Here is a 288,358-nt window from a genome sequence, read left to right as displayed (position 1 = left end):
AACCAAATGGTAGGAACTGGAGCTCATCTTTCTGAGTAAAAGAAACCAGACACAGAAAGATCACACATGTTTTCTTTCATATGTGAAAGTTTTATATAAAATATACACATATATATTGTAAAAACTCTGTGGATGCTGCATTATTTGGTATACAAATATTTATAAATGTTGACTGCACTGAATCATGCCATTTACATAATAATACAGCCTTCTCTCCTCACTTTATGATCCCGGTCATGGATCCCATAGTATGTAACATTACTTTACATACTTTCAATAAAAAACAGTACTTATGTATTTGAATATAATATTTACATATTAATTGAATATGCACAATGTTAAAGATTGCTAAATTTATGTGTGCTAATTGAACTCTTTTTTTCCTTACATTTCTGGATTGTTTGAAATATTTCAAAATATAAAAAACTGGGGGCCAACATTGTGTCATAGAGGATAAAGCTGCCGCCTCAGAAGCCAGCATCCCATATAGGTGCTTGTCTATGTCCCAGCTGAAGCAGTTCCAATACAGCTCCCTCTCATGGCTTGGGAAAATCAACAGAAGATGGTCCAAATGTTTGGACCCAGATAAACTCCTGGCTCCTGGCTATGTTCTGGTTTTCAGGCCTGTCTGTCTGCCATGTGGGGAGTGAACCAGTTAATGGAAAATTTCTTTTTCTCTCTCTCTGTAAGTCTTTCAAATGCATAAATAAATCTCTAAAATACATATGTACATATATGTGTGTGTGTGTATAAAACCAAACAAAATATAAAAATAAAAGAAAATCTCAGTTTGAAATTTGAGTTTGTTAACTTCACTGACATTGTTCACTTACTACCAATAGGATCTGGGGGATTACTCAAGCTGCAGTGGCAACCACTCCTATATTGACAGTTGTTTCTCCAAAGATTTTAAACTACTAACAACTGATATATACAACATGAATAAATATCAAAATTATATATGAACAAAAAAGGCAGACACAAAGAATGCATACTGCATGATGCAATTTATAAGAAGGTAAAGAACAGATGGCAGCAATCCATGGTAATAGAACTTAGAAGAGCGTTACCAAGGGTTGGGGTGCACAAGGTGAGGGCAGAGTTGAGAATGACTGAGAAAGGATGTGACGAAATCTGGTAGTGCTATGTGTAATATCTTGGTCTTGGTGTGTTCACATGGTATACATGTTAAAAATCATCATGCAGTACTTAGGTAAAGAACAGATGGCAGCAATCCATGGTAATAGAACTTAGAAGAGCGTTACCAAGGGTTGGGGTGCACAAGGTGAGGGCAGAGTTGAGAATGACTGAGAAAGGATGTGACGAAATCTGGTAGTGCTATGTGTAATATCTTGGTCTTGGTGTGTTCACATGGTATACATGTTAAAAATCATCATGCAGTACTTACGTTCTGTGCATTTTACTTTAAATAAATTTTATCCTAACAAAATCCTATTAAAATCATGGAAAAGAGGAGGAAAGAAAAATGCAGAAAAGGCTAAAAATAACATTATAAGACCCACATTTCCAAGAAGACAGAACAGCAAAACTGCATTTCCAAGTCTTTCGGTCCCTCAGCCCATGAAAAATGTTGAACTACAAGCTAAGCCCATGAGATCGAGTAGAAAGAGTATCCCCATTGACATGCTGTGTCCGGGGCATGAGCCAGCTCCCCATTCTGGGAATGGAAATAAAATTTTGGTAGCTCCAGAATATCCTCATCAGAAAGGATTCCTTCTTGAAAATGATGAATCCAAGTTCTTTCCAATTGTTTTCATGACTCTTTAAAAGGCTAAATTCCTATGGAAGGCATCCTAGAAATTCATCAAACAGATAAACACATGCTCTTTTTGAAGACAGTCATTCTATGAATCTATGAGCATAGTTTACAAAAACAATTCACAATTTCTAATTTCTATTTCAAGTCCTTGAAATATGCTAATCTGTAATTGTCCATATTTATCATATAATGTATTATATGTTATTCTATATTATTTTGTATTCAAATTCTGAAAGACCTCAATCTCTTCTGCCTCAGGCATACACATAGACGGTGTTACTGGAAAATACCTCACTAGAGAAAGGGCATGCCAAATGCAAGTATTTGGGGAGATTAAGTTCTGAACTGGAATATAATTATTCATTAATAATCACGTGAAATGAATATGAGGTGTCCAGGACATCTCTATGTCATTTCAGGATTTTTCTCTCCATTAAGATACTCATATAGTAATATAAACAAGGATATTGTATTTTATTAGTTTGCATTTTAATATGACATTTATATTCCATTTTCTATTTCACTAGTTGTCATGTATATTCCTATTGTTTTTCACATTCCACTTTTGCCAACAGTGTTTTCCTTAATAAGGTTTTTTTCATAAAGTCAATTCTAAAATGTTTTGATGTTCTATATAATCAATTTTCCACAGCTCTGTAACGATTGCTTCATAACCTTCTATCGTTGGTTTTATTGCCTTTGTTTTCATTTATAAAACTATTAACAGAATTGAAAATATAAATGAAAGTGTGGAGTTTTCCATAACACTGCAAGGATTTAAAATTTTTGAAGTATAGTTTATAAAAGCATTACAGTAGAAAGTTAAAGAATGGCAACTTTCTGATGGAGTATTTTTTTGGTAATACAAAGTTGTAAATGGTTTCTTGAATCACCTGAGTGATCACAATTTGGGTTATAGGCAAGTTACTAACTCTCCCAGCATTGGCATTGTCCACTGTTATTAAGGCAATATACCTATGTGTTTAAATGGATTCTAAATTATCTATGCATTGAGGGAGAACAAATCAAGAAATAACACTGATGCTTGGTATTTTAATTAGTTTATTTTACTAAAAGACCACAAATACAAAAAAAGTGGTGTATACAGTTCATTATTCAAATTTTTTTTACTAATGTCCTCAGCGATAGGTCATCACTGAACAACCCCCCCATCCCACCCCCCACACAAATGAGATATAGGTACAATAAAAGCCTGGAACCTATTATGCTATGAGAAAAATATATATTAAGGGCAAAACTATTCCTTGAACACTCAGTACCCAGAATTATACCTTTGTGTGTAAGAGCTCAAGCCATTGGTCATCAATCCTGTTATTCTCTATATATGTTTTATATAACAAATATTTTCATGATGTCACTTTCATTCCCCTAACATAAAATTCATAGATATCATGACTTAACAGTACACAGTATTAAAAAATACATAGGATGTCTTACCTATAATATGAAGAACAAAATTAATTTATTTATAATTCTATGCATGTATATATAAATGTCTAGGTATTACTGTGCTAGTAACCATGATCTAAGAGGTATTTGCTTATACTGTAAGCTTCATCACTGTGAATGTTACAGACTCAAGACAGTAAATTGTTTCATCTTGTGGTATTGTTGCTTCAAAACCCAATAAATACAGTGTCAATGTTAACATTGTTTTAGAAATGAGAAACACCTCTTGATAAAATTCTTTACAAAATCAAATAAAATATTTCTTCAGTTTGCATTTTATTTGCATTTCTGGTAAAAATCAGTGGATCTGAAATGAGTTACAAAAGTGAGTGACTTTTATTAAACTCGGTTATTTATTATTGATTTTTCACTCACATAGATACTCAGTGGAGCATTAGAAAGTCAGGCAGTGATTGTATAGAGCTTTCCTACACAACTTGAGCTTGTAGCCCTGCGTCAGTTGCCTGCTGAATGACCACAGTGCCTCTCCACTTGTCCTGACAGCCAACCACCCCCACACATTACCCAATTGGGGTCTAAGGGGTAATACAGCCAGTTGAGAATGATTCCTCTAAAACAACTGCACTTTATCATTTTATCTCTGTATTAGTCTTTTCTCCATTGCTGTAACTAAATGCCACGGTCCAAGTAATTTATAGAGAATAGATGTTTCTTTCCCACACTTCCAGAGGCTGGGAGGTGCTAGGCCAAGTGGCTATGTCTGGGGAGAGCCTTCTTTCTGGTGATGATTCTTTGCAGTCCCAAGGCCACACAGGGAGACATGGGGAGACAGAGCAGTGGATGAAAGACATCATCTAATTATAACTACCTCCCTAAACCCTCTATCCAAGGGCCACTGACATATTACTTGCAGGATTTCATTCTTAATACATGAAATCTGACAGACACATTTACACCACAGCAGTAACTATGGCCAAAACATTGTTCTAAACAACTGCCACACTGAGCTTCACTTCCTGTAGAAGAGAATCCATATACTTCTCTTTTCTCCCTTGCTTTAGACTGAGAACCTTGGGGACTCTGGAGCAAAGAGGTTCCCATAGTGCTGACTATTGCTAAGCACACACTCTGGGGCCAATCATGGCTTGTGTTTTCATTTCTTCAGACGACAACTAGCCATGTAGGGAGTTTCTGGGTTTAGGTTTAATCACAAAGCATGAATCTTGATATATTCTTACTCCCATTAACTATGTAACTTCAATAAAAAGAGCTAATGTTAAAAGGGGTGATAGACTAGTGTGTCAGACCCTGCTGTTGCTCTCAGCCCTCTAAGGATCATAATAGTATCATTCCCATTTTATACATTAGAAAATTGAGGCATGCCTTAATCTTAATGGACAGTGGTAACACAGGATTGGAAACTCAGCAGTCTGGTGCCACAGCTCATGTGTTTGATGCTTTCTCTTTCTAGTACACGTGAGGAAAAGGACTGAAAAGGATAGTTATAAACTGGTCATTTGTCTAAAACTTTGCATTAGATGGTTTAGTCACTCCCTTCTTCACAACAGCTTCCTCCTCAAATTACTATTGTCCTAACATAATAACGGCATATCTGGATCTCTGAGCACATGCATCCTATGGAGATCACCCTCAGCTTGCTGGTCCTAGGAACAGCCCTGACTTACGCTTATGGGGAATTCTGGAGTATGCATTGGCACATCGTATTTCCACTCATAAATCTTGTCCTGATGTTTTTCGAGCTTTACTTAAATTGGCCAAGGAAAACTTTCATTTTCCTATTGTACTCCAGCATGGTGAATTTAAAGGTATATGGGAAGTATAGAAATATCATGTATCAGAAATTATAATGGTCTAGTTATAAGTTCTATACACATAGTGTATTTATATTAGGTATTTCTTTACTTCTGTATGAGTCCTAGCAAATGCTCACTACTACTATTTTTATTGTTAAAATTAATGGATAACTGAATTATATGCAATAATTTATTTTAAAAAATAATTTGAATGTACTCATCCTGGCACTAGTACTCTGTTCACATTTTGAGGACAAATTCTTTTCACTACTAGCATTGTCAGATTTCTATGCTGGTCAAATCCTGTGGTTCTCTGGCAGATATGATCCAGTTTATCATGCCCCAAAGCTCTTTGAATTAATCTTTTAAATATTTATTTTGATTTATTCAAAAGTTAGAGTTACAGAGAGAGGAGGAGAGACAGACACACACAGAGAGAGATCTTCCATCCTCTGGTTCACTCCCCAAATGGCCACAATGGCTGGAGGTTGGCCTATCCAAACCCAGAAGCCAGGAGCTTCTTCTGGGTCTCCCTTGTGGGTGCAGGGCCATCATCTGCTGCTTTCTCAGGCCATAGCAGGGAACTGTCTTGGAAGTGGAACAGCCAGGACTTGAACCAGTGGCCATATGGGATGCCGGCACTGCAGGTGGCAGCTTTAGTTGCTACATAACAGTGCCAGCCCTCACAACATCAGATTTTAATGGGACTGATTCCTTTAAATTCCAAAGCTTTTTTTCATCATATTGAATAAGTATTAACTTATTACATACTACAGCAGAAATCAAACTATTTAATAATCATGCTGCATTTAAAACACGGTATTCCCATGACAATAAAATTCTTCTTTTGGATAACAAAGCATTCTCCTAGTTTGAAAAAAAAAATGAGGGGCTGGTACTGTGGCACAGTGGGTTAAGGCCCTGGCTTGAAACACTGGCATCCAATATGGGTGCCGGTTCAAGACCCGGCTGCTCCACTTGTGATCCAGCTCTCTGCTATGGCCTGGGAGAGCAGTAGAAGATGGCCCAGGGGCCCAAGTGGGAGTGGGAGACCTGGAAGAAGTTCCTTGCTCCTGGCTTCAGATCAGCACAACTCTGACCATTGTGGCCAATTGGGGAGTGAACCAGTGGATGGAAGACCTCTCTCTCTCTCTCTCTCTCTCTCTCTGCCTCTCCTCTCTCTAATTCTTTCAAAAAAATCTACAAAAATGAAAGAAGATGACAGAGTCTACAAAACATTCATTGTGCAATGATTTGAAATGACAAGTCCTTTCTAATACAAAATATGTATATATTACAGTAAAATGATGTGAATTAAGTATGTATATATTTATTATAAAGAGCATTTTCCTAGAAAATATGAAACAAACATAGAAGTGTTATGTTTTAAATACTATCATGCAGTGTATGAACAAATTGGACTACATCTTTAAGTGTAACTCCAAAGCAGTATTTCCTCTACTTCTAGCTGTTACAAAGAACATGAAAAGGTATTTTTCTTTTTTCCTTTTTAAAGATTTTATTTATTTATTTGAGAAGTAGAGTTACAGACAGTGAGAGGGAGAAACAAGGAGTAAGGTCTTCCTTTCGTTGGTTCACACCCCAGTTGGCTGCAATGGCCGGAGCTGCACCCATTTGAAGCCAGGAGCCAGGTGCTTCCTCCTTGTCTCCCACACAGGTGCAGGGGCCAAGGACTTGGGCCATTTTCTACAGCTTTCCCAGACTGTAGCAGGGAGCTGGAATGGAAGAGGGGCAGTCGGGACTAGAACCAGCACCCATATGTGATGCCAGCACCACAGGTGGAGGACTAAGCTACTGCGCCAGGGCACCAGCCCCATGAAGAGGCATTTTTCAAAGGATGAATTCAAATGGCCAACAGACACAGGGAAAAATACTCAGGATCACTAGCCATCATGGAAATGTAAATCAAAACTATGATGAGGTTTCACCTCACTCCAGTTAGGATGGCTATCATTTAGAAACCAAAAACTATAAATGCTGGCAAGGATATGCGGGAAACGGTACCATAATACACTATTGGGAATGTAAACTAGTACAACCATTATGGAAGACTGTGTGGAGCTCCCTCAGAGATCTGAAAATAGACCTCCCATATGATCCAGCCATCCCACTCCCGGGAATTTACCAAAGAAAATGAAATCAACATACAAAAGAGTTACCTGCATCTCTATGTTTATTGCAGCTCAATTCACAATAGCTAAGATATGGAATCAACCCAGATGCCCATCAGTTGAACACTGGATAAAGAAAATGTGGTATATATACACAATGGAATGCTACTCAGCTATAAAAAAGAATGAAATTCTGTCTTTTGCAACAAAATTAATGCAACTAGAAACCACATGCTCAGTGAAATAATCCAGTCCCAAAAAGACAAATATCATATTTTTCTCTGATATGTGACAGTTAATGTTGACTACAAAAAAATGTATAGAAATGAAATGGACATTTGGTCACATTATTGCCATTTTTAGCCCTTATTTATGCTCCTTTGGAACTGTGATCTTTCAACATTTTACTTATTAAATATTTTGATTATTGGCATATTAAGATTGTGAATACAGAGCACATTAAAATTATGTGTTTGCAAAACTAATTAAGAGAGGGTTGGGAGAGAGGATATTAGGGGGCATCAGGGAAGTGAGGGAAGTTGATTGTCTTCTTGGAAATGTACCTATGGAAGGCATGAAATCTGTTCTGCTTATATTAACAAACAAAATTTTAAGAAATAAAGATACAGCCAAACTTTATAAGAAAAATAAATACATCAAATCAACTATAAAGAACAATAAAAAAAATTTACTTAGGAACACATCCTAAAATAATTTACCGATAATAATTAATAAAAGTAAAAATGTAATATAATCTCCAAAATTAGTGAAATGAAAAATCATAACCCTATCCAAGAAAATAATGTAAAACCAAAAAATGACTCTGATATAGATAATCTTAGAATAACATTCATAATAAAAGATCAGAATACCTAAACTGTTAGGAGATACTAGTGATTATTTACAATGAAAAACAAATAAATACTATTTATGAGTTTTAGATATCTGAAACAATATTTTAAAAGATTTCATGATTATGAAAATAATAGACACATGGATTATTGATCATTGTTAAGTCAGAATTATTGCCTCTGGCAAATTCAAAATTATAACAAAACATATTTTGAACTGTATCCTGGCATGCTGATTTGAAGAGACTGCTACACAAGACCATTTTGCTGATACTGACTAAAATTTCTCAACATTTTCCTTGCCATATTGTAAGCCACTTGCCATTTATTATTTTTCTTTGAAAGCACTTTTATCTGCTCTCCTAACCATTTATTTTCTCTTTGCTTCCAAAATTAAACCCCAAAACTCTATTCATAATATCTTATATTATAAATTATTTTTTAAATGATTTATTTATTTTACTTGAAAGTCAGAGTTATACAGAGAGAGGAGAAGCAGAGAGAGAGAGAGAGAGAGAGGTCTTCCATCCACTGGTTCACTCCCCAATTGGCCTCAATGGCCAGTGCTGCGCTGATCTGAAGCCAAGAGCCAGGAACTTCTTCCAGGTCTCCCACGCAGGTGCAGGGGCCAATGACTTGGGCCATCTTCTACTGCTTTCCCAGGCCATAGCAGAGAGCTGGATCAGAAGTGGAGCAGCCAGGTCCCCAACTGGTGCCCATTTGGGATGCCAGCAGTTCAGGCCAGGGTGTTAACCTGCTGCACCACAGCGCTGGCCCCATTATAAATTATTGTATAAGTGTTGCTATGTCCATAAAATGTTTCCAGTCTCTTGAAGGGATATTTTCCATTAGTTGATGGTACATCTTCTAGTAAACTTGTGGATTAATCAATGCCTGAGTGTTTAGTACTTTGTTCATGAGTTTATGGAAGATGAAGTGAGTCATTACATGTAAAACAGAAAGTACTCTGTCAACAGATAGTCCAGATGTCCGAAAATTCAATAAAATCCCTAATCTCTATTTTTAAGTAATTTGGGAAAAATTTAAAACTTTGGCAAGCTGTCTTCAAAATACATTAAACTAGGAAGGTGACAATTACATACATTTTCAAATTCTCCCCAAATTAGAACTATCCAGTCTTCCAATATTGCCAAACACCTGTTATATCAAAAGAAAAATAAATTTTCTGAGAATAGCGTTCTATCAGGGAAATTATAAGTATGCTCTCCTAATGTTTTTTTCTTTCAATTTCAAAAATTTAAAAAACTTTATGGAAAGGTTTACGATCTTGGAGAATAACTATAAACATGGAACAGGATCAATATGAGTTTAATGACCTTGAAGGAACTATTTAACTTCTCTGTGTCAGGTGAGTTTTCATTCATAAGGAGATGAAACTAAGAGTTTCATCCAAAGGATTGGAAAGATAAGCAAATGAATTAATATGTGTAAAGTGGTTTCTAAAATTTATTTCAGTTATTTTAAAGACAGGTGTATGTGTGTGTGTGTGTGTGTGTGAATCGAGAGAGAGAGAGAGAGACTTGCAACTACTGGTTTACTCTCCAAATGTAGACAGCTAAGAATGAGCCAGGCTGAAGCAATCTGTATCTCCTCTCCTGTTTGGGTGGCCAGCGATCAAGTACATGAATTATCAATGACTGCCTCCCAGGGTATGCATTAGTAGGAAACTTGAATCAGGAGCAGAATTGAGGGTAGAATCCAGAAATTCTGGTATGGGATGTGGGCATCCCATGCAGTATCTTAATCACTGTGCCAAACACCAGCTGAAGGGCTTTTTATGTTAAGTGTCTCATAAAAATATGCCATACAAACATTTACTTTTATGAAGATTCTGATACTGATTATCAAACCCAAAAATAAATGATGCAGTTTTGGGAGCCATTCTAACATAACAAGTGTGAACACATAGAAAATCGTTGATTGGTGTTTGTAGGAAATGGGTTCCAGGATCGCCAAATTTATCCAAACATGTAGATGCCCAAGTCTCGTATTTAAAATGGCACAGTGTTGGGACAGGCACTATGGCACAGTAGGTTAAGCCTCCTTCTGCATTGCCAGCATCCTATAGAGGCACTAACTGAGTCCCAGATGCTTCACTTCTGACCCAGGATCCCCACTAGTCACCTGGGAAAGCAGTGGAGGTTGACCCAGTGTTTTGGCTGCTGCACCCAAGTGGGAGTCACTAAAGAAGCTCCTGCTTCCTGACTTCAGATCAGCCCAGGTCTGGCTGTTGTGGCCATTTGTGGAGTGAACCAGCAGATAGAAAACCTCTCTCTATATCTCTCCTTCTTTCTGTAACTCTTCTGTCAAATAAATAAATAAATCTTTTAAAAAATGGCATAGTGTTTGCATGCAGCCTTAATACACATCCTAAATTACTTGTAATGTCCAAAGCAATGCAACTGATATGTAAACATTCATTAGACTATATTGTCTAGGGAAAAGGATTTTTTTTAAAGTCAGCATGTGTTGCAGACACAATTTCTTGAATATTTTTGATCCAGGTTTGCTTGAATCTGCTGATATAGAAATTGTGCACATGGAGCACCAAGTGTATAATTTATGTATCTATATAAAATGAAGCTTTTTGAAAGATTGCCTATGGAGATTACACATAATGCACCACATATGTGTACTTTTTTTCTAATATAACAGTATCTCTTACTATCTTCATTTCTTCTTTTGCTCTCTACACTGGACAATCTGAGGACATATCTCAACTTTATGAAATAGGGGTCACCATTGGGAGAACCTTGATGGAGTGCATCTGTGTAGATGGCCTCATCTAGCTGAGGGCAAAGTTCCGATGTCCACAACTGATTTCCCTTGGGAGGACTTACTGGATATGAAGTTTCACTGAAATTCACACCCAATAGCAAAGTGCAGGGAAGGTCACCATTAACCAAAATGCCTTCAATTCTTCAGGTGAGCTCTTTATAGAGACAGCTATATTTAACCTGGATGCTCCTTTCACATCCACCAGGGGTTCATATTAGTTGAAAATAGAAACCAGGGAGCTCTTGGATATAACTTAATAACTGAAGAAATTTCATACTTCTTTGTATTGTTTGCTTATATAGCCGCAGCCAGGAAAGGACTGCACATGGGAATCAAGACACAATTCCTAATCACCAAAACACATTTAAAGGTATGCCTATTCCAGCGAGGGAACGAAGAAAATGAATACGGGATTGCTGCTCAGAAGTGAAATTTTGAGCAGGATTAAAATGAAAAGACTGCTTTCTCTTACTTAATCATTTGGTAGAATTTTAAGTCTATGTTTCCAAAAACTTAATTTAAACAGAAAAAATACATCTGGTAAAAGTTTTCTTATAGTTTGTTTATTTTTTTAAGATTTATTTTCTTTTTTTTGAAAGGCAGAATGACAAGGAGAGAGAGAGACACAGAGAGAAAGAGATTTTTCATCTTCTGGTTCACTTCTTAATTGGCCACAGCAGCCAGGAATGAGGGTGCCACAACACCTGCCCATATAGCTAGTTTTTACAGGCTTTCTGTTGGGTTTTTGGCAAGTAGGAGATCTATTTATTGATCAAGTACATTTTGTGCTATGATAAGTAAATCACATATATATTCTTACTTAATAATTATAAATTCTATTCTATTTTCTTTTTTTTAACTTTTATTTAATGAATATAAATTTCCAGTGTACAGCTTATGGATTACAATGGCTCCCCCCCCCCATAACTTCCCTCCCACCCGTTCTATTTTCTGACTTCACAGATGAGGAAACTGGAGGCCTATAAGTAATGTCAAATCTAAGTTATGCCAGTAGTGAATCAGGAATTTAAACCTAATTTTGTTCTTCCCCAAAATGTATGCACTTGACCATACACTATAAGTTGATTTATCTGAGCTGAATATTTTGAGTGAGTTATGTTTGCTTGCTTATTTGTTTGCTTTCCAACTGGCAGGGTAGTCAGTGAAAATAGGTGTTTTTTCAACCTCTCTTTCAGGAACGTTGCTATTACATTTTCGTTTCTTAAGCTTCCATTTTGTTGGAGTACCATTTCTCTGGATTAGAGGATGCTGTTGCTTAATCAAATACACTAATTGAATCCTAAGTAGAAGAGACTTAAATGGCCAGAACCACAGATACTAACTGCTGATCATAACATCAGGATACCTAAAATGATACTTTCAAGAAATCCATCTTGGAACATTCCCTTCCTTGTTCTTATATGAAGTGAAGCCTATTGAGAAATTTTAGCAAAATAACCCAAAGTTTATGAAGAGCCACTTCAATAGTAAGTCCCTGCCTCTTATAGAAGAGGGAGCACCTCCACAACGTTCTAGGTAAAACATGCTGCTTTCAAATCTTGCCCTGGTAGATTCCAAGATCTTATTCCCAGTAGCAGAGCCTAAGACATCTGGTACTCAGGGGCTAAGAGAAGCATGGTGTCCAGTTCTATTGTTACTGAGATTGGGAGAGGATTTTAAACGCTAAAAACAGTATTCTTGGTTTGCAGAGCTATTGAGTTCAAACACTATTATTTGAAATGATATTAATAAATGGCATTCTACAAAATCTAAAAACCTCTACACAATATTTGTAAAATCTGGAGCTAAAGGCCAAAACAACATTTCCCAACCATGAAGCTCATTCAAAACCCAAGAGTCATCAGTTTTCAAGTTTCTGGATGAATGGAAAGCATAATTACTTTGGAAATAAGAGAGAGAGAGACTATTTCATGACATTAAAATTAATCCTGACTTTAATTAATTAATTAAAATTAATCCTGTCTCTGAGTTTATGACAGCAGGGACTTCATAGCATAAATCATTCTACCTCTAGTATCCATTATTATATCTGAATGATGTAGATGCTTAAAATATATTGGGGAAGGATGCAGTGAAATAATAAATGAATAAATTGATAGTAGAAAATATCACAGGAGTCCAACATAGTATAGTATATTGTGTCAGAAACTGAGAAAAAAGGTGAGTAGAATACATAATAAAATGGTATTTCCCTGATGGTGTGCAAACCCAAGTGAAGGTGGTAGTGAAAGCTTTATTAGTTCTCCCCCCTTATTTTGAAACTGTAGAATTGATTGGTGTCTGCCAGCTTGTGGTTTTTTCTTTTGTCTTCCCCCTGTAGCTCACTCTCCCGTTCTTTTAATGTCACACTGATTGCAGAGAATACCTAGAAATATTCTGAAGTTCTCCTTCCTTAACGATCTTGTATTAACTTAATCTACAGAAGTGAAATTGACACTTTGATGTCTTTGATAACTTTGAACAACCCTTGTCTCCACTGTTGAGGAACAGTTTATACACACACACACACACACACAAACTATTTTTAGTACTCTTAGTATAAAGTTAATCATATGTTTATAAAATTAATTGAAAATAGATCTTAATATCAAGAATGGGAATAGGAGAGGGAGGAGAAAGAGGGATTCAGGGCGGGTATAGTGGGAAGAATCACTATGTTCCTAAAGTTGTACTTATGAAATGCATTAAGTTTGTATTCCTTAAATAAGAGGTTTTTGGGGAAAAAAAAGAAACATTAAAAAGAGAAGACAACTGAACATTATCAAGGTTATACTAAGGCAAAGAACATTAGTTATGTTAAGGTATATCCCCACAATATGCTCCTAAATTCTGTAATCAATAAGCCCAAGTCACCAATTGCCATTAAGTAGCTTTATTTTGAGGGTAGGGAGGAGCTGTGAAATTGATGGGTTACATAATTCATCAGCTTCTTCACATAAATTCCACCGAACCCTACCTCAATAATTCATTATGTAAATTTATTGTTCATGTTCAGAAAAACGATATTCACTCAGAGTAGCATAGTAAAACTCTATATAATTTTTCTTCATATAAATAATGTAGCTAAAACTAAAGGATATAGCAGAACATCCAACCCACAAATCATCAACCAAACTTAGTGACATGATTACACCAGTCTCCTATCAGTTAGCCTATAAAGAAATACAAACTTTGAAATCAGAAGAAAAAATAGCAAACCTAAAAAATGTGATTAACAGCTTATGAAGTCCTAACAATTCTAATATTTTATTGAATAAAATGTATAATTCTATTCAAAACAGTTTTAAAATGAACATTTCTTCAGTGAAAATCTTTTATTTCGGGATTCAAAAATGCATAAGAAATAATTTCTTTACTCTAAGAGCTAATCAATTTGGGAATAAAATTAGCATGCAAATAGCATTCACTTGGAGCATAATGTACATTTTAGAAAGAAAGTATTAAATATTACAGGAGTAAAATGAGGTAAAGCTTACATTTAGTTGGTCAGATTATTAGTTATGTCTGGATTATCATTAGATTTTGAATAGGCAGAGATACAGAGCACAAGAGAACCTAATTTCATCCTGGTAGAAATTTTGGATAAAGAAGCAGATGAATTTGTTATATAAAATAAATGCTGTTTTCTACCATGATCACTATGCATCACACATTATTGTTTAGAACTGTGTAAAAGATTTAATGCATATAATAACATCAAGAGGTTAAGGTATTGAAATATTTTTCTATTCTAATGACAGAAATGAGTTGGAACAGGCAGCTTTCCTCCATAAAACTTGCTCCTAAATACTGGAGCAGTCCTCTGACTTCTGATAAATGTGACGGGGGGATGGTATGTAATCTATAATCATTAACAGAATCCTGAATCATGATGGTTCTATGATGCTTCTGTGATAGTCATAGAAGATGATGAGTTCATATTTCTGTATTCAAAATGTAAAATCTTGCACAATATTCGTGGTAGTGTTAGAGAAAACCCTACCTTCAGTTTAGAAATCACCTCCATACAGTTGAGTCTGGAATAAATAAGGCCATCAGAGTAGAGGAAAATTGAGGGAGTAAGACAAAGAACAAATCTTTTTCTTTATTTAGGAGAGAAAGAGATATCAGAGGAAGACAAGATACAGTTACTAATGCTTCTTAAGAGCCTGGGATACTGTCCTGCAGGAATGTTGAACAGGCTGCTCTGCATTGAACTTCTCACCCATCCAATGCTCACTGCAAAGATTTGGGTCTGGCACATGTAGAAGACTTTTGAAAATATTTTCAAATTAATATGGAAAGAAAAACTACATTCTCTGTATGCCTACAAGTTGTGTCATGGGTTTTACTAACTTTATTGATTGACTACATGTATTTTTGTTTTTATTTTTTGCTTTAGAAATGAGCTACCAGTGGCCAGCTAAGCCTATGCCTGAAGCACTGGCATCCATATGGATGCAGATTCAAGTCCCAGCTGCTCCACTTCCCATCCAGCTCTCTGTTAATTGACTGTGCAAGCAGTGGAGAATGGCCCAAGGCCTGGACCCCTGCACCCATGTGGGAGACCCAGAAGGAACTCCTGTCTCCTTGCTTCGTATTGGCGTAGCTCCGGCAGTTGCAGCCATTTGGGAAGTGAACTAGAGGATGGAAGACCTTTCTCTTTGTCTCTCCCTCTTCTCTGTGTAACTCTGCCTCTCAAATAAACAATCTTTAAAAAAATGATGTACCTTATATATAGAAAAGATGGAAAAACTACTAGTCAGTTTCAAATTTGTGTAATTCCAAGTTTGTAAATTTTTAAAACTATGTATCAGAGACACCTGCCTTTTGTTAAAGGAATTACTTTTAGAGGAGTTTTTATTACTATTATTGTGGCGGGATAGTTTTGTTTGAAGGCATGAGAAGGTTTTATTGAACAGAAACAACGAGCTGTCACTCTTTACAATTATATTTATTTTATCGTGAAACAACGCTTACGTGGGAAACAAAACCAACATTTTTACTAGAATTTATGTTTCAACTGTTACCTCAGTTAAACAAAATGAACCAACTAGGTGGAAACTTATGTGGTTGCTGAAAAGAGTTTTGAAATACCACTGTGGTAAGTTTTCCTAGATAAATACCATCTGTCCATCAAAAGATAGAAAGCAATCAAGACACACACACACACACACAGAGAGACTTGTTTTGTCTTTGTGATTGTACAAAAATTCATTCATTTCCCCAAGACTTTTTTTTTTCTTTTCATTGTGTCTGAAGAATTTCCTTTTTCTCATTTGGGACTTCAAAATTTATTCCAGACAAAAATCACCTGACTTGGACTCTGAGGAAGTTGATTTAAATACTCCCGTATGGGTTATCAGTGAGGTCAAGAAGCATGTTAATGTAGGTGTGTAAAGCGCTGTGTTCTGATAGATGCACTGACTGTTCTGCCCTCTAGCTTCTCACAAATACCCAGGACCAGACAAGCAGGTCATGCAGTTTCAGAGGAAGGGGTGGGTAAGTGGTATTTCCTCTTTTGTAAGAGAAAAAGGAAATCCACGCACTTAGGGTGTTTGGGTTTGATCTCCATCCTTCTGATCTAGAGCTGTCATTTGTTTGTTAGAGAGGAAAGAAAGTTGTGCACTGACCCAAAGGAAAGCCTACCATCTGAATTATGACCCCACTTCCTCCCACTGGTAGCCACATAAAAGAAACTTCTGCATTAGTAAGTATTCCAGTGGACAGGGAAATTTTGAAGAGGAATGTGATATTGCACTACAATACAAAAGACAGAGGAAGAGACAAAAAATAGATGGCACCTTATGCTCTGTTAAAAGTTCTCACTCAGAGGAGAGGTTAAGGAAGGAATAATAATATAAAGTGCAGTATCATGAACATACTCATTTCTGAATTTTATTCCAGGCTTTTATCCATTACACCATGTTTCAATCTTTTAAAGGTGTATTTTGTAATTTTCACAAACAATTTGATGCATTCAGAAATCAAGAGAGAGAAACTAAAATTTAAGATTTCCCTTTCCTAACAGTTATTTTGGTGTTAATTCCTCACAAGAGATAGGACTATTACCCACTCAAGTTGGAATTGATTTTGATAGAAATATATTTCATTCTGTTCTTTTCAATAGTATCAATCCATTATAATGTAAAGATAAGGTTAATAATGTATGATTGTGCAAAACAAATAGGCAAAGGACATTATATAATTTATTTTTAAGTAAAACTCTTATTTTCTATAGTGTGGCCTCTGTCTATATGAACTAACCTATCTATTCATGCTTCGTAGTGAAAATCAATAGCCTATGAAAGCGCAGTTATGTTATGTAATATGTTTGCAACAGATGTGACACTCCATGTGATTGAGTGTGGTGAGTTTGGCTGTTTCCTTCAAGCTTGACTGACATGGTAGATTAAATGCTACAAAAGAAGATATTTTTCAGAAAGCATTTAGTACTCTAGCCTCATTGTTTAAATCTTGTATAATTTTATATTTCAATTTAAAAACACTATGTTAGCATTTTAGGCCTTTAAAACAATATGCAACACTATTATTGTGACAATAGGAGAAAATATTAAGTGCATATTGTCATTGCTTGGAGATATTAATTTTATGCTATTTAAATGAATACACATTTGTAATTTTTTTGATCATATGTTTCACTTTTATGTAATTTACATTGTAGATGATATGAAAATATTATCCTAGCTGTATATGGGCTAGGGAATCTCACTTGAGGCACATACAAATTTTTAGTGTATTTCAATTATGGAATTTCTCCAGTTTTACAATTCTACAAACACTGAATATCTGAACAATTTTTTAAGATTACCTATAGTTTTTAAGGTTATTATTTTAGTTTTATAATATTTTTATTTTAAGTTAAAGGGGTAGTTTAGATGAAGAAAGTACTAATAACAACATAATTTTAAGGATGTTCCTTTACAAATGATAGTTCTATCTGAAAAAATCACGTACACTGTCTAAATAATCCAATCAGTTTTACTTAATAAATGACATTGGTGCTAACAAAGGGATGAGTAGTTTTTCTAAGAGTAGAGGAAATGTTTTTATCATACACAGTGACTTGTCCATTCTCTCATAAGTTGCTCATCCGTGCAGGACACCTGGTTAGTCAGGTTTAGATATGCCATCTGTGATCGCTGTGCAGAAAAAAGCTAATTGGCCTATGCAGAGACCAAACCCCTGACCTTAGCCTCATTATGTGCAGATCCAAATCAACTGTGCATACCAGCCAAAGACGTGCACGAGTGTCATAAAGTGTCCCGAATTTCCTGACATGGAAACCTTCCCAAACAAGTCACAACAGAGCTTCGGGAGCCCCAAGCTGATGACTCATCCAGAGGCAGCCATGCACATCTTGGCTTCCTGAGGAAGGAACCAGAGCAGCAGGCCAGTCAACCATTGGAAGCTGATAAGGTCTAAAGCAGCACCTTCTCCATCACTCCTTTTAGTCCCCTCTGATCATTTCTCTGAGGCACACATCTATACAAAAATTATGTAATTCTTCCAGGAATGGAGCCAAGAACCACCAGATGCTTTCTGAAGAATTAGCCTGGGGCTACTATTGTTGATGTTGCTACTAACCTGAGATTTTCTTTAAAAAAAAAAAAAAAGTTATTTTCTTGTTAAGGATATTACATTTAACTAAATACCTCTCTAGCATCAGTGATACCAGGACTTAAATCTCCACATCTAGATTTCATCCTTACATAACATCACTTGAACACATGTGAAAATGTTCACTGTTTGATATTCTATAAATCAGGTAGCAAAGTATGGTGAGGGTGTTCAGTATTTAATGAACATGTCCCATCATTTCCATTATCATAGCTGTTAGTTTCTTCCTAAATGGAGGTTGTTTCTCATCCTTGATTATGTGATTAAAGATAAATATTTCATATTATTCCATATTTAAGAGACACTGACGATTTACATTTATAATATTTACTTACAATGAAAATATCTGAAAAGAATTTGTAGCAGTGAATTTCTAGTTCATGAGGCCTACCATTATATTCACTCTGAATCATGACTTAGGAAGTGTCTTTGATAAGAAGAATCATGATCAAAATAGATTTATCATCATTATAACATATGCATGTTAGTTTATAGGCCTTGATACTAAAACTTTATTCTTTCATTACTTGTATTCCTAGATGACAGTGAGGTTCAAATTTTCTGAAAATTGATTAGATGCCACCAGAAAATAGCTGTATTTCATTTCCAGATATGTGGATAAATGGACCTAATCTAAAGAATATAGAGTCCATTTTAGTAACTGTTATTTTAAGATATGAAGGAATATAGCAAGAAAAAAAGGAAACAGATAAGAGAATAGGGAAGGAAGGGAAAAATGAGACAAGAAATTGCTTGTGGATCTTCTGCATTCTGTTTAAAGTAGGATTATATATGCTATTTAAGTTCCTCTTAAAATATAAAATTCAAAAAAGAATAGGATATTCATAATATAAAACAAATTTAAATAAAATTACTGTGATATGAAAATATACAAATATGAATATTTGTTAAGAAATTCAGGTAAAATTGCTATTATTCTCTGTCACTCTCGCTCTTTTTCTCTCTTCATCCTTCCCTCTCTCATTCACCAAGGAATAAGGAAAGCATGAGTCCATAAAAAATGGGAAAGAAAGTGACTGTTATTTGAAAAGATTTTTGAAGTCATTTTCCTCCTGGTGTTTGGAGAACTTGTTATGTGAACTCCAAAAACCTGTAAAAATATTCGATATTTTACAATTGAAAACATTATGGACATCTTGAAAAAGTGAAATACAATGTGATTTCAATCACCAAAAGTTAAACATAAGGATTTATAATAACATAACTTATAAACATATAATTCTAGACATATATAGGAGCAGATATAAAATACTGTAATTAAAATGTCCATTAAAGCACATATGGACTTAAGAGTCTCACTGAAATTCCACTATTAACTTTTAAAGGGTCTTAAAGCTGCCAGTTCAGCTGTTTAAATAATAGGAAGACTTGTAATAGGAACATATTAGGTCATTGTATTACAAAAGCCTACATTTTACACCTCTCTAATGTTAGTCTTTCTGGAATATTCCTTACCTAGTTTATTAAGAGCCCTTGCCTGGGTGTTATTTCAGCTACAGAAAGATTTTCTAGGACACATGATAAATGGAGTTGGTTGGGTAGGCAGCATCAATGAAAGTATCCTAAATATCCTTTTTCTTATTAGCATGAAGTGTGCTTATGAAGGCGATTTTACCTTTCAATCAGAATTGCACAAAGGTTTGTCATTCCACAGTGTCAGTGTTAGGAAAGCCTCTTGCAAGTGGAAAAGTTGATTGTAATGGATTTAAAGAAAATAGATGAATTCTCAAGTACTTGTTACAATAGAAGAGTGGAATCCTAGGACATTTTGTTAGATGGATTAATTGCATTCAGAAGATTACTGCTCAAAATTATTTCAGTAGGTGCTCAGGTATAGCCATGTTATCTATGGGTTTGTGGGCATAAAAATTTTGAAGTAAATGCAGAAGAAAAGTCTCCACAAAAACTTTACATTAAAATGAATCCACATGTATCTAACTCTACATTGATTCCATCTGGCCTCTTGAGTATCCGTGGTCAATTTGAGGTCATATTCTCCATCTTACTACTTCTCTATCCTGGAATATTCTCTCTGTTGTCCATTGCCTACTCCACTCATGTCTCTCCACTACTCAAGGATTCAACTGGAAGAATACTGGCCTCTGCAGAAGCTTCTCCTACCGGCTTCCTACCTCCCTGCTTTCCTCTCCATTTCCTTTTCACCTCCCTACCCTCTAGGAAGGCGCTGTTAGACATAGAACTGTTATAAATCTCGGATGGTTTAGGGGTTATACTCTTACTTACGTACTTTCTCTGTGACAACGCTTTACAGATGTAAAGTAAGATGTAAAATATTGAAATCCAATTTTAATCCTCCTATTCCATATATCTGTATGTTCCCTCAACACAATGTTTTTGTTTTTTTTTTAAATAAGGGATTATAAATAAATGGAGAACAAAGTCTTGCCTCTTAAACTCCTCCTAAAATACAGACTATTCCAGACACTTTTACAAGATTTATCTTGGAATATTTGCAAGAATTGACTCTCTTCTAATGCTGCTGGTCCTAGATTACGTGGGAGAAAGATCGCTGAGCCAGAAGTCATGAGGCCTACACTTCTGCCACTGCTGATTCTTCTCCATCAGCTGTTCCATCACAGCATCTCTTTAAACCTCACTCTTGCAATTAACTGAAGAAAATAGAGACCAACATTCAGACATGGAAAGGCTTGAGAAAATTGTCTCTCTGTTTCAAAATGCTATTTAGATATCAGTTATTAGAGTCTCACAAATGTTCCTAAAAGACAACCTTCAATTTTTCACATCATTAACTTTGTAAAATGTAAATTAGAGTCACTTGAGATGTGTTTCTATAACAAGGTCACTATCACTTTTCCATTTGTTCTCACGTGGAGAAAAATGGATTGAGATAAAGATTAAAAAAAAAATAAGATTGAAATTTCCCAAGCCCCTGAAGAGTGCTTTGAATGAAAAGGTCAGATATCATCAGGCCCCAGTCTCTTAGCCTCCCGACCTTAGCTTCAGGATTCTTTGCCTGTGGCAGGTGCATCTTATGTAAGTGTTGGTTTGCATCCCGTTGGCTCCACTTCCAATCCAGCTGACTACTAATGCACCTGGAACAGCAGTGGAAGATGGTCCAAGTACTCGGATCCCAGCACCTATAAATGACTTCTGGATAAAGTTCCAGGTTCTTGGCTTTGGTTTGTCATTCGGGGAGTGAATCAGTAAATGGAAGATTTGTCTGCCTCTCTGTATTTCCTCCCCTCTGTAACTGTGCTGCTCATAAAATGAATAAATCATTTTTTAAAAGTCTCTGTGCCCTGCATTTCGATAGCTCTAAAACTAACTCATTGAATTGAGAGAGAGGTACATCTGTTTCTGCAGGGTCTGAATCACTGGACTCATGAATTAATTTGCTTCTCCCATAAATACCACTTTGAGGGCTGGTATGGTCTTGAGAAATTCTACCATTTCTTTTTCCATCCCATGTCAGTTGATTGGCTTTCTGTGCTTTGGGGTAGCAGGTAGTTTCAGGGTTTATTTTCTATCATAACAATACATTATCTCTGTTTTCATAAGCAGATATCCAGTACATGTTTTATCACACGAACATGACACTACTAATACCAGTTTTTTCAATTGTTCACTATCGTTTCTCAGAAAAATTGATAGCACAAGAGTTTTTTCTTATTATTTTCACCACTTTATTTTGTTTCATATCACATTGTTAGTACTGTGATGATTAATTTTAGGTGTCAACTTGACTTGATTAAGATATACCTAGAAGGGGCCGGCACTGTGGCGCAGTGGGTTAAAGCCCTGGCCTGAAGTGCCGGTTCAGGGTTCATATGGGCACTGGTTCTAGTCCTGGCTGCTCCTCTTCCAATCCAGCTCTCTGTTTTTGCCTGAGAAAGCAGTGAGCTTTTAGAAGATGGCTCAAGTCCTTGGGCCCCTGCACCCATGTGGCAGACCCAGAGGAAGCTTCAGGCTTCTAGACTCGGATTGGCGCAGCTCTGGCCATTGAGGCCATCTGGAAAGTGAACCTGTCTCTACCTCTCTCTTTAACTCTGTCTTTCCAATAAACATCTTTTTAAAAAAAAAGTTATACATAGAATGGTAATACAGCATTATTTTTACTGTGTCTATAAAAGTGTTTCTTTTAAAAAAAAAAGTTTATTTATCTGTTTATTTGAAAGAGTTACAGAGAGATAGAGGCAAAGAGCGAAAGAGCACTAGAGAGGTCTTCCATCCACTGATTCACTCCCCAAATGGCTGCAGTAGCAGGAGCTGGGCTGATCCCAAGTCAGGAGCCAGATGCTTCTTCCACGTCTCCCACGTGGGTTCATGGGTCCAAGGACTTGGGCTATTCTTCACTGTTTCCCAGCCATAGCAAGAAGCTGGATTGGAAGTAGAGCAGCCAGGACTTGAACCGGTACCCATTTGGGATGCTGACACTGCAGGCAACGTCTTTACCTGCTTTGCCACAGTACCAGCCTCTATGAGAGTGTTTCTAGAGAAGTGGAAGAGATGGACTGAGCAGAGCAAGGTCCCTTTCAATATAAGGAGGAACAACCCAATTGGCTATGGGCAAAAACACAACAAAAAGACAGATAAGAGTCTAATAACTCTGGCTCTCTCTCCTGGACTGCAACACAGTTCTGCTCCTTCACTTTGGATTTGGAAGCCTTTACATTTCAGTACTTACTCCAGTGGACCCTGGGTCCTGAGGCTTTTGACCTTGGAATTAGAATTATATCACTGACTTCTATGGTCCTCAGACCTTTGTAATTGGACTGAGGCATGCCACCAGCTTCCCTGGTTCTCCACTTTGCAGAGAGCCTGTCATGACCTGTTTATTTGAAGAGTCCATGATCATATGAGACAGTAATCCTAAAATTACCCCTCATTTCAACATCTATGTATCAAAAGATAGACAGATAACAGATAGATTGATCAATCAATTGGTCGATCCTCTTTATTCTATCTCTGGAGAACACTAAGTACCAACTAGACATTTTCTTATGTGCATAAAAACCATTAAACTCTAATTGTCCACAATAGCCTCCTTATCATTCCACAAAATCCTCATGAGAATTTTTATCTATACAACAACTGTCTCCCTAATTATCTATTCAGTCACCTAGAGAATCACTCTGTACTGCCTCCTTCTCTCCCCTCACTCATCCATTGTTAACAGGTTCTGTGGATTCTGTTTCATAATGGTTTCCTCCTCCTGTCTGAATTTTACTCACAAATTCCAATCTATCTTGAAATATTTTTAGAACTCATCCTCTTTGTCTCCAATGTGCCCTGTTTCTCCAATGCGCTTTTTTTGTTTTGTTTTGTTTTGTTTGCTTTTTTTCTAAAACAGTTGGTCAAGTTAATTTTTCTGCTGAATGCCCTTAAAGGCACTATTTGTCTGCGAAAGATGGTCTCATGTCATAACCCCCACATTCGCTGACTTGTAGCTGTGCTACACAATCTTCAATTCATTACAACTAACATTTCCATGTTGCAGTTTTTTTTTTTTTTTTTCCTGCTTAGATTACTTGGCCCACTTTAGGAGCGTCACTCACTCCCATCAATCTTTAAGATCTCCTGTCAGTTCCTCCAAAAAGGAATTTTCCTACTTATTCTGGTCCCTTACTATATTCTCCAGGGTCTCATGCTTTTATGCTACCACATAATCAAATACAAAATGTTCATATTGTATTTTATTGTTTATTAGTATTGAAAAAGGAAAGATCAGATACAGTTACAACAATTCCAAACTATAAATTGGTTGGGAAGAATCAAAGTTTCCATTGTTTACATTCCTGTTTTGTATTCAATATTTCATTCCTGTTCCAATTTCAGTTTGAAAGAAAATCCAGGCACTCCAATAGTCAACTCAGAGTTCTGATTTTGTTTCAGTTTCATAATGAAACATTTGTAATGAAACCTTTGCAATGGAAAAATATAGCCTACAGGAACTGTAAAATCAGTTTCCCAAGACTGCTATTTTTTAAGCTTTAAATTGTTGATGTTTGAAATAAAAGATCTGAAAGTTTTAGAAATTATTTTGGTCACACCTTACTTTTTTTAACTGCCCAGACAATAGACCAATTTAACTAGTGATTTTTTTTTTCTGTTGCAGGAACCTCAAAGGAATCTCCACAGAAGTGAGCTTTCATTTGTGAGAGACGCCAAACCTGCCACCTTGTTCTTTCATAGAAATCATGTGGTGATTTCAATGAATTGGCATCCTTTTCTTTTTTATATTACTCTCTCATGTTAGAAACTGAAAGGGAGATGGAGATACAGCTAGGCATTGATACAACATTTTTTATTTATTCTCTATATTTCATGGTTTATAAGTGCTATTAATACATTCATACCTTATTTCACAAATAGTATTTATTTTTATGAATATGACACAATTATGGCAAATGTTAAAAATTACTGTTATTAAAAAGTACATATTATATCCTTTAATGCACTGTGTCCAACTAACTCAGATAGAGTTGCACAAATATAAAGACAAATGATGTGTTATGCATTGGTAATAAGGAGAAATTGAAATAATATCCATTATTAATGGATTAGAAAATAAATCATGGTACAGACATAAAAAATGACAATGGTGTCTCAATTTGCTTATTTTTTCAAAAAATCTTTTCATTTCTCTGCTTTTTTGTAATATTTTGGTTTCAATTTTGTTTATTCTCTAATTTTAATTATTTCCTTTCTCTTACTAATTTTGCATTTGGTTTGCTGTTGTTTTTATATGTCCTTGAGATGCATTGATAGCTTATTTATTTCATGCCTTTCAAATTTCTTGATGTAGGCACAATTACTATAAACTTTCCTCTTAACACTGCTTTTGCTGTATCCTATAAGTGTTGATATGTTGTATTATATCGTCATCTTTATTCATTTCCAGATATTTTTTATTTCTCTTTTGATTTCTTCCAGAGCCCACTGTTCATTCAGGAGCATGTTGTTCAGTTTTCATGTATTGGCATATGTTCTAGAGATTCTTGAGTTGTTGATTTCCAGCTTCATTCCATTATAGTCAGTGAAGATGCATGGGGTGATTTCAATTTTTTTTTTTAATTTGCTGTGACTTCCTTTATATTCTAGAATACGATCTAAAATAATATTCCATGCACTGGTGAGAAGAATGTATGTTCTGCATCTGTAGGTTGAAAAGTTCTGTAAGTATCTATTCAGTCTATTTGGTCTATAATATTGATTAACTCTGTTGTTTCTTTGCTGCTTTTCTGTCTGGTTGATCTGTCCATTGCTGAAAGTGGAGTATTGAAGTCCCCCATTATTATTTAATTAGAGTCTATGTATCCCATTAGATCTATTAACATTTCTTTAAAATAACCATGTGATCTGTAATTAGGTACATGTACATTTGTAGTAGTTACATCTTCTTGTTGAAATGATCCCTTAATCATTACATAATGCCCTTCTTTGTCTCTTTCAACAGTTTTTGTATCAAAGTCTGTTTTGTAAGGATGGCTGTACCAGCTTCTTTTTTGTTTTGTTTTCTATAGGAAGGGAATATATTTTGCCATGCTTTCACTTTCAATCTACATGTATCTTTGTTGATGAGATGTGTTTTTTGTAGACAGCATATAGATGGGTTTTATTTTTTAACCCAATCAGCCAGTCTGTATCTTAACTGAAAAGTTGAGGCCATTTACATTCAATGTGACTATTAATAAATAACAACTTGGATCTGCCATTTTTCCATAAATATTCCTATTGTTTACTTTGGATTTCCTTTGTAATTATACTGGGAGATTTTCTGTCTTCACCTTCCTTCATAGTGATGACCATGTGTCTGTGTTTCTGTGTGTAGCACATCCTTAAGCATCTTTTCTAAGGCTGGACGAATGCTGACAAATTCCTTCAATTTGTGTTTATTCTGGCAGATTTTTATTTCACCTTCATTCATAAATGAGAGCTTTGCAGGGTAGAATATTTTGAGTTGACAGATTTTAGCTCTGAAAGCTTGGAATATATCTGACCATTCTCTCCTAGCCTGTATGGTTTCTGATAAGAAGCCAGCTGTGAGTCTAATTGGAGGTCTTCTGAAAGTAATCTTGCACTTGTGCACATTTTAGAATCTTTATATTTTCCTGTGGAAAGTTTGACTACAGTGTGCCATCATGAAGATCTTTTTTTGGTCATGTCTATCAGGAGTTCTGTGTGTTTCCTTTACTTGGATATCCCTTTCTTTCTCCAAATTATCAAAGTATTCTGTAATTATTTCACTAAAAAGTCTTCTAAACTATTCTCTCTTTCCACACCTTCAGGAGCTCCTAAGACCAGTTATATTAGTCATTTGATAGTATCAGAAAAATCTCTGACAGTGTTTTTTAGTTTTCTAATTTCTTCCTTCTCCTCCTACACCTTTTTTTCTTTCTTTTCTTCTTCTTCTTCTTCTTCTTCTTCTTCTTCTTCTTCTTCTTCTTCTTCTTCTTCTTCTTCTTCTTCTTCGTCTTCTTCTTCTTCTTCTTCGTCTTCTTCTTCTTCTTCTTCCTCTTCTTCGTCTTCTTCTTCTTCTTCTTCTTCTTCTTCTTCTTCTTCTTCCTCTTCCTCTTCCTCTTCCTCTTCTTCTTCTCTTCTTCTCTTCTTCTTCTTCTTCTTCTTCTTCTTCTTCTTCTTCTTCTTCTTCTTCTTCTTCTTCTTCCTATTCTTCTTCTTCCTATTCTTCTTCTTCCTCTTCTCCTTTTTTTCAGCCTAACTGTAAAATTCGGAGATTTGTCTTCTAAATCAGATATTCTTTCTTCTGCCTCATCAAGTCTGTTCTTAAGGGTTTTCACTGTATTTTTTATTTGTTCTATTGAATTATTCATTTCCAATATTATGTTGTGATTTCTTTTTAAAATCTCAATTTCATGGGAAAAATTTTCATTCATGTCATGCATGGATTTCTTTAGTTCATGAATTTGCTTCTGATTACTTCTAAGTAATCATATGATCAATTTTTTGAATTCTGTTTCTGACATTTCATCAATCTCTTTATCTTCACATTCTAGTAGTGAAGTGTTGTATTCTTTTGGAGCATCATTTTGCCTTCCTTATTCTTGTTTCTTGATTGATGCATTTATTATTAGGCATTTGTGGTGATACTTGTTTGTTTGTTTTTTTTTCCCTGTGATGGCATTTATCTTTGGACCTGTCTCTGTGGCTTAGTGAAGTGTCTGCTCTTTCAGTGAATACCCAGAGGTGTGTGCTGGATATGGTCAGGGAGTTCTGTTTAGTGCTCCAGGGTGAAACCCAGTTGGGTTTGGTAAATCTCTTTTTTTAAGGGGAAGTTTGTTCTGATCTCTTGACATATTCTCCTGCTCATCTCTTCTCCTCAAACGATACCAATGCCTGGGCATAGCCCCAGTGGGTACAATTTTCATCCTTGCTACCACAAGAACCACACAAAAGATCAGTGCAGTCTTCGGTGTGAATAAAGATCCTGCAACAATGACCCTCACCAGGGAATCATGGAGCCCCAAGCATATGGAGCCACCCATAGTCACTGGCCAAAGTCCTAACCACACCCTGTGCCCTCCCACCCAGCCACAGTGTTTGCACAGTCCTGACACACAAGGGTACCTCAGTTATGAGCACTCAGCCCCTGCCAATTCTCCCAGCCAGACTCAGGCATCTCCTCTAGGCTGGTTGCTAGGGAAGAGGACACAAGCTGGCCCAGTTTTTTTTTTTTTTTTTTTACAGGCAGAGTGGACAGTGAGAGAGAGAGACAGAGAGAAAGGTCTTCCTTTTCCGTTGGTTCACCCCCTAATGGTTGCTGCAGCCGGCATACCACACTGATCTGAAGCCAGGAGCCAGGTGCTTCTCCTGGTTTCCCATGCGGGTTCAGGGCCCAAGCACTTGGGCCATCCTCCACTGCACTCCCGAACTGGCCAAGCTTTTACTTAACATCCAAAATGGCACCACCCTCTCTTGGCTAGTTATAGGACACTGGTGCCGGCTAGTTGAAGAGAGAGAAATGTGCCCCCTTCTTTGCCCCTCTAGGTTGGCAGATACATTGTCCCCCCCAGGGCTCAAGCTAGGCCCATGCCAGGCTTTTCCTGCAGCTTTATCGCCAGTGGCTTGGGCTGCTGGAGTCTGGTCTCACCTCACTCCAAAGCTGGTGCTGAGGCCCTCGGCTGCTGGGGTCCCCAGATGTGTGTGTCCTCACCCTCCATATAGGTCCACAATGTCCCCTCAATTTGTGTGGAGTTTCCTCAGCCATATTCTCACTAATCCTTCCCTGCCATTGCATTCTCTCCACTTTTTTTCAATACTCTTCCCCTAAACTAGAGCAGTAAGCTCCCTTCCTAGTCTGCCACCTTCATGAATCCTAATCTATAGTATTTTTGCAAATCCTTTGTAAGTGTAAATTCACAGCAAAATAAACTGTTTTAAAAGTTTTCTTTTATTAATTTGAAATCAGAGTGACAGAGAGAGAAGGAGAGACAGATTCAGTGAGAGCAAGGAAAAGAGACAGAGAGACATCATCCATCTGACAGTTTACTCCCCAAATACTTGCAAGAGCTGGGCCTAGGCCAGGGCAGAAGTTGAGAGCCTGGAACTCATTCTGTGTCCCCCACATGTGTGGCATTGGCCCAAATACTGGAGCCATCTTCTGCTGGCACCCCAAGCCCATTCCTGGAGCTCTGGATCAGAAGCAGAGCAGTAGGGACTCAAATCAGTGCTCCAATATGGGACACTGGCATTGCAGGCAGCAGTTTAACCTACATGTGCCATGCCACAGCACCAGCCCCAGTGGGTTAATTTTTAAAAATAAGGTGTCCTATATTTTTACTATTAGAATCGATTACATGAAACATTAAAGTTCTTTTCATCTTTAATAATACTCCCTTACCCAATAAGTCACTTTCATCTCATTTTTAACTGTACACTATCTTTTGTCTTCTGTACCATGTTGTTTGTACTTCAGCCATCTTTCAGGTTCTCAGTCCCATTTGAATAATTGCAGTGGCCATTACATTAGCTCCCAATTTCTATGCCCAAAAACAACAGCTAATGTAACTGTTGATATCAGTGATCTAGCTAGAAAGAACTCATCTCATCACTTGTCATCAACTTAACTCTTGGATCACATTTTTGTACTCAATTGTAAAATGGAATAATGGCAGCTTAATTATTTACTTTGCAGAGTGACAGGGAAACAATGTATGAATTTAAAGTAATCATCAAAATAAACAGCTTTTAATTCCGTTCTCTACTAACTTTTTGAAGACCCTTTTATTAAATATAGTGAAATATAAGCAGTTGTATTTTTCTTAAAGTGTTATTTATTTACTTGAAAGGCAGAGTTACAGAAAGAGAGAGAGAGAGATCTTTTATCTGCTAGTTCACTCCCTAAATGGAAGCCAAAACTGGTCTGATCCGCAGCCAAGAATTTTTTCCAGGTCTCCCATGTGGTAAGGAGGGGCCTATGCACTTCAGCAATCTTTCTCTGCTTTTTCCAGGCACATTAGCAGGGTTCTAGATCAGAAATGGAGCAGCCAGGACTTCAACCATCATCCATGTTGGATGCCGGCACCACAGGTGGCGGCTTTACCTGCTATACCACCGCACTGGCCCCTAAGCACTTGTATTTTTAAAATGATTGGAGCTCATTGCTTGCTATATGCAAAGATGCAACAATAATTGCTTCCAGAAGATTATTTTACACATGTGTTTTAGGTTCACATATTTCCTGTGATCTGGTTAATTAAAAATGCCCTGTAGGAGTGATACTGAAATCCAAAGCATGAGACAAACTAAAATAATAAATGTACTTAAAATTTTGCAAATTTTATTGTGAGAAACAATAGCATATGTTTCTACAATTATTCAAATTATAATTTTTATAATTTTCTCCTATTTTAGTGTTATTTAAGAGAATGAGCACAAATATTAGCATGGGTTAGAGGCTTTTAAAATAAGTAATGTTTCTTCAAAGGTTTTTGCTTTATAAAGAACTGATTCAGCAACCTGCCCACATCTCTGACTCTTTCTTTTTATTTTTTTTTCTTTTTTAATCTCTTTCTTTTTTTAACTTTTATTTAATAAATATAAATTTCCAAAGTATAGCTTATGGATTACAATGGCTTCCCCCCCCCCATAACTTCCCTCCCACCCGCAACCCTCCCATCTCCTGCTCCCTCTCCCATTCCATTCACATCAAGATTTATTTTCAATTATCTTTATATACAGAAGATCAATTTAGTATATATTAAGTAAAGATTTCAACAGTTTGCACCCACACAGAAACACAAAGTGTAAAAATACTTTTTGAGTACTAGTTATAGCATTAATTCACAATGTACAACACATTAAGGATAGAGATCCTACATGAGGAGTAAGTGCACAGTGACTCCTGTTGTTGAGTTAACAAATTGACACTCTTGTTTATGGCATCAGTAATCACCCAAGGCTCTTGTCATGAGTTGCCAAGGCTATGGAAGCCTTTTGAGTTCGCCGACTCTGATCATATTTAGACAAGCTCATGGTCAAAGTGGAATTTCTCTCCTCCCTTCATAGAATGGTACATCCTTCTTTGATGGCCTGTTCTTTCCGCTGGGATCTCACTCACAGAGATCTTTCATTTAGGGTTTTTTTTTGTTTTGTTTTTTATTTATTTATTTTTTTTTCCCCAGAGTGTCTTGGCTTTCCATGCCTAAAATACTCTCATGGGCTCTTCAGCCAGATCTGAATGCCTCAAGGGCTGATTCTGAGGCAAGAGTGCTATTTAGGACATCTGCCATTCTATGAGTCTGCTGTGTATCCTGCTTCCCATGTTGGAGATAGATGCCATAAGAAATCACCCCAAATTCCTTAATAGTGATGAGAAATCCTAAACTTTTGATTTTGAACCAACCATCTTTTTTTAATTTAGTTTAATTATTTGTGAAGCTTAAAAGCAACAGGAAGCATAGTATTTTTAGTAGAATTTACCAATTTACAATAAAATCATCACCAATATAACCCACACATCAGCTGAGGAAAGGGCCAAAAGTTAATGAATAATTTGGAATTATGGAAGAACCTCAACATCACCATGGTTTTCATATTGCTTGGTTATTTCTTGCTGAACTCACTTAACTGGTTTAGTCCACATTTCCACAGAGCTTCTACTCACTGAAGAAAATCTGTACTGAGACCCTAAGCCTAAACAAATTGCCAAAGGATAAAACTAGAGATGACTGAGGATCTCTACATATTTAAATATTCAAGACCCAAACCTGATAAATACAGAGAGTAAGGCAGATATTTAAGCAAAAAGAAAGGTTCCTATTTGCATCCCAGGTAGTTTGCCAATTGGCTCTCTGTGCTGTTAAATAAGACCCTTGGCTTTAAATATTGACAGATGAATGATCTGACTCTTAAGGAAGAGTTATTATGCGGTAAAAGCTCTGTGTTATCCAAGCACTTCTGTTTTGGTTCTGGGGGCACTTGGCATAAGGGCTCTCCACTATTATCTGCAGCTTAAGGATGCACAGCTGGAATAGCAATGGATTTGTTATTTGCAAAACATCCATGAATTTCACCACAGGCCTTCTACCAACGTGGAAGCATCTGTGAATCAAACTGTTCCCCAGCTGTTCATTCATTACCTGCAGGTTCTTGTAGTATAACGTCCCTATTAATACTGCTGGTTATACTACACCCCTATTGGGTCTGTACAAAATCGTTCCTCTTATGCGACATAACTCATGAAATCCCCCAAAGATAAATCCCTTAAGATACTCTTTAAAAAGGAATATCTTTCTGGAGTTACTGCCAGTGTTTCTGGGGCAACTTTCCACATTTTCACTTGAACCCTTTTTAGTTTCCAAAGTTTTTTTTTTTTTTTTTTCCAAAAGTCCCTCCCTTTCAGGGAGATACACTCTTGGTTCTTTCTCACATCAAGAATGGAAAAAATTTCTGTGAAAGCAAGATTCAAACACTAAATAGAATAAAAACAAATGCCAGACTGAAGTTGTTTTAGGCCTTATCTTCAAAAGCACAATTGCTTCAGGTCCTCTTAACAAATAGCTTTTCTTATTAAAGCTCTGGAAATTTTCATTTTTTAACAGCGAAACAGTGACACACATATTTTTGGTTTTAATTAAAAGCTTTGAGTGATAATAATTTGTATCATTGTACCACTGTACTTTTATTTAAAAACAAATTGCATTTATAAATCATTTGGTAAAGTGTATTTAACAGCTTTACTGCAGGAAATGGAAAGAGTAGACTTTTATATTAAAAGCAAAACCATAAAATGTAATGTTTAAGTTTGCAAAGAATATGTATTTTAACTTAGATGCCACGTAATAGTTATAATAAATGAATGACTACAATATTTGGTAATTCAACAACGTTTTACAAATGTTAATGAAAAACATACAATGGTTTCCTTTAAAATTCAGACATCATCAATGATTATACTTTGTTTTATGAATCCAAAATTTCATTGAGATCATGCGAACAGCTGTAATCCATGAAAATCTGTCAGCATAATTTTCTATTTCTTCCACATCAACAGATCTAGAATTTCAAGACATCAAATTTAACATTCTGTGTATTACACAGGCATGTTTTTCTCTGGTTTACATATCTTTGAACTTAAAGAATATAGACTCGATTCAGTAAGAATATGGTCACTTAAGTGTAATGTGTAATAGCTTAAATCTGATATTACAACACTCATTAACAAAGCTTTAACAATAGAGCCTCACTTCTGTTTAGATATCTAGATTTTATTGAGATTTGGGTATGCTTTTGAATTTTCAGATATTGAGTCTAATTTTTAGATTATGGATATTAGATGTGTTTGCATTTATAAGAGAACACATAAGTAAATATAATTTAGAGTTTATTTTATTTCATTTTTGGAAACTATTTGGAATGCAGAGATGCACACAGAGAGCCTCTATTTGCTTGCTCACTCCCTAAATGTCCTCAAAACCACCTGAGCGGGGGCCAGGCTGACCAGCAGCTGGGAAGTCAGTCCAGGTCTCCCACATGGGTGACAGGAACCTTAACCACTTGAGCCATCACCACTGCTCTCCAGAGTCTCAAACAGCCAGAAGCTGGAATACATAGTGGAGCTGGGAATCAAACCCAAGTACTGCAAGGTGGGACACAGTCATCTTAACTATTAGACCAAAGGCTTGACCCCATGATGTGCTTTTTAAGATGATACCTGCAGTCTGTAATATGCCTGCAAATGGGAAACACTGGTTTTGGTCCCGTACTTGGAGAAAGAGACACAGGCATGTTGTCCGGTGTGATTACTCAGGCCATTTCGACATTCCTTCCAGGACCAGGAAGTAAATGGCAGGAAAGGAGGCACCTCTGTCTTCTCACATTTTATTATTCAGAATTGTGTCACATGGCGATCAATTAAATATACATCAATTAGAAATGTAATTTTTTGTCACCTTGAACATTAGTGATATTCTACTAACAATAAATTAAGGATAATCAATTGTTTGAAGCATTGATCAAACGCCCAAATGCACCTTTTGTTTAATTTTCCGTGTTGTCATTAATAATTAATTCATCTGTTTATATGTTAAATGTCTTTTCTTCCTCTTACTAGGAGGTGAGCTCCAGGAGAGCAGAAACCTCATCTGTCTTGATCACTGCTATGTTCTTACAATCCAGGAAACTCTGTCCCCCGTTATGTGCTTTATAAAAGTTTTCTTAGAGAAACTATATTGACTTAATTGAAGTTCAATTAAATAGCAACCAGCTTATGGAACTCAAACTTACTAAACAAATACTTCTTATCTTAAATTGCCACCGAAAATGTCCTTACTATTTTCAGTTAATTGTGTCAGAGATTACCTAAAATTTTTCTTCCAAAGAATTACCATGTAGAACGAGAAATTGCAAAATTGTGACGAGTCACTGCCTTGTTTTGGTTCAAAAGAAGTATAACACTTGATGTCCAGCACATTCTTCTCCAGAGAGTCAATTCCATTCCTATTCTCCACCCCCACCCATCCACCAATAATAGAAGTAGGAAGTAACATAACCTAGAACAAATACTCTATGATTAAAAACTTTGACAGATGTCATATATATATATATATATATATATTATACATATTTTTAAAAAGTTGTTTCTTTAATCATGTTCCATAATGCTATAAGTATGTGAAAGATTATGTTTGTTGACTTCATAAGGACTCAATTTAATTTCCAGAATGCAAAATTTCATAAATGGTAAATCTATTGTAAGTGAATTAAAAGGACTAGCATACTTCTCTCTTTTGCTTTAAAATGAAATAGTTACCTGGGGCCGGTGCTGTGGTGCGGTGGGTTAATCCTCTGCCTGTGGTGCCAGCACCCCATATGGGTTCTAGTCCCAGCTGCTCTTAGTCCAATCCATCTCTCTACTATGGCCTGAGAAAGCAGTACAAAGTGGCCCAAGCGTTTGGACTCCTGCACCCTCGTGGGAGACCCAGAAGAAGCTCCTGGCTTCAGATCAACCCAGCTCCAGCCATTGCAGCCATTTGGGGAGAGAACCAGGGAATGGAAGACCTTTCTCTCTGTCTATTCCTCTCACTGTCTGTAACTCTACCTCCAAAATAAATAAATGGAAACTTTAAAATAAATAAATAAAATAAAATAGTTACATAAACACCTGCTAACTACAGTTTTTATATAAATAGTTTACTTAAAAGGTGCTCAATTACTTTTAAAAAACTCCGTCTTAACAAATATAGCTGGAGAGTTTAGTAACTCTTATAGAATATATGAATCTGTAGACAGAATAGGAAAGTTTTTGGGCGAATATCACCCATCATCAGAGTCCATCCTTCTGGGAATATGCTGCCTGGAAAATAGTTACATTTCTATCCTATGATCTTTATTCTTCTTTCATTGAAAGCAAAGGAGTATCATTTGTCCTTTGCCTCTTTTTCAGTGTGAGCCCTGGATGATTTGCCAAAGCCATTTATACAAATCTTACTACTTGGGAAAGAAATTTCAAAACAATAAAAAAACTACAATTTTCATTGATTTGCAGAGAATTCCGTGGTAGTTTCTTTACTGAAAATCATAGAAAACTGATGTCACTGTTTTTTCTTTTCCTATTATTGTACAATAATTATTGAAGGATATTATTCAATTATGTTCCCAGTGAGAAGACAGAGAAATTAGGAACTATCATGTAGCCAGTTACCAAGCTTCACAGAATTGACTTCAAAGTGGTGTTAATACCATAAATCGAGATTCTTGACTCCCAAGCTTGCCGTGAGAACATTCTTTCCCTAGGGTGCCTAATAAATGGAAAACTGAAAAAGATCATTAATTCTTCAGGACACTAGGGTATCATTTAAACGCCCCAGAAAAAACAGTTTACCAAGTGTTATACTGATTCTTCGAAAGAGCTAAAAAGATTGAGAGTTTACACCCAGAAAATTTCTAACAGAATTTGGTTCATTCGAGAGTCAGGGTTATCTTTAATTTTTCAAAATAATAGTAACTTCAATTGAATTTATGTATTTGTTTATTAATTGTTGAAAGACCAGGTTGCCACTGTAATCTGGTGTGCTCCACTGACCCACCTTCTCTTTTTTTGTAAGATCTTATTTATTTATTTAAAAGAGTTACAGAGAGAAAGAGAGAGAAGCAGAGAGAGAGAGAGATTTTCCATCTGTTGTTTCTCTCCCAAATGGTTATGAGTGCAGAGGTCCAAAACTTGAGCCATCCTCTGCTGATTTTCCTAGGAAAATTAGCAGGGAGCTGGATCCGAAGTAGAGTATCCAGGATTCGAAACAGCGCCCATATGGGACGTCCACACTGCAGACGACAGCTTAACCCACTGCACCATGGTGCCAGCCCCATCACCAGATATGAATTTTCTCTGGTGGAGTAACATGGAAATGAAAGCAATCACAAATAAAAGTATAATCCTCCAATTTCAAGTTTTTTACTTGAGGTATTATAAGGAATCTATTAATGAATACTAAGAAGCTTATTTTAATATATAAAACTTCTTTGTAATTGAAATTGGAATCCCTGATAATAAAACTAATAAAAATTTAGTAAATATTATTTTGCATCCTTGCATTTACTGTTTCTAAATCAAACTGGATATCTTAATTAAATTTTAGAATCACATGTTTCAGTTGCAACCATCTAAAATATCGAAGATAAATTTTATTTGAACCAATATACACTTTACTCTTTGTTGCCAAGATTCTGAAAAAGTTTTTTCACATATATGACAAGTTTAAAAATAAAAATATCTAATATCTTTTCTTTTTTTAAACCTGAGAAAGAATCCCTACTGGCAATATTGTTAATAATACAGAACCTTTTATACTTACATGCTAGTTCCAAAATGCAGTTTGTCTTCTAGTCTTTCATTGGCCAATTGCATACCTCTACTCTTAAGGAATATCCAAGAGAAAAGATGAGGAAAATGAGCAGGATAAAAGGAGGGAGAGGCTAAGAGAAAAAATGAGAAATTATATAAAGAAAGAGCGAGGGAGGAAAATGTCACCAGGGAAATGCAACATCTCTTCCTACTGCATTTAGTTCCTGGTAAAAGAAGGCACACTGAGCCAAGTACAATTATGTAATTTTTTTTTTTTTTTTGACAGGCAGAGTGGACAGTGAGAGAGAGAGACAGAGAGAGAAAGGTCTTCCTTTTTGCCATTGGTTCACCCTCCAATGGCCGCTGCGGCCAGCGCACCGCGCTGATCCGATGGCAGGAGCCAGGTGCTTCTCCTGGTCTCCCATGGGGTGCAGAGCCCAAGCACTTGGGCCATCCTCCACTGCACTCCCTCCCCATAGCAGAGAGCTGGCCTGGAAGAGGGGCAACTGGGACAGAATCCGGCACCCCAACTAGAACCTGGTGTGCTGGCGCCACAAGGCGGAGGATTAGCCTAGTGAGCTGCGGCTCCAGACCAATTATGTAATTTTAAAGACTCTATTTCTAATGAACTCTGAACATGATACATATACATGCCTGAATACTGTTGGTAGAGCCTCTTCCTTCACTCCCTGTCTTACCTCAAGTTCTTTCTTACTGCTGGTTTTCTCCTTTCTGTTCTTAAATATTTCTATTTTCTCCTAAATGCGGACTATTCACCTGAAGCAGTCTCATGCTGATTTCAGTCTTTCCACTTCAAAGCAATAACAAAAAAGCTGTGGATCAAAAAGCCAAATCACAATAAGAATACACAAGACAAGACATTACTGATTTTCATCACCAATACTTGGTACTGTCATTAAACATGAATCAACTGTTGAGGAACAGTAAAACATTTGTCTTAAAGTTAGATTGATAATAGTAGACAGTAAAGAGGATACTCAGCGATGAAACAGTTTTTTTTTTTTAAGATTTTTTTTTTTTTATTTCAAGCTCAGAGTTACAGAAATAGAGGAAGCAACACATATAAAGAAAGAGAGACCATTTGCCTTGTTTCATTCCCTCAAAGGGGCCTTAAAAACAGGGCTGGCCCGGTGGAAGCCAGGAGCTTTGGCTTACCTCTGGGTCTCCCATGTGGGTGGGAGGGATCATATACGGTGGCATCTTTTGCTGGCATAAGAGCACTCTACAATTAAATTTGGTTCTTAAATTTATAGATGACATGGGGAATATTTATTTCTTGTTCAAAGAGTTGTAGGGGCCGGCATTGTGGCACAGCGGGTTAAAGCCCTGGCCGGAAGCACCAGCATCTTATATGGGTGCCTGTTAGAGTCTGGGCTGCTCCTCTTCAGATCCAGCTCTCTGCTATGGCCTGGGGTAGCAGTAGAGATGGCCCAAGTCCTTGGGCCCCTGCACCCATGTGGGAGACCCAGAAGAAGCTCCTGCCTCTTGGCTTTGGATCCGTGCAGCTCCGGCTGTTTGGGCCATCTGGGGAGTGAACCAGGGATGGAAGACCTCTCTCTTTGTCTCTACCTCTCTCGTAACTCTATCTTTCAAATAAATAAAATAAATCTTTAAAAGAGTTGTAGCATGTTAAAGCTAAATTTTGGGAAATGTTTGATATATCTAACTTTAGGAATCTTTTTTTTTTAATATAAAATGCTTCAGGGTTCCAACACTCTTAGACATCTATTTTTTAGCCTATAATATATATCAACTGTATCTGCTGAGTTTTAAGTATTGAAATAGTTTAACATTGCAAGAACTTTGTGGCCCATCCTTCACGTGAATTTAGAGCTTTTACTTTCTACAAATATTTGGACCCATTATCAAGTGTAAGTGTTTAGTCAATTATCAAAATTATATATATAAATAAAATTAGTACTTTCTATAAATGCAAATGATATATTTTATCTTTATGTTTTTAAATTTACAATTTCAAGATATATTTCACCTTTTATATACAAATCACATTTAAAAGTCATTCCATATTATTTATTTTCATTGGTAGAAGATAGTTAAAGAGAAAAGTCAACAATTTATCTGATGCTTCTGTTCTAATTTTGGAAACAAAAATGCTTAAAATTATTCTCTTGACATATTGTTGCTAAATTCTTCAACTTCTTGATTTTAGTTTGCTAACATTGAGGGAAAGTGTCCATAAATATTCAGCTACTTGAATAAATTAAGATCAAATACACTTAAGGAAAGATGATTTAATTACATTCCTTTTGGGATGGTGTTCTCATCAATTTACATGCAAACGTGAATCTACTTCTTTTAAACAGATTTTCAAAATATTTGACAAAGAGCGGGATTGTCTCCTCAACTAAAGTTTCTAGTCTACAAGCATTCATGTTGTTCATGGAACCAAGCTTCTGTGTTTTTGCTTTTGCTCCTTTTACAGCTTTTAATCCTTTTCTGGAATAAGATTTTGTTTTGTATAAATTGTTAGACAAAAGCCATGAATATTAAGCCATTATTTTTACATTAGCAAGTTTTCCCAAGGTGGGTTTTTATCATTTTAAGAAATTTGTTTTGTGTGTTACTCCCTCTTTGTCTAATCACCTCTAAAATTATGAACGCTCCAAGAATAATACATACAGAATAACAAAACAGCTTGAAATATTCATAACCAAGAAAGCAACTGTTAAATGTTCATAAACAAAGTTGTTTGGAGACTCCTTTATTAATTTTTAATTTATTTTCAGTCAATTCCTTATTACTTCCAAATTCCTGTAGGGGATTCTGTTAATTAGTCATATGTAAAATATTCATTAAAACCAGCTTCCTATTTTCTTCTTTTATTGCAAATTTACATTTCTAATCTTATAACCAAAATAAATGCCATTGGGTGGAGAAGCCATATTAATTATGATCAGGTCTTTAAAATATGAGCTCATATAATGAAATATTAGGTAATATAAGCTAGACTAATATTGAAGTACTGTGTTGCCGTATCCTGATAGTGAAGTAGCACCTCGTTATCCAGTTCATGTTTGAAAAATTAATATCAACACCACATAAAGTACAAAGTTTGAAAGCTAAAATTAAGTAATAGTGACTTTGTAACCTTATACTTTTGTACATTAAGAATATTTCAAAAAGAACAGATAATTTAATGATTCAAGGATAGTCAACAGTGACTTTTGAAATTAAACTTTCATTTTTGGATTCTACAAGGTTTAATAAATCAGTTAACTTCAGTTAACTTTTCCAATGACTTCCTTTAGTTTCTATGTATTTCTTTAAAAATATTTAGTATTGATTACATTGCTTTGATTCCATACTTAAAATAGCAGAAGTATAAGAAATGAGATATTTATGGGAGCTTAGCATTATTAATATAGGTATTTACTTTCCCCCTCACATAAGATTATGTTAGTAAAACCTTCACACAAACATTTCTAAAAGAAACGATACATTACTTGATACAGTATTGTGAGAGCAAAATATTTTTTTTTAAGATTTATTTATTTATTTTGAATGGCAGAGTTACAGGGAGAGACAGGAAGAGAGAAAGAAAGATTTTCTATCTTCTGGTTCACTCCCCAGGAGGCCTCAAAGACCAGGGCTGAGCCCAGCCAAAGCCATGAGCCAGAAGCTTCATCTGGGTATCCCACATGTGGCAGAAATCCAAGGCTGGATTGGAAGTGGAGCAGCCAGGTCACAAACTGGCACCCCTATGGGATGCCAGCATTGTAGGTGGCAGCTTTACCCACTATGCCACCATGCAAGCCTCAGAGAGTGAAAGTCTTGATCCAACTTAAAAATTTGCTTTCAAATGCATCTTATGTTGCTTTTCTAAAACACTCCAGATAATGTAAATTATATATATATATATATACATACATATGTAATATATACATATATTGCATCTTTTCGGGAACTCTATGTGCGAATCTTAAATCTTCAGTTATATAATTAACATGTTAAAAAAAAAAAAAACTACTTGTGTCCTAAAAAGTCCACCCAACCTACTTTTTATCCAGCCTGAATTGATGCCTCCATCTTCACAAGAATATCAAGAAAATTACTTAATAGTAAACTACATAGATCAAATAATCTAGTTTAGTATTATAATGAAATTTGTCAAAAGCTAATTTAGCAAGTTTTGCCGGTATAGAGTCCATGCTTGAACCAATTCAAGAGATTTGAAAGAATTATCAGTAATTATAATTTCACATCCCTGTGATCTTTCAGAGATATCTTGAGCAACATATTTCTTTCTGTTTAAAGATTTATTTATTTGAAATTTAAAGTTCAAGAGAGAGACAGAGAGAGAGAGAGAGAGAGCGAGCACTCTTCCATCCACTGGTTCACTCCACAATTATCCACAAGTTCCCAGAGCTGGGGCAGGCCAAAGCCAGGTGCTTCATCAGGGTCTCCCACATGAGTGGCAGAGGCCAAAACACTTGGGCCATCTTTTGCTCCTTTCTCAGGCCATTACCTGGGACCTTAATGGGAAGCAGAGCAGCCAAGGCATGAACTGGTGCCCACACTGGATGGCAGTGTCACAGGAAGCAGCTTCACACACTATGCCAGAACACCAGACCCAATATAACTTTTTAAGACCAGAATTCCTTACCATAAATTGAAAGCCCTTTAAAAGCTCTTACAGTCTCATTTTACTTTGAATCTGAAACTTCCGTTAATCATATATGCTCTGTGCTTTCAAACTTGAGAAAAATTTTACATTTTAGGTGGTGTTGTGGAAGTGACTTCAGAAGAACATGAAATTCCCCTTTTACAGAAGAGAACTCTGAGGTCAGCACGAAGGCACTCACTGAACAGAGGGCCAGCTGGACCAGGGGCCACTCTACCTGCTTGTCCCCCATGAAGAGACATTAAGAAGAAAACAGGAGAAGAATAATTTTGGTATGTGAAAGTGTGCCATAAGAAAAATAAAAACATTCAGGCCTGATTTAAGTTCTGATTCAAAATTTAGCCATAGACAAATGTTTGAAGATAGTTTCCTCCTTAGTAAAAAAGGAAAACATTTCCTGTTTTGTTTTGATATGTTTGTGAGGGTCCAATAATATATATACCAGCATACACCACTATCTAAGCTAAAGTAACAATATAGTACACTGCATCACCTGTTCTTTGTTCTGGTTATGACATGTTCTCAAGACAGCCTGCTTCTCAAAGTGGGTTAGCATTGGGTAGTTCCTATAGTTCCAGAGTATTCAGAGAAAACTGTGATGAACTTTTGTATAACTAACATCTTTTTCTGTAGCATATCTTTCAATGAAACCCAATACTTTTAGTGTTGTTGTTTTTTTTTTGACAGAAACAGAGACAGAGACACAAAAACAAAGAGAGGAACTGTCATAGACAAAGGGAAAGACATAAAGAGAGCACCTATCTACTAATTTACTTCTTAATTCTAGAAATGGCCGCAACAGGGCTAGGCCAAAGATGGAAACCTGCAACTCATTTTAGATATTTGACAAGGATGACAGGAACCCAGTGGAACCCAGTCGCTGGAGCCATCAGTTATGCCTCCCATGATCTGCATCAGCAGGAAACTAGATTCAGGAGCAGAAGTAGGACTGGAACACAGGTGCTCTGATTGGACATGGGCGTTCCAACAAATGCCTTAACCGCCAGGCTGGATACCCACTCCAATATTCTGTGTTTTTAGATTTTTTTTTTTTAATGTTGGATGTGTCTCTTCTACAAGAATAGAGTTTGAGAAGTATAATTCCATTTAGAGTTGAGGTAGTAGGTATCCCAAAGAGCCAATTATTTCTCCAAATTTTTAATAGGAATAAAATATTCTCAAAACCTTTCTCAAAATTTTGATAATCTCAGTTGGTTTGAGGAAATTTTCAAAAGCAAGCTGGGGCTCCTCCTGAGACAGATCTCGCCACCACAAAGTGTCCCATCTGAGGTGCTACCACACGCAGTATTTCTTCCTCACTCAGAGACTGTTTTTCATCTCCACAAAATGTATTGTGATACTTTCTTTTGAAAGTAGTGCAACTCTCAGTGAAAAATAGCGTGTTTTCATTAAAGATACTTATTTTTTTATTATTCTTTTTTTTAACTTTTATTTAATGAATATAAATTTCCAGTGTACAGCTTATGGATTACAATGGCTTCCCCCTCCCATAACTTCCCTCCCACCCACAACCCTCCCCTCTCCCACTCCCTCTCCCCCTCCATTTGCATCAAGATTCATTTTCAATTCTCTTTATATACAGAAGATCAATTTAGTATAAAGATTGCAACAGTTTGCACCCACATAGCAACACAAAGTGAAACATACTGTTTGAGTACTAGTTATAGCATTAAATCAAAATGTACAGCACATTAAGGACAGAGATCCCACATGAGGAGCAAGTGCACAGTGGCTCCTGTTGTTGACCCAACAAATTGACACTCTAGTTTATGGCGCCAGTAACCACCCTAGGCTGTCGTCATGAGTTGCCAAGGCTATGGAAGCCTTCCAAGTTTGCCGACTCTGATCATATTTAGACAAGGTCATAAAAGACAGAGTGAGGATAGTAACCAATGATCCTAAGAGTGGCATTTACCAGGTTTGAACAATTATACAGCATTCAGTGGGGAAGAGGACCATCAGTACACACAGGTTGGGAGTAAAGCCATTGGTGGTAGAGTAGAGGTTATGATTACAAAGGAATGAGGCCCAAGTACGCTAGACAGGGTCTAGAAAAAAGGACAGAGTCATTATTAGAGGAGCTAAGAAAGGTGCTATCTAAGCTACAATTAAGTTTTCTGATATTATTCTTAATTTTTTCTGTTTCATTCTCCAATGGCTATATAAGAAGCTGAGTATTAGAAAAGCAAACATTCAAAATAACACCATATAACCTGGACAAGGCATAAAAGTACATTTCATTTTTACTGCATCCCCTATGAAAGTCAGTTAAAGAAAACCACACTATAACTAGGAAGATATTTGTCTCTTCCATAAATTAATTGCTCTTAAAGTTATCCTATTCAATTTTTAAAATGTCTACTCTCTCCAATACCTTTCTAAGATGATTAGTGATAAAATTCATAAAAGATTATAAAAGGGCTCTTTCATTAAGAAGATAGTTGGTTTGCTTCTATTTTTATAGTTTAAAGAATTTACAAAGCAATTATCTTCCCCATTACCCAAATAGTATTTACAATGTAGCAAAACAATTAAATATAATTTAATATTATTAAGTTATACAGCTAAGATTTTTGTCATAGAAAATAATCTTACTTTACTATGCAGTAAAAAAAGAGAAAACTATTTTCTGCCATAATTTTAAATACTAATACAGTTTATGGCTTATGCCCAAAAATTACCTGTAAAACTTAGAGCTGTGATAAAAAAAAATTGAGTACATTTTTATTCATACTCAAAATCTCTTAACGTTAAGATTCAGGTTGAAAAGGGAGGGACTGAGAAGGGAGTCAAAGATTAAGTCTTCATCATCACAGCACGACATTTCTTTTGACAACATAACTCAACTGCTACTAAAAACAAATCATTTATGATTCAAAATTTATTTAGTGTCATTCATACCCGTCATTTATTTGGTACTTTCCCCCAGGGATAGAGAAGAACACTGTACACTTCTTAGTACATGGCCAAAATAATTCCTAGGAACAGGAAACCACAAACGATGTAAAGCATAAAACGAGCTGCAGAATTTTTCAGTTGTCCTAAAAATCGTAAGAGGAATGAATAGAATTTTCCTAAAACCATTTCACTCACTTGGAAATATAAAATATTATTCAAATGCAACATTGGAAACATCTACCCAGCTTATTTTAAATGAGGTCCATATCACCATGCCCAGGCCAATATTTTCTCTAAGAGCTTTCCATAATACTGGTTCAGAATCTAGAATGGCCCTCTGGAACTGAGAATAGGCCAGAATTCAGATAATGTATAAGAAATTTAGTTGAACGCAACACAACTGGATTCAGGACAGGAATTAGTCATATTTTAATTAGAATCGAATTTACCTATAAATTAACATCCCATCATTTTGAAGTATTTTAAATTAACTCACCTCTGAATTTTGACAGCTTCTATTTTATAAAGTTGTTGAAGATCAGTTTTAACATAGAAAGCACTGTGCAGGATGATTTTTGATGATGCATTAACACTCTTTAAAAATGCAATTATGATTTCTATCTTATACTATTTTTGCTAAGCTTAACTGAAGTTCTGCATGTAATCATACTGTCAAATAAAGATCTACAGTAATATAATGGATTATTATGCTGATAGTAACGATTACTACTTTTGACTAAATTAACCAAATCTATTCTCAGCCAACTATAATCCATTCTTTGGTATTTAAACCACTCTGGTAAACGAGATAAAAATGCATGTTTCTGAGCAAACTGAATCTTTAGGGAACTCTATGGAAAAAAATAATTAATTAGCATACAAGTAAAGGCATCAAGACAAGGTCGAGTGAACATTGAAGTGACTCAGGAACTTTGAGACACCTTCACTTAACCAACCTTATACCTGATTTTTCTTTGTATGTGTAATATAGGGATTGGACTAAAATTAGATCCCTCAATATTCTATCCAGTGAAAATTTCCCTGCTTATGGGCAGAATTGAAATAAATATGGTTATACAGATCATTTATAGCATAACAATATATCAATATTAAATTGCATCTTAATGTGTCAAACATTATGTCATCCATTAAGTCAAATGACCTTCAAAACCCCTTATCTTACCTACCCCAATCTGCCAAAAAAAACGTATGTGGGAAGCAGGATAAAGATGACATTTTACAGATTATAAAAAAAAAATACAGTGCTAATGGAGGCTATGTAATATATCGTGAATAAATATATAAGATGCACATCTGGGGCTGGAGTGCAGATTACTTTTTAATCCAAGCTCTTTTTAAATTTGAGAGGTACAGATAAAAGAGGAGAAAGTTGGGAGGGCACCATTTCTCTGGTTCACTGTCCAAATGTCTACAACAGTCCCTAGGTGGGACCAAAGCTGAGAGGCTTGTACTTAACCTGGACTCTCACCGGGCTCATCCCTAGCCCATCACTGATGCCTCCCAGGAAATTTATAATGGCAGGAACCTGTTAATGGCAGGAGCCGAGGTTGGGAATTGAACCGAAACACGCCAATGTGGGATGTGGGCATCCTAAACACTAGGCCAAATGTCCACCTCTATATTTTATTTTTTAACTCTCCAGATAATAAAAGAATTTAAAGATTTTTGAAATACTATGTCATCAATGAAAAAAAAAACCTATCATACAGCATGTTGATTTCTACTAATAATAAAATTCCCTATACATTAAAGGTTGTAATAAAATATAGACTTACATATTTTATTCTACATATTAATATACAAAAGCATGAAGATGAAAACTAAACATCATGTACAAAATATTTATCAAAAGTTGGAGAAATGTTTATTCATTAAGTTTTTAGATATTAGACACTTACTTTAGCAAGTTGTATTTGTGTTTCAAGCACTATATTAAAACTGAAAAATACATGTAATTATAATTTTCTTGCTGGGATAAAACATGAGCAAGTAAATCTATCCATAATACCGCTAACATTGATTAGATTAAGTTTACTTATATTCATGTGTTATTTTAAAGCCAATTAATTCATTTAACAAAACATATTCATACAATTAACATCAATTTCTTTTAGATATCTCATAATCATATTTCAAAAGAACATTTTCTGAGGCTACTATAAGATGCTATCTAAATATTTTAGAAAAATTATCTATCAGCATTCCTATTCATGAATTTCCAAGTTATATAACATGGTATGTCACCAGTCTTGATATAGTTCATAAAATTTAAAATATGGTGATACAGGCGGTTTATCATTTATATGTCTGAGACATTTGAATATTAGCTCTTGAAAGTTTTCTAGTTCTGATTTCCTGGTGAAAAAATAATACATTGGAATGAACTTCTGGTAGCTGAGATGATATCACAAATTAAGACATGGCAGAGTCTATTTACTTCTTTCAGTAAACGCAGATAGAAAGTTTTTGACAACTTGTGGATTTTCTTTTTTTGGTTGAGTGACAGCAAGTAGCAGTGTATAGCTGTCACAAGGTTATTAGCATACAGACTAGGAAGACTATTTTTGATTTGCTGAAAAATAAATAAATTTTCTCATGCAACTTTAAAACTTATTCCTGGATGGACTCTACTCCTCATGTTAGTAAACTGAAATTACCATTTAATTCAGAACATCCTGAACATATCTATTGCATTTTAATACCTAATTTTTGCAAGACTTATGAAAATTAAATGTCATGATGATACATTTTGAAAGCTTTCTAATGTTTAAAATGACAAAGTGAACTGAAAACAAGAAAGTAAAGGAAAGAAGGAAAGAGAGAGGGGAGAGAGGAAGAGCAAGAAAAAGGAGCAAAGGGGAGCAAAGAAGAAAAGGAACAAACTCCTGTCACCCTAACAAGCAAACTTACCTTCCACTGGCTTGCATTCCCTCATACTGAACAGTGTGTCAGTTGGCAGGAAGAAGAAGTAATTCACAGAACCTATAGATTCTGGGCTTACTCACAGGAATGGATTCTGGACATCCTAAGAACTCACTGAGAAGATGAAATCTGACAGAACCCACATGGAAATTCATTTAATCTGTTTTCGTTTAATACTGTCTATCATGTATTTTTGATGGCTAAATGGAAAAGAAAAAATGAAATTCTACCACATAAATTTCTATTAAATATCATTTTAGCTATCAGTTGTCACACCTGCTATTTGATGCTTTCCAGTGAATTGACACAATTATATATTTTTGCAACCTATATCATTCTCAGAAGCCCTATTTATTTTCTAGTAAATCCAATTTATTGAAACTTTATTAGAATATTTTAACATATGCCAAATATTCATTTCCAATCAATATATTAAATATTATTCAATCTGAATCTGTGAGGTATTGGCTAATGCGCCTGTTTTTAACCTAAAATGATTCACTGTTTTCCATGAAAATGCCAAGGCAGCTCTGCAGGTTCTGTTTGAAAAATTGCAGCTTAGCAGATGCAATTAGATGTTACATATAATTTTAGAAGCTTTGAGGCTTTCTGTTATCTCTGTAAAAGCTCCCCCCAATTTTTAAAGTTTCATTAAACTTCTGTAGTATATCAGTTGCCTCCAAACTTATCATTAGACTCACAAATCCATTACGAGTTTAGTATGCTCAAGTTTATCTGTATTTATACATGATCCCACACAACATTAATCTCTAAAAATGAGCACAAACATATGCAAAAGCTGAATTTATAAGATGAAATACAGATGTACTTCCTTATTGAGGTGACTTTGGAGCGACATTCCTTGTATTCTTGAATGAGACTCACCAGTGATATAGTTTATTACATAGAACTTTGTTTCTAAAAGGACTTTTAAGTAATTTGGGAGTTTTAGGATCAATTTTTTGGCAGATCTAATTATGGAGTTTTTAATCTCCCCAAATAACTCACATGGGAGATACCAGACTATCAGCATTCCGCCTTCAAAACCAAGAGTCTAATATACAAATGTACTCATTCTTAGTGTGTGTTTTGTAAAGACAGTTTATCAGCCAAATTTATGACAAGGTAAAACTTAATGCAAACAGAATTTTTTTTCAGTGAGATGTTGAAAATTAAAATACCCATAATACATGTAGGCTTGAGTTCACATATATTTCAATTTTTTAAATCAGAACCTCAAATAATGTTTAGATATTTCCCTCATAGTTTATTTAAGTATTTTCTGTTAAGTGTTTCAAACACTCAATATATTAAAATTATTTAAGATGATTTTCCGGACTCATGCTTTTATACCTACATGACCTATTATTCAGATCTCTTTCTTTGGTTGTATCATTTGAAAGAACGAACGAAAAATATTTTTAAAAATGCAATCTGGAGCAGTGTTTAGTGCAATGGTTAAGACAGCACTTGGGATGCTCACATCCCACTCAGAATGCTAGAGTCCAAATCCCAACTGTGCTCCTGATTCTAGTTTTCTGTGAATGCATACCATTGGAGGCAGCAGGCTATGACTCAAGTACATAGATCACTGCCACATACATGGGAGACCTGAATTAAGTTCTAGTCTCCTGGGTTTGACCTGTCCCACCTGGAGCTGTTATGGGTGGAAGGGAGATTTTTCTCTATCTCTTCCTCTTTTCTCTTTCTTTATCTCTCTGCTTTTAAATAAATTAACATTTTAAAAGAATAAATTCTATGACAAAAGACTTATTCCTGGATTTTTCATGCCAAATATTTTTAATAATATGGAAAAGTTTTCTCTTACAAAAAATTTATATCATCCATTTCTCAAAATTCACTTAAGTGTATGTTTGCGTGTATATTATTTTTGAGCACTGTGTTGGGTAATGTAGATGTCTATTCAACAACTGATATCTTCTTCCTTCCTTTATATAACTCAGTGTTAAATTAATTGAATTGACAGAGTACCACCCACATTTCCTTTGATAATTTTTGTTTTTTTATCTACTGCAAATTCTCTTTTCCCATCAGTGGAAAATAAGCAGCCCTTATCAAGGACATGGAATTACTCAACTGTCTATGAATGGACACATAAAAATCGGTACCACCCTCCCCATCTTAATTTAGAATAAATCCAAGAATATAGTGCTCATTTTATCAAGGAATCTGAAAGTTGACATTTTTATACTTAGCAGGCTTAGTCCTTGGTAGTTATAGGGATTTAAAGAGAAAAAGAAAAAAGGCTGAATCACTCATTCCAATGTTCCAACATCAATAGAGACCCTTAAAATGAAGACATACTTCATAGACCTGCTCTGTAGAGTTGATTTTCTGTACTAGGACAAAGTATTTGAGGAATGAAAATGACATATGTGAGGTACATTAGTGAAATGAATAGTTACTTCTCCCCATCTGATGAAGCACTTTTATCACAGCACTTTATCATGAGCTAAATGGAGATTTAAGAGGAAACATTTATATTATTGTAAGGGAAGTTAGCAAATAAAAACTAATGACTACAAAACTCATATACAGAAGCTTTTAACCTACTGGCACTGGCAAAGCAGCTTTTGACTGATTTTAATATTTTGAAATTAATCTGCATCTCTTAAGAGATGAAGAAGTAAAAAAATATACAATTTGCTGAATACTTTAGGTAAAATTAGGGAGGAAAGAAGCTTAAACTGTGACTTCATAATCAACTTAGAATTTTTCACTCTGTATTTGTACCTTAAAAATTTTGGGGCTCAGTCTGGTTTTGTGGCAAGAACTGAGTCTTTCATTATCTCGATAACAGGTAAACATAGTAAATGTTTCCATTCAAATATTTTGGAAATAAATATCCATCTGAGTTCAAAACCAAATGTTTAAGACACACAGAGGTTTTAATTAATTTTATTTTGTTACTTCATGTTTCTTGTTAATAGCAATGGCCTCAATCAGTGAAAAATCCTCAGGGGATGTTGGCCAGAGCAGGAAATCTGAAATTGAGAGGCTGGCAAGACGTAAAGGCTTCCCACAAAATGCTGCCACTGTACTCTGCATGCCTTGGAAGTGCGACTGTAATCAGCCAGAATAGCTTCCATTCTGAGTAGTCATCGCCTTAGGAATAAGGGACATCTCTAGGCACTAAGGGTACTGCAAGAGTTCAGGAAAAACCTAAAAGTGCACACACTGGGACTGACATTGACTTTTTAAGTGTTTGCGCGTTACAGTGACGCTAATAGCTGTCACAATGTTTGTTACCACTCTAAGAAGAAAGAGGCAGGACAAATTTGAGGATGTCACTTCAACTGAACACAGTTCAAAGCTGACTGAGAGTTGCATTTCAAATTTAACTGAAAATAATTAGCTTCAATAACTGATCAGGATCATATATGCATGTGTGTCCTAGCCACCTCCCCATCAGCTCTACCAAAGCCAGGCAAAGGAACAAATGCAAGGAAACAAAAGAGGCAACTCAAAATGAAAACTTGTCTTTTACGCATCTGTTTAGTCCTAACATGTTGAACTAAGAGCTTTATTCCACTGTGCCTTGACAGCAAAATTCAAATGTCTTTACCAGGATTCAGCCATCCTTAGCCAATATGATAATGCAAATTACCTACTTTATGTGGTTGGCACTCGAAATAAGCTAGACACGGTAAAATTAGTCAAGGCTACAAGTCGATTGAATGGCAAAAATAGATGTGAAGTTAGAACAGAGACCCACAAATTTCACCTACTTCATAATTTTGTCTAGCTCCAATCTTGGAACACAATCTTTAGGCTAACTTCTATTTCTTTACAAAATGGTAAACTTAATATCTAAAATTTCAATTTCTTTATTAATCAAGTCTGTTGCCAATGAGGCATCAGTGTTCCATATTAGTGCTTTCAGCTCTGCTATGAAAATGGGTACTGTTATTGATAATTTCTACATGCAGAAATTGTGCTTGATATGTATTATCTCATTTAATGCTTAAAACAGATCAATGGATCTGTTGTAGTCTACTGGGAAGATATATCCCCAGTGAAATCAAGACTCAGTTGCCCAAGGTCAAAGAACTTTTGAGTAGTAAAAGGAAGATTCACACTGAAGCTTTCTGAATGCAAAATCTTTACTTCTTCTTAACCACTAGGTGTGTACATATGGCTTCCAGTAATTAGCCATAGTATGGCACCTCTATGCCCTAGAAGCGTTTATTGGTGATGTAGTTTATGGTGATGTTGCTATATTTTCTTTTGTTTCCATTTCAATTTTCCTTGTCAAGAAATGGTATCACTACTTTTTAATAGACTGAATGCACACTAAGAATTCCCAAGGGTAGTTCATTCAAAAAACACTTGAAAATACTCTTATAGCAACTTCCCACTAAATTACTTCCAGTTATATAATTTTATAAATTTAATATTTCCAAATTTATATTAGGATAGAAGTATTAGCAGAACCAATGAGTTAATATTCATAAAATACATTGTAATTCCTGTTTTAAATGTGTTTAATTTAAAGAATATGAGGATTCTAATAAAAAGATCATGTGTAAAACTTATTGAGCTGAAAAGAAGTTGCTATATATGTGTCATGGTACTTACATTGACAAGAACTAGAAGCAAGTTGTTCCTTGCAAGTCCCAACCTTTCTTGAATAGTCATGAATAGTCAGAGTTGAACAAGCTGTCCAAGTAACATCAGTCTAAAGAATACAAAAGAAATTAACATAGCATAAATGTCATAATTGCCATCACTTAATATTCACTGGCTGCCTCCTGGGATATAATTGACAAAGAACGGGAAAAGATAGAATAGGAAAAAAGTTACATGGTATGATTTTAATCTTTGTAGAATACCGGCCCTCTTTATAGCAAGCATTATATACACATAACTAAATTGTTGGTAATATTTCATTATTTTTGTTGAAATATTTTCTACAAATGAAAGAACTTGTCTAAGTAACTATGAGTTACAATGCATAATAAACCAAATTCCAAAAGATGCAGTCTCTCCCTTCTGTATCTTTAAATGTTGTCTCACAAGCGGAAATAACCTTATCCTGATTTTTGTATGTGTAATGCCATAACTTTTTACAGTTTTTGCACATATTTCTATCCCTGAGCAATGTTAGTGTATTTGTTTTATAAACATGCCATCATACAATATATCATCTTCTGTAACTTGTTTTTCTTTCTTTTTTTTTTTTGTTTTTATTTTTTTGGTTTTCAAATTGATCCTTTTTAAAATAAAGATTATTTATTTGAAATTCACACTAAAGAGAGAGAGAGAGGGAGAGACAGAGAGGTCTTTCATCTGGTAGTTCATGCCCCAAATGGCAGCCAGCATGGGCGAAGCCAGGAGCCAGGAGCAGCATTCTGGTCTTCCTCAGGATGCCATCTTCCACTGCCTTTCCTAGGCAGTCAGCTGGGAGCTGAATTGGAAGTGGAGCACTCTAGATACCAACCAGTGTCTATAAGGGATGCCAGTGTTGCAAGCAAGGGCTTTACCTGCTACACCACAATGTGGGCCCCTCTCCTTGATATTAAGATTTAAACGTTTCTGGGGTCTGTACTGTGGCATAGCAGGTAAAACCACCAACTGCAATGCTGACATCCCATATGGATGCCAGTTTAAGTCCTGGCTGCTTCTTTTCCTGTCCAGCTCCCTACTGTGGCCTGGGAAAGCAATATAAGATGGTCCAAGTGCTTGGGCCCCTGCACCCACGTGGCAGACCTGGCTCCTGGCTCCTGGCTTCAGATCAGCTGAGCTCCAGCCATTGCAACCATTTGGGGTGTGAACCAGTGTATGGAAGACCTTTCACTCTCTCCCTCTCTCTCTTGGTCTCTCCCTCTCTCTGTCTGTAACTCTACCTCTCAAACAAATGAAATCTTAAATAAAAAAAAAAAGAATTAAACCTTTCTGTCATTTTTGTTTCATCCTTTACTGAGAAATATTACCCTGGATGGGTATTTCACTTTATTTTTTAGTTCTCCTTATATTCATGTATGTAATTCCAGTTTTTTGCTATTTTTATGGTATGTATGGCTGTGGAGTTGTAGTGGAGCTGCTATTAATGGTTTTAGGCTTGTCTCCAGGAGCATAGTTGCAAGAGTTTCTCAAGTGTTAAGAGTGGAGTTCAAAATGTTCATGGAAAAAAATGATTTAACAGTTAATTCATATTTTCCATGAATTTTAAAGGTCCCGTATACATCTAGAAATAGAGTTGCTGCATGGCAGATAGTATACTTTTTTGGTTAGTGAAAATACAAAAATATAAAATTTCATTTGATCTATATCCCGATCAATACTTCGTATTATCAGGTTCCTTCCTTGTTGCTACCCAGAGGAACAACTTTATTGTTGCTTCTATAAAACTCTATTAAAACTTTGTTTGCATTTTATTGAGCATTTATATCATTTTGCAGAGAAAAGACAAGCTTAAACTAATATGTCTCTCCATTCATTTAAATTTTATTTAAAGCTTTTCACTGAAATTTTATATTCTCCACGCAGATCTTACAAATTTCTCCTCTATCTTCTCCCTCCTCCTCCTACCTCTCCTCCCCTTCCTCCTCTCCTCCTTCACCTCCTTTTCCTTCTCCTCCTCTTCTTCTTCTCAAATAAAATAATCATGCAAATTTATCTTATAAATCTAAAGTTGTTTTATTGCATTACACATTTTTTTTTAGATTTGGAATGAGTATTGAGTTTGATCCTGTGAGTAAATTCTTTGTCTATTTATTGTATTATTTTGTTCTCCTTTAGTTACTTAATGTGATAAATTAATGTAAAATGCTTCAAAAATTAATATCACTCTAAAGTTACATTCTTGTGATAAACCCAAACTGTTCTTTTATTACACATCAGTGGATTTTTCTTTTCTTTTGCATTTGATTATTATCATTTTGGTGCTATCATTGCTTAATTTTGGTTCCAATGTTTTATAGGACTTTAAGACTAAGATTGCTTTATGCTTCCATTTATTTCAAAATGTTTATATATGGATAATTTAAACTATGGGTTCCAAAAATTTAGTTCAACTCACCTGTAAAATTACCTGACTTTGATGCTTTGTTGGTGGGAAAACTAAATACTAAACGCTTAGTAAATATTTAGTACTTAGTACTTAAAGATCTTGTATTTAGTATCTAAATACTAAAAAAAGTTGTTATAAGACTACATTACCTTTATATTTCTTTAATCAGTTAAGACCAATTATTTTTATGGTGGAATGTATGCTTCTGGGAAAATATTAAAAATCTGAATTACAAGGATGTATAGTAATATCTTTATTTTCCTTCATGAAAACACACTTTTCCTGGCAACAGCAGAAAGAATCAACACAAAGTGCTAACTGATGTAATCCATGCAGCAATCTGAGGGCAATAAAGATCAAGAAACTGAGGCACAGAAAAGATTGATAAGCTTGTAACTGGTGCAGTCAGAATCACTTTAGGATGCCTGTGTCCATTAAAAACAGGTACTCAGTAGAAAATACTCTGTTTCATAGCTTTTGTCTTGCACCAGAAAGGGTCTCTTCCCTTTTTTATCAATTCTGAAAATCCTATGAAGGTTTTCAGTTGAATTGGATTACTTTCCACTCAAGTATGAGCAGAACGGCAGGGTGTATAGAAACCTTACTTCCAGTCCCATTATGTAGTTGGAGTGAAATTAGGGCATGTTCCCCAAACAGAGAGCCTTGTATTGGTGGAAATTGATTGAGGTTCTGAGCAGCTAAAAGCATTGGACTGGAAAAATTATCTGAATACCAAGAATAATGCTTCACTTGGCAGGAGTCTTTTCCTTTTACAAATGGTGCTTTCAACATGGTAAAGATTTAACCTTGCCCCCAAACAAGACAGGTTTATGCCTTTGGGTCCTGAGAGATAATTCCTAAATTCTTAGAATTTTCTTCCTGATACTGTCTTATTTCAACGAAGGACCTTGAATCACATGGTAACCCTGTGGTTTTATGGTGGAATTTTAATAATCATACACTATTCACTCGACCTTTGGAGATGAAGAGAGTGAGTTCAGCCACATAAAAAGGGAACCGCGTCTCAGTGTCTCTGTGAATTAGTTCCAGTGAAATCTCTGGACGTCAGGCTCTGGGGGATTTTCCTTAGTTGAGACTATCTCAACCATATTTTTGCATCAATACCACAAGGAGTTAACATTATCCATATTTCCACTAGGATTGGACAGCAAGAAATTCCATTTACAGTTTCTTAATTAGTTCAGCATATGCAGACAGTCACATGTTTCTCTTCCCTTGGTTAGTTTTAATCTGTATTATTTCATAGTAACTAACTATCACCATGAGTTTAACAGCTTTCAGTGAGTTCTGTGGGACAGTTTAGAGAAGTACACACCTGGAAGTGATTTGAGGAGTCCTTGAACCCTGTAGGCAATGTCAGAAAGGAGGGTGGTCTAGAGGACTGATCTTAGCTTTGAAGTTGGTCATGATAAATCATTTGTTTTCCTGATGTTCCATTTTCTTAGAGTTGGCACCTCTCAGGAAGTGCCTTCGTCCCTTAGAGTAATGTATGGAGGACAGCCCCATCATGGAAAATAACATAATCAACGTTCTACAATGGATCCAATTCATAGTTCTTTACACACACACACACACACATATCAAGAAAATGGAATTAAAGGATAAAAATAAATTTGTCAGTATAATCTCTCTCAAGATGCTTTTCTAGATAATAGCCATTCTTTTTTTTTTATTTAATGAATATAAATTTCCAAAGTACAGCTTATGGATTACAATGGCTCCCCCACACACAACTCCCCCCCACCCGCAACCCTCCCCTTTCCCACTCGCTCTCCCCTTCCATTCCCATCAAGATTCATTTTCAATTCTCTTTATATACAGAAAATCAGTTTAGTATATATAAAGATTTCAACAGTTTGCCCTCACATAGCAACACAAAGTGAAAAAATACTGTTGGAGTACTAGTTATAGCATTAAATAACAGTGTACAGCACATTAATGACGGAGATCCTGCATGATATTTTTAAAAAAAGAAAGATTGATTACTTTTTATGTAATTTCCAATTTAACACCAAGGGTTTTTTTTTTTTTTCATTTTCAATTATCTTTATATACAGAAGATCGCTTCAGTATATACTAAGTAAAGATTTCATCAGTTTGCACCCACACATAACCATAAAGTGTAAAAATACTGTTTCAGTACTAGCTATATCATTACTTCACCTTGGACAACCTATTAAGGACAGATCCCACATGGGATGCAAGTACACAGTGACTCCTGATGTTGATTTAACAATTTAACACTCTTGTTTATGGCATCAGTAATCTCCCTAGGCTCTAGCCATGAGTTGCCGAATAGCCATTCTTTCACCCCTAAAATACTGACAGTCCTAGAAAGTTAACTATGTTAATGAAGTCTTTTTTTTTTTACAATAATTGAAGAAAAATGAGTCCCATCAATGATGTTTTAGGATTAGAGAACAAACAGAAGTCAGAAGGAGTTAAATGTAATGCAGGTGCCTAGTGATTTCCCACAGAAACTCTTGCAAATGAACAAGGTGCATTGTCATAGTGGAAATTCACTTTATGATTGTTCCCCCAGAAGAATTTCTGCTAAAGCTTTGACTATGTTTCCCAAGACACTTGCAAAGAAGCAGATGTTATTGCTCTTTGGCCCTCCAGAAAATCAACAAGCAAAATACCTTGAGCATCCAAAAAATTATTACCATTACCTTTGCTCTTGACCAGTCTACTTAAGCTTTGGGTGGACTACTTTCTCCTCTTTGTAGCCATTTCTTTGATCATGCTTTGTCTTTGGAAATCTATTGTTGTGCTTTTTTTTTTTTTTTTTTTTTTTTTTTACAGGCAGAGTGGACAGTGAGAGAGAGAGAGAGAGAGAGAGAAAGATCTTCCTTTTCCATTGGTTCACTCCCCAATAGCCACGGCGCACCATGCCAATCCGAAGGCAAGAGCCAGGTGCTTCTCTTAGTCTCCCATGTGGGTGCAGGACCCAAAGACCTGGGCCATCCTCCACTGCACTCCGGGCCACAGCAGAGAGCTGGACTGGAAGAGGAGCAACCAGGACAGAACTGGTGCCCCGATTGGGACTAGAACCTTGTGGGCCGGCGCCGCAGGCGGAGGATTAGCCCATTGAGCTGCGGTGCCAGCCTGGAAATCTATTGTTAAAGCCATGTTTCATCTCTTGTTCCAACTATTTGAAAAAGTGCTTTCAGATATTGATCCTGCATATTAAAACTTTGCAATGAAACTTCTGCTCCTGCATATGGCTTATCTGAGCACACTATTTTTGGCACCCATGGAACAGAGTTTGTTGCATTTTAATTTTTTAACCAGAATTGTGTAAAATGAACCGATTGAGATATGTATGCGGTTATGGCTATGGCTTCTGCCATTAGTCATGGGTACTCCTCAAGTAGATCATGAGTAACGTTAGTTTCATCCTCAAAAGCTGACACAAATGGCCTGTTGCTGTGAGCTTCATCTTCAGCATCATGTTGCCCCTACCTAGAACAAGTTATCCATTTGGAAATTGCTTGATTCTCTGGGGCGTTGTCCCCATAAACTTTTCGTAAGGAATCAGTAATTTTACCATTCTTCCATCAAGGCATCATCATAAATTGGATGCTTGTTCTTGTTTCAATGTTAGCAGAATTAGTATAGTACTAATATGAACTCTTACCTTTTGTTTTTTTTTTTAAGATTTATTTACTTATTTGAGAGTAAGAATTACACACAGAGAGAGGGAGAGACAGAGTCTTCCACCAGCTGGTTCACTTCCCAGTTGGCCGCAACTGCCAGAGCTGCAGTAATCTGAATCCAGGAGCCAGGAGATTCTTCCTAGTCTCCCACATAGGTTCAGGGGCCCAAGGACTTGGACCATCTTCTACTGCTTTCCCAGGCCATAACAGAGAGCTGGATTGGAAGTGGAGCAGTGGGGTCTTGAACCAACACCCATGTGGGATGCCGACACTGCAGTTTGTGTCCTTACCTGCTACGCCACAGCGTGGGCCCCGGGGCTCTTTCAAATTGATGTCCTACTCTTCATAAGGCCTCTAGCTACGTTTTGTTCAGATACATTATAGTAGATACCAGTTTATAATGGCACAAACAAGTGAAATCCATGCATAATTTTATAGTATTATTTTCCATGGACTTTCTGAAGATCCCTGTGTGTGTGTGTGTGCACATGTGAAGATATACGTGTGTCTATATAATTTATTATTTTACGTTTAGATTTCTAAATCCAGAAGCCAACAATCTTGTTTTGTTTGTCAGTTTACACGGTGTTTGTCGAGCCACCCAAAAGTGATAACTTTATTGATCGAGCCACTGATTTAATCAACCAGTTCATGTTTGTTGAATTTTTGCTATACTTACAAGGTGACATTTAAGAATATCCTAAAGTGCAAAGGGAATGTGTCAGTGCTGAGCAGGTGACTGAGCTAGACAAAGAATGTGAAAATCAGAAAGGCAACATTTTAAGATGTGGACCTGCAAATATAAATTCCTCAGAGACCAGCACTGTCACACCCAGAGTGAATTTTGGTTGAGAGTAGGGCTTGAGGAATCACAGGAGGTGAAATTAGAGAGGTAAAGATGAGTCTGGGTAATGTAGAATTCTGTGGGTCAGAGGACAAGTTCAATTTCAGTTCTTAATATATGTCAATGGTTTGGAGCAGAGGACTGTCATAAGAAAGCTGAGGATCACTCTGCAGTGAACATTCGGCATAGTGGTTAAGACACGGTTTGAGCTGCCTATAACTTATATTTGAGTGCCCTGGTTTGAGGCCTGGCCCTGATCTCAATTTCAGTCTTCTGATTCACACCCTGGAAGGCAGCACATGATGGTTCATATACTTGGATCCCTGGCACCTCCATGGGAAAACTGGATTGTGTCCTAGGCTACAAGCTATGGCCTGGCCCTAACCCAGACTTCATAGCCATTTGGAGAGTGAACCAACAGATGAGTGATTGCTGCTGTCTGTCTCTCCCTTTCTTTCTCCTCACTCCATTTCAAATAAATACACATTTTTTTAAGCTTTTATTTAATGAATATAAATTTCCAAAGTACAGCTTATGGATTACAATGGCTCCCCCCCATAACTTCCCTCCCACCCACAACCCTCCCCTTTCCTGCTCCCTCTCCCCTTCCATTCACATCAAGATTCATTTTCAATTCTCTTTATATACAGAAGATCAGTTTAGTATATATTAAGTAAAGATTTCAACAGTTTGCCCCCACATAGCAACACAAAGTGAAAAAATACTGTTGGAGTACTAGTTATTGCATTAAATAACAGTGTACAGCACATTAAGGACAGAGATCTTTCATGATATTTTTTTAAAAATTAATTTATTTTCTATGCAATTTCCAATTTAACACCAGTTTTTTTTTCATTTTCAATTATCTTTATATACAGAAGATCGCTTCAGTATATACTAAGTAAAGATTTCATCAGTTTGCACCCACACAGAAACACAAAGTGTAAAAATACTGTTTTACTACTAGTTATAGCATCACTTCACATTGGACAACACATTAAGGATCACACAAACAAGACTAGTGTCTGCTAATACTAACTGATAGAATCAAAAAGGGAAAAAAACGATCCAACATGGGAAGCGGGATACACAGCAGACTCATAGAATGGCAGATGTCCTAAATAGCACTCTGGCCTCAGAATCAGCCCTTAAGGCATTCGGATCTGGCTCAAGAGCCCATGAGACTATTGTAGGCATGGAAAGCCAAGACACTCTGGCAAAAAAAAAAAAGCCTAACTGAAAGATCTCTGCGAGTGAGATCCCAGTGGAAAGAACAGGGCCATCAAAGAAGGAGGTACCTTTCTCTGAAGGGAAGAGAGAACTTCCACTTTGACTATGACCCTATCGGAATAAGATCAAAGTCGGCAAACCCTAAAGGCTTCCATAGCCTTGGAAACTCATGACTAGAGCCTAGGGAGATGACTGACACCATAAACAAGAGTGTCAAATTGTTAAGTCAACAACAGGAGTCACTGTGTACTTATGTCTCATGTGGGATCTGTCCTTAATGTGTTGTCCAATGTGAAGTGGTGCTATAACTAGTATTAAAACAAATAAATATTTTTAAAAACATTAGTCTGACTACCATATAGTGCATAAACCATAGTAGGCCTAAAGGTGGGAGGAGAAAGTTCAGTTAAGAAAGTGATGGAGAGGGGGCAACATAGTGGTATAGCTGGTAAAGCCTCAACCTGCAGTACTGGCATTCCATATGGGCACTGGTTCGAGTCTCAGCTGCTCCACTTCCAATCCAGCTCTCTGCTATGGCCTGGGAAAGCAGTGGAAGATGGCTCAAGTCCTGCACCCACATGGAAGACCAGGATGAAGCTCTGGCTGGGGAGTGAACCAGCAGATGGAAGACCTCTCTCTCTCTCTCTCTCTCTCTCTCTCTTTCTGTCGTCTCTCTGCCTCTGCCTATCAAATACTGAATAAATAAATTGTTTAAAAAAAGAAAAGAAAATGATGGAGAAATCCAGGAGAGTGACAATATGGTTTGGACCAAGGTCATGACAGATGATATGATTCTGAACAGATTATGAAGATAGAGTTCACAGAACTCACTGATGAGTTAAACTGAGTGCGAAAGAAGTCAAGGGTCATTTGAAAAACTGTGTCTCAAGGAACAGGATGGAATTGCATGTAACTTAAATGGAGACATAGATACATTTCGGTTTCAGGTTTTCTGTTTGGGATGGGGGAGGGTTGTTCAGTTGGGTTCTATTTGATTGTTCAGTTTAGAGAGAGTAATTGAGGAAGAGGCAAAGAAATAAAGTTTTGGAAAATATTTTAGACATTTAAATGGAAAAGCAAAGTAAGTAATTGTAGGTGCTAGGGAGGTTGTTTAAACATGAATAGATAAATAGAGCATAAACTTGTCCAGGTTCCCAACAACCTTGTTCACAGTGGCGTAACTATAACCGGGCACTGCGCATTGCTCTTAGGTGCTCATTGCAGATTAAAGATGAGAAGGAACAAAGGTTTGATTGTGAACATTTAAACACTGCCGTGTTCTCTGCCTCCCTGGAAGCTGTGTGGCAGGATTAACAGGCCTACGGAAGGACAGAGCCATGCGTTTCCTCAGAACACAACCCCAGGTCTATTCATTTCTGACCTCGACCCATCAGGCAACCCATTTCCTGCTACATACTTGATTTGAGACTTGATATCCATGTGAGTTGGCTGGGATGTTACCCAGAAAGCTAACTCCAGGTAAATATATTGGAGTTGAACAGCACAGCTTACTGCTATATACTAGAATAGCGTCTGATTTTATATTTAAAAATAACTGTTTGTGTCCACAATTAATATTCAGATGCTTTACTGACAATAATTGGCTGAGATATTTGGCTACTTCTTACAGCCCCTCCTGGAAAGAGGAAGTTTGTTTTCCTGTTTTTCTGACAGGAAGAGGTGAGTCGATTTTATCAAAACACAGAACCAAAGTGTTAGAACACAAACTAAAAAGGAGGAATACATTATCTATGGCATCTCTAAAGTTATATATCTCCATGCAAAGATGTGCCTTCACATATCTGTGTTTTCTACAGAGTTTGTAACACTAAACAAATATTTTATTATAGGTTGCAGGAAAACAAATTTTTTTAAAAGATTTGTTTATTTGTTTGAAAGGCAAAATTAGAGAGAAAGATAGAAGTATCTTCCATGTGCTGTTTTGCTCTCAAGATGGCTGCAACAGCCAGGGCTGGGCCAAAGCAAAGCCAGGAGCTTCATTTGGGTCTCCCATATGAATGGCAGGGGCCCAGGCAATTGAACCATCTTCCACGGTTTCCCCAGGCACATTATCAGGGAGCTAGATTAGAAGTAGAGCAGACAAGACTTGAACCACCGCTCTATGGGTTGCCATCATCTCAGGCAGTGGCTTTACCTGCTGTACCACCATGCTGACTCCTGACAAGCCAATTTTAAAATGCTGATGTGACAAGTGATGTCACACACAGGCTTTGAATGGGATCCAGACACCACTATTCAGTAGTACATAACACTGGACACGTTACTATGGTTAAAACTTAGATGCTAATTTCTTTCCTTTTTTCCCTGCTTCATTAAGGTACAACTGACAAACAGAAATTGCGTGTATTTAAATTTAAACTGTACCACATGATGTTTTGATATACAGTCAGCCTTCTGTTTTCATGATTATTTTCATCTGCAAATTCAATCAATCACAGATGCAAAATCTTGGGGAAAATAAATGTGTACTAAACGCCTATAAAGGGACTTCAAAAAGCATGTGGAAAACAGAATTAATGGTTAAAATATTTTGATACAAAAATTGAAATCCATATATACAAGGGGTCTTCAAAGATTCATGAAAAATGCTTATCATTTAAAACAAACTGCACATACATTTCAATAAATTTTGCAGCAAATAAAACATCTTTAAAAATGTGTCTATCTGAAAACCAGAATGACACAGAGAGAGGGGTAAATGGCCCCAACATCCAGGGCTGGTCCAGGCCCAAATCAGGAGCCTGGAATTCTAGCTGGGCAGGCCCAAGCACTTGCCTAAGTGGTGGTTCAGCTGGCTGTACCACAACAGCTGCCTCCAAACTTTTCATTTCATTTTGCCCTGATCTTGTTGAGGTGTCCCCCACCTCATTATTCCTGAAACAATACAATGTAACTACTGTCTATATTGTATTAGGTATTATAAGTCATCTAGAGGTGACTTAAAGTATACAGGAGAATGCACATAGTTTATATACAAATGCAATGCCACAACAGACCTGAGCAGATTATTTTATCAGTGAGTGTGTTGGGGGAATCCCTCGTGCCAATCCCTCATGGAATCTGAGGGATGACAGTACAAACTCATCATGAAATGATTACCACAGACAAGTCAATTAGCATATGGGTCACCCGAAGTTATTTACTTCTTGTACTGAGAACACTTTAGATCTACCCTCTTCATTAATTTCAAGCATACGATAGGGTGTGACTAGCCACAGTCACAATGCTCTAAGTTAGATATCCAGAATTTATGAATTCTGTATGATTGAAAGTCGTTCTCTTGACCACCATCTCCACATTTCCCCCCGTCACCTAGCGAACACCATTTCACTCTGTCCTGTGAGTTCTACAGAATCTATAGATTCTACTCGTAACATACAACGGCACTTGTCTTTCTATATTTGGCTTATTTCAGCTAGCATGATGTCCTCCAGATTCATCCACAATTTGCAGGATTTCCTTCTTATTTATGGTTGAAAAATATTGCAATATATACTTCTATGCATATACAACATTTTCTTTATCCACTCATGCCTTGACATATACTTAAGTAGGTTCCAAACCCAGATCTTCATTTATTAAAAGATTTATGTATTTTATTTGAAAGTCAGAGAGGCAGAGACAAACAAGAATCTTCTATCTTCTAATTCACTTCCCAAAAACTTGTAATAGCTGTCGCTGGGCTAGGCCGAAGCAAGGAGACCAGAACTCAGTCTGGGTCTCCCATCTGTGTGGCAGTAACCCAAGTCCTGAGCCCTCACCAGCTCTTTCTCTGAGTGTGCATTAGTTGGAAGCTGAATTATCAACAATGAAGGGACTTGAACCCGGGCACTGTAATATGATATGCGGGTGTCTTAAGTGCTGCACAAAACACCTGTACACAGATCTCCATCTCGAAAATGGTGGCATATATTTATGTCATGGATATATAAATAATATATAAATAGTCATACGTTTTTATTTTAAAGTAGATGGTGCATAACAAACACCGTACTACATAGTGGTTATGTTTGTTAAATATTTTACATGAAATTATCTTTCTATTCTTAGAATTATACCTAATAATTTTCCATATCACTGAATAGACTTTCTAAGAAACATGTAAAAGAGTGTTTAAAGGGGGCCGGTGCTGCGGCACAGTGGGATAAAGCCTTTACCTACAGTGCCTGCATCCTCCATGGGTGCCAGTTCGAGTCCAGGCTGCCCCAATTCTGATTCAGCTCTCTGCCATGGCCTGGGAAAGCAGAGAAGATGGCCCAAATCCTTGGGCCCCTGTACCCGTGTGAGAGACCTGGAAGAAGCTCCTGGCTCCTGGCTTTGGATCAGCACAGCTCCAGCCGTTTCAGCCATCTGGGGAGGGAGCCAGTGGATGAAAGATCAACTTCTCTGCTTCTGCCCCTGCCTCTCTGTGATGTTGCATTTCAAATAAATAAATAAATCTCTAAAAAAATAGTGCTTGTAATATTTATTGTGTGCTGATATTCCAGTATCCAAGGTTATTTTTAAGAATCAAAAATTTTTGCTAACACTGTTTCCTCTTATTGACATTTAAAAAATCTGAAATCTTCACCATAATTTTAGTCACAAAAATTAGCAATGTTATTACATAATTAATGTAAAAAGATAAATCTATTACTATTCTCTATATTTAGCCAGTTCTAAGCCATTGTGTCTAATGTTGTATAGCACATCTTTTTCAAGAATGAGTCCTTATCTACTACAAAAACATTATAAATGAATGGAATATGATAAAAACAATACTTAAACTGATACAGGTAAGCCTGCTTCAACACTTCCTTTTATCCACACTAAACTATTAAAAAAGAACAAACCAGCAAAGTGTTCCTTGTAATAAAAACAAAATATATGGTTGGCCATCAATAAAAAGTTTGAAGAGTCAGAAAAACACCTAAAATCTTATTTTGAAAGATTTCTTCCAGGTTATCAACTTTGGGGCATATTATTTGGGCATGAAGGATTTAGAGTAAAGTATTGGGAGCTGTTTTATAACCTGTCTCTGCACCATTCTCTTGATGAAGGTTGACTCAAAAAGGGTTTCTTCACAGCAGGGTATAATCTGCACATAAATACACTCATGAGTTCACATTGGCAATATTAACATTTTTGTGTTAGTGCTTTTCCCAAAAGCAAATATTATCATATTTCAAGTATTTTGTAAGTAAATATATATTTAACTTTATGTTGTTTTTAGTTCACTGAAAGTATTTCATTATCTTAATATGCATTATAATGAAAAAATAAATCTATAATTTGTTCCATGTTTTACTAGGCATATATAATTTACTATATCTAAAATGTATCATATGTTTTCTTTCATTTTTTTATTTTATGAACTGGACATTATTTTTAAATAAATAAACGGGGCCAGCTCTGTGGTGTAGCGGATTAAAGCCCTGGCCTGAAGCGCTGGCATCCCATATGGGTGCCAGTTCTAGTCCCAGCTGCTTCTCTTCCCATCCAGCTCTCTGCTATGGCCTGGGCAGGAAGTAGAAGATGGCCCAAGTCCTTGGGCCCCTGCATCTGCATGGGAGACCCAGAAGAAGCTCTTGGCTCCTGGCTTCATATTGGCGCAGCACTGGCTGTTGTGGCCAAACGGGGAGTGAACCAGCAGATGGAAGACCTCGCTCTCTGTCTCTACCTCTCTTTGTAACTTTCAAATAAATAAAATAAATCTTTAAAAATAAATAAATAATTGGCTGGCGCCGTGGCTCAATAGCCTAATCCTCCGCCTAGCGGCGCCAGCACACCAGAATCTAGTCTTGATCGGGGCGCCGGATTCTGTCCTGGTTGCCCCTCTTCCAGGCCAGCTCTCTGCTATGGCCCGGGAAGGCAGTGGAGGATGGCCCAAGTCCTTGGGCCCTGCACCCCATGGGAGACCAGGAGAAGCACCTGGCTCCTTCCTTCCGATCAGCGCGGTGCGCTGGCCGCAGCATGCAGGCCGCGGCGGCCATTGGAGGGTGAACCAACGGCAAAGGAAGACCTTTTTCTCTGTCTCTCTCTCTCACTGTCCACTCTGCCTGTAAAAAAATAAATAAATAAATAAATAAATAAATAAATAAAAAATAAATAAGCAGAACTAATACAGCATTTTGAAATAAAAGAAATATCTATATTCTCATTTTGCTCCTGTACTAATATCACTATTTTTTAAACATTTTATTGAAATACAGTGTATATACCAAGAAAAGCACAAAACTTATACAGATAAATGAGTTTTTATGTCCTTTGGTTACACTCACAATCAACATCCAAATTAAGGACAAAACATTTTTTGCACCCCAAGAGTCTTTACTATTCCCCTATCTTCCATTTCTTTTTCTTTTGTTTTTCCACTTGGAAAAGAATATATTGTTTTATGTTGTATGATTCAGTGAAACAATATCTATAATTAAATGCCAAATAATATGAGATCCACACAACTTTTATACTCCAAATATTAACTACCGCAAATAAGAGAGAATATGACATTTGTCATTTGGGGTCTGGCTTATTTCACTTAGCATAATGATCTCCAGTTGCATCCCTTTTATTGCGCATGTCAGGATTTCATTCTTTTTGTGGCTGAGTAATATTCAATTATGTGAATATATCACATTTCTTTACATAGTCATTAGTTGATGGACATCTAGTTTGATGCCATATCTTAGCTATTGTGAATTGAGCTGCTAGAAGCATGGGAGGACAGCATTGATTTCATACGCTGTTTTCTTTTCCTTTGCATATAGTCCCAGGTGTAGGATAGCTGGGTCTTATGGTGGATCTGCTTTTAGTTTTCTAAGGAATCTCCATGCTATTTTCCACAATGGTTGTTCCAAGTTGCCTTCCCATGAACAGTATATGACTGTGCCTTTTGCATCCTTGACATCGTTTGTTATTTTTTGATTTGTGGATAACATCCATTCTAACTGGAGTGAGGTGAAAGCTCATTAAGGTTTTCATTTGCATTTCCCTGAAGACTAGTGACCATGAGCTGTTTTCCATTTGTCTGTTGATCATTTGTATATCATCCTCTGAAAAATGCCTGTTCATATCCTTTGCCCATTTCTTAAGTGATTGCTTTGTTGTTGAGTTTCTTGAATTACTCGTATTCTGGCTATAAATCCTTTATTGCATGCATAGTTCACAAATATTTTCTCCCATTTTATCAGTTGCCTCTTTGTTAATTGTTTTCTTTGCTGTGCAAAAGCTTCTTAGCTTGATGTAATCCCATTTGTCTACTTCTGCTTTTATTGTCTATGCTTCTGGGGCCTTATCCAGTCACACCAATGTATTACTGTATTTCCCAACATTTTCCTGTAGTAGTTTGATGGTTTCAGATCTTATATTTAGATGATTGATCCACTGTCAGTTGATATTTATATAGGGTATAAGGTAGAGATCTTGTTTCAAACTTCTGCATTTGGAAATCCAATTCTCCCAACACATCTGTCAAAGAGACTATCCTTTCTCCAGGAATTGATTTTAGTTCATTTGTGAAAGATTAGTTGGATGTAGATCTGTGGATTATATTCTGGTGTTTCTATTCTGTTATATTGGTCTATGTATCAGTACCAGGCTATTTGGATTGTAATAGCTCTGTAGTTTATCTTGAAATCTGGTATTGTGATGCTCTGATTGCTCTGAGTCTTACGTGTTTCCATATGAATTTTAGGATTATTTATTCTAGGTCTGTGGAAAATATCCTTCGTATTTTGAATGGGGTCACATTGAATCTGTAAATTGCTTTGTTTCGTATTTTATTTTATATATATGTTCGATTATATATATATATAGTACTTAAATATATCACACATTTTCTTTCATTTTATTTTATTAACTCAAGATTTATAAATAAATAAACACCACTGATATAGAATTTTTTAATAATCTGAAAGAAATATTAATATACTCATTTTGCCCTAGTACTGATATCACTAATTTTATATGAACATATAACACTGGCTTGTTATAGCATAATTTTTGATTATTTACGTTTATTGAATAGCTTTAAAGGATATTTGGCATTCAGATATTCAGATATTATAACTGAAGTGACTATAAATATATTGGTGCAGAAAACTTGTCAAAATTTGGTTTTGTTTTGTGTTTCATTTGTTAAGAATGTTTGTAAAAACTAGTAATTATTGATTCAAAAGAATAATTTTAAGGTCCTAGAAAAACAGAGAAATTTCTCTCTCAATCAGTTTGACTGTTTTATTTGGTTTGCTTAATTAATTAGCTAAACTGCAGAGAATTTTCAGTAGGAGGCTATTGGTGCCAAATCATTCTTAGGCATTGTTGTTTCAACACCAGCCACAGGATGGATTTTCACATTGGGCAGCTGAGTGAGGCTGGGTTTTTGCCCTGAGACATTGTTCTGTCAGTATGGGATAGTCTAGTGACGTACAAGGAGCAGTTCTGAGGCAGGCTATGGGAAGAATCAAGCAAAATACCAAAATAAAGTCAGAGGTCCACGGACAGTGAAGAGACTGAATGCCAGAGAATTACAAATCACAGAACAAAAGGTGTTCCTCATTAGTTACGTGTCTTCAGGATGTGAAAAGACTTTTAGATTAGTCTTAATTTACTCATTAATAGACTGGAAGGTTGAACTTATTTCATTTCTCACTGAAAATGTACTTTCAATTAATATTTCCCTCAAAATTATTTTTCAATGAATCTTAACAAATCAATATTTTCTAAAATAATGTGAATTGTTAATGACAGGTTCACTGTCACACAAAATAAATTTTGGTATGTAGCAAAAGATTTAGTGAGCTTGACTAATAAAAAAACTATCAAAAGACTACTTATAATGATTAAAATGTTATCCTTTTTCCCTTGTATGAAAATCCAACAATATCTGTAAGCTAGCATTATCTGATAATTGCATTTCAGGAGAAAACAAGAATTGACAATTTTACTAGTAAAGCTATTAGTTCTAAGTACTTCACTAAGGATGTCAACTACATAGAAAGCAAAAGACTTTATCAATAAGTCACATTTGCTTTACTCAAAGCCCAGGATTGTGTTACTGAAACACCATGTCATAGGCATAAATTAATAAAGATTTCCATTATCAGTCACAGCATGCTGGGATGCTTTTTCATGTCACTCTGATAAATACTATCTTATTTTTTAATGACTGTCTTCATAATCTATAAAAGCCACCATATCAACTCTGAAAACAGTACAGTAACCTTTTGAGCAAAATCCTTATGGATTTCTTTGAAATCATGAAGGTCTGTGATTATTTTTAACAGATGAAGATGAGCACTCAGAGGACATAGCCATGGACTTTGAGTCACTTGGTATCTGTGCTTGTCACATGGAGATACTTTCATGAAGAATTTATATTTTAATCAGGGGTAATCTCTTTAATTCATAAATTAAAAGAACTATTATAAGCTTAATATGTGCAAAGAATTTGCATTAAGTGGATATATTAATTAACATATATTAAATATTGGGAAAATAATATTTGCTCTAACTTCACTTTAATCCCTAAATTCAATAAATGAGTTAAGTAACATAAAATAAAAGATTCTAATTTTAGATGTTTTTGTTGTACTTATATTTGGAAAGGAGTCATACTTTCTTTTTTTAAAAGATTTTATTTTATTTATTTGAAAGACAGTCACAGAGAGAGGTAGACAGAGAGCGAGGTCTTCTATTTGCTGGTTCACTCCCCAGATGGCTGCAACTGCCAGAGCTGTGCCTATCCAAAGCCAGGAGCCAGGAGCTTTTGGGTGCAGGGGCCCAAAGCCTTGGGCCATCTTCCACTGCTTTCCCAGGACGTAGCAGAGAGTTGGATTGGAAGAAGAGCAGCCAGGACTAGAATCAGTGCCCATATGGGATGCCAGAGCCCCAGGCCTGGGCCTTAACCCGCTGTGCCACAGCACCGGCCCCAAGAAGTCATGCTTTCTGAAACTTTCCATGTGCCTGTCTAGAACTGTAATTGAAGCAAAAATTTCAACAGGACTTTAGAGAGACAACAACATAGTCAAACCAATGCAGCTTGGAAATTTACCTGGGCAGGTACTTTGCAGGACACCTTGGCTCAGTTTAGATTCCTAGGAAAGGGAATCAGCCCTCTGATCTCAATTATTGCAGGTTAAGTCTAAGAAAGTGAGATTTTTATGTGTTAGTGTAGCCTGAAGACAAGAAATCTGGCTTTACATCCTAACTCCCTGGTAACAGAGTCTGTGGGGCCCTTGGGAGATGTTAACCCTTCCTATGGGTAGTTTGCCTGGAAGAAGCTGTCTCTTGATGGGAAAAGAAGAATCCTTTATCCAAGCTGTATTACTAGATAATCTAGAATGAATGTGTATATATACATACACATACATATTCATACTCATATATAAACAGATAAACACCCTTACATAACATATATATATATATACATATATATATATATAGACATATACATATACATGTGTATATATATTTAATTTCCTGAACTGTTCTCTGCCAGGTATTTGCGTTACCTTATCTTGATTTTCTTAATTTGTGCCTTAGCCTCTACTTTCTTTGCTTGTAGAGTCTGATCATTATCTACTAAAAATGAAGAGTGAACTAGGTTGAGGCTGAGCCTTACACTGCCGCAGAGGTAACTGTCATCTCAATGAACAAAGACTCTTGCAAACTACTATGAGAACCATCTTTTTTGTCCTGATGTGCCACAGCTCTGAACTCATTTCTAGCACTCTCAGATCCAAAGTACTGATAGTTCTGAAAACATTATTAGTTGGGATTACTTGTATTTACACTTAAGCACAGATCGCAAAATAACAATGGTTCAGACAAGAAAGGAGGTCATTTTTCTGGCATTAAAAAAGATTGGAGTTGGTCAGTTCCGGGAGGCTGCAACAGCCAAGAGTCCTCATGGACAACTGCAGCATCACAACCAGTTGGCTTTATCTTCTAGTCCAGGATCACTGAGAGTTCCACATTACCAGTGTCATAAGCAGCATAATATAGGAGGCAAGGTGAAAAGATTTTTAGTGTAAGGATAGATCTAAAAGTAAAATCTAAAGCTTGTGCTTATACTTCAGTGACCAAAACATGATCTCAGACACCTCAGCTTCAAAATACAGTGGGAAATGCAACCTTTTCTTTGTACACCAAGTTTACACATTCAAGTATAGGGAACCATTACTAGGAAGGATGGATATGATATTTGTTACAGAAGCAACATACAGTTTTTATGAAAATCTCACAATAGACTACTTTTTGTATCTTTATTAAGAATTATTTATTTGAGTTATAATATAAGGGCTATCTTTGTTGTACCCAGGGACATGTCTCACCAAATTTTTGGTATAAGGAGCAGGACCACCTAAAAGTTAGCCCATGGACTCATTCTGTGTTAATCCAAGATAACTTGTATTAAGGATTCCTCTTTTCCCATCAAGAAGCAGCTTCTTCTACCAATCAAACAACCCACAGGAAGACTTACCACCTCCCAAGGGCCCTACATTCTCTGCTGCCAGGGAGCTGGGACCTAAAATCAGATTTTGTCACTCCTGGGATTCTGCTACACCCTAAAGCATTGAGGCCAAAGTATGCTTCTGCTTCCCAGGAGTCCAAATCCACAACATAGTGTCCTGCATACTACTTGCCCAGCTATGGTTTTAATAGGCATGGGTCCTAGAAAATTCATGTTGAAATTTAATTTCCATTATAAGATATTGAGGGGTGAGACCTTCAAGAGGTAATTGGGGCTCTGCCCACATGCATAGATTAACATTCATGTGACTGATAAATTAATGGATTCGTGGATTAATGGGATATCTCAAGAATAGGTCTATTACAAAAGTCAATTTGTATCTTGTATGTCCCCTGTCTCTTGCCATGTGACGTCTTCTGCTGCCTTGAGACACTGCCAGAAGAAGGGCTGCATCAGATGTGAGCCCTTGACCTTGGAGCAGAACCATGAACCAAACATTTTTTGTAACTTCAACAGTCATTGATTTGTGTTATTAGCAACTTGAAATAGGCTAGCATACAAGCTATGGGTCAACAATAGAAGGCACAGGTAGTCCAGTTTTTTCATCATCTTCAAAAAATGACTGGCCTCTGAGCTACGCATGAAATGGAGATGGGCCTTCCAGTGGAGAGGGTCCTGCTTTCTCTTTCTGTGGGATAAATAGGATCTTCATTTTTTCGATTGTAGAGGAAGGATTTATCAGTCAATTTGGGAGTCAGGATGCCTGGACTTCAATAACAGTTGTTGATAATAGTTCTCTAGGAAAGGAACTGGGAACCTTGGACCCTATAGCAAGGAAACCCTCCTAACAAAGAAAGCAAAGAGAGATCTCCAACTTCCAGCTGGCTCACTCTTCAGGCAACCCACAGTGTCCCTAGGATGATTTGGGGATACTTCTGCCTGCACAATTACAGCTTTGAATTTCAGAATATCACACATGCAGTAAAAACTTAGTAATATTGACTGGCGACTTAATGAATAAAAAGATGACATCTGATGATATACCTGAATTAACATTGAACAATATATGAATATATCAATTATTTGCTTCTTTATTTGGATGTAAAAAAGTCACTTCGCCATGAATTGCTAACCTATTGCACTTTCTCATGTAAACAAACCCTTCTACTACTCAGCCAAGGGAAATACAGACTGAGAGTCACTGAAGTCATGCTTAGGAATCACTGGTCAGAGTGGAAGATTGCCTGTGTTGTTCTTTTACCCTTGCTATAGGATCAGTCTGACTTCAATTGCCTAACAAAAAAACTTTCCCTAAGTTGTGAAAGAAAAAATACTCATTTTGTATTTTTCAGTGAGAACTAAAGAGATAAACAGGCCTTTGCCACTGATTTGAAGGTACCTGGAAGATCAACCAGGTGTGGACACTGCATTGGGTTTCCAGTTCTGGATCAATTAGGTAGATTAATGTCTTTGGTTTTAGAAGACAAAGAAGTTTTGAGCATCTGGAGTCACCGGAAGTCAATGCAGATGTGATTACAGCATGATAAATATTAACTAGGACACTTATTTTCAGATCAAATAATAATATCCAGTTATATTTTATAATTTATTCTTCATAGTATCTTAGTTAATAGACACAATATATGTGACACAATATATGTGCTACTTTTGTCTGGATGATAATCCTTGCAGAGATTCAATGTTACAATGATTTGATACTCTAATAACGGAGCAGTTGAGAGTTGGATGATATACACTTAAAGGTGCATCTGAAAAAGGTGTTTAATTAAATACATACTTTTCAGCGCTATGCAGCATTAAACACAAACCATGAAGTTACAACTAAACAGTCTGATAAGAACAGATTCATTTTATTTGCCATCTTACCTCTGAGTAAAAGTTTTTGCACAGAGTGTGAGTACACTTTAAATTCAACCATAACTCTTTGTTAGGGTCAAACATTTTATGATGACAAAGGTACAAAATTAATCCATACTGTTGACAGGCTTATAAGTCTTTCAGAAACAAAACAAAACCATAAAGAACAGAATGAGATTTAGTTGTTCCAATGACAAGGACAGTAGGGAAATGGAACAAAATTAGTATATTTACAAGGCAACCTCTAAGACCATAATCATATGGTTCTTTTCAAATGCTCTGGTAATAGCCCACAAGAAAAAAACAATCAAAAAACACATGGCATAAATATTGTACACATCAACTTTATCAATCTTAGCACTGAAAGTAGAAACAATGGACAAAATTAATTTCAGCCTTCAAAAAAGAAGACAGTTAACAAGAGATTTACAATTTTGGGGATACATATTATTATAAAGTTTTCAACAGTACTTTCAAGTTTGAGTAAACATCTTTTATTCTAAAAGTATATGAGGATGGTAAGGAACTTATTTAGAAGGTACATGGCTAATAGTGAAAAATTCAAATTAGAAAAGGTAAAATGAAGATGATAATAAGAATAAATATATTCAATAGTATAAAACAATATATTAGAAATCAAGAACTATTTATAAAGTATGTTGCTCAATTTTTAAAATGATACGTTCTTAGATTAACAAAAATGTTGACTTGCTTATATAGGAATCTTATTTATTTATTTTTTTTTTGACAGGCAGAGTTAGACAGTGAGAGAGAGAGACAGAGAGAAAGGTCTTCCTTCCATTGGATCACCCCCCAAGTGGCCACTACGGCCGGCACACGGCGCCGATTGGAAGCCAGGAGCCAGGTGCTTCCTCCTGGTGTCCCATGCTGGTGCAGGGCCCAAGCACTTGGGCCATCCTCCACTGCCTTCCCAGGCCACAGCAGAGAGCTGGACTGGAAGAGGAGCAACCGGGACAGAACCCGGCGCCCCAACCGGGACTGGAACCCGGAGTACCAGCACCACAGGCGGAGGATTAGCCAAGTGAGCTGTAGCGCCGGCTGGGAATCTTATTTTTATCTTCTAATTTAATTATTCTAAGTGAGAAACTTACTGTAAAAATCAAACCTCTACCTCAGGTGTAAAAGGTCAATTATGTTGACAGTAATTTAACTGTAACTATAGTCCTTTGCAATAAAACATTTTCACAGCTAATTATTATTATTGTAGTTTAGAATTCCTTTCATTTTAAACATATGGTTTTTTTTATCTAAATAATTACTTGTAAATACCTGAATATCTACTCATAAAAAGCTGTTCATTTGTCTAATGTCTGGGCTCAATGATCACGTTTGTCACAAAACAAAATAACATTATATTTTTCTATATTATTATTTTTATACCATGAATAATTCTGTTTACTTTTCATAAACAAGATGCATTTTCAATAGATTTTTTTAAATACTTCTTTCCTCTATAGAAGTCCATTCATAGAAATGTTATTGGCATTATCACTAAATCTGATCAGCATCCAGATTCCCATAGCTCTCTTATATGTTAGTGAAGGAAACAAATGTGCTTATGTATTTGCACATCACAAAAGAATCTAATTTTATTCACAGAATTAAAAATTACTTTGTCTTTTATGTTACATGTAGGTAACTACAATCCAGTATTAGGATTATTTGTTACAATTAGTTTTTAACAACTATAGAACAATTCTGAAAGAAAAAGCAAGTGCAACTGACTTGTGAATAATTTTTAGGCCATTCATAAGTAAAATAATTAAACTTGCATCTGTAACATCATTCCTTGTTTAAAATGTTAATTTAAAAGTTGTATGTCAATAATGCTTTATAGCATTACGGCTTTTGGAAGAGTAAATAGTTACCTTTAAATTTTGTTTAGTTATTTCAATAGAGGCAAAATATTATAGCAAATGGCCAGAGATAGTAATAGCACGTGTGTGTTTATGGATGGTTATAAACAGAGATATGGGGAAACTCAGAGCCTGGTTCCATCCTTTAAAGAAATGTGTTAAAATCCCTTCAAAATGATTATGTTAATGTACTTTACACTTCCAAATAGCTTTCTATTTTTAAGTCAATTCCTCCTCACTGAAGACTATTAATAACACAATACAAATGTAAAGCTTCTCTGAAATTAAAGATTTTTACAGAGTAGAAAGTAGAGTAAAAATAAAAATACAATTCTCAAAGTGATAGGAAGTTAATATGATGTTCCTGGGAGAGCTAAAGTAGACACATTTTTTACATTCAATATATGTTAATAACAATGAATGATAGTGAATACCAAAACAGCTGCAATATGCTCTTAGTACATAATTGCAATATTTAATTTTCCTAAAATATCTGCAATTGTGGGAATTGTAAGGAGATATAATAAACTAGTGATTGAAGAACACAAAGGCAGATGAAGTGTGACATTAAGGACAATGCATTAAAAACTTAAATCACTTAAAGTCCTTCTACATCCACATGAATTATGTAACCTCTCAGAATATTATATTGGACAATGCAATAAAAAGCAATCTACTAACACTACCACATGTTGAAAGCATAGCTGAAATTTGTAACAATAGCAAACAGAAGGCGATTTTAATTGTTCTTGTTTGAAAGTATCTCCCTTTAAAAAAAAATGACAGCAGGCTAATATTTTAATAACATAGAAAAGATCCGCCAAAAAAAGAAAAAAAAAAAAACAATGAATGTCAGTTACAGGGAAACAACAAATTCTCTCTCTCTCTCTCTCTCTCTCTCTCTCTCAAATAAATGTTTGGCTCAAAAAAAGTGGTTCCTAAATGTGAGTGTCAATTTATCAGTCTTTATGAACAGGATCTGTAGGAAAGAAGAAACCATACAAAACATTGGCAAATGTTAAACAGAATAGTGGAAAGATTTAGTGATTTTTCTGAAGGTCACAAAACAATTGAATGACCTGGCTGGGAAGGAACTTGGGTCTCCTCCCTTCCAGTAAGCACTCTGAAAATTACCAGATGCTTTTTGCACCCCCTCTACTGAGAAGTCTAGCTGCAGAAAAGCTACACTAACTAATGTGTTTTGTTCAACCTTAGGAACCCAATTTTTAAAATATTCTCTTAAAAAACTAATTTCGGCTTCATAATCGGGTGTTGAAGTTATTGAAAGTATCTAAGTGGAAACATGTATTAAACATTATAATTCATTTTTGATACAAAATATTGATAGATAATAAGATATACATTATGAGTCAGACATTTCAGATGCGTAGGTTTGTCTTACAGGATCTCTACATTGATTGGTTAAATCATAAGTTTATTGTCAGACCAAAAATAAAGACCTTGTTTCGTTTACTGTTTGGGAACTATAACACAAATAGCTAGGATTTGCTGATTTTTGTTTAAAATAAATTGGAAAGTGTTTACCTGTTCTATCACAATGATATTAACTTCATCAGAAAACCAAGACTTCTGAGGTAAGCAATTTCCAACAACTCTCCAGAAAAAAAAAAAAAGTCTCTTTGAAGAACTTTACTGCTCACTATTCTAGAAATTTATTCTTTCATTCGATCAATCAGCACTTAGAGTTGCATACCTACCAACACTCAGGCACTTAATCAGGTGTCACAGAGCAATGAATCACAGTAAAAACTACGCTCCTTTTTTTAAAAAAAAATTTTTTTAATTATTGGAAAAGCAGAGAGGCAGAGAGGGAGAGAGAGAGAGAGAGAGAGAGAGAGAGAGAATTGCCGCAATGGCCGAAGCTGTGCCGATCCGAAGCCAGGTGCCAGGAGCTTCCTCTAGGCCTTCCACGCGGGTGCAGGGGCCCAAGGACTTGGGCCATCTTGCACTGCATTCTCAGGCCACGGCAGAGAGTCAGATCCAAAGAGGAGCAGCTGGGTCTTGAACCGTCACCCATATAGAATGCTGGCACTGCAGGCGGTGGCCTAGTCCACTATGCCACACCACACTCAAAAACTATGCTCTTGATCTTCAAAGTCTTGGAGACCCTGTTAGGAACCATTCACAGAAACTGTAACAGTTCACTTTGTGACACCTCAGTCTTGACTTACTCATGGACCCATAATCTGAAATCATTAAGAATGATCAACATAACAAATTGGTCACAACATTTCAGCAAATTGAAGAAACTCAAATGATAGGTGAATAATTACTGATATTTAAAGCATAGCCACAGAACTGGACATGCGCTTGTCATCCAGTTGTGTTATTAACATTTGGTGAGGAAGTAGGCACTGTCACACAGCCTCAGGAAGGAGGTCCAGAAACAGCATTGTATTCCTTATGTTGGCTCTGTGGGCAAATGTCCTTCAGAGAAGGTCTTCATGCCAACTGTGCACTAGTTCCCTACATTCTGATGTGTTGAGTAATAAAGCCATGGTTGCCTGGTATTTCTATTGTGTATATTAATGAATTAGCAACCTACTGCAATCCAGGGAAGTAGGCATTGCTATTTCCTTTTAACAGGGAATGAACTGACACCCAACAAGTTTAAAGAATCCAACTCAAGATAAAGGCTAGAGACAGGCATTGTGGCACAGTGGGTTAAGATGCTGCCTGTAATGGTGGCATCACATATGAAATGTGGGTCAAGGCCTGACTCTTCTGCTTCCAATCCAGTTCCTGCTGATGAACCTGGGAAAGCCCAGAAGATGACCCTGCCACACATGTGGAAAAACCACACTGGGTTCCTTTCTCCTGGCTTCAGCTTGGCCCAGCCTCAGCCATTGTGGCCATTTGGGAGTATACCAACAAATGGAAGCTTTTTCTCTCTGTCTCTCCATCTCTCTCCCTCTGTGACTACAATTTTAAAATTAATAAATAAATCTTTTTTTAAAAGCTAGGGTTAAACTCAAGTCTTCATAGTAAACATTTTCCATCACAAACTACAACCTATCCAAGAACTTTTCAAGGAAATCCTGTTTAATCTGGCACTTACAAACAGACCTAAGATAGAATTAATCATGGATCTGATAAGATCTCACATTACAAGATGAGTAAAAGCCACTATCAGTCATGCAGTTTAAAGTGACCTAACTTCCATGGACTATACTTAAGCCAAAATCAGGCTATAAGTGATTGTTGTGCTCTGGAAAGTTAAACGTATCCCAATGGTACCCAAGGGAAATGTGTTGATGAAAGTTTAGACTAAGAGCAATATTCCTTTAAGAGCATTTTTTAAAAGGTAAGTTTCTGTTACCCTGAAATTAAAATATTTTTGCATTGAAAATTCTAAATGTTTCTTCTTAAGTAATATAAAAACAATGGATTCATATTTATACTTAAGTCTATTTCTTCAGAAAATATAGACATCTTCAAACAATACATTTTAAGTGATTTTTATTTTTTCAAAAAGCCATTTTAAATCTATTAGGATCATTTAATACTATGCATTCACCTGTAGCCCATCATTTGCTTGATGAAAAATATAAATAAATATTACCTTTTAATGAGAATACACATGGATAACGAAAGATTGGAAAATAGTTTTAACAAAAATTTTAAATTATCTTAGCTATTTTTAAGCCAGGTATAGAGGAGAATAATATTTTTAAAGATTTTGCTGTCATCTATTAACTTCAGGGCAAAACTAAAGGTTGAACAAGTATGGCATATATATGGAGTAAATTATTTTAAGGTAATGATTTTTAAAGGTTCATACTTGTCTCATAATAAAGTATGTTTCTATATTTATGCCTTTAGAAGTTAATTTCTGCTTATGTACGTTGAAACTCAACATCGTGTAATGGGAGAAAGCAGCTTCACATAAATGGAGTCGGATCATTGGAAAATTTCCAATTTATACTATAAAACTGACCTCATTTCTCTTTTCCTTTCAAATCCACTCCTCATTTTACCTTTCCTATTTTTGAAGGGTTCTTACTTTCTCTTGTTCACACAGCCACAAGCCTTCATACTCTGTCTCAGATATATTCCCTCGACTTTACCAGGTCAACCAGACATCAATTTATCTTTTTCTAATCCTTTCTGGAATCTCTCCCTATCTCCCCTTTCCAAATATTCCTGTAAGAGTTTAAGCACTTGTCTATTTCCTGGACTTTTTTTTTTTATTGTCACTTCCTTGCCTTTGATATCACCCAAAAATCCATAATTTAGACAGCTGTCAGTAGTCTTCCACTAAATTGCTTTCAAATTTTAAAAAGTGTGTGTGTGTGAGAGAGAGAGAGAGAGAGGGAGAGCAAATCTTTAGAAGAAAATGCAATTTCAACACAATAAAATCCAAACCTTTTTATGGTATTTAGGGCATTCAAATCACTTTTTCAGAATCTGTGAGTAGCAATATTTGATGACTATTTATTCTTGCAACAAACTCCTGAGAATAGTGTTGTTGTAGAAGGAAAACAGCAGAGTAATTTAGAACATGGACCAAGAGCAAAATAGCCTGAATTTGAATCAAGACCAAATACTGTCACTAGCTGTGTGACTCTGGCCACCCACACAACCTCTCTGTTCCTCTTTTGCCTAGTCTACTTTGGTATAAGCCTTAAAAACTGTGCCACATTAATTAAACTAGAAATAATCTAGAAAAATGTTGAGGAGAGCCAGGGAAAATGCATCAACCTGTAAGAATGTCCGTCTTTTTGATGTGTCATTGCGACTATTTCTTGCCCTATTTCATGAGTTCCTTGGAGTCCAGGAAGCAGTGTTGGCTCTCTGTGTGACAGCCTCTCTAAAGAAAGTAGGTTCAAAGTAGAGGTTTGCTAAACAGAAGACACATGGAGTATGACACAGGTGTGCCCAACTGTTGAAAGGTAAATTGACTTGTATTGATGGATCAGGCAACAACCATTTTTATTAAATCAACTTTAAACTTACACATAATTTCTTTAACTTACATACAATAAAAGCGCATCAATTTTAAGAAAACAACTTGATGAGTTTTGGCAAAAGCAGGCATTCATGGAACCACCATCTCAATCAGCACAGAGTATATTGCCAATATCCCCAGTTTTTCCCTTGTGCTTTTCTGCAGCCAGTTCCCCAGTCCATCACAACCCCCACTGACCACTGATCTCTATCATTAAAGATTCATTTGTCTACCAAATTTTTCAGGATTTTTTTTTTAAAGCTGGAATTGTGTCTGTGTTCCAAGCTGAATGATCTGTTTGCATGTGATCAACTCATAATAACTTACAAAGAAAAACTACACATGATGTTCTGGGGTGGAGAATGGGGTACAGGTAAGTTTACCTGAAATGTAGTTGAAAAGGGAAAACAGAGCGAGTTAAACTTTCACAGCTGTATAATTATTGAAAGAGACTTCGGTGGAGGGAGGGTTGGTTGGTTGGTTGGCTTTTTTATCCATTTTAATCACAATTCTAACTTTTCCTCCCTGGAGCCCTGAATCTCAGCGAGCTGAGTAGTGAGTTCTGGTAGGGCCCACTGCACATACCCAGTTCTTACTTTTGGGTCCTATGCTTGATGAAGATTTATCAGGGAATAAAAATAATTTTAAAAAGCTCTCAGGAAGAACACTGTGCATCTTTGCCGAGCTCGGACAACTGAGCACAGCCTTGGAGGGTGGCATTCTGGGAGGTGCCCCTGGGGACCAAATGAGCCCACACCAAGGGTCTGTAAGGGCGCCCGGGGACAGTAGTCACCAGACAGGGAGCTGAGCCCCGGTGGCTCCGGGAAAGGGGCTGGGAGGCCGGACGCGGCCAGGACATTTAGCACTGGACACTCACTCACACAAAAGAGGCCGGGAAGTGTCCGGAGGAAGCCGGCGCGTCACAGGGGACGGAGCCGGAGCTGGGACCCTGTCACGCCCGCCCAGCATCCCGGGTACACCGCCCGCACCCCGCGCGCTCGCCGCCGCCGCCGCCACCGCCGCCGCCACCACCAGGGCCGCCGCCAATGAAACTCCTCCCGCTGCTAGGTGAGTGCGTGAGGGCCCCTGGTCGCCAGGAGCCTTCGTAGGGAACGGGACTTGACAAGGTGGAGCTCACATGGCAAGTGGATTTGGCAGGGTCTCGGCGGAGAACTGACGCAGTGCTTCGGGGCATGTTTTTTTCCGTGGCCTTTCAACTCCGTAGTTTGCACTTCAAGGCTCGCTGACTGTTCCTTTCTTATTCTCCTCTCGAAGTTCCCTAAGTGCCTGAAGCCCCAGACTGTGACCTTTCTTCTCATCTCGCCCCATGAAACTTGGGAAATGCAACGCGTTAACTCTTGAGGGAGGCTTCCTGACATTTTAGGGGGACTGCCCGCCCAGGCTTTGGGCACGTTTAAAATACCATTTGGCTGAAACTGTGCGGAAAGATAATAAATCACATCTCTGCAGGTGAATTAATTCTGGTCTAGACAGCACATACAGCCCTGCGCGAGGGTGGGATTTAGAACTGAATGTGTTAGAATCCCTTGGTACCAGAGGAGGACAGTTCTCATAGAAAACTGTTTTCAGGACAATGGCTTCGTGATGCCTAACTGTTCTCCCAAGCCTGTTCTTGAGAAGACCTGGTAACAACAACAATAACAGGAACATCCTCTGCTGTTTCTTATCTTTTCCTAGTAGTGGACAGAATTTCATTTCAGCAGATCCGACATCTCGTGTTATTTTGTGGTTCCTTTCATTTTTGCTGGTCGCGTTTGGTTGGTATTCCATTTCTGGAAGATCTATCTTTGAGCAGTATGTTGAGTTCTGTTGTTGCTGCCCGACTGGAATGTGAAAGAAATTTTATTATGAAAAAGGCAAAATTAGCACTCACAGGGCAAAAGGGAAAAAAAAAGCAGTTAATAGCATTCGTCCTCCTAGTTTTAGAAATCTTAAAATAGCACCGATTTGATTTGGAAAGATGCGTATACTTCACTTACCTTGATTTCTCCAGAGTTACGCCTAGAGAAGGGACATCACTTTATCGACAAAATTACGTTTGGGGCTGAACTTGTCTCACCTCAGGGTGCAGGGTGATATGGGTCACTATGATACAGGATCAGGCAACACAGTTTTATTTATTTATTACATTTTACCTTTTTTGGAGTTTATTTGATAAAGGCTGAAATTGAAAAAAAAAGGTGGAGGTGGTTATCCTTTGCTTTCATGCTGGTTGCTATATAGCTAAATGCTCCTTTGGGAGATTCTCATAATCCATTTATCTAAATGGAAAGAAAGAAGAGTATTTCTATTTATTCTACTCTAGCTCAACAAAAGGACCACGTTTTTCTTCTGTTTTTGAAAAGATGTCTTTCTCTTTACTTCTAGTGGGTTTTTCCACTTTGTTGAATTGTTCCTACACTCAACACTGCACCAAGACACCTTGTCTTCCAAATGCAAAATGTGAAATACGCAATGGAGCTGAAGCCTGCTATTGCAACATGGGCTTTTCAGGAAATGGTGTCACAATCTGTGAAGGTAAACAGCCTTGACTATCGCTTGTGGATTTTCTTGAGAGATTAAATTTAGTCATGACTGCTTTTCTATCCTCCAGTAACTAGTTTGTTTTACATTATATTGTTTGATATCACACTGCTACAAAACAACGACCTTAATTAACTAAATGATGAACTTCCCAAATCAAACTTACACTTAATTATTGATTTTAATGACTCCATGTGTATTTTCTTTTTTGTGTGGATATTAAAGATTGTCCTTGAACTTCACTGGAAATTCCCAGAACAATGAATAGGGTTGATACTTTTGGGAACAAAAGAGCAGAAGACTCATGACACCCTCCCTCTGTGACTAGTGTGGCCCTTGATGGTCTTCTCTACTGCTATACCATTTAAATTCGGAGATATCAAGACACTAGAGATTTTCTCAGCCATACCCTATGAAATAGAAAGGGAGAGAGAATAAGAGAGGGGAAGAGGGGGAATTTTGAAGACATTCTTTCCTGAAAATGTAGATTCTGTTGTAAAACTTTATTCTAGAGCCCAGACAGAAATGACTAGAAAGCACTCTTCTGGGTGCTGATCAGTACATTGATACCAGACATCACCTGATCATCACATTTAGCTGAGTTCTTTTCTGGTCTCCTCCACCACCGTCACCACCAGGACCATTCCAGCCCTCTCTTCTCTCAAACTTTCTTCATACTCTTTTTCATTTTCAGCACATGCTGGTTTTAACAGAGGGAAAAAAAATTTTTTTTCCAAGTCATATAAATTAGCTTAAAATATAATTAAATGGCAGCTTCAAATTAGAGCTGTGTGTATTATGTTCCTAAATGTATTTAAGATAAAATGGACTTTTTCTAATTAAGCGAGGATATTGTACATTGTTAATATTGCATGTGTTTGCTTACCTCGTAAACAAGCTGGATCTCGTAATTCAATTTGATAGGCTCTTAAAAAACTTAAATATGTGGCATATAGTAAAACCAAACATTATCATAATTAGTTTAATGCTTAAAAATGTTCAGTAATGCTACAGTTTGCCTAATGATCCATTAGATCAGGCAATGCTGTTTGTACATACAGTCAGAATTTATAATACATTATTCTACTAGCACAAAATTTATAAATAATCTTACATTTTATTATATATTTAATTGAATGGGATTATGGAAAATTGATAGCTAAGTGACCTCCAAACTACTGCATTACTATATTACTGTGTTTTTCCACTAATCATTACAAATTGTATAACAGTACTTCATAAGCAACATTGCCTTTTTGTTATTTACTTTTCAACTATCATGATTATCATCATCAACAGTACATTTTCACAATTTTGGATTTCAGCCACCAACCAGCATATAATCATGTTTTTAATTATTTTATTTAAAAAGACATCTTCCATTACCAAGTGCAGTTGTCTCCACCTTCCTTTCCTCCCACCAACCCAAATTAATAGGCAGCTAAAGAACAGAAAATAGTTTCCATTGGAAAAAATGGTTTAAGATCTTTTGGCCTGTAATTTCTTTTCTCATAACACACAGCTCATAATGACATTTTTTTCAAAGTTCATGTTAAACTAAAGTCTTCTAGTGAAAAGTTATATATCACCTATTTTAGTATTTGTCTTAGGTTGATAATATCTTCTTAAAAATGTTCAAACACTGATTTTCGTCTTTTCCATGTCTTACTGATTTATTGACAGATATTTTACATATATTTTAATGTGTATACTTAAAATGTTCTTTGAATTTAAATTTAAAACACTGTATTTTCAATGGCATTTTGCATTTGTGGAGTTTTCTGGTACCCTTTCCTCTCTGAAGAGATTCCTGAAATTTTTTCCTAGCTTTCTCTGATTCATAGTAAGTCAGTAAGAAATGACTTGACAGGAGAGTTTATCTATAGCAAATGTGCACTTCTTGAGGAATACAAGTTGTTCTCTTCATCACAATTTTAGCATCATCACTGTGATCGTCAAATTCGGCTTTTTCAAAGATACCAAATAAATGTTCCAGCAATGATCCAGCCTCAACAAATGGACTATAAAAGTTAGCTTTGAACAAGTCATTCAGAACTTGGATTTATGGTCACATAGAAATAAGATTTAATAATAATATTTTAATCATCTAATATTTTTTGTTGAACAAATATTTATAGAGTACATTCTTCATCATTGACATCATCATTACAGTCATCACCATCATTATTATAATAGCTAGTGTCCATTGTGAAACATCCAAGATAGCAGTGAGTACCACACTGTTTTATTATTCCAGTTTTATCTGTGAGGAAGTTGGGTCTTAGAAAGGAATACTGAACAGCTCAAGTGAACAAAGAAGTAGTTTTAGTCCAAGCCTGCTCTCCTATTAATATGTTTGATCATAGGACTTCCACATAAGGGACACGGCTATGCCCCTGAACTGAAATTATAAATAAGACATTAACGTGACTTCCAGTGTATGTAGGGGCATAGCTGAATACTTGTATTAATCTGTATGATGCAATGCTTTAAAAGATATTAATACACAGAAATAAAGGTGCACCATAATCTATAGAGAAGTTTTTTAAGTGGAAGTGATATTTAACTTGACATAAACAGAATAAGTATGATTCACCAAGATTTACAAAGAGGTAAAGAGAGACAGGCAAAAACAGTAACACAGGTATAAAAGTTGGACATGTGAACATGTGTAATATTGTTTCTAACAGTGCTCTAAGTGTCTCATGCATGATATATGTCACCATGGCGTTTTAGGTGAGGGGATATCAGGATGTTGAGTGTATGGACTTTATTTTGTTGACAGAAAGAGTCATTCTTAGGTGTTAAGTAGCTGAGTAACATGATAAATTGTGTGCATTAGGAAAATGACCCTGTTAGGTAGACTAAAAGTCGGTTAGCAAGGGTCAAGCCACCAAAGGCTATTTTACCAGTCCTACAAAAACAATAGTATTTCCTATTTGTACAATGCATTATACTTTGCTACTTCTTTCAAGTATATTTTTAATTTTTCCCATCAACATTTTGCAATAAAATAGACAGGAACTGTCTTTTACTGACAAATGGTTGTGAGTAACTCCTATTAAACTTTATGCTACATCTTCTTGTATATGAGAAAAACAGTAGTCTGAGAGCTTGAGTGAATTTTCCTGTGTCTCAAGACAGGCTGATAAATCCAGGAATATCCTGGGACCTCAAAGGTCAACATATTAGTAGTAACCTGGCACAAATAGGAGGTACATAGTCTTTTAAATAAAAATGATAGAAAAATGTCATTTTTAAGGGAATTATCATTTTAATAGATATATTAGTGTTAATGAGAACTTAGTTGCATATTTTTATGCTTGCATTTGAGGGCATTTTAAGAAAGGAGATGGAGTTGTTCATATAAAAATTGTGGAATAAATTTAGAGGTTTTTGAACTTGTTTATACTTAACTCTAGAACTGAGGCTATTTCAGTGTTGAAGCATAAATTACTGTTGCTATTCTTTATGTTTTTCTGCATATTTTTGATTGTCTTTTGGTGCAGAATTGTCATAAATTTAGGAAGTGAGAGATTCTTCTCCCCTCCAGGTAATTAAAAATTGTTAAAAGGTAGGGGGTGGTATTTGGAAAAGTTGAGATAATTTTTGTGTGTATCTAAAGCAAAATATGGCTTAAGATGAAATAGACTGAGCTATGAGAATGTGAAGCAGTAACAAGAGGGAGCATGGTTTTCCGTGCAAGTGTGAGAAGGGGAACGGGTGAAAAAGATAGTCCCCCTAATCCTTAGGAATTTCATGGCATCTAAATTGGTGGGAGTAAAACATTTGCTTCAAGTAAATAATAAAAGTGTCAGGAAGACTTTAATTGGCAGATTTAAACATGTATAAAAATGTTTCCGAAGCTTGGAACATGACTATTGTGAAACAATATCAAAAGGAAAATAATGAAGTCCTCCTACCACACTCAAGATAGCTGGTAGCTGCACTCAAGATACCATCGATATGTAGTAGCCATATATTTGTTTGTAGAATTTTATTGGAAGAATGTTAGGGTAAACTAGAGAGCAATATGATACTGTTAAAAGTAGAGGAATAAAATGTGGTAATAGCTATCCTAGAGCCAACAAGAAATAGCTTATTAATTCAAAATGTGGGAGAGGTACTAATTAAAGTCACCCCCTGAAATGATTGTGCCAAGGCTACAAGATAAGTGCTGACAACAAGTGATTTATTCTTTAATGGCTGATTCTTTACTAATAAAGAGGATGTTCACAAAAATGGGCAAAGAGTCATTGGAACAGAAGTAAAGGATACAAAATGTGTGTGTTGTGTATGTGCACATCAGTTAACATGATTAGCTACACAGTCTAAACTATGTCCTACAAATGATAACTACAGTTTTAAATATCTAAAGAAGTCATAATTTTCGTAATAGATATGTAAACAGGAAATCAGCTACTACTGTTCTTGGCATCATGTTTCTCTGATATCTTGCATTTAACTACAATAGATACATCCAAAGATTGAGCATCTGTAATCTAAAAACCCAAAATCTGAATATTGCTCCAAAATCTGTAACTTTTGAGTGTGGCAACATATGTTGCCACAAATGGAAAACGCCGCACTGGAATACATATAAAGGTTTCAAACAAATCACAGGTGTTACATCACCTCTAAGGGTACAAAGACCCTCTTATTTCCTTCAAACTCTGATATGCAGACTTTGTTTTATGCACACAATTATTAAAATGCATAGAAAAATATTTCTGGTTTATGTGCATAAGATATGTATGATGCACAAATGAATTTTATGTGTAGATTTTGGTCCCATCCTCAAGATACTCATCATGCATATTCAAACATTCCAAAATCTGAAATTATCCAAAATCCCACACTTCTAGTCCCAAATATTTGATTATGGGATACTCAGCTTATAAAGTTAAAGAATAGATGCATATTTATTTTGACTTTTAGTTCTGGGAATGACTTTTAAAAACACATAATTGGTAAACTAATGAGCATCCCCATGTGTTACTCAGACACCATGACAAAGTTGTCCAAATATGGCAATGATGTTGCCAGTTCTCAAAAGTTTATTCATAGTCTTACTTTGAAATTACTACATATGATGGGCATCTATTAACATCTCATATATGTATGTTTTCCAATCCAAAATGTCAATAATTTTTGAGAGTGGATTTAATTTTCAGGAATAGCTAAGAGAAAACTTTAGCCCAATTTGACATATGAAGATAATGGTTAATGGCCATAATGTTTTTTAGGAAATGATGTGTGGTTGTAAAGTAATATGAGGTGATTTTTTTTTTTTTGCATTAGTAGCAAGGAGTTAAAACAATTTGAAACTGTTAAGATATTATGAGTAATATCAAAATCACTGGAAAATATATTGATATTTAATTTTTTACTTTCATTCCTTTGTATGTATGTGTTATACTATTTGTTTACAGAAAGATGCATCAGTTTCATGCGTTTTCATAACCATTGCTTGTTCATCAAGAATCCACTTCCAGTGCCAATGGACATTGTTAACATCTGTAGTTCTAAAAGTAAAAATGATAATATTGATTCAAGATGTATACCAACTTATTTGGAAATATATTTACAATGTGACTGTTCATACAAGCATTATGTGAAGAAGTAGGAAACATAGGAGGAAAATGTTGTAATATATGCCAGTATGTTTTGAGAAAGAGGCCAGGCATTTTCATGTATGATGAAACATCATAATCACCTTTGAAAAATGACTGATGGAGACAGGCACTTCGTTTACTTGGTCAGATTTCTGTATCCTACATTGTACTGCCTGGAGTTTGATTCTTGACCGAGCTCCTGATTTTGTTTTCCTGTCAATGGAAACCCTAAAAAGCAACAGTAATGGCTCAGGTATGGATTTCTGCCACCTACTGGGAGACCTTGTTTGAGTTCCTGGCTCCAACTTTGGTCACTGCCAAGCCCCAGCTTTTCTGGACATTTGAGGAGTGAAACAATAGAGGAAGCCCTCCATCTATACGTCTCTCCCTCTATCTCTCTATCAAAAAAAAAAAAAAATTAAGACTGGGGGAGTGAGTGTTTAACCTAAAAGTTAAGATGTCCACATCTCACATCAGAGTGTATCTCACAATTCCCCGTTCCAACACAGACCCTAGATGATAGTAGTGATGGTTCAAATAATTCACTTACCCCTTCTCTACTTGAAATTCTCTCAAAAATAGCACTTGTAAATAATTAGCATAACTGCATTTTATTTCTGTCTGTCACCCAAAAAAGACGACTCATGGACTTTTTTATCAATCTGGTGAATTATACACTCTGCTTGCCAAAGTAAATCTACTAATTTGGTGAGAAAATCTACAGCAAAAATGAGGAAAGTTGAAGTTCACAAATTACCTTTAAATTGCATAGATATGTAACTTTAGGAAGCTTACATACCCAGACTGCAGAGTAGATCAAAACTGCCTGGTTCGTGTCACTCTAGAGATAAATATATTTCATAACAGCTTCTGAATCTTGTATTTTCATCTTAAGGCTTCAAATAGGTATCTTTTTAATATTTGTTTTCACTTCTCATATCAGCATCCCTGGTAGTTAATCTATAAATATTGCTGTCCTGTAATGTTTATGACCTTTTGTAGTATTGGACATTAAAAGTAGAAGCCATCATTTTCTCACCTTCTTCCTTCCTTTTTTTTGCCTCCCTTCCTTCTTATTTTATTTCTTTTTAAATTAAAACCTCCACAATATTATGGCTCCTAATTTTTACATAATACTTAAATAATATTTGAAAAATTGGAAACATAAATATGTATCTTAATAATATTATGCATTCATCTTGCTTCATATCTAATATATGCTACTAAAATTCTTAGAAAAGCAGTGCTTTTTGTAAAACAAATGCATTTTCCATACTTTAGAGGAAGTTCTTTAATAAATAAATACTAAAAATAAACTTTAGAAAGTATGAACTCTGATGTTTTCCTAGATAATAGTGTAACAGATATGGTTAAAGGTTTCTATTTCTTTGAGATTTCTTGTATTGAAAGGGAAATGCAAACAAATTACAAAAGGTTTACCTTCCAGGATGTATGATTTCTGTGAAGTTCATCCAAATAAGTAAAATACCTTTCCCAATTGCAGAATTTCTTTTCCTTGTACTAGAAATAATGACTTCTTTCCTCTGTCCACAAGAAGACTTACACAAGAGAAGGCTAATCTACTCCAATGTTTAGGTGGTAGTTTGTCAAAAATGTGCACTCTATAAAATCACAAATCATATCAATGTGTAGAAATGGGAAAACAAAACAATAAAACATTATGAAAACTTTCTTTAAGGGAATATTTTATCTTGAAAAAGAAAAGGAAAAAAGAACTATATTTGGAGTTTTGCTGATCATTTCCACAGTTTTAATATCAAAAACTTCTCTGATTTGAATTGTTAATTTCAGCTTCACAAACTAAATTACAGGAATCATTTTTCCAAATCATTCTTTTCCATGTGTATCTCACAGGACAATTATGATAATTAATTAGATATGAATATAAACTAACAAATATGGAGATCTTAAAGAAGGCAATGTGGGGCCGGCACCGCGGTTCAATAGGCTAATCCTCCACTATGTGGCACCGGCACACTGGGTTCTAGTCCCGGTTGGGGCGATGGATCCTGTCCTGGTTGCCCCTCTTCCAGGCCAGCCCTCTGCTGTGGCCAGGGAGTGCAGTGGAGGATGGCCCAGGTGCTTGGGCCCTGAACCCCATGGGAGACCAGGAGAAGCACCTGGCTCCTGCCTTCGGATCAGCGCGGTGCGCCAGCCGCGGCTGCCATTGGAGGGTAACCAACGGCAAAGGAAGACCTTTCTCTCTCTGTCTCTCTCTCTCACTGTCCACTCTGCCTGTCAAAAAAAGAAAAAAAAAAAAAGAAGGCAATGTGGACATGTCATTTTGCACCTAACTTTATAAATTATCCAAAGTAACCATAATTAACAATAGTAAACACTTTTCTTCAACATGAAAGTCTTATTTTACTTCAATCATTTTTCCTCAGTGTTGTTTAGGTCGATTCCTTGCAAGTGTAGAGTCATAAAAATAATAACAGGTAACTAGTAACACAGGTAATCAAATCAAATAGTAAAAACAAGCACACAGCTTCTAATTTCTAATTCGACAGTCAAAAAGGGTTATTAAAAATTCCATGTTGATTGGGGCCGGCGCTGCTGCTCACTTGGCTAATCCTCTGCCATATCGGTGCCGGGTTCTAGTCCCGGTTGCTCCTCTTCCAGTCTAGCTCTCCGCTGTGGCCTGGGAAGGCAGTGGAGGATGGCCCAAGTGCTTGGACTCCTGCACCCGTGTGGGAGACCAGGAAGAAGCACTTGGCTCCTGGCTTTGGATCAGCACAGCACCGGCCATAGAGGCCATTTGGGGGGTGAACCAACAGAAGGAAGACCTTTCTCTCTGTCTCTCTCTCTCTCACTGTCTATTTCTATCTGTCAAAAAAAAAAAAAAAATCAATCCATGTTGAGTGGCTGGCATTGTGGTAGACAGCAAAGTTGCCTCCTGCAACACTGGCATAGCATATGGGTGCCATTGATGTCCCAGCTGTTCTACTTCCCACCCAGCTGCCTGCTAATGCTCTGGGGAAAGCAGCTGAAGATGGCCCAACTGCTTGGACCCCTGCCACCTACACAGGAGACCCACGTGAACCTCCTGGCTCCTGGCTTTGTCCTAGCTCAGCACTGGCCATTGCAGTCTTTTGGGAAGTGAACCAACAGTGGAAGATCTCTCTGTCCTTCTCTCTCTATATATAACTCTGCTTCTCAAATTAATTAATAAATATTTTTTTAAAAAAATTCATTTTGAATCAATTTGAAGTAAGTCATTTTTCAGTGTAATTCTTAAGCTCAAGAAGTATAATCTCTGTTAACATTAATAGTGTTGATTAAAAAGTACTATTTTCTGTTTTTACTTAATACTAAAAACATCAATTCATAGTTATTAGATAGCTCAGTAGGTGACATCTTTAAATGATATGTCATTTACTCATATGCGCTCTTGATGAGGTATCAAGGACTATACTGTTGTATATTATCTTTTAATCATTGATTTTCATTTTGTATGCATAGTGAATATTGTAGAATAATAATCTTATATTTGTGTCCTACCGTGTCTTTAATAAGAGCTACTAGGAAATTAAATTTAAATGAAATTGTGATGTAAGTGTGCAATGTTCACATATTCCAATCTTCTGTTAATTATTAAGAAAAGATATTGGTATAAAGTTAAAGAGACAGTGAAAACAGCATGTCTAATACCACACAATAAGTTATGGAATCTCAATCTTCTACTTTATTTTAGTTCTCTTTTTCCACTATTTTAGGGTTGTAAGTTGTATTTCACAAAATTGGTAATATTTGTTCTGGTAATATCAGTTATCTATACCTATGGATTTATTAGCCATCAATATACTTCATAGCCAATTCTTGGTTACATTAAAAGTTAATTATTCAGACCTTTATTTATCTATTTTCCCATTATTACTCCTTTTTATTGTTTAGTCTCTTTAATGCATAAATAAATAAATTTCACATTTACAGCTTAATAAAAAATAATATATTGATTTTGATTTTAGTGTTGGGAGCTTGACACTATTCTAAGTACTTATATGTATCTATGAATTTAATCTTCACAACTGTCTGAAGGGTTAGTGTTATCCTTAATGTATAGATTCAATTATTTACTATAAGAAGTATATTCAAACAATTGCCTCTTATGACCCTTAAGACACTCACTGCAGTAGATCCACAATAAAGAACACTGAACCCCATTTAAATAAAAAAATATCTTGGATGTACCCTCTTCTTACCTGCTTTCTTCCTCTTTATCTTATAAAAACAATTAATTACATGTATTTATGTAGTGTGTATTTATGTGTCTGAGTGTTTTTTATAGATATAAATTCAATTTTTATTATGTTGTTAGAAAAATAAATAATTAATAATATAGTGTTATATTTTATTTTCCTATTGTCTACATTAGGAAGATTACCATTTTTTTTTAAAAATCTAGAAACCTTTTACTTAATGTATACAAACTTCATGCATTTTATATACAAATTCAGGAAAACAGTGATTCTTCCCACTCTACCCTCCCTCCTGCCCTCACACCCACCTTATTTCCTCCTCCTTCTCCTATTGCCATTCTTATTTTTTACAAAGACTTATTTTAATTAACTTTATTGCATAATATTAACCATATACTAAGTAAAGAGTTTAATATATGGTGTGAAAAAAGAAACACTATTCCTCAACAGTTAAAACAAGCTGTGTTCAAAATCATTGCATCTCAAAGTGTCAATTTCACTTCTATAGATTACCTTTTAGGTACTCTATTACCACAGATCAGGGAGAACATATGGTATTTCTCTTTTGGGGACTGGCTTATTTCACTAAGTACAATGCTTTCCAGTTGCATCCATTTTGTTGCAAAAGACAGAATTTCATTTTTTTTACAGCTGAATAGTACCCCATAGTGTATATATTATACCATAATTCCTTTATCCAGTCAGCAGTTGATGGACATTTGGGTTTATTCCACATCTTAGCTATTGTGAATTGAGCTGCAATGACCACAGGGGCACAGATAACACTTTCATATGCTTATTTCTTTTAACTTGGGTAAATTCCCAGGAGTAGGATGGCTGGATGATATGGTAGGTCTATATTCAGATTTCTGAGGTATCTCCATACTGTCTTCTACAGTGGCTGCACCATTTTACATTCCCACCAACAATGGATTGGGATACCCTTTTTCCCCAGATCCCAGCATTTTCTGTTTGTTAATTTCTGTATGAAAGCCATTCTAACTGGGATAGGGTGAAAGCTTATTGTGGTTTTGATTTATATTTCTTTGATGACTAGTGATCCTGGGCAATTTTTTCATGTGTCTGTTGCCATTTGAATTCCCTCTCTTGAAAAAATGCCTGTTCTAGTTCTTTACCCATTTCTTCACTAAATTGTTTGTTTTGTTGTTATTGAGTTTCTTGAACTCTTCATGGGTAATGGATGTTAAGCCTTTATCAGTTGTGTAGTTTGCAAATAACTTCTCCTGTTCTGTCAGTTGCCTCTTCACTCTGCTGAGTGTTTCTTTTGCAGCACAAAAGCTTCTCAATTTTATGTAATCCCATTGGTCATTTTTTGTTTGATTGCCTGTGCTTCTGGGGTCTTTCAAAGAGGTCTTTGGCTATGCCAATGTCTTGCAGGGTTTCCCCACTGTTCTCCAATTATATGATGGATCAGGTCATAGATTTAGTTCTTTGATCCAATTTGAGTGGATTTTTTGTAAGATCTTGCTTCATATTTTTACATGTGGAGATCCAGTTTTCCCAGCACTGTTTGTTAAAGAGACTGTCCTGGTTCCAGGGATGATTTTAGCTTTTCTGTCAAAAATAAGTTGGTTGTAGATGTGTGGAATGATTTCTGGAGTTTCTGTTTTGTTCCATTGGTCTACCCATCTATTTTTTGCCAATACCAGGCTGTTTTGATTATGACTGCCCTGTAGCGTGTCTTGAAATCTAGTATTGTGAAGGCTCTGTCTTTGTTTTGTTGTATAAGATTGCTTTAGCTATTTGGGGTCTCCTATATTTCCATATGAATTTCAGAACCGTTTTATCTAGATCTGAGAAGGTCCTTTTTATTTTGATTGGATACATTCTTAATAAATAAGAATAAATTTAAGGTAGTTAAAAGTATACACATTTTTTATATCTCGAAGAAATTCATAATTGCAAGTGTTTAACTCCTATTTATCCAGCTCCCTCAAACTCAGTGAATTGAAAATGAAAGACATGAAATCAAAACAGGGCCATGAGAAGTTCACAAAATAAGAGTGAAATTCTCAAGGCAGTAACCAGTGCTACAACAGGGAGCATTTCAGTGCACATAAGTGAGACTGCAGCACAGATAGTGGTTTTCCCTTGTGGTGATGAAACCTTACCCACTGCAGTGCAAATTGAGATGAAAAATTGAGATATTATTTTACAAAGCCTACACAGATTGGATAGTCTGCTCCCCATTGTTGGGTGCCTCCAGTTAAAGCTAGGAAAATACTTTCAAAGGACACTTGACCATTGTCCTAGAAATAAGTTTTGAGAGTGAAAATTGATGATACTTTTCTGCCTTCTCCACACCTTTGTTATCTGGATTTGGATTAACTGCTGAAAATTGTTATATTCAGTCCCCATTTAGAGAGAACTCCAAACTCTTGAACACTAAATAAATTTTAATGGCTGGCAGGCAAAATCTGGGGCTAGCTGTAATCATTAACATTGCTCTTTAATTATAAACCAGATCACTTAGAAATAACCCATTAAACATAAATCAATAATGCAAGCCCAAAGATGAACAATTGGAAACAACAGTTGCCTGGGAGGTGATAGCTTTTTGGGAGCCTGAACTTCCTGCTGTCTGCACCTTTAGTCACTAGTGAATAAAGGTTTCCTCTGAGGGAAAAAATGCTTGGTAATTGATATTTTTAGGAAGAAAACAAATTGAGGAAAAATTCCAAATTGTATGTTCAAAGAGAGTCCAGTACATTTTACATACAAGCAACAAGAAACAGAATACACTTCTATGTGCAAATGCTGCCCCCACATACACACAAAAAAACCTTATTACTTTGATAGATTCTAAAACATTTGCATTGCTAGATTTCTTGCTTTCTTTTTCTCTTCTTGTGATTTTGCTCTTGTGATACAGCAATAAGACAATAAGCTGTGAAATTATTGGTGAAGCATACCAGTGTTTAAAAAAGCACCTGAAGTTTGAAGGTAAAATCATCCAATCCTTAGTTTCTATTCTACAACTATGGTCGTCAGATAGAACAGGGGAGCTACACATATTAAATTATTTGCACATCAGTAGAAGATATAGCAGGTCTTTGTTAGTGAAGCTGTTCTGGTGTGTATCAATTCAGTACAATATTCATTTGCTTCTCTTTTCTTTTCCTTTTTATATAAGCACATATTTCCTAAATTCTTCCCCTGATTTATCTCAATAATTAGCAATAGTCAATGAGTTTCTGACCCTAATTGCATGATCTATCTATGATTTTTTTCATTTTATAGTCTTCTTCACATGGAAATGTATTAGGAATAGTATATTGTTGTGGATGAAAGTCTGTTTTTATTTGATTGAAGGAAAATATTTTTTACATAGTTATATACTTTTGTGATTATAATAGTGTAATTATCTGCAGTCTCCTATGTTGTGTGTTTTCCCCAAGGGATTTCTTAAACTCACTGGCTAATGCATTTAATTTGTTCCAGCTCCCCCCCCCCCAAAAAAAAATTAATATATTGTTTGGCTAACAATAGAATATATTTCTCTTGCTTTTGAAATTGTTTCTTATTTATTTGAAAGTGATTGATAGAGAAAAGGACAGAGAGAGAGAGAGCGAGATCTTCCATCCTCTGATTCACTGCCTGCAACAACCAGAGCAAGGCCACATCACAGTCAATAGTCTAGAACTAAATCTGGGTCTCCCACATGTGTGGCAACTATTCTGATCCTTGACTCATCATATGATGCCTTCTCGTGCACATTAGCAGGAAGCTAGGTTGAAAGAAGAGTAGCTGAAACCACCACTCCAGTATGGGATGTGAGTGTTCTAAACAGGCAGTTGAACCACTGTGCCAAAACGCCTACCCCTATATTTATCTTCTGATCAACATTATTCCCATATTAAGGATATTATGGACCATAGAAAGACTGAAAAATAATTCCCTGAAATTTATAGAACTGAAAAGATTAGATGGAAAATATGAGAACCAAATTGAGAAAGAGGACCAAACATTGAGGGCTTACTATCCATCTACTTGCAGTCTGATGAAGAACAGATCAGAAAAGATTTAGCAGAAGAAACAATCAAAAATGTAAGACAATTTTTTTAAAGCCCAAGAAAGTCTTAGAGAAAGATTTTTTAAAATGTCTTTTAATGCCTTCCTATCTTATACAGAATATGCTTGCAAATTACTTCTCAGCATATGTTTCAGGAATATCTATTGCTATCCTGCTATTAAAGACTATAGTTTCCATGACAACCTGTTGCTTTTATGTATTTGTCAAAGTTGCTTATTATCTTTATGTCCTTAAATAATAGTGGAGTTTACTGAATCACTTAGTAATAGACTGCCCCACTCCTGGAAGCTAAGGTAGAAACCTACTCAAAAAAGGAGAAAATGAAAGAAAGTGCTTTTCAGAAGTATTTGTGAGTGTTACCAGCAAAAGGGTGAAAAGATGTCAAGGAGTCTAAGACACAGATGATCACTACAAGAAAAGTCTCTGTCAGTCCTTTGGGTCGCATGTAACCCCTTCTTTATCCTTTATCTGAGATTAATTCTAATCTAAGGTAGAGGAGTGCATATTAGAAATCATATGAAGTCAGGTCATCATCTTAAGAAATAAAATAATTTCTAGATCAGTGTCTATCCTCTAGATTTCCTTCACTGAATTCTTATGTCTTATATTCCTAAGACCTAGCTATGTAAATTGAAGGCCTTCAAGTATACCATGCCCAGATAACTTGATTCTCTGATCATAAAGTCTTGTATTTCCATGCTAAGGTCTTCAAATTTGCCATATATATTTTGGTCACTTTCAACCAGAATTATCATGGTCAGTCATATTGATATTTTTATCAGTGTTCCTTTGGCTTTAAAATTCCTTGGTTATATTATTGGAATATGTTTATTTGAGCTGTAGTTAATTCCAGTTCAACTGCTTTTTAGATAAATAGACTGAATCCGGGATGCAATTTGAAACATGAAGGTGAAATAAATATGGATTTTCCCTTTCTTGCATCTAAGCTCAGTGCACTTTCCATTGAACTACACTGTCCTTTAAACTGCTCTCAGGAGCTGGAATTACAAATACAGGAGATGCTTTCATCTATACCTTATATTCTGTCCTCCCCACATCACAGTATTTTTCCCTGCCAAGGCAGAAGGTGACCTCAGAGTTCTCCTAATATTACCAGGCAGGAGCTACAAATAAGTAGAGGTTGGCACATAAATGAAATAATTCTTTTTCACATATTCTCATGTGGCTTCCTCTCTTGCCAGGGATTTCTGGGTCAATCTACAAAAAACCTTTCTATATATTACACTGCTGAAGAGTATGGTACTAGATATAGTATGGTCAGTGAGGGAAGTACTATACTGGAGTCATTTGAACAATTAAAAACAAACAGAAGGCTGTAAAAACATGATTTTTATATTTACTTCCCTATTGGGGAGGTTTAGTTATGTTCCATGTGTTAAGAGCACTGCCTTTGAATAAAATGATGTGTATATTAGTTGAATTTTCATTATTAGAACGAAATATCTGTGTATGCCTAACTTTATAAAGGCAAGAAATTTGTTTTAGCTTGTAGTTCTGCAGATTCACAGTCTAAGATCAGTAATGACCCAATGGTTCAGTCTCTGACTGTCTGCTGGCAGAGTCCAGTGATGGTGCATATTATCACATGATAAGAGGCAGGAATGAGTGTGTCATTCTGTCTCACCCTATCTTTATGACATTTTTCAATCATGAGGGCCCTGATCCAATGACTTAGTCCAAACCTAAACACTTTCTAAAGCTGTTAACTTTAAATAACATAATTCCAATAAGTCTCCACCCTCTTAGTACTATTAAGGTTGCTGGTTTGTAGGGGGCAAGGACAATCTTTCAATCATGGCATTGTGCATGTCTACTTTGGAGGTAGGAGAGTTGCAATTCATGTGCTTTTATGTTTACCATGTAATTAACATCTGGAACAACACACTACCTAATAGAAGTTGTCCTTTTATTACAATTCCAAAAGAATTTAGATGAGTGAGTGTTTATAGCCAAGGAACTCAAGAGTGAAGTTAATCAGAGGGGTCGTTCGTTCAGCCATAAAGGAGCCTAAAGCCAAATTTTTCCATTCTGAGGATGGTTTGTATTGCCCAACATCAAAATGCCTTCACAACACGGCTGACAAACAGAGCAGGATGATCAGGGCATACGCTCCTGTTTGGATTTGGGCCATTTCAATCTCAAGACCATCATAATATTCCTTGTCTAAGGCACAACTCACATAGCAATTCTTTGCAAGGTCTTTTTTAATTTCTATCCATTACAAATTGATTTTTTTCATGTTCTCCTAGTAGTTCCATTTTATTTTTACATCATTACACAATATTGGAGTAAGTTTTTTGATGGAGTCTTCCTGCTTTTCAACAGTCACTGGGAAATGTTGACAATACTAGTTCTGATCTTTGATTGCATCCTTGGAAACTACCAAAATGCCTTGATCCAATCTGTAACGTGATACAATTATGGTTGGTGGGTGGGTGGTCTATTTTCATCATTCCTTGCCTATGCTGAATTTATTGAAATATTGTGAATGCATGCTTGCATGAATCAACCATACAGCTTTAGTTAAATTTTACACATGTAAAAGGCTGATATAGCAGGAGAACCTTAAATATAACTTCATCTAACTTTTTCTATAAATAAAATATATCTATTATAACCAGGTGAAATTTTTGCATCAATAATCCAAAGTTAATGTCATAGACTTTGCATTTGTGTGGTCCATTATATCTTTGTTTCCTACTTCTTTTCAAGTGATCAAAGGAAGAATTGGATTTTGACTGACCTATTGTTACTTTTCTGATCCTTTTCATTCTTTAGAAAGTAATATTTCATAAGGCTGAATCAGTTTCATTATTGGCAGTTCACGCTTTGTGATGGTCTTCTATTTAAGACAATCTTGAGGAGTTACAAGAATCATTTCGGCTATATTACTTCTTTCTGGATCTTATGTATCAAATCTGCCTTTTCCCCAAAAATATAGGAAATGTACAATCACTGACACTTAGACAGATGAAACTTTTACTTATAATTATAGTAGTAATTTTGCAGTTTCTCCTATAATTACGAGAAGAATTTTAGATTTTATGCTATTCACAGTTCCTGCCTCACATTTGTCTTTCATTCCAATGAACTTATATTCAAGAAACTGTTGAAAATGTAGCTTTATCTCTTTTAAATTAGAAAATTTATTTTGTTAGAATTTGTTATTAAAACCAGCTTTATTTCATATATTATCAGTCTCAAACTGATAAATAGAATAAATGATCACGTATTCAAATTATGAAGAAAAACCTCAATGCAACTTTAGATCATTTTGTGAGAGTTTTAGTAATTCCAATAAATAAAGATTGTGAAGCAAATATTGTCATTACAAAGAAAAATGTTTTGGTTAACTTATAAATGTATTTAAATCATCCCTAAGAGTATTTTCCTTCTCACCTCCTTGCTCTACAAAAGATTATTTTCATTCTATTTAGCAGAATTAAAATGAACCAAGTGATAACATGGTTAGAAGAATGTGGAAAAAATGACTTGAAAATCACTAATTACATTATCTCTAATAACTGTGTACTTCCTATCCACCCAAAAGATGATTTCATGTCCTGCACATTTTATCAGTTTTATTATTAATCATCAAACATCAACTTTTTGCAAGGATCCAAACAAACAATAGATTTTTATAGTGTGTTAGTCACCTATTTGAGAATATCCTGTAAGGCAGGTTTTTCAGCATTGATATACATTCAAACATTTGATTCACTAAACAAAATGGAGCAAACCATATATGTCTAGTACAAACACTGTGATTTTCCGAATATTAAACATTGAGTCAAGACTGTTCTTCTAGCATATTGGTTCCCTTGGCTATTTTGATTCACTATCATAGAGCATAGGTGAAGGTATCAACATTAAATTACTGTAGTTTGCTGTGTAGTTGTGAGGAGGATGAGAATGAAAATATTAGAAGGAAAGGAAAAAATGTGCTCAGAACAACTGGAATAAGGGAAAGAACTCTAACACCTGAATGTAATAGATGATGGTATTTCGTATTCAAGTCAAAGATTGTTCATTAAAAATGTTATTATCTTGAGTATCATTGGTCAGACAAACTTAATTCCTTCAGTCTTTTTATATGGAATTTACTGCCAGATAATGCATTTTTCTGTATTAGCATAATTTCTGTTTTGCAATCCTATGTTCAGATACATAATTTATATTACCCAGAAATCTGGATTAGTTAAATAGATTCTCTTTATAATTTTCTAAAACTTTCCAAACAACTTGCTGGAAGACAAAATGTCAGAACTGTTCAAACTTTGTACTTATTTTACGGAGGAAATTAACACTTTGGTCCTTTATTTGCCAGGGAAAGAGATAATGACTTTCTCCAGGAAGATTAGAATCTAACCAAACATTGTAGGCTAAATATAGCATACAAAGTCTTGTGCCATTTGTGAAAATGCTATCAGGGAGAAAACCCAGGGACTGAGTTGTGCAGTGTATTTTTTAGGTACACAGATTTAATTTAGAGATTATGGTTTGAAAATAAAATTTACTATATGAGTGTTTTTGGCTGATAAGAAATTGATTTTGTGACCTTGGTACACATTAATTGAAATATCTGGCAATATGTCTTGACTAGTTTAAAGGCACCATACATATTTGGAACCATATTATCCCTTCACATTGAATTTGAATGTTAGTCACTTTGTTACCATTATAAGGAAGAATTTTTCTTTTTTTTTTACTAGTGGGTGGACTAAATCATTTCTGTGTTTTGTGTGACAAGGGTTTTTTTTTTTTAAATGCAATTAATATATTTAGTTGTTCAATATATTGAAAAGGGAGTCTTTCAATTTATTTAAGAATATTATTACAAATATAGCGGTTCATATTTTTTTCTGTTATTTAAAGGTGATATTTATAAAATGATAAGTAAAAAGTGTGTACTGATATGTAAACACAAATTGAGGCTATTTGTTGTTTGAAGTAGTCACCAAATTTTAAAATACAGTTTTCCAGAAGTTAGAATTAAAGTTCTTCAGTTGAGGGTTGTGTTTACATAGGAAAGTAGACTTCAGAGGAGAATTTAAAGAAAATGTGAAATTTGCAAAATCTCCCTCAGTAACTCCAAATGTGTACTTCACATAAGATTGTTTGGGCTTGCTTCAGTTAGCTATACAATAATTTTCTAGACAATCATCTCCATTTCTCTGTTGTGCATGTAACATCAAAATCAAAATGTAGATCAAGTTTATCAAGTGGCTTCAAGCAGTTAGCCCTCTGCTGCACAAGAATATGTTCTGGGGCCAGTGTCGTGGTATAGCATGGTAAGCCTTGGCCTGTGACGCAAGTCCTGGCGCTCCAGGCCCCTTACATGGGAGACCCATATGGGAGGTGCTCTAGGCTCCTGCCTTCAGCCTGTTCCAGCATTGCCTTGTGGCCATTTGAAGAGTGAACAAGCAGAAGAAGATTCTCTCTCTCTCTCTCTCTCTCTCTCTCTCTCTCATATGTGTGTGTGTGTCCTCCTTCCTCTGTAACTCTAATTTTTAAGTAAATAATAAAAGAATATTAAAAAACACACTTTGAGCCTAAATAATAGCACTAAAATGAAATTGAATTCATGTTTAGAATTTAGAATCAGAACCAAGAAATGTGCTTTTTTTTTTTTTTACATTTTCTGTTTAAAGTTAACCTGTAGAGGCATCTAAATTTGATGAAATTGAATGGAAGTTGAAAAGGTTATAATACTTGGTTCACAGTTTTATCTTTGTAGAAAATTTTAGAAATTTTGAAATAAGAAGATTGTGGATCCTTTGCATCAGAAAAGTTCTAAAACAGGATTTCTTGGTGCCATATGGAGGATAAGTTCAGATGATTTCTGAACCTTCATAAACACAATAAACCTATTGAGAATACTAAAAATAGTACAACAAATCTCTCTTGTATATGCAATGCAGGAAGGCAAGCAGATGCTTGATTATAGTGCTGTGTTTGTTCAACCAATGTTATGTTCATTGCAGCACTTTTATAATGGAATACCATGTGGAGAAGAATGATATTCCAAATGTGTTTTGGACTTCAAATTTCAGTTTATTAGTAGATGAATATGTTAGAACATTTTTATTTAAGAGCATTAATTGCTGTTTTATAGTCAAGAGCCTTTTTGCACTTAAGCTTGGGAAAAATAAAACAGTTGCTTTAAGAATAAATAAGTATAGGGACTGGTGTTGGTAAAAACAAACTAAGATACCACTTCTGCTGTTGGCATCCCATATGGGAACAGTGGTTCAAGTCTCAGCTACTCCACTTTTGATACAGTTTCCTGCTAACGGACCTGGGAGTGCAGCAACAGATATCCCAAGCACTTGGATTTCTGCCACCTACAATGGAGACCTAGATGGAGTTCCAGGCTCCTGCTTTGGCCTCGTCCAGCCATAGCCATTGCTGCTATTTGGGAATGAACCAGTGAATGGAAGATCTCTTTCTCGCTCTGTCTCCCTCTCTTTCATTCACTCTGCCTTTCAAATATAATATTTTTAAAAAGAATAAGTAAGTAATGAGCCAATCTGAATGTAAATAGGTTTAAGATATTAATCCATAGAATAAATCGCATTGTTATATTGAAAAAATAAAGTCTGGGATGAGCAATTTGGGGCAGCAGTTAAGCTGAGTCTTGAGACACCTGGATCCCATATCTGAGTACCTGGTTTGAGGCCTGGCTACCCTGCTTTCAATCTAGCTTCCTGCTAGTATGCACCTCGGGAAGCAGTAGATAATGTCCTTGCCACTCACGTCAGGGTCCCAGATGGAGTTCCTGGCTCTTAGCCCAGCCCTGGTTGGCATTTGGGAAGTGAACCTGTGTATAGTTCTCTGGATCTGTCTCTCTTTTAAACAAAATTAAAATGAATAAAAGTTGTTTTTAAAAAACAAAGCCTAATTCTTATCAATTATGAGTAACACAATTTTAATAATAGATTCTATTGATTCCTAAATTGTGATTCAAAGACCTTTTGGTACTAATGCCGCAATACTTATAGACTGATTCCATTATTGGTGGATAAGAAATTGCCTTTCCAGCAATATTTACCATTGAATAGAAATAAGACACATTTAGGTGGTAGAATTTAAAATTTGAGCCAAGATAAGTATTTAAAACCAGGATATTTATTATAGATAATAAGTATGGAAGAGAAAAATATATATTGTTGATCTCAAAATAGGTTTCAGAGGAGGCAGTATTATGATGGAGATTCACCAAGAATATATGGCTTCAGATTTTTAAACCCAGAAACCAAAAACTACTAATTTTAAAAAGATTGGCCAAAAACTCATGAAGATGCACTATTATCCCTAGGAAGTAGAGCACAGATGATAGTGAGAAGCTGAGCCAGGAAAGGAGCAGAATCTCAAGGAAACCACCTCTGGAATCAAATACTGATCCTGTCATTTCTACGTTTCTATATCCATGGAATGTAACTAGTTCTATCACTTTAAGATAGTTTTTGAGAACTAGATAATACAAACACAACACTTAGTTACAATATTGGCCATAGAGAAAAGCCTTAAGTGATGACTATTATTAATGCAAATCTGTTAACCACCTTCTGTAAAAAGTGTTTCGCGGAGTTCATCCTCTTTCTACTTGTCCCACCATCAGGAAACCAGTTTAACATAGGTTGTGGCTAATGTTACACACACCACAATACACTGCTCTTCTGTTTTCCCAGACTCCAAAGTGACACATATGTGCACTTCACTGTACACCTGGAATGTACAGCATATTAATAACTGTTTCTAGCATTTTACTAGGCTCATTATGTCCAATGGGGAAAAATTTTGAAAAACTCCTCATTTACTTATTAGTAAGATTTAAAGAGTGGATTTCTTTAAATTGCCTTTGTAGCAAGAACATGATCAGCATAGTGTATGACTACATTTAAAGTAAAAACATTTTACAAAGAATATCTGAGTACTAACTTCTCCCAAATCATACATATATGTATTTGTGGTACCTAGTAGAGATATAAAGTAGAGTAAGAAACAGATTTTTAATAGCATCAATTCTTTGGGCAAGCATTTGGCATAGTGGTTAAGCTACCAGTTGGGACATCCACATCCTAAATTGAAAGTCTGGGTTTGGGTCTTGGCTCTGCTATCCATTCCAGCCTCCTGCCACTGCACACTCTGGAACACAACAGATGTTCAGATAACTGTGTCCCTACCACCCATGTTTCTGAATCCTGGTTTTGACCTGGTCCAGGCCTAGCTGCTGCAAGAATTTGGGCAAAAAGTAGGTAATAGGAGATCACTGTCTCTGTATTTCCTCTCTCTCTCTCTCCCAACCCTTCAAATACGAAAAAAAGACATAAATTCTTATAAAACAACTTACACTTTGATAAATTAGCAATTTACTAAAACTGATTAACAAATATATTAATATACATAGTAAGTTTCTAATCCTTAAAAACAATGTTGTTTACATGGAAGCTGGAACAAGCCTCTATGTTATGAATCTAACAAATAACTCATTGAAATTAGCAACTTTAGAGCAGATGACCATAGAAGCATGTGCATGCCCCAATGATTGAGCTGCTGATTAGGATGTCCATGCCACATACTGGAATACCTGGGTTTGATGCCTGGACTGTGGCTCCTGATTCCAGATTCATGCTAATGCAGACCCTGGGAGACAGTGGTTATAGTAAAACTGATTAGGTTCCTACCACTCATGTTGGAAATCTGGATGGAGCTCCTGGCTCCTGCTTCAGCCCACTCCCCATCATAGGCATTTAGGGAATGAGCCAGAAAAATGTCCGTTTCTCTCTCTCTCTCTTTCTCTATGTCTCTCTCTCCCTTTCTTTATCAAATATATAAAATATGTATATACATAAAGGTAGATGGATACGTGATAGACATACAGATAAATGATAGTTCCTCAAATATATAAGGATTATTTTAAGCAAGTTCTAAAAGATTCGCAGGATATCTTGACATAATGTCTATTAGAATAGAGAATATATATATACACACATATAGTATATTAAATATGTAACATACACATATAGTAAATACACACTCACATTCATATGTATGTGTATATATGCAGAGATATACCAGCAAGGTCATTTTAGGAAAATTGGTAGAGAACATTATTTTGCAAAACAGAAGGATTAAGTAATTGGCACAATATTGTATCAAAGACTGGAGTTTGATATTTTTACATCTCAAATGCTTTAAGACATCTCTAGATAGATGCTTAACTGTAGTTAAGGAAAATTAAAGATCCATCAAATAACCTTCTGATTCAGCACTTGTCAGGATTTTCAGTTCCTGGGATAAATGACATCTATACATTGAAGGGGATTGTTTGAGATGAATGATTGGAATTACTCTATCATGATTCTGCTCTTCCATATCTAGTCAAGCATTTGTTGGTGTAATATCTCATCCTGAACAATAATGGATTTGAATGGAAATATGTCAAGACATCTTCAATGAGCTCAGCCACACTGTTGAGTAACAGTTTAACTTACCTCAACACAAGATGTTCAAATATTTTCTTATTGCATTTGAACCCTTTGCAATTTCTTGGACACCTTTATAATAAGCAAACATTATGGAGGCTAAATATGAATCCAGTTAGCCAAGAATGAAAACCCATACTTTTGAAACTAAGTCTCATGTTTATGGTTAATACAAACCAGAAATCTCATCAGTTGGCCAGTGGTAGAAACTTCTAGTTCATGCTAGTTCATTTCAAAACAATAATCAAGGAGAAGATGATCAGTATAATTTTTCTAAAGTTCCCTGAAATAGTGTTTAAATCCTTGATGTAACAGCTTTTTAAGAAATACTCAATTGTGTCTTAAATTGCTTTACTTCAATTTGTACTGTAATTTTCAACCTTTTGCAACTTTATTCTATTTAGTTGCAGTTACTATTTAAATATTTTAAATAATAACATGATAAATAATCCCTTATTAAAAATCTAAAACAGTGTTCTATAATTAGGATTTTTTTAAAACAATTTAGCAATAAAGGTAAGTTGTTTGAAAGCTACCCTAGATAATCTGCCATTCATTAACTCATAACTTCACTCACTTAATAAATACAACACATCTGGCATTTTGCCAGGGTTAAATATTGAACAAAAAATGAACATACATTTGTGGTCATTGTGAATTCTAGAAGGATAGAGGAAACATTAAGAACAAAATTACACAAATGAGTCCTTAATGATGTGAGTGGTCAGGAAAGCTTCATAAGAAGATGATGTTTAAGCTGAGAGTTGAGCTGGGACCTAGCTCCATGAAGCAAGTGCTTGAAATGCAAATTCCAGGAACAAAAAGAAATTGTTGAAATAAAGTAATTACAGTGTCTTAATTATGGGTAATATATCGAAAAACTTGGCCAGCAGCCATATTATGTAAGGCCTTAATGTTAACCATAGGAAAATTTCATTTAACTTCCAGATATTCTCATTTTTGTAGATTAATTTGTTTTTCCAAAGGAATTGGAAACCTGCAAAATGCAGATGCAGGCTCATCAGTGAAGAGACTATTGCACTGGTCAGAAAAAGACAATCAGAGCTTAATCAAGATTAGTGAGCCAAAGGTAAAGAAAATACATAGAAACAGGATTATATATAACATACATATATTTAATATATATTTATATATAAATGATTTAGAGACCTATAGATCTCATTGATGAATTAGGTGTTCCAAGTGAAAAAGAATGGGATACGAGGAATACTTTTTAGATTTGCAGTACGAACACTCAGATGGAGACTTTTAATGAGAAAGGGAAATATAAGCAATAGCTGTGATTAGTCCAGTTGAGAATATGGTGCAGCTGACATGTTGTTCACAAATATAAGTGGAGATAATAGTCATGCTGACTGGAAACAGAAAAGTCATGCAAATAAGAACAAAAAGGACTCAAGTTCTAACTCAAAACTCTAATCAACAGAAACAGTAAGGAAAATTGCCATGAAGGATTAAAAGCGCGACCTAAAGATTACAAAGCATTTATGCAGACATTAAACCTAAATGAATGAGGATTTCAAGAAAGAAAAAGAGATCACAATTTCAAGCACTATTGGACAGCCTGGTAAAAATTAGATAATACCCGGAACTATTAATAAAACGTTCAGTGGTTACATTAGCAAGAATTGTTTTGGTACAATTTTGGTGGTACAATCAAATCTCTAACACCCAGTACAGTTCCTGACAAGTGAATATATAAAGGTGGCAGCCATGGGTCATTGTTTCTTTTAAGCAGTTTGGTTGTGAAGGTAGTCAGGGAAGCCAAAATAGAAACCAGCTAAGTTTAAATGCTATTGGTAGAAAAAATCAGCAGAGCGAAAGTAGAAGAGAGAGCAGAGGGGCAGTATAGACAGTGTAGAGTCAATGAGGACAAAAACAGGTGGGAAATCAAGTACCTGAGGCTAAGCAGCACTTACAGCTGGGAAAGATTCAGGCTTTCGGGATACAAGCATGGGTCTGGCACATGAAGTACCCTCACATGTCTGAGTGGAGAAGACAAAAAGAAAAAAGGGTGACCTGTCTACGAAAATGACTGAAGTCTAAATATTGAAAAGCAAGGGGAAATACTGACAAAATGACCCAAAACATTTCTAAGTAATACTTGCTAGAGTCCAAAGAGAGTTGCGTACAATAAAGCCCCAGTGATGCCACTTTACCTGTTGTGTCCCAGAGGATCATCTTTGTGTCCCTTTCCAGCACTGCCTGAAAGTGGCCTGTATATTTTTCTCAGCAGTGTATTAAGCAATAACTGCTGAATATTCAGAATTAGCATGGACGTCAACAGCATTCTAATTAATGGTGATGATTTTTTTATCTTGGCCCCCTAAAACTTTTCATGTACTTTGCTTATGAGTTATACCACTGTACATTATGAAGCACCACACAATGCAAACATGAATTAAACATATAGCTGAAGAAATGTTAACATGTTTTCAGTAAATAAATGGAATTCTTTACATAAACTTTGGGGTGATTTTCTCCAGTGTCAATTGCTAAGGTTCTTGGAAAAACACACCGTGATGGTCTGCCTACTATATACTTTCTCTCTTAAATCATACATGGAAATTCTTTACAAGTTTTCTATTTGATAGTGATTTAAATAGTGAAATTTGTGGCTACTTGTAACAAATATTCTTGGTGGAGAAAAATTCATCTGACACTGAAAATTTACAGTTTCAAATAACACTGACATCTCTTTCCAAAATATCCTCTTTAAATAATGCCATAATGCCCTGGCTTATCTATTTTACTTTCATAACATATGAATCAAGACTTAAGTACCTTCAAATAGTCTGATTGCTACAGAGCATTTTTCTTATTATCAAAACATTTTTGGACTCCTCATCTAATCTCTTTTCCAAAATACATTTGTTTATCCATATATGATCATTTTTGAGGCTTTAACTTACATTGTTTGCAGTTGTTTCAAATAGGATACCAGTAGTTCCCAGAAATAAGTCAACAATTTGGAAAAATATTTTAATTTTAACAGAAACACAGTTCGCATTTCAATTTCAATTTCATTTTATCAGTTACAAAATATAATTCTTACCCAAACTTCTGAAAGTTTGAATAGGAGAAGAAAATTTTTGAATGCTACTTTTTTAAAATTTAATTTTAATTTTTTATTTAAAAAGGGATATCTTTGTTAATAATCTCTTTGCTAAATGAACAAAGTCAATTAGTCATAGTTTCATTGCACAGCAACTTAAAAATCAATCACATTTCTCATATTTTGCTGAGCTTTTGACACACCTATCTCTTCTGGCACTACTTTTCTGTTTTTTTCTTGATGGAAATTGAGAAATGAGATTAATTGTAGCTAATATTAATAATTATCCTCTAACCTCAAGTTACCATTAGGAGAAACATATTATACTAGATGTACAACAACAATGTTGTTTTTAGTTTGTTACAATTTACAGTACTGACTTTTTTTTTTTAGATAGACTCAGAAAGAGAGCTCCACTATGCTGGTATACTTCCCACAAGCCCACAACAGTTTGGGCTGGGCTGGACTGTGCTGGGCTGGGCTGACATCAGGAGCCAGAAACTCAACCCACATAGCTGGCAGGAATCTGGTTACTTGGGCCATCCCTGCTGCCTCCAAAGGTCCACATTAGCAGGAAGCCAGACATTACGATCTGGGATGAAATGTCTTAACCACTATGCTGAATGACCACCCATTTTTACCATGATTCCCATTGCAATTTAGTCTTGATTTTAGGTCAGAATGTTTTGGTATAGTATTGAGTCATTTTCACTACAGATTCTCCATTTCTAGGGGCTTTAAATCTGAAAATATAACATGCATAAATTTTGTTCACCTTAAAAACTAAATAAATTAGGCAGGTGCCGCGGCTCACTAGGCTAATACTCCGCCTGCAGCGCCAGTACTCCGGGTTCTAGTCCTGGTTGAGGCACCGGTTCTGTCCCGCTTGCTCCTCTTCCAGTCCAGCTCTCTGCTGTGGCCCAGGAAGGCAGTGGAGGATGGCCCAAGTGCTTGGGCCCTGCACCTGCGTGCGAGACCAAGAGGAAGCGCCTGGCTCCTGGCTTCGGATCAGTGCAGTGCGCCGGACGTAGCAGCCATTTGGGAGGTGAACCAACAGAAGGAAGACCTTTCTCTCTGTCTCTCTCTGTCTCTCTCTCTCACTATCTAACTCTGCCAGTCCAAAAAAAAAAAAAAAAAAAAAAAAAACAAAGAAGAAGAAGAAAAGAAAACTAAATAAATTAATGAATTTTAAAAAAATGCAGTTTCATAATTAGCTGAATTTCTTCTTTGACTAATAAACTATGTTTTTTTTATTTTTTTTCAGAAGGGGTTTCTGGCCACTCAGTTTCCATCTCTATTCAAAAATATCTTAACATTCTTTAAAATACATACTTGAAATACTGATCTGGACATATTATTTTTGAGTCAAACCTCTTCACAAATTTTGCAGACCCTATTTTGTTTTTTGGCACTAACTGCCATCAAACCACAGGTTGAGGTTAGTCTTTTATTTCTTGTAGATGGAATGCCTTCCTGTCCACATGAATACATTAAAATTATCTAGACTCTGTCTCCTGGGAGACATTTTTTCCTACTTCTTTTCCTTTAGTAATTTTTAAAAATAAGTGTACCCCCTCATTCCTTTGTAATCATAACCTCTACTCTACCACCAATGGCTTTACTCCCAACCTGTGTGTACTGATGGTCCTCTTCCCCACTTAATGCTGTATAATTGTTCAAACCTGGTAAATGCCACTCTTAGGATCATTGGTTACTATCCTCACTCTGTCTTTTATGACCTTGTCTAAATATGATCAGAGTCGGCAAACTTGGAAGGCTTCCATAGCCTTGGCAACTCATGATGACAGCCTAGGATGGTTACTGGCGCCATAAACTAGAGTGTCAATTTGTTGGGTCAACAACAGGAGCCACTGTGCACTTGCTCCTCATGTGGGATCTCTGTCCTTAATGTGCTGTACATTTTGATTTAATGCTATAACTAGTACTCAAACAGTATGTTTCACTTTGTGTTGCTATGTGGGTGCAAACTGTTGCAATCTTTATACTAAATTGATCTTCTGTATATAAAGAGAATTGAAAATGAATCTTGATGTGAATGGAAGGGGAGAGGGAGCGGGAGAGGGGAGGGTTGCGGGTGGGAGGGAAGTTATGGGAGGGGGAAGCCATTGTAATCCATAAGCTGTACACTGGAAATTTATATTCATTAAATAAAAGTTAAAAATAAAAAATAAAAAAATAAGTGTACCCCTACATATCAAAAGAGCCTAAGTATTTCAGCAGTGATTGTTCAGCTTTCATTTGCACTGTTATTTTCATTTTCACTGTTATTATTGTCCAATGTTGCCCAATATTTTATTTTCATATTTTTTATCCCTTAAATTAGTCATTAGTATTTTAAATAAATAATATTGATAAGTCTAGAAATAAGAATTACCATAAAGGGATTACTTTGTACCTGAAATCATTCTAATGTCTTTACTCATAGTAATTCATATTACACTAACACCTATTTTCTGATGTGGAAAATGGTGCATTGCTAAGGTCAACCAGCCAGCTCCTAGCTGACTGTATTTCTAACATAGGAAGTCTGCCTTCTGATAACATGTTCTTGCTATGCTTTACTGTCTCCTTGGGTGTGGTGTTACATAGTTACTGCTTTAGATTTACCTGAATATTTACACATTTCTGTATACCATTCCTTCATATTTCCCATCACTTCCTTCTGAGTTCAATATTCTTTGATCTGAACTCAACACTGATAATAAATTTTTAGTAACTATATTTCCAAATATGTCTGTATTTTCATTTTTCTTTAACTTCTAAGTAAACATACTTTTTTTTTCTAAGATATTTGGAATGTATGTGGCACAATGCATTCCAGATGTTGCCATTTTTTTTTTCTTTTTCTTTTTTTTTTTTTTTTTTTTTTGTTTTTGACAGGCAGAGTGGATAGTGAGAGAGAGAGAGACAGAGAGAAAGGTCTTCCTTTGCAGTCGGTTGGTTCACTCTCCAATGGCTGCTGCAGCCGGCGCACCGCGCTGATCCGAAGCAAGGAGCCAGGTGCTTCTCCTGGTCTCCCATGTGGGTGCAGGGCCCAAGCACTTGGGCCATCCTCCACTGCACTCCCGGGCCACAGCAGAGAACTGGCCTGGAAGAGGGGCGACCGGGACAGAATCCGGCGCCCCGACCGGGACTAGAACCCGGTGTGCCAGCGCCTCAAGGCAGAGGATTAGCCTGTTGAGCCGCGGCGCCTGCCCCAGCTGTTGCTATTTTAAAAGTTTGTCCTGACATATCTTCTCCTCTACAGGTCATCTATCTTTTCTCCATAGCTGTTCATAAGTTCGTCTGTTAATAAGGCCATAGCAACAATCTCACTGTATTGTGTACATGCTTGATTTCCTTTATCTTGCTTAGACTGCTGTTCTCTGAATGTAAGCATTATTTTTTTAATTCTGTAAAACTATTAATTCTTAAAGTAATGATTGTCGTTTAGTCTTCTTGGAATTCCAACCTAATTGTCCTCTCCATTTTATTAAGAGTTTTATTTTAAATGGCTTATAGATAAGATTGTCCATAAATTTAAGCTGCTAAAATCAATCAAAGATACATTTTAATTTGTGTGACCTGAATCTGTGTATCATATGTTTTAAACTTGTTGGTAGAAAGAAACATCTTTTACGACTCTTAAATATCATTTTCGGCCGGCGCTGTGGCTTAACAGGCTAGTCCTCCACTTTGCAGCACCGGCACACCAGGTTCTAGTCCCGGTTGGGGTGCCGGATTCTATCCCGGTTGCCCCTCTTCCAGGCCAGCTCTCTGCTATGGCCCGGGAGTGCAGTGGAGGATGGCCCAAGTGCTTGGGCCCTGCACCTGCATGGGAGACCAGGAGAAGCACCTGGCTCCTGGCTTCGGATCAGTGAGATGCACTGGCCGCAGCGGCCATTGGAGGGTGAACCAACAGCAAAGGAAGACCTTTCTCTCTCTCACTATCCACTCTGCCTGTCAAAAAAAATAAAATAAAATAAATATATCATTTTCCACCTCTTTGCTTATAGGTCTTATGTGTGTGTAATTTCTTCACTTCTTTAACTTCAACTTTTTTTCCTATAGATGTAATTATTCTATTGTATAACCAGTTCACTAAATTAATTTTAATTTTTTTGTGTTTTTTTTATTGCATTTTAGAACATCTACTTGGTTCTTTTTGTAGAGTCCTTCTTAATAGTATCTTGCTATTCCACATAATTTAAATCATGTCCATTATCTTTTTAATACTTTAAAGATAATTGTTTTATACTCTGTATCCAGTGAGTCTGTCTGTGAAGGATCCCATCTGTTAACATTGTTTCTGCTTGCTCTTCAATCAATGATGGTAGTGTGTATGTATTTGTGTATATGTGTGTGTTGAATTTATTTTAGCAAGTATTTAAGTGTGGGAATGCTGTGATGCCTGTGTCAAGTAGCTTTATGTACAGTAAGAATACACATTTTCCCCTCCCAATCAGTACACCCTCTTCACTACATCAAGGTCACGTTCTGTGACGTGTCCACTGGGATTTCTGTAACTTTGGGCATCTAATCATTGAATTCCTAAAGGATGCTCCCCCTAACCAATATACACAGAGACTAGGTCAAGACAAATAATTTTATACCTTTTTCCTGGTGAGAAGCTTTTTACAGTACATTGTATCACTAAATGTGCATCCAGGTTTACATTTTGGTTAAGGCAATTTTTCAGTTCTTGCTCCCCCTGTAACAGGAGTCTTTGTCTTCGTCCCCAGAGAAAGCATGAGAAACAATCATTCCTAAAAAAAATTTTGAGGCTTCGTTTTGCACCCTAATTTTTATCTTTCACTTTGCTATTTATTCATATGGACTTGCCTTATTTTCTAATACACTCAGTTTTACTTTCTAAGAGTATATTTCTTGTTTGTTACATTTTATCCTGTATTTCTACATGTTTTGTTGGAGACAGATGATAACACTTTCAAGTCTCCATATTGTTAGAATAGAAATTTAAATTTCAGTCATGATAAGTCATCTATGAAAGTTAGCCCAAGGGGAAAAGCATCAATCTTGTGGATGACAGAACAGAGAAAGGAAATAACTTAATGACATGATTGTGTTACTAAATTAATCAGTGCTGTACCCACTCTAGTGCTGCACTCTTTCTCTTTTGTGAGATAATTGATCACCTTTTAAGCCTCTTTGGAATGAGTTTTCTGTTACCTACCATCAAAAGCACCTTACGCGGCCGGCGCCATGGCTTAACAGGCTAATCCTCCGCCTTGTGGTGCCGGCACACTGGGTTCTAGTCCCGGTTGGGGCGCCGGATTCTATCCCGCTTGCCCCTCTTCCAGGCCAGCTCTCTGCTATGGCCCAGGAAGGCAGTGGAGGATGGCCCAAGTGCTTGGGCCCTGCACCCGCATGGGAGACCAGGAGAAGCACCTGGCTCCTGGCTTCGGATCAGCGAGATTCACTGGCCGCAGCGGCCATTGGAGGGTGAACCAACGGCAAAAAGGAAGACCTTTCTCTCTGTCTCTCTCTCTCACTATCCACTCTGCCTGTCAAAAAAAAAAAAAAAAAAAGCACCTTACGCATCTTACAGGATCTCTAATCAATGTGTTTGCTTTGATTTCCCAACTGACTCCACTTGTGCCATGAATGACCAAGTTCATGTGAGCTCTGGTCTACTTTTCATAGGAGAGTGATTTAAAAAAATGGATTTTCAGGCCTTCCCAAAAATGGCATGCATATTTTAGAAAAATATTTTGTGGCTGGCTTCGCGGCTCACTAGGCTAATCCTCCTCCTGCGGCACCTGCACTCCAGGTTCTAGTCCCGGTTGGGGCGCTGGATTCTGTCCCGGTTGCTCCTCTTCCAGTCTAGCTCTCTGCTGTGGCCCAGGAAGGCAGTGGAGGATGGCCCAAGTGCTTGGGCCCTGCACCCGCATGGGAGACCAGGAGGAAGCGCCTGGCTCCTGGCTTCAGATCGGAGCAGTGTGCCGGCCGTAGCAGCCATTTTGGGGGGTGAACCAATGGAAGGAAGACGTTTCTCTCTGTCTCTCTCTCTCTCACTAACTCTGCCTGTCAAAAAAAAAAAAAAGAAAGAAAAGAAAAATATTTTGTAAAAAAAAAAGTGAGACTTTCAATTTCTGTGAATAAGATTGATCTTCAGATCAGCTCTACAATTTTTCAGGGAAAAATATTTAGTCAAAATATTTTAAGACAGGATTTGGCACTACAGCAGAAGTTAAGCCTCCGTCTTTGGCACAAGCATGCCATATGGGCATTGTTTCATGTCCCAGCTGCTCCACTTCTCATCCAGCTCCCTTCTAACGTACTTGGAAAGCAAGCAGGCAATGGCCCAAGTGCATGGCCCCCTGACCCATTTGGAAGACCTCATTGGTTTTTGTAAAATTTATGTATTTGAAAGACAGTTACAGAGAGAGAGGGAGAAACAGGGAGAAAGAGACCTATTTGTTGGTTCACTTCCCAAATAGCCAAGAGGGTTGGAGCTGTGCCAGCCCAGAGCAGGAGCAAGGAACTCCAGCTGGGCCTTTGACAGAGGTTCTGGAATCCAAGTACTTGGCCTATCTACTATCTACTGCTGCCTTCCCAGGCACATTAGCAGGAAGCTAGATCGGATGCAGAGCAGCCAGGACTTGAACCAATTTGCAGACGTAATCTGGCATTACAGGTGTCGGCTTTGCCCACTGTGCCACACTGGTGGACTAGGGCAATAATTTTTAATTCACTTATATTGCTCTCATCCTCATGAACCTTAAAAGGTATATGCTCCACTGCAAGCATTTTATAGACTGACCAAGAGTTAAATATAACTTTTATGCTTGAATTAATTGTGGAACAATTTTATATAATTTAGAATATAATGAAGGGAATAGGCATATTAAAATTTTAATTTGGGGAGCGACGTGGTGGTGTAGTGGGATAAACCACTACCTCCAATGCTGGCATCCCATATGTGCAATGTTTTGTGTCCTGGTGCTTCCATTTCCCATGCAGCTCCCTGCTAGTATGCCTGGGAAAGCAGTGAAAAAAATCATTGCGACTCAGCCACCTACATGGGAGACCTGGAAAAAGCTCCTGGCTTTTGGCTTCAGCCTGGTCCAACCCGGCTACTGTGGCCATTTCTGGAGTGAACCTGCTATTGGAATCAATCTCTCTCTCTGTCTGTTTCTCTCTCTCTCCATTTCACCCTCACTTGCCTCCACTCTGTAACTCTGCCTTTAAAATAAACAAACAAAAAACCACAAATCTTAGCTTCATGAAAAACAATACTTTTCTGTATTGTATTTTCCTGTGTGTGAGGGCAACATTTCATATTAATTGATCTATCAAACTTGAAATTTTGATCTCTTTTGATATATTGATTTTATTCATCAATGGATCATTTTATTGTATTGTCTTTGAAGTTTACATAGTACTCTGATTGCTTTTGTGGGAAGGCCATATTTTGGGTCCGGAGTGGAAATTGGATAGCTATTGTGCAGGAAAGGATGATAGATTTGGCAAGAATTTCGAGAGGTGTAACAAAAATTAATACAATTGTGGAAAGTGGCTATTGAGACAAAAGAAGCACTCAGGGACCTAGGAGCAAGCTGCACTATACACGCATGTGGTAGCTGCTCACACAGAGATTAACCTACTAGTCTCAGGTTTCCAGCATGATTGTGCTGCAAGACACCAGCTTAAATTCTAGCAATAGAAAGTTAGGTTACACGTAGGGAATGATTTTCAGGCTGAAAGGTTTCACGTATTAGAATGAGTTACAGCCCGGTGCCACGGATCATTAGGCTAATCCTCCACCTGCGGTGCCAGTACTCCGGGTTCTAGTCCCAGTTGGGGCACCGGTTCTGTCCTGGTTGCTCCTCTTCCAGTCCAGCTCTCTGCTGTGGCCCGGGAAGGCAGTGGAGTCCAAGAGAAAGCACCTGGCTCCTGGATACAGATTGGAGAAGCACGCTGGCCGTGGCGGCCATTTGGGAGGTGAACCAACAGAAGGAAGACCTTTCTCTCTGTCTGTCTCTCTCTCACTAACTCTGCCTATCAAAAAAAAAAAAAAAAAAAAAAGAATGTGTTACTTAAAAAAATTGTCATTCGGATATGGCTGAAGAGCCCATGAGAGCACTTTAGGCCTGGAAAGCCAAGACACTCTGAAAAAAAAAAAAAAAAAAGAAGAAGAAGAAGACCTAAATGAAAGATCTCAGCGAGTGAGATCCCAGTGGAAAGAATGGGGCCATCAAAGAAGGAGGTATCTTTCTCTGAAGGGAGGAGAGAACTTCCACTTTGACTATGACTCTGTCGGAATAAGATCAAAGTCGGTGAACTCAAAAGGCTTCCATAGCCTTGGCAACGCATGACTAGAGCCTAGGGAGATTACTGACGCCATAAACAAGAGTGTCAAATTGTTAAGTCAACAACGGGAGTCACTGTGTACTTACTTCTAATGTAGGATCTCTGTCCTTAATGTGTTGTCCAATGTGAAATATGCTATAACTAATACTGAAACAGTATTTTACACTTTGTGTTTCTGTGTGGGTGGAAACTGATGAAATCTTTACTTAATATATACTAAATTGATCTTCTGTATATAAAGATAATTGAAAATGAATCTTGATGTGAATAGAATGGGAGAGGGAGTGGGAGATGGGGGGGTGCGAGTGGGAGGGAAATTATTGGGGGGGGAGCCATTGTAATCCATAAACTGTACTTTGGAAATTTATATTTACTAAATTAAAAAAAAAAAGTTGTCATTTCTACTTTCTGTAGGTTGTTAACAAATAGGAAAGTTTCTCAGCTCTGAGATGTGACTCAAACATGAGAGATGAACTATGTGACCTTCCTGGTTCATTTTCAGCCTTATAATTTTGTGAAGAAATAATATAGTTCTTTTAAAGTGCTCTTAAATTCCATTGGCCTGAAATGAGTATTCTCAATGGTAAACTAGTTGCAAAAGGTTTATTTTTTTTTATTTTTTATTTATTTTTTTTTTGACAGGCAAAGTGGACAGTGAGAGAGAGACAGAGAGAAAGGTCTTCCGTTTGCCGTTGGTTCACCCTCCAATGGCCGCCACGGTAGCGCGCTGCGGCCGGCGCACCGCGCTGTTCTGATGGCAGGAGCCAGGTGCTTCTCCTGGTCTCCCATGGGGTGCAGGACCCAAGGACTTGGGCCATCCTCCACTACACTCCCTAGCCACAGCAGAGAGCTGGCCTGGAAGAGGGGCAACCGGGACAGGATTGGTGCCCCAACCGGGACTAGAACCCGGTGTGCCGGCGCCGCAAGGCGGAGGATTAGCCTGTTGAGCCACGGCGCCGGCTCGCAAAAGGTTTATTTTAAACTTTCAGACTTTATTGTATAAATAAAGCATTAACCCCTTAGTGACTGTAAAATACTCTGTTTTGGAAATAAGTAAAATTACTTGAATTGCAGAAAACATCACTGTTTTTACAAGAAAGCACTCAAATGTAGTCAAACTTCGTCTCTTTTGCAGACAAGGCTATATTTTTAAGAAATAGGTTTTTTGTTTCATCTTTCTAAATATAGATTGTCTATTCTTAACAGCAATGCACTAGACACTAGAAAGAAAGAAATGTCTACTATTCAGAAGAAGAATCTAGTGAAAATGGCAAGTGATAAGTGAAAGGTTTGGAACGTAGTATGAATCAGCACATTGAGAAGTAGTAGCAAGTGGGAGAAGTAAATGCTTCCCGAGCTGATGTGTGTGTCTAAGTGTGTGTGTGTGTGTGTGTATCAGCACATATACACAGGTGAGCGGTTAGGAAAGCTGCTGGAAATAGTTGAAACCAGAGCTATGTCCTAAAACATTAGTATTCTTTATTGAAGTGAGGATAAGAGAGAATAATAGGTCAGAAGCAATATGTTTAATGGTTCTGAAAATGAGAGACATGAGATGCTTGAAAATCTTCAACAACTTAAAAGGTCTGAGATATTGGCTACAGGGTGGAAAGAAATGAGGGATGTAGCCAAGGGCTGGATCATAAAGGGACTTCAATATCAAGCTGTGGGAAATTGACTTAAGTATCATGCTATGGGATTTGAAGTTGATTTTGAAAACAAAGGCTTTTGAAGTAGTTAAAGGACAGGATGGCATTTATATTTTAGGAAAATAGCTCTCAAAAATATATGAACAATGTTTATTTTTGAGAGTTAGGTCCACCAATTGCAAATTGTAATCAGATTTTAGGTTTATTTTCTTAGGAAGACAAACCTACACAAAGTAGATAATTATGTAGAGTCTACAGAAGATGGTTGCATTTTCTTGAGCTAATTTAGACACATTTAGAAATGTGTTTTCTTTAAATTCACTTCATAACTTATTCTAAAAATTGATGATACTAGTGTTAAACAATGAATATTCACAGTCCAAAAATGTTAAAATGTGGAAAAATCACATTAGATTGTCATCTATTTTTAGGTGATAGGATAGACAAGAAAAAAAGATAAAGAACTCCAGCATTGAATTAACTCTCATTTTAAACTTGACTTCAAGCTTTCCACCTTTGTAAACTTTGAAAAGTTAACCTCTTTGACTCCAATTTTCTAACTGATGAAACAGAACTAATAAAATCTAACCCACAGGAATTTTTGTTAGGATCAAGTGAAATAGCACATGTAAAGCACTCACAGATTTCAACACCCATGAAGTATCCAAAAAATGTTAATCTACTCTTCTGCATATTTGCAAATATAGGAAGGTTTCTTAGGAATTCCTTCTCAAAGGAAAGTATGTATCATATATGTTAAAGAGGATGCTTGTAAGAAAACAGATGATAATTAAAACAGAAATATCTGGCAACAGTAGTCTGTTAAATTGCCCAGGAGAGAAATGGAAGCATTGATTATTGCAAGCTCTTTTCTTTTTTTTTAAAAAAAGATTTATTTATTTATTTGAAAGTCAGAGTTACACAGAGAGAGAAGGAGAGGCAGAGAGTGAAAGTCTTCCATACGCTGGTTCACTTTCCAATTGGGCACAAAGGTCGGAGCTGTGTTGATTCGAAGCCAGGAGCCAGGTGCCTCCTCCTGGTCTCCCATGCGGGTGCAGGGGCCAAGGACTGGGGCCATCTTCTACTGCTTTCCAAGGCCATAGCAAAGAGCTGGATGAGAAAAGGAGCTTCCGGGACTAGAAATGGCGCCCATATGGGATGCTGACGCTTCAGGCCAGGGCTTTAACCCACAGCCTGGGGCTGCTATTTTGATTGTGCTGTTGCAATTAGTCTGTGCAACGATTGTGTCTATGTTGTAACACTATTTATTACCATGTGACGTTTATAGCCAGCTTCTGGTAGCGTCAGATGAATAATCACACTTATTCTTCAAACTCTTCACCAATGTACACACAAACTACTACCCCCATTGCTACCATCATGGCTACTGCTCATAAGGAGGTTTAGACACAGATCTGTATCAAGGATCTTTATTCTATTTCATTGACCCCTCTGTGTATCCTTGCAACAGTACCAGGTGGTGTTAGTATTAACACCACATTAGTAGTTAGTAGTATTAATAGTTAGTGTTAGTAGTTAGTAGTAACTTTAAATTGTCTACTGAAAAATTCATCTCATGTTATTTTCTTCTTTTCAAGTGTATCGTAGAACTTAGCTCATGGCATTTTAAAAAAAATCAACTTTATTGAGGTATAATTTGTATACAATCAGTCATTTGATTAAAAGCATACTTTGATGAGATTTTATAAATTGTCACTTAAGCAGCACCACAATCAATACATAATACATTTTCTTTAACCCAAAAGGTTTCCATATAATCTGTGAGACAATCTTGTCTTTACCCCCAAACCAGGTCTTAGACGGCCACCGATCAACTTTCTTTAAGTAGTCTGTGTTTATCTGACATACATGAAATTATCAGTAGGTAATTTTAAAAGTTCTGCTTATTATTCACAGCACAGTCACTTTATTCATATTGTGGGATGTATCAGTAGTTTATTCCTTTTTTATGAATAATATTTCACAGTTTGTTAATCATTTACCTTGACATTTGTGTTGTTTATAGTTTCAGGCATTTTTTTTTATCTGAACGTACTATTCATACATGAGTTAAATATTTTATATATAACATTTCACTTCATGATCAAGATGACGCCTGAGTTAGATTTTTATCTCCATTTTTAAAATTTTGATTTATTTTTAAATTTATTTTAGTTGGGAGGCGGAAGTCTCCTCTAAAAAGGTTCATTCCCAAAATATCCTTAATAGTGGGACTGGGCCAGGCTGAAGCCAAGAACCAGGACCTCAGCCCAGATCTGTGTCAAGGGTGACAGGGACTCAAGTACCTCCCAGGGAATGTGTTAGTAAGAAGTTCAAATCGGAAGTGGAGACTGGATGTGAACCCTGGCACTGCACGATACGGATGCAAGTGTCCCCAGCAGCTTCTTAACCGCTAAGCCAAATGCCCACTCCGTTGTTTCCATTTTTAAGTCTAAAGTGACAAATTCTGAGGTATTTGGGTCTTATAAATGGTGAAGTGGGGGTCAGCGCTGTGGTGCAGCGGGTTAAAACCCTGGCCTGAAGCGCTGGCATCCCATATGGACACCGGTTCTAGTCCCGGCTATTCCTCTTCCCATCCAGCTCTCTGCTATGGCCCGGGAAAGCAGTGGTAGATGGCCCAAGTCCTTGGGTCCCTGCGCCCACATGGGAGACCCAGAAGTTCCTGGCTCCTGGCTTCGGATTAGCACAACTCCGGGCAATGCAGTCATCTGGGGAGAGAACCAGCAGATGGAAAACCTCTTTCTCTGTCTCTACCACTCTGTGTAACTCTGCCTTTCAAATAAATCTTTAAAAAAATGGTGAAGTGAAGGTTCATAGAAGACTACTAAGATGATTTTTCTATTAATACGTGGCTATTTATTTGAAATACACAGTTGTGCAACACAGAGAGAAGGACAGATAGAGAGATTTTCCGTCTGCTGATTTACTCCCCCAAAAGGCTGCAATGGCCAGGAGTGGTCCAAACGCAATCCAAGAGCCTGTAACTATCTGGGTCTCTCATGGGATGGGTGGGCCCAAGTGCTTGTGCCACCTTCTGCTGCTCTCTGAGGCACCTTGGCAGGGAGGTGGATTGGAACTAGAACAGCTAGACTCAAGCAGGTGCTCATATGTGATGCCAGCATTGCATGTAGTTGCTTAAACCACTGTATCACAATGACAGCCGCATAAGAGAGTCTTCATAAGGATTTAGAGAGTTTGGATGAGCAGAGAATCATGGAAACCAAGTTTGTAATTCATTATAGAAGTGATAGGAAATTAGCACAGTAATTAAGCACTCTTCCTTGGATACAATGGCGTGTAAAAGTGAAAAGCACCACCGCATATATTTTCATTCCTTTTTGTAATCTGAGAAGATTTTGGGGTTGTCTTTAAAAAAAAATTACGAAAGGATGGTGAAGGACAAATGGCACAATTGAATTGCCAAGGAAAAGGAGAATGTATGTCATTATATTATTGTTCTAAAATTCTTCTGTATCACAGATTGTGACTCCATCCCTGATTTCTGTAGGAATTCTTTTTTTTTTTTTAAATTTTTTATTTATTTATTTGATAGGTAGAGTTACAGACAGTGAGAGAGACAGACAGGGAGAAAGAGCTTCCATTGGATGGTTCATCCTTCAAATGGCCTTAACACCCGGAGCTATGCCGTTCAGAAGCCAGGAAGCAGGTGCCTCCTCCTGGTCTCCCATGTGGGTGCAGGGACCCAAGCACTTGGGCCATCCTCCACTGCCTTCCTGGGCCACAGCAGAGAGCTGGACTGGAAGAAGAGCAACCGGGATAGAACCCGGCGCCCATATGTGATTGCGCCCATATGGTGCCGGCTCCTGTAGGAATTCTTAAACAATAATTTAAAATCGGAGCAGTGACTCCAAGGGCAGAAATTAAACTGAAGATTTTCCAGTTATAAAGAAGCCACAAAATAATTTTAAAAAGTGTATGTGTGTATTGTGCATACGTGTGTGTGTGCATGTGTGTAAGGGGAGAATAAAGAGTCAGCATGACGTTGGAATGGTAACTATGAGTTATAAAATAGCATATTACATAGCAAAAATACCCTCATTTTAAATTGGTCAATAAAAGTGACTCTGTTTAAAATATGAACCAAAATTGAAAGCCTATTTTAAAAAAAAAAGTGTTATAACCAGATACTAAAGGAGAAAAAAAGACTAAATCAGGAGGGAAAACAAAGGAGTAAAATTAAGAAAATGATATTTGAGAGAAAATGCAATTTCTAACAACCGAAGAGTACCACCTGTCTTCTTCCTTTAACACTATTGAAATATATGCTCTGCAGTTGATTTCGGTGTGATGTTCCTAGCTTGGGGACCTGCAACTGTGGATCTGGGTCCACTGGCAGTCTCAGTTCTCAAACAGACTTTGCACACTTTTGGTGCAGACCAGAATGGAAGCAACAGCAGATGAAGGACCAGTGTGGTACAATAAACATTCGGTGAGAACTGTATAGAGAAATACATTGACCATTAAATTATGTGAAAGGTCTTAATCATACAAAGATACACTCCAGTATCAAAAAAAAAAAAAAGAAAGAAAGAAACTGCTTAGATTTTTGAGAAATCTTTGGCAATAAGCAAAATACATTTATGAAACCAAAGATGTTCTCCACATCTTTCAAATAACAATAAATGTTATTTCCCTTCAATTTCAACAAATGCACCACGGTGTTCTAGTGGTGTGTGTATATAGTACTTAAATGATAATTGTTATGGCCACCTCACTATTTTAACATAAGTTCTTTATGTTTTGTATTTTATCCTTTTTTTAACTTGTTTGTAATTTCCCTTTTATCTAAATATAAACTACAAAACTTATAAGTAGGATTTATGAGATGTTATTCCCATATTGGAATTGCACAGTACTATGTATGCTTCTATTTATTTCTATAATGGAGATCCCCCCATAAATATTAGACCTATGCATAAATATTAGACACTGTCATAAAATCCAGTCAGAATTTTTCATCATAGTGATATAATATGGTGATAAATATGTGTTTCACATAAACAGAAGTAATATTCCATATTCTTAACAGTGGAGTAAAATAATTATTTACTTTCCTACACAGTTATTCAAAAGTTAGCATGCTTTACAACCTACAAGATTTGCATAGCATCTTCAGAGTGCCAAGTACTAACATAGGCTGTTTTGTGGATTTTAATCCCTAAAGTCCTGCAGAAGACATCATGAGTTCTATTTCACAGATGAAGGAAGTAAATTTGGACAAGACACATAGAATTGAAACTTTGTGGAGGTTTTTTTTTTTTTTTTTTTTTTTTTGGACAGGCAGAGTAGACAGTGAGAGAGAGAGAGAGAAAGGTCTTCCTTTTGCATTTGGTTCACCTCCAATGGCCACCGTGGCCGGCACACTGCGTTGATCCGAAGCCAGGAGCCAGGTGCTTCTCCTGATCTCCCATGTGGCTGCAGGGCCCAAGCACTTGGGCCATTCTCCACTGCACTCCTGGGCCACAGCAGAGAGCTGGACTGGAAGAGGGGCAACCGGGACAGAATCCGGCACCCCGACCGGGACTAGAACCAGGAGTGCTGGCGCCACAGGCGGAGGATTAGCCTATTGAGCCACGGCACCAGTCATGGAGTTTTTTTTAATGACTCTTAAATCTATGTTTTTTTTTTTTTTTCAATTCTTTGGTGGCTAATCCAAAATTCCAAAATCACTTTTGATTTCTTTTTTTCTTTGATCTTGCACTATCATCATGTAAAAATGAAATAGATCTTATGTTTTCATTGGAAACATTTGGCAGGATGTTCATTTGAGAGTATATCAATTTCACTTTGTTACAATGTACAGCTCAGCTGTCGTATTGAGAGGTCAACTTTCACACTCTGTACAGTTATATCCTTCAGTAAGTTATTTAATGTCCCTCTGCTTTCTGTTTTCAGCTGTGAAATGGGAGTAATATTATTTGAAGTTGATCTTTTGAAAGTATTTGTATGCCTAGCACATACATGGCCAGTCAATGCTAGCTAGTGTTTTCTTATTATAAATGATAGTTGGGAATGGATACAGAAACAGTATAATACTCATCAGCTTTTGTTCTCTCCAGCTACTGGATTTTGCAGGAAGTTAATTTTAAAAGATTCTGGTCACACTTGTTCTTGGTAAATGATTTTGGTTTTTGTTTCATAATTAATGAGTTGTGAAGTAAGAAAATTCTCCTCTGTTTCTTTTCTGAAATTAACATTTGCTTACATGGTAACTACCAGGAATATCCTAACAATCAAAAAGGTAGCATATTGTCCTGTATTATTTTTCTTTCTCTTAACCTGCAATGTTTAAATGCCATGAGCAAGCAAGCACAAGAAATTAGTGCCCCTAATTTTTTTATATAGCATTGTTAAAATTGAATAATCAGCTAATTTTAACACGAACATTTACTTTTTAAAGATTTATTTTATTTATTTGAAAGGCAGAGTGACAGAGAAAGAGATAGAGGAAAGGATCTTCCATAGACTGGATGACTCCAAATAACCAGCCAGGGCTGGTCCAGGCTGAAGCCAGGAACTCCATTAGCTCTCCAAGGTATGGAGCAGGGCCCCAAGTCCATGGGCAATCTTCCATTGTCATCCCAGGTGCATCAGCTGGGGGATGGATCTGAAGTGGAGTGGCAGGCAGGAACTCAAATTGAGGCTGTCACCTGGAATGCTGGCAGGTGGCAGCTTAATTCAGCCTGCCACTAGTATGCTGGCTCATAAATTTTTTTCTTTTAAAAAAATTCTTATGGAACCATCGCTGTAACTAGTAGATTATGCCCCCTCCTATGGCACTGGCATCCCATATGGAAACCAGTTAGAACCCTGGCTGCTCCACTTCTGATCCAACTCTCTGCTAAAGGCCTGGGAAAGCAATGGAGGATGGCCTAAGTGCTTGGGCCACTGCATCCATTTGGGAGATCCGGAGGAAGCTCCTGGCCCCTGATTCCTGCTCCTGGCTTCGGATTGGCCCAGCTCCAGTCGTTGCAGCCATTTGAGGAGTGAAACAGTGGATGGAATACCTCTCTTTCTGTTTCTCCTTCTCTCTCTCTCTCTGTAACTGTCTCTCAATAAATAAGTAAATTTTTAAAAAATTCCTATTATTTGAAAGACATAGAGACAGAGAGATCTTCATCTGCTGTTTCACTTCTCAAATGCCAAAAACAGCCAGGACTATACTATGATGAAGCCAGGAACCCAGAAGTCAATCTGGGTCTCCAACATGAGTGGCTGGGACCCAAGTACTTGAGCTTCTGTCTGCTGCTGGCCAGAGTGAGAATGAGCAAGAAGCTGGATCAGAAGCAGAGTAGCTCAGACATGAGTGGGCATTCCTTATGGGATGCAGGCATCCCAGCTAGCCACCTGTACCAAATACTTGCTCTTAAATTTTAATCTTACAACAAAGTATTATACAGATAGTAGTTGTAGTTATATTTAAATATGATTTTCGGCCAGCGCCATGGCTCACTTGGCTAATCCTCCACCTGCGGCACCTGCACCCCAGGTTCTAGTCCTAGTTTGCTCCTCTTCCAGTCCAGCTCTCTGCTGTGGCCCGGGAGAGCAGCGGAGGATGGCCCAAGTGTTTGGGTCCTTGCACTCACATGGAGACCGGGAGGAAGCAACTGGCTCCTGGCATTAGATCAGCGCACAGCAATGGCTGTTGCAGCCATTAGGGGAGTGAACCAGCGGAAGGAAGACCTTTCTCTTTGTCTCTCTCTCACTAACTCTGCCTGTCAAAAAAAATTTAAATATGATTTTCAAAATTAAAATAATAAAATAAATTTAACTTTTATAATAAAAACATTTCCTATAATATATGTTTGAATTTTACTAAATCTTTCAACGAGATCATAAGCTTCAAGGGATTTCTCAATTATGAATTAGGAAATTTGATCCTTTTCAGAATTAAAGTATTAGGAATGCTTGAGTTTCACAGTTATTTATTAAATTCCATGTGTAGCCACTATCTCATTCATTGCTGAAAACAAGTCTACAGATATTTTTAAATGCTGCAGTATTAATAAATCAATTTGTAGGTAAAAAAATGTTCAAAAAATAAAACTAAGTGACTTGTTCTCTACTATCACCATCACTCAAGGAAAAAAACATGGCTGTAAATAAATCCTGAGTTGAGGTTGATTTTCCAATTTAAAGTCTTCATACTTTTATCGTGCCAATAAGCAGAGCTGTATTCTGAAGGCATGTCTTTCCCATTCCAAAATATCTACTATGAGACATTTAGCCAGAACCAAGAAGTTCCCATTTTCAGTAAGTCTGCACAGAAAAGTCATTAGGCATCGCTAACTGCCATCACAGACATCTTTTAAATGGGTGTTTGAAAGAACCAGCTTTGATACCATAACAGAAAACGTTACAGAAGCAGAAAACACTATTTTTGATGATTTTAACAATATCTCAACTAATAAATTGGCTGTCATCCTTGCCTAGTGTGAAGATAAGCAGGATGAGGACATGAAGATGCCCCTTTTAGCATGTCAATTTGCAATTATCCTGTGACAGAGCACAGTGTTACTGTGATTGATGAAACATTTTAGGAAGAAAGGACTTAAATGGAGAAATTTTATTAGGTTTTGAAATGACATCGCTAACAATAGTGCTGGGAGAAAAATAAACATAAAAACATGTTAAGTAGATAGTAGGAACGCAGCGTAATCCAAACTGACTAGAATGCCCTTGCTGTCTTCACTTTTGCATCATAGATGAGGATGTAAACAACTTAATTCTAAGGTTATTGTATGACATTTCCTGCTTTGTACTTTGATCAGAAATAGTGTCTGAAATAAAAATGAGACACCTCTAAGACTTCAGTGGCTTGTCATAAAAGGCTGTTATTAGACATAAAAAAGGCAGTAACTGCGTACTCTGAGCTAGAAAAAGCACTAGAGTGATAAAGAAATGTACATTTTACAGTAAAGTTAGGATCGCTCTGATCTTGAACATTCATTTTCAAGTTGGACAAAGTTTTGGAATCAGTCTCCTTTGCTCTAAGTATTCCTATCTCAAGTTATATAATCAGTTTTGCCATCCCATATTGGATCAGCTCACTGGTCCAGAAAATAAAACATCCAGTCTTTTTCCAGGGTCTGAACTACTAGTTAAATCATCTCCCCAGAGCTCAGTGTACCTAACCAGTGCTACAAGGCTGCAAAAACTGATGGAAGGAAGTCATTTCTAACTGACCCTTCAGGCAATTATTTTAGGGATGGAAACCTGTTATTTGATTGCACTCAGTATCATCTTCAATTTAAATAGCCATAAATTCCAAGTTTATTTGAATAGTAACAATCTTTAAATCAATAAACCCTTCTAAGAATTGAAGAAATGTCCATATGTTGATTATATGCCCCATAAAACAGTGTTTCTTTACATGCTTTAATTATTTCTTGGGGCCTTGATTTTATTATGTGTAAATTATTTTCATCTTATTTTATGAAGAAATCATATGAAATTGTCAAATGACCAATGATTTGAGACCAGCCAGACATAAATGATAAGAGAATAGTTCTATGGCATGCTTCAGGATAAAGGTAGATATGCCATAAAATATAAACAAATGCCATATTTAGTCCCCTAGTATGAAAATTAGGGATTCAAGATTCATTTTCCACAGACTGAAAGTAGACCTCAGATATAAAAATCCGATTAGATATTTCCATTTCACTAAGGTGACTTCAAAAGGCAGAGAAAGATAATCATGACAACCCCCGAGAGTGAGAATAGTGCTGCTCAGAGGGTCTCCCTGCTCCTATGTAGGTTCAGAGAACTTTAAGACAAAGTAGGAAACACAGCTCTCTGTGCAAAGTGGTATTGCAATAGAGGGAATGTAGATTTGGGGTTCTCTATTGAGTAACACTGAGTCCGTGTTGCAGTTTAAACACTGGAATGAACTTCCTGTACAAAGTTTTAAACAGCTTGTCATTGAAACATTGTTGACATATGCAGAGTGGAAGCATACAGTACAATATCATGGTCTCTTCATTGAACAAGAATTTATTGGACATCTACTATGTGCAACTTTATACTCATTCCTGAAAATCAAAGTACCAATAATGTATGGTCTTTTTTCCTGACATTCTCAGAGTTGAAATTAAAAGGATAAAGTTGTAGAAAGCTCATTAACTTATAAAATATGGAACAGTGTTTTACAAACTATAGTTTTGCATATAAAATAAACTAAGATAAAGTACTATGGCTATTTTTCTTGAGCCAATTGGCTTTACATTTTAAATCAGTCATAATTAGTGATTTGCCTCAGCCTTGCATAGTTACAGAATTTAAGTATATCCTCACTATCATTGCACATTGTTTCATGCACAGTGAGGTATTTGTCAGTTTTCAAAGAGCGTTATCAAAAGATGGAAATAACAATTCACATTAAATCTCTTATCCTTTTCTAAGCAAATAAAAACTATGTGTTTCTATATATGTTTAGATAGAACATAATAAAATCTATAAATGATATTTCGCTACAATTCCTGAATAATGGTTGATTGCTTTTGAGAAGTGTTTATAGATGATGTCATTCTGCCATTGCCAAGGTGAAGTTTCTGTTTGGTTGGAGAAACTGCAAGGGAAGGAGAATGAAAGATGTCTTTGATGTCAGTCTGTGGCAGGACAGGCAAAATGATGGTATGGCTAGCGACAATCAGAGGCAACCAAAGCCATCGCCACCATTGAGGAGGAAAGTGATAATTCAAGCATTCCATAGTCAATGTAAGGAAATGTGGGGAGATGGGAGTGGACCTATCTGGAAGTCAAAATGCAGAAAGACAAAGAACTGCAAAGTGAGACATATCAGCACATAATAAATACTGATTGAATTACTGTCTGGCATCGTGTCTATGCTTTGCTCTCCACACCCTGGACCATGCTCAGGACTGCTCTGCACAGAGGAAAGGCACAGAAGCTCCAAGCACACACTCAGTCATGTGCCTGTGAAGCTGTGTCCACACAGAGGGAGAATATTTTTCTAATAATAAATAAGGTGCCAGCCGGCGCCGCGGCTCACTTGGCTGGTCCTCTGCCTGTGGCGCTGGCACCCTGAGTTCTAGTCCCAGTTGGGGCACCGGATTCTGTCCCAGTTGCTCCTCTTCCAGTCCAGCTCTCTGCTATGGCCCGGGAAGGCAGTGGAGGATGGCCCAAATGCTTGGGCCCTGCATCCGCGTGGGAGACTGGGAGAGGGTGCCTGGCTCCTGGCTTCGGGTCGGTGCAGCGCGTGGGCCGTAACAACCATTTGGGGGGTGAACCGACGGCAAAGGAAGACCTTTCTCTCTGTCTCTCTCTCTTTCTCTCTCTCTCACTGTCTAACTCTGCCTGTCAAAAAAAAAAAAAAAAAAAGAAAAAAAGAAAAAAAAAAGAATAAATAAAGTGCCACCATACGAGAACATCAGGGTTACATGAGGGCCATTGAAAAGCCTTGTCTGACATCTGGCATATAAGAGCTCCTCACCACAAGGTGTCTTAGAGTGGAACTCGGACCAGAGTCCAGTGACTGGAGCTGATCTCTGCTCCACCTGCAGTTCATGACCCTGTAGGAGGTCAAGCAGTCAGTGTAGTGGATCATGACCTGCATCTTAAACATACGGACATAGCGCAGGATTGGCAATAGCAGAGCAAACACAGTGCATGTTACAAGGGCAAGGCTTTTTAATAAAAATGTATTTTAATAAAATGGTAATTTTAATTTATTTATAAATATATCCGCATATGGGTATGTAATCATTTCATAGTATAGGCCTAAGTCTGGCAGATAGCATATCAAAATACCATAAACTGGTAGCTTAAAAACAGAAATTTTTGTCTCACAGTTCTGGAGATTGAGTAGTCTTAAGATCAAGGTGTCTGCAGATTTCAGTGTCTGGAGAGAGCTTAATTTCTGGTAGCTGCTCACTGTACTCTCAGATGGTGGGAGGACCAGACGAGCAGATTAACTCCCTCTTTTTTTTTTTTTTTTTTGAAGATTTATTTAATTTATTTTATTTATTTTAAAAACAGAATTACAGAGAGAGGTAGATAGCGAGAGACAGATCTTCCGTAAATGGCTGCAACAGCTGAAACTGAGCCTATAGGAAGCCAAGAGCCAGGAGCTTCTTCTGGGTCTCCCATGTTGACCATCCTCCGCTGATTTCCCAGGCCATTAGCAGGGAGCTGGATTGGAAGTGGAATAGCTAGAACGCGAACTGGTACCCACATGGGATGCCAGTGCTGAAGGCCAGGGCTTCAACCTGCTATGCACAGAGCTGCTCCGCAACCCCCCTCCCCCCAGCTCCCTCTTTGAAAGAACACTGATGCTATTCACCTGCCAGAGGCATTGACCCTACTTTAGGGATTAGGATTTTTTATTTTTATTTTATTTTTATTTTTGACAGGCAGAGTGGACAGAGAAAGAGAGACAGAGAGAAAGGTCTTCCGTTTGCCGTTGGTTCACCCTCCAATTGCCGCCGCGCCCTGCGCACTGCGGCCGGCATACCGCGCTGATCCGAAGGCAGGAGCCAGGCGCTTATCCTGGTCTCCCATGGGGTGCAGGGCGCAAGGACTTGGGCCATCCTCCACTGCACTCCCTGGCCACAGCAGAGATCTGGCCTGGAAGAGGGGCAACCGGGACAGAATCCGGAGCCCCGATCGGGACTAGAACCCAGTGTGCCAGAGCCGCTAGGCAGAGGATTAGCCTGTTGAGCCACGGCGCCGGCTGGGATTAGGATTTTTAACATGAGAGTTTGGCAAGAGGATGGAGTAAGGCATAAATATTCAATCCCCCCCCCCCAAAAAAAAGCTATTACCCCAGAAAACACACAGTAAAATGGAAAAATTAATATAATATCTCAAATTTCCTAAATCCGCATCTCAGTCATAGTTGGTTCCGCCATCCACATGCCCTGGAACACAGAATATTTGTTTAGTACGCTCAATAAGTGTGTCAGGGGCATAGTTATTGTTTCAAGACAAAGGAGTCCTGTTTAGTGTGAGATTTATGGCACATTCCAAAGACCCATGCTTATCCAAAGGCTAATTGAAATATCATGGTATTTGTGTGATAATTTTGAATACTATATATTATTTATAACATACTATATAAAATCATAAACTTCCATGAGCATATGTATAGTTTTAAAAATCTGCATAGCTTTTGTAAAACTAATAGTCTTAGAAAAATTAAAATAAAAGCACATTCTCTTTTTTTTTTAAAGTTACATTTTTTTTCAGTAAAATACATTATGTGAGGATACGCCTCCAAGTAAGAATCTTTCTTAACTGATGCAAGAGATATTCAGCCAATCAATAAGCAGCAGGGCAAGATTCATTTTTGTGTTTTTTTTTTTCAGATTTTTTTTTAATTTATTAAACTGTAGATCCTATCTAAAGTTAGCCAATATTCATCAAAATGTTATTTTCAATAACTATGTGTTAGATAATTCAAAATAATTGTATTAGACATTTAAGTTATTGTTTGCATATTCTTTTTTTTTTTAAATATTTATTTGTTTACTTGAGAAGCAGAGTTATAGAGAGAGGGGGAGATAAGAGAAAGAGATCTTCCACCCACTGGTTCACTCTCCAGATGGCCACAATAGCCAGAGCTGAGCCCATCTGAAGCCAGAAGTTAAAAGCTTCTGTGTCTTCCGCATGGGTGCATTTGAGAAAGAGAGAGAGAGAGAGAGAGAGAGAGAGAGAGAGAAAGAGAGAGAGAGCGAGCTCCCACCATGAACAAAACTGGAACTAATGAAAGCTGAAAACCAGGAACTCAATCAAGGTCTACCATGTAAATGGCAGGGGTCCAGCTATTTGAGGCAACACCTGCTGCCTCCCAGGACTGGCATTAGCAGGGAACTGGGATGGGGAGAAGAACCAGGATCAGAACCCAGGCAGTTTATTATGGAATGCAGGAGTCTCAAGAGGTATACCAACTGCTGTGTTAAACACCCACCCCTCAAACAGAAAATTGTGTTTTTATTTTTTGTGCTATTAATTCCTAATTTAATTCACTGTGTCCAACAATAATATTCTATACTATGCATTGTTAAAAAAGTTTAACATTAAAGATTTAAAAAGGCAGGACAAAAAGTAAATTGAGAGGCTTGAAAATTGAATGCAAGGTTCATGCCTTAGCAAAAATTTTAAAATTAGCATATACTTGAATATTAGACAAATAATATTTTGGACACTAATCAATGTGAAATCAAGATAAACTTTTTGACTTATAAAGGATAAACTGAGTTTTTGGCATTTCTTATTCTCATATAAACAAACTTCTATGAATGGACAATAAAAGGTACAAATCTAGGTGAAGCTGACATAACCAATGTAGGCTGCAAGAAGAAATTTCACCCAAGCATTGAACATGTATCTCTGAGAGCTTAAATTCAGTACTGGAAAATATAGGTAAATTTTCAGTGCTATACAGTGCAACAAAGGAGAAAGAAAAATCCTAGTTTAGATCAAAAGAAATGCAAATTCCTGGCAGTTTTTGGGCTTCAACAATATCACTCCTAAATGTAAACAATGTAAGAGTCAAAGTTAAAAATCACAAATTATGGAAGGCGGTGTGTCACCATGATACCATGCACCACTGAGTAACAAAGGTGATTCCAAATAATGTTAGAATGCAATGCGGGGGCCAGCACTGTGGCAGGTAAAGCCACCGCCTGCAGTGCCAGCATCCCACGTGGACACCGTCCGAGTCCCAGGTGTTCCAATCCAGCTCTCTGCTTATGACCTGGGAAAGCAGTAGAAGATGGCCCAAGTGCTTGGCACTCTGTACCGGTGTAAGAGACCCAGAAGTTTCTGACTCCTGGCTTTGGACGGCCCACTTCCAGCGTTTGGCAGGCATTTGGGGAGGGGACTAGTGGATGGAAGATCTCTCTCTTTCTCTTCCTCTGCCTCTCTCTTTGTAATTCTGCCTTTCAAATAAATAAATAAATCTTTTTAAAATAAAAGCATGTAATGTGAAATAGGATTAGAGTCCATCCTTATGAAACAATAAAGTCACTGTAGTTTTATGGATAAATGCATAAACTTTTAGTAAGTGTAGATTGGATATAGTTTTTTCCCAAAATATTTTGTTAAATTGGTGATGTGTCAATTTATGGCATCTTAAAACAAAAAAAGAAAGTCTCACTAGAAATTAGAACAGGCTTGCAGTGATGTATATATGGAAAATTCATCCACAGAAGAGGGGCTTCTAAAACTAAGTGAATTAATATAATTTGAATGTGAAAAAGGCAACATTTCAAATCAGATATGAAATAAATGATTATTCAAAACAAGATGGTGAAAGAATTTGTTCATTTTATAAAAAAAAATTTAGATATTTACCTCACAGTTTATATTGAAGTAAATTGCTTAGGATTTAAAGATTTTATTGTAGGAAATGAAACAAAGGTAATTAAAGACTAAAGTAGATATTTTTATAACTTTATGAGCTAGAATACTTTACATAAGTGATACAAAACCAAAATAGAGAAAAGAGAAGATTCCAAAATTTGACTCCAAAAAGATCTCTATGCTTAGGGAGCAAATAATGAAAAATTATATCACAATAATGTTAAAAATAATTCTAAATTTGGAAACATCTATTTCACATCAATGATAGATCATCTTAAAAGGCTTTTTGATCAATAAGAACATTATTAATACTCATGCAAAAGATATTGTATAGGCTAGCAAATTAGAAACAAATAAATGGCAGAGAAGTATAGAGACACTTTAAAGATATCATGGAATAAATAGATTTTAAGGTAAGTTTGTTTTGGTGTAGAAAAACTTTTAAATTCATGAATTTTTTTATAATCCACATTTTTTATGTATTTTTGAATACATCTCACAGGCATGGATTACAAGTTTTTTTTCACAATATTTAATTACATTTTCCACAAACCTTTTGTTTTTTTTAAGATTTATTTATTTTATTTGAAATTCAGAATTACAGATACAGAGAGAGGGAGAGACAGAGATAGGGAGAGATAGAGAGTGACAGACAGAAAGATTTTCCATCACTGGTTCACTCCCAAAATGGTAGCAATGGCCAGAGGTGGGCCAATCCAAAACCAGGAGCCAGGAGCTTCTTCTGGGTCTCCCACACGGGTGCAGGGTTTCAATCACTTGGGCCATCTTCCACTGATTTCCCAGGAGCATTAACAGGAAGCTGTATCAGAAGTGGAGCAGCTGGGACTTGAACAGGTGCCCAAATGGGATGCTGGTATCGCAGGTGGTGGCTTTAGCCACTAAGCTACACACCACCCCTCCACAAACTTTTGGTAGTGCCTTCATATGAAAGATGCCTATACTCGCTGACATTTAAATAAATGGCTTAAGCATAATTGTATTTACATAGTATGCAAAGGGATTAGAAAGTAGGCACATTTCATATACCGCTAAATCCCTACAGATTTCCTGAGGAATGGTTTAGTGATGTTGGTAAAGTACCATTGCTTAAATAATACTCATTTTTGATATATATATTTTATTACATCAAATTAATTTGTCTCCTGTTGAAATGTATTAATTATATTTTTGTTTTTTATTAAAATAATCACATATTTGATTCAATTGAATGTTAAAATTCAGAATGATGAAAATCAAAATATTTATTCCCTTTTAATTTCTGTAATGTTCTTTATAGCTTTTAGGTTCTATATTATTTTTAGTTCTATATATTTATGGCAATTATAATTTTTAATAAATTGAGCTTTCTGCATGAGTTAATGTCTACTTTGATCTCCTTTAATGACAACACTTAGAAATGTCATCCATATTGTTGTTAATTGATTTATTTTCAAAATTCTTTTTATTTAAATTTTAAGTGTGCTTAATATTAACAAAATATAACTGGATTTCATTTGTAAAGTAATCTTACAAATCCTTTTAATATAACAATTGATATACTTGACTGATTTTATTTTACCAAGATTATGTCATGTTAGCTATTTTATTTGTACTTAATTATAGTTTCATTTTTCTCATAAATTTGATTTTATCAGGTTATATTTCATCCCTTTTGCTCTCACTTTTTTTGAACACTCATTTCTCATTGCTAAATCTTCCAATCCATTTCATATTCTTGAGCTTTACCAAAATTAGATAACAACTCTCCCTTTCCCCAGGGTTTTCCTTGCCAATTGTGAAATACTCTCACCCTGACCAAATTAACTTGAACCCTGGTATGTTCAGCCTATTATTAGTTTCTCCTTTCAGTGTATATTTCCTGAGAACTCTGATTAATACTTACACCAGCTGATTATAATCACAGAGTCATCATCTGTTTGCATTTATAACTGCCAGGTTTATTGTCCACCATTCCTATCTCTGTTTAATCTTTCCTTATATAGAAGTCTGTCTTCTGGACTCAGGATTGCTGGTTTAGAAGACTCTGGAATATTTCCTTCACAAAATATTAGGGTAATCTGTGCTCTGCATGCATGCATTTCTATAAGATCTTCGCCCTGTTGAGTGAAAGTATTCTTCTGCTTTTAGAATCGCAGGGACATGAGTGTTTGATCTCAGTGACTTAATGCATTGCTATACTGTCTTCCAGTGATGCTAGTGAGAGTCTAGACTATTCTAATTGCTTCTCTATTGGGAACTATCAACTATTTTGCAACTGAGAGCGTGTAAGTTTTTTCTTGCTATGAATGATTTAATTTTACAAGCTTTGATGATTCGAAACAAAAGTCTATAAAACTAGCTTCTCAAAAGCAGTTTCATAAACGTCATTTAAATCCCAAAGAGACTATAAGAGTATTACTCATGTTTACTTTTGCCGTTGATAGATAAAACTGAATGAAAGAAATCTCAGAATTGTTGATTCATGGTTTAAAATAAATGTACCAGGTATTTGTCCTCGCCTCTGAATTCAACGAGCAAGGGAAGTGATTTCCCATGTGTCAGAAATAACATTGCTTCTTTTCCTTCCATTTGCCTCTCTACTTACACTCAGTTTTGCTTGTTTTTTTCTAATATGTGAGTATTAATGGCTGTGACAAAAAGAGCACCAAAACAATAATAGTATATAATGGGTACATTTTTCTTAAGTGCTACATTTCCCTCAAAGCCAGTAACTGCAAAAGCTACAGTAGAAGCCACTCTATACATATATTGTTTGGTTTCTGTCCTGGTTTATCTCACATATACTTTTCAAAATCTACTCCACAGTCAAAGGCACATTTTTCCTTTCAAAAAATCTTGAAATATTTTTTGCTGCTTCAGACAGTTTAAAAAATAGATTTCAGTTAAAAACATTTAAAATTATAATTAATATTCAGCACAAACACATTCTTCTTACATAATTCTATTTACACTGACAATTGTAGCATTTCTCATTTGATGTATTAGGCCTTTCTTTTAATAAATTGTGCTTACTAAATCTGTAGTCAAGGAAAGGTGAGTTTGTACTGTGTGCTTTATAGTCAAAAATAGAATAGCAGAAAGTTTACCCTTTGCATTGGATTTGTGTTTTTATCTCTCTTGTTAATAATTCTGCCTATGTGAGTACATATGTATGAAGTGACAGGTTTTATATATATACACATACATATAAAACAGGTTTTATATTATATTTTATATATATTAAATATATATGGATTTAATATATAATAAATATATATTTAAAAATATATTTAACCTATATTTAACATATATTAAATATTATATATATATATATATATATATGTACAACACTGTTATTCTGGTCTGCTCTTATAGATTCAGGTACAGAGAAATTCCCAGAGTGTAGGAAAGCTATCACTCATCACCTCTCCTTGATATCTTTCCTTGTCTTTTATAGAAGATGGTAATGATGTGGGAACAATAACTCCATTAATTCTTTTGACTGATTGAGTCTATTCTAGTTTCATTGTGATTCTTTATTTCTCTCCCTCTGCTGACTTTACTTCCCCTTTACTCTTTACCTATACATGTACCTTTGGATCCACAAGGAAAAATACAAATCATAGGAACTCCATAGTTGGGGAGGCAAGAAATGTGATTTTCATTTGAGAACTAGGTATAAGAAGAGCATTCCCAGTGCTATTGAAAACAAATGAGTGTTGCAGGTTGAATAGAGGAGAAACAAAAAGAAAGAAAAAAAAGCCTTTCTATGCTGCTGCCATCTTTGACACAGAGGGCCTGTTTCACCAGGAACTGCATAACGGCTCTAGGCATTTTAGTGTTCAGATTTACAGAGTAATACTGGCAATCATATCTGGAGGACGAATGTGCACACGAGTGATGCTCCTGCGAAAGCTCGATGGCTTCAAGTTGTTGTGGTCAATTTGAGCGTAGCCAATAACATCTCACATGCTAGGAAAAGGGAGGGGAATATTTCTCTTTCTTAATTATTTGTCCCATCTTCAGTCAATAGATTGAAAAGTGGAATGCAAACTAAAATCTTGTTCATATTTTCAAGTTCCAATGCCTTATAAAATAAGCAAAATTCTGTTTTGCTATATACAGAAGGCAGTATAATATATAGTTTGTAGCCAAACATGTGTCTTCATCATGGCACTCAACATCATTCTTGAATTTGGGGAATTCAATATTCATTATTTGTGGCTTATTTAGTAACATGTTACTCAGCAATTCAAAAAGAGAGAAAGAAACTAGCTCATTGAGGGTAACTAATCTCATGTATGAAGGTTGTGTCCACCAGATTCTCTCTAAATCAGCAAAATTTAAAAGGCATGAGCTTTAATTTCCTCATGCAAAATATGGAGTCAATATCATTGGTGCAATGAGGAAACATAAAATAAAATGGATCATTTAGCAGAATACCTGAAAAATACATTTCCTGTCTCTTTTCAGATATCGGCTGTGAGTCATACTGATCTAGTTGTTGATATAAACTTAGAGGTAACTAACCCCAATGACATGTTCAAATTGCCCAAAATATATTGAGATATGCTATTTCAGACATATGTAGCTGTTTGTTATTTAAATCTCTGTGCAGCTTTGTGGCAAGTGAGACTGAACCATGTGGAACTCCATATATTCTTCTGGTCAATGCTGAAAGCAAAATTCAGTGAATGGGTCCTCTTGAGCCATTTTCCCTATGTAGCTTCAGTCTCCTGGACTTTATCACTTAGTTGGTAAGAAGAGGCAAACCCAAGAAAAACATGCAAAGAAAAAAAAAAAAAAGATACTAATGACAGTAGCCAGGCTCATTTAAACAGACCAAAATGGGAAGAGTTGGAAGGAGAGCAAGTGGTGGATTCCTCCAGAAATAAGGCCCAATTAAGACAGCAGGCTTGGCAAGCGCTGTGGCTCACTAGGCTAATCCTCTGCATGCAACGCTGGCACCCCGGCACCTCGGGTTCTAGTCTCGGTTGGGCGCCAGATTCTGTCCCGGTTGCTCCTCTTCCAGTCCAGCTCTCTGCTGTGGCCTGGGAAGGCAGTGGAGGGTGGCCCAAGTGCTTGGGCCCTGCACCCGCATGGGAGACCAGGAGGAAAAACCTGGCTCCTGGTTTCAGATCGGCGCAGCGCGCTGGCCATAGCAGCCGTTTGGGGGGTGAGCCAAAGGAAGTCCTTTCTCTCTCTCTCTCTCTCTCTCTCTCTCTCACCATCTAACTCTGCCTGTCAAAAAAAAAAAAAAAAAAAAAAACAACCAAACAAACAAAAAGACAGCAGGCTTGCACCTTGCTCAGAGCCTAGCAGTTCTGTGTTCTTGAATCTGCATCATCTGGAAGAGAAGAGAATTTTGTGCTCTCCCTCCTGATTAGGAAATTTATGGCTCTATGATTCACTAGCCAACGTCGATATCCCTATCTGAGTGTCCTCAGTTAATTGAGATACTTAAGTTTTTTCATGTTCAAAAGTGAACTCCCTGTGTTAACATGGAAGGCAGCTTCTCTGCCTCTTCCTGTGCTGGAAAAGGGATCAATTTATCTAGCAGATCCCTTCAAGTGAGAATGTGGGAGTCATCTTTGCTTCTTGAGCCAACTCAAGTATCCAACTAATCTTCAAGACTCAACGGATATAAAATTTCAAGTAGTCAGTACATGTATGTATAAATTTACATTTAGTCACCACCCAGATAACACAATTTTTAACTTGTGACTAACCTAGTTTAATACTGGATACTTTCTATCCTGTTCCTCAAGTTATTGAATTTTAAAGCCTAAACATTTCTGAAATACAGCCTACTTCTTTCTCCTTCACTCAAATTTTGTAGTGTTCTACCATGTCTACTTACATCTTAACCAATTTTCCTTGTATTCCCAAAAAACTCATCAGAAGCTCAATTCCAATCAGATTTCTCCAGTAAATTTTGTAATGGCCATGCTCTACCCACAGAGTATAGTTCCAAACTCTTATCAAGGGTTTTCTCGGTTCAGAACTTTCCTACTAGCATTGATCTTACCCTACAATCTCTACCTTTACATCCAGTGTTAAATAAAATAATTATCTTCTAAATTATGCTGCTCTTGCAGGTTCCCAGGCTTTCAAACCAGATATTTCCTTTGCCTGAGTAGATTGTGATGGCTTTGGCTTATATTTCTGTTCATGCCTTTAGCATCACTCCTCTTTCTAAACCTCCCCTGTGAATAGTCTTCACTCTTTTAACCTGAAAATGACTCAAAGAAAGATTTGAACATGATTACACACACACACACACACACAGGAACAGAGAGCGAGCAAGAGCAAGAGAGAGAGAGCGAGAGAACTCTTCCAAATGGTCACAAAGGCCTGAAGTAGTCCAGGGCAAACCAGACACCTGGAACTCCATCAGGGTTACCCAGGTGGGTGCAGGGGCCCCAAGCATTTGGGCCATATTTCATTGCTTTATCAGATACATTGACAGGAAGCTGAATTGGAAGCAAAGCAGCAAGGACCCTACCCATGGTTCATATGGGACATCTGGATTACAGATGGTTGTTTAATTTACTGTGCCACAATGATGCCAGACTCTCATTCCCTTCTCGGAGTTAGCAGGGCTCTACTAAATAACTCTTTCATCTTTTACACACAGTTGTTACATACACTCCTACCTAATGATTTGAGTCTTTGTACATCTTTTCCAGAGGCCATGGATCCTATTTAATTAAGGGCTGAGTATGCATTTGTTTCTCTCATGCAAATTCATTGTATCAAATATGATTCAAGAAGAGAAAAATGCCCAATGTTTTTCCTATTTAACAAATACCACAATATGTTAACATTCATGTAAATTTAACTGCATTATAGAGAATGTTTCAATTCTTAGTGAATCTTATTTCTTATTCTTTTATCTTATATTTCCTATATATTAATATAAGTATTATTTTATAATCTCCCAAGAAACATTAAATATAGACATAGAAATGGGATAATGTAACTAGTAAATTGATTTTAATATTAGAAAATGAACAAAAAGGAAGTAGGTTTTTATTTTCCTATATTTTACCATTCAAAGAAGCTTTCTCCTTGAAGATTAATTTTTAGGAAGCTGGACACTGAAAAGTTAAAAGCTATTTAAATAACTAATATTTATATATTACTTTGCAAAGATGATTTCTTGCCTATCTCCACTATCTTGAGAGAAGAGAGGTTACTTTCAGATAAGTGGTATTTTACTGAACAAGATTTGAGTCCAACCATTAGGGAATAATAAATTCGTATATACCATCCAGAAGATTGGGAGAAAGATAAGGGAATATTTTTATTTCTAAAGTCTTGATAGGGAAGCTAAGAGATCAGGTGTTCAAAATCTTACTGTAAGAAAAGGTGCAAAAATCAGTACCAAACTTTGTGATTTTCTGCCTATTAATATGTTACCCTAAATTAGTAAAATAGTTGTAGTTAAATAACATATTGATATGTTAATTGATTTTTAGAAATATAGCTAGATGGTATAAAGTAGTTCATTTTCTTGGACTCTGACCAATACTTCAAATCCAGTGAGTCCTTCTCTGCATTTTTGCATATCATTTGTTCCACTGTATACCACAAGGGATACAATTCTCATCACTCTCCATTTCCAATAACTGGTCTGATAACACAATTTCTTTTAAAGTTTAATATAAACTTCTCCCAATATGCTGTGAAGGGAGTCGAATTTAGAAATAAAATGAAAACTTTTATTTTAATAAAAATTCAATTATGTGCTTCTGTGTTAACTTGATTTTAGAATGTGAACTTGGACATCAGGGCACAGATCCTGACTTTTTGATTAATTTCATTTATTTCCCACTATAGATATCTTCACATATGGGGATTGGGAAACTCCATAAATATTTGAGTAACTAAATTATAGAATAAACCCAATGTGGATGGATTTTTTTATTTGATTTAGGTGCTTGTGTTAAATTTGTGAGGTATTCTCAGTTAATTTTCATATTAGTTTAATTTCTATTGTACACATTCATAAACATATATGTCTACCTTCTGAATACATATTATATAGAGCCATACAAGGATACTTCAAAAAGTTTTTTGAAAATGGAATTAAGAAGTAGGTTTCTTTTAATGCAAAAAATTTAAAAACTTTGTAAGTTTTCCAGAATTTATAATTTCCAAGAAATTTTTGAACTCCTCTCATACAGTCATATAAGATATTCATTTATAAATAACAGACAAGACAAATGTGTAAATGTTAATAAAATATTAACTGTTCAGCATTTTATATAAGACCATTTGCAATTTATTGACCCTATGTTCACATTTTCAGCAATTTTTCTTAACCCCCCAACCTCCATATGCCTTAATTTTGGAGTAATAATTGCATGGCCAAATGCTAAAGCTGAAAGAAGAGTTTTAAATACACTTTTCAAACTTTTAAATTTCAAACCTTTTAAGTGAAGTGCATACGTCACAGTATCGCAAGCTACACCATTTTCCAGTGTCTGACACCTGGTAGAGTCAAACTAAATTTACCTGCTTGGCTCTATGGCCTTTGAGAGCTCTTTCGTTCCCGTGTGTCTTGAAATTGTTGGCCTCTAGGGGGAGCGCAAAACCCTTCCCTTACTTGTACGCTCTAAGTCAGGTCGTGTGGTAGGGGCTAGCAAAGAGCCATGAGATTGTAACACAGCATGGCCAGAAGGTGCAGTGGTAAAGTCGGAAGAGGCCTGATACTGCAACACAAATATAGAACTGTGAGATGTTAGGCCTGGGCTCGTTCTGCTCCCTTTTTCTCATCAGTTAAAGAAGACACCCACATCCTAGAGCTTGTATAAGGATTCAGTGAATAAGATAAAAGCAGCTGGGGAAAAAGAAACTACTAGACTGTGGTTCTCATCCTTACACTCTTACAACGTGATTTACCAGAAAAGATAAAGAGCCACAAAGTCTTTTGAAAATCAGAAAACAGTTTTATATTTCAAATAAGTAGATTTGAAAAAAAAAAGTTCTCAGAGGTGATTATATTGAGCTGAAGAACTACCTTAGTTGAGGTACAATTTGTTTTGTATTATGACTCTTCTGTAGAACAATATAAGGCATATAATTGTTAATAAATTCACTAAATAAATGAAGACCTAGTAATGCAAATTCTTCTGGGAAACAAATGATAAAAATATATAGAACATGACAAGAACATGTCAGTTATGATTGCTTTTGACTGACTAGGAAAAGCGCTGGAAATTCAGAGATGATTGGATATTTACTGACAAGTTTTATACAAAGTTTATATATAAAACTTAAAACTTTTGAAATGAGATCTTGTTTGGTCTTTCAACTACAAAGAAAGTTTGATATTACACACCAGATTAGGGCTATTTTGGGATGTAGATTGTTTAGTTAAATTTAATTATAAATATCAGATTATCTAAAACTACTTAATAGTCTAAAACATTTGATATGGTAGAAATTCATGTCAATAAAATCAAAATAATGCTTTTAAATTGCTGTGTGCCCACAGATGATAATGAGTGTGGAAATTTAACCCAGTCCTGTGGTGAAAATGCTAATTGCACTAACACAGAGGGAAGTTATTATTGTATGTGTACACCTGGTTTTAGATCCAGCAGTAACCAAGACAAGTTTATCACCAATGACGGAACAATCTGCATAGGTAAGTTCAAATATCTAACTTAAAGTTTGTATCTTTCTCTTATTGCTTATTATCTCTACAGATTAAATCATATATAAATCAAATTCTTTGAGACACTAACTGTATCTTAGTGGTTAAATAGTTTCACAAAATGTCAAAATTAATCCTCAATGTAGCCAGTGTTTAATTATCAATTGCTATGAAATATTTATCCAATGATATAAGAAACAGCTTTGCTTTGAGAAAATCAAATCAATTACAATTTTAAAAAGGAGTCATACAATCTAGCATGATGACAAACTAAATATTTTCACTGGGAAACAATATATATTCTAGAAAATTGTCATTTGCATCATGAGATACTGTTATTTTCATACATATGTACTCTGTGAGTGATTCTACATTTTTTTCTGATTGTCACTACTTACAAAAGAGTTGTGCTGGTTGTTTTACTACTGTCTGGATAAAAATTAGTCACAATGAAGTCAGCATTGGATCTATGAACACTGCATTTGAGTTTAGAAAATCATCTCAGGTTTACTAAATGTCTTCTGTAAAGACAATAATTTCAACTTAGCCCCTTAGATAGGAATCACTTATTTTGAATCTGGAGAGATATATAGAATATTTTGTTTAAATATTTTTCTATTGTATTTGGATGCCCATGTGCTGATCCTGTAAAATTTGGATTATAGTTGGGGTAAAAAGATTACTTAGAAACTTAAAAAGCAATTTTCAAAATCAAACTCCTTATATAGAAAGATTTTAACTTTGAAAGTAATTAAGTAATTATAAATTATATTAATTATGTCTAAATATGTTCAACTTAATAAGTATAGTTATGACATATAATCCATAAACTGATGTAGGAATTGAATCCCAGAGAATTTTATCAAAGATGGATGTAGAACTCAGAACTACATATGCAACACAGACAGATATGATGTACTGCTTCCACCATACATGGTTGTTGAAAAGAGAAATATTCAAATTAATGTAGATTTCCCTACAGTCTTTGATTAATTCCCTAATGTGTATCTCATCAGTAGACGAAGGAAGTGTCTGCTAATGATAAGTTGAGAGGTATGCTCAAACTAAACTCATCAGTGAAATGCATGTGCCTATGCTTCTCAACACCTATTCTATTAAATAAACAGAGAAGATTTTATTATCCTCATTTGATGGTTGAGGAAGGTTCCGGGTTACTTCAGAGTCACACATGTACAAAAAAAAAAAAAAAAAAAAAAAGAACTCAAATCACAGTCTTATTTCTCACAAGCCACTATTTCTACAGGGGACTTAAATGGGTGGACCCTTTAAATCTCACACTGAATTACACAAAAACAGTGGATCAAGCTTTGCAAAGCTACAGAACATTTTGATTTTTAATTTTTTCTATTTATCTGAAAGAGACACAGAGACAGAGAGAAATAATACTTTAATACCATGCTTGTTGGACAAATATTATATCTAGTGTTTGCCAAATATATTATAATATAGAAACATCATAATGTATTCAGGAAATAGGAATCTATGACGTTCTTCCCAGAAAACATTCAGTGATTCTATTTGTGCTTCTCAAGCTGTGTGGCTAGTGTTCTTAGATTGTCATATAATGTGTGTATGTTACCTTTACTTGCTAATTTCTAATAGCATAGCTTTGAAAGCGTTAGTTGAGATGTTCCAGTCAGTGAAGAAATCTAACTTGTAATATCTTAATCACTGCTGCAATTTAATGCACTTTTAATAAATTCTCCATTGCAATTGTCCCTTGTCTCTAGAAGACAAATGCCTTTTCATCTATCGTGTTTACTTTTAATATTCCTCAATTCACAATGGACTACATTTCTCTGTTCACAATCCTTGAGCAGAGAATTTCTATACTAGAAAAAAAAAAAACCACAGAATCAAGAAAATATGCACACTGATGACTGAATGCCAACAATTTAAGCAGACATAATATATTTATAATTTAAAACGCTCCCAATACTTATTTCTACTGAGATACATGGGAAGGTCCTAAGTTTGAAAAGATGTGTTTTATCAATTGCCAGTAGACAGTAAACACAATAACTATTTTAAAACCCAATTCTCAGTAGCCCTGACCTGTGGCGCGAGCATCCCATATGGGCACTGCTTTGAGTCCCAGCTGACCACTTCTTACCCAGTTCCCTGCTAATGTGCCTGGGATAGCAGTGGAAGATGGCTCAAGTGCTTGATTCCCTGCGCTCACGTGGGAGATTTGCTCAGCTGTGGCCATTGGAAGACTGCTCTCTCTGTGTCTCTACCTCTCTCTGTAACTGTCTTTCAAATAAATAAAATAAACCTTAAACAAGCATTAAACTTTTTCAAGAAGCAATGCAGCACTGTAGTACTTTTTTGGTATACACTATGGTAATCCAAAGGAATTTGAACAGAAAACCATAAATTTAAAAATACATTTATTAGAGAAAGAGATGAGGGCTTTCATCCACTGGTTCACTTCTCTAATGTGCAAACATCCAGCTTTGGATAAGGACAGAAGCTGGGAACTCAATCCAGACCCCGCCTTTACTTTTTAGTGGGCTGCTTCAGATCTGGAAGTTTAAGCTGTCTTCAGTTTGACAGACCTGTTAATTCTTGTCATTCAAGGGCTGTAAATAGAAAAATGGAAGACTCCAATGCAGGGCAAGAGTTGACCCAAATAAAATTCTTGACCTTGAGGCCATATTCAGATATTGTTTTCCACAGATAAACATAATTTTTCTGTAGAAGATTTTGGCTGAAATTTAGCCTCATACTTATTTTCCTCCCCCTTGAAATCACAGAAAATTAAACTTCAGGTCTTCAGTGTCCAAGAGAAGCAGTTCCAAAGACCAGCATTTTACAAGTGGGGAAAGAGGTTTCCAGATTTCAATGAAAAGTTATAGAAACAAAGAGTAAGCCAGATGACATTTTAAAAAGAATTAGGGGTCAGCGCTGTGGCTTAGAGGGTAAAGCCGCCACCTGCGATGCCAGTATCCATATGGGTGCTGGTTTGAGTCTGGGCTGCTCCACTTCCAATCCAGCTCTCTGGTATGACCCAGGAAAGCAGTGGAAGATGGCCCAAGTCCTTGGGCCCCTTGCACCCATGTGGAAGACCTGGAATAAGCTCCTAGCTCCTGGCTTCAGATCGGCACAGCCCCGGACACTGCAGCCAATTGGGGGTGAACCAGCAGATGGAGGACCTCTCTCTCTCTCTCTCTTTCTCTCTCTCTCTGCCTCTCCTCTCTCTGTGTAACTCTGACTTTCAAATAAATATTTTTTTTTAAAGAAAAGCATTAATTTTATGGGATGATTAATATTATTTCATAAAATTTGGAGTCTGAATATAAAAACTTGCATAACCTTACTATCAAATGTTAGTATGCCAGGATACTACCTCCTTACTATTTTTACAGATTACCATATTGTCACTTGGAGAATTCAGAAGCTGAAATACTCTACTTGGTCCAAGTCTGACATGCTGGAATACCAACCAGCCAAGTGAGTGAAGTAGGAGGGCTTGAAATAGAACAGAAACACCAAAGAAACCCCAATGGGTATGGAGGAGACACAGGAAAAAGCTGAAACAGAGCCAGTTATGAGCAATGAGATTGTGTATGCTTGGGGAAAAGTGCAAATTATTGGGTGGAAAGTGAGTTTGTAGCGCCAAGAATTTATTTTGCTCAGAGATTGGGTTTGGGCTGAAGTTCCCAAGAGCATAATGCATCTGAAATTGTAAGAAATCAACACCTCGCTTACTGTCATCCATAGAAGTAACTAAAACCACAAAACATGGGTGTTCAAAGAATATTCTAGTTGTCTTGCCTATGAAATAAATTGTTATGATACTTCATGAGTTTATTCATACTTTCATTGGGGCATTTTGCAAGTTGGGTACAACATGTGTTTCTTCAACTGCTCTGCTCCAAAAATACCATATATTGCCTTTAGTCTGATATGCTTTTTACTTCATTGATTTTATGAAAAAATAGTGACCTTAGTCCACACTACCCTCTGTGTTCTTTTGGTTTTTTGGTCCAATCAAGAATGCTTTCTTTGTTGGTTCTGTGTATCCCAACAGTTAACCCGCTGCTGTTTTTCCCCTAATTTATTTTCTGTCCATTTGCTTTGGTGGGTAGGTAGTTTCTGAAAACATGTAGAAATGAGGAGAAGCAGGATGAAGGAGCTACAATAGTGTCCCTAATTTGCAATAATATACCCAAGTTTCTGGGTAGAACAGACTGTAAACATATTGAGGTTTTCTAAATTTCTTTCAGACCTGGGTTTTATCTTTTTAAACCTGGTGGCATCACCTTTCATGCTTTTGTTGTACAGTTAAGTGAGAAATTAGGAGTAGCTGAATTTAAGATAACTATCTAGGTGACATTTAAATGATACTTTGATTATGCTACCCTTTTTCATACTGAGGAACAGTACAGTACCACCTATAAATTTAGTAAAAATTAAAATTATAGCTTTAATATTATAATATTGATTAATTAATCTAGCAAAAAGTATCCCTAATATTTCAGAACTTGACTAGGGACACAAAAGCCTTTGCATTAATTTAAAGTAATGATTTGGAATCTTCAGCTTCTTGGGAGCATTACTTCTTATAGTAGATATTTGCGTTGTATTTATAACTTTAAAGCGTATTTCACTGTAGTGTGTAAAATTTTAAATTGCAAATGTAACTTATGTGAGTTTAAAGCCCAGTGGCTTCAATATATGGTTACTGAGCATTTAAGACTTAATTCCATATAATTTATTACTTTATCCATATTGATTGCATATTAAAAACCATAGAATTATATAACTTGTATAAAAGTAATAAAGTACGCTAAAATTCTAAGGAAGCTGAATCACATATCCTATTACACTTTAAGTTAACTTAGAAGAAAACTGAAGCTTTATAAAGAAAGTCAGTTATTCTTTTTTTGTTTTCAAGATTACTTTAAACTGAGTTGTTACAATTCATTTAGTTTAACAGTGGAAAGCAATTTGAAATGTACTTTTAAAATTGAATCCCTATTAAATATGGACTAAATATTACATTGTCAATGATGGAAATTAATTTAATGACTTTGTTGATGAATCATTCTTTTGAGAAAGCAATTTGGAGTCCATGAATAGCATTTTCAAAATTTTTGTCAAAATAGATGTGTCAAATTGGAGTTAAGAAATATATGCAGATAAATATTCTCTGCCTTTTGGCAAATTATGGTTTTCCTTAGATTGGTGTGCAAATTTTTAATGAAATCACTAACTATAAGTTATATTACAAAGGTCTTCCCAAAAGTCCTTGGAAAATGTATATTATGTTATATTATGCATGGATTTCAATTTTTTCCACCAAAATCAACTTGTATTTTATTTCCTTTTTTCTATGAACTTGTTGACATATCCTCATATTACCTACAAGGTAACAACTTTATGTGTATGAAACTGAAACATTATTTTTTCAAATCTTTCCAGATATAGATGAGTGCAGTGAACCAGGTGTCTGTGGAGATCATGCAGTATGTGAAAATGTGATTGGTGGGTATAATTGCTCCTGCAAAGAAGGCTATCAGTCATCCACAGGAAAATCCCAGTTCACACCTAATGATGGCACTTACTGCCAAGGTAAATTATATTATCAAATTTTATGTACTGTCAAACAACTATGTAAAATAAGCACTACACAGTTGTGAAGTGTCAAATAGCTATTCATTCTAAGATTTGTGCCTGCATTCCTTTATTGTCTAGAAAATTGAAAAGAACGATATTGCTTTGTTTAATGAAAGATGTAGACAACATACTTTATGTTTTTAACATACCGTTTTCCTTAAAATTTTCTTTCATTTACTGTAAAATACTGGATTTTCTAAAACTGAAAAGGAAGCTAAAGTGATAAAAAATGTACTTTTAATATTTAAATAGGTGAGCAAAACCATTGGAATCAATGTAATCACCTTAGGAAAATATTGTTAAAAACTTACTACATAACCTTTTCTTTTTCTTTTTCTTTTTTTTTTTTTTTTACTTTTATTTAATGAATATAAATTTCCAAAGTACAGCTTATGGATTACAATGGCTTCCCCCCCCATAACTTCCCTCGCACCCGCAACCCTCCCCTTTCCCGCTCCCTCTCCCCTTCCATTCACATCAAGATTCATTTTCGATTCTCTTTATATACAGAAGATCATTCAGTATATATTAAGCAAAGATTTCAACAGTTTGCCCCCACATAGCAACACAAAGTGAAAAATACTGTTGGAGTACTAGTTATAGCATTAAATAACAGTGTACAGCACATTAAAGACAGAGATCCTACATGATATTTTAACCTTTTATTTTTCCACAGAGAATGTTGATACAAACTGTCATATAGATAATGCCTGTATTGCTGCAAATATTAATAAAACTTTAGCAAAAGTAAGTAGTCTATTTGAGTTAAAATTTTATTTTATTTTGACATTTGATCTCACTTAAAACATTTTCTCCAATGTCAAGCTTCAAGAAAAGTAACTGGCATTTGCAATTCATGTAGAGTTGAAACTGTTTTCATATAGACATCTAAGTATTATGTTTGCATCACAGACAGAATTAATTTGAAAATTCCCAAAATTTGACGAAGACTTTTACATGTTTAATTTCTTTTGCCTTTTCATTACTCCTTATACTAGAGACTTATTTTCAACATATGAAGAGAGTAGATGAATAAGATAGTAAAACATGTACTTTTATTCCAGATCCATTTTGAGGAGACTTGCTTGAATGCAACCAGATTTTGTACTTCAAAGTAAATCTTTTTAAAGCGAATAAAGACGTTCATAAATGAACATATTGTTCATGTGATTCAAAGTGTGAATCTCAATATAAGTAATCAACTACCAGCTAAAACAAATTTCATTTAATCACATTATAAAAAATGTTTCATGGCTAATTAAAATATAATTCATATTAAGCCATAATTTACTATTTAGGATATTAATATAAATATTAAGGAGTTTAAAGATTAAGATCAATTCATTGGCTAGGACATGATTATGATAAAGAAGCATTATTTTAAATAATCAACTCAAACCTGTCATGCTTCTTTTCTAAAGTAACCTCTGCATGTTTTAGTTATTTGCTAATCTATGTATGCAAACTCAGGTTTCAGTGCTATATGCTATGGTTTAGTTTAATTTGACTATTTATTTCTGTATAGGACAAAACCAACCTGAGAATAAATTTAAGATATAAGATTTATTCTTGAAAACCTCCAGTAGAACTCTAAATTGGTTTCTTTTGTTTGGACTCATTTTTCCTCAGATTAGATCCATAGATGAACCTGTGGCTTTGCTACAAGAAGTCTATAGAAATTCTGTGACAAATCTTTCACCAACAGATATAATTACATATACAGAAATATTAGCTGAAGCATCCTCAATACTAGGTCACATGAATAATGCTGCCCCAGCCGAGGACACTCTTTCTAATTCAACTCTTACTGTACGTATGTTGAGCTTTAACTTTTTATGCATTTGAGGTTTAAATTTTTCTTTATATCTGTAATTAGAGTATAACTTTAATATTTATGAAAACACACTTTTTTTTCAATAGGAATTTGTAAAAACCATGAATAATTTTGTTCAGAGGGATGCGCTCATAGTTTGGGACAAGTTATCTGTGAATCGTAGGAGAACTCATCTTACAAAACTGATGCACACTGCTGAACAAGTTACCTTAAGAGCATCTCAGAACTTCCAAAAGACTACTCAGTTTGATACGAATTCAAGTGATATAGGTAAGAAGCAAAGAGCAAAGCAATTTGAATTTTCCAATCAAGCCATTCCTAAGCCATATGTAAATATTATTGATTAAATTAGTGGTAGTGATATGAATGGAGCACTAGTAAAAAAGATAAAGATATATGCTGTATCTCTTTCATAGCATGTCTACTGTTTTCTGTTGGAAAGTGTTTAGCATTGCAGTTCTCAGAATGCATGACTCCATTGTCATTTTGAGTCAGTTATCTCATGACTTGTTAGAAGCTTTAACCTTGAGCATTACATCAGACCTTCTAGATGTAGTAGAATTAAATTTTTCTTTGGGAATGCTTTGTTTTGATAATATGAAGTGATCAACATAGTGAATTAGATTTTTCCTGCCTCATGCACTAGCACTTTTTTTTTTCTTTTTAAAAGATTTATTTATTTACTTGAAAGTGAGAGTTACACAAAATCAGAGTTACACAGAAGGAGAAAGAGAGAGAGGGAGAGACAGAAAGAGACAGAGACAGAGACAGAGAGAGAGAGAAAGACATGGGTGCTGGGCCCAAGAACTTAAGCCATCTTCAGCTGCTTTCCCAGATGTACTGGCAGAGGGCTGGTTCAGAAGTGGAGCAGCAGTGACTCAATCAGCCACCTATATGGGATGTCATTTTTCAGGTTGTGGCTTAACCTGCTGTGCCACAGTACCAGCCCTGGCACTTTCCTGCTTAAAGCATTCAAAATCTTGAATAAGGATGCCTATAAAGTTATCATAAAGAAACAGGGTACATTATATGAAATATTCACTGCATACATCTTTTTTTTTAAATGGTTACTAATTTATTGATCGATTCACTTGAAAGGTGGAGTGAGATATATATAGACAGATTTTCCAACTACTGGTTCCTTCCTCAGATAGGTTCACTCCTCAAATGGCAGCAACAACTCAGGATAGGCTAGGGCCAAGCCAGGAGCCATTCTAGTCTCCCGCATAGGTGTTAGAGGCCCAGGTACTTTGGGCCACCTTTTGCTGCCTTCTCAGATGTATTCACAGGAAGCTGGACCAAAAGCCCAAGACCCAAACTGATACTCAGAACTGGGCTGCCAGCATTGTAAGCTGCAGCTGAAACTGCTGTGCCACAATGCCAGCCCCATCATTGTATATATCTTTATTACACATTTATTGGTGACATTTTGATATGTAAGAGTAAATAAACAAAAATAATTTGATTAGGATTCACCACTTACTCAAAATCAAGGTTGTCAGCAATATAACATAAAAGTGCCCTACTTTTCTATGATGTTGCTGTATGAAAAAGTTGAAAATACATGAAATAAAGGAATCATCATTCATGAGTTCAATACAGTCACTTTGTAGATATTGCTATATTTTACATAGTATCTGTATATGTATGTTAAACAAAATATTGTAGATGCTTGTCTTTGTGTTAGTCATTATGACTTACAGCTCCCTTGAGTACACATAAATGAGTACACATAAATGAATCAGCATTAAATTAAGTTAAACCATGAGTATCATACTAAAATCAAAAATTAAAACTTGAGTCAGATTTTTAAAATATGAATTATCCTGTTCAAGAAGTTGAATACAATTATGATGGATGAAATGTCTCTAAATGAATACATATGTCAGTTATGAGTATTAAGTTAATTTCAGGGACTTTATATGATTTTCATGGTTTTTTTCAGCTCTCAAAGCTTTCTTTTTTGATTCATATCACATGAAACATACTCATCCCCATATGAATGTGGACGGAGATTATGTAAAGATAATCCCAAAGAGAAAAGCTGCATATGATTCCAATGGTAGGACTCCAACTATTTTTAATTTAACAATTTATATGCTCTCAGTGCAATGCACTTAGAAAAATCTCTGGCAACAGTATAAATTTTGTTGTTATTGTTTCCACATAGATAAAAATGTATTACCTAGGGAAAACATGAATTGCAATATTTCTCAACAAATGTGAGGATGCTCACAAATACAAGTGAAAAACATATACAACACACAAGAGTATAGTCTCATATATAGATAGTATTTTATAAAAACCTGTGTTTTCTCCCTTGTTCAAAAACAAGAAGCACATTCATCTTGTGTTTTGTTTTGCTTTTACTAAACTGATGTGGAATTTTTTCCTCAGTCCATCACTATTATCCCCTCCATCTTGTCTTGTCATTTTCTGCCATTGAGCTGTTGGCTCTTACCCTATGCTACCATATTCTAATTAGTCAAGCACAAAGAATATGTTATACTGTTGAAATTTCAAAGACAATTTGAATAATGTTTCAAAGTCAGAAAAAGACATTAAAAATACCTATTAAAATGACAGATGATGAAATTATTATGGTATTAATATCTAAAAAAGATTCTGATTAGATGATAACTTTGTTATATTTACTAAAGATATTTATAAACTGATACTTAAAAGGGATATTAATACCAGATCTCAAAACTAAAGGCAATGTGTTTTGCTCAAAGTTATGTCTTAACAACACATCAAATTTGGCCAGCGCCGTGGCTCACTTGGCTAATCCTCCGCCTGCAGCACTGGCACACCAGGTTCTAGTCCCAGTTGGGGCACCAGATTCTGTCCCGGTTGCTCTTCTTCCAGTCCAGCTCTCTGCTGTGGCCTGGGAAGGCAGTGGAGGATGGCCCAAGTGCTTGGGCCCCTGCACCCTCATGGGAGACCAGGAGGAAGCACCTGGCTCCTGGCTTCAGATCGGCGCAGCGCCAGCCATAGCGGCCATTAGGGAAGTGAACAAACAGAAAGAAGACCTTTCTCTCTGTCTCTCTCTCTCACTGTCTAACTCTGCCAGGAAAAAAAAAATTAAAAAAAAAAAACCCACATCAAATTTAACAAAATGATCAAATACTCTCAAAATTTCCAATATGATTATCCCTTTATTAACAAAATCCATTCATTAAACACATGCATGATTTAGAACAGGCACAGAGCCATTAAATCGTCAAGAAATAGAATGGGCCATAGGGCATACGTGAATTTTAAACCTTCCTTTGTAGTGTGGATTATTATTAAATAGAGTTAGGAAAAGGGGTTTAGAATAAGTTAGAGAAAATTCAATACTCTCAACTATGATTTTATAATAAAATGTAAATAGACTATTGGAAAGAGATTCTGTAAATTTTAAAAAATATGAAGTTAGGATATTTAGATAACAATATACAGAAGCACTATTGAGAAGGTGTTTTTAGTCATTCTCTTCAGAAAAAAAAAAAAACAAAACAATAAAACAGGCTGAGAACAATCATTGCCTAAGGGACTTCATTGCAAGGTCTTTTTGAGCAAAATTGATCTTGGAATTTAACTCCAACAAGTTCAATGTTTTCCAAATAGTCTGGGATATAATTCATGGACCAAAGTAGTAAAAGACTTCCTTCATTTAACCAAAAAAAAAAAAAAAAAAAAAAGAAAGAAAGAAAAAAATGGAAGTAAAACAGAAAAGCTTAAATATAAAAAAAGAGAAGTTATGGAACAAGAATTAATTCTAAAGTAAACTCCCCAGAACTTAAAACAGTGATTTTCATTAAGTAAATACTCAGATGTACATTCAATGTATTAAATTCAAGATTGTATCTTGAAATTAGGTAAGGTCAGATAACATCATCACATATTAGCAACATCATAGAGTCAGAAACATAAGAATAAACATTTGGAAGAAGAAAATTGAAGGTTAAATGATGATGTAATAGGAAATTACTTATTCTTTTCAAGTGACTTTTAACGTTTTAGTCTCAGTAGTGAATGAACTGCTAGCATTTCATCGAACTTACAGATTTGTTAAGAGAGTTGAAAGTTAGATCAGGCCTGGAATTAATCCAAAATTTTGGTAACTGAAAAGATTCAGAATGATGAGAAGACAGATCCTAAAACAGTGTTCATAAGGGAAGAGAAAGGGATTTTGGCACATTCACTGTGGTACTCTACTCAAAGTGAAAAATTGACATTAAATACTTTAAAAATCCATATTTTCTTTTGATCCTTCCTTTGATATTGGATCATTTCCTACTGTGACTCCTGAGAAGTCATTGTCCCGTGAACAGGTTCATCAGCTAGAACAGTATTTGTTGATTAAAAAAGCTTCCAGGCCCTACTCCATGCCCTGGTGTGTCCATAAGAAAGGATGGAATAGTGATCATAATTTCACTAGTCTAATCATGTTGTACTGACATTCACTGCTTTTTAATACAAATTTCCTAAGCTGGCAGTTCAAGAAAATGCAGTATGTTATATATCTGGGTGTAGCAAGTCTCAGCAATGTATTTTATGTTGCCTTCTTAGATTAAGAGAAAACATGCCCAACAATACACATTGACAACTCACAACTCGCAACTCATACCCAATGCATACTATTAGTGTGGTCTAGCAGTGTCCAAACCTTTGATTTGCTATAATCAACATTTGTAGTTACGATTTTGTAGTATTGTATGATGTCCTGATGGATTGCATTTGGGGAGTGTAAGGGGTACAATACATGGCTGCCTCTCAAGTAAGTAAATTTCCTACTTGGGCATATGCAATTAAGTGATATACATATTAAATAGGAACCCTTTCATTGGTCATAAATTTAAACCCCATTCCATATTCCAACTTGTTCAATTCTAAACTATCTTTGAAAAATAAAAAGACTTACATTTTTTATTCCATACAGTACAGAACGTTATAAAGTTCTCTTATGTCGTAACTGAATTGCTCCATTTCTACTTTACCTTCTGTTTTCTTTCAGTGACAGGCAAAAACAGATTTTTAAATTATCGTTGGATAAGTTTTCATCTTTAACCAAGACTTTGTAAGACATTTTTTCACTCCCAGTTTCATCTCAAATAATGGATTGGTTAAAAGTTATATATATCTTTATATATGTATATATATGTATACTTTTTAAATTTCTAAAAGCCTTTAATTTTCTCCCCATATCGCTCCCACATAATTGCACATGAAAGTGATGATACGATTTTTTCTTTCAAGTGAGTGCACTTTATAATGTTGGTTCTTAGTCAAGATTTGCTTGTAGGTTTATTTAGGACTATCTTTCTCTTCAGTGTAGTTTGTGCAGAGGGGATGCTCAGTTCATAATCGTTTTGGGGTTTGTAGATATCAGTGAATCTAGGTCTTCATGTGGTTTGGTAAAGTAAAAAGAAGCTCACTGTGGCTCACAGTTCAGTTTCTGGATTCCTATGACTTCCTTAGAGTCAAAGTTTTGTCTACTTAATTTTTATGTTTATTTTAAGAGCTTAACTACTTTTTGTCTTATAAAAACCTCACTACATATATTTATTTGATTGATAGGCAATGTTGCAGTTGTATTTTTATATTACAAGAGCATTGGCCCCTTGCTTTCATCATCTGAAAACTTTTTATTGGAACCACAAAGTTATCACAATTCTGAAGAAGAGCAAAAAGTCATATCTTCAGTAATTTCAGTCTCAGTTAGCTCCGATCCACCCACATTGTATGAGCTTGAAAAAGTAACATTTACCTTAAGCCACAATAGGGTAAGTTTTTTTTTTTTTTCCCTTTTGGTTGTTGGTTATAGTTGTCACATATTCCGAGAAGTGGACTATTTCATTGTGTGTCACTCTACTTATATGTCAGTCTAGGATTATAAATGCATATTCAAAATTAAAATAAGAGTGAATTGGTTTAACCAGATTTTTTTCTGTAAAATACGTTTGTAACTCAGTGCTCTTTAAAGAATCTAATGAGTACCAAATAATTTATATATTAAAGTCACTGAAATTAAGGTACATTTTAATTTTATTTTTGAGTACTATGTTCATTTTGGAAGCTTCCATGTCTTCAAGCAATGAGTTATAAAAAAGTGTCACAGTCAAAGAGAAAAATGTCAGTGTGTAATAAGGTAGGTGTTTGGTTAATACTGATCATTTAAAATAATATTTGCAGGGGTTTAAGTGTTAATTAAAATTAAATCATGGACTTTATAATATTTCATAAAAATTAGAAGAAACTGTTTTACCATTTATTTTTATCCTAAGCCATTTTTTTGACCTCATATATAATTAAAGTTATAAAATAAATTGTGATTAGAACTAACCAAGTCATTATTTCAGTTAAAAATAAATGGAGAACTTAAAAAACAAGGATTGTTTGCTACCTTTTTATAGTTGATGGCTTTTTTTGGACTTTGAATTGGATTTCAGTTCTAATACGTGATTATTTATTAAGCCGCAATGGAAAACCTTGAAGCTGGTCAATTATGTCTCCCTATTTAAGTGGAATGGATTGATTTTCTAAACAAGAAAACATATATGCTTACACATAATACAAATATGCTATTGTTAAATGAAAGCATCTAATATAGAGAGAAAAAATTAAATCTGTACAAAATTCAAGTAAATGATAGCTCAGCCATAAATGGTGTGAGCATTACATTGAGGGAAAAACGAAACTATGAATGATGTTAAGAATGGAAACAAAAAGGTTTATTTTTCAGATACCAAATTAAAAAAAAAACTTTCTAAAATTAGAAATCATTTTTAATAACATGGTTTCTAACAATTTTTCTGATTATTATCAGTGAAATTTTCTGGCAACTGAAGAGTTACCAAGGACAGCCCACTTCACCAACCCCTGTCTGATAAAGAAATAAATCAAGCAAAATACACATTTAGACAAAAATTGTTTCCAGTAATTAATGGGAACATTTAACTTTCCTTAATTTGCTGTGCTATTCAAATATTTTTTCTGGTTCAAAGTTATGACAATTACAAAATTCATCACTCCCTCTGACCATATCCCTGGTTTCCATTTCTCTAAGAATGAAATTTCTTTTTTTTTAAGATTTATTTTATTTATTTGAAAGAGTTACAAAAAGAGCTAGATACAAAGAGAGAGGTCTTCCAGTTGCTGGTTCACTCCCCAGATGGCTGCAGTGTCCAGAGCTGCAACAATCCAAAGCCAGGAGCCAGGAGCTTCTTCCCATGTGGGTGCAGGGGCTCAAGCACTTGGGTCATCTTCCACTGCTATCCCAGGCTATAGCAGAGAGCTGGATTAGAAGAGGAGCAGCCAGGACAGGAACCAGCACCCGTATGGGATGCTGGCGCCACAGGTGGAAGCTTAGCATGCTATGTGACAGCTTGAGCCCTATAGCTAGAACTGGCATCCAAATGGGATGCCAGTGCTTCAGGCCAGGGCTTTAACACTCTGCGCCACAGCGCTGGCCCAGAGAATGAAATTTCAATCCCATTTTTACCCCAAGAGAATAGAAGCTGTCCCATCAATAACACTTTTGCTGTCCAGAGCCCCTGATGATTTACAAAGGTATTTCAAAGGGCTCATGGAAGAATGGAATTCAAATGTAAATTTATTTTGGTACAAAAATTTTTTTAAATCTATTCATAGTTTTTCTCCATAATATGCATTGTTAATGAACTTCTTGAAGATCATTCTATGGATGGATTTCAAAGCTTCTTGCACCAAAATATACTGATCTATTAATTCCATTTTCCATGAAGTTTTTTTTTTTTTTTGTCCTCAGATAGAGGATGTATCAGATATTAAACTGATAAGAACAGATACTACACTTGATCTTAGCCAAAAGGCCGAGAAGCGATCCATGAATTTGTTAAAGTATCTTGTAGAAGTATATTTACTTCTACATTACCTCAGAGTCACAGTTAGTTAAAATGATGTTAATGATGCTAATGATAGCAGCCAGTACTTACATACTGAGCAATTAACCTGGTAGTGCTCTAAGTTATGTAGCTATGCACTTTTTTTAAATATATATTTATTTATTTATTTATTTAAGAGGTAGAGTTATAGATGGAGGGAGAGACAGAGCGAAAGGTGTTCCATTTATTGGTTCACTCCCCCAAATGGTTGCAATGGCTGGAGCTGAGCTGATCCAAAGCCGGAAGCCAGGAGTTAATTTCAGGTCTCCCATGTGGGTGCAGGGGCCAAAGCACTTCGGCCATCTTCCACTGCTTTCCCAGGCCATCCGCAGAGAGCTGGATCAGAAGAGGAGCAGCCAGGACAGGAACCAGCGCCCATATGCGATGTGGGCACCACAGGTGGAGGCTTCTTATGCTATGTCACAGCTCGAGCCCTATAGCTATACAGTTTTTAAAAACTCAGTTTCCACAAAAATCATATGAGGAATGCACTAGTACCTGTATCAGTATTTTATAGATAAACATTGGGAGACTCTTCGGTAATAAAGAACTCATGATCAATTTATAGAAAGTTGCCATCCCAATGCAATATTCCTTCAGGATCTATGCTCTCAACAGCTATGATATTCCCACCCCATCCAGTTTCAGACTGCTTCTATGATATCTCTCCCAAGAAATTAGGCTTTGTCAACTATCTCACTTTTCCTGGATCTCTCCACGTCGTTGCTGTTTTCTCAGTTAATAAATGTACTCATGTTTCCAGCTTCTTCTAAAGAAGTAAAATCCTTGTCGTTTAGCCTGGTATATCCCTCAACCAAAATTCAGCATTTCCTCTTCATTATAAGCTTCTAAAACGCTGTTAGCTACTGACGTCCATCTGTGACAGATTCGGATTTAGTTTTCTTACATGCATCTTCTCCTGCAATAAACTTCACCTCCCACCCATCCTCGTATACTCACCTCCAATTTTCAGTAAAATCAGTTTTCAGTGTGTCTAGTATTATATTTTCGTGTATGGTATTGACAAATGAATCATGAAGTTGAACTATTCAACTATTGAAATTTGCTTACATTTCTATTTCTCCATTGCTAACTTGTACGCAAACTTTAACAGTACCACAAATCTGTTCAAAACATTCAAATACATAGCTGGTTTATCTGTCAACTTGTTGCCTTAAAAACACCCTTATAAAGCCTCCGTTCAGTATCTCTGCTCTCTTTTTTCTGTTCCTCTTATTACTGACTAGACTGGATCATCTTTTTTGGTTGCTGGGCAACTATCAACCTGGGCATTGACTTTTGCCATTGGCCTTGACATACTAGTCACCTCCTTTATCTATCAGATTCCCTCTTTCCTCACGTCACTGTCTTCCTCTTTCCTAATTTATTATGGTAGCATGTTATCCAGTGGCTGATTAAGAAAAGGAGCTTGGGAAGTCAATTTTTAAGGCCTTACATTATCATGTATTGTTATACCCATACCTGTAAGATTTAAATATTGTGATACAGAGTGATAAATTGTACACAATTTTTTCCTTAGAATTTTCTAGATCTTACTCATATCATATGTCTATCTTCTGACTTTCAATGTGAAGTTAGAAAAGTTGAAGTAATTAATTTTTAATTATAATGTGCAGTCTTTTGCATGTAATCAGTCTCCTCTCTCCCTCTCTCTCCCTCCCTTTTAAACTTTTAAAATCTTATCTTTGTTTTCAATTTTCCAAAATCTTTAATAGGGACTTTAGTGTGAGTCTTTCTTTAGCATTTTATTAGTTTGTTCAGTCTAAAAAATGTATGGCCTTCAGTTCTAGGGAATTTTCTAATATTATTTCTTTGGTAATTTATTTTTGTCCAATACCTCTTTTTTTATTTTCAATTTTTCCTATTATTTACCAGACCTTCCAACTGAGCATCTTATTATTTTTTAAACTAAGCTTTTATTAATTTGTATACATTTCATAAATACAACTTTATGAACATAGTAATTCTTCCCACTGTATTCGTACCTTCCCACCCATACTTCCACCCCTCATCCACTTCCCTCTCCTGTTTCCAGTCTTGTTTTTTACTAAGATCTATTTTCATTTTACTCTATACTCAAAATATTAACTCTACTCTAGGTAAAGAGTTAAGCACTTTGTATGAGGGAGAAAAAGAGAGAAAGAAAACAGCTCTTTGAGAATGGAGGTCCTGCATGGAAAGCTAGTGCACAGTGACTCCTGTAGTTAATTTAACAATCAACACTCTTATGTATGATGTCAGTGATCACCCAAGGCTCTTGACAAGCCTTTTGGATCCACAAACTTCTTCAGTATTTTGAAAAGGCCATAGGCAAAGTAGAAGTTCTCTCCTCCCTTCAGAGGAAAGTACATCCTTCTTTGGTGGCTGCTTCTTTCAACTGGGATTTCACCTACAGAGGTCCTTCATGTTGGACATATTTTGCCACAGTGTCTTGGCTTTCCATGCCTGAAGTGCTCCCCTGGACTTTTCAGCCAAACCAGAATGCCTTAAGGGTTGATTCTGAGATCAGAGTGCTACTTAAAGTGATTGGCTTTCTATGAGTCTGCTGTGTGCACTGTTTCCCATGTTGGAGCGTTTACTCCTTTTTAATTTTATTATTATTACCAAGCACTTATCCTTTTTGTGTGATCACTTTAACACTTGATCCTAACTATATGATCGCTTTAACACTTACTCCTATCCATATGATCTCTAATAACACTTAGAATGCTATTTTTACTATCAAGCTTAGGGGATTTAGGGTCCCATAACAGGTTGTTAAGCTGTAGTCTTACATATAAATCCTTAGGAATGTATGCAGAACTATATGGCTTTATAATCTTCATTCTAGAGTCAGGTGATTCTTCCCTCCATGCCCATCCTCCCACCCACACTACCACTCCCTCTTTCTCTTCCTTCTCTTATTCTGACTTATTTTTAACTAAGATCTGTTTTCAATTAACTTTATACACAAATGGTTCTGTGTTAAGAGTTCAGTGATTACTATGAAAGAAAAAAAGGGTAAGTAAAATAAGATAAATGAAAATAAAGGAGAAAAAAATTAAAAATACAAAAAAACTAATATTTGTTATTTTCACTTCATGCTTAGTTTTTCACTGAAAAGTCTTTATTTTGATAATCTTGACTTTGTTTAATGGGTAGTGTCTAATTTCTCTGAGATACTATTTATATACTTATTTAAAAAAATTTCTGCTCTCTGCATTAATTTGCTCCTTTCTTTTGTTTGGTTCGTTTGCCGATCTTTTCTGTCTTTCCTGTTAGCGTTTTTCTTCCTCTGTCTTGTAGCACCTGGCCACCCATTTATAACCAATAATGACATACTGTGTGCTTGAATGGGCTCATGGCAGTAATGTGCTGGTGTGTTTCACTAAAGAGTTTTCATCAGCGGGTTCATAGCCATAGTATTGAGAAATTTCAAAAATTACTGCCTGAAAGCATCTTTTCTTGGTCTTAACAGTTTCCCTGAAATAAATCTTGTTCCTTCCAACCTAAGGGCAGAAGCCTGGTTTCAAGGATTAAGAAAACTATGAAAATATGGTGAGGGGAAGTGGAGATTCAGTGTGTAAACAGGCCCTCACGTGAACCCTGTTTTCTGAATGACATACTCTCAGCTGGTTCTGGTTCCCCACTTCTAGAGCCTCTTATTTTTCAGTTTCTTTGTGGCAGGCAGAACTATCCATATACCTTAACCTTCTTGAAAAACTTTTAGCCATCTTCCCAGTTTTAACTCATTATCTTCCCCAACTAATTCTTAGTAAAACTCACACTGTCTTTAGCAGTGCTTCAATTGTTGACCTAAGGGTTGTGTTTAGTGTATATCCCATTAAAATAATCATTCTACTGCATTAAAACCATCTGAGTTTTTATCATTCTTGAAGAGAAGATGCTTCACCCTTGTAACTGAGAATCCTGACTCCCTGAAAAGTGCCTACGGTATGTTTGACACTGGAGACATAGTGCCTTGTGCTTCATTCTTTGTTATTCCACTTACCGGTGGTTAATCTTAAATGTATCTCTAGCATCACTTGACATTTTAACATAGCACCTACTTCATGTGCCTTTCTGGAGAATCAACTAAATAAACTGAGTCAGAAAATACCTAGTACAGCCGGTGTTGTGAACAGCAGGTTACAGCACAGCCTGTGACACCAACATCACCTATTAGTTCCAGGCTACTCTGCTTCCCATCCAGCTCTCTACCAATGTGCTGGGTAGGCTTCAAATGGTGACCCTATTACCTGGGTTCCTGCCATCCTTGTGTGTGACCAGAAGGGAGCTCCTGACTCTGGCTCCGCCTCACCTGGCTTGCCTATTGTGACCCTTTGTGGAGTAAACCAGTAGATGGAAGTTCTCTCTTTCTTTCTCCAATCTCTCTGTGTCAGGATGCCTTTCAAATAAATAGATCATTAAAAAAGAGTACCTAGTTAAGTAAACTTTTATATAGTTATAAAGCCTTTATTTATTTTTTTTCATTTTTAATTATCTTTATATACAGAAGATCAACTTAGTATATAGTAAATGAAGATTTCAACAGTTTGCACCCACATAGACACACAAAGTATAAAGTACTGTTTGAATATTAGTTTTACCTTAATTTGTATAGTACAACACATGAAGGACAGAGATCCTACATGGGGAGTAAGTGCACAGTGACTCTTGTTGATGATTTAACAATTATCTCTATAATGTAATATGTATATTAATAAATTATTAAAACTTGGTAGCATATATTTACTATTATGATTACTTAATAGTACAGATATTATAAACATAACCCTATCATTTATTGAACAATCATCTTCTCTATATCATCTAATCTGTCTCTGATATTGTCTTCACCATTATTTATTTCATTCACTATGCTCCTAATTAACTAGCTTCTAGAAGTTTCTGCAAGGCTTCTGTTCAGTCTTACTTCACAGCTTTTCCATTTGCCATTCCAACCATCGGAAATCCTCTGTTACAAATTTGCAGGGCTCTTTTTCGATTGCTCTGAATAGTTTGAGAAGAATTGGAGTTAGTTCTTCTCTAAATGTCTGGTAGAACTCAGCAGTGAATCCATCTGGCCCTGGGCTTTTCTTTGTTGGGAGGGCCTTTATTACTGTTTCAATTTCTGTGTCAGTTATGGGTCTGTTTAGGTTTTCTATGTCTTCCTGGCTCAATTTAGGGAGGTTGTATGTGTCCAAGAATCTGTCCATTTATGACAGATTTCCCTGTTTGCTGGCATACAAGTCCTTGTAGTAATTTCTGATGATTCTTTTTATTCCTGTGGTGTCTGTTGTTACATTTCCATTTTCATCTCTGATCCTATTGATTTGGGTCTTTTCTCTTCTTTTTTTAGTTAGTTGGGCCAATGGGGTGTCAATTTTGTTTATTTTTTCAAAAAACCAGCTCCTCGTTTGGCTGATTTTTTGTAATGTTTTTTTGGATTCAATCCTGTTGATTTCTTCTCTGATTTTAATTATTTCTCTTCTCCTACTGGGTTTGGGTTTGGTTTGCTGCAGATTTTCTAGATCCTTGAGATGACTTGAAAGCTCATCTATTTGGTGCCTTTCCAATTTCTTGATGTAGTCACCTATTGATATAAACTTTCCTCTTAACACTGCTTTTGTTGTATCCCATAGGTTTTGCTATGTTGTGCTGTTATCCTCATTTACTTCCAGAAAATTTTTGATTTCTCTTTTAATTTCTTCTATGACCCATTGTTCTTTCAGGAGCATGTTGTTCAATCTCCATGTGTTTGCACGTGCTCTAGGGATTCCTGAGTTGCCAATTTCCAATTTCATTCCTTTGTGGTCTGAGAAGCTGCATGGTATGATTCTAATTCTTTTGAATTTGCTGAGACTTGCTTTATGGCCTAGTATGTGGTCAATCCTAGAGAGGGTTCCATGTACTGCTGAGAAGAATGTAAAGTCCTTAGATGTAGGATGAAAAGTTCTGTAGATATCTGTTAGATCCATTTGGGCTATAGTGTCATTTAAATCTACTGTCTCCTTGTTGATCTTCTGTTCTGTTGATCTGTCTATCTCTGAGAGTGGAGTATTGAAGTCCCCCAGTACTATTGTGTTGGGGTCTAAGTCTCCCTTTAAGTCCCTTAACAAGTCTTTTAAATAAGCTGGTGCCCTGTAATTAGGTGCATATACATTGATAATCGTTATATCTTCCTGTTGAATGGATCCCTTAATCATTAAATAGTGTCCCTCTTTGTATCTCCTGACAGTTTTTGTGGTAAAGTTTATGTTGTCCGATATTAAGATGGCTACGCCCGCTCTCTTTTCATTTCTGTTGGCATGGTATATCTTTTTCCAGCCTTTCACTCTCAGCCTGTATGGATCATTGTTGGATAGATGGGTTTCTTGTAAGCAGCAAAAGGATGGGTTTTGTTCCTTAACCCAATCAGCCAATCGGTGTCTTTTAACTGGACAGTTCAAGCCATTAACATTCAATGTGACTATTGAGAAGGAGTAACTTTGCCCTGCCATTAGCCAAAGATACTTTCTAATATATGGTTTGAGATTCCTGTGATCTTTTGGTGTGAGGTTTCCTACCTTTACCTTCTTTCATATTGGTGACCGTGTTTCTGTGTTTCTCTATGTAACACATCTTTAAGCATCTTTTGCAGGGCTGGACGAGTGGCGACAAATTCTTTCAGTTTCTGTTTGCTGTGAAAGGTCTTAATTTCACCTTCATTCATAAATGAGAGCGTTGCAGGATATAATATTCTGGGCTGGCAGTTTTTCTCTCTTAGCACCTGGGCGATGTCTCACCATTCTCTCCTAGCTTGTAGGGTTTCTGAAGAGAAGTCAGCTGTGAGTCTAATTGGAGATCCTCTGAGAGTAATCTGGCGTTTCTCTCTTGCACATTTTAGGATCTTTTCTTTGTGTTTCACTGTGGTGAGTTTGATTACGACGTGTCGTGGTGAGGATCTCTTTTGGTCATGTTTATTAGGGGTTCTATGAGCTTCCTGTATTAGGATGTCTCTGGCTCATTCCTCATTTTAGTGATATATCAATTTAGACATCATATACTAGGTTGACCAGCCATAGCACTTTCTTCATTTCCTTGCTTGTTTTTCTCATTTATTAAGTTTTCATTTTTAAACAGGCTGTAAGGCCAATAATATATCACTTTATGTTCTGTTCAATTTTTTGTTTTTGAACCTTTTTCAATGAGAAAGATCTGGTAAATATTGAACAAATATTTATTGAGTATAAATACATATAATTATGTATCGTGCACTGTTGTAGATCCCATATAGGACCTCATTTAACAACAAAAATATTACAGAATTATGATGCAGGATTGATAAAATACATCACTGTGGCGATATAAATTCTAATTCTTCCACATAGCAGCAGCCTTCATTTATTAGAATTTATTTTATGTTCACTCTTAAAAATTGTTGTAATGATTAATATATGTTAAATATGCAAAAAGCAATTTGTGTTGTTTTGTTTTTTCATTAGTAAAGTTTCTCTTTTTCAGATCACAGATGAGTATAAGAGTTTATGTGCATTTTGGGACTACTCACCTGAGACTATGAATGGCAGCTGGTCTTTGGAGGGCTGTGAGCTGACATTCTCTAATGAGACCCACACCTCGTGCCATTGTAATCACCTGACACATTTTGCAATTTTGATGTCTTCTGGTCCTTCCATTGTAAGATAATCTTCTACTTCACATATTAATTCTGCCCATCTAGATTTTTTTTCTGTTTTTTCCCCATATCATTCAGAAGAATAATTTTATATGTTTATTTTGGATGTAAATGGCATATTATTATAATTGATAGAACTCTGTTATATTTATGTTTTAGTCTTTGTTTTCTGCATTGTCTTATATCTGGTATGGATTTTAGTTATTTCTGGTCTATGATTACATAATATCTATAATAATATTATTATAGGCTACATGTTAATGAAATATCTTTTCATTGGTTCTTAGTTTTTAATGCTGTCTTCAGGAGTCACTTATATATTTTTTGTATCATGGACTCTAGGGTCTTTATATTGACTATATCCTAAAGTTGTACTTATGAAGTGCATGAAGTTTTTATACCTTAAATAAAAGGTTTCTGGGTAAAATAAATAAATAAATAATTTTAAAAATATTTACTTCCATTTACATTTAGAAACCACCATTAAGTATGCACAGTAGCCAAAGAAATTTGCCTAAACATACTGTCAAGCCTGCTGTTTTCTGGTACCTCTATTCTCTATATAAAAATAAATATTCATCTATTTAAAATAAAAGCAAAATTTCCCATTTCAAAGTCTCTGAACTACACTTTTTGACATTTTATATAACTAATTATTCATATATTATCAATACCTTTATTTAATGTTTTAGATGAATCACTACATTCAAATAAGACTTGATCTTTCCACTGATAAATCTGTTTTAATCAACCATTTTCAAATTACAATAATGTATTGCCTTTCTAATGTCATGAAACTAATGATGATAACATTGTTGAGCCATTCACTAGTAAATACTGTGCCCAGCAAAGAAATTATTAATTATGAGCTGTTAAGGTGCTTCATGAATTATTATATTTTTCTGGATATTGAGGATTTTCAAAAGCACATTTTTTTCTTATCAAAATGCACATTTGAAGTTTTACATTTTTATGAACATTTTGATTATTATTCCACCTAAAAAGGAAGTTCATTATATACTGTAGTTCCCTTGACAAGTTCCTGAGTTATTCGCTTAACAGCTTTATTATTATCTTCCCATAGGGTATTAAAGATTACAATATTCTTACAAGGATCACTCAGCTAGGAATCATTATTTCACTGATTTGTCTTGCCATATGCATTTTTACCTTCTGGTTCTTCAGTGAAATTCAAAGCACCAGGACAACAATTCACAAAAATCTCTGCTGCAGCCTATTCCTGGCTGAACTTGTGTTTCTTGTTGGGATCAATACAAATACAAACAAGGTAGGTAGACCCTTCTGCTGTTTGCTTTCATCGTCCTTTCACAGTTTCTTAAGCATGTGTGTTATAGAAATATGGATTATAATTAAGAGTTTAAAGGGCAAACATGCTATGCTATTTGTTCTTAATCTGCCTTAATTTGATAACAAATCTAAGCAAGCTACTTATCAAGTTCATTAAGTAAAAACTTATGAGAGTGCTTCAAAATATTTGTAAAAAATGGACTAAAATGATAAATGTAATTTGAGAAAGTCTGTATTTTTTGTAATACATATATTCCATACAGTTTTTGAGGACCTCTAATATGCATATACTTGAAAAATTTTTGCATCCAAATATACTTATCTTTTAATATAATGAACTCATTAAAATATCCTCATATGATAAATTGGCTTTATCTCATATTTGTATATCCCTAACTATCCCTTCCCACAATTATTTGTCTAGGGTCTTACCGAATAGGTTTATATTTGTTAGTCTGGAATCTCCTAGGAGCAGACACTAAGATGGAATTACACTAAGATGGAATTAAATAGGCTGTCAATTCGTTAGGATAAATGCGTGTGAGAGAAAAATGGGAAATGAGCAACTTGGAAAGCCATCAGACCATGTTGCAGGTCTGACCCCAGGGTTAAGCAGAAGGAAAGAAGAGCAGGTGGGTGTGATATACACAATGAAGTTCTACAGAAAGTTCAGCAGGGCTGGCAAGGAGTCCTTCCAGGAGTCCTTGAGTCAAAGTCACCTGGCACAGGAATCCTCTGTCTCTCAGGGAGAGCAATGTCCTAGTAACCCTGCTGTGCTCAGAAGTATTAGCAGCAGCCACTGGAGCCCCAAATCAATGTCACTCCTTGCCTTTGCTATTGGAAAACTGTATTCTCATGAGAAGAAAAAATGACATTGCTTCCCTATTTCCATTCTTCCTAGAAATCCTTAATGCACTGACACAATCAGTTATCATATTTTCTTTTGAAGTAGATGCCACAAAACATGAATGTTAGATAGTACACACTACCATCAACTACGTGTGCTTTTGTGGCTTTTTTTTTCATAATATTTATTTTATTTAAAAGACAGAGGTACAGAGAGGGAGAGAGAGAGAGAGAGGGAGAGAGAGAGAGAGAGAGAGAGAGAGAGAGAGAGAGAGAGATTTCTTCCATCCACTGTTTCACTCCTCAAATAACCACAATAGCCAGGGCTGGGACATGCGGAAGCTGAGAGCCTAAAACTCCATCCAGTTCTTCCATATGAGTAACTTGAGACCCAATCACTCAGGTCATCTTTTTGTGTTTTGCATTGGCATTCTTATTTTTTCTTCTCTATACCTTCCACTATCCTACAGTGCCATTTACCTCATTCAGTATCCTCCCACCAGCATTTCGACCTACCCCCAAACTATTCCTTATAATGTTTATTCTTTTCAACTATCAAGATACATATTAAGCCTCACTTCCTCAGTATTGTGTTCCTCAAATTTTAGTTGCCACTGATCTCTTCTTTCTCCAACCTTATTTAGAACTCTGTAATGTATTTTGTTGGTAATCTCATTATTCTTGAATTATATTGTGTCATTTTATTTTTTTTTTTAATGCAGAAAGAGAGTGAGAGAAAGACAGGTAGAGAGAGAGAGAGATTCCATCCACTGGTGCATTCTTCAGATGCCTGCATTACCTGGGTCTTGGCCAAGCCAAAGCCCAGAGCTGGCAACTCAACCGGGATCTCTCATGTGAATGGCAAGGACCCAGCTTTCTGTGTCATCATCTGCTGCTTCCCAGGATGTCATTAGCAAGAAACGTGAATTGGGATTAAGGGCAGGACTCACTCCCAGGCACTCAGATAGGGGATGCAGGTGTCCCAGCAGGCAATATCCACACCTATCTTCTGTTTTCAAAATGAAGTAGGTATGCAAGTGTATATCAGCTCTCTGTCCAGAGAACAGTATCATTAGCTTTATTAGTATAAGGATAAATAACTACTTCTTTTCTAATATTTCTTGTAAGTCTAATACCAGAGTTCCAGAGTTCTAGGTATGAATTAAATACATATAAATGATGTTTATCTGAGCCATCTCAAATTTAATTGATAATCTTACAACTTTAAGCAATTCTATGATGTAGACAGTAATCAACTTAAATTGTAACTTATTCATTAAGATATATTTGTGAATAATCCACAATTTATCACATAAGATAATGTATACATATGATAAAGCTCTGGACAACAACGGGAACTTAGTCCTATCACAGGATTAGTTAATGCTTCACAATGATGAAGCACATTTCTTGTAAATCAGCAGAAAGTAGAACACCTTTAAAAAATGACGTGACAGAGGTATTTTAACATGATCATTCATGATATAAAGTGGCATAATTTACTGAGAAAGTAGGACACCATGTTATGATCATGCTAAAGTAAGCATTACATCTGATTTCTTTCTTTGATTTCTAGCTCTTTTGTTCAATCATTGCTGGTCTGCTACATTACTTCTTTTTAGCTGCCTTTGCATGGATGTGTATTGAAGGCATACACCTCTATCTCATTGTTGTTGGAGTCATCTACAACAAAGGATTTTTGCACAAGAATTTCTACATCTTTGGCTATCTCAGTCCAGCTGTGGTAGTTGGGTTTTCGGCAGCATTAGGATACAGATATTATGGCACCACCAAAGTGTAAGTTAAGATGATTTCATGAGTATTTGAAATACAATTCTGAATATGTTTTAATATTTTTGAGAATTTTGTTTTGTTAAAATACATACATATATATTTATAAATTTTATGTATTGTTTATTTTTCAGATGTTGGCTTAGCACAGAAAATAATTTCATTTGGAGTTTCATAGGACCAGCTTGTCTAATCATTCTTGTAAGTATATATGAAGTCATGAGAATTCAAAAAGGTGATGATTTACTGGTACTTAAAGTTAGCAATCAGGCATTATCCTGAAAATAAGAATTTTGAACACTTTGCAGTACGTCCTTTATTAACATTTTATATATACTGCAATGCAATTGAGAAAATGATACACATCTTGTAAATTTAAAGTTATCATAATTCATTTATGCCTCTTGGGGGAGAATATATTTCTGCATAATACACAGGAAAAAGCATTTTTCACTTATCAATAGTATCTGCGTATACTTCAATACTGAAAATGTGCCAACCAGCAGATAATCTGGCATTTCACATGTTTATGTTATTTAATCTTTTATCGATGATCGGTCATCTCTGAAGATTAGACTGTCATCTTTATAGTTTTATCATCTTTATGTACCCTGTCATCAGAAAGTGATTTTAAACAAAATTGCGACATCAGCGACAAGAACCCACTATTTCTCATGAGTAGACAAGTCATATATTGATAGTCCTATTTCTGCAAGGAAGAGGGCCTTTTAATTCTTATTGAAAGTGATTTCAAACCTACAAATTTGGCAGGTATTATATGTTCCATTCTAAATAAAGACATTTTTATATGTCTCAAGAGCATTTCTAAGTGCTGAAAGTTTTCAACAGCCTTTCTGAATATAATAGTCTGTCAATGAATCTGGGAGGTCTGACATGACTCTAGAATGGAATGAATTGTCAGTAGAGGAATCATGACGATATTTTTGGACAACTTTGTTCCATATGTTTGCACCATAAGCTAGCCATCATTTTAAAAATTTTTTCTCTATTAATCTTTTCCCTTGAGTATTTTATGATTGCAAGGGAGCTGCTAAATGGAGAAAGGCTTGAAATGCAAAGTAAGAAATTTCATCAAGCTTTACTTTTTAATGGTGTGGGTGAAATCAAGAGCATTCAGAAATTATACTTAATACCACAGAAAATTGTGTATAATTCTCACAATAAATGTAGTGGCATTTTTTTTAAAAAGCTACTGGCTAGATTTTAGCTTAAACAATTTAAGTTAATTTATTATAACTCCAATATTTTCAATTCTCATAAGAATACAGAATAGATGATGTCCCATTCACATACTTTCACTGGTTCCTCTGTTTTACTTCCTGTGAAGACAAATTCTAGATGTTTTAATTTTACTTATTCCCTCTCTACAGAGTGGACCTCAACAGCAGGGAAGCAAATCTTGCCATATAGTGTGTCTGGGAATAAAATTATTTCTGATACTGTTTCGCACAAGTATAGGCTCTGTGGAACTATGACCCTCATAATTTAGATGAAAAGTAGCAGGCTAGAAATTATACTGAAAACACGAAAAATAGGAGCATATTTCTCTAAAATAAGAAAAGGAAAGTGTTATCTTAAATCATTTTTACAGTTGCTTGTGTAAAGGGAAAAAATAACTTTGGATTGTCTTATAGTAAGGTACACAGACTGCCCTTCTCTCTCTCTTTATCTCCCTCTCTGCCTCCCTCCATCTGTCTCCCTATCTTCTCCTCAAACAAATAAAAGTAAAAAGAAGGGAAAGGAAAGAGAAGGAATAGAAGAAATGGGCAAGGCACATCAGTTATACTCCAAAACTAAGTATTTTTACCTTTTATGATATCTTTTAAGATACTGGAAATTCCTTAAGTAATTATTGAAGTGAATTAACTTACTCCATTATCCATTTTCTATACTCAGTTTAGCACATTATTGCTATTGACCTGTAAAATATGACATGAAGTACAATTCTCCTGTTACTCCCGAATAGTGAAGATAGAACCAAAGAGGTTCTGAGCAATAAACATTTTTAAAAGAGCCACCAATAGTTTGGGCCTGTCACTTCCCATGGGTCTTAACAAACAGAAAATAAGGCCAGTTGTAGCCCAGAAAGAGGAATGGAGACAGGATCTCACAGAGTGGTGGCCCAGAGAAAGGAGACCTTGACCTTTGGGGTATACAATTCTCTCTAGATGCTTTTCTTTTATCTGGCAATGAAAAACCGAGTGGTGCTTTCCTATCTCCTAAAGATGAGGAAGTTTACTTCAAAAGGTTTCTAAAAAATGGAATCAGATAAAGTAAGAGGAAAACTGTCATCCTGATTTCAGATTGCTAGTGCAACTATAGAATTTTCCTGTCTCTTTGGCAAGTAGGATGAGCAGAGTATGATGAGTAAATTTTTTTTTATAAGAGCTTGACATATATCCTCTGATTGGGGGCCCAAATGTGAACTCAGAGAGTAGCGCCTGCTTTTGTTCGGAGTTTCCTGCAGATTGCATGCTTACTGGAGTGTCCCTCAAGAGCAGGGAGGCAAGGCTTATCATGTAGTGTGTCTGGGAATAAAATTATAGAGGAACACACAAAGACCTCACCTGTACTTTAAGCATGGAAAAGTTAGGGAGGTGATAGGAAGTTGGAAGGCGTCCCATACTAAGTGTAGCGATGAACAACTAAGAGAACAAGTTGAACCATCCATCTCTGAAGAATAGAAAGAAAAAGACAGGGCAAAAATGAAATACTATGAACCCTAAAACTTAAATTTTGTTTTTATTATTTTTTTAATTTATTTTTTGACAGGCAGAGTGGACAGTGAGAGAGAGAGACAGGGAGAAAGGTCTTCCTTTGCCGTTGGTTCACCCTCCAATGGCTACCGTGGCCGGAGCGCTGCAGCCGGTGTACCGCGCTGATCCGAATCCAGGAGCCAGGTGCTTCTCCTGGTCTCCCATGTGGGTGCAGGGCCCAAGCACTTGGGCCATCCTCCACTGCACTCCCAGGCCAGAGCAGAGAGCTGGCCTGGAAGAGGGGCAACCGGGACAGAATCCGGCGCCCCAACCGGGACTAGAACCCAGTGTGCCAGTGCCACAAGGTGGAGGATTAGCATATTGAGCCGTGGCACCAGCCTCTAAAATTAAATATTTTTTTTATTAAACTTTTATTTAATGAATATAAATTTCCAAAGTATAGCTTATGGGTTACAATGGCTTCCCCGCTCCCATAACTTCCCTCCCGCCCGCAACCCTCCCCTTTCCCGCTCCCTTTCCCCTTCCATTCATGTAAAGATTCATTTTCAATTCTCTTTGTATACAGAAGATCAGTTTAGTATATATTAGGTAAAGATTTCAACATTTTGCCCATATAGCAACATCAAGTGAAAAAACTACCATTGGATTACTAGTTATAGCATTAAATAACAATGTACAGCACATTAAAGACAGAGATCCTACATAATTTTTTTTCAAATTAATTAATTTTCTATGCCATTTCCATTTTAACACCAGGTTGTTTTTTTTTTTTCATTTCCAATTCTCTTTATATACAGAAGATCACTTCAGTATATAATTAGTAAAGACCTCATCAGTTTGTGCCGACACAGAAACGCAAAGTATAAAAATACTGTTTCAGTATTAGTTATAGCATCACTTGGCTTTAGACGACACATTAGGGACAGATCCCACATGGGGTGTAAGTACACAGTGACTCCTGTTGCTGACTTAACAATTTGACACTCCTGTTCATGGCGTCAGTAATCTCCCTAGGCTCTAGTCATGAGTTGCCAGGGCTATGGAAGCCTTTAGAGTTCGCTGACTTTGATCTTATTCCGATAGGGTCATAGTCAAAGTGGAAGTTCTCTCCTCCCTTCGGAGAAGGGTACCTCCTTCTTTGATGGCCCCGTTCTTTCCACTGGGATCTCATTCACAGAGATCATTCATTTAGGTCTTTTTTTTTTTTCCATGATATCTTGGCTTTCCATGCCTGCTATACTCTCATGGGCTCTTCCGCCAGATCCGAATGCCTTGAGGGCTGATTCTTTTTTTTTTTTAACTTTTATTTAATGAATATAAATTTCCAGTGTACAGCTTATGGATTACAGTGGCTTCCCCCTCCCATATGGAGGCTATTTTTAAGCCAAGAGTATCAATAGTAATAAGAACCAGACAAAACGAAGTGATGTTGGGAAGCTTTTCCCATAACCAACAGGTGGTCCACCCTTCTCAGCCCCCTAGAGAACAGAAGGTAAGCCTTGGCAATGAAAGTATAATATCCCAGAACCAACCATGTCACCCCACTGTCATCTACACTGATATAAACACAAATTGTTCTAGTACTATTGGTTGAACTCTGTAATGAACACACAATTATTCTTAGGTGTTTAAATTTTAACTGAAAAGTGATCCCTGTTAAATTTCAGAGTGGCAATAAGAGAGGGAGGAGATGTACAATTTGGGACATGCTCAATCAGACTTGCTCCAAATGGTGGAGATAGAAGCGTGCCAGGGGATTCCAGTACAATCCCATCAAGGTGGCATGTACCAATGCCATCTCACTAGTCCAAGGGATCAATTTCAGTTCACAATTGATCACACTGATAGGTCTAAGAGTCAAAGGGATCACACAAACAAGACTAGTGTCTGCTAATACTAACTGATAGAATCAAAAAGGGAGAGAAGGATCCATCATGGGAAGCGGGATACACAGCAGACTCATAGAATGGAGATGTCCTAAATAGCACTCTGGCCTCAGAATCAGCCCTTAAGGCATTCAAATATGGCTGAAGAGCCCATGAGAGTATTTTAGGCATGGAAAGCCAAGACACTCTGTCAAAAAAAAAAAAAAAAAGACCTAAATAAAAGATCTCTGCGAGTGAGATCCCAGTGGAAAGAACGGGCCATCAAAGAAGGAGGTACCTTTCTCTGAAGAGAGGAGAGAACTTCCACTTTAACTATGACCCTGTTGGAATAAGATTGAAGTCAGCGAACTCAAAAGGCTTCCATAGCCTTGGCAACTCATGACTAGAGCCTAAGAAGATTTCTGATGCCATAAACAAGAGTGTCAAATTGTTACGTCAATAACAGGAGTCACTGTGTACTTACGTCTCATGTGGGATCTCTGTCCTTAATGTGTTGTCCAATGTGAAGTAATGCTATAACTAGTACTGAAACAGTATTTTACACTTTGTGTTTCTGAGTGGGTGCAAACTGATGAAATCTTTACTTAATATATACTAAATCGGTCTTCTGTATATAAAGATAATTGAAAATGAATCTTGATGTGAATGGAATCGGAGAGGGAGCGGGAAATAGGGGGGGTGCGAGTGGGAGGGAAATTATGGGAGGGTAGCCGTTGTAATCCATAAACTGTACTTTGGAAATTTATATTTACTAAGTAAAAAAAAATACACACACACACACATACACTGAGAATCTGGAATACATTCACATCTATTAATGTTGGACCCGGAACTGTAAAACTATGTCCTCCTCTTTTTGGTCACCCATGACCATATAATAGCCTGAAAGTCCTCATAATTATCTCCTTTCATTGCTCTGTTATTTAAAAATCATGACGATAATTGAGGCAGCAAGAGTATGTGATCTTTCACAAGCCTTTTAATCACCCTATGCCCCAAATTCCTAATATGGAAATGAAGGATATGATGTCAACCCTACACAACAAAGCTGTGACAAAAGCAAAAATAAGTTTTTTTTTTTAAGAAGTATCCATTATCAACGTTTATAAAATTGAAATGCTCAATAGTGTGGGCAATCTTGTGGCTCTCCTATTCTTGTTTCTTGTATTGAAAATTAAAATTCATTTTAGAAGGTGATTTCTGCAGCAAGGCATTCTATGTGTGAGACCAAATGTGTGTATGTGTGTGTGTGTGTACATATGTACAGATACTGACTTTTTAAATATTGGTAATATTTGACAGCATCTAATTGTACCAGATGATTATAATGTATGTACCTGCAACTGTGTAGAATTTACTACAAGTTTCTAGAGCAGTCTTATAGAAAAAATTGAACTAAAATAAGACAAACCAAATGTAAACTTTCTTAATGAAAAAAAAAATTGATAGCATACATAGTAGTTATTTTCCAGAATAAAGACAAGATATACATGAACTCTTAAGTTTAAGTGTTATTGGTGACATTTTTATGCTAATAAATGTGGGATAAGATTGCTTTCATAGCATTCTATAAACAAATCTAGAAAGACTTGTCTCCCGAGAAGAAATCTCTGTAGAAAAATCTTGAATCACTTTCAATCTTACTTGGAGGCCTTGCATTCATCTACTGAGTAGGGACCAGGTGTTTTAAGTAGTATCTACTTGTTTCTATGAATGGAGCCTTAGGGCTTGTCTGTTTGGGAATTATAATGAAAAATGCTTTTGAAGCAATGTATAAATGAATAAGGCCTGAATTAGTTTAGTACTGGTGCTGTTTCTACTGCTAGGTATGTTGTTTCAAACAAATATTCAAGTTTTTCGTCTATTCTGATAAGTGTTAACAATTTAGATATTTGAAAGCAACGTTTTCGGCATTGATCATATGAAAGTACTTTGTCAGATGTTGACTCATTAATATTAAGGATCTTTTAGAATTCTGAAACATGAACCAGTGACCCTGTTGATTCTATCTACAAATCACTGTATGTGAAATTTGAGATTATGACTGTACATGAAAAGGCTAAGTCATGCTTTTGAAAGAGTGAACTGTGCAAGAAAGAGGCTTCTAAATCTTTGGAAAGCAAGCTGCGAACTGGAGATAATTTCCATCATTTATTTTTCTTCTATATTTTTAATCTTTGTTGCTGAATTCTTTCAACAAAAACTATGTAAGAAATTATATTCAAGTACACAAATATAAAGAAGAGTTTGTAAAATAATTTAACTTTTAAATAGAAATTGAAGTTTCCTTTAGATATTTTCAGTACGGAAGAATGGAATTCATTTGATTGAAGCAAATACTAATTAAAGCATGACCAAATAAGGCATTTTCTTTTATTAGTGTAAGCTTTCATTTGCATTTAAATCAAAGCCCTTATAATTGAGTATTGCTGTATTGCTACTCTTACTCAATTTTTGCTCCTTTGGGTCTGCTAGAAACGTCCCTTAGTTTTTTGTGATTGCTTCCTCTGATGACTCCCATGTCCACAATATTTTAATTCCTTTTCACCAGGAAAGACCTATTAAACCCTATCAGAAAGAATTCTTTACATAACCTTTATAAGACCGCCATGGTTATATATATTCATTATTATGTGAAGTATTAGTAGTACATTTTTAATTGAGCATATTGCCCAAAATAGAGATGCAAATATTATAAGACTGTGCAAAGTAAGACATGAATATCCCATCCTATACTCAAATTGTATGATTAACTAAACATTTTATTTTATTTTATATCATTCCAGATTTTTGCTATATACGTGTGTTTAAGTATGCATGCACATATATATAAACATATATATTTGATTACAGATTCAAAAAACTTGAATTGTCTATAACCTGTGGTATAGCATATTCATCCTTCCCTATTAAATATATAGTTCTGCCACATTTTTATCATTGCATATTTTAAGAATGCTCTAATTTATTTAACTACTTCCCAGTTGATGAATATTTAATGTTTTAGTGTTTACTTATTATAAAACATACTGTATAGCAAATCATTGTTTTAATATAGTTGCATATATCCATTACATGGAATTGTTAGAAAGTGCTTCTTAGAAGTAAAAATACAAATGCGTACAGATTTTAAAATTTATGAATTGTCCTTAAAAATTTATTCAATTCATACTTCCACCAACAATATGTGAAAATGTTCTTTTTCTGAAAATTTTGCCAATGCTAAAGAGTGTTATCTATTACAGTATCATTATGGCCAAATGATAACATATAAATCGAAAGGGAGAATAATGATAAATCAGGCTTTCACAACAGTGTCACATTTGATACTTGGAACCAAATCTTTTGGGTGGGGGCTGTACTGTGCTTTGTAGAAAGAGTGTCTGACCTCTGTCCATTATGTGTCAGTAATACCATCACCATCACCTCTCTGTGACAACCAAAAATGTTTAAAACACAGTCCGATGGCCTCCTGGGGAATGATGTCCCCAGTTTTCCTTAATTGTGAACCATTAGTCTTGAATTGGGAATGTTAAATATCTTGTGCAAAAGTATGTTTTACCATCTTATACAACCAGAATAAAGATAGTTTGGGCACTCTATTTTATATGGTTACATTAAAGTTGTCTTAGATACACATTACAATTTCAAATGTTATAGGTAACAGCAGCAACATGTTAATTACATGTTTTAATTAAGTGTCATATTTGTTATGTGCATTTTTCTGTGACCTCTGTGATCCGAAGAACTTTAATATTTTAACCTTTCTGCATATTATAAGCCTTTCAATGCCTATAATATTCTGCTGAATTTTTCATATTATCGTGACTTCTTTGAAACAATAGGTAGATTTTTAAACAAATAAAAAGTGGAGTTAAAAAAGCAACATAAATAATATATTGGTGATTTTCACTATGTTCTCATCTCAGTTATTCCTCACAGAAGCTTCCATAATACATGAGAACAAAGATAATAATAGCATTTAGTAAAAGATATGTTACTGTACTTTCACACCTTGGCACTATAATCCTGTGTTAATTTCTTATAAGCACCTAGAAATGATCCACTATTTATAACTTTTTAAAGAAATGGAGCAATTCCTTGAAAAGAACAGGTTACACCAAAGGAAAGTGTGGACGTTCTTTTGGAGCAGAGACAAAACGTCAAGCTTCTGTTCACTAAGAAATTATAACATTCTTTAAACTTGCCAAGAGCACAGTACATGTTTCAGTCACTCTTGGATTTCTTATTGTCTTCTGAGTATAACATGATGTCTTTGCTCAAGGTGGTCTGCAACAAGAGTGAGCCCTTTGAGACATTCTACATCAGCATTCACAGAACTCTTGTTCTACACATTTGAACATAATAAACTTCCCTAAAAGTGTTTATTATATTTCTCCATTTTCATCAACATATTTTGTAAAGTACAACTTGCTCATTGCAAGAGAAGGAATTAACTGTGTGACTCTCGAGAATGCTGTCCAGTTCAGCCTCAGAGCTTCCCAGAGTGGGAACTTTGAAAATTCTTTCTAATGCCTGATGGGATCTTGTCAGAAACAAAGTCCAAATTGTTTGGTATCAGAACACAGCTTTTAGTCATTAGGCTTTAACTCACACTTACTAGGGTAAAAGTTAAGTTAATGTTTGTACTGTCTTAAGTAAATAGAAACTGAGGCTTACCTAGCTTATGGAGCATCCCCCGCATCCCCCAACGACTGAGCACCACACACAAGCCACCAGCTCAAGCTTTAGAGCTCTCATTCTGCACTGTCTCACAGACACTGCTCCTTTTATCTTCCCTTTCATGAGAGGTCTTTGTTAGGGTCATGAAAATCTTGTTTTTATCTTCTGACTTCCAGAAATGATTTTAGGACGAGTTGTGATATTCCTAGCAACTGCAGACCTAACAATTATTCATAAACTTATAATACTTTATTTCCTTTGTGCAGTGTCAAAAATTTATTTTCCATGTTGTTAGGAATGAAGCAAATATTTTCTACTATCAACGTCTCTGCCCTTTGTTTTACATTATTTAAATATCTGAAAAGAATATGCAGCAACTAACCAAAATAGCCTACTAAAATACTGAAGTTATCAGAATAGAGGTTAAGAAAGGAATGCAGGTAGTCGGGATGCTTACTGCTCTTTCATTTCATATTCATCCGTCACTCCCAGTACCTCATAGTACATCTAATTGTCCAAATTCCTTTTTATTCATCTTTGTCATAGAGAAAAGGGTGAAAGATTAGCACTTCACTCATTTGTAATTGCTCTTCATTATATACTTCTAATTTCTATACCTATTTTCTTTAGAAAACAAAGTATTCTATTAGTTTCTTTTTAAAAAGAGTGAGTCTTTTTAAAAATTTCTTTAATATTAAAGCCATTCATACAGGCAGTAAGAAATTAAATTGAAAGTACAGGTGGTATGTGGATTAAAAATGAGTGATATGGTACTTCAAATTGTTTCTTTTAGTATACTGATGGAATTATAGAACAACTCTATTGCAAATCTATTTTCAAATGTATTTTTTCTACACAATAAAATTACCTGGGACAGAACTCCATGTGGCTGATAATGACAGCTATCTTGAATCCTTGTTACACAATCCCCAAAACATTAAGGAGGTAGCTGTCTCTAACAAGCAATGCTGAGCACATTTGAATAGGAGGTGATGCTTGCCCTGTGTCTGTCTAGGGTCAGAAAGGAGAGAGGTTTCCTGTTATTCTCTCATGTTTAACCTCATGTGAAAAAGTGTTTGTTGCTTACCTGACACTCACAGGGTTCCCAGTAGCCAAGGCAGAAGCTGGAACATACCAAACCTATCTGAGCTTAATAAGATGGTAACAATTGACAAAAAGCCAGCTACATGATAAACTGTAATGAACACTGATCAGCAGACAGAAAAAATGCTAGCACAGACAAACCGGAGTATATGGACACCTTACCTAGGAGTTACAGTGTGTTCTAGCCTGTTTGCTGCTCAACTCACACAAGTTCACTGTTTTCACCCATTTGTAATTGCCCTTTAGCACACTGTTTGCTGGACAGTTCCTGTGAAGGTCAGTGTACCTCCTCATCACATCAGCTCTGCACTAAAACATCCACCATCACCTCCTTCTGTCCATCTCTTCTCCTTGGCCACTCCTATTCTATGTGACTTTCAAGAAAGCACCGTCACCCTGACTTGTTGTTTTCTGATACATCTCTATGTTATATGCCTTTATAAAAGCCCACAAAATCTTTTAAACTACTTTTAAACTGCTTTTCTCAATCTGTAATTATGCATGGATTAGTGTGAATAACTGCTTATAACTAATATCTATCTTCTTAAATAGATGGCATATTCTGTGAAAGCAAAACCATATAGAGTTTCTCCCATAATATAATCCTGAAGTTTAGCTTATTATCATTCATGTAATATTGTTGAATACAAAAATGAATCAATTACCAATGAGGTAGTTGCTCAAAATTTGTTAATTTCTTTCCCATAAGGAAAATTGAAATAAAAATCTTCAACATTGAAAGTGGATTATTTTGAAAAGATGTCATAAAAAGGAAAAGTGTGAAGCATTTATTATAACTTGTTACTTTCACTTGATTTTTTTTCCTTGGGAAATGACTAGAGTCATCCGTATCTGCCAATCTATCTATTTATGGCATATTGTCTCTAGGAATTTTAACATTAATGTATTATATTTAACAATAAAAGGATGTTCTGGCCATAACATTTCAGAGATTTTCAGAAGTAATATAATTAATAAACAGTATATGCAGAGTTCTTTCTGTAGGTGCAACTTATTTTTTTTTTAAGTTTCTTTTTCAAATTTTTATTTATTCTTATTTACTTGAAAGGGGTGTGTGTGTGTATGTGTGTGTGTGTGTGTGTGTAGGAGAGACAGAAAGAATTCTCCTATCCATCACTTTACTCTCCAAATGCCCTCAATGGCCCAGGCTGGGCCAGCACAAAGGCCAGAGCCAGGTGTCCCATATGTATGACAAGAAACCAACAATTTGAGCCATCACATTAGCAGGAATCTGGAATCAGGAATAGAGCCAGGACTCAAGCCCAGGCATTTCTATATGGGATATTGGAGTCACAAATGGCATCTTCTCACTATTTCAAATGCCTACCACTTTGCTGTTGATTTGTAACACATAGAGAACGTTAATGAGATCAACTTGATATATGGAGCTATATATATATAAAAAAAAAGAATCAGTATCATTTAAAAGTTAATAAAGGAAAGTTTTTAATAATTTGGGGGATAATCTTATGTCACTTCTGTTTTTATGCTTTTAATAAAAAATTAAATTGGTAATAATTTAAATATATCTTTGATTTTGTGCAAGTCCCAATCAATGATTAAATGATTTATATAATTCATGTGGATTTTTCATTCTTAGTATTTCATAGTACAAGTATATGTAAAAAAACATTTTCAATGTTTATATCTTAACAAAAGTGATTTTAATAACAAAGTTTTCATTGTCACATTAAATCAATTACTGTGAATTATCTTACACTATGCTTTTTTCTCCTTCATCTATGCTCCATTTCTTGTATCTTTATGGATTATAACCATCTGCAGTTAAAATCTGTTGTAAAAATAGGCTCATGGCAGTCACTTACAGCCATGGGGTCACTTTATCTCTAATGCTTACAAATTCTCTGCTCATTCCTCCTTTCCATTCTGCTTTGGATACTACTAAATTATTCTTTCAAACAATGAAAACATTCTTATTTTAAAATATTTTAATGGAGTCATGTTAAAAATACAAAGTGTGAATGTTGTTTCAATGCCTTAAATGATTACATATTATAGTTAAATTTCATCCACAATAACATGCAGAGATTATTTAGCTATAACTTCATTTTAAGGATGAAATATCCTGTCAAGTTCTGTTGACTAATACTTTTGCTGTGAGCTACCTGTCCGTACATGTGTTAGGGAATATGTGTCATGAAATCCACAGATATGGTTTGTTAGGTGCAAAATATTGCAGATGTATCCTAGGAACTGTCCATAAAACAAAGAAGGTGTGACTTTCACCTTTCTCTTTCCTTATCTCATATTTTTCCTTTACACGAAGTTATTCCTGAAAGCTCATAACATTTAGATAACTTAGAATATTTATCTACAAGTTATCTACTTCTGACGAGATTCTCTTGTGTCAAAATCTTCAAGATATAATAAAAATTAAACTTTAATAATGTTTGATCAAATTAATGATCAAATGATTGTTACACAGACTATGAATACCCAGGATTTGAGTTTAGAATCCATCCTTCATCATTTTAGTAATTTTTTATCGCTTTTTCTATGTCAGACAATGTTGTAGGCTTTAAGAATAAGAATATATTTAAAAAGTCCTTATCCTTAAGTGGACTTTGAATTCTAGACCAGATGTCAGCAATGGCCACATTCTGTTTTTATAAAGTTGTAGTGGAAAACAGCCCCACTCATTTGCTTGGGTATCCTCTAAGCCTTCTTTAATGGTAGGACAGAGTTGAGTAGTTGTGGTAGGGACCATTTGGCTCTTAAAATCTAGTTTCAGTATATGGCCCTTTACAAAGTCAGCTGACCTTTGTACTACTCACTGATGTAAAATATCCCAGAATATCACAAGTGATTCATTTTAAAAATGTTTTTCAAATTTAAGATATTCTGTCTATGGATCACCCATTTAAATATAAGTATTGCCTCCTTTTCTGTAAACTTCTGGAAGATAGTGAGATTTTTGGCCTGATCTTACAATTCTACTGTAGAGAAGTTTTGATAAAAAGGAAGAATTATTTACAGGAGTAATGAGCACTTGATTTACTCTTGAATTACAACTATTTCAGTCTTCCTTTTACTGACATTTCTTCACAGGAAACTAATACAAGTGAAAAATTATTCTCTGTTTTGTAATGAGAACACATTGCTCAAAAATAAAGACAGAGATTTAAGTTCTGATATTTTAAATACATGATTACAGGTCAAATAGAACTGCTCTTATATAACAAAGTAATGGTTAACTAACTTCAATAAATATATGGTGCATGCATCACTGGACATTACAAGTATTCAAGACAATTTTAAAAATGTGATTTTATATGAATATTATAGCTGTTAGTGATAATTGATATTTATTGAAAACTGATAAAATGGGTATTATTCTGAATACTTTTCACTAGTTATGTAACTTAATGCACATGACAGCCCTGTGATAATCAATACTACTATTGTTCTTGTTGCACACACTAGGAAAGCAAAATACAGAAATGCTAAATAAATTGTCCAGTTAGTAAATATCACAGTTGGAATTTGAATCCATAGTGTGGCTCTGGAGTTCACTGATTCTATTTATTTTGAAGGAGTATCTGTTGCTTTTTTAAGGCTGTCATATCATTTAAGGCAGTGTTATCCAAATATTTTTGACAAAAGCAAATATCATATGCATCACTAAATATGTTTAATCATGAAAATTATATATATTTGCTTGTTTACTAATATGTCATGTATAAATATATAACATTTGACAATATTAAGAATAAAAGATAAAATTATAATATTTAAAATATCAGTGTAGTCCACAATAAATTGTTAAATTTTTAGTTTTTAAAGGAAATATTGTCTATACTTTAAATACAGCAATCTAAAGGTTCAGATTTTTTTAAAAGATTTTTTACTTACTTGAAAAGCGGGGTTATAGAGAGAAAGAGGAGAAACACAGAGAAAGAGATATCCCCCTTCCTCTGGTTCACTCCCCAAATGGCAGCAGCAGCCCGAGCTGGACTGGTTCAGAAACCAGGAGCCAGGAGCTTTATCCAGGTCTCCCATGTAGATGGCCCAACTTGGGCCATCTTCCACTGTTTTCTCAAGTCATTAATAGAGAGCTAGATTGGAAATAGAGCAACATTACCTGCTATGTCATAGCACCGGCCCCTAAAAGCACAACTTTAAATTCAGTTTGTTTTAATACTTGTCATTAATGCTACCAGAGCTACAACTTCCCAAAGATATATTAAATCTGTATTTAATCATAGTACCGTGTAGCAGATGTACGCACTGAGTATACACTTCAAATACTCATTTCTTCACATTTTTAATAATGTTTTGTTATTAGATTTCCAATAGCGTTTACTGAAACAAGTGTGTACTTATATTGATAATGGAATACATTTAAATTCAGTACCATATCATTTCCTGTGTATTTTGCAGGTAACTTATGTAATCATGAAGAAAAGTTTTTTTGCAATAATACATAATTAACAAAAAATTATTACTCTCAAATAGAAAACATTAAAAGTGACTTCTAAACATGTATCATTAACTTGAATGAAACTGGTTATTCAACTGAGTGTTGCATGACTTTAAATATTCCTGAAACTGTGGATCTAAATCCATACTTCTAGTAGTGATCTTAATTTAAATTTTTGAAAAACATTTTATCAAATTCCATTAGACATTCATCAGTTTTAACCTTACTGGCAAATAGTTAAGTTTTTTAAAAGATTTATGTATTTATTATTTTTCAAGGCAGAGTGACACGTGGGTGGCAGCAACCTAAGTACTTTGCCATCAGCCTCTGCCCTCCCAGATGCATTAACAGGGAGCTGAATCAGAAATGGAGTAGTCTGGGCTTGAACTGGCACTCTGATAGGAGATGCTAGCATTGCAGGAAGTAGCTTACCCCGCTGGGCCACAAAGTTGTCCCAAAATCATTCAATTCATCTTTTTTTAAAAATTGTTATCTGTATTTGTACAAATTTATGAGCCGCACTGTGACATTTAAATACATGGATACAATGTGTACATATCAATGATGGGTAATCAATATTTCCCCCTCTTTGACATCACTTTGTGATTGGAGGCTTGAAGCTCCTTTCTTCTATTTGTTCATAAAACACATAGTAGATTATCATCAACAATAGTCACCCAACTACATTGTATAATACTACAAACTGATTCCTTTGCTTCAACTCTAATTTAGTATCCATTTTCCAGAATCCATCTCTCCTCCTCAACCCTTCCAGCCTAAAGACATCACTATTCTGTGAGTATTTCTAGTTTCCCCACAGGAGTGAGAACATGTGGTATTTGTCTCTCTGTGCCTAGCTTATTTCCCTTCAACCTGATATCCTCTAGTTCCATCCATTTTGTTGCAAATGACAGGACTTTATTCTGTCCTATGGCTGAATAATATTTCATTGTGTATATATACCACATTTTCTCTATTCATACATCTGATGACAAACATCTTGGTTGATTCTGTATTGGGGTTTTGTGAATTGTGCTACAATAAATACAGTGGAGCAGATACCTCTTTCCTAAAATGATTTCATGATCTCTTAGACAAATGTCTAGAGTTGGTGGATCATGTAACTGTTCAATTTCCAATTTTTCAAAGAATCTCCATGTTGTTTTCTACAGTGGCTATACTAATTTACATCCCCACCTAATGTGTATAAGAATTCCCTTTTCTGCACATTCTTACCAGAATTTGTCACTTTGTCATATTGATAGTGGCCATTCTTTCTTTCTTTTTTTTTTTATTTTTCCAAGAGCCATTTTTATTCAATTCACGTCATAGTTGCAGAAAAAGAAAAAAAGAAACAGTCCAATTACAGCATTTTCATATTCTAAACAAATTTTGCAGTGCTGAAAAAAAAAATGAAATGAAAAGAAAATCAAACCCAAGTGCCAAGATAACAAATTTCTTTCCCTTTTCTCAACTCCATTTCTTTTTGGCTGGTTCCAGGGCAGTGAGTAGGGCCTCTTAGGGACTAACGCTTATTAACACAGTGCCATCAAAGCAAGCCCCCACAAAAGTCACAGGCCTCCAGAATCACTAGTCCACGGATATTTTAAAGACAATGCAACAGCGCATTCCTCCCACTCAAAGCCGTGTTGGTTGTTTGATAGTTGATTCTAACAGGGTGAAGTGATACAGTGTCAATTTGCATTACCCTATATTGTTGAGGGTTTTTTTTTTTTTTTCAGTTTCTTATATATTCTGAGTAGCAATCCTTTGTAGCATAAGTAGCTTGCAAGCTATTTACAGCTCACTTTAGAAATAGACAAAATGGGCCGGCACCGTGGCTCAACAGGCTAATCCTCCGCCTTGCGGCACCGGCACACTGGGTTCTAGTCCCGGTCGGGGCACCGGATTCTGTCCCGGTTGCCCCTCTTCCAGTCCAGCTCTCTGCTGTGGCCCAGGAGTGCAGTGGAGGATGCCCCAGGTGCTTGGGCCCTGTACCCGCATGGGAGACCAGGAGAAGCACCTGGCTCCTGCCATCAGATCAGCGCGGTGCGCAGGCCGCGGCGGCCATTGGAGGGTGAACCAACAGCAAAAAGGAAGACCTTTCTCTCTGTCTCTCTCTTTCTCACTATCCACTCTGCCTGTCAAAAAAAAAAAAAAAAAAAAAAAAAGAAAGAAATAGACAAAACGTTAGTTTTTTCATGTTCTCGTTTGTATATTCTTCATCAAATATTTATTTTTTATTTAAAGCCATAATTCCCTTGAAGATATTTTATGTCTCATTTGTCTATTTTATTAGGGTTACTTTATTAAAAATAGTTAATGTAATCTGCAAATGCATCTAAGGGGCAGGCACAAAGTAAGTTGCAGAAAGTTTAAAATAACAAAGGAGACAAACCTCTCTACCATTAGAAACAAATACATCTTTTGTGACGACTCATAGGCTATGTAATTATACAACATGGAAATAATTAAAAGAATTCTAATTAGTTAAAACATGTTTCCATAGAAAAATATCCATTGGATCTAAGTCATTGATCCTGTCTCTTAGATTACTTGGACATTCTACTGTGGAGAATACTATCTAGAAATCAAAACTGGTGTCTAAAAGAAGGAAAGCCTTGCTGTTCACCAGCACTAACCCTGTCACTACTCATTAATATTTGACTCTTCTCCTTTTAACCATTTCTAAAATGAAGTAGCTCTTAAGCTACTGGAATTATATATGTCAGTTTAGTTTCTCTTCCCTGGCCCTTCATCCATAGCTTGGTAATTTTTTAAAGTGCTCAGGAGCACAAACTCTAGCACCCATCTCCCGGACATGAATATTGGCTATGCTTCTTCCAGACTGTCTCACCTTGGACAAGTTATTTAACAATTCTGTTCCTCTTTTGCCATACATGTGAAACAAATATAATAATAATGAAATAATGTTGATAAGAACTGCACTCAGCACATAAAGTTGGTATGAGGAAAAAATTAATTAATAAAAGAAGCACAACAGGGTGTGGCACATGGAAAACATTCAATAAATATTAGCACCCAAAATTTATTTTTGCCATAGACTTGAATCTCAGTGTTGTAGTAGTATGGGAGTACATACAAATTGCTACTCTGTACCAAAACAGCTAACTGTTCACACAGCTGTGTTCTCTAGCAGGCAACCGCTGATGGGAAAGCATTGTTTTCCTCAAAAGTATAAATCTCAAGAGATTAATGTGGCATCATTTAGTACCTTTAATATCCCAGGGTGAGCTAGTAAAAGAGACCCTCCTGTGGCGATGTTTAGAAGGTACTTAAATAGGGCCAGTGCCGAGGCTAATCCTCTGCCTGTGGCACCAGCACCCCGGGTTGCTAGTCCCAGTTGGGGCGCCGGATTCTGTCGTGGTTGCTCCTCTTCCAGTCCAGTTCTCTGCTGTGGCCCGGGAAGGCAGTGGAGGATGGCCCAATCCAAATGCTTAGGCCGGCCATGGTGGCCATTTTGGGGGTGAACCAGCGGAAGGAAGACCTGTGTCTCTCTGTCTAACTCTGCCTGTCCAAAAAAAAAAGGTACTTAAATAGGTTTATTGTTGTTTCAGATGCTTCTGATTATCACATTTGTTTTTTCCTATAATTGTATGCAGTACTCCATTTCTCTGTGGTTTGCTCACTCTAGAGTTGGTGTTAGCAACCTCAGCGGAGGAACATTTTTTGGTCCGTAGTTAATCTCAAGTCTGGTAAATTCTGAGTCTACTATTTGTTAAACAACATGAAGTTTGTGTGTTAGCAAAGAAAGGTAACCTCCTAGAGGTGTCATGTAGGTATATGTGAGGAAAAAGTGTTATTCTATGTTCCTCACAGTTCTGAAAATAGATCAAGAAACTGATAGCATAAGTTCTCTAAGATTTCAATAAATTTATGCCAATACTATTTTACACCTAAGCTCTGCAGTGTTTATCTCTAACCATAACTGTATCAACAAAAGGTATTTAACAGACACTAGCCCAGTCCTCTGCTTCCTGTCACAGCTTCAAGGTGCACACTGATGGGTTCCAAGGGAAAGACTTCTTCCAAGCCCAGGTGTTTTCCTTACTGGCTTCAATCCTTTTATAGCCGTTTCATCCCCTGCATATCAGGAACTTCAAAAAGTTTATGTAACATGAATCTAAAAGATGTTTATTCTGGTTCTATAAGTTTTTTGCTTGTTTTTGGTTTTTGCTTTTTGTTCATTTTTGTAAAGCAGATCGAGAGATCTTCCATCTACTGTTTCACTCCCCAAATGTCTGCCACAGCCTGTGCTGTGAAAGGCTGAAACTGAGAGCCTGGGACTCGTCTCCAACGTGGCTGGCAGGGGCCCAACTACTTGAGCCATTTCTGCTGCCTCCCAGGATGTGCATTATCAGGAAGCTGGATTGGAAGTGCAGGAGTCAGGCACCTTGACACGGGATGGAAGTGTCCCAAGCAACGACTTAACCACAAACCATCCATAGTTACTTTTAGTTTTCATTTCCTGCAAACTTTTCAAAGAATCCTTCTATGCAAGGATTTAAAAAAATAAAAAAAAACACTCCAACAAAATAAACTTATCTTCTAATTCCATTTCCATGAACTTCAGAAGTGCCCTCCTGACTCTTAGCACATTCTATGTCTAAACTCACACACACATGTTCAGATTCTACAACAGTTGGATCCATTCCCTAGGAGATCTATTTTCAAACAGTTACAGGACCACCAGTGAGGAGAGGGTGCAATCCTTGGAATTTCCACCAAGAAACTTGTGTCTTCAGATTATAAAAAAAAAAGTCAGATACAAAATAATGTGAAAGCTATGAAATTAGCTGCACCACGTAAAATATAGACTACCCAGTTAACTTGAATTTCAGGTAAACTTGTTCCATGTGGAACATACTTATACTAAAAAATCATTTATTGTTTTCCTGAAACTCAAGTTAACTGGTATCCTGCACTTTTATTTACTATCTCAAAATCATGTGAGAAATGCCTATAAAGATAAGTGGAAGAAAATAGGATTGGTACTTAAAAGTAACAAACCGCATCCATCTATGACTTTCTTGCCAGGAGCATAATAACTATTTGTTCATTGTTTTATTTTAAGAAAATATACTTGCTCATTGTTTTATTTTAAGAAACACACACACATAGAATCCACTAATAAACAAATAAAGGATTGTTTATTTAATTTTTACTCATCAAATATCTAAAACACCAATAACAAACATGAGTTAATGATAAATTAGTACTTATTTTAAATTGGATTTTAAATCTTTCTTTAAAAATAATTAAAGCTATATCATTGGGTATTTCATTATTTATGTATAATATATATGTAATATATATGCATTAACTATATGCATATGTGTATTTGTACATACATGCACTTATATATAAATATATGCAAATCAACATGGTTTTCTTTCTGTATTATTTTTTATTACTCCCCTAGCAAATTACCACAACATAGCAGCATAAGACAACACCTCCATACTCTCTCACAGTTCTGTAAGTCAAAGTTCTGGGTGTTTTGTGGCTAAATTGGTTCCTCAGGTTAGAGTCTCACCTTGCTAAAATCAAGGCATCAACCACTATGAAGGCTCTGGGGGAGAAATCCTTTCCATTTTCATGCACATTGTTGACCAAAGTGAGTTCCATGGGACAATAGGACTTATCTCATCTCCTTTAACTGTTGGTTACTCTTACTGGTGGAGACCTCCCATAATGCTTTAGTCACTTATTGGTCTTTGAAGACAGCTGATTGAGTGCCCTCATGCTTCAGGTTCTCTGCCTCTACTCTCCTGCCTTCTCTTCTCCTTATGTTTTTCTACTTTAAGGGCCCACCTGATTATATTGAGTCCAACCCAACAATTCAGGACAACCTCTCTATGATAAAAGTCCACAATCTGAATTCCATCAGCAAAATCCCTTTCTTTCCATACTCAAAGATTCAAGGGATTAGGGTGTAAGACATATTTTTGGATAACACTGTTCTGTTTACCATGTACCTCAATTTTTCTGTTGCTCTATGTGATCAGCATTGTAACTAAGATATATAAAGGAATAGTTCAACTAAAAATGATAAAAAAAAAAAAAGAAAGACAGTAGACAAAACTTTGACTCCAATTTAACTCCTGGACAATTAGTAGTGCATTCTTTTTTGACTTTGATGTTTAGATTGATGACTAAGTCATTCCTACAGTGGCCTAAGGACTGAGAATGAACGAGCGACTATTTGTATGACTACTCAGTAGGTTGGTAGAAATTTGCCCTTTGTTCATGGCATAAGCAGATTTGTTGTAGGTCAGTTAATTTAAAGATAATAAAACCATTTGAAAGGACATAGAAGTTGTGATCATGACATATTTTTTAATGAACCAGATTCTGTTTGATATATATGAAAAATTAAAGCATGAGTCTAAAAGTGCTGTAAGAGAGATTTTCTCATTCTTTTTGGTGAAATCTGACATCAGCATATAGATGGCTTCATTAATTATTGAGAAAAAGACCAAGAAAAGAAAAATTAGGATGCTTCATTTTGAAGTTTTAATTTGAAGCCCTTGGGTTAAATGTACTTGTAGGTGTAAATCTTCCAGAATTATCTCTTGCTCTCTCACCAGCTCACCTATTTAAATTTTGTTTAAGAAAATACGGCACTTAAAAAATTTTAACACCCTATCAAATAACAGAGCATGTGTCCTAAACTTTAGAATGACTGCATATATCTGAAGTTAAAAAACATATCTCTATATGCACAAATACCCCGTAAGATGAAGCACAGGAAATGATTTTAAATTTTAAATATTGCTTTCTCTCAAGGGTTAAGTGTTTATGACGTCAATTTCTTTTTCCTTTACAGTCTTTTTATTCTCTTCTGTATTCTAAAGTGCAGCAATCAATTTCAGTGTTTTTATGTTTGCCATCTAAGGTCCCTGTCTTGTTTATTCCTAGAAAGATTCATGAACCCCTAATTGACAGTCTAAGCCCATTAAAATTTTTTGAGACCAAAGTGATAATGAATGAATGCTCATTTGTGAATCTTTAATTAGCCTCTCTGCCTTTGTGGCACTAACATCTACAGATAAATAATAAGGAAACCGCAGAACAAAATAAGCACACAAAAGTAAACCCTAATGAGCAAGTGCACCTATCATTTCAAGGTACCATTTTCTTAAGTAAGGTTAATATTCATGATTTTTCTTATATGTTCATGACTCACCCAAGTACTGGAATCCGTTATCATGATGGACTCACTGCTGTGTAAGCACTAATAGTACCTTCCCAACTCTGAAGCCCAAATGCAGATCTTTCTCAACTATCCTCAAAGTCATTGCCTCCAAGTTATTATTAGAGATGCTTTGCAATTCTATATAATCTTAGTTTGAGCTACCCTGTTTTTGTCTCATCTCAGCTCTTTTGTATTCACTTCATAAAACTTGCCTTCCCAAATGATATTTTTCCACCAATTGTAACACTGGCATCCAGTTTGTGTCCCAGCTGTTCTGTTTCTTATCCAGCTCCTGCTAATGCAGCTAGGAAAGAAGCAGATGATGACCCAAATACTGTGCCCCTACAACCCACATGAGAAACAGATGTAGTTCTTGTCTCCTGGCTTTAGCCCAGCCAGCCCCAGCCATTTGGGAAAAGAACATGTGGAAAGAAAATTCTCTCTCTCTTTCTCTCTCTCTCTCTCTCTCCCTCTCTCTCTTTCTCTCTCTTTCTCTCTCTTTCCCTCGCTCCCTCCCTCTCTCCCAACCATTTGGGAAAATAACCAATGGAAAGAAGATTCTCTGTCACAAATAAATAAATAAATCTTGAAAAATATACTTTTCTATACTATGTAAAGTGCACTGAATTTCTTTTATTTTTTTAAAGAAGACTTATTTATTTATTTATTTATTTATTTGAATGGCAGAGAGACAGAGAGAGGTCTTCCATCTGCTTGTTCACTGCCCAAATAACCACAACAACCATATCTGCGCTGACCCAAAGCCAGGAGCCAGGAGCTTTTTCTTGGTCTCCCCCATGGGTGCAGGAGCTCAAAGACTTGGACCATCTTCCACTGCTTTCCAAAGCTATAGTAAAGAGCTGGATTGGAAGTGGAGCAGCCAAGACTCGAACTGACGCCCATATGAGATGCCAGCACTGCAGGTAGAGGCTTTACCTGCTTATGCCACAGCACCAGACCCAAGTGCATTGAATTTCAACACCTAAATACGTAAAGTCACGTGCCTTTCAATGACTTTATATGATAATGAGCCTGTATTTATGGTTTTCAACTCTGTTAGAAAAGATGTAAAGTAGCATATATTTTTGGATGAGAAGAGCATGCAAGCAAAAAGAATAAATTTACATTTTTTCAGTTACCAAAAATTTCAGCTATATATTATCTAATTCATAATATTCAATTATTTAGAATAACTAAGGAAAATTTTGTTCTAATTGTTTTAGGAAATTATTATTCTCGAAAAACTCTATATCATTATGATGATGAGAAAATACATTAAAATTATTCTGAGGCTTGTAAAACTGTAAGGAAGACTGTTGTGATGGGTGTCAAAGCAATGGTAAAAAGGCAGAGAGATTGGCTCAAATCAGGAAACAATAAAGACATGCTGAGGAGTTACATCTAAAATTGAGATTGAAGGTACTGGAATAATTACTAGGAGACACCAATGTTAGGGGAATGTCTTGCTAAACTAATTTACAAGGTTCTTGCTGAACTGTAGGCCAGGACAATCGAATATTAAGGGCACATCTGATTTAGCAGGGCTTTTGCTAAGACTGGACTTTAAAAGGACAGACACTGAAGTTCAAGGTCACGGACTAGCTGAAGAGCGGGTTCAGAGGAGCCTTACTCAAGTTTGGTCAGGAAGAGAGAGTTTTGGGGTGGGCCTTTGAAGAGTGAATCATAGATTAAGATGTCTGGGTTCAGTTCCCAGCTCCAAGTCCTAATTCTCACGTTCCATCAGCAGACCCTGGAAGGTAGCAGGTTAGGGTGCAAGAAATTGGGTTTCGGCCGGCGCTGCGGCTCACTAGGCTAATCCTCCACCTTGCGGCGCCGGCACACCGGGTTCTAGTCCCGGTCAGGGCACCGATCCTGTCCTGGTTGCCCCTCTTCCAGGCCAGCTCTCTGCTGTGGCCAGCGAGTGCAGTGGAGGATGGCCCAAGTGCTTGGGCCCTGCACCCACATGGGAGACCAGGAGAAGCACCTGGCTCCTGCCATCGGATCGGCGCGGTGCGCCGGCCGCAGCGCGCTACCGCGGCGGCCATTGGAGGGTGAACCAGAGGCAAAAAAGAAGACCTTTCTCTCTGTCTCTCTCTCACTGTCCACTCTGCCTGTCAAAAAAAAAAAAAAAAAAAAAAAGAAAGAAATTGGGTTTCTGCTACTTACGTGAGATTCTGAATTGTATTCCCATCTCCCAGCTTTTGGCCCTGAGCTAGGCCTAACTATCTGGGCACATTCAGGAAATGGCCCAACATTTGTGAATGCTCACACTCAGGCTCTTTCTCTCCCCTCTCTCTCTCCCTTAGTCAACATTGGCCTAGACAATTCACAGTATCCAAATCGCTAAAGAATATTCATCATCCTCTGCATTTCTGAAGAATTAAACTAGATGTGACTTTCTCAGCTGAGTTTCTGTCTTCTCAAGAAGCCTACACTGGGAGGCAGTATGTAGATAAGGTGGCATTTAAATGCAGAATGAGAATGAGCTGTGGGAATATCTTTCAGCCAGGCCAGTACACCTGCCCTGTGGCATCTTTGGTATGCTAGAAGAAAAGACAGAGAATCCAATTTGAATGGAGTGGAGTGGCCAAAGTATAGAAAAGTAGAACTTGAGAGAAGTGATATGGCAGGCACCAAATCACACCTTAGAGGGCTTGGTGAGATCCTTGGCTTTAATTCTGAATGGAGGCTGCTGAATAGAGAAATAGCCTGACATATTTTAAAGAAGCCAGGCCAAGTGTTATGAGAGAGATGACAGTAAGCCATTATAACAGCAGGGGAATCCACTAGGTTTCTGCGGGAGCCAGGGGCTGTGCTACATGACCTGTTTCAGGAAAATAGCTGTGACAACTAAAAGTGGTTGTTATGTCCTCAACATGTTTGGGAGGCAGAGATGAAGATTTGGGTGACAAATAAGCCTGATGGGCTAGAAGAATGAGGTAACATTTTTTTCTAGGGGGGGGTGGGGTGGGGTGGAAACTACAACAAAAATATGTTAGGGGAAAGAATGGCAGTTTGTATCTTCACATTTCTAAACACCAGGCCTTGAAGATGCCTAGGTGGAGGAGCCAGGGCGTAGGGAGAGATAGTATTTGGAACCCCTGGATGTGATCACGCAGGAAGTGAAGGCCTATAGGTCACTGGCTGAGTGCCCATGTAATATTCTCCGTGTCGATTTCCTATGTTCACACTGGTCATTCAAGACTGGCTTAGAAATCATGGTTTAGGGTTCTATATCTTGTGTTATTACACCCCACTACGCAAACAACTGCATAGCACTTGCTGAGTGAGTTGTGTTGTACTTGCCTGTTGACTGGTCATCTTCTCCATCTTACCATAGCACACTGAGCAAAAAGCCTATAGTACAGAAATGATTCTTGAATGAAACAATAAATAAAAAATTAAAACCCTTTGCCCTGAAGATAAAATCTAATTTGCATTTCATGCTACTGTTTATTTTGCTGACTACATCCAGGAATCTCTATCAGTTGTTAAAAGGCACATAACTTTTTTAGCTCCCCACTACCTCACAGCTCTTTTCTGAGCTGTTGTCCTCCATAAAATACCTTTCTCCCTCTTCCTTTAATCTCCTAATGCATTATAATTCATCAGGTCCAGGCTTGAATGCTAGGTCTTAAAAGAAACTTCATTCTAATTCATGTCCATTTTGCCTCTTCTCTTAATCCAAATGTGTGTATTGATAACTTTTATCACAGTGTGTGGACTTATATGCATTTGTATTCTTTTTTATCTATTTTCTTAATGGAATTTATCAGAACAAAAGACCCTGTCTGTTATGTTGATTAATATGTCTGATTCCTGTACCATGTACTGAAGAGGCCCATTACAAAATTATTAACCTAAATAAAAATGAAAAATCCCATATATTTGCATTATTGCCAATTAATATGAAAAATATTTAATCAATGTATTTGTGATTTTTGATAACATAAAACTGCAACACCTTTTGATGAAAATATTTTACTGTATTTTCTCTTAACATTTGGGAATACGGGAGTTTATGGAATAAGAATTATCTCCCGCATGCACAGCAGCACCTGGTTTTTATAAGTATGTAAACATTTTCCTTTTTGTACTGAAAAAAAAATGCACTTTCCAGATCTAGATTTCCCTTGGGGAATGTTCCATTTCCCCTCTTCGCTTCACTCACTTAGCATGTGATGTACAAGGGCATGTCCAAGGAGTCCAGGCACTCCTGGGAAACCACAGCAGCAAATACAACTATCCATCAAACCCAGTATAATCAAAAAAGAAGCTTAGGAAACTTTAGTGTATGTTGTAAATAGCTGATTTATGTAAAAGATCATTGAACTAGAGAATGTCTTTATAGGTTACACTTACTTTATCTCAGAACTTCCATTTGTTGAAATAACAAGTTCAGTAGCAATACCTCATCAAAATTATTTCAGGAATTTCAGACCAATAATGTTTTGGCATGCATTAATTATAAAACCTAAATTTTAATACATTTTTTTAATTTTTCAAAACATATACTCATATATTTATAAATTAAAATGTTTTCATACTTATGTAAAAAAGCTGTAGTTATTGAAACCTAGAAAATTTTAAGTATTTCTCTTTTATAAGTGTTAAGGTCTATTTATAAAATTAAATGTTAGCAAGTTATCATTTCAGTTAATTATTTGAGCATACAATAGAGTAAAACTGCCAGCTAAATCCATTTAAATATAATTTCTCTCCTCTATGCAATTGCCAAAGTCTTTCTTTATATGGAAGCATTATTATCACCAGAATTAATTAGTAATACAATTAGAAGTAGTTGGTATTTGGTGGCAGGAAAAGGGAACTAGACCCTTATTCCTGTAAGATTTTCCCTCAAGGACCTCTCCACTGAGACAAAGCAACATAAAATTCTCTTACCTGTGATTTTATGATGCCAGTAATATAGTAGTTATTACTAAATTTCATTTTTGAAACATCATAAAACACTCCTTAGACTATGGAAGACAAAAATTTTCTGTAACTAGAAGCTTTTGAATTATTCATATAAGAATTTATATGAAAATTATACTACTTCATTTTGGTGTCATAATTTTAATATCTGGATTAATGAGATGTTCAGTGAAGTTTCAATCTACAAGTTTTTTCTATAATATTTAATATGTTAAATTATTAGGATGCTCATATTAGAATAAATACATGTTTTTAAACACCTTTCATTAGTCTTCTGACATTATAACTTGAAGACATCTAAAGACAAAGGAAAAGAGATGTTTTTCATGATGCCATCATATAAAAATGATAAAAACTTCATGTACATTATTTATCCAATATCTGGAAATATAAATAATAGAAGGTGTATATTAATAAAATTTACTTCCTTTCCAACAAACATTCATTTAATTGATTAATATTTTTAAAACTTCTGAGGTTAAATCTAGGGAAATGAAATCTGAGCATAAATATTAGGAGAGACATCTAGATGAACCACACAAAAACAAAGTAGATTAAAACATTTGCTAGTAATAAAACTTGAGGAAGTTGTGTTGAGTTTTCTAATTTCCTTTCCATTTTCCCTTTCCAGTCCACATTTTTAAAGGACTGATAGAATTGTCGCTAACATGTTTCCATAAGTAATTTAGTGAACAAAAATTTGCTTTCCCACATACTTACAAAGCTTTCCTAACAAAAGCTTATCTTATTATATATATTAATCATATTACTAGCAGCAGATGATACTTATCAATCTGTAGGTGTGATCATAACATCTGATGAAGTTTTTTGAACAGGTTGCTTAGCACAATCTGGCAAATTTTACTACCATTTGTACCAACAATTTTCAGTGATGTTGTAAAGATCAATCACAGATTTATTTGCCTATGTGTACCAGAGGGTGTGTACTTTTTAATATATATTTTAAATGTCAGGATTTTTTGGTTTCTGTCTGATTGAAATCTTTACTATTTGTTATTTCCTTTTGTGTAGATCAAATTTATTATGAAGTTATCTCTTCTTTGAAATTAATATCTTTTCCCAGGTTAATCTCTTGGCTTTTGGAGTTATCATATACAAAGTTTTCCGTCACACTGCAGGATTGAAACCAGAAGTCAGTTGCTATGAGAATATAAGGTAAATGTTTAATTTTACTTTCTTTAGTAATTAAAAGTTTTAATAACAACAAATTATTTTTTTAGATTTTTGTTTTTAAATGATTGTTTCACGCTTGTTTTTATCATGTGAAATACTTATTAGAAAATAGTATTTATGTTTAATAAAACCATTATCACAGATGAAATGGTAATTAAAATAATTTTTGAAACATCCTCACCTTTGAAAGGCAAATATGATAACTGCATTTTAAGGCAAAATATACCTTCATGATTTTTTTAAACAGTGTTTCTCAGAGCTTGGTAGCTGTTTCTTTCTGTGATTCCCAGTTTACATGTTGCTGTGATCGCTCTGTCAATCCCCTCTTTAAAATAGATTTATTGAGACCTTGAAAATGGTTTGTTCAGGAAAATCTGAATTATACTATAGGGTGCATTGGAAACAACTGACTGTGTTGCTTGGGAACACTCCTGTAGTTTCGATACCTTGCACAAGATTTATAGTTTGGATTTAGCAACTGTTGGATCGATTACTTTCTTTGAGTCCTCACTGTCCCATAGTGTTCTGGTTTTAATAAAGTTGAAGATTACTTATTTTTGGAGGTCACCATAAAATATTTTCTTTAGTAAAGAATAATTGTCTAAAAATGAATGAGTGGTTTAATTTTCAAGTCAGTGTCTTCAATGAGCAAAACTGATGATTGATTTCCCAAAATGCCTAGGCAATCAGGCAAAAATATGTAAGGGTGAGTATGTGTGTACATTTATCTTTAATTTTTTTTAGAAATCAATATTCCGACATGAATTTATTTTGGGGTAACCATATTGCACCAGAAAAAAAAAGTCCAATTTTATATTCTACACTTTCTGCTTTACTAAACCTGAAGGGAAAGCAGAATCCTCCTTTGATGTCATGAACATGTGCTGACCCAAGTCCACATGGTGTCCTTTTCAAGGTTTCATAGAGAAAACATTTCCTAGTAGATATATGTCTTACCTTCGGGAATTCCTGCAGCCTTAGATTTGAAATCAAAGCATGTGGACTGCAGTACATCAGATGGAAATATTTTAAGATTAATTCCCTTTAAATGTCAAGTTTTAAGAATGGGACCTTGATTTGGGAAGCACCTCCCTGTCACAGTGCAGTAGCATACCCTTAAGGCGGTCCCATGTTACTGCGGCCCAGAATTTCAAATCATAACTGGTTTGTAGAAAAGATTTCTTGGTTAGAGCAAAAATTCATTTTCCACACGATCTGAGAATGTGGGTGCATGTAATATGTAGGTATGCATGTAAAATGTATGTGACTGTCTTAATGGACAGGTCTTGTGCCAGAGGAGCGCTTGCTCTCCTGTTCCTCCTGGGTACCACCTGGATCTTCGGGGTGCTCCATGTCGTGCATGCCTCCGTGGTGACTGCTTATCTCTTCACCGTCAGCAATGCCTTCCAGGGCATGTTCATCTTCTTATTTCTGTGTGTTTTATCTAGAAAGGTAAGCAAGTGTTTGTTATCAACCCCACAGTAGTTTCTATACCATCACTTACCAAATTGTTAAAGAATTCTTTTTTTCCATAGACCTGTGACTCCTTGACTTAATTGATTAAATTCAGTGTCTCTTAGTATCAAGAAAATCGAACACCTACATCTATTAGAGAAATATACTTTTAAAACTTTGCTGTTTAGAAATGTCAACATAATTTACCTAAACTTGAGCATATTTTAATGGATAATCAGAAATTAATAATACTTTAGAAAAACAAATATAACAGTTATTGTAATTTAGAAATAATTTAGCACAATTATCATAATTATTTTAACATCTCTTCCTTTTTCTTTCTTTAAGATCCAAGAAGAGTATTATAGATTGTTCAAGAATGTCCCTTGTTGTTTTGGATGTTTACGGTAAACACAGAGGATTATGCATATAGCTGCAAAAATATTAAAAATCCAAGCTGTGCATGACCAATCTATAAAAGTCACTCAGTCAAATTATCCAGTTATTAATTGCTAGATAATCAAATACTTTAAATTTGCTTTTCTATTTGCAATATAGGAACTGTAGATAATGAAAGATAAAACTATGTACCATATAGCCATAGCACACTTTCTTACATGACATAGTTAGTTATGTCAAAAATAGTATTGCCGATATTTGGAAAGTAATTGGTTTCTCAGGAGCGATATCACTGCACCCAAGGAAGATATTTTCTTTCTAACTCAGAAATGTATCAATATCCTGAAGGAAACCACTAGCTTGATATTGTTGTGAGTCATGTTGCCTTTGAAACTAGTCCCCTACCACCTTGATAATGAGAGTTACAGAAACAGGAATGTAACAGATTGAAGGGGCAGAAAACAAAACTATAAAAAGAGAATGGATGTTACAATAATATATGTTTTGAATAAAATTGTTTTCTTGTCAACTTGAGCAATTTTTGAGATAAGATGAAGAGTTGAATGAACATTTTAACATTTGGTGAATTGTTCTGAATTTGAATATCTGCTGAAACAACTTTTACCTCAATTTGCTATATCCATTTTATTTTCTAATATTTTTTAAAAATTCTGCAAATTAAAAAATTAAAAATATCTGTTTTAAAGTTGACATTAGGTTGAGAAATGCTATTTCTATGCTTCCTTTACAATTTGTGATTTCAAAAACTTCATCAATAAAACATGAATGTGCCAAAACTTAATATTTATGCCTATAAATGTAAAATTAGTGTATAGAGAGCTGAAGTAGTCTATTCTATAACATTAGCACAATGAGTATTCTGTTGCATCGGACTGGTATTTGAATACAGTATATTTGAATTCATTATTATTTTAATTCTAGAAATTTTATAGTTCACATGGCAATAGTACTTTTTAATTTACTTTTTTATAAGAGCATTGTAAATATGAAAGTATTCATAAATTGAATTACTATTTTTTCTGTTCAGGAAAGTACACATTCAAAATTGTTATTTATAACGAAGAAATCACTGAGCACTGTAGAAGTTTTCATAGTGGATCTAATTTCTGTCAGTGTTCTACTAACAAAATATTTCTGCTTAACTGTATGCCTTCTATCCTCAAATCTTCTCATTAAAATGTAGAAGCAGTAGTTTTATTTCAAAACTATGTAATTGTGCCAATACACTAAATGCTGTGATTTTAAATTAATTTCTCCAGCTGTTAAAAAAAGAAGTCTGTCAAATCTTGCTCTGACAAATAAAATGTTATCTAAAATGAAGCCATCCTACTAGTTCTTTGCTGAGTCGTTTTCTCAAAGCAGATGAGTTATCTGCTCATATCTCTTTTACGTTTGTGGAGGACCCAAGATAATAGCTTTTCATTATATCCTCTAATTTCTTACCTAGTAAGCCTATGGCCTAGTATTATAGTTGTCATTACACAATAGTGCTACAGGAATATGAGATTGAAAAACTAATCTGTTCAATCAGTATGTACCAAACCGTAGTGGTAGGTAGAAAAATAAGCCTCCAAAAATGTCCATGCCCTGAACTTCAGAACCTGTGACTAGATTAGGTTTCATGGCAAGCAGAATTAAAGCTGAAAATAAAGTTGCTCATTAGCTGACAGTGAAAGGGAGAGATTAGCCTGGAAAATCTAGGTGTGCCCACTGCAATACTAAGGATCTTTCTATGGGAAAGAGAAGAGCTAGAAGAGAGAGTTCAAGGTGATGCAGCCTGATAGGCTCAACCAGCCCCTGTGGCTCTGAATGGGAGAAGTCTACAAACTGTTTAAAACAGCAAGGAAATAAATTCTTCCCTCAAGCCTCCAGAAGGCCATCAGCCTTGCTGATTCATTTATTTTAGCACAGGAAAACCCAGTTCACATTTCTCATCTCTAGATCTCTGGCGTAAATGCGTGTGGCTTTACACTGCCAACTTTGTTATAACATTTTATGTAAGCCACAGGTAACTTATACTATTGAAATATTTACGTGAAAATGTTTTATGTCTCTGAAGACAAACTATTACTCATGACAACAAAACTTTATGTTAGTGTCTTGTTTTTTTTAATTTTTATTTTGTATTCATATGAGAGGCCAAAACGGAGATAGAGAGGGGCAGAGAGCCCGCATCTGCTGGTTCACTCTTCACATGCTCACAATGGCTGGGTCTGGATGAAGTTGAAGCCAGGAGCCCAGAAATCCATTTGGGTCACCCATATGGATGGCAGGCACCTACCCACTTGAGCTGCAACGTGGTAGCTCCCAGAGTCTGCAACAGCAGGAGATTGGAATTGGGAGTGGAACCAGCCCTTGAACCCAGGAACTCCGATATGGGATGTAGGCATCCTAACTGGTGACTTAACCGTGAGGCCACATTTGCATCCCATTGTCAGCTTTTTGTCTACCCTCCCCATAGATACCATTGGATAAAACTTATATTCATTAGCTGATATTTAAGACCTTCTCCTAGCTACTTATCCCCTCAGTTTTTACTTTTGCACTGTGAAGTCTTCTTCCGTCATTCCAAACTGTTTCACTTTCTCAGAATGTATTGTGGTCCATCAATTCCCTGTTTCTGGAATTTTCTCCTGAGATAATCATTACTGTGAAAAATATCTACTTGTCTCTAATACATATTTCTCTAAGAGGCCTGCTCAGCCTCACAAAGATATTTAATGCTGCCCATTATTGTGTCACCACTCTTTCTAGCACTAACCTACCTAATGTTTTTCATACTGCATTGTAATTATTTGTCCAAAGCTAAGGGCATTTACTGTACAAAGTTTTCTTCTTCCTGAATGGTGAGTGTCTATTCTCCTTTTGGCTTTTTGAATCAGTGTCACTTGTCATCTACTGCCTTCTGATCACATAACTGATGTAATAACCTATCTGGATGATCTGGACAGCCTGGTGTTTGTTCTTTTGCTTCATGTCTTCCATACTGGAAGCCCCTGGGACAAACCTCAAGGGTGTCATACAATTAGGCAGGGAGGGCAACCTAGCAATAAAAGTAGAACACGAATTAGGCCACCAAGCTAGCTTTGAGCTCATATCATGCTTCAGCTTAGGTTTTCCAGGAAAGACTCTTTGAGAACTTGCACAGAGCTTGCCAAACTAACAAAGTAATGCTTCATTTCCATTTGGTTATTATTCCTCACACTATTCCTCATACTGAGTTGTATAAATTTAGGATTTGAAACTAAACCCCCTCAACACACAAAATAGATTAGAAATTCATCAATAAATACTAATATACAAACTCCCTTTTTTCTTCATAAACAAATGGAAGGGAGGGTATAGGATGTCAAATGATTCAATCAAAGAACTCAGTACTTTAAACTTGGCGTCAAAACAAGATATAAATGAACACCAAAGAAGTGTAAATTCTCTGAAATTTTCTACCAACTAGAGACATAATAATCCCCTAAAAGAAAATACTTGTTGCTCATGATTACACTGTAGTTAGGAAAAACATATTTATATTCAGTATAACAATTATAAAAAGTGTGAGAGAATTCATAGCAAATGTTCCACAATGTGAATACTATGCTTAACCAACAAACTCTTCATAAGAATCTGATAGTGATATCATTTCTTCAGTTCCTTTCAATTCAACAACAACCCTTAAAATGAAATAATCCTGTATTTCTTAATTTTCTATATTGTCAACCTAATTTTTATACCTATCTTCAATGCCTTACAAAATATGACTCTTACTTATGTATTAACTTTATTGCCTAATTTCCTCAACATGAAATCCTGAAGAAACCATGAATTATGAATTCAGTATGAATCCTAAAAGATTACTGGATTGTTTGGGTCTTCCCATTACTTGGAACTTCTCTTATGCAAACTCCCTTGATCACTCAAGTTTCCCTGCAAGGAGACCCTCTGACCAGTATGATCTTTATTGATTTCCTCAGTCACTACAACCATAACACAGAGTGTACGTACATGACACATGGGAATCTTTGTGAAGGGATCATTGTGAAGTCATCATTTAAAGTTTATGTTTAAAATCCCCTAATTTTAGATTATAGATAAGAAAGAAATAATTTAGTAATGACATTTAAAAAAGAGATTTCTTCCTTCAAAGTCAACACTGGGGGCTGGTGTTGTGGCACAGAGGGTTAAGCAGCCATCTGCAGTTGTGGGTGCCAGTTGGAGTCCCAGCTTCTCCACTTCTGATCCAGTCCCTGCTGGTGAGCCTGAGAAAGCAGTGGAGGATGGCCCAAGTCCTTGAGCCCCTGCACCCAGGTGGGAAACTCACAGGAAGCTCTTGGCTCCTGGTGTCAGCCTGGCCCAGCTCCAGCATTTACAATCATTTGGGGAGCGAACCAGAGGATGAAAGATGTTTCTCTCTGTCTTTCCTCTCTCTGCAGCTCTGTCTTTCTTTTAAAAAAGAAGTCAACACAGATTTCTCTTGTTAAATTGTACTATCTCACTTAATTCTCCTTGTAACACACACAATTCTATCTTCATTTGTCAATGTGAAAAGTACATAATGTCACATACCTAGGCAGTTGCAAAGTGAAGTATTAAAACTCAAAGCTCTGTTCACTCTGTCCTTCATGCATGTTCTCAAGAACTTGTTCAGACTTACTCCAATTGGAAATGAAAGCTGCTGGATTCATATACCCAAGCTGCCTGCCTCTCCAGGGCATGATAGACAGCTCTACATTCCTATAGTCAAAGTAGAGTATTCCTTTTCACATCTGTTCTATAGGGAGTGGAGGAAGCATGCTGTGCGTTTTGACATGAGACTTTAGCACATTCTTTCTATGTATATATGCAATTTGAAATAAGTGTACATCACGAGTTTTTTCTTCTTTTACTCTTTGCTTGACTGTTGTTTCTGTCTCCATCCTTGCTCCCACTGTCAACCAGGCAATTCATTTTAATAAACTTACATATAACCTTTCATTTTTCCCGATTCAAATCATTATACTGAAACAATTAATATGAGATTGCATTTAAAAACATATCTGAAACTTGCTTTTCTCACTTCTTACATTAACAGGTGTATCTTGTTAATATTTAACTTCTTTTTAAAATCTTTGATTAACATATACTACTTGTACATTTTTATGAGATAAAATGCAATGTTTCAACACATGGGAAACATTATAAACTGATCAAATCAGACAATTACTATTTCCATTTATAATTTTTTTCAGTGGCTGGATAATAGCCTATGTTGAAGAAAGACAGTAAATTGCGTAGCTGGTATATAATCTGGATCAATGCAACATATATATACATAATAGCAAACATTAATAACAATGCATTTGAAGATTTTAATGCCTTTTGAGGATAATGTTCTTTATGACATATGGCTTGGGTCTTTCAGTGATTTTTCCTATGATGTATGGGAACTCACATTGATAAACCAAAACACCAAAACCCTTTCAATGATATAAAGATTTCTTGTTATTTCTTGTAACTATTCAGTGAAAAACAAACCATGAATTTGCGATACACAATGCTCCAGGAGCCTTTTCCTTCAAGTATAAAGTACTTTAATTATTTGCCCTGGAATCATGGCTTCAGCATGCATTAAGACTGGTAGGCATTCTGCGAATTTAGAACATATTACTTGGTGTTTCATTCAGACGTTGCACCTCATAGGTTTGTGTGATAGTTATGATTAACGTAAAATGAGAGGGTTAGCTTAGCTGCAACTGATCTCTTCCGGTGCCAATGTTCTATATTTCTAATTCCACCTCCCACTTTGAGGCATTGTAAATAATAAAATCTATAAGGTATATTACAATTTTATGCTCTCCAACATAAGGGAAAAAATAACAGGGTTCTTTCAAAATTGTCCTGAAGAAATGTGGTTTCATTTCCTATTGAGCTGCAATTTGCCATATATCAGCAACTAAGGGCCAAGCTGCTCAACCTGAAAATGATTATTTTCTTTCTGTTCCTTAATGTATCAGAAGTGGATCTAAAAGAACCGCCAGTATGCAGGGGGGTTAATTATCCTGGCAGTCAGTTAAGCCTTGGAAGTTTTAGGTGATAAGAACAGAGCCCTAAAACAGACTCCCTGCGACTGCCGCCTGCTGTGAAGAAACAACCGTGTGTTGCCACTGCGTCCAATATTGCTCAAATTATCCTAAAATCCCTCTGCTTTTCTGTGCATTCTGGCTCCTAGAGAGAGGCTCTGTGCCGCTGGGGTCATTCATTCTGTCACTTCAGCCCACTCTGCAATCACGACAACTACATCTTTCACTCCATCTAATGCAGGAGGCTTTTCTGGCAGACCTCGTGTGACCCAAGTGAGAGAAGTAATTATTCAAAACAACATTGCTTCTTGTTCCTCAAGGGCCGCCAGCTCCTCGGCACAACCACATCAGCCCTGCAATTTGATCTTCCCACTCAGATCAATTTCTCAGATGCTCCTAAAGGAATGTGTAAATAAACACTCACCTCTCAACATCTTAGAATTTCCTTTCAGAGAGGCAGGGCAGGGTTGCATATATCAGCTCAGACTCTGCAGAGGGTCTGGACTACAACTGCCTTTCCACAATAGTTACTTGTGCAATCTTGAGCAAGTTACAGTATTGTGCCTCGGTTTCTCATTTCCGAAATAGAGATTAAAAACAGCACTTCCATCATAACATTTCTGTGAAAATTAAATTACTTAATAAATTGGAGATAATGAATGCAGTGTTTCTTTAGCACGGGCAAGTGGCAACTAAGTATTAGCCACTATTATCGGAGCCTAGATGAACAACAGTTGGCTAGGCACCTGCCAGGTGCTGGTAACTGTTCTATGTGTAGAGTGGAATTCCCCAGTAAAAATCAAACAAACTAATAAAACCTACATTTAAATTGCTTGCATAGAATGTGAACTTCCACATTTTGTATTTATCAGCATGTTATTTCTGAAACAAGCCAGGGAACAGTAAAATCAAAAGTGAGTTACAGTAAAGCGAAATCATACATTTGTTTTCTCTATTTTCTGTGATACCCAGAATCCACTTTCCCAACTGCCATTCTCCATAACCCAAAATCTCTTAGCTCCAAGTTTCATTGCTTGCCATTGTAGAGCTGGAAATATGTCAGAGACAATTGGAAACATTTGGCATTGTTGATGATTCTTGTGAAATGAAGTTAAGTTCAGGTCCTCCAGTGCTCCATACACATAAAAACTGCCCTGAGGGGGCTTAGGTCTTCCATTTTGATTAAAATTAAAGTGTTTTTTTTTCCATATAAAGTTTGTATCACTATATCTTTAAATATTAATACTATTAGCATTTTCGTGAACTTAAGATATATTGTCTCTTTATATTCATATAAAGCAAAGACCATTTGGTAGTCTCAGTTTTCCATGTGTCTTTATAAATGAGGGAGAACTCAAGATGGGTGTTAGTGGGTATTTTCTTTTCTTTTTTTTTCAGGATATTTGCAGTCATATCATTTGATCTTGCAAATATAAAAGTATAGAAACTAAGTTCTTTTAAAACAAAATCCCAATGTCTTTGAAAGTAAAAGCAAATTTGTCATTTTAATGCTTAGGAAAATATAATAAAGACAACTTAAATAAAAAAGAAGAAATATTAATTAATGCCTGTTATTCATATATAGAATGCATTTGGTTTTACCTACTAGTGATGTTGTTTAAATGTTTTGCATTTTTTCCTGAACAATAAGATTTCTTGATTATGTAAAGGTAATTTCTAGTTTCTATATTTAGTAAACTAAAAATCTCAAATTTTGGGAAAAATGAACCCAGAATTTTTTTGGCTCCCAATTTCAGAATTCAAACATTTTATGATATCTGTCATCCTCATCTGCATATCTCACCCTTCTGATATACAATATCTCAGGTTCTTTATTCTTCTGTGTGCTACACATATTTAGCATTGTATGACTCTTTTTCCAAGCAGATTTTCCTGCACACATTGAATAAGCTAAATGACTCTACATAGCCATTTTGTTTTCCACTTGTCCCAATAATAGTTAGCAAACAGAGAGCTCTCTCTTGCTCACCAAAACTCTATTTCCTTGGAAGCAGGAATATAATGTTATTTCTTAGCATTCTTCCATTTTCTTTAAAAGACTGACAAAAGGTAAGTAGATTAATATATACTTTTGACTTGAACATGATACAAATTTCACACATAATTCTATATGTACTACCTTCTTACAAAATGAACTTAAGGCACTTCACAAATATGGATTAAGTACAAACTAGATAATATGAATATAAAGAATCAAAGGAAAAACAAAAGGACAGTCATAAAATGAAAGTTAAAACTTTAATATGAGTGTTTTACTCATTTAATTTCTGTCCTGAACTCTGTTGCTATATATCAAAACTACTCTCTAAAAACTAGGGTCTTGAAACATTATTCTGACATTCCCATTGGTTCATTAGCCTCGGTGGAGTAGTAACCACACTGGGTTTCTCATGAAGCTGCAGCCCAATGTTAGCCGGCTTACAGTAATGTGACAAAGTTTTCCACTACAATCTCAACAGAGTCTGCCTACCAAGCCACCCATGTATTGTCTCTCCACATCATTTGGATTACACACAGCATGGATACCAAGATACTTGGTGGAGCAACCAAAAAAGCTAGAAATTAAAGAGGATTACGGTAGAAGCTGAATTATTTCTGCTGAAGCTGTTAGTCTCAAAGCCAATCTAGATTTTGGGGAGTAGGAGAAACAGTTTTACCTTTTAATAGAAGAATGACAAGGTCACATTGCACAGGAGCACTTGAGAATGGAAAATGTTTTTGAAGTCATTTTTAGAAAATACAACTTTCAGCAAGTTTTATGCTCTTGCTGATTATCTATATATCACAAAAATATCTGACATTAGACACAGTAGTACATTTCATAGAACTGTGTTCTGTAGTGTCCTTGACTATAAGCCAATGAAATCACAGCAAAGACAATTCAATCTATGCAACAAAAGCCATAAAAATACCAAATTACATACCGTAAGTAACCTTTTTTTTTTTTCTTTTTGCTATCACAGCTTAATGTAAGGGGTAGATTTTTTTAAATCTGTGTCAGCTTTTTATTTAAGTATTTATTTATTTGAAAGGCAGAATTACAGAGAAAGAAGGAGACACGGAGAGAACTCTTCCATCTACTGGTTTACTCCCCAAATGGCAGAAATGGTCATGGTTAAGCCCAGGTCAAAGCTAGGAGCAAAGAGCTTCATCCAGGACTCCCACTTGAATGCAGAGGCCTGACTACCTGGACTCGAACTGGCTCCCAAATGGGATGCCGGCTTCATTACAGGCAGTAGCTTAACCTGCCATAACACAATGCCGGCCCCGATATATCAGTTTTCTTTTCTTTTTTTTTTTTTTAAAGGGCGACTTTGTTTTTGTTTTTTTAAGATTTTTATTTATTTATTTGAAAGGCAGAGTTACAGAGAGGCAGAGGCAGAGGCAGAGAGAGAGAGAGAGAGAGAGAGAGAGAGAGAGAGAGAGGTCTTCCATCCATTGGTTCACTCCCCAGATAGCCAGAATAGCCAGAGCTGAACAATCAGCCAGGAGCCAGGAGTTTCTTCCCAGTCTCCCATGTGGGTGCAGGGACCTAAGGACTTGGGCCATCTTCCACTGCTCTCCCAAGTACATTAGCAGGGAGCTGGATCAGAAGTGAAGCACCCGGGACTCAAATCAGCAACCATATGAGATGCCAGCAATGCAGGTGGTGACTTTAGCAGCTAGGTCACATCGCCAGCCCCATCAGCTTTCTATACTACACAATATCCTAATATTTTCAACATTGCTGCTCTAAATGGGAATCAGGTCTTATTTCCAAAAATTAGATAAGTAAAAATCATTTGAGCAATTTTACAATGCTTACCCATTCTCACTCCCAAATCTACAATGCAATGAATAAAAATGTGCATTATTTTAATATATTTATAATGTTTCAGAGCTATGTATATTAAAAACATACAATGGACCTGCATTGTAGCACAGTAGGTTAAATCACAGCTTGCAAAACTAGCATCCTGTTACCAGGAATCCAGTTTGAGTTCTAGCTGCTTTGCTTCAGATCCAGCTCCCAGTTACTTCTCCTTGGAAGGCAGCAGAAGATGGTTAGGTGCTTGGGAGACTATTTCCCTCAGGGGAGACCTAGATGGAGTTCTCAGTTCCTGGCTTTAGCCTGGCCCAAACCCAGCTGTTGTAGCCATTTGGGGAGTAAAGGGAAGATCCCTCTCTCTTCTCCATCACTTCGTCTTCTGTATAAATAAATCTTTAAAACATACACATACACACAGCAAGACGAAAATCATGTAATTTCACATAATTTTTTCTGTATCTTCTAACATTCAGGATAATTTTCCTCTTAAGTAGTCTAATTAAGATATGATAGAGACCTCAAAGAATATAGATCAGTAAGTACTATGCAATACAACACACAGTTTACAAATCTTCCCATGATCATTCACCCATAATGATGGATGTTAGCAGTTAATTGTTCAGAATATTGAGTAATAGTAAATGTGAGAACAAACTAGAAGCCAAGTAGCTGCTATATACTAAATAATATCCCTTCACATTCAATTAATGCAGCAACATGGTTGACATTCTTATTTTAATAAGGACAAAGCAGGATTTAGTAGCTGCATTGAGAGGTAGACCAAGGGATTCATAACCCATGGAATATAACAAATGATTGGGTGATTGAGAGAACAGAGTTCTACTCCATATGGTTAGCATGGTGGGGAATCATTTATTATAAAATCCCACCCTTGTTAATATATGGACAAATATCAAGCTAGATAAACTTTTACAAATAAATCAATATTAATATATATTCAAGATTATAAGCATAAAATCTGAAGTCAGTACAAAAATCTGCAAATATCTTTTACTCATTTCATAAGTTTAAAAATAGTTTCAAGTTTAGAACATACTTGTAAACATTTAGCTCTCAAAAATATATAATTTTAAGTTTATATGAACATATTTTCTATATAAGAGTTGTATACATTAGTTCATGTTGTTAGAATGCAATTGTTTTAATCACAATCTTTACAAGATTGGTAGTGGTACAATATTTGCTAAGCTAATGTGAATTGACTCATATTCAGTAAAATAAATGACTGCATACTAATGTAATTCTAAGATTATATAATCACTTTCAAGTCTGGCAAAACTCTGGGCAGCTGATGCCATTTATAGAATAATAGTTCAACACAGTAGTCTGGCTATCAAGAAGACAAATATTTAATACAGAATTAAGAAGAAAATTTTATAAAGAATCTGTTACAAAATTTGATATGCTTAGCAAGAACAAAAGTCTGTCACCTACACTGTGCAATCTTTCCCCTTCCATGACAACCAAGTCAAATGCTATGACCTAAAACAGGTAACACACAGGGTTCATCTAGACCAGACCCAGTTGTAGAACATTTTCAAGACAAAATGACTGACTTAAAAATATGCATGTTACCCCAGACGTTAATCATTTCTCCATTCCCTGCTTCACCACAACAGTGTACAAAACAGGAAAGCAAAATGATGAAGCTATGTGTAAGGGAAAATGAATTTATGAATTAGTGAGGAACTGAGAGAAACTCTAAATGAAAGCAGTTTTCAGGGATGCCTCCCCTGAAGCTACGCAGAATTGAAAAGGCATCTACCGAAACCTAAAACAGCATTCAGTGATATCTCCCAGTCTTCCTTTTTAATGGATGATTTGTATGCATCACTTCCAAGTGAGATGAGAGTATTACAGACTACTGAATCAGACATAATCACCCTACAGACTCAGCAGGGACAGCTTAGGAGAATAGGGGAAGAATGAAACATTGTACGTTCAAAATGTTTTTCTGTGGAACCACCCAAGCAGTACTGCCCATAAACATTGTGTATTTCATAATATGGCCTTAGCCATTGTTTATGGCTTCATTTTTATGGGGAAAATAACCACCTCCCAAAATAATCAGCCTATTGCCTTAGGCTAATTATGCTCAGTCTAAATCTCAAAGTAAGTTTTGGTAGGACTGAAGCACTAGTGTACTTAAAATGACAATAGATAGTTATTTGGCTTTAGTTAAATTTTTTTCAAGAGTTGATATTCTGAAAGTATTATAAATTAATGAATTAGGGAAACGCAAATCAAAACCACGATGAGGTTTCACCTCACCCCAGTTAGAATGGCTCTCATACAGAAATCAACAAACAACAAATGCTGGGGAGGATGTGAGGGAAAAGGTACCCTAATCCACTGTTGATGGAAATGTAAACTGGTGCAGCCACTTCAAGACAGTATAGAGGTACCTCAGAAATCTGAATACAGATGTACCATATGACCCAGCTATCCCGCTCCTGGGAATTTGCCCAAATCAGAAGAAATCACCACATGCAAGAGCTATCTGTATCCATATGTTCATTGCAGCTCAATTTACAATAGCTAAGATATGGATTCAACCCAAATGCCCATCAGTTGTTGACTGGATAAAAAAAAAATGGTATTTATACATACAAAGTAATACTCAGCTGGAAAAAAAAAAAGAAAAGAAATCCTGTCTTTTGCAACAAGATGGAAGCAACTGGAAACTGTTATACTTAGTGAAATAAGCCAGTCTCCAAAAGACAGATACTATATGTTCTCCGTGATCCGAGGTAGCTAAGAGAGTACCAGAAATGTAGCGTATTGGAGTAAAAGGGGCATTTTTGCAATTTGATGATTGTTTACAGCCGTTGCCTCTTCTGTTGAGGAACGGTTTTTTCTTCCTCGTACTGTTTGTTGAATGTTCCATGTAGTGAAGGATTAACTTTACAATCATTAAGTAAGTTGAAAATAGTTCTTTGTTAAAATGAAAAGTGGGAATGGGACAGGGAGGATGAAGAAAGGCTGGAGCATGGGCAGGAGGGCACAGTGGGAAGTATCACTATGTTCCTAAATCTGTAGATATGAAATACGTGAAACTTGTATAAATGAAAGAAAATTTTAAAAAAGAAATAAAAAATAATGAATAAAAATCAATGAGGAAACCCTTTCATAGTATGGTAAGAATCCCAGTCACTGAAAAATAATCAGACACTAAGTATTATCCTTTGTAAGTAAAGAGTAGTCGCTAATTGAAGACTTGCAATTTTATTAGAAGGATACATTTCACCTGTGAAAGAAAGACTTTGAGGAACTTTCTGCAATGTAAGATACAAAAAGTATCTTACAAAGATTCACGTGTATTAATATAGAAATATTCAATAACTAAGATGCCAAGGTACAAAAATAGACCATTTTAATACTTCTTTACTGAAAAATTTGAAGAGTGGTATTTCAAAATATTTAAACTTGTAAATTATGGTACACTTTCTGAAAGAAAAGGAATAAAATATAATCTCTTTAAAAATCTCATATAGTGTTTTTCAACACCTGTAATATAAATATCATATATATTTAAGCATAATTTCAAATTCAAAATCTAGTAAAAAATTATTTTTCTAAAGAAAGATCTGACCTTCAACTTTAACTACTTGGAGGTGATCTTTAGCTTCATGGTGGCCTGAGTGAGGGCTTTGGCTACCAGTCTAATAATACGATTTATGATGGAAGATTTGGGCCAAGGCATAACAAATCTGAACTCCAGAAAAACTAGAGACTGAGTGTCCCAAGAGGTTAGAGTCTGAAGTATATAATCAAGCACCTCAAAATAATCTTGTCCACCAAAGGCTCCAGTGAGCTTCCTGTTTGGCAATCATCTGTGTTACCAGGGCAAATCCTGGATGGAAGGTAATACTGCCCATGACTCCACAGGAAAAGACGCAAGCAGACGTCTCCAGTTGAGACACCGCCTGAGCTCAGCTGATGCATCATTTCCCTTTGGCTTGTTTTAATAATGTTCTTTCACTGCTGTGAATTATAAGTATAGTGTGTCCCTAACTTCAGTTGGAGTGAATTATTGAATATGAATGGTCACGTGTACTCTAGAATTTTTTGTAAAAATGTATAGCTATATTAGAGTTGTGAAGAAAAATATATATGGAAAGAATATATATAAAAGAAAACATGGGCCGGCGCCGCGGCTCAATAGGCTAATCCTCCGCTTAGCGGCGCCGGCACACCGGGTTCTAGTCCTGGTCGGGGCGCCAGATTCTGTCCCGGTTGCCCCTCTTCCAGGCCAGCTCTCTGCTGTGGCCAGCGAGTGCAGTGGAGGATGGCCCAAGTGCTTGGGCCCTGCACCCCATGGGAGACCAGGATAAGCACCTGGCTCCTGCCATCGGATCAGCGCGGTGCGCCAGCTGCAGCGCGCCTACCGCGGCGGCCATTGGAGGGTGAACCAACGGCAAAAAGGAAGACCTTTCTCTCTATCTCTCTCTCTCTCACTGTCCACTCTGCCTGTCAAAAAATAAAATAAATAAATAAATAAATAAATAAGAAAACATGTATGTACCATATACATGTATGAAGAGACTTTAAAAAGTTTCTGGAAGTACATATTATAAAATAATTATGCATGTACTCAAAAATTCTTTTACACCAAAATAAACAACTTTTAGTTCAACTTTTCCACAAACTTTTCACATACTGTACACAGTTGTGTCTATATTTAGATATTTATTAAATTTTATAATGTAGTATATATTTTCATATATAATCTAATATATGTGACACCTTATGTACACACACACACACACACACATATATATATGATAAATGTATATATGCCATTTTTTAGGAATTAGCTCACACAATGTAGAAAGCCCAAAATTTATAGAGCAGGTCAGCAACCAAAAAGTTCAGGCAAGAGTTAAGCTTGCAGTGTTAATGCCAGGCTGTAAGGCAGAAGAGCAGACCAGACATTCAGGTGCGAATTGATGTTGCGGGTGAGGCAGAATGTTGTCTTCTCTAGGGAACTTCAGTGTTTGCTCTCTCCAGGCCTTCACTGTTTGAATGAGCCCCACCCATATTACTGAGGATAGACTCTTTTCCTCAAAGTAATTTGATGGAGAAGTTAACCAGATTTACAAAATACCCTGACAGCAATATCCAGATTGTTGTGTGATTAAATATCTGGGAACTACAGCCTATGCAAGTTGACATATAAAATTAACCATCTCAGCAGCCAACTGGTCTGAATTGAGGGTGGTCTTGGGGATGGACCCCTTTGAATATGTGGCTGATGTCTTACATGTGGAAATCTAGTAAGAACTGTGCCCTCTTATTGTATAGCTGGCTAGCCTCCATAAATAGATCCATACAAATATATGCAACTGATTACTTATGATGGCATAAAGGCAACTCAATAGAGAAAGAAAATATTTTCAACAAATAATGCTGGAACAATTGGATGCTCATATATGAAAAAAAAAGGGGGGGAAACAAAAAAAGAACCTAGAAACAAACTTTGGAACTCAGACAAAAAATAATGCATCACAGACCTAATTAGAGAATGCTAAACCATTACACATTAGGGAGAAAGCATAGGTGAAAAAGGTCTTTATAATCTTGAGTTTGGTGATGGGCTTTTAAATATAATCAGAAAAGCACAATCCATGAAGAAAAAAAATTGGTAAGCTGAACCTTATCAACATTGAAAACTTCTCTGAAATACACTTTCAAGAAAATTAAAATCAAGTCAAAGGATGGGAGAAAATATTTGTAAATAACATTCTTGATAAGGGAATTATATCCAAAATATTAAAAGAATTCTAATACTCAACAGTAAAATCTAACAACCAGTTTCAAAATGGGTCAATGGTCTGCAAAACTCATCAAAGAAGGGATATCCATGGAAAATAAGCATATAGGAGAAGATGTTTGGCATCATTTATCATTAGGGACATGCAAATTATAACAACAGTGAAATAGTAGTACATGCTGATTAGAACAGCTAAAATCCAAAACACTGACTTTATCTTTGCTGGCAAGGATGCAGAGCAATAGATAATTTCATTCATTCTTCTGGGAATGCAATGCCACCACTCTGCTAAGCAGTTCAGCAGTTTCTTACAAAGCAAAGCACAATCTTACCATATGATCCAGAAATTGGGCTTCTAGCTATTTCCCCAACTGACTTAGAAATTAATGCCCACACTCAGCTGCCTGTGAATGTTTATCAAAGTTTTACTCATAATCACAAAGATGTAAATAACCAGTATGTCCTTCCAGAGGTGAACTAATTATATACAAATTATGTGACATCCACACAATTGAATGCTCTTTAGTAATCAAAAGTAGTGCACTATGAAGTCACACAAAGGTATAGGTGAACCTTCAGAGCACACTGTCGTGTGAAAGAAGCCAGTCTGAAAAAGCTACATACTGCACAACATTTCAAGAAAATGTTATAACACAGATTGCTAGCCTAGAAAAGCATCAAAATTCAAAATTTCAAGAATTAAATTATGTGTAATATGCATAGATAGATAGATATAGTTATGTGCTGATGATCAATTACTTTTGTACCATGGTAAGGTACAAAAATTCAAGGTCAAACCATTGTGAATTGGAGACCATCAAGACTGACGAAGGTTAGTTCATTTCTTATGACCCAGATACAATCATAGATACCTCAAATAAAAATGTAGATATTTTGACAATAATATTACGTATGACAATGTTCACAAAAATACTATTTGTCATTGTCCCAAAATGTAATAATCTAAACACTCATCTACAGGAATATTATACATTAATAAGAATTAAGAACACAACCACAGTCAACAACATTAATTTAACTTACAATCTTACATGGAGAATCTCAACAATATCATGTGCAGATCAGAGAGGGTTCAAGGATTCTTGGGTTCAAATTAAATTCAATTTCATTATGTGTGGGGCTATTCTTGTGGAGTAACAAGTTAAGCCACAGCCTGTGGCCCCAGCATCCCATATAAGTCCCAGTTGAGTCCCAGATGCTCCACTTCCAATCTAGCTCCCTGCTAGTGTGCCTAGGAAAGCAGTGGAAGACAGCCCAAGTACTTAGAATTCTGAACCCATGTGGGAGACCAAGATAAAGCTCCTGGCTCCTGGCTTTGGCTTGGCACAGCCCTGGCTGTTGAGGCCATTTGAGGAGTGAAGCAGTAGATGGAAGTTCTCTCTCTCTCTCTCTCTCTCTCCCCTCTCTGTCCTTCCTCCTCTCTTTGTAACTCAGCCATTTGAATAAATAAATAAAATTTTTTAAAAAATTTCATGGTGTAGAGGCTGGTGCTGTGATGTAGTGGGTAAAACTGCAATGCTGGCATCCCAAACAGGTGCTGGTTTGAGGACCGGTTGCTCCATTTCAGATTCAGCTCTCTGCTATGGCCTGGAAAAGCAGTAGAAGATGGCCCAAGTGCTTGGGCCCCTGTACCCATGTGGGAGACCCAGAAGAATCTCCTGGCTCTTGGCTTTGGATTGGCCCAGCTCCAGCCACTGAGGCCATTAAAAGAGTGAACCAGCAGATGGAAGGTCTCTCTCTCTCTTTCTACCTATGCCTCTGCCTTTCAAATAAATAAATAAAAATCTGTTTAAAAATTCATGATGTGGGTGCTGTTAGGCAGGTTTGGTCACTTTGTGAAACTGTATTAAGTGGTACACATGTGATTTGTACACTTCTATGTACGTTTGTTATTCATCAATGTAATTGTACTAAATCTAGTAAATAAAGAAATGGAGTCAACAGGCCATTGCCATGGCTCACTTGGTGAATCCTCCACCTGCGGTGCCAACATCCATTATGGGCGACAGGTTCTAGTCCCGGTTGCCCTTCTTCCAGTTCAGCTCTCTGCTGTGGCCCGGGAGGGCAGTGGAGGATGGCTCAAGTGCTTGGGCACTAGCACCCTCAAGGGAGACCAAGAGGAAGCACCTGGATCCCGGCTTCAGATCGGCACAGTGCGCCGGCTGTAGCAGCCATTTGGAGGGGTGAACCAAAGGAAGGAAGGCCTTTCTCTCTGTCTCTCTCACTTTCTAACTCTATCTGTCAAACAAAAAAATAAATTAAAAAATTAAAGAAAAAAAGAAATGGCGTCATTAAAGAAAAAAGAAAAGTGAAAACTTTAAAGACAGTAAACAGATCAGTGGTTGCCAGGGGACAACAGGGAGATGTATCCATGAATAGGTGAAACACAAGGGATAGTTTTAGTGCAATGAAACTCTTTTGTATGACTCTGTACTGATGGATGCCTGACAGTATGTAAAAATTGTCAAAACCTATAGAAATTTATAGCCAAAAGAGCGACCTTTCATTTTTGCAAATTTGTAGAAATCATTTAAGATTTAAGAAGTTGAGGGATCCCAAGATATCATAGAAAATATGACAAGAGAATATAACTATATTACAAAATATCTTCCTGTTGAATTGATCCCTTAATCATTATATAGCACCCCTCTTTGTTTCTCCTAACAGTTTTTGTGGTAAAGTTTATGTTGTCCGATATTAAGATGGCTATGCTCACTCTTTTTTCATTTCTGTTGGTATGGTATATCTTTGTCCAGCCTTTCACTTTCAGTCTGTAGGCATCTTTGTTGGAAAGATGTGTTTCTTGTAAGCTGCAAATAGGTGGGTTTTGTTCCTTAACCCAATCAGCCAATCGATGTCTTTTAACTGGACAGTTCAGCCCATTAACATTCAATGTAACTATTGATAAGTAGTAACTTTGCCCTGCCATTTGCCAAAGATATTTTCTAATATATGCTTTGAGTTTCCTGTGATCTTTTACTGTGAGGTTTCCTTCCTTTACCTTCCTTACTTTACCTTCTTTTGCAACGATTATCAATGTATATGCACCTAATTACAGGGCACCAGCTTATTTAAAAGATTTGTTAAGGGAATTAAAGGGAGACTTACACCCCAATACAATAGTACTGGGGGACTTCAATACTCCACTCTCAGAAATAGACAGATCAACAGGACAGAAGACCAACAAGGAGACAGTAGATTTAAATGACACTATAGCCCAAATGGATCTAACAGATATCTACAGAACATTTCATCCTACATCTAAAGACTTTACATTCTTCTCAGCAGTACATGGAACCTTCTCTAGGATTGACCACATACTATGCCATAAAGCAGGCCTCACCAAAATCAAAAGAATTAGAATCATACGATGCAGCTTCTCAGACCATAAAGGAATGAAGTTGGAAATTAGCAACTCGGGGATCCCTAGAGCATATGCAAACACATGGAGATTGAACAACATGCTCCTGAATGAACAATGGGTCACAGAAGAAATCAAAACAGAAACCAAAAATTTTCTGGAAGTAAATGAGGATAAAAGCACAACATACCAAAACCTATGGGATAGAGCAAAAGCAGTGTTAAGAGGAAAGTTTATGTCAATAGGTGCCTACATCAAGAAATTGGAAAGGCACCAAATAGATGAGCTTTCAATTCATCTCAAGGATCTAGAAAATCTGCAGCAAACCAGGCCCAAATCTAGTAGGAGAAGAGAAATAATTAAGTCAGAGAAAAAAATCGATAGGATTAATTCCAAAATAACATTACAAAAATCAGCCAAACAAAGAGCTGGTTTTTTGAAAAAATAAACAAAATTGACACCCCATTGGCCCAACTAACTAAAAAAAGAAAAGACCCAAATCAATAAAATCAGAGATGAAAAAGGAAACATAACAATAGACACCACAGAAATAAAAAGAATCATCAGAAATTACTACAAGGACAGTATGCCAGCAAACAGGGAAATCTATCAGAAATGAATAGATTCCTGGACACATACAACCTACCTAAATTGAGCCAGGAAGACATAGAAAACGTAAACAGACCCATAACTGAGACAGAAATTGAAACAGTAATAAAGGCCCTCCCAACAAAGAAAAGCCCAGGACCAGATGGATTCACCACTGAATTCTACCAGACATTTAGAGAAGAACTAACTCCAATTCTTCTCAAACTATTCAGAACAATCGAAAAAGAGGGAATCCTCCCAAATTCTTTCTATGAAGCCAGCATCACCTTACTTCCTAAGCCTAAAAAAGATGCAGCATTGAAAGACAATTACAGACCAATATCCCTGATGAACATAGATGCAAAAATCCTCAAGAAAATTCTGGCCAATAGAATGCAACAACACATCAGAAAGATCATCCACCCAGACCAAGTGGGATTTATCCCTGGTATGCAGGGATGGTTCAATGTTTGCAAGACAATCAATTTGATACACCACATTAACAGACTGCAGAAGAAAAACCATATGATTCTCTCAATAGACGCAGAGAAAGCATTTGATAAAATACAACACCCTTTCATGAAGAAAACTCTAAGCAAACTGGGTATGGAAGGAACATTCCTCAATACAATCAAAGCAATTTATGAAAAACCCACGGCCAACATCCTATTGAATGGGGAAAAGTTGGAAGCATTTCCACTGAGATCTGGTACCAGAGAGGGATGCCCACTCTCAGCACTGCTATTCAATATAGTTCTGGAAGTTTTAGCCAGAGCTATTAGGCAAGAAAAAGAAATTAAAGGGATACAAATTGGGAAGGAAGAACTCAAACTTTCCCTCTTTGCAGACGATATGATTCTTTATTTAGAGTATCCAAAGAACCCTACTAAGAGACTATTGGAACTCATAGAAGAGTTTGGCAAAGTAGCAGGATATAAAATCAAAATCCAGGATATAAAATCAAAAATCAACAGCCTTTGTATACACAGGCAATGCCACGGCTGAGGAAGAACTTCTAAGATCAATCCCATTCACAATAGCTACAAAAACAATCAAATACCTTGGAAAAAACTTAACCAAGGACATTAAAGATCTCTACGATGAAAATTACAAAACCTTAAAGAAAGAAATAGAAGAGGATACCAAAAAAATGGAAAAATCTTCTATGCTCATGGATTGGAAGAATCAATGTAATCAAAATGTCCATTCTCCCAAAAGCAATTTATATATTCATTGCAATACCAATGAAGATACTGAAGACATTCTTCTCAGATCTGGAAAAAATGATGCTGAAATTCATATGGAGACAGAGGAGACCTCGAATAGCTAAAGAAATCCTGTACAACAAAAACAAAGCCAGAGGCATCACAATACCAGATTTCAGGACATACTACAGGGCAGTAGTTATCAAAACAGCATGGTACTGGTACAGAAACAGATGGATAGATCAATGGAACAAAATGAAAACACCAGAAATCAATCCAAACATCTACAGCCAACTTATATTTGATCAAGGATCCAAAACCAATCCCTGGAGCAAGGACAGTCTATTCAATAAATGATGCTGGGAAAATTGGATTTCCACGTGTAGAACCATGAAGCAAGACCCCTACCTTTCACCTTACACAAAAATTCACTCAACATGGATTAAAGACTTAAATCTATGAACCGACACCATCAAATTATTAAAGAGCATTGGAGAAACCCTGCAAGTTATAGGTACTGGCAATGACTTCTTGGAAAATACCCCAGAAGCACAGGCAGTCAAAGCCAAAAAAACTATTGGGATTGCATCAAATTGAGAAGTTTCTGTACTTCAAACGAAACAGTCAGGAAAGTGAATAGGCAACCGACAGAATGGGAAAAAATATTTGCAAACTATGCAACAGATCAAGGGTTGATAACCAGAATCTACAAATAAATCAAGAAACTCCACAACATCAAAACAAACAACCCACTTAAGAGATGGGCCAAGGACCTCAATAGACATTTTTCAAAAGAGGAAATCCAAGTGGCCAATAGACACATGAAAAAATGTTCAAGATGACTAGCAATCAGGGAAATGCAAATCAAAACCACAATGAGGTTCACCTCACCCTGGTTAAATTGGCTCACATTCAGAAATCTACCAACAACAGATGCTGGAGAGGATGTGGGAAAAAGGGGACACTAACCCACTGTTGGTGGGAATGCGAACTGGTTAAGCCACTATAGAAGTCAGTTTGGAGTTTCCTCAGAAACCTGAATATAACCCTACCATACAACCCAGCCATCCCACTCCTTGGAATTTACCCAAAGGAAATTAAATTGGCAAACAAAAAAGCCACCCGCACATTAATGTTTATTGCAGCTCAATTCACAATAGCTAAGACCTGGAACCAACCCAAATGCCCATCAACAGTAGACTGGATAAAGAAACTATGGGACATGTACTCTATAGAATACTATACAGCAGTAAGAAACAATGAAACCCGGTCATTTGCAACAAGATGGAGGAATCTGGAAAACATCATGCTGAGTGAATTAAGCCAGGCCCAAAGGAACAAATATCATGTTTTCCCTGATCGGCGACAACTAACTGAGCACCAAAGGGGAAACCTGTTGAAGTGAAATGGACGCTATGAGAAACAGTGACTTGATCAGCTCTTGTCCTGACTGTTGATGTACAATGTAATACTTTATCCATTTTAGTATTTTTTTTTTGTTCTAGTACTAGTGGTTGAACTCTGTAATTAACACACAATTATTCTTAGTTGTTTAAATTTTAACTGAAAAATGATCCCTGTTAGGAATTTGGAAAACATTATGATGAGTGAAATAAGCCAGTCCCAAAGGGATAAATATCATATGTTCTCCCTGATCAGTGACAACTAACTGAGCACCAAAAAGGAAACCTATTAAAGTGAAATGAACACTATGAGAAATGGTGACTTGATCAGCCCTTGCCCTGACTGTTGATGAACAACTTAATACGTTATTCCTCTTAGTATTTTTTTGTTTGTTTGTTCTACTTAATACTTTTGGTTGAATACTGTAATCAATACACAGTTATTATTAAGTGTTGAAACTTAACTGAAAAGTGATCCCTGTTAAATATAAGAGTGGGAATAAGAGAGGGAAGAGATGTGCAATTTGGGACATGCTCAAGCTGACTTGCCCCAAACGTTAGAGTTAGAAACATACCAGGGTATTCCAATTCAATCCAATCAAGGTGGCATGTACCAATGCCATCTCACTAGTCCAAGTGATCAATTTCTGTTCACAATTGATCATAACGATAGGACTAAGAGCCAAAAGGATCACATAAACAAGACTAGTGGCTGCAAATATTAATGGATAGAATATAAAAGGGAGAGAATGATCCAACATAGGAAGCGAGATACACAGCAGACTCATAGAATGGCAGATGTCCTAAATAGCACTCTTGCCTCAGAGTCAGCCCTTAAGGCATGCGGATCTGGCTGAAAAGCCCATGAGAGCATTTCAGGCATGGAAAGCCAAGACACTCTGGCAAAAAAAAAAAAAACTAAATGAAAAATCTCCACGAGTGAGATCCCAGTGGAAAGAACAGGTCATCAAAGAAGGAGGTACCTTTCTTTGAAGGGAGGAGACAACTTACACTTTGACTGCAACCTTGTCTAAATATGATCAGAGTTGGTGAACTCAAAAGGCTTCCATAGCCTCAGCAACTCGTGATAAGAACCTAGGGGGATTACTGATGCCATAAACAAGAGTGTCAATCTGTTAAGTCAACAACAGGAGTCACTGTGCACTCACTCCTCATGTAGGATCTCTGTCCTAATGTGCTGTACATTGTGATTTAATGCTATAACTAGTACTCAAACAGTACGTTTCACTTTGTGTTTCTATGTGGGTGCAAACTGTTGAAATCTTTCCTTAATATATGCTAAACTGATCTTCTGTATATAAAGAGAATTGAAAATGAATCTTGATGTGAATGGAAGGGGAGAGGGAGCGGGAAATGGGAGGGTTGCGGGTGAGAGGGAAGTTATGGGGGGGAGGCCATTTTAATCCATAAGCTGTACTTTGGAAATTTATATTCATTAAATAAAAGTTAAAAAACAAAACAAAACAAACAGAAAAAAAAAAGTATTAGGCATAGCAAACTTGAGAATATTTTTTAAATGAAGAAGATGTAGCTCTTAAGAATTAATCATATCTGAGAATTACAAGCCTTTTGGTTAGAGGCCACACATCAAGACACCTACAGACAAAGCAAACTGGTCATTCTACTGTCTCTGACCCTCTTACTGAAATCCATCTGCATCTCTCTGACTTCACTCCTCCAGTATATTAAGATCTATTTCTCTGAACAATCTTTGTTGACTCCTCATTTCTCACCTTTGGAGTCAACGCAGTCTCTACCAACTAATTATTATCTCCATGCCCATTCCTGATTCCTTTTCCCAAACAGTGAATCTATTTTGATCTACCATTCAATAGGCTTACCTGATACTCAGCCCAGGAAACTATGTCTCTCTTGATGGCCCCATATAAAATCCAAATACTAACCCAATTTGGATACCTCTCAGGGCTCTATGCCCACAACAAATTCCCTTGACCAACTTAAACATTCTAACTTACTCTTGGGAGTCCTCCAAAACTAACTGTATAGCTTCATAATGGCAATATTTTATCTGTATACCATTTTACAGAATGCAAAACTTTCCCACATCTATTTATTCATCATTATTCCAAAATCCAATATAATATTCAATTAATAGTTCCCTAATGTGAAAACAAAGTTCAAGCAGTGTTACCAGCTCTAGGTCCTATAGCTGGTAAATAGAATTTTGAAGTATTGGGCCTAAAGTCTACTATAGCAAGTGCAATGCTTTGTTAGTCTAGTTTGAGAGCCATAATTTATAGATTTGAATGAAAAATCCAAGAACACAAATATGCACATGAAAGCATCTTTTCTTAGTGTTATTTAAAAATACACATCTCTATCTTGAAACTATCTCAAAGTACACTTTTTTCTCCAGTTGACCCTCACTACCAACTATAGACATGCTTTGGAATTATGGAGACAAATCATAGGAAACAAGAATTTATGATTAATCTCCAGTTACAGTTTGGCACAAAATTGTCCCATTTTCTTCCATCACTTCCACAAGTTCCCACTGTCCCTCATGTTTTCTGCCAGATGCTCTGGTCTTTTCATCCAGGAATCATCACTTTTGCTGCTTCTCTAGACTCCTCTCTAAATCATTGTGATTGTAGTTACTCTAACAGCCTTTTATTAAGTTTGATAAATACTTTCAAGCAGAATGAAAGCACTGTACTCTTAGTCCTTTTCTAAATTTCAACTTATTTATAGAACTTTCAAGATCCCAATAAATTTCCCCTTTTTTGAAATTGTTCTCTATTCTATGTATTTCAATCAAGTCAATTTCTAATTGTTCTCCCAAGTAGGTGCTGATTACCAAACCTTCTATTTCTGAGTTCATTTTATATTCTTCTCCATTAATTCATACTCTCCACTTACTGTAAGTTTTCAGAATTCACTCTTAGAAAGTATGATATTTTCCAGTGCTGGTAGTTAATTCTCTCTTTGATAATATCATTTTCAGGTGTTCCAGATGTCAAGGGGGAAAAATATCCTCTGTCCTCTGCAAAAGTTCAAACCTGGCCCTTAGAACATGGAGCCTCTTCTGTTTATCTGTTGCTGCATGAATCATCCCAAACTTCATAGCATAATGAAAATATTACTTAGGATGCCCACAGATATTGAGAGTCAGAAATTCAAATAGGACGCTTTATGTCTGGAGCTTCAGCTACAAGTGACTCAAGTGACCATGTGCTGGAAGTTATGGCATACACTGCAAAGATGGCTGATTCATTCACATGTCTAGGTCTGACAACCAGAAAATCTACATGTGGCCAAGCAGTAAGGTTTGAAAGCCTTTTAGCCTGGGTTCAAATGCCTTGCTCCATCACTCTGGCCATATTCTATGAGTTACAGAGCAGATTTGGAGCATGGGTGGCCTGGAAGGATTCAGTCTCAACCTCCTGATACGGAAGTGGTAAAATCACATGAAAGAAAAATATTTGGGATGAGAGATATGTTGCAACCATCTTTGTAAAATAGAGTCATATGGGGCCGGCGCTGTGGTGTGGCAGATAGGGCCGCCGCCTTCAGTGCCAGCATCCCAGCTGCTCCACTTCCGATCCAGCTCCCTGCTGTGGTCTGGGAAAGCAGTCGAGGATGACCCAAGTGCGTGGGAGACGCCAGAAGAAGCTCCAGGTTCCTGGCTTGAGATCTGCGCAACTCTAGTCATTGTGGCCAACTGGGGTGTGAACCAGCAGATGGAAGGCCTCTGTCTCTTTCTACCTCTCCTTCTCTCTGTGTGTAACTCAAACTTTGGGGTAAATTGGTAAATTTTTTAAAAATAAATACAATCATGCAAAATCCGACAGGGAAAAATTAATCTCATTTGAACTGCATTCTGTGCTAGGCTGTGTGCTTCCTACCTCATTGTCCCCAGTCTAGAAAGCACAGTAGAAATCTTATCCCATTGTATTTAGTGCTAGAATTACCATGTTTGTTTCAGTACCCTCATTATTTAGTTTTATCATTGTGTTTCCACAAAGTACTAGCTTACTTTCATTAATAGACAATGTGGTTACAATATTAACTAATATGTACACATTTTCTTCCACATAAATTTACTCTGAGGGATGCTTTGGATTGTTCTGAAAAAGGTTTCTCTTGATTTTTTTTAAACCTGAGATAGCTCTCAGAAAATATTTCATGACATGCTATATGCCATCCACTCTAGAAGATATGGCGTCATATAAGATAGTTAAGTTCTAAACCTCAGTTATGATAAAACAACAACTCCAGGTCACATCAAGAATGTTCTGGTTTTCATGCTTTTGCTTAAGCCATTTTTGTCTGCCTTAAATGTCTTGCCCTTCCTGTTTTTTTCCAATAGATAAATCCCCAAATAAATTCAAGAAAATTTTTCTGTGTTCTGTGCTTTAATCAGGCAAACTTATTTTGAAATGTGTTGATAAGGAAGGATTTAAAAAATGGTCTTTCTTTGGTAAAAACAATTACTTGTTGATTGGGGTTCATACTGGAAATAAGTTTCCTAATGACTGAATGATACCACTGGTCATCACCCTTGTAGAAATGATTCAAGGACTTTCCTGTTTAACAATTTGTTTCCTATTTTTCATGATCTATACAATGCTTATCGAAACCCTGATTACATGTCCAGAGCTGAGCTGGGCACCATGCCAACAACACAATAACATATGGAAATAATACAAGGAGCAGAGAACTAACCCAATACTGATGTATAGACTTTAATGAGAAGAACAAAATATTATACAAAAACACACTACATAGAGATCATATTATAAGGTACAGTTAATAAGACAGTACTTATGGTGTTCAAAATGAATGAAAAAGGGGATGGGCATGTGACCTAGCAGTTAAGACTCCAGTTAGGAGGCCCACATCCCATATTAGAGTGACTGGCTGCCAGGTCCTAGCTCCGCTCCTGATTCCAGGTTCCTGCTAATGGGCCTGGAAGGCAGCTTGTTACGACCTAAATAATTGGGACCTTGTCTCTAATGGGGGATACTACAACTGAGTTCCTAGTTCCTGGCTTTGGCCTGGCCCAGCCCTGGCTATGCAGGTATTTGGAGAGTAAACCCATGGATGAAAGATATCTCATTATTTCTCTCTCTCTCTCTCTCTCTCTCTCTCTCTATCTATCTCATATCAAGTAAAATGAAACAAGAAAAAAAGAAGAAAGAAAGAAAAAATAGAGATAAAAAAGGAAGTAAAGAAGGAATAAGCATGGTACAAAATCCTTGAAGAAGCTACTTTGAAGCCACATTATCTGAATCTTGCAGAATGGGTGAGCTTTGGTAAATTGCCGAAGTTGTCAATACACGGAAATCAGAGAAGTATGTGCCTGTGATTGAATAAGATTACTTACTAGGCTGTAGAGGCACAAATGTGTCCAGTATGTGGAAGCAACTGAAGGAAAATTTGTCTAACTATGGCAGTGTGTGCACACTGGAGACCAGTGAGTAATAACATTGACGATTTAGGGAAGCATCATGTTATCAGGGAAACTGAAATCAGAGAGAGAAAGTAAACCTTTTGTGGCTTTCACAGAGGTTCATTCGTAGTTTCTGAGCAGGGAGGTTGCAAGTGTCCTTACCCAGACCCTTCAGCTCAGGAAGCTAAGAGAGACATTCTTAGCACTGGGCTGACAAGGAATTGGATCAGGGAGGATACTCAACCCAGAGATCCACCTAACATGAGTGATGATTATTACTTAACTCAATCCGATTGACTGTATAATGGGCTATTCAGATGGAAGTAAGAGTTAAAAAGAGGGCCAGCTCTGTGGCTTAACAGGCCAATCCTCTGCCTTGTGGCGCCGGCACACCGGGTTTTAGTCCTGGTCGGGGCGCCAGATTCTATCCCTGTTGCCCCTCTTCCAGTCCAGCTCTCTGCTGTGGCCAGGGAGTGCAGTGGAGGATGGCCCAAGTGCTTGGGCCCTGCACCCCATGGGAGACCAGGAGAAGCACCTGGCCCCTGGCTTCGGATCAGCGAGATGCGCCGGCCGCAGCGGCCATTGGAGGGTGAACCAATGGCAAAAAGGAAGACCTTTCTCTCTGTCTGTCTCTCTCTCTCACTATCCACTCTGCCTGCCCCCCCCCCCAAAAAAAAAGTTAAAAAGAGGAAATTTGTTGATAGAATCATTTTCTGAAACCATGCAGACCACAAAAGAGACTAAAAAAGTAAACAACCTCTTCCAATAATGCCCTTGCATTTTATGTAGTCAGCGCAAAACGCTGTTCTTTGACTCGATAAGACTCGCTAATACATTGACCTTATGAAAGTTATACTTTAGGAATATTTTCAGGCTGTACAGCTGAGTCATGAGACTAGGGAAATGGAAGTCAGAAGAAACTATTCAGAATATTTCAAGGCAAACTAAATTTGCGAACACTGGGATGAGAGACCATGGAAATGAACATAGGCATAAACGAATATGTGACCCTAAGAAATGAGATTCGGGAGGTCTCCATGACTAGAGTGATCTTTATTGGAGCTATTCCCTAAATGAATCACATAGCAAAACACCTTCTAAGGGGAAAAGATGATGCCTGGTTCTCTATCATTCTGTCATTATGTCCATGTGACTTTGAGGGAAATTACAGGTGGCATATCAGTGGTAAAAGAATCACTTCCCCAAAGCCTAGTGTTCCCCCCAAATAATTAAGTCACAGTGGATAAGAAAAAATAATGAAGTATATCACCCACAGCAGTATTTAGGTTCTAAACACAGGCAACAGCATTGGCTGGAAATCTGAAGAGTAGCTTAGGGGACTGTGCTGTTCTATTTTCAGTTCTGAATTTTCCGATCTGTGTGCCTTGTGGCAGTGACTACCATCCAAATTCCCCTGTGACGCTGCTGAGCTGTAAACCAGCTCATTGCAGCTGGTTTTGTGTTCAGCGTTGTTGCCAGGCATCCTTGGAGGGAAGAAAGAATATGCGGCAGTAGTGCTCAAGTTTTAGTGTGGGTGAAAATCATTAGGAGCCTTGTTGTAAAAGCAGATTTCCAAGCCCTATCCCTAGAGAGTCTGATTCAGCAGGTTTAGGATGGGGCCCAGAATTCGACATTTTAATATCCCCTTCCCTCCACCCTCCTAGAGATTTTTCTGGTAGCGATCCATGGACAATATTTTATGAAACTGTAATTCATGAAAATAAACAAAGTGCCTGATCGAGTATATCCCAATAGCAGGCAGTGCATCTTCCATTATGTCAAGGAGCACATCCTATTAATGTGACTTGTTTATATTTTGTCTCACTAGACTGTTAGCTTCTTGAGGGCATGTCTTGGTCAATTAATTTTATGTCCTCCATGACTGGAACAGTGAGTTTAATGAAAGATAATCTGAAGTCGATACCATGAGTGCAGACAGAAGGTTTCCCGATGACTGAAAGAGATAAAAGAATATTATGTTTTATTTTTTCTCTTTTTAAATTTTTATTATAATAAAGAGAACAGCTGTCATGTATTTAATAGGTACAATTCTAGAATAACCATATTCCCTTCCCTCCCCTCTCTCTCAATCCCCCTCTTTTTACTTTATTTTTATTTTTTTAAGATTTACTTATTTATTTGAAAGTCAGAGTTACACAGAGAGAGAAGGAGAGGCAGAGAGAGAGAGAGGTCTTCCATCCGCTGGTTCACTCCCTAGATGGCCGCAATGGCCGGACCTGGCCTGTTTTCCCAGGCCATAGCAGAGAGCTGGATCAGAAGTGGAGTAGCCAGGTCTTGAACAGGCACCCATATGGGATGTCAGTGCTTCAGGTCAGGGTGTTAATCCGCTGTGCCACAGTGCCGTTCTCCCCCCATTTTCCTTCTTTTTGTTTTTTAATTTTTGCAGAAGCATAATATCAATTCACACTAAAATCATAGGCTTACTGTATAACTTATCATACTATTCAGCAAGTAAAAAGTAGAAAGACCACAGTTCCACAGGAGTATAAACAAGGGCTAAAAACAATAATCAAATCACAAGATGAGCATTACAATTTTATTAGAATTTACTTTTTGCCAGGGAATTCCCCTACTAATATTTACCATTCCAAGCCATATCTAGGAACCCACACAAACCATTGGGAAACTTCTTTTTTCCAATCTAAGTAAATGTTATAGAACTATAAACAAGAAACGGGCAACCAACCAAATTAGAGTTGATCTTGCTACCCAGGTTTCCGATTATAGCAAGGGATTTGATCATAAAAAGACACATAAATAAGGGCCTATGCTGTGGCATAGTAGGTAAAGCTGCCCCTGCAGTGCCAGCATCCCATATGGACTCAGGTTCAAGTTCCGGCTGCTCCACTTCTGATCCAGCTCTGCACTATAGCCCGGGAAAGCAGTAGAAGATGGCCCAAGAGCTTGGGTCCCTGCACCCGTGTGGGAGACCTGGAGGAAGCTCCTGGCTCCTGGCTTTGATCAGCCCAGCTCCAGCCATTGCAGCCATTTGAGGAGTGAACCAGCATATGGAAGACCTCTCTCTCTCTCTCTCTCTCTCTCTCTGCCTCTCTGAAGCTCTGCCTTTCAAAAAATAAATAAATCTTTAAAAAAAGACACATAAATAGACACAAGCCCATAGCAGAGACACTCAGTGACTCGCAGTTTTCTTGTTTGTGGTTAACTGAAGTTAGGGTGATACACTTTTTCCTTTTTTAATGGTCATTCATTCATTTATGCATTCAGCAAAAGTCACATCAGTGCTCTATTCAAATACTTTTTCAAATCCTTACAGATACTATTCTAATTCTTTTTCACTTTCAAAGTCAATGGTGTAGCATCTTCAAATGTCTCTCTGAGTCTCAAATCTCTGTTTGCTTTCGTTGCAACACTAGTCTTGGTGAGCCGGTCCTCTCTTTCTCCCCCATCTCCAACCTCCTTCACCTCAAGTCTTACTTCATAGGTCTTCCTCACAACACTTAACCTCAGAAGCACCCATTCTCCAGGGCAGCTCCAGTGCTAGGGTCTTCACACTGACTGTATTCTTTGTTCGATATGTTCTGCAACCTCCACCTCCATGTTCGCATGGTTTACTACTTAACTTCAAGTTTCAGTTTGGAACTAGCAACCACCTTGTTCAACAGAGTTCCTGATATCCTTTATTTTCACTCTATTTTTCTTCTTGTTTCATAGAATTTCACTATCTGCAAACATCCTAAAAAGTTTACTTTCACATCATTTGTAACTGTTTGTTTACTTCATCTCAAATCTCATTTCATGTGAACATGACTTGCACAAAAACAAGGGTATTTGATGTATGCCAAGTGACTAGAGCTTGTCACGTAGGAAACCCACAATAATTCAATAATCCAGTTCTTTACACCAATATTTGAGTGCCACCACATGCAAGGTAGTTAAACCAACAAATCAAGCACCTGTTTCATGAAGCTCACATACTGATATAGAATAGAGACAGCAACCAATTACTATATGATATAAAGTCAAATACTGATAAATACTTAGCAAAAAAGCAGAGCTTGGAAAGGAATAATGTCATAGTATTATTTTAGATAGAATGATCAGGTATCCAAGGTACTAGCTTCTAAGCTAGATGAATCTCCAAATCTATCATTATTTTATTAGTTTTTTATCCCTGCTATAGTAAATCATCTCTAACCAAAGGACTTTAAGCAATAGAAATTTATTTTCTTACATTACTAGTGGTCAGAAGTCAAAAATGGGTTGGCAGAGCTGTGTTCCTTCTATGGTCTAGTGGAGAACTTCCTTCCTTCTCCAGCTTCTCAAGGCAACTACTTTCCTTGGCTTATGATTCCTTTTTTCACTTTCAAAGTCAACGATGTAACATCTTCAAATGTCTCTCTGAGTCTCAAATCTCTGTTTGCTTTCATTGCAACATCTCCTTCTGTGCTTCTACTAGTGACTTGTGTGATTGCTGTGGGAACATTCATAAAATCCCATTTCCAGATTTTACCCTAACCACACTTGTGGAATCCTTTGTAAGATAACAGATTCACAGATTTGGGGATTAGGTGTAGACTTCTTTGGGGATTCATGATTCTGTCTACCACATTAGTTTTGACTTCTTTTTTAAAGAGACATTTATTTACTTGAAAGACAGAGTCACAGAGAGGGAGAAATACAAAAAGAGAGTGAGAGAGAGAGAGTTCAACTTTCCATCAGCTAGGTCACTTCCCAAATGCTTGCAAGAGCCAGATCTAGGCCAGGCCAAACCCAGGAGCTGGGAACTGCAGCCAGTCCATTACCCTTTGACTTCCCATGTGCATTACCAGGAATCTGGATTGAAAACAAAGCAGCCAGGACTTGAGACAGCACTCCAGTACGGGATGCAGGCATCCCAAGCCGTGTCTTAACCCACTATACAACACCCATTCCATAACTTTGAATTTTTCTTTCAATATTAAATTTACTGAAAAAAAATACTTATTAGCCAATGTTCTACTTCTGAAAGTTCCAACTATACTTTAAAATATTATAAAAATGTAAATCACATTTCAATACACATCCAAGAATCCTACTCTCTTACTTTCAACTAATCTTGCATAACCATCATCCCAGTCTTTCGTACCAGGGAAACCGATGGAAGAGTAGCATAATGTACATGAATGTGGAAACTAGGGGAAATTCACCTAGGCTCAAACCCTGACTTGAACATTTAGCTAATCATTAAGCCAATCTCTATTTTTTTTAAAGATTTTATTTATTTTATTTGAAAGTCAGAGTTACACAGAGAAAAGAAAGACAGAGAGAGAGAGAGAGAGAGAGAGAGAGAGAGGTCTTCCTTCTGTTGGTTCACTCCCCAATTGGCCGCAATGGCCAGAACTGGGCTGATCCGAAACCAAGAGCCAGGAACCTCTTCTTGGTCTCCCATGAGGGTGTAGGGGCCCAAGCACTTGGGCCATCCTCCACTGCCTTCCCGGGTCAGAGCAGAGAAGTGGACTGGAAGAGGAGCAACTGGGACTAGAACCTGGCGCCCATACGGACTGCTGGCGCCACAGGTGGAGGATTAACCAAGTGAGCCACGGCGCCAGCCCCAAGCCAATCTCTATTAACCACAAAATATCTCAGATCCTCATCTAAATGTTGGATAAATAATATAATCTACTTAATATACTCTTTTTGAGGACTATAAGATAATTCATGAAAGTTCAAGTCACATAAGAAGTATTCAATACCTATAAGCCTCCTCCTTTACCCCCTGTATTAGTCAAGACAGGCTACCTTTTCTACAGTAACAAACAAATCCAGTACCTTACAGGTTTATGAGTCAGCAGGCTCTCTGAGCCACCCAGGGACCAGAGAGAGAGAGGTCACCTTCTCAAATATGGCCAGCCACAATGGTAAAGAAAGAGAGATCTGGTTGTCGTACATTGACAACCAAATATGCAGGCAAGAAACAAAGCACTTCACTTCTACACAAAATTTGTTATTGTGAACTACTCACATCACCCCATGCAACCACAGGAAGAAAGTACATTCAATGCATCTAGAAAAAGAAAAAAACTGGAATGATTTGGCAAACAGCACTAATGGCAAATACCTACTCAAACTATGTAAGTCCTTGGTAGATTGTTTTTGGCATTGCTTTATATCTAAATCCTGCTTTCACTTGAATTGCCATTTCTATAGCTATGCCCAAATGATTGTTTTTCTTGGATCATTGCAATAATCTTAATGGTTTCATTACTTCTGCCCTCCTGTATTTGAATGTATTCTTCAAACTGATGATATAATTATTTTTAAACATTTATTTATTTATTTGAAAGTCAAGTTACACAAAGAGAGAAGGAGAGGCAGAGAGAGAGAGAGGTCTTCCATGTGCTGGTTCACTCCCCGGTTGGTCACAATTCTAAGCTGCACCAATCCTAAGCCAGGAGCTAGGAGCTTCTTTCGGATTTCCCACATGGGTGCAGGGGCCCAAGGACTTGGGCCAACTTCCATTGCTTTCCCAGGCCATAGCAGAGAGCTGGATTGGAAGTGGAGCAGCTGGGACCCAAATTAATGCCCATATGGGATGCTGGCACTGCAGGCTGTGGCTTTACCCGCTGCAACACAGCGCCGGACCCTGATGATTTAATTCTAATCATATTAGTCACTCCTCCTAAACTACTGATAATATGTTTAGTTTAATCATTGGTAGTGCTGGAAATGGAGTCAGACAGATCTAGATTCAGACAGATATGCTGTTAACCAGATATGTGATCTCAGACGTATTATTTAAACTCTCTAAGCTTCAGTGTGGTTTTGAGGATTAAGTAAGATAATGTTTGTAAATTGCATATTTACTCTCCATAAAACAATACTACCATAGCTCAATAATGTCAGCTCTCATTTTCTCTATTGCCTAAAGAATGAAGTTCTTAACATAACGTTCCCATCCTCCTAGCCCTAGATTAACTGAATTTCCAGTTTTGTTTTTTTCTATTTCACTTCCTCCCATGAACTTTGCATTACAGCTCTACCCTCCTGCGTTCCATAAATACAGCATGAACCCTCCTACTATTTCGTCTTTTTACAGACAGACTCTGTAGCCAGAAAGGTTCAGTCTCTGTTTAACCTATAGAAAGGTCCCCTATAGTCCAAAGCCCATCTCAAACACTAGGCTTCTCCATGTCAAAATTAATCGCTCCCTTCTCTCCTTCTTTGTACATTTACTATATCCTTCACCTCTTGTTCCTCACATTGCAGGCTTCCCTTTATTTTTGCAATCCCACTAGATTAGCAGGCCTTTGATTATATTCATCATCCATGGATTGAGGTGCTAGTATGTGCCCAGAATAGGCCTGGAAACTCTGGACATATTAGTAAAACAGATGTGGTCCCAGCACTCTTTGGCTGCATCTTTACATCTTTCCCTGTGGTGCCTTGCACATGAGTGTTTGTTGAGCTGAATTCTTTTCTTACATGAAGCAGACTGAAGAATCTTTACATCATTACTGACTCTCTCCTCTGGATTCTCTCCAGGTTCCACATATCTTGTTTAAATTGCTTCAGCCAGTTGTACACATGAGGCTCTAATAAAAGCTTTACAAACGCTAAGGACTGTGAGAGGATTATCTCCCGTTTCCTATAGTTACAATCTTGTTTATGTGTTCCGGAATCTAGCTCTGCTCCAAGAACAGCAGGACTACATTGTAGCTGTGTTTTGCTATATGTTAAAATATGTGTTGGGGAAGGACCAGATTCTCAGCCTGTACAACTATAAACATTTTCTCCAAATTGCCTACAATGTGATCCACCCCACAAAAAATATATATATACAAAAACAAAGCTTTGAAGCAAGGTATTTTCCCAACTTGAAATGGAATAAAATATAGACTACCTAGCAACACGCCAGCATTTCTTTTTTTTTTAAATTAGCCAATGAAATGTACCAGAAAAATTTATTCCCCAATCCCAATAGATACTTTTCTCTGTTAAGTCTTAATCTGTTCACCTCAGTGTTCCTGGAAGAAAATTTGACTTGATTATTTGTATCCCTAGGAGAAGGAAACAGCAAGGTGTGGAAAAAGGTCCCTGTCTCAGGAGTCCGATAAGGCTAGGTTCAAATAGCATCTTTGTCATTTAATAAGGTGCACCTAAGCCATATAACATAACCTCTCAATTCCTAATTTTATCTGTGGAAAAATGGAGATAATGATATATATTTCATATGTTGGTTATGAAGATTAGCAAGATGGCATGCATTGCATGCTTAGCAGGTATGTACCATTCTGAATCACTCATTTTACAGCAGTTATTAGCTCCTGTAATTCTTTCTATATCAATCTGCCAGGTTCGTGTTCCCTTGAGAACAGTGACAATTTTTTGAGAATGGTAATTATTTCGGTCATTGGCCCCATCACCTAGCACAGTGCTCAGAAAATATTTGTTTGCTAGATAATGTATAAACTCTGGCTGCTTATGACTCACGCAGGCGTTCTTTGACATCCATTATCTACCTGCCAGTGAGCCCTTCTGATTTCCTTTGCCTGTCACTTAGTGAATGGTGACCCCCGACTCTGGGATCTAGCAAGTTATTTGAATTGGTGCTAGAGGATTAAGGATTTAAATATGGTAAATGAGATATGGATTGCGGATCCTGGGCTAAAGAAATACTTTTATATTCAAGTTAGAGGCAATGACTTCAAATAAAAAAAATTAGGAGCAACTTCAGAATGCTCCTTAAAATTAAAATACATTTATCTCTGCTTTGAATTTGTCTCTGCTTATGACTGTGTGTAAATATGACTAAGCACAGTATGTGCTAAGGAATAGTGAATTTTTTCCTGTGAATAAATGTCCGTGTCCTTTTAGAAAGCATTAATAGAGAGGTAATAATTGTAATATCAGACTAAACTCAGATTGAAAAGGTGCAAGGTCTCTATTTTATAGTCAATAAAATTTAAAGGGACAAAACCTAGTTTCAGTACTTTCTCTCATAATCGATAAAAGGCCTCTTTCCCTTATTAGGCAGTGTCAGCTGCAGTCAACCATTGTCAACAACAAATTTGCTCTATCAGTAAAGCAAATCATTACTAAACACACAGTGTTAGTGTGGCACATTCCTATTCTGTCTTGTGTATGAAACAAAAAAGGGAAAAGGGACATCAAAATATTTCTTTTACTTTAGGAATTAAAATCCTGCAAAACAAAAAGGAAAGTGAGTTTTCAATCTTCTTTTCACCTTTTCCTAAAACTAGAGGAAATTATCCATCTGTACACTGTCTCTGATCATGCCATTTATGACTTACTTATATGATAGCTACCACCTTGACAAATACCAAAGGCACAGAAGGACAGAAATGGTTGATACTGTCAACCTAGGAAAAAGAAAGGAAATAAAAGTTTATTTTCTTTTCAAGTCAGTTTTCAGAAATAAGAGATTGAGAAAAAAAAAAGGGAAAAAAAAGTAAGAATCTTTCCCCCTACCCCTGGCGTAATCAGGACTGGTAACATAGGAGCTACTCAATAAATATTGGCAAATCAATTTATCCAGTTCCAGAAAGCTAAAGTCTCCGACCACTGGAAGTATATTCTCTAGAGCAGAAGGCTTTCAACTGTAGCCAGGAAACTTTCGGGATCATGGAGAATACATCTGGATGGAGACCACACAAGCTCTTGGGGCATCTGTACTTACAAGGCAAAGTCCAGGAACACAGAATCATGAAAGACAGTCAGCAGAGAAAAAGACTGGCTGGTTCCTTGCATTCCTGGATGGAAGGGTTTCTTTTCTGGCACAAGAATCTTCTAGGTCTGTAGGGCAGGCATCTCCCAGCTGTCAAAACCTTCTCTTCACTTTCCTAGTTAAATGCCAAGCCAGAACTGTCAGTCAGGAGCTGCTGGTTGCTGCTGTAGAGCTCACATGGACTCCTTCTTGCTTGGGCCTGGGGCATTCTAGAAGGAATCTATGACTGGGGACCAGATTCAACGCCAGGGAGGGTTCCCAGGAGCCAGGGAGCGACAGGCACCAGTGAGGCAGACGAGCCCCACTGTGGGAAGCTGAATAGCTGTAGAGATATGGGTTAGGAGGAAGGAAAAAAAAAAAAAAAAACTGCTGTTTTTAGTGTGCTCAAACTGGCACCGGCAAGAAGATATTTCTTCTTGGAAGCTAGACCCAGGAGCAACCTCTGCTACTATGGGAACAGCTGTAGTAACTCTTTGGGGATGGCTAGGTTCCAGGATTCGAGGCTGGCAATCCGCCTCTCTAGCTCTTGGCTCGGAATTGATCATCACACAAAACTGAATGTTTAACTGGAATAAAGAACGCTTCAGGGTCTGTTGTTTCAGGTGCCATTTATCCCTGCTAAGTTTGAAAATAAAAGAACAACTACTATACTTCTAGTTTCTTCATAACCAAAAGCAGTATAAATACAGATTTTAAAATCCTTGTGAAGATTTCCATCCTAATGCCCTGGGATGTGGGGATTCACATAGATAATTCCCATTAACACTCATAGGAATTAGAGTATGCACAGCAATTCCCTTGTGTTGGAATGAGAACTTAACCATATGGATACTAATAAATACATTTTTAATTCTGATTTTATGCAGATTTAACATAATATTTTATACAACACTTAGCAAACTCTTTGGAGACAAAGGTTGTCTCAGTTAATTCTTCCCAACAGTGATGCCTATTTATACAAACTCCTACTTTTTTATATTAATTTATTTTATACAGAAGAAAAGCTATGACCAAACTATCAGTAATAGGTTAAATATATGCAGCATTAAGATTTTTCTAGTGCCAAGTGTTCTTTATTTGCAAACATACCTTCTTTACAGGTACCAACCTCATGACCCCTCAGAGATCTTTTTTTCCAGGAGATATTTTAAAATTGGTAGTTGAGACTCAATCTTTTTATAGTGTTTTAGTGCCACCTCCTGGAAAATTCTTTAAAAGCAAAAGATGCAGAAATCTCATGAATTTACCTTTCTTAAGCTAACAATTAGCTGAAAAGAGCCAAATATTTTTAAAGGAAAAAAAGAGCGAGAAAAGGTGAACTGGCAAAAGAAAAAATAAAAGTCTCTCCTACTGGTTTTGATTATTGCTTAAAAAAAAAAAAGAAGAAAGAGAACCAAAAGAGATCCATCAGAGGAAGAATAAATACATCTTGGATTCATACAGTTTTTCGGTGATACTAAAAATGTATCTTTTTGTGGATATATTTTTAGATGATCCCAAGATACTAAAAAACTTAACCATTATTGTGTATACATGAGAATTAAATAAATTTTTAAGATGAACTATTTCAAATACTGTGGATATAAAAATAGCCAAGGTCATTCATCAGAATTCATAAAAAAGGAACTCCAGTATAAGCAACAGGAGACTGTAAAATTTAAATATATTTAAATATGTAATAAGACTGACTTTTTAGAAAAGAAATTCCCACATAGAAACACAATCAAAACAGCACATATGGTGTTTGGGAAAGAAAATTAAATTTTAAAAATGTAATTACCTTGAGCTTGGTATACAACAAAATGCAAAGACGCAATCCTCAGAAGAAGCAAGTGTTTGTTAATCTGAATTAACATTATAGTTTCTAAGAAACTGCATGGAATCTCCAAAGAGATGATGTCTGAAAGGTCGTACCTTCTCACATGAGTGTATTGAACCACCCAACCTACAGCCCAGCTTGGGAACATTACATTTGTGTCTGTGTGGGTACAAACTGTTGAAATCTGTACTTAGGGTAGAGTTGATCTTCTGTATATAAAGATAATTAAAATTAATCTTAATGAAGAATGGGATGGGAGAGGGAATAAGAGGTGGGATGGTCTCGGGGTAGGAGGGCAGGTATGGGAGGGAGGGAAGAACTGCTATCATCCAAAAGTTGTACTTACAAAATTTATATTTATTAAATAAAAGCTTTCTATTTAAAAAAGAAAAAAGAAAAAGAAAAAAAAACTTCTGGCTCAGACAACCTACTCACCACCTCCTAACGGGAAAAAGAGGGACAACTCAATGTTGAATACACAGATGTTAGTTAAAGAAACAATCCATTGGAAATATAGTTCTACTTAAAACAATGAATGCTCATTGGATGGGAATGGAAGGACTTTGGGGTATGTGACTTAAAAGATGAAGCAATAGATACTAAGTTGCCTTACATGAGGCCTAATGTCAATTGTGGAAAGATCATCAGAGCTTTTTAAAATCTACTCCATTTAATCAACTATTGCTTATTAGGATTTTTTTTTTTTTTTGGTTTTTGCTTTTTTTTTTTAAAGAATTTTTAAAATTTATTAAAAGGCAGAGTTACAGAAAGAAAAAGGGAGGCACAGAGAGAGAGATTTTCCATCCCCTGGTTCACCCCCCAAGTAAACAGGACACCTGGGGCTGGGCTAAGCAGAAGCCAGGAGCAAGGAGCCAGGGCAAATTCCAGTGCTTTCCCGGGTGCATTAGCAAAGAGTTGGATCAGAATTGAGGCCGCCTGGACTCGAACTGTTGCCCATATGGGTTGCTGGTGTCACAGGCAGTAGCTTCAGCTACTGTGCCACAACACTAGCCCCAGGATGTTTTTTAAAGATATAAATTATTTTATCCTGCTGGGGACAAAAATAGAAAATGTTAAAATAAAAGCTTGAAGCATAGGGTATTTGTGTTTTAGTTCTGGTAGGCAATAACCATGCAAAGACAGTCTGGGCAAACTGAAATTTAGAAAATGAAGCATGTTATTCAAATCAGATCACTGATTGATTTACTTGCACTTCTTACTGTCCTGCAGAATAACTTAACACACATATGTGCACAGAATCTTTTAATTCCGTCCATTTAAAGCAGGTTTTACTTGGTCACCTTGACCTCTCTTTCAGATTCCGGGCGAACAGTTATTTGTACTTTAAGCCACCACTTGCCTGGAACAATTGAAGGCAAAGGGTTTATGTATTTTGTCGAATCATATTGAGATCATTTATTTTTTCCACAGTTAGAAAAGCTGTAGGGGAAAAAAAATAAAAGCTGTTTCTATAAATACCACCAAAGAAGACAGTTAAAATGAATACATGTTTTTTTTTTTCTTAAACCAGGATTTCAATCATTTTTATGACTATTCCACAAGAAAAGCCCTAATATTATATAGCTCTTTCCACATTCAGGTACTATAATATTATCTTCTTGATGCACATGCCCAGCTTCTATTAAATACTAATGGTGACACCACACATACATCCTGAGGACACAGTAGCCCTGAGCAGCTTTTACTCCACTGATTGAAATATAGGATAGGCTTTCTTGATGTGCTTTAGCCGTGCATTAAAATGGGTTACATTTCCATTAATGTACCTTGTAAAAATAGATCAGTCTGTCCTCAAATTATCTGGATGCAGAACAAGGAGATGGACTTTAAACCATCACACTTTAAAATGTCTTAGAACAGGAAAAGAACAATTGATGAATCCCAAAACAGCATGTGTACATTGTACATCTTTATCATTATACATCACACACCCCATGTTATATAAGAGGGTTAATTATACATTTTGCCAACCTTATGATCCAGTAAATATTAACATAATGCCTAGATGATAATATCTCTTGAGCTCCATCTTTCTTCTCTGTCTTTAAGCTATAATATATCTCCCCAGTTCTCCCATAGTCATTTCTGGAAATGACTGAAAATGTGAAGATCCAAAGTAGATCAGATTAGGACAAGCATTGTGGAACAGGTTAAGCCACCACTTACAAAGCTGGCATTCCACATCACAGAACTGGTTCAAGCCCCAGATGCTCTGCTTCAGATCCAGCTTACTGCTTATGCGGTTGAGTGCGGGTGACGGCCCAAGAACTTGGATCTCTGCCACCGACAGATGTAGCTTCTGGCTCCTGGCTTTGGAATGACACTGACCCAGCTGTTGTGGCCGTTTGATGAGTGAATCAGTGGATGGACCATCTCTCTCTCCCTTTTGTCTCCCTCTCTTTCCCTCTCTGCTCTCGCTCTCTCTCTCTCTCTCTCTCCTTCTCCCTCCGTGTGTGTGTTGCTCTGCCTTTCAAATAAGTAAATCATTTCAAAAACAAAGTAGATCAGATTGTAAACAAAAATTATCAGGAAGTAGCTGTCATATTCTTGCTTTCTTCATTTTATGCATTCTTGTCCATGACCATAACCTGGAGAATTTGAAGGTACCTCTCCAGTACTGTAGCTGAAATTCCTCTAGATGAGCATATCAGTGTCCAATTTCCCAGTACTTTGTAATCACCATTCTTGGGGTACTAAAGAAACTCTCTTCCAGGAAAAGTGGAGAAAATGGCATTTTCCTAAAAGACCATAAAGAAGCAGTATCTGTACTCATTCCTTCAAGTACAACAACAAAAACACTTCCCACCCTTCTACCTCTTACCATTATAAACATGAAGGCTTAAACCCATCATGAATGCAGATAGAAAAGGCATGTCATACCATCTGCTTTCACTTTTATCCTTCTCTTTCTCTCTGTGTCTCATGCCCCAATCTATCCTCTTCTTTCTTCAAAAGGAAAGCAGCAAATATCTATGCATATCTACGGGTACAAATAGAAAAGTGTTTGAACCACCTACAATGAGTATTTTTATTAAAACTTTACCTTTCCTTTATGAGAGAAAAAAATATTCTAGGCACTGTAGTAAATTCTTAACCTGAAACCAAAGTTCATTTTTTTTTTCCTTATACTCTTCAGTATATATACTTTAACTATATCCATCTCCATCTGGTGCTGGTCGTTCTTGCTCTCTTTCTCTCTCTCTCTCTATTTCTCTTCTCCCCACATGAATATATCTACGTTTGTATGCACATACGTGCTTGCTCATGAGCGCACAAACACACACACACTCACACACACAGAGTATATAGAAAATATACCTAGAGGTGTTTCATCCTTTTGTGGCCTCCAAATTTTTCTTATATATTATTATATTGATTTAAACAAAGGTTTAATTTCCACTCTAATTTTCTATGTACTAAGAACATTCTACCTCTTTTGTTACCATTTTAAAGATTTTCCTAAAATATGTACCTATATAAGTTATATTTTGTTCTATCTCAGGTATATAAGTAGAAGGCTTTTTCAACTGCAAAAAGATGGAAAATTAATGAAGAAACAATCCACTGTCTTCAGGACTCTCAGCACAAGCTGACTCCCAAGCAACATTTTTATGTGGAAAGAATTACATACATACTCACAAAAGAACACATAAGACTTTGAAAGGAAATAGAGCAACAATATTTGAAACTAAATCTGTAATGTAGAATATATGTGGTTTTCTCTATATACTGGTCAAAAGCAATAGCTTAAAGTAAAGAGCATTTTCTACCTATAAGTTGTAAATCATGAGCTACATACAGTCCTATTAAAAACTGACAGAATTAGAAGCCAGCAAGTAAAGCCACTGCCTGAGATGCCAACATCCTATATGGGCACTGGTTTATGTCCTGGCTGCTCCGTTTCCTATCAAACTCCATGTCAATACAGCTGGGAAGGCACTGGAAGATGGCCCAACTGCTTGAGTCCCTGCACCCAAGTCGGAAACCCAGAAGAAACTCCTGATTCCTGGCTTCAGTCTGGTCCAGCCCTGGCCATTGCAGTCATTTGGAGTGAACCAGCTAATGAATGATTTCTCCCTCTCTCTCTCTCTCCCTGACTTTCAAATAAATAAATCTTTTCTAAAAAAAAAAACTTAAAGCCTTCTTTTAACCATATTTTTAATAAAAATAGCTTTGAGTGATACCATATGAAGTTTTGTACTCTAGAAATCATAAAAGAGACTGTTTAACAATTAATAAGTCTAGGGCCAACACTGTGGCTTTCGTAGGTTAAGCCTCTGCTGGTGGCACCAGCATCCTATGTGGGTCCTGGTTCATGTTGCAGCTGCTCCTTTTCCAATCCAGCTCTTTGCTAATGGCTTGGGAAAGCAGTAGATGATGACCCAAGTGCATAAACCCCTGTACCCACATAGGAGACCAGAAGGTGACTGTGGATCGCTGGCTTCAGATCAGCCCAGCTCTGGCCTTTGTAGCCATTTGGGGAGTGAACCAGTGGAAGGAAGACCTCTCCCTCTGTGTCCCTCCCTCTTTGTCTGAAGTTCTGCCTGTCAAATAAATAAATAAATCTTTAAAAAATTAGTAAGTCTAAATCAGAAATAATTCAAATTGCCTTCAACTGCTGAATGGATAAACAAACTTTGCATATCAATGCAATGGAATCCAGTTCTGCTGTACATATGTAAAAACTGTTAGTACACATAATAATTAGATTAGAAAAGCTAAATGAGAGAGGGCAGTTCTAATAGCTGAATCATGCCATGTATATAACATTCTTAAGGAAACAAAACCATAGGGGTAAAACAGACCAATGGTTGCCAATGGAATGGGATGAGGGAAGATATGACTATAAGTAGCAACATACAACAGTGGTTTTGGTTGGTGGAACCATTTTTGTATTTTGATAATAATGGAAACCATAAATGTGTTAAAAATCATATAACTGAAAATCAAAATAAAGAAGACAATTTTCCTTTATGCAATTTTAAAATAAAAATAAATTTTATGTGTTTTATTATATAAAGAAAAATGCAGTTTTAAATATGTACGCAACAAGTCATTAATAAGAAACAAACACATTTATATGATTTAAGTTTACAATGTCTTTTCTCACATCTATTTTACCCATTCATTTCATTTTTTTAATAGATGTTTAGTCGAGGTCTATTATATCTCATAAGAATTAAGGAGACTGGTTTGACATCAGTATAGTATTTCTGGTGAGAAATGATGCTAAATTTGATAGCCTGGAGTTTAAAACTGATAGAACTGATTACACACAGTCTATGGAGGGTTTCTAATTTTCACAACCAGGTAAATAGTGGTGTCACCATGAAAGAATCTGTGCTGTGCTTATCTTTGTTTATTTTTGTGGGAATGTGGCTAGAAGCTATTTGTTTGATTTGGGGTGGTAGTTATTTATTTATTGGTTTTTCCTTTCAACTCAGTTTTTTTTTAATTTATAGAAGATGAACAGATTTCATGTATTTCATATGTACAGATTTAGCTTGAGGTGCCATTACCACATCCAATAGAAAGTCTGAAGAAGCAATTGTGTACTTTAGTTTGAAACCTGACAAGCCATAAATCTAGAGGCACAAATTACTGAGTCATTTACATATCAAGAACAATTTGATCCATGGTTGTTAATTTCCATAGTATGAACTATAAAATGAGAAAAGATTACCTAAAAATAGCCTTGGTAATGTCAATGATTATCAGGTTTGTGGAGAAGAGTAGAACCTCCACCCTTACCACAAATGTGTGTTTGGACAAGAAAACCAAGAAAAGAGATTATTTCAAAAAGGCCGAGTGGAGAACACAGCATGCTGCTGCAAGTTCATGTAAACTACTGGTGGTTGTCTGAGGGATTTAGGAAGATGGGGGCATTTGTTGCCTTACCATGCACTGTTTGGTAGAAGGATGAGGTCAGATTCCTGACAAGACTAAATGCATGGGTAAATTGGAGATAAGGAAATGGAAAATTTAAGAAAATTATGTTGAGAAGTTTGGATCATAAACCTTCAGGGTTTGGGGAGAAGACATAAATCTAGAAGCAGTAATACCTATTACACTGACAGGAAAAAATTAAAGCCAAACTGATCTGAATTGGGGACATTTCTAGGCAAATGTGATAAAGGAAAAAACAGAAAGAAAAGAAATTTAAATTGCTGGGGAGATTATTGTTGAAATGATGAATCAGGAAGTTTAATTTCATTGGAGGGGCATGAAAGGTAGCTGCTTGACAAATTAAGGAATGAATGATCAAAATGTGAGAAGTGTGAAGCCAGCATTGTAGCATAAATGTAAAGCCACTGCCTGCAGTGCCAGTATCTCCTGTTGAAATCAGTTCAAGTCCCAGCTGCACCACTTCCAATTCAGCTTCCTGCTAATGACCTGGCAAAAGCGAGAAAGATGATCCAAGTGCTTGGCTCCCTGCCACCCAGGTGAGACACTTGCGTGATACTTCTGTCTCCTGACTTCAGCCTGGCCACACCCTGGCCATTGTGGCCATCTGGGAAGTGAACCAGCATATGGAAGTTTCTCATTCTCTCTCTCTCTCTCTCTCTCTCTCTCTCTCTTTCTGCCTGCTCCTCTGAAACTCTGACATTCAAATAAATAAATAAGTCTTTTTTTGGAAAATGATCAATGACAAACATGGTGTTGAAAAGTTGTGAAACAAACAGTTGAAAAAATAAGCTGAAAATATAAAAGGTTATGGTAAAGAGTGTGAGAACTGAATTACGTACATTTTGTGCATGATATTAGACATGTACAGGGAGCAGATTATAGGTGGAGGAAGAGGGAAAGTCATGAGAAATGGGGAAATCAGAATACTGATAATCTAGGATCCTCACACGTTGATCCCGTGTGCTCTGAAAACACCCAAGATGAAACAACAAACCAGACAACATGGTATTCAATAAACTGGCTTGAACTGGAATCACTGGTGTTTTTGTTTGTTTGTTTGTTTGTTTCTTACAGGAAAGTGGGAAAGTAATGGGCTGTGAGTGATAATGGATATCAATGAGAACAAAGCCTTACTCTGTGCTATGAGCCATGTTGGTTAAGCAAAAGTAAACATAAAGGGCACAAATGGTGTCCTCAGGAAGGAGGCAGTTTGTAGTAAAAACGGGAAAATGGAATGAATGCTGAGATAAGAAGTGGAAGACACAATGCAGCTTGCAAACTTCAGAGGAGCAACTTCAGAGGACATAATAAATGGTTTAGCAGGTCCAGGGTGCAGCCCAGGGACACAGTAGTACGGAGTAATACAGAGAATGGGCAGCATTACAGCACAGATGGCTACAGAAGCAGACAATTACAGCTTTACCTGATCAAAATGGGAGTCAGAAGTTTGTGGAGTTAGATATAACAATCTTTCTAGGACAATGAGTATGCATTTTATCCTTTGACCTGACTGACAGGGATTCCAGATGCCTGAACACTGCCTTTTATGTGGCTTGGCTATTGGAAAGCTCATGAACTGTCAACAGCACACCCTGTGGGTGGGCTGGTTGGCAGGAGATCCACAAACAGTAGACTCATTTAATGAGTCTTCTAACTATGGTTAGTTCAAATATAGGACGCATTCGTGATTAAAAAAAAAAAAAAAACTTGCAAGACTTGACAGATATCAATTGCTAGGTTTCTAAAGCAGAAAAGAAGCTAATATGGACATTTGAAAAAAAATGATAAGGTATGAAATTATGTTCAACTTTTGGTGATTATTACTTCCAAACTAGGTATTTGAATTCTGTTGCACATAAGCTTAGCCTTTAAGCTTAAAACTTTTTCTCATCCTTAAAATACAGCATAATGCTGCTGCCAGGTAGACAATACAATACACAATTTAAAAATGTGTCTTATTATGAGACTCTTAATTAGAGCGAATGATACTCACCAGCAGCCCAGCAAACCTCAACTCAGATGCCCTGTCATTAAGTCAAACGTTTTGACCTGGACAAAGGGACACTCCAAGGCATGTTTCTGTGGATACCTCAGCCTTTTCAGTGGGAATTCAGTTGCCTTGGCAAAGAGGAAATGAGAGGGAGAGGAGATAACTAGCAGGTGGGCCACTAGTATCATGGCCTTAGGAAAACCAGGTGTCCTCTTATAGGCTTACAGTTATGTGTGTGTGTGTGCATGCATGCACAAATGTTTCTAGACATATTAAGTTTATATCGTAAATGTATTTTCACAGTTTGTTATGTTTCTTGATTTTATTTATGGACCTATTCCTTACAGAAACTTTTAATGCTTTTGTAGGCAACTCTGTCAACCAATTCCTTTATAGTTTTTGGCTTTATGCCATGCAAAGAAAAGTTGTCCTCTATCAAAGATTCTAAAGCATTCACTTCTATTTTCTTCAACTGTTGTCAAAATTTTACTTTTTAATATGAAATTCATTGCTCTATCTGAAATTGATTTCAGTGCAGTATGGATTTTCATTACATTTCCTCCCCAAAGGCTAACTAGTTTTCTCAGCATCATTTGTTGAATAGCCAATCTGTTATCCATGAATTTGAAATACTGCATTAAGAAAATGCTAAATATCCATATAAAACTGAGACAGGTCCCAAATTCTTCTCTTTTTTTTTTTTCACCTGTTTATTTCTGTTTTAGTCCTGTATTTTAAAATATGAATGGAAAAAGAGGGAAGGATGGATATAAAAATGTCAAGTGAAGTTCCAGCTGCGCCTGGAGGATTACAGGTTTAGCTTTTTAGATTAACCCAAGCAACCTCATGCATAGACAGGAAACTTAATTCTGGAAGTGGGAATGTCTGTCCCTAACTTTGCCAGTGCCACTCAGTATCACATTCTGAAGACATTCTACTTCCAAGTTCCAGCCCCCATCAGCTTCACAACCAGAATATTTTTCATCCATTTAACAGTCATCAATTTCCTACTATGTGACATGCACTGTCCTAGGAACAGAATAATGGAGAGAAAGTCCATGCTTTCACACTCCACATGTAACCAAATAAGATAATCTTTCATATCATAAGCACCAAGAAGACAGGAGAAGAAAATGGTAAGAGTCAAAGGGAGTAGGGTCTGCTGGTGACTTCCAAAGAACTGGTCTGGGGACTCTGAAATGTGATATGCATCATAGCCTGAGTGAGGAGCCAGCCTTGAGGAGTCTGAATTCTAAGCCATTTCAGAGACCATTTCAAGTGCAAAAATCACAAAAATCTAGGGCTGGGATGAAGCTAGAAAGGGGAAGATTGGGGAAACTAAAAGGCTGGAATGCAGCAAGAGTTGGGAGTTGCAAGACTAGGTGATAAGCTTGGAGGGCAATGCTGACAAACAGACCAGGCTGGACACTCTAGGCAGTGGAAAGGAGATTGGATTTCAGATTCAGCCTCTGATGGGTTCCCAAATGAAGTCACTGCCCTAAATTCAGAATCAAATCTATTTAGGTAAAACATCACGAACCTTCTGCTTTAACTTTTATTACCATTGCCACTGAAATTCTCACTCTAGCCTTTTCTTGCATATGGTCCCACTGGGGCTGTTGATAGCAATAATTAGCATGGAAATGACTCTCCCATCAAAATACCTACAAAAAAATGCAATTGACTTTGTCACTCTCTTGTTTTATCTTCTATGAAATTTTTCTTCATACTATTTATTTTGCTGGTATTTTGCTGTGATCCTATTATATTAATAAGAGACGTTAGCATCTATTAATGTCACTTACTACGCACCAAGCAATGTTCTAGGGATTTCACTTGTATTAACTCGTTGAATCGTCACAGGCATCCTGTGGAGTAGGAACTGTTATTATTCCTGCTTCACAGATGATGGAACTAAAGTGTAGACTCTGCCCACAGTCAAACAGCTAGTAAGTGGAAGAGCTGGGATTTGAGTGCAAGGATTATGTCTCCAGAGGTTGAACACTTAGCCATTAAGCTTTTATACCCCCAAAGCACTTGTCAAGGGTGCGGTGTATTTGATTGATGCTGAATATGTTTGAGAACTTTCAGAGGAAGACTATTTAAGAAATGTAACTTCCTACTACCAGAAATCGTATATTGAGATTATTATTAGTATTTGTACATGTATTTCTTTCTTTCATATTCATAACAACCCTAGAAGAAAACCATTCTCTCTATCTAATGCTGTAGCTAATATCACCACACTACTGTTTCTCAGTGTCTAACAATGCCTTAAGCATCCTCAGAGGACAGTCTTGGACAGTGCCCTAAGGGTCATTCTTTAGGCAAGACAACTTTATGTTTTATCTTGGTGGGGAAATGTTGAAGCTTTCCATCAATCCAAATAGAGGTCCAGCGGCAATTCCTCTGAAGAAAACAAGAAGAGCACCTTTCTGATTGGATCCCCTGTTGTAGGACTTATTTGTTTAAGGCTACAATTAGGCAAATATATCTGACACACAGCAAATATTTACTCAACATTCATGGTGTAGGTCAATAGTGCTGTGGAAATCCTAACAGACTCGGACTTCCCTACTCTGCTTTATTTTTCTTTTTAGAAACACAACTATAACTCTTCTCATTATCTTACATTTCCATGGTCTTTACCTAAACATGTGTATTTCAGATACCATGGGCTAGGGAGTGTTAAGTACTTAACAAATAATCTGGAACCTAGATCTCACAAAAATACCATGAAGTAGGCACTATTGTTCTCCCTTTTTTTAGATAAAGAAAATGAGGCATGAGAGATTGATTAATATTTCTAAAGTCATAAAGCTAATAAGTAGTAGAACCAGGCTTTAAGCTCAGTAAACCTGGCTCCCAGTTCTGAGGTAGTGACCACCTTGACCTTGCCTTACTGCGACGTGTTGTGTGACTGAAAACCTCCCCATGCCTCACAGGTCCAATGGAAAAAGTGCGAGGTTATTTGTGTTTATGCTTAGATTATCATATCTTAAAGCTACCACCCCTTTCCTTGTAGTAGTCTCTATATTTTCCAAAAATCTCCCTCCACATAAATACCGTACAAATATCCAGAGCTTCTTATGCTCTGTAGAAATCAGTCAGAGCTCATCTTTGTCAGATGCCAATGGCATCACCCAAGGAAGAACTTCACAACTGCTGACGCCGCACACTCCTGCAGTTGGTTCCAATTGCCTCCAGGCCGACAGTCTGCTGCTGTTGCCCGAGTGGATCAGTACTGTTAGCAGTGAAGCCTGATATTAAGCATCTCTGATAACCCAGTAGTCCTCCAAGACATAAAATGCCCCATGGTTTCCATAGATCAAAGACAAAGATACAGGCTTCTCATTTACATGTAGTCAGAGACTAAGCACAAACTATTAGTGTTTTCAGTGAAACAGCCCTTGCAATTCACACAGCTGTCCCTTGTAGAGAACACACATGGTCTCAACAGGTCCCTAGATCTTCTGTTTTTGTGCCTGCTTTCTTTCTTTTTTTTTTTTTTTAAGACTTATTTTAGAGGCCAACATCCCAAACAGACGCCGGTTCAAGTCTCTGTTGCTCCACTTCCAATCCAGCTCCCTGCTAATGGCCCAAGAAGGCACTGGAAAATGGCCCAAGTGCTTGGGCCCCTGCACTCATATAGGGAGACCCAGAGGAAGTTCCTGGCTCCTGGCTCCTGGCTTCTGGATCAGCCTAGCTCTCACCCTTGTAGCCATTCGAAGAGTGAGCCAGCAGATGGAAGATCTCTCTCTATGTCTCTCTCTCTCTTTTAAAAAAAGAAAAAAAAATAAGATATTTTTTATTCACTTGAGAGGCAGAGTTACAGAGAGAGAGAAAGAGAGAGAGAAAAAACTTCCATCTGCTGGTTCACTCTCCAAATGGCCACCACAGTCAGCGCTGGGCCAAGCTGGAAGCCAGGAGCCAGGAGCTTCTTTTGGGTGTCCCTTGTGGATGGCAGGGCCACGAGTACTTGGGCCATCTTCCACTACTTTCACTACCTGCATTAGCAGGTAGCTGGATCAGAAGTGGAGAAGCCTGTTCTCGAACTGGCTCCCAGTGTTGCAGGCAGCAGTGTTACACACTACGCCACAATGCCAGCTTCAATTCTGTGCTTTCTGATTGTCCCGCCCTGCTGCTATCCTATCTCCAGTCCACACTCTTCAGATTGATCTCCTCTTTGAACCTTGTTTTGTTCTTTCCAATATTCTGGCATTGTCTACGCTTACCTAGTACATCCGACTTTTTTAAAGCTAAATTAGAGTGCCGCAAAAGAGTAGGGTTTGAATGTCTTTCCATGTGCCATCTCCAGAAAGTTCTTCAGCCTTTCATTACATCCATGTATGTTTACAGTGCTAAATATTTCTCAGTTCTACCAGAGAAGCTGTTCAAAGGAGGATATTGCCAAGCATCATGTACTAATTGAGCAATTGCCTTGGCCTTGCCCATTCAAATAACTTACTACATTTTGCTTTGAGATTTTCTTGACCTGCCATTGTGGCTTTTGGCCAGTCTCATCTTACTCTAAAATTTAAAAACAAAACCAGCAAATAGATACTTTAAAGTATTATGTCAAATCTATATATAATTCAGTGTTCAGAAATTACAAGTCTTTCCCTTATATCCTGTTTTCATTATTTTTTTTCAATTTTTTAAATTACTAATTGCTGCAAAGTCTTATGGTGATATTATGTGTCATGTGCATGCATTATTCTAAAATTGTATGCTTTGTCTTTATTATTTCTAGTAACTAACAAAATATGTGAATGCTGTAATGCATAAACCCTTCTTTCTATTAATGCATGTGTGTTTATCCCAACCTAATAATACAAATCACAGATGGCAATTTTTGAAACATTTTTCTATAACCATTTATAGTTTTATGTATTCATGAGAAAAAGAAAAACTCATCAACAAGCTTCAGCATTGTGGTTTTCTAAAGTTCAATAAGCTTCTCCAACATCATAACTATTTAAGAGTTATGTTATTCTAGACTCACATGTAACATGTAACTCCAAAATTAATTTTCAGCAGGCCACATAACATAACACTTACGTTCTACAAGCCCTTCTGCGAAACATAAAACATTTACAAGAAGTTCTTTTCTTGTTTGGAAAAAAGAAGTTGGAAACTACCTTAATCATTCTCAGGAGCAAGTCTAAAAGGAGAAGGAAAGAAAGGGGTATTCATTTACAGTGCCCCATTCTTGATTTCCTTAAGGAAAATTTTTCAAGCTCTGTTTAACTGTAATGTGATACTTCCCAGCCATATATTGGTGAATTAATTAGTGTCCCCAGAAATGTCATATCTGGCTGGGAAATAAGACAATAGCCTTTTATGGAAAACAATGTCTTTGCAGATGTAACCTAGTTAAGATGAAATCAAAGTAGATCAGGGTGGGCTCTAAGTCCAATGCCCAGTGTCCTTTGAAGAAGAGGAGAGGGCACACAGAAATACATAAGAGCAGATCATGTGCCAATTGAGGCAGAAATTTAAGTCACATTGCCACAAATAAAGGAATACCTGAGGTCACCGTTGTTTGAAAATGCAAGGAAGGATTCTTACTTTGGAGGGATCGTGGCCCTACTGGGCACTTTGATTCCAGACTTCTAGTTTACAAAAATGTGAGAATGAATTTCTAGACCCAGTTTGTGGCAGCCCTAAGAAACAAATTCACACGCAATGCTTACTGAATGCTCTCTTGGGCATTCTTGAAGGCAGTGTGAGAAGACCTGGGTAAGTCAGAGCAGTAAAAGGCACATATTCCTACACCATGTTTCCTGGTATGCTAATCCACTCAGGTAATTTATGCACAATAGAAATTTATTTCAGTTTCAGAGGTTAGAAAGTCCAAAGTCAGTGGTGTGATAGCTTTGGTATCTGTAAGGATTGCTCTCTGCTTCCAAGATGACACCTTGAAGAGGCAGAAGGCAAAGCAGGGCATGCACTATGTCATCACTAAAATGGAATAAAATGGACCCAACTCCTTCAAGCCCTTGTGCAGTGATCTTAATCCCATCTATGTGGCTTCTGCCCTTATCACTTTTACAGATGACACCGCTTATGCTGCCATATTGACAATTCAGTTTCAACTTATGAATTTGAGAATATGTATTAAAATTGCAGGATTCTGTTTTTGTCAGAGATTTTCAAAAGGTAGAAACAGTAGATAGATGATAGATAGATAGACAGACAAACAGACAGACATGATTCAGGTATACGAGCCTGGAAGTATTATCATGAGACTTGGTTCATATGATTCTGAAGACAGATTTCCTGTAACAGGACATTTGAACACTTAAGGACCAGGAAATTCAGTCATATGGCCCAGTCCTCAGAATCAGGAATGTGGGTGGTATAAATCCCAGTTTCAGGCTAAAGATTTGAGCAAACGGGAGTCAGCTGATGCATACACTGGAATTCCGATGTCCAACAGCAGGAGAAAAATGGTATACTCGCTCTTCTGTGTCTGCCTTTCTATTCTACTCAGACCCTCAGACACTAGATTCTTTCATTGGGTAAGGGCAGATCCCCTTGCTCAATCCAATTACTTAAATGATCTCTTCTTCAAACACACTGTCAGACTTATTCAGAAATTAAGCTTTATCCCTATCAGCAAATACTGTAATCCAGTTAATACCAAAAATTAAGTATCATAGACATTTTTTAAAAATGTATTCTTATTCACAGATATGGATATCTTTATTTTTAGCATCAATTTTTTCATCAATGTCTTCTTTTTAAATAGATTTAATTTTATTTATTTGGAAGGCTAAGTTACAGAGACAGAGGATGTGGAGAGAGAGAGAGAGAGAAATCTTCTATTTGCGGGTTCACTCCTTAAATCACCTCAATGGCCAGGGTTAGGCCAGGCTAAAGCCAGGGGCCAGAAGCTACCTCCTGGTCTCTCACATGAGTGCAAGGCCCAAGCACTTGGTCTAGCCTCAGCTGTTTTCCCAGGCACATAAGCAGGGAGAGTGACCTAAAGCAGAGCAGCCATGCCTCAAACCGTGTCCCACATGGGATGCTGGCACTAAAAACAGTGGTTCTACCCAGGATGCCACAACAGTGGCCCTCGTGACAGATATCTTTAGGTGATACTCCCAAGAAAGTAGTTGAACATGAAAGTCAAGTTTAAAGAGGCACAGTGCAGAAATAACTCTGAAAATAATATGATATGTAGACAGTGTTTAAACTCTGAAAGCTGGATTAAACCACTCAGAAGGAGTCGCAGCAAAGGACAGAAAAGGTAAAGAAAAAAAAAATTGAGACTGAGGGCTGATAATGACACTGAAGAAGACTGGCAGTATAATGGGAAATTGACCAGTGTGGTGGTGTATACCAGACCCCAAGTGGAGAAGGGTTCCAACATGGCATGTGATCTACTTTGTAAAATGGTACTAAGGAGCTAATATATTAGTGAGGATTCTCCAGAGAAACAGAACCAGCATGATACATAATGTATGGATGATATATGAATGTGTTAATGGGGTATGCATACTTATATGAGACTTGTTTTGAAAACTGGCTCACAAGATTAAAGAAGCCCAGATGTCTCATGACAGACCATCTAAAAGCCAGATACCCAAGAAAGGCTGCAGTGAAATACCGTCTGAATTCAAAGGTCTGAAAAACAAGAGGCAGTAGGGGTAAACAGTAGTTCAATTTCAGAGTCCAGTGCCCCAAGGACCAAGAACTTCAATATCCAAGAAATGAAGATGAACGTCCCAGCTCCAGCTCAAGGAGAAACAGGGCATTTCATCCCATCTTGATATTTTATTCTATGAGTCCTCAATGGATCGGATGACGCCTGCACACATCGTTCGGGGTGGGTCTTCTTTAGTTTACCAATTCAAATATTAATCTATTTGAGAAACACCCTCACAGATACAAATGAAATAATATTTTAGCAGCTCTCTGGGCATACCTCAACTCGGTGAAGTTGACACATAAAGGTAACCACCACAGCCAAATATGATGGGACATGAGAACTGAACAGTGTATAGGTCATAGCTGACCTTGACAGCAGCAGTCATGGTGAAGCAGTGGAGTAAAAGCAAGAAAATGTGAAAGGATAGTTTTAGACATTAGGACAAATATTAATAATTGTTAAACCTGGGGGCTAGGATTCCATTATATTATTCTTTCTACTTTTGTGTGTGTCTGAGATTATCCAAAAAGAGTCCCAAAAGGGGAGACTAAAAGACCCAAAGCAGAGGCAGCGATTGTATCCAATTTGTTTAGTGTTTTTTTGTTTTGTTTTGTTTTTTTGTTTTTTTTTAAAGGGCGTTGAGAAATAAAGGATCCTTTCCCTCTCGTGAGAAAGGAAATATAGTAAGAAAGCTTGTGAGAAAGGAAGTACAGTCCAGGGAGATTTTTTTTTAAGGACGTGAAAAATTATAACAGATTTGTATGCTGAGACAATGATTCAGTAGAGAAGGAAAATTAATAGTGGCAAAGAAAAAAGGGAGAGTAGCCAGAAAGAAAAACGAGCAGATAAATGAGAGGGAAGCAACTTACAAAATGAAGGGTTTTGCTTGACACAGGAGTGCAGCATAGTTTTAGATGTAGAATCTACAGCACAATTAAAGTTAAGTAGGTAGATGTGATGGAGGGAGTATTTTATTCCTATCGTCTCTCCTGACTTAGTAAGAAGAAATGCATAAACAAACTGAGAGTGAAGATAGATGAGAAGGCATTTGCAGTTTCAAAGGGAAGCTGGAAATAGTTACCTAATACAGCAGCAGAGTGCATGGATCAAGAATTCCAGGGGGACAGTCATAGAGCTGTGTTTTTCCCCACAAGGAACAGCAATCCAGGTGTAGGGGCTGAGTGAAAATACAGTTGGATTCATATTTTTCAGAATTATCCAATAAAAGAGAAATCAATTAAGGTTATATGCAAGGGGGAGTGCTGCATAAGGAACAAAAAAGTAAAAACATTACAGAGTGTGTAGACTTAACAGAATTTAATAGAGATGAGAATCTGGATGATAAGTTTATTTGATGTTGACTGCTTTAAAATATAATGGGGCCGGCGCTGTGGCGTAGCGAGTTAAAGCCCTGGCCTGAAGCACCGACATCCCATATGGACACTGGTTCTAGTCCCGGCTGCTCCTCTTCTGATCCAGCTCCCTGCTATGGCCTGGGATAGCAGTGGAAGACGGCCCAAGTCCTTGGGCCCCTGCACCCACATGGGAGACCCAGAAGAAGCTCCTGGCTCCTGGCTTCGGATCAGCGCAGCTCCAGCCATTTCGGCCATCAGGGAAGTGAACCAGTGGATGGAAGACCTCTCTCTCTGCCTCTCCTCTCTGTAACTTTGACTTTCAAATAAATAAAATAAATCTTTTAAAAAATCAAGAAAATGTATCATAAAAATAGAAAGAGACTATAGATTGGAAAATTTTTAATTTTTTCTTGATGTGCAATATATTGTCTAAATAAGTCTAAATAGTTTTAATTCCCCAAAACACAATAAAAATCAAATAAGATGTATAGGAAATTCACTGGGGAACAAATAAATACAGAAAACAATGCTTTACTGTACCAGTAATTAGGAAAAAAATAACATTAGGATTCTAGTGAAGTACCATTTCATAATAATTGGTTTGGCAACAACTTTTAAATCACTTAATAGCAAGTGTTGGCAAAAATGGAAGCATCAGGAATGCTTATACACTACTGATGATGGGATAGGTAATTGACACAACTACTTGAAAGCATGTATAAATATCATTTTTAAAAGCTTTATTTCATTTATTTGAAAGGCAGAGTTACAGTGAGAGGGAGAGAGGTAGAGATAGAGAGATCTTCCATCCTCTGGTTCGCTCCGCAAATGCCTGTAGCAGCCAGTGCTGGGCTAGGCCAAAGCCAGGAACCAGGAGTTTCTTTCAGGTCTCCCACATGGGAGATGTACTGGGTCCGTCTTCCACTGTTTTCCCAGGAGCTGGATTGGAAGTGGAGCAGCCGGGACTGGAACCAGTGCCCATAAATGGGATGCCAGCGGTTCAGGTGGCAGCTTACCCCATTATGCCACAATGCTAGCCCCAACTGTTTGTTTTAAAACGAGAAATCCATTTAAATATCTATTAGCAGGAGAATGAATAAATAAATATGGATATATTCATATATAAGTGAATGAGATAAATATCATAATGTTGATATTTATAAATAAACAGAGATAGATACCACATAAATGGAGATATATAAATGAATGGAGATAAAAATTACAATGTTGAATGAAAAAATGAAGCTACAGATTGAAACCAATTATATAACCATTTTAAACTACTTTAAAAAAACACTCTATACAACTTAGGACTGTATCTATGAATTCATGAGGCTGCTAAATAAGAATTTGAGGATAATGATTACTTCTAGAAGAGGTATGGGTAAGTACAGGAAAGATCCATAAAGGATATTTAACTGTGTTGTCAAGGTATTTTCTTGAACCTGGGTAGTCAATACATGGACATATGATGTACGATTCCTTTTATCTTTTTGACTGCCTTAAATGTTCCTTAATAAATGTTAAACTTAAAATATAGTTCAGAGCTACCATTACAATGAAGTAGAACCTTCTTTTTTCTTTTCTCTTTTTTTTTTCTTTTCCTCTGACTCCTTCCATCTCTTCTTTCTTACCCTCTCACTCCAAAATACACTGACTATTGCATGCCACACACTGTGCATCACAAATGTATACAATTCTTTGGATTTATGGCGTTTTGCTAATGTTCTAAATCTTTTCACGGGACTGTACTGAGGAAAATGTATACATGGCCAGGTGATTTCCTTGATCTGTAATCATTTACAAGAGGTAAAAATATTAGAGCAATCATTCTTTCATCTGTTTCCATAAGCCTCATTAGTTAAGCCCAGTAGCCCTCTGATTCCCTGAGGCCAGAAAAAGCTCTTCCCTAAATCATATTATGAAATTTGATAGACAAGTCAATTTCCCAAAAGTTTAAGGTTTTATGTTAAGGCTTTATTCAGGTGTTTTGTTTGTTTGTTTGTTTTCAGATGAGAAAATGTGCTTCTCTAGATCATAAATATTTGTCCTATGGATAGCAAACTTTTGCCTTCTAATCTAACTTACATTCTTCAAATTAGTCAGTCACTCCTCTGAGGACCCAGTAGTAATTTTAGCAGCCATAATGGACAGCAACACCTACTTTCTGCAAATTTCATTTTCTCCCCTGCTCTCCCTTTACTTAAATCATCTTTGGGGACTTTTCTCCTCAGATCAAGTTCATGAATGAATTTTCAGTTGTCATTTTGATTGGCAGTAGAGACAGTTGTTAGGTTATAAATGACCCAAAATAAAATAGTTCTCAAATCTGCAGGCCATAGCTGACCAAATTTCCATGGAAATTTACATAGCGTATACAGCATATTTCCTTAGTACATTATACACTTTTATTGATATTTTGAAAAGAATATTAATCACACTGGCATATGGATAAATATACTTTCTTTTGTCCATCTAATCAGGGCAAGATATCAATGTTCATTCTGTGTGATATCTGGAAAGAAAATTAAATGAGCTGGTAAGAGAATACTGAGAAAAAAAAAAAAGCCTTAAAGTTAAAATTGAATCTAATTTAAGCCTTGGAGATAGAAATGTTTATTGAGGAAGCACATGTTTTTTCATGAAGGAAAATAACAAGATTAGGGCGTGAAATCTATGCAGTTTTCAGCAGCCAAGCAATTTTAAACTTGATGCCATTGTGTCCCTGTACTATGCATCCCCCAGGGCTATCTTTCAGCAATCATTGTGGTAAATTCTAACGGCAAGGATGTAAGTGCTAAATATTTTTTCAATATAAACTTCCCCTTAATAAAATGGAATTAAAAAAAAAAAACTAAAAGCCTGGATTCCATTTTCATTTATCTCTTTATTCATTCACTTTTTCTTCAACAATTAATTTCATATCTACTATGTTTCGGTAACTTGCTAGTTACTGAGGTGATAAGGGTAAGTAAGATATGTCCTTTACTCAGAAATTGTTATCACTCAATTCAAACAAAGACTGTGCAGTTTTTCATAAATCAATCATTCAATACCTTCTTTTTGAAAATAAAGAAACTGTAGGTCCTAATCATTAATCTCATTCAGTGAGGATAAAGGATGCATGCGACAGTTCTCCTTAAATTATTAACTACAAATAGAAATGTGCTAGATAGACACCTAGAAGTTCTTTAATTTCTTTCATGTCTGCAAACTCTTCTTAGCAAAGCAACCCCTTTTATGGTAAGGGACAAAACTAATTCAATCCCACAAAAAGGGACACTTTGACCACTGGGCTTGTTTTGAATATTGAAGATCTCTCTTTCATGCATTATATATTTGGAATAAATTGGTGAAAATGAAAACCATTACATGGTGCTACCATGAAAGTGTAGCAGTGGAATTTCTCCAAGATTCCAACATGATATGGACAAAATCTTGTCTTGTAGAGACCTTGTTTCATTTTATCACATCTCATGGGCATGCCAACCATCAGGGTTTTGAGAAATTACCTAAAGAACAATAATGCATAGATCAATCCATAGTCCTATAAAGAGGGCAGGAAACAAATCTCTAATATTATAGTAATAAATTAATTCTTGAACATCATCTTTTGAGAAGTTTGAATTAAATATTAGAAATAGATAAGTGTCTGACATTCAATATTTGTCAAATAAATAATAAATAAGTTACTGAGTAAATGACTGATATGAAACACATGAGCAAGGAAAGACAGATAACAGATACAAAGAAAAGCGAAGAGCTACCCTTAATACAATCACGAGTTAGTGGAATCTGTGGGTGAGTAAAGGAGAGGGTAGTCATTACCAAAGCAGAAAGAAGCAGATAGAAAGCAAAACAGAGCTGGAGAAATTGGACAGGATTTCCATACTCCAAAACTGGCTTTCCAATCAATTCTCAAGTTCTTCATGAGACTTCCAGAGAGTCTTCTACATTGCCTGATCTACCTATATACTTGTCACTTAGAGGAATTGCTAATCTTACCATCTGAAAATTCTAATACATGTAACAAGTCAGTACTATTGTTAAAGAATAAACATAGTAAGATATAATGCATACTTTCATTGATAAATTTCCTCCTGTCTTTTGCCATGGTAAACAGTAAATCATAATGGATTTTGCTTAGAACACTCTAAAAGACACCTTTGTGAGCCGTAAGATAAAATGCCAGGCTTTGTGTGCCAGCTGGACGAAAGAAGCTGAAAATCTTTTGCTAATTCGCAATCAACCACCATTGATTTGCTCTTGCTCAAATAAGTACACTTAAGCCTAGTACATTTCGGTTTTTTTGTTTTGTTTTGTTTTGTTTTTTTTTTTCCAGAGATCTTTCTAGGTACTCCAATTTGGGCTAAAGTTCAGGATTTTTAATAACTGAAACCTTATGAAAGGAAGAATTCCTAAAATGATAATAATATACACGGAAGGTAGTATATTACATACTCTTCAACTTCTAAGAACTAGATGCTTAAAAATCTATAAGCTGAAATAGATACAGACTAAAACTGTGTAAAACTCAGCTTCAAGGAAAGATGAACTTATGGTAGACTCCATGCCACAGCACAGAGATGTTACATGGCACCCATGGAGTTGTGCGCATTCTGGTAGTCTCTAGAGAAAGTCCAGTGACAGAAAGGAGTACTACACAGTGACCCTAGTGAACAATGGAAAGGGAATATAATACAGTAATGCAATGTAATATAGATAAGATTGGGAATTTTTAAAAAAGTTTTACTATATGTTCTTCTTACACTGCAAAGCATAATAGTTAGTGTCAATGGAGTCCCTTATAAAACCACAATTTATCATGCTGATGTCTGAGTTTCTTCTAGATTTTACTGGATTTTTGAAATTCAGATTAATCATGGCAAATCTAACTTTCTGCTTACTGATTAAACCCCATAAGAATAATTATTATCAGAATTTGCTGTCCTTCTGAGAGGTATTTCAGGAAATTTTAACATACATATTAAAATCATTGATTTCAAAGTATATGTTGCTTGATGAATAATAATGATTCATATACATTCATGTATCCTAGGTCTCCCTATGAGTTCTCTGAGAAAGGGTCATAGTTTCTAACTGACTTGTGAAGTAAATCAGAGAAAAGAAAACTCCAAGCTAGACCTCCTCAGAGAGTTAAAGTTTGTTGGGAGGAAAAAGGAGGTAAGCTGGAGCCCAGAGAGCATCAATGGCTTCAAGTATCAGCTAGTGTGCTTTTAGGACCCTGAAATTATAATGATGATTCACCTGCAAGAGAAGATTTCCATTTGAGAGGGGACTAACTTCCTAGGAGAGTGTCTATAAAAATTCACTCAAAAGGAAGTGGGAGGGAGAAGAGAAGTGGGGAGAGAGAAATGAGACAGAGGGAAGGAGAGATCAGACAGGGAGATTGAACGGAAGGAGAAAATAAGAAGGGACTTCCAAGTCTCTGTTGCCTGGACCAGAGAGGCTGTGATAATAGAATGCCTTGTGTATAGTGAACTCCACTTTAATAGATTTTCCTCCATACCTCATTTTCCAACTAACACAGTAAATCTAACAACCAAGTAGATGCCATTTGCAAGTTAGGTCAGAGTTAAACCACAGCTATGTATATATCTATGTCTCCCAATCTCAGTTTATTTATAAAGTGTTCACAAGTACCTAATATAAAAAAGCATTATGCTAGATCTGAACAAATGCATGTGTTGCTAAATAAATCAATTAACAAGTGTATGCAAAAATGAAAACATAAAAAATTTACAAAGTCCAATGGCACAAGCAAACAAGCAGAATCAACATCTAGTGCAGAGACTAGAGAGATGATGGATTTTATAATACAATGGAGAATAAAAGACAATTGAAAAGACTAGAAGCTCAACAAAGTGTTAAATATCAAAAATGAGCTTTGTCTGGATCTCAAATAAAGTTCAGTTCTGCCCAGTGGAGAAGAAGCAGGGCATTCCTGAAAGTAGGAAAGGATATACAACCACAGGGAACTCTGAAAATAAAAGGTTTCCAATGAGAATGATGCATTTGAAAACATATTGTTCAAGAAAAGATGCATTTTTAACAATCCTATGTCTTCCCCGATAGTTTCTCATTTAAGTTACATATACATATACTCAAACATGTATATTTATATAGTGAATATATATACATGCACAATTGAACATATATATACATAAATTGCTTACATAAATATGTATGCATGCATATACTCAAATATATTTATATATGCATATATATATATATATATATATAGGGGTTGAGCTTTAGATGAGATCACTGGCTTGCATTTAGGTCCATCTGTATGAAAAATACATAAGTTCATAGAGCAGAATAACCCCACTTGTACACAGTGTCATTTTCACATAGCTGAAAGGCCAATGAGACAACACATAGAATAGCAGGTTCATGGACCATTTCATGCTACTTCTGAGGCAGGAGCCACTTACATTATCTGCATTCTTCTTTGTTCTCAGTATCTTCCTTTTCTGGCTTCATGTAGTTGATTTACATTATTAAAGGAGCAAATAATCTCCACATTGCCTTGTGCATCCATTAACTGATGAAACAAATATGTAGAACAATATTTAGAACAATCATTGGTCCAGGTACTGGAATAAAAGGAGTGATCAAAAACTGACAATATAAGCATAATAAATATATTGTTAGAATAAATGAGTTGATAATCAAATGAGAAAGGGGAAATGGTCATGAAGAGGAATAGGTGGGAGATAATTTCCATTTTCAGTAGGGGTTTTATGTTATACTGCATTTGGAAAGTATTATTGAGAAAATAAGAAGCTATGTATAAGCTGAATCTAAATCAACAAAGTGAAATACCAACATAATATTCTGAGAATACAGATAACTAGCTGTTAGTTATTTAATCAGCCTCCTTGCACTGTCTTGTAGGTGCTGAAGAAAGAGGCAAAACTTCCATAATTAGACCAGAGCTATTAATGACAAACACAAAGCATTTATTCTCATATAAATACAGTGCATATGTATAGGAAGTGGGTAGACAAGATGATCCATCAGATCCCAGAAATGTGAAAAAATGGTACAATTTAAAACACATTAGAACCATGAAATAAGTAACAAGCAAATTTCAGCAATAAAGGTGGAAAAAACCAACTAGGACACTGAAATTGCCCAAATAATAATGATACTTTTATCAAGCAATCTTTACCTAGAAGAAATTTTTTTTCATTTACGTGATTCAGTTAATTTTTTACTGCCTTCCATGCACTATCACCACTTAGCCACTCTGTTTCAAGGCTATGGTTAGTAGTGTTTCCCTTCAAACTAATGTCCTTCAAAAATGATCTTATTATCTCCAGAGTGTTTCCATGACTACAATTTTCCAATATTCTTTGTAATTTCTTTCCTCATTTGGTTATTTTTTTCAGTCTTATGAACATTTCTTCTTCCATATAATCTTATATCCCAAATGATATTTCAGATGTTATGGTCAGTATCCTAAATTTAAGGAAAACAACAAGGGGTGGGTATTTGGGAAACGTGGAGTGCTTCCATACAGGAGTGCCCCCTTCAAGTCCTTACTACATCACTTGCAATCCAAATTCCTCCTAATGCATTATGGGAGGAAGCAGATGGAGGCTCAAGTACTTGGGGCCCTGCCACCCATCCAGGGCACTGGGATTGATTTCTGTGCTTCTGATTCAACCTAAACTTGCCTTGGCTGTTGGGATCATTTGAGGAATGAACAAGCAGTCAGAAGATTCTGTGTGTGTGTGTGTGTGTATCCTGCTCTGTTTTTTTCAGGTAAATAAGTGAAGTACCATTTGCTGACCAGGAATGAATATACTAATAGATAAAAAGATGGGACGATATCTGATATTTTTGATATTATTTTTCACAGGCAAAACAATAAATTAATAGATTGACAAATTAATAAAATCTAACCTAAATGTGACTTCTGTGATGTTCATGAAATCTATACATTAGCCTGGATAGTGACTATAGAGTGGTATACCTTTATAAAAATGTAGAAAACTCTAGACAAGATTTTGTTCTTACTTGAATGCATGCCACACTTCAATAAAACTGCATTTTCGTTTAAAACAGGAATCTCATGATGACTGCAGCTAACAGTACTGTATTGTTCACTTGAAGTTTGCTGAGAAGGTAGATCTCAAGTGTCCACATCTCTTATAAAAACATGCACACCCATACTCAACACTAACTGTAGCATTTTTAACTTCTAATTTGATTTTGTTAATATATTTGATGTGGTATATATTTGATTTAATATTTATACATGTATAAAATCATGTTGCATACTTTTGAATATGCAATCTGTATTTGTCAATTATGTCTCAATAAGGATAAAACAAAATTTAAATAAAAATAAAAAGGTGATTTCATATAATCTGGTGAATACCACTTCATACACTGAGATATGCTGAAAGATGAGGATGTCTCAAGTGTCTTTCTGTGGAAGGACACAAAATATGTAAGCAGAATATCCATATACCCCTCCCCAAATATGATGTATATGGATGCTCAACTTCTCTTTAAAAAAAAACAAACTATTTATTTGAAGGGTAGAGTGACAAAGAGAGACAAAGACAGAGACACAGACAGAGATATCTTCCATCTGCTAGCCCATTCCCCAGATGCCTGCAACAGCCAAGGCTGGGCCAGGTGAAAGCCAGGAACCAGGAATTTCATCTTTCCAGGAATTCGAGTACATGGGCCATCCTCTGGTGCTTTCTAGATGCATTAACAAGAAGGTGAACCAGAAGCACAGAGTAGCCAGGACTCAATCCAGGCACTCCAATTTGGGATGCAGGCCTCTGAAGTGGCAGATGTGCTACTATGCCCACCTTGAACCCAAATTCATGATGAGGTTGCTCACTAAATTATTTTTCACAAGGCATAAACTCTAAACAAATAATACAGAATGACTGCCATATTGGTAAAAGTAAAAAAAGAATTCTCCTTTATTTTGTGTTCCCTCTGTAAACCTATTTGCCTCAATACCACAAAATCTCTGGCTGGCAAGAACATTATAGATTATAACATGTAACACTTTTATTACTGTAGAAATAGAGAATTTGCTTTAATCCATTAACTTTTTCATGTACATGCATTCATATGTGTTCACATGTACAGCTCAGGATTGAATTAGTAGAAATTTTGAGATGCTCTTTTAGATTCCACAATTGAGTGAGACCATGAGGCTCCTTTCTTTTTCTTGTGTTTGGCTTATGTCACTTAACATAATGACTTCCAGTTCCATGCATTTTGTTGCAAATGACAGGATTTCATCCTTTTTTATGGCTGTGACATATCCAACATTTGTAAAAAAACTCTTACAGTGCCTATGATTTCTTTTTACATTTCAAGCCTTGGGATTCTATAATGCATCTTCTATCCACATTATTGTTTGAAAATTATATCACAAAGCCATCAGATTCTGAGTTTTCATCCTACTCATTCTCTGCGCAACATGGGAGATTTTTCATTATGTCTATATTTCAAAAGGAGTGTCTCTTTTCCAATGGCATGAGATACTGCCTTCTCATTATTCTCTTTGACTTCTTCTTTTGAACATTTTTTTTCTTCATCTGTGTTCTTTATTCTAATTCTTAAATATTAACTCCCCCTGAAGTTTTATTCTTGACTCACTTTCCTCTCCTCTCATTAAATAATTTGATTCCCTATGATCTCTATAAGGATGACACCTAACTCTCCATTTCTAAATGTTTGTTTTTCTACCAAATGCCAAGTTATACTGCAACCAGATAAAAAAAAATGCCTAAAATATTTCTCCCAGAATGTCCTCCTTCACTGAAATTCTATGTCAATTATCACCATATTTTCATAGATCAGGAAGAAGGCATAAATGCCTCATTTCCTACTCCACCAGGGCAGCACACATTCACCTTACCACAAAACCTATCCCGGTAAGTTGTCATTTCATCTTACCCAAGTTACAAAAGTTGTTTCTGGACTATGATCCCTGCCTTCTGCCTTTAGGATTGTAAAGCATTGTGTTAATTGTTTTTCAAATTTTTGTAGGCCTATTGAATTGCCTGTGATTTTTTTAAAAGATTTTATTTATTGATTTGAGAGGTAGACAGAGAGAGGTAGAGTTACAGACAGGAAGAGGAAGAGAGAGAGAAAGGTCTTCCATCCACAGGGTCACCCTGCAAATATCAACAAAGGACTGAGCTGGGCAGATCCAAAGCCAGGAGCCAGGCTTCTTCTGGGTCTCCCACATAGATACAGGGGCCCTGAGCACTTAAGTCATCTTCCACTGCTTTCCTAGTCCACCAGCAAAGAGTTGGATTAGAAGAGGAGCAGCCAGGACATGAACCAGCAACCATATGGGATGCCAGTGCTGCAGGCAGAGATTTAGCCTACTAAGCTACATTATCAGCCTTTTGTAAGAAATCTATGTGTTCTAATGAGGCTGTATCACTTCTGTAATAAGTTGAAGAGTAACATTTATTGTGATCGTAAACTCTAGAGTATTGCATGCTGTATTTTAAGATTTAATCAGTTTTAATTTAGTGTAACTATATTTACTTGATTTAAGTTCTCTCTCACCAGTTATCATGTAAAAGTTATTTTGACTCCTGAAAATATTATAGCAAAAGCATAAGCGTGAGTATATTTCTCATATATTTTTTCTGTATAACTCTGCTGCTATAGAAAAAGGTAAATGGACTTGTTTAAACATTTCTTCATTGAAAATTTTGTTTTCTTCCCAATCTATTATAACATTCTTCCTTTACTTCTAATTTTTTCAGATTCTTCACTTTATATTATAATTTTTTTGTGGACCAGAAATCATGCAGTTTATATAATCAATAATTTTCATTAAGTAAGTTTTCACCAACTTTTTTGCTCTGGAAATTTTCATTTATTGTGAGCTTGCCAATTATTTAAGGATTATCTGTCTTTTTTATTCATTATTAAAAGGAGCATCCAGGACAATTAAGCTCAGTGGTACATCATAAATCAAAGAAAGCTGCCAGTTCTTATTTCTAAGACAAAGTGTGTGCCTCTCACTGAAGTCATTGTTCCTAAAAGCAGCTGACTATTTTTTGACCATAAATATGAGTTATAAATAATAGTATACTAAACAGATTGTTTAGAAAAGTGGTGAAAATTCAAATATGGAAGCTAGCAGGATCCTTTTAAAAGCAAGCCAAGTGTTCTTGATAGACTACACAGCATATTTGTATTCAATATATGGTAATTGTTTTGAGTTTCATTATTGAGTTCTTAAACTTCTATTATTTAGAGCAGATATGGTTTAAAAACTGCATATATGAAAAATAGACTTTTTCTATCCTAATTTTTTTTGTTGTTGTTGTTTTCTCCTGGGCATCCGTTCAGTATAAAATCTGCAAGGATCTGGTTTCACTAAAGTATCACTTACTGGACCTTTGTTTGCCATCACCAGAAATTTGCAAAGAGGCTCCAGGGTATTTCTAGTATTTAACAAGATGCAGGTCAGTATCTTCTTGCCTTTTCTAAGTTGGATATTTACTTGAATTTACCTCCTCCCTTTTTTTTAAATTAGGTAAAAGAGTTTTATTGTTTTCTCAAAAAAATCTCAAATGTATTAGTCATTTCTTCTATTTTTCTGAATCATGAACTTTTCCATCATTACTATTTCTTTAGCTAAATTGTCTCAACATGGTATCACCATACTTCTGATTTGAATTTATCTAATCAAAGCCAACATTACTGTTACTTTTCCTATATGATTACAAGCTTCTGTTTACCAATGATTAAATAGTCTGTCCTTGAAACAGCTCCCTGTAAAGTCTTCTTTGTCACATAGTAATCTTCAGTTCATGTAGGGACTTATCTCTACATTTTACATCCTCTTCCACTGATCTATTTGCTAATTCCACACTACCCCGACCACCACAGCATTATAATTGGTGTTGATACGCCTACATGAGCAGATTTTCTCATCTATTTTGCTACCTTTGGAGTATAATATTTGCTTTTGTCTTCTTGTTAGCCAAAACTTATTTTAAATCAGCTTATTAAACTCATAAATAGCCCTGAATTATTTCATTATTTATTTGGAAGGCAGAGAGAGAGAGAGAAGGGGGAGAGAAAGAGTGCATATGCAATTCTGTTCACTGGTTCATTGCTCAAATGCTTGCAGCCTTGGTTAGGCCAGAATTCCATGTGGGTTTCCCACATGGGTGGCAGGAGCCAATCACCTGAGCCATCCCTGATGCCATGAACTGCTGCATTAGCAGGAAGCTGGAATGGAGGCATAGTTAAGCCTCAAACCGGACACTCTGATATGGGATACCAGCATTTCAAGCAACAGTTTAACCTACTGTCCTACAATGCCTGCCCCATGAATTTTTATTAGAATACCATTGATTCTGTTAATCAACTTAAAGATGACTAACATCTTCATATGGAGTCTATCTTTAATGCTTTTCAGTAATTTTTTCTATAAGGTATTGCACATTTTTTGTTACATTTGTTGCTATGAAAGGTATGCTATGGACAATTGTATTTTTATTTTATATTTAATTTTATCTTTATTTTTATTTATCTCAGGAAATATACAGTGATAGTATTCATTCAGTGCTTTATCAGTATATGTGATATCATCAAGCTTATTAATAATTTTAAATATTAATATATGGAGGGTTCTTGCCATCTATTCAGATAAGAATTCTTGAATATTGGCTCAAATAAAACAGGCAACATGGTAAGTTTTTAACATTTATTCAGTGAAAGAAATACATAGGAAAGTGAGGGCTTTGTTTAGGTGAGAAAGAAGTCTGGAAGCACAAGGCAGGTCCCTGCCAGGCAGAGAGCAGGCCAGGAGGCAGGGGGAGCAGCCATGGTGGCTTAGCCCAGGCAGTAAAGCAGATGCAGAGGCGGCCAAAAGGCTGTGCAGGACAACAAGGCAGGGGCCCATCATGCTCTGGGCCTTCTATTCACCTCCAAAGGGGAGTGGTTATGTAGTCTGATGGGCAGGTCGGTATACAGATGAGATCAAGTAGGGGATGAGATCACACAGGGGGCATGGTCTTCCAGGTCATGAGTCTAATTGATTTAATCCTATCTGCCTGTCTATATCATATGGAACTGACCCATTCTATGCAGAAAATCATGTAGAAATAAATAAGACTGTGCTTATTTATACCCAGTCCAGTGCTTCTGTTGTATTTCTGTCTGTCATTCTGGGATCTGCACTACTTTTTACCTTTTTTAATGTTTTAATGAACAAAACACACAGAATATATATGTTAAACAAAACTTGTTTTTCAAGTAATTATGTTTCCAATGTTGCTCTCTTTTGTTTCCCTATATTTCATATATGTGTTCAACTAATTCCTTTACTTGGTTTAGAATCAGGATTCTAAGAGCCTCATAAATTAGTTGAGTTTATTCCAACTATTTTTATGCTGTAAGTAATTTATTAAAGATGAGATAGACTCTTTCCACATAAGTCATAGCGTTTGCTTGTAAAATCATCTGTGAGTAATGTTTTGTAATATGCTTCAGGAAATATTGTTCCATTTACTTAACTGATTCAATTTATTTAATATTGATAGGATCATTTAGTGTTCTTATTTCTTCTTGGGCTGAATTTCCTAAGGTCACATTTTTAGAAGTTTTCTCACTGCCTATATTTTCAGGGATGTTGGAAAATTTTATTTTTAATGTTCTGTTAACTATCTTTAAATCTCTGCTAAATTTGGATTTATTTTACCATTTTCATTTTGATGTTATTTGTACTTTCATTATCATGTTCTGTTGTGGTTAATATTCAATCCTGGAAAATTTGGTTCCAGAGGTACTTCTCAACCTCATATGGAACTCTAATAGCTTTGTGCCTTAAGTCCTTTTCCCTCTCCATATGACATTTATTTAGTATTCTTTCTTTTTGCCATATGTTCACCTAATATGATCTCTTCTATGCTCTCACATTCAAGACTTGATGTCTACATATTTTTAGCTTGTGGCTTTTAAAGAACCTCTGGTTCTAAAAAGCCCATGAAAGTCTAGACACTGTGGCAAAAAAACTGACCTAAGTAAAAGATCTCCGTGAGTAAGATCCCATCAAAGAAGGAGGTACCTTTCTCTGAAGGGAGGAGAGAACTTCCACTTTGATTATGGCCTTGTCTAAATAAGATTGGAGTTGGTGAACTCAAGAGGCTTCCATAGCATTGGCAGCTCATGACAAGAGCCTCGGGTGATTACCGACGTCATAAATAAGAGTATCAATTGTTAAATCAACAATCGGAGTCACTGTGCACCTACTCCCCATGTAGGATCTATGTCTTTAATGTGTTGTACTATGCGAATTAATGGTAAAACTACTACTCAAACAGTACTCTATACTTTGTGTTTCTGTGTGGGTGCACACTGTTGAAATCTTTGCTTAGTATATACTAAGTTGATCTTCTGTATATAAAGATCTTTGAAAATGAATCTTGATGAAGAGTGGGATGGGAGAGGGAGTAGGAGATGGGATGGTTGCAGGTGGGAGGGAGGTTATGGGGGGGAAAGCTGCTATAATCCAAAAGTTGTACTTCAGAAATTTATATTTTTTTATTAATTAAACTTTTATTTAATGAATATAAATTTCCAAAGTACAGCTTATGGGTTACAATGGCTTCCCCCCTCCCACAACCTCCCTCCTACCCGCAACCCTCCCCCTTCCCGCTCCCTCTCCCCTTCCAATCACATCAAGATTCATTTTCAATTCTCTTTATATACAGAAGATCAGTTTAGTATATATTAGGTAAAGATTTCAATAGTTTGCCCCCATATAGCAACACAAAGTGAAAAAAAAATACTGTTGGAGTACTAGTTATAGCATTAAATAACAGTGTACAGCACATTAAAGACAGAGATCCTACATAATATTTAAAAAAAAAAATAATTAATTTTCTATGCCATTTCCAATTTAACACCAGGTTTTTTTTTTTCATTTCCAATTCTCTTTATATACAGAAGATCGATTCAGTACATAATTAGTAAAGATCTCATCAGTTTGTACCCACGCAGAAACACAAAGTGTAAAAATACTGTTTCAGTACTAGTTATAGCATCACTGCACATTAGACAACACATTAAGGCCGGCGCCGTGGCTCAATAGGCTAATCCTCCGCCTTGCAGCGCCGGCACACCGGGTTCTAGTCCCCGTCGGGGCGCCGGATTCTGTCCCGGTTGCCCCTCTTCCAGGCCAGCTCTCTGCTATGGCCTGGGAGTGCAGTGGAGGATGGCCCAAGTCCTAGGGCCCTGCACCCGCATAGGAGACCAGGAGAAGCACCTGGCTCCCAGCTTCAGATCAGCGGGATGTGCCGGCTGCAGCACGCCAGCCACGCAGGCCATTGGAGGGTGAACCAACGGTAAAAGGAAGACCTTTCTCTCTCTCTCACTGTCCACTCTGCCTGTTAAAAAAAAAAAAAAAAGAAAGAAAAAAATGACTTAAAGAAATTTATATTTATTAAATAAAAGTTGCAAAGAATGTTTAAAAAAAGAACCTGTGGTTAGGGGCAGGTGCTGTGGTATAGCAGTTAAAGCCACCACCTGCAGTGCTGGAATCCCATGTGAGAACCAGTTCAAGTCCTGGCTGCTCCATTTCCCTTCCAGCTCTTTGCGATGGCCTGGGAAAGCTGTGGAGGATGGCCCAAGTCCTTGGACCCTTGTGCCCACATGGGAGATCCCCAGGAAGCTCCTGGCTCCCACCTTCTGATGGGCACAGTTCCACCATTGTGGCAAATTAGGGAGTGAACCAGCAGATGGAAGACCCCTCTCTCTCTGCCTCTCCTCTCTCTGTGTAACTCTGACTTACAAATAAATAAATAATTTTTTTAAAAAAAGAACCTATGGTTAGAGCCATACATTAAAAATTCTGACTAAATATCTCTCTTTCTAGTAAAGCAAACAATCAAGTTATTAGCCCTTGTTCTATCCCTTCATTTTATATTTTCTGTGATTCCTGCTTTTATAAGTTTTATTTTTCTTCACTGCTTTTTTTTCTTGAGAAATGCTTGTTTTTTTAATTATTTATATTTGTATATGTCTAGATGTTATCTTATTATTTCTGTTCCTTTATGAGATACACTGATAATTTTGTCATGAGTACCTAAATGCTCAAAAATCTAAACATATCCAGCATATTAGTTTCTTCAAATACCAAGTTCTTAGAATATTTTAAGTATACAAAATTACATAATATTGTTATGGACTTTTGTCATGTTTACTCTCTCCAAAATTGTACATCAATATTAGAATCTTATACAATTGGCCGGCGCCGCAGCTCAGTAGGCTAATCCTCCGCCTTGCGGCGCCGGCACACCAGGTTCTAGTCCCGGTCGGGGCACCGATCCTGTCCCGGTTGCCCCTCTTCCAGGCCAGCTCTCTGCTGTGGCCAGGGAGTGCAGTGGAGGATGGCCCAAGTGCTTGGGCCCTGCACCCCATGGGAGACCAGGAGAAGCACCTGGCTCCTGCCATCGGAACAGCGTGGTGCGCCGGCCGCAGCGCACTACCGCGGCGGCCATTGGAGGGTGAACCAATGGCAAAAGGAAGACCTTTCTCTCTGTCTCTCTCTCACTGTCCACTCTGCATGTCAAAAAAAAAAGAGAATCTTATACAATTGATATGTTATTTTTATCCACGTTTACAATTTTATCTGCTTATCTTATCTTTTTATATCTCAGACATTTTTTCTAAGATTATTTTCCTGCTTCCTGAAATGCACATATCATTTGATTCAAAAGTTTTGTTTATTTGAGTATTACTTTTTATTCATTCATAAAAAATACTTTTGCTGCTGAGTACATAAACTCTCTTCACGGTTGGAAGATATTTTCCATTATTTTTTAAAGATTATTTATTTATGTATTTGACAGGTAGAGTTACAGAGAGAGAGAGAGAGAGAGAGAGAGAGAGAGAGAGAGAGAAAGATCTTCCATTCGATGGCTCATCCCTCAAATGGCCGCAACGGCTAGAGCTACACCATTCTGAAGCCAGGAGCCAGGTTCCTCCTCCCGGTCTCTCATGGGGTGGCAGGGGCCCAAGGACTTGGGCCATCCTCCACTGCACTCCGGGGCCACAGCAGAGAGCTGGACTGGAAGAGGAGCAACCGGGACTAGAACCCGGCGCCCATATAGGATGCCAGCGCCGGTAGGCGGAGGATTAACCTAGTGCTCCACTGCGCCGGCCCCGATATTTTCCATTATTGTCTGCTTTACAGTGTTACTCTTGAGACATCAATTGTCAGGACAATTATTACTCATGTAAAGATAATTTGTCACTTTGTGAAATATCTGGTTGGGTTTCTGTTTGCTTTGTTTCAGTATGGTAACTATTTCACTACAAAGTACAAGTTGTGGAACTCTGTTCATTTTTCCTACTTAGTATAAATAATAAGCTTTGCAGCATAAAATCATGAAACTTAATTTAAAAACCTGTCAATCATTATTTCATCCACCATTAATTCTTACCCATTATTTTCATTCTTTCTGTAAATCTAGCCATATTAATATTGAGCCATTTCCATTTATCCTATATATCTTCACCTGTCATCTGTATTATACATCTCTTTGTCTCTTTGCTAGATGGAATAATTTCTCAATATGTCTACCAATTCACTAATGTTTACAGACTTATTTCATCTGCCATTTAAACTTCTATTCATTTTAAAATTAATTTATAGGTTTTACTTTGAATTGTCCACTTTAGTTCAATATAAAACCTTACAGTAATTTTGATAGATTCTTGAATATTGCTACTTTTTCATTTCATCCTTTTCTTAAATAACTTACAAATAATTATTTTTATTTATATACCTGAAAAATTCTAGAATCTGAAGTCTTTGGATATTTTAGTCTATTGCATTTTTCCAGTGGACTCAAGTATAGTGAGATATTTCCTGGGGTGGCCACTATTTTTCAATTTGAGATAGTATTTGACAGAATTTAATTTACCCAAATCCTGAGGACATTTTTCTTGGGTCCATTTTCCTCCTGAAATGATTTATTTATATATTCAGAGAATTGTCACCTTGGAAATAATTTCAGTCAATTTTTGATTTGAAATATTCAGTTGACATGGCATGAGTTACGTAAATCTGGTATTCAGAGTCACATGGGAGAAGTACTGTGTTTGTAAGTTACCAGAGAAGGCTATCATTTTGATGAAAACTGTTACTTTATACCATATTTTTACCTAAATAAAATGGATACAGATAGGCTTCTTTGTAGTTTATTTTTACTATTTGGCAAATTTTTGGTAGCCTACCCTTTCACCAACAGTTTGGTTTTGTTCCAGCACCCCACATTAATGCAATCATATCCCATTAATCTCTTCCTAAGTCAATTGGTATAACTATAGTGTCTGAATTTTAGATGCCATGTAGTTTACCTTTAAGATCTAGGTACTGATGTACCTTAGCTTCTATTCCATTGATGCTCACTGTGTAGGCTTCAGAATCAAGTTTCCCACTTTTTTTTTTTTTTTTTTTGGACAGGCAGAGTGAGAGAGAGAGAGGCAGAGAGAAAGGTCTTCCTTTTTCTGTTGGTTCACCTCCAAAGCAGCCGCTATGGCTGGCACACTGTGCCAATCTGAGGCCAGGAGCCAGGTACTTCTTCCTGGTCTCCCATGCAAGTGCAGGGCCCAAGTACTTGGGCCATCCTCCACTACACTCCTGGGCCACAGCAGAGAGCTTGACTGGAAGAGGAGCAACTGGGGACAGAATCCGGTGTCCCAACCAGGACTAGAACCCCGGGCTGCCGGCGCCACAGGTAGAGGATTAGCCTAGTGACCTGCAGTGCCGGCCTGAGTTTCCTACTTATATCTTTGGTGATTTTTCCTACTTCTTTACAATATCAGTTGTTAATTTAAATATAGGGTGCTTCAAAAAGTTTGTAGAAAAATGCAATTAAAAGATAAGCTTGGGGCTGGTGCTGTGGCTCAGAGGGTTAAAGCCCTGGCCTGAAGTGCCAGCATCCCATGTGGGCGCCTGTTCTAGGCCCTGCTGCTCCTCTTCAGATCCAGCTCTCTACTATGGCCTGGGATAGCAGTACAAGATGGCCCGAGTCTTCTGGCCCCTGCACCCACATGGGAGACCCGGAAGAAGCTCCTGGCTCCTGGCTTCGGATCGACACAGCTCCAGCCAATGCGGCCATCTGGGGAGTGAACCAGCAGATGGAAGACCCCTCTCTCTGTCTCTACCTCTCTCTATAACTCTTTCAAGGAAATAAAATAAATATTTAAAGAAAGATAAGCTTATTTAAAATTTTGAAATCTATGTGTAGCATCCAGCATTGTGGTGTAGTAGGCTAAGCCTCTGCTTGTGGCACCAGCATCCCATATGGATAGCCATTTTTGTCCTGGCTGTTCCTCTTCTGATCCAGCTCTCTGCTGGTGGCCTAGGAAAGCAGTGAAAAATGACCTACATGCTTGGACCCCTCTGCTCACGTTGGAGACCTGGAAGAGCTCCTAGCTCCCAGTTTCAGAGCAGCCCAGCTCAGGATATTGTGGCCATTTGGGGAGTGAACTGGTAGATGCAAGACCTTTCTCTGTTTCTCCCTGTTTCTGTCCGCAACTTTACCTCTACCTCTACCTCTCAAATATATACATAAAAATCTTTAAAATAAAAAAGAAGAAATGTTTAGTTTTTTTAGATACACATTTTCCACAAACACTTTGATGACTCCTCATATAAGCAGATAAAATTTATCCAGGATCGAGTATTGGAGAAGGAAGAATCTTATTATTAGTTTTTGGAGCACTCAATCATAAACCTGGAAGCAGAGAACCCTATCATATAACTCAACTCTTTCTCAAATTAACTGATTTTAGATGTATAACAGGCTTGTTTAAAGCCAAGATGAGGTGTGATCAGGGTGTAAAACTGAGTATTTCCCCTTAATATTTTTGTTCCAATTTTGGTCTCACATCTTCATTGTGAGCTAAGAGGCATGCGATTTGCTGGTGTTATTCTAATATAATTCAATTTCAAAAGTTATAATAACTAGTTCTGACTCTGATAAGCTATTTCTTTTGAAGTTCAGTAATTAGAAACTACTTATCATCTTTAAATGATGGACAGTCATTATAAATATTATTAAATATTTGTTATATTGTATATATATAAACATATGCATGCATGTGATTTAAAGAAAACGTGAAACAATGGAAAATGATCCATTTGTCTTTGGTTAAGTGATGCAAAATTAGAACCCCTGTCTACAATACAACAAGTGATAAGTAATCATTGAAAATAGGTTAATATTCTCCTTTATTCTCTTTCTTTCTTTGAAATACATTTAGGCGTACTATTTGAATAGGTTCATTCCACTTAAAATCCCTGAATGTGCAGTAAATCTGCCAATAACTAACCAAAATTCAGTATTAGTATATGACATGGTTTTCTTTTATAGTTAACACAGCTTCTTCTAGGATTTTACAAATATGGACATAATCTCTTACAGAGCCAAAACAAAACAAAACAAAACTCTACCCCAATTCTAACTCAACATGGACAAATGTAGAAGCAAATTTCTTTCACATAAAGCTATGATGATTTAATCATTGTTCCATTTAATTGTATTTGAAATAAAAATATGAAATAAATAAACTAAATAAATTCTATGGCATGAGCCAACAAATACTTCAAAGTATTTGAAATAACCAGTGCATTAATAATTTTATAATTTTCAGATTAAAGAATGATTTTCTTCTAGAGCCATTTTACTTTTGGATGATTAGGTTATTTTGCCTTTTCTAGAGTAAGATCAAGCTGTCTATTTGAATTAGCAGAAGGATGTTTGATTTAGCACAGAGTCCTTTGTGTGTTAAACTGATCATCTTATTACTCTTCTGACTTAATGTCATCCTGACCATGTGTCACAGTGACATGGAGATGAAAAAGGTAGGCATCAGTTTCTACACATGCAAAATTTAATGACATATTCAACTGCCGCCTTATATATTGTTATTCCAAGATATTATCATGTTCTAAAAATATCAGTTCTAGGTATAAAAATAATATGTGAATACCATATTTGTAACATATTAAGTAGTTCATATCAGTTCTAGGTATAAAAAATAATATGTGAATACCATATTTGTAACATATTAAGTAGTTCATAAAGACTAAATTATACATTTTCTATTTAAAATGTACTTCCATAGAAGAAATAGTGCTTCATTGTTGACTAATAAAACTATAGCATATGAGATCATTATAATTAAATTTTAAGAAAATAATTTGGATTTCATTATACCTACAAAAATTCTCATACATAAGCAAGTTCCCTGTTATAAGATTTGAAGGCTAAATAAATCTTACTGGTAAGTCAACTCCTTCATACTATACATTTGAAAACTAAGATCTGTTAAAAATTAATAAGAGATGACTAAGGTAACATAGGTACAAAATGAAAAAGTCAGAGCCGACATCCAAATCTCCTGAGCTTCCATTTCAAAATTCCAAGTCAGAATGACTTGAAGAAAAGACTTTTATACACTTGCTGTTTCATAATAGCAAAGGAATTGTACAATATTGTTTTGTTGCAAGATAAAATTCTATAGAGTATGATGAGCATAGTTCCTTATTTTCTAGGCTACATTTTTACCTTTTGACATGAAAACTTGAACACAAAATAAAATTATTTTTATTATGACACTAAAGTGCAATTGTTAGTGTACATTTGGAGAAGCAGCTAAGAGAACAGCCTGGTCAACCTGGTGGCACACTGCAATCAGGATCATTCACTGTAGACAAAGCATTCATGTTAAAATACAAACTCCAAGTCAGTTGATTACTGGTACATTTTGGGTTCTGATCTCGTGATTAGCAATACACTTTTCATCCAAAACTTTCTCAAAAGTTAAATAAATAAGATATATGTGTATAATTAGTGCTTCATTGTTCACTGAATTGGACTGGGCTATATCATAATCATGTAACTATTTCCTTAAAGTATAAACTGTTACTTACAAATTAGCTACAGTTTATGTTGATGAATGGTTTGAGAGACTTGAGAAAACATGGAATCTGCAGAAAACATGTACAATTAATGGTAGACATTAAAAATTCTGCAAGTCACCTTTATCCCTGCACAGCAACAATTTAAACATGAGTCACTTTAGGACCATATATTTGGGTGTGTACCAATGTTATTAAATTTCAAAATAGAAAAAAAGGAAAGAATGTAAAAGGTACACCAGATATACTAATATTAGGAAATGTAACACAAATGAATTAAAACTACAGAACATCCATTTGGTCATACGGGGCAGTTATTTCTAATTATTATTGTGTTTAGAAGTCAAAGTAAAAGGTACCTACTTAGTGGTTTTGGTGAAATTTTACTGTGGCAGAAAGCAATTTTTCTAATCCCATCGTTAGGGGCAATTTTTCTAATCCCATCTTTGTCCCTAAATAACATGTGTAAGTGGAATTACTAAAACATAATGCAATAACATGAATATAGTGAGAGAAGTACCGGAAATATATGAATTTCAGTGGCCATTAATGTAACTCCGTTATCTGAAGAGAATGTTTGCAAGAAATAACATCAGTGTGAAAACAGTATTTTAAAGTGAAAATTAAAATGCATTTCTATTTCATGTCTAGAGGATTTTGCAATTCAAAGCATCCTGCATTCATCTTTACGCATTTATGCTCTGTTCACTCTTATTTTTACTTCTACCGACACTGCCAGGCACCAGATGCACATTAAATGTATTAAAATGGGTGATTCACAAATGTCAGCTTTCCTTATCACTAAGGATGAGTATCATCTTTTCCCCTCACAAGTATTAAAATAACGTCTTAACCTCTAAACATCTCTGCTCTAGATCTTTTGTACTGTCATGGAACATTATTCATGTTTTCCTAGTGAACTTTTGACTAAAAAAGCATTTTATTCAGTGGAAATATTATTGATAACCCCATCTTTGTTTTTGATGTCATATATTTAAAACAACTATTTAGAAAATGTTTACAAAGTCCTACTTAGTTTCTTGAAATTTAAGCAGTACGGAGAGGGCAGAGTATATAATGAGGAAGATGAAATAGACACTTATTTTATAGTCTATCATTTTATGCTGGCCTAGACAACATGAGGCATTTGCTATCTTTTCAAATAATGCAGTAAAATGTTAGATCAAGCAGGTCCAGAATAATCCTAGATCCATTTACGTAATGATTCATGTATTGTCCAATCAAAATCAGCTCCACATTGTAAACACCCCTGAAGTTTCATATAATTGAAGATATTAAAAAATCATTGTTTTCTTAGAAATACAGGAAAAAAAGAGTAAAATGTGGCTCTGGACTTGGAGTATTTTGTCACTCTTTCATATATAGTAAGTGTGGTATTTGTGTGTACAAATCGTGTATTGTTGGATTATATTTTAAAGGTATACATTCAACTCATTAAGTTGAAGAGAATTCAGCATAACTACAGCATTCTAAATGAATGCAGCATCATTCATTTGATCATGAGATCACATGATCTCATATCTTACTGTCATATTTTGTTCTCAAGATTGTTTAGGCTTAAACATTTTCAAAGCTCAGAACTTAGAATGTGTTCTTCCTTCGAAAACAGTATGTATTCAGTTCTACTAGAATGTAAGCCATAAGATGGACAGTATGAAGCAATGAGATGACAGGAGCAAGCAGTCAATAGTCAAATCATAGAAGTCATTGTAAACTCGGGTAAAACGTTTCACTTTACCTTCACTTGAAAGATTTTAGATGTGGAGGCAATACCAAATTTTAATTTTAGAAAAGCCATTCTAGTTTGAATTTAAAATAGAGTTTTGCAGAGAACATCTTTATTGGCAGGCAGAAAAGTTTAGCAAACATATAGGTAAGAGAGATGGTGTTGAGGTGAAAGGTTAATAAAAATTATCAAGTGGTTAACCAATTTCTGAGTAGCTTGTCAGCAATAACTGCTAGGTAGCTTGTCATGTTTCCATAATCTCAGGCAATAAAATTTAATGAACCTAAAAGGATTCAAGTGTTTACCACTTAGACAAAGTAAACCAAAGCAACCTCAGCATAGGTTCATCTCAACCTTAATCCTTAATCCCACAGAATAACATAGAACTTGAGAGGCCAGGCGATGGCAAAATCGAGTTATGGCCTGATGTGTAGAAGTCACCTTCGCAATGCAGTGATTCTTATATCTTCACCTCTACTAAAACGGGGGAAAAGAGATTTTAGGTTGGATGTCCCATGCTTCATCACAATCAGATATATAAACGAGGAACTGCCAGCCTTGTGGCAACCCCTTGCTGGGCAGGGAGCCTCCCTCAAAGTAGGGAGGAGGATGAAAAACAATCTGTGACAGTTCTTCATGAGACTGCCTATCTTGCAGTGCTGCAAGCATCACGAGATATCGGCAATGCAAAAACTCAGATCAGACTAAAACTAAATAAATAAATAACAATCCAATTAGAAAATGTGCAAAAAGCATGAAGACAGTTAATTGAACAGGACGTACAAACACATGAGAAGATGTTCAACATCATTAGTTATCAGGAAAATACAAATTAAAACCACAATGAGATATAATTACACACCCATCAGAATTGCTATAAGTAAAGAAGCATCAATTTATTAGAAAGGCATAACAATTATATGCATACATCTAATAATGGTACTAAAACAGATAGAGCAAAATCTTAGAAAATTAAAGAAGTGAAATAGGGCAGGCATTTGGCACATCAGTTGGGATTCCTGTGATAACTGCACCTTATATCAGAATGTCTAAGTTTAAGTTGTGGTGCCATTTGCAATTCCAGTGTCCTGTTAATGCACAGTCTGGGTAGCAGCAGGTGATGATGCAAGTGACTGAGTCTGTGGCACCCACATTTGGGTGGGGGAATTTTATTACTTTCCCAACTTCTGTCTTCCATCTGGCCCAATCTCACTGTTGCAGGTATTAGTGGATGGTCACCCTCTTTCTTTCTTTTACTCTCTGTTTCTGTCTAACTCTCAAATAAGTCAGAGAAGCCTAAAGGCTTCCATAGCCTTGGCAACTCATGACTAGAGCCTAGGGAGATTACTGACGCCATAAACGAGAGTGTCAAATTGTTAAGTCAACAACAGGAGTCACTGTGTACTTATGTCTCATGTGGGATCTGTCCTTAGTGTGTTGTCCAACTGAAGTAATGCTATAACTAGTACTGAAACAGTATTTTTACACTTTGTGTGTCTGTGTGGGTGCAAACTGATGAAATCTTTACTTAGTATATACTGAATCGACCTTCGGTATATAAAGACAATTGAAAATGAAAAAAAAAAAAACTTGGTTTTAAATTGGACATTGCATAGAAAATTAATCAATTTTTAAAAAATATCTTGTAGGATCTCTGTCCTTAATGTGCTGTACATTGTGATTTAATGCTATAACTAGTACTCCGACAGTATTTTTTCACTTGGTGTTGCTATGTGAGTGCAAACTGATGAAATCTTTACTTAATATATACTAAACTGATCTTCTGTATATAAAGTGAATTGAAAATTAATCTTGATGTGAATGGAAGGGGAGAGGGAGCGGGAAATGGGAGGGTTGCGGGTGGGAGGGAAGTTATGGGGGGGGGAGCCATTGTAATCCATAAACTGTACTTTGGAACTTTATATTCATTAAATGAAAGTTTAAAAAAATCTATTTATTTATTTGAGAGAGAGTTACAGAGAGAGAGAGATGAAGAGGCAGAGAAAAAGATCTTCCATCCATTGGTTCACTCCCCAAGTGACTGCAACTGCTGGAGCTGGACTGATCCGAAGCCAGGAGCCAGGAGCTTCTTCCAGGTCTCCTATGTGGGTGCAGGGGCCCAAACAATTAGGCCAACTTCCACTGCTTTCCCAGGCCATCAGCAGATAGCTGGGTCGCAAGTGGAGCAGCTGTGACTTGAATGGGTGCCCATATGGGATGCTGGTGCCGCTGGCAGAGGCTTAGCCCACTATGCCACAGCACCACCCCTACCGATTCTTATTAAATATAAGCTATTTTAAATTCTGTGATATTGTGTGGCATATCTTACATTCTTCATAGAATTGAAATTAAGATGATTTTGTATTAGAAATAACTATTTCAATTATCTCGTACAACTTATTTGCTATTTGACCATTAGTTTTTAACATCTCTTTGCATTTCTTTATCTCAAATGGAGTAATTATGTCTTCATAGATTTTTTTTACTATCATTAAATGAGATAATATGTGCAAAGCACTTATAACTGTGTGTAGACATAGGAGATATTATTATACCACTATAAATTTCCATGTAAATGTGTATAAAGGGGTCTATTTCACTTCTTTCTTTATATAAAGAGAACAGATTACATGTATTACACATACACAATTTAAGGCCCATAATAATTCTTACCTTCCATCACTCATTTTCTTTTTTTTTCTTTTTTATAAGACTCATTTATTTATTGAAAGAGTTACAAAGAGAGAAAGAGCACAGAGAGAGAGAGAGAGAGAAAGAGAGAGAGAGAGAAAGAGTCTTCCATCTGTTGTTCACTCCCCAAATGGTTGCAATGGCTCAGGCCAGGCCAGCCTGAAATCAGGAGGCAGCATTCAGGAGCCTCCTCCAGGTCAGCCACATGGGTACAGGACACAATCACTTAGGCCATCCTCCACTACTTTCCCAAACATACTAGCAGGGAGCTGGATCAGAAGTGGAGCAGTAGGGACACAAATAGGTGCTTAATCCTCCACTAAATAAAGAATTCCAGCAAGTAGAAAGTAGAAAAACCACTGTTCCACAGGGTTATAGACAATGGTTATAAACAGTAATCAAATCACAAGATGTCAATTTCACTCACATACATTACATTTTTTTTTGTACTCTATATATCAAGGAAAGCGTATGTTATTTGTCTTTTTGAGTTTGGCTTATTTCACTAGCAGAATAGTCTCAGGATCACTAGCCATTAGGGAAATGCAAATAAAAAGCACAGTGAGGTTTCAGTTATCTTCAATCAAAATGATTATCATTCAAAAATGCAAAATAACAAAAGCTGGCGAGGTTGTGGGCAAAAAAAGTGATGCCCTAATACACTGTTGGTGGGAACATAAACTAGTACAACCATAATGGAAGACAGTATGGAGATTCCCCAAAAATCTGAAAATGGATCCTACCATATGAGCCAGCCATCCACTCCTAGGAATTTACCCAAAGGAAATGAAATCAACATATGAAAAAGTTATTTGCACCCCATGTTCATTGCAGATCAGTTCACAGTAGCTAAGATATAGAGTCAACCCAGATGTCCATCAACTGATTACTGAATAAAGAAATTATGGTAAATATATATATAGTACTATGTAATACTACATGACAGGAAAAAGAAAAAGTAAAACCTGTCATTTGCAACAAAATGGAAGAAACTGAAAATTATTATTTTTAGTGAAATAAGCCAGTCCCAAAGAGACAGATACCACATGTTTTCCCTGATCTCTGGTAACCAATAGAGTACCAAAAATGTAATGTATAGGAGTGAAATGGACATTTTGAGATTCGATGATTGTTTACAGCTCTTATCTCTGTTGAGGAACTGTGTTTTTTCTTCATACTATTTGTAACTCTACTTAGTGTAGGGTTGATCTTATGAGTATAATATAAACTGAAAATAGATCTTTGTAAAAGTTAGGAGTGGGGATAAGAAGGGAGAAGGCCAATAGGTGGGTGCATGGGCAGGAAGGAGGGTAAGGAAGGATCATTAGATTCATAAATCTGTATATATGAAATACATGATATTTGTATATCATATTTTTTTAAAAAAATAGAAAATAAAAAACCAAGGAAAAAAATTAAAAGAAATGAATCAGTAACATTAACCCTTGGTAGAGAACCTGGCCAAGAGCAAGTTTTAAATATTTTGTTTGTTGTTTTTTTATTATCTATACACTCCCAGGATTCTCAGAGAATCAAATATAGTTTATAGATACATAACATCTACGCACCTCTCTCTCTCTCTCTTTCTCTCTCTCTCTTTCTCACTCTCTCTCTCTCTCTCTCTCTGCCTCTCTGTAACTCTGCCTTTCAAATAAATAAATAAATATATTTTTTTAAATGGTAGAGTTAGAAATGTGCCAGGGGATTCCAATTCAATCCCATCAAGGTGGCATGTACCAATGCCATCTCACTAGTCCAAGTGATCATGATCATAATGATAGGACTAAGAGTCAAAGGGATCACATAAACAAGACTAGTGTCTTCAAATACTATCTGATAGAACAAAAAAAGGAGAGAACGATTCAACATGGGAAGCGGGATACACAGCAGACTCATAGAATGGCAGATGTCTGAAATAGCACTCTGGCCTCAAAATAAATATTTTTTTAAAAATGTACACAAATTTGTTGTTATTTCAATGCCACTTAGATTTCCTAATCATTTGCTGAATAATTTAATCTAAATTCACATATAATCAATGTTAAAATATAATTTCCTTATTTGGGGGCCCCAAAATATATGAATAATTATAATATCATATTACTGTAACTAGAAATTTGTTTAAAAATACAAATGTACTAGACATTAAATATTCAGGAAAAGGGGAGCAAATAATTTGATTAAAGCAGAGACATTTGCTTTCCTGTGACTGTAAATCTATATAAACTAAAAACATGCAGGTGTAGGGAGCAAGCATATGGAACAGCAGCTAAATTGCTCTCCTTGCATCCCATATCAGATGGCCTGGTTCATATCCCAGCTTTTCCACCTTCCATTCAGATTCCTGCTATTGCACATCCTGGAAGGATGCAGGTGCTGGCTCAAATACCTGGGAGTTTTCTGTTCATGTCAGAGATCCAAATTAAGGATCAGGCTCCTGGTTTGGGCCAGGCACAGTCCTGGCCAAATACTCACATTTAGGGATGGGCATTTCAGGAGTGAATCAGCTATGGAAGATCTCTGTGTTTCTCTGTCTGTCCCTCTGCCTCTCAAATTAAATAAAATAAATGTTTTATATAAATATGCATATTTATTAAAGTTAATTGACTGAATATTCTTTCTTAAACAGAATATGCACAGTAAACGTTATGTCAAAATCATGTGGTCCATCTTATTTCTTCACTTAGGATTTTCAGTAAAATAATTTTGTTTTGATGATTATATGATAGATAACACATTAGATAGACTATTTGCTTTTGGAACATTAGTAAACATAAAAGCTTCAGCATGTTATATGGAAAATTAATAGATCTTTAGGAAATTCTTCAGAGTGTTAATTATAATGAAATAAGAAGCTATTCTAATGTGCTTATTAACATAGACTATCAATTAAAGGGAGACAAAATTGACAAAATGAATGCATTATCAAAACATTGTATTGCAATGCAGTGTAGAAAATTGATGATTCTTTTTAATCTCATTTAATTACAATATTTCCTGCTTTGGGGGATGTTCGCAGAATCAACAGCTCTATTGGGTTAGGTACCATTTTTACTTCAGTGAATTATTGCATCTCACTATATTAATATGTATGATATATTATATTTTCATAACTAAATCTAAAATATATGGTAAAGTATAGAGATATTGTATGATTTTCACATTTGCATGTGTTCTTCATGGAAAAAAAGCACATACATTTTTAAAGTTATTCTTCATATTTCATTAAAAAGAGTTGAACATGCTTATAATTCTGGAATTGTATTTTCTTTTTCAGAACCTAACTTTTAGAAAAGGGCAATTTTTGATAATAAATATAGAGCTGTGCTTGGAAGAGCTGGAATGCAAACAAAAAGTAAAGTAGAAATCACTGGCTCAGATCTAAAATCCAGTCATTAGTGTAAGAAAATATATCCAATTTGAAAGCTGAAGTTACCTTCCTCTATAACTTTTTCAAGCTTTGGAGAAATAATTAAGTTTCATCATATGTTTTGCTTATTCATGCAGAATATAACTAAGATTTTTTTTAATGCAGCCTAAATTCCATTTCACACTTTTGCCAGGTAATTCTCAGCTCAAGCCAACCTTGGGCTTGAGGGATTTCTTCTGCTTTGTGCTCAGGGAGACAATAGAGCATAATTTTGAATGCATAGCAGTCTGTTCCAAGATCAATTCAATTGTACGAAAAGCATACAACCTCAGGTTATTTAATCAATTCATTTCATAGGCAGAAAGCAAATGGAAAAGCAAGTAGTTAAGTGTTACTTGATATTTAACATAATTAATATAATTTTATGTTTTTGCATTTCAAGAATTCATATTATGTATGTATTTGAAAGAAAAATTACATTGTTGCACATTGGCATTGATATTTCCCATGATTCATTATAATATATCTTTACTCTAAGTTCTGTACTAAGGAGAATTGTATGAAAATTGTCCCTCAACCTCTTCACCATAAAGCAAAATTACTTATCTTGTGAGAATATAGAGGAACACAAAGTCAGGGTGCTTTATAAAGGAACATATTTCACATCTGTACCTTTAACTATCTATCTCTCTATCTCTATCTATCATATCTCATCTACAGACAGCCCCTTCAAAAAAGTCTTTGAAGAAAAGTATCCTGACTTTATGGATCAATATTTTTATATCAGCCAATAAACCTCCACATGAAATAAAGTCAGAGTTCAGACTAAGATAAAGTTTTAGTCTTTAGATAAAGTGGCTCCTTCTGGGAATTATTTTGCCTTTGTTTAGATTTTTTACCCTTCTTCTCTCACACCACCACTATAAAATGAACTGATACTGTAAAGTTAACTCATAACCAAACTACTCAATTAGAATCTTAGCTGGTTCAAATCTCTTTCCCAAAAATCTGGGCCAAAATGGTTGCG

The 288,358-nt window shown here is 36.3% G+C and overlaps 1 protein-coding gene and 1 pseudogene across 1 annotated transcript; one reads left to right on the top strand and one right to left on the bottom strand.

Moving 5' to 3' along the window:
* The first annotated feature begins 81,197 nt into the window (after nucleotides 1-81,197).
* On the top strand, nucleotides 81,198-202,721 carry ADGRL4 (adhesion G protein-coupled receptor L4). Its single transcript, XM_062193410.1, has 16 exons — nucleotides 81,198-81,329; nucleotides 82,650-82,799; nucleotides 144,134-144,286; nucleotides 149,744-149,893; nucleotides 150,615-150,685; nucleotides 151,568-151,747; nucleotides 151,859-152,042; nucleotides 153,718-153,834; nucleotides 157,338-157,543; nucleotides 167,189-167,362; nucleotides 168,445-168,648; nucleotides 171,091-171,311; nucleotides 171,440-171,506; nucleotides 199,417-199,508; nucleotides 200,810-200,978; nucleotides 201,330-202,721. Exons 1-16 carry the CDS (start codon nucleotides 81,308-81,310, stop codon nucleotides 201,390-201,392), a joined length of 2,223 nt encoding a protein of 740 aa, XP_062049394.1. The 5' UTR covers nucleotides 81,198-81,307; the 3' UTR covers nucleotides 201,393-202,721.
* On the bottom strand, nucleotides 159,420-159,622 carry LOC133761385 (U2 spliceosomal RNA; annotated as a pseudogene).
* Nucleotides 202,722-288,358: the final 85,637 nt, after the last annotated feature.

Source organism: Lepus europaeus, chromosome 5, assembly GCF_033115175.1.
Source record: "Lepus europaeus isolate LE1 chromosome 5, mLepTim1.pri, whole genome shotgun sequence".
Classification (NCBI taxonomy): Eukaryota; Metazoa; Chordata; class Mammalia; order Lagomorpha; family Leporidae; genus Lepus; species Lepus europaeus.
This window is presented reverse-complemented; position numbering and strand designations above follow the sequence as displayed.

Coding starts and splice junctions, on each gene's coding strand:
- ADGRL4 (XM_062193410.1), top strand. CDS start 81,308: ATGAAACTCCTCCCGCTGCTAG. Junction 150,686..151,567: donor TTAATAAAACTTTAGCAAAA/GTAAGTAGTCTA, acceptor ATTTTTCCTCAG/ATTAGATCCATAGATGAACC. Junction 171,507..199,416: donor CAGCTTGTCTAATCATTCTT/GTAAGTATATAT, acceptor ATCTTTTCCCAG/GTTAATCTCTTGGCTTTTGG.